At 44.2% G+C, this 287,070-nt stretch overlaps 2 protein-coding genes and 1 long non-coding RNA gene across 9 annotated transcripts; 1 reads left to right on the forward strand and 2 right to left on the reverse strand.

Moving 5' to 3' along the window:
- The first annotated feature begins 83,760 nt into the window (after window positions 1-83,760).
- On the forward strand, window positions 83,761-180,058 carry PARD6G (par-6 family cell polarity regulator gamma). Its single transcript, XM_055295627.2, has 3 exons — window positions 83,761-83,998; window positions 136,312-136,534; window positions 176,703-180,058. Exons 1-3 carry the CDS (start codon window positions 83,927-83,929, stop codon window positions 177,536-177,538), a joined length of 1,131 nt encoding a protein of 376 aa, XP_055151602.1. The 5' UTR covers window positions 83,761-83,926; the 3' UTR covers window positions 177,539-180,058.
- On the reverse strand, window positions 179,880-192,461 carry LOC134731560 (uncharacterized). 2 transcript variants are annotated; one of them, XR_010114056.1, is made up of 3 exons: window positions 187,464-192,461; window positions 186,550-186,661; window positions 179,880-183,097 (listed from the first exon to the last, which is right to left on the reverse strand). It is a non-coding gene; the product is annotated as an uncharacterized lncRNA (long non-coding RNA). The 2 variants fall into 2 exon arrangements; XR_010113993.1 differs by having other exon boundaries at window positions 179,880-186,661.
- Window positions 192,462-197,194: 4,733 nt separating this feature from the next.
- On the reverse strand, window positions 197,195-229,738 carry ADNP2 (ADNP homeobox 2). Of its 6 annotated transcripts, none has more exons than XM_055295550.2 (4): window positions 229,527-229,738; window positions 221,358-221,478; window positions 204,282-204,371; window positions 197,195-201,896 (listed from the first exon to the last, which is right to left on the reverse strand). In XM_055295550.2, the coding sequence occupies exons 2-4, from the start codon at window positions 221,463-221,465 to the stop codon at window positions 198,717-198,719; spliced, it is 3,378 nt and encodes a 1,125-aa protein (XP_055151525.2). In that variant the 5' UTR covers window positions 221,466-221,478; window positions 229,527-229,738; the 3' UTR covers window positions 197,195-198,716. The 6 variants fall into 6 exon arrangements, with proteins under 6 accessions (XP_055151525.2, XP_055151518.2, XP_055151580.2 ...); XM_055295543.2 differs by lacking the exon at window positions 229,527-229,738 and adding an exon at window positions 228,988-229,253; XM_055295605.2 differs by lacking the exon at window positions 229,527-229,738 and adding an exon at window positions 229,092-229,232.
- Between the last annotated feature and the right edge of the window lie 57,332 nt (window positions 229,739-287,070).

A 287,070-nucleotide genomic window follows, 5' to 3' on the forward strand; every position in this document is an offset into this window, starting at 1 on the left:
ACTTCCCCCTTCTACCATCTGTTCTCTAGAAAGCAAAGAAAGTAATCACCAAAAAAAGAAAAAGAAAAAGAAAACAGGAAAGGAATAACATCAGGTCATTGCCCTAGAAAAATCTTGCAGAAGCTTCCCAATACTTGTGGAAGAAAGCTCACACCCATATTCGGACCCCCTAACTCTAAATGTGTGTATAACCTCATGTCATGCATCCCTCAATTAATATGCTCCGGCCACCATGGACTTCTACTACTCATACATGCTGAACATTCTCCTGTTAGAAGGCCTTGTCATGTGTTCTTCTGGTTGCCTGGAAATCTCTTGTCATCTTCTCCTCTTTCAGGCCTGAGATTAATTTCCTCAAACAGGCCTTTCTTGATCCCACCTTATCTCACTTTACATTCAACTTCTTTTAAAAATCTTCAATCTGATTTTTCTTCATACCATATATTATAATATGTCAATATCTCGTCTATTTATGTGCTTACTAACTTATACTGAGGAGAGCCTTTTGAATAGAATCTCAATAGGCCGAGTTTCTACAACTATGTCCTCATACCTCAATTCCCAGCACTTGGCACAGGATCGAGTACAACAAACACTTACTGACTGGATAACGAACTACATGTAAGATAAAATCAAACCTTGCGGAATTGCAGGCATATTCCCTTACTCTTATACTCCTATGCTTAAAGTGAAAATATATTCATGTTATATTGCTCCAAATGTCCACTTCCAGTTTCTACACAAAGAGTGTTTGACAACTCCTCAATCAAAAGTAAGGTTCAACTCTGTTAGTTGAATGCACAGAACAGAAAGAAACTTCACAGAATGCTTCTGTGTAGTGTTTAATTGAAGATATTCCTTTTTCCACTATTGGTCTCTTAGCGCTCCGAATTTCCACTTGCAGTTTCTGCAGAAAGAGTGTTTCAGAACTTCTCAATCAAAAGTAAGGTTCAACTCTGAAAGTTGAATGCACAGAACAGAAAGAAGTTTCACAGAATGCCTCTGTGTAGTTTATATTTGAAGATATTACTTATTCCACTATTACCCTCTTAGCGCTGCGAATGTCCAGTTGCATTTTCTACAGAAAGAGTGTTTCAGAACTACTCAATGAAAAGTGAGACAAACTCTGTTAGTTGAATGCAGAGAAGAGAAAGAAGTTTCAGAAAAGGTTTCTGTGCAGTTTTTATTTGGAGATATTCCTTTTTCCACTATAGGCCTCTTAGCGCTCAAATGTCCAACTGCACTTTCTACAGAAAGAGTGTTTCAGAACTGCTCAATCAAAAGTATGGTTTAACTCTGTTAGTTGAATGCACAGATCAGAAAGAAGTTTCACAGAATGCTTCTGTGTAGTTTTTATATGTAGATATTACTTTTTCCAATATAGGCCTCTTAACACTCCGAATGTAAACTTGCAGTTTCTTCAGAAAGAGTGTTTCAGAAATGCTCAATCAAAAGTAAGGTTCAACTCTGTTAGTTGAATGCACAGAACAGAAAGAAGTTTCACAGAATGCTTCTGTCTAGTTTTATTTGAAGATATTTGTTTTTGCACTTTACGCCAATTAGCGCTCCGAATGTCCACTTGCAGTTTCTATAGAAAGAGTGTTTCAGAACTGCTGAATCAAAAGTAAGGCTCAACTCTGTTAGTTGAATGCAGAGAACAGAAAAAAGTTTCAGAGAATTCTCCTGTGTAGTTTTTATTTGGAGATATTCCTTTTTCCACTATAGGCCTCTTAGCGGTCCGAACGTCCACATGCAGTTTCTACAGAAAGAGTGTTTCAGAACTGCTCAATCAAAGGTAAGGTTCAACTCTGTTAGTTGAATGCACAGAACAAAAAGAAGTTTCAGGGAATGCTTCTGTGTAGTTTTTATTTGAAGATATTCCTTTTTCCACAATTACCCTCTTAGCGCTCCGAATGTCCACTTGCATTTTCTGCTGAAAGACTGTCTCAGAACTGCTCAGTCAAAAATATGGTGTAACTCTGTTAGTTTAATGCACAGATCAGAAAAGAGTTTCACAGAATGATTCTGTGTAGTTTTAATTTCAAGATATTCCTTTTTCCAATATAGGCCTCTTAGCGCTCCGAATGTCCAATTGCAGTTTCTACAGAAAGAGTGTTTCCAAATGGCGCAATCAAAAGTAAGGTTCAACTCTGTTATTTGAATGCACAGAACAGAAAGAGGTTTCACAAAATGCTTTTGTCTAGTTTTATTTGAAGATATTTGTTTTTCCACTTTACGCCTCTTAGCGCTCCGAATGTCCACTTGCAATTTCTACAGAGTGTTTCAGAAATGCTCAATCAAAAGAAAGGCTCAACTCTGTTAGTTGAATGCAGAGAACAGAAAGTAGTTTCAGAGAATGCTCCTGTGTAGTTTTTATTTGGAGATATTCCTTTTTCCACTGTAGGCCTCTTAGCGGTGCGAATGTCCACTTGCAGTTTCTACAGAAAGAGTGTTTCAGAACTGCTCAATCAAAGGTAAGGTTCAACTCTGCTAGTTGAATGCACAGAACAAAATGAAGTTTCACAGAATGCTTCTGTGTAGTTTATATTTGAAGATATTCCTTTTTCAACTCTAGGCCTCTTAGCGCTCCGAATGTCCACTTGCAGTTTCTACAGAAAGAGTGTTTGAGAACTACTCAATGAAAAGTAAGGCAAACTCTGTTAGTTCAATGCAGAGAAGAGAAAGAACTTTCAGAGAATGCTTCTGTGTAGTTTTTATTTGGAGATATTCCTTTTTCCACTATAGGCCTCTTAGCCCTTAAATGTCCACATGCATTTCCTACAGAAAGAGTGGTTCAGAACTGCTCAATCAAACGTATGGTTTAAATCTATTAGTTGAATGCACATATGAGAAAGAAGTTACACAGAATGCTTCTGTGTATTATTTGTTTGTAGATATTCCTTTTTCCAATATAGGCCTCTTAGCGCTCCGAATGTCCAATTGCAGTTTCTACAGAAAGAGTGTTTCAGAACGGCTCAATCAAAAGAAAGGTTCAACTCTGTTAGTTGAATGCACAGAACAGAAAGAAGTATCACAGAATGCTTCTGTGTAGTATTTATTTCAAGATATTCGTTTTTCCACTATAGGCCTCTTAGCCCTTGGAATGTCCACTTGCATTTTCTACAGACAGAGTGTTTCAGAACTGCTTAATCAAAAGTATGGTTTAACTCTGTTAGCTGAATGCACAGATCAGAAAGAAGTTTCACAGAATGCTTCAGTGTAGTATTTATTTGAAGATGTTCCTTTTTCCACTATTACCCTCTTAGCGCTCCGAATGTAAACTTGCAGATTCTACAGAAAGAGTGTTTGAGAACTGCTCCTTCAAAAGTAAGGCTCAACTCTGTTAGTTGAATGCAGAGAACAGAAAGAAGTTTCAGAGAATGCTTCTGTGTATTTTTTATTTGGAGATATTTCTTTTTCCACTATTAACATCTTAGCGCTCCGAATGTCCACTTGCATTTTCTACAGCAAGAGGGTTTAAGAACTGCTCAATCAAAAGCATGGTTTAAATCTGTTAGCTGAATGCACAGATCAGAAAGAAGTTTCACAGAATACTTCTGTGTAGTTTTTATTTGAAGATATTCTTTTTCCCAATATAGGCCTCTTAGAGCTCAGAATGTCCAATTGCAGTTCCTACAGAAAGAGGGTTTCAGAACGGCTCAATCAAAAGTAAGGTTCAACTCTGTTAGTTGAATGCACAGAACAGAAAGTAGTTTCACAGAATGCTTATGTGAAGTTTATATTTGAATATATTCCTTTTTCCACTGTTACAATCTTAGCGCTCCAAATGTCCACTTGCATTTTCTACAGAAGGAGTGTTCAGAACTCCTCAATCAAAAGTATATTTTAACTCTGTTAGTTGAATACACAGATCAGAAAGAAGTTTAACAGAATGCTTCTCTGTAGTTTTCATTTGAAGATATTCCTTTGTTCAATATAGGACTCTTAGCGCTCAGAATGTCCAATTGCAGTATCTACAGAAAGAGTGTTTCAGAACTGCTCAATCAAAAGTAAAGTCCAACTCTGTTAGTTGAATGCACGGAACAGAAAGAAGTTTCAGAGAATGCTTCTGTGTAGTTTATATTTGAAGGTATTCCTTTTTCCACTATTACCCTCTAAGCGCTCCGAATGTCCACTTGCATTTTCTACAGAAACAGTGTTTCAGAACTGCTCAAACAAAAGTATGGTTTCAATCAGTTAGCTGAATGCACAGATCAGAAACAAGTTTCACAGAATGCTTCTGTGTAGTTTTTATATGAAGATATTCTTTTTCGAAATATAGGCCTTTTAGTGCTCAGAATGTCCAATTGCAGTTTCTACAGAAAGAGTGTTTCAGAAGGGCTCAATCAAAACTAAGGTTCAACTCTGTTAGTTGAATGCACAGAACAGAAAGAAGTCTCACAGAATGCTTTTGTGAAGTTTATATTTGAATATATTTTTTTCCACTGTTACCCTCTTAGCGCTCCAAATGTCCACTTGCATTTTCTACAGAAGGAGTGTTCAGAACTCCTCAATCAAAAGTATATTTTAACTCTGTTATTTAAATACACAGATCAGAAAGAAGTTTCACAGAAAGCTTCTGTATAGTTTTTATTTGAAGATAGTCCTTACTCCAATATAGGCATCTTAGCACTCAGAATGTCCAATTGCAATTTCTACAGAAAGAGTGTTTCAGAACGGCTCAATCAAAGTAAGGCTCAACTCTATTAGTTGAATACAGAGAACAGGAAGAAGTTTCAGAGAATGCTTCTGTGTAGTTTTTATTTGGAGATAATTCTTTTTCCACTAATACCCTCTTAGCGCTCCGAATGTCCACTTGCATTTTCTACAGAAAGAGTGTTCAGAACTGCTCAATCAAAAGTATGGTTTAACTCTCTTAGTTGAATGCACAGATCAGAAAGAAGTTTCACAGAATTCTTCTGTTTGGTTTTTACTTGAAGATATTCCCTTTTCCAATATACGACTCTTAGCGTTCAGAATGTCCAATTGCAGTATCTACAGAAAGAGTGTTTGCGAACTGCTCCATCAAAAGTAAGGTTCAACACTGTTAATTGAATGCATGGAACAGAAAGAAGTTTCAGAGAATGCTTCTGTGTGGTTTATATTTGAAGATATTCCTTCTTTCACTATTACCCTCCTAGCGCTCCGAATGTAAACTTGCATTTTCTACATAAAGAGTGTTTCAGAACTGCTCAATCAAAAGAATGGTTTAACTCTGTTAGCTGAATGCACACATCGGAAAGAAGTTTCACAGAATGCTTCTGTGTAGTTTTTATTTGAAGATATTCTTTTTCCCAATATAGGCCTCTTAGCTCTCAGAATGTCCAATTGCAGATTCTACAGAAAGAGTGTTTCAGAAAGGCTCAATGAAAAGTAAGGATCAACTCTGTTAGTTGAATGCACAGAACAGAAAGAAGTTTCACAGAATGCTTCTGTGTAGTTTATATTTGAATATATTCCTTTTTCCACTATTACCCTCTTGGCGCTCCGAATGTCCACATGCATTTTCTACAGAAAGAGTGTTCAGAACTGCTAAATCAAAAATAAGCTTTAACTCTGTTAGTTGAATGCACAGATCAGAAAGAAGTTTCACAGAATGCTTCTGTGTAGTTTTTATTTGAAGATATTCTTTTTCCCAATATAGGCCTCTTAGCGCTAAGAATATCCAATTGCAGTTTCTACAGAAAGAGAGTTTCAGAACGGCTCAATCAAACGTAAGGTTCAACTCTGTTAGTTGAATGCACAGAACAGAAATTAGTTTCACAGAATGCTTCTGTGTAGTTTATATTTAAATATATTCATTTTTCCAGTATTACCCTCTTAGCGCTCCGAATGTCCACCTGCATTTTCCACAGAAACAGTGTTCAGAACTGCTCAATCAAAAGTATGGTTTAACTCTGTTAGTTGAATGCACAGATCAGAAAGAAGTTTCACAGAATACTTCTGTTTAGTTTTTATTTGAAGATATTACTTTTTCCAATATGGGACTCTTAGCGCTCAGAATGTCCAATTGCAGTATCTACAGAAAGAGTGTTTCAGAACTGCTCCATCAAATGTAAGGTTCAACACTCTTAGTTGAATGCACGGAACAGAAAGAAGTTTCAGAGAATGTTTCTGTGTAGTTTATATTTGAAGATATTCCTTTTTCCAGTATTACCCTCATAGCGCTCTGAATGTCCACTTGCATTTTCTACAGAAACAGTGTTCAGAACTGCTCAATCAAAAGTATGGTTTAACTCTGTTAGTTGAATGCACAGATCAGAAAGAAGTTTCACAGAATTCTTCTGTGTAATTTTATTTGAAGATATTCCTTTTTCCAATATAGGACTATTAGCGCTCATAATGTCCAATTGCAGTATCTACAGAAAGAGTGTTTCAGAACTGCTCAATCAAAAGTAAGGTCCAACTCTGTTAGTTGAATGCACGGAACAGAAAGAAGTTTCAGAGAATGCTTCTGTGTAGTTTATATTTGAAGGTATTCCTTTTTCCACTATTAACCTCTTAGCGCTCCGAATGTCCACTTGCATTTTCTACAGAAAGAGTGTTTCAGAACTGCTCAAACAAAAGTATGGTTTCAATCTGTTAGCTGAATGCACAGATCAGAAACAAGTTTCACAGAATGCTTCTGTGTAGTTTTTATTTGAAGATATTCTTTTTCGAAATATAGGCCTCTTAGCGCTCCGAATGTCCACTTGCATTATCTAGAGAAGGAGTGTTCAGAACTCCTCAATCAAAAGTATATTTTAACTCTATTAGTTGAATACACAGACCAGAAAGAAGTTTAACAGAATGCTTCTTTGTAGTTTTTATTTGAAGATATTCCTTTTTCCAATATAGGACTCTTAGCGCTCAGAATGTCCAATTGCAGTATCTACAGAAAGAGTGTTTCAGAACTGCTCAATCAAAAGTAAGGTCCAAATCTGTTAGTTGAATGCACGGAACAGAAAGAAGTTTCAGAGAATGCTTCTGTGTAGTTTATATTTGAAGGTATTCCTTTTTCCACTATTACCCTCTAAGCGCTCCGAATGTCCACTTGCATTTTCTACAGAAACAGTGTTTCAGAACTGCTCAAACAAAAGTGTGGTTTCAATCTGTTAGCTGAATGCACAGATCAGAAACAAGTTTCACAGAATGCTTCTGTGTAGTTTTTATATGAAGATATTCTTTTTCGAAATATAGGCCTTTTAGTGCTCAGAATGTCCAATTGCAGTTTCTACAGAAAGAGTGTTTCAGAACGGCTCAATCAAAACTAAGGTTCAACTCTGTTAGTTGAATGCACAGAACAGAAAGAAGTCTCACAGAATGCTTTTGTGAAGTTTATATTTGAATATATTTTTTTCCACTGTTACCCTCTTAGCACTCCAAATGTCCACTTGCATTTTCTACGGAAGGAGTGTTCAGAACTCCTCAATCAAAAGTATATTTTAACTCTGTTATTTAAATACACAGATCAGAAAGAAGTTTCACAGAAAGCTTCTGTATAGTTTTTATTTGAAGATAGTCCTTATTCCAATATAGGCATCTTAGCACTCAGAATGTCCAATTGCAATTTCTACAGAAAGAGTGTTTCAGAACGGCTCAAAGTAAGGCTCAACTCTATTAGTTGAATACAGAGAACAGGAAGAAGTTTCAGAGAATGCTTCTGTGTAGTTTTTATTTGGAGATAATTCTTTTTCCACTAATACCCTCTTAGCGCTCCGAATGTCCACTTGCATTTTCTACAGAAAGAATGTTCAGAACTGCTCAATCAAAAGTATGGTTTAACTCTCTTAGTTGAATGCACAGATCAGAAAGAAGTTTCACAGAATTCTTCTGTTTGGTTTTTACTTGAAGATATTCCCTTTTCCAATATACGACTCTTAGCGTTCAGAATGTCCAATTGCAGTATCTACAGAAAGAGTGTTTGCGAACTGCTCCATCAAAAGTAAGGTTCAACACTGTTAATTGAATGCATGGAACAGAAAGAAGTTTCAGAGAATGCTTCTGTGTTGTTTATATTTGAAGATATTCCTTTTTTCACTATTACCCTCTAAGCGCTCCGAATGTAAACTTGCATTTTCTACATAAAGAGTGTTCAGAACTGCTCAATCAAAAGTATGGTTTAACTCTGTTAGTTGAATGCACAGATCAGAAAGAAGTTTCACAGAATTCTTCTGTGTAGCTTTTATTTGAAGATATTTCTTTTTCCAATATGGGACTCTTAGCGCTCAGAATGTCCATTTGCAGTATCTACAGAAAGAGTGTTTCAGAACTGCTCCATCAAATGTAAGGTTCAACACTCTTAGTTGAATGCACAGAAGAGAAAGAAGTTTCAGAGAATGCTTCGTTGTAGTATATATTTGAAGATATTCCTTTTTTCAGTATTACCCTCTTAGCGCTCTGAATGTCCACTTGCATTTTCTACAGAAACAGTGTTCAGAACTGCTCAATCAAAAGTACAGTGTAACTCTGTTAGTTGAATGCACAGATCAGAAAGAAGTTTCACAGAATTCTTCTGTGTAGTTTTTATTTGAAGATATTACATTTTCCAATATGGGACTTTTAGCGCTCAGAATGTCCAATTGCAGTATCTACAGAAAGAGTGTTTCAGAACTGCTCCATCAAATGTAAGGTTCAACACTCTTAGTTGAATGCACGGAACAGAAAGAAGTTTCAGAGAATGCTTCTATGTAGTTTATATTTGAAGATATTCCTTTTTCCAGTATTACCCTCTTAGCGCTCTGAATGTCCACTTGCATTTTCTACAGAAACAGTGTTCAGAACTGCTCAATCAAAAGTATGGTTTAACTCTGTTAATTGAATGCACAGATCAGAAAGAATTTTCACAGAATTCTTCTGTGTAGTTTTTATTTGAAGATATTCCTTTTTCCAATATAGGAATCCTAGCATTCAGAATGTCCAATTGCAGTATCTACAGAAAGAGTGTTTCAGAACTGCTGAATCAAAAGTAAGGTTCAACACTGTTAGTTGAATGCACAGAACAGAAAGAAGTTTCACAGAATGCTTCTGTGTAGTATTTATTTGAATACATTCCTTTATCCACTATTAACCTCTTAGCGCTCCGAATGTCCACTTGCAGTTTCTACAGAAAGAGTGTTTCAGAACTGCTCCTTCAAAAATAGGGCTCAACTCTGTTAGTTGAATACAGCGAACAGGAAGAAGTTTCAGAGAATGCTTCTGGGTAGTTTTTAATTTGAGATATTTCTTTTTCCACTATTAGAATCTTAGTGCTCCGAATGTCCACTTGCATTTTCTACAGAAAGAGTGTTTGAGAACTGCTCAATTAAAAGTATGGTTTAACTCTGTTAGCTGAATGCACAGATCAGAAAGAAGTTTCACAGAATGCTTCTGTGTAGTTTTTATTTGAAGATAGTCCTTTTTCCAATATAGGCCACTTAGCACTCAGAATGTCCAATTGCAGTTTCTACAGAAAGAGTGTTTCAGAACGGCTCAATCAAAGTAATGCTCAACTCTATTCGTTGTATACAGAGAACAGGAAGAAGTTTCAGAGAATGCTTCTGTGTAGTTTTTATTTAGAGATAATACTTTTTCCACTATTACCCTCTTAGCGCTCCGAATGTCCACTTGCATTTTCTACAGAAAGAGTGTTCAGAACTGCTCAATCAAAAGTATGGTTTAACTCTGTTAGTTGAATGCACAGATCAGAAAGAAGTTTCAAAGAATGCTTCTGTGTAGTTTTTATTTGAAGATATTCTTTTTCCCAATATAGGCCTCTTAGCTCTCAGAATATCCAACTGCAGTTTCTACAGAAAGAGAGTTTCAGAACGGCTCAATCAAAAGTAAGGTTCAAATCTGTTAGTTGAATGCACAGAACAGAAAGAAGTTTCACAGAATGCTGCTGTGTAGTTTATATTTGAATATATTCATTTTTTCAGTATTACCCTCTTAGCGCTCCGAATGTCCACTTGCATTTTCTACAGAAAGAGTGTTCAGAACTGCTCAATCAAAAGTATGGTTTAACTCTGTTAGTTGAATGCACAGATCAGAAAGAAGTTTCATAGAATTCCTCTGTGTAGCTTTTATTTGAAGATATTTCTTTTTCCAATATGGGACACTTAGCGTTCGGAATGTCCATTTGCAGTATCTAAAGAAAGAGTGTTTCAGAACTGCTCCATCAAATGTAAGGTTCAACACTCTTAGTTGAATGCACGGAACAGAAAGAAGTTTCAGAGAATGCTTCGTTGTAGTTTATATTTGAAGATATTCCTTTTTTCAGTATTACCCTCTTAGCGCTCTGAATGTCCACTTGCATTTTCTACAGAAACAGTGTTCAGAACTGCTCAATCAAAAGTACGGTTTAACGCTGTTAGTTGAACGCACAGATCAGAAAGAAGTTTCACAGAATTCTTCTGTGTAGTTTTTATTTGAAGATATTTCATTTTCCAATATGGGACTTTTAGCGCTCAGAATGTCCAATTGCAGTATCTACAGAAAGAGTGTTTCAGAACTGCTCCATCAAATGTAAGGTTCAACACTCTTACTTGAATGCACGGAACAGAAAGGAGTTTCAGAGAATGCTTCTATGTAGTTTATATTTGAAGATATTCCTTTTTCCAGTATTACCCTCTTAGCGCTCTGAATGTCCACTTGCATTTTCTACAGAAACAGTGTTCAGAACTGCTCAATCAAAAGTATGGTTTAACTCTGTTAGTTGAATGCACAGATCAGAAAGAAGTTTCACAGAATTCTTCTGTGTAATTTTATTTGAAGATATACCTTTTTCCAATATAGGACTATTAGCGCTCATAATGTCCAATTGCAGTATCTACAGAAAGAGTGTTTCAGAACTGCTCAATCAAAAGTAAGGTCCAACTCTATTAGTTGAATGCACGGAACAGAAAGAAGTTTCAGAGAATGCTTCTGTGTAGTTTGTATTTGAAGGTATTCCTTTTTCCACTATTACTCTCTTAGCGCTCCGAAAGTCCACTTGCATTTTCTAAAGAAAGAGTGTTTCAGAACTGCTCAAACAAAAGTATGGTTTCAATCTGTTAGCTGAATGCACAGATCAGAAACAAGTTTCACAGAATACTTCTGTGTAGTTTTTATTTGAAGATATTCTTTTTCGAAATATAGGCCTCTTAGCGCTCAGAATGTCCAATTGCGCTTTCAACAGAAAGAGTGTATCAGAACGGCTCAATCAAAACTAAGGTTCAACTCTGTTAGTTGAATGCACAGAACAGAAAGAAGTTTCACAGAATGCTTCTGTGTAGTATTTATTTGAATATATTCCTTTCTCCACTATTAACCTCTTAGCGCTCCGAATGTCCACTTGCAGTTTCTACAGAAAGAGTGTTTCAGAACTGCTCCTTCAAAAACAAAGCTCAACTCTGTTAGTTGAATACGGAGAACAGGAAGAAGTTTCAGAGAATGCTTCTGTGTAGTTTTTATTTGGAGATATTTCTTTTTCCACTATTAGAATCTTAGTGCTCCGAATGTCCTCTTGCATTTTCTACAGAAAGAGTGTTTGAGAACTGCTCAATCAAAAGTATGGTTTAACTCTGTTAGCTGAATGCACAGATCAGAATGAAGTTTCACAGAATGCTTCTGTGTAGTTTTTATTTGAAGATAGTCCTTTTTCCAATATAGGCCTCTTAGCACTCAGAATGTCCAATTGCAGTTTCTACAGAAAGAGTGTTTCAGAACGGCTCAATCAAAAGTAAGGTTCAACTCTGTTAGTTGAATGCACGGAACAGAAAGAAGTTTCAGAGAATGCTTCTGTGTTGTTTATATTTGAAGATATTCCTTTTTCCACTATTACCCTCTTAGCGCTCCGAATGTCCACTTGCAGGTTCTACAGAAAGAGGGTTCAGAACGGCTCAATCAAAAGTATGATTTTACTCTGTTAGTTAAATGCACAGATCAGAAAGAAGTTTCACAGAATGCTTCTGTGTAGTTTTTATTTGTAGATATTCTTTTTCCCAATATAGGCCTCTTAGCGCTCAGAATGTCCAATTGCAGTTTCTACAGAAAGAGTGTTTCAGAACGGCTCAATCAAAAGTAAGGTTCAACTCAGTTAGTTGAATGCACAGAACAGAAAGAAGTTTCACAGAATGCTTCTGTGTAGTTTATATTTGAAGATATTCCTTTTTCCACTATTACCCACTTAGCGCTCCGAATGTCCAGTTGCATTTTCTACAGAAAGAGTGTTTCAGAACTGCTCAATCAAAAGTATGGTTTAACTCTCTTAGCTGAATGCACAGATAAGAAAGAAGTTTCACAGAATGCTTCTGTGTAGGTTATATTTGAATATATTCCTTTTTCCACTACTACCCTCTTAGAGCTCAAAATGTCCAGTTGCATTTTCTACAGAAAGAGTGTTCAGAACTGCTCAATCAAAAGTATGGTTTAACTCTGTTATTTGAATTCACAGATCAGAAAGAAGTTTCACAGAATGATTCTGTGTAGTTTTTATTTGAAGATATTCGTTTTTCCAATATAAGACTCTTAGCGCTCAGAATGTCCAATTGCAGTATCTACAGAAAGAGTGTTTCAGAACTGCTCAATCAAAAGTAAGGTTCAACTCTGTTAGTTGAATGCACGGAACAGAAAGAAGTTTCAGAGAATGCTTCTGTGTTGTTTATATTTGAAGATATTCCTTTTTCCACTATTACCCTCTTAGCGCTCCGAATGTCCACTTGCAGGTTCTACAGAAAGAGTGTTTCAGAACTGCTCCTTCAAAAGTAAGGCTCAACTCTGTTAGTTGAATGCACGGAACAGAAAGAAGTTTCAGAGAATGTTTCTGTGTAGTATATATTTGAAGATATTCCTTTTTCCACTACTACCCTCTTAGCGCTCTGAATGTCCACTTGCATTTTCTACAGAAAGAGGGTTTCAGAACGGCTCAATCAAAAGTAAGGTTCAACTCTGTTACTTGAATGCACAGAACAGCAAGTAGTTTCACAGAATGCTTCTGTGTAGTTTATATTTGAATATATTCCTTTTTCCACTATTACCCTCTTAGCGCTCCGAATGTCCACTTGCATTTTCTACAGAAGGAGTGTCCAGAACTCCTCAATCAAAAGTATGGTTTAACTCTGTTAGTTGAATTCACAGATCAGAAAGAAGTTTCACAGAATGCTTCTGTGTAGTTTTTATTGGAAGATATTCCTTTTTCCAATATAGGACTCTTAGCGCTCAGAATGTCCAATTGCAGTATCTGCAGAAAGAGTGTATCCGAACTGCTCAATCAAAAGTAATTTTCAACTCTGTTAGTTGAATTAACGGAACAGAAAGAAGTTTCAGAGAATGCTTCTGTGTAGTTTATATTTGAAGATATTCCTTTTTCCACTATTACCCTATAAGCGCTCCGAATGTCCACTTGTATTTTCTACAGAAAATGTGTTTCCGAGCTGCTGAATCAAAAGTATGATTTAACTCTGTTAGCTGAATGCACAGATCAGTACGAAGTTTCGCAGAATGCTTCAGTGTAATTTTTATTTGAAGATAGTCCTTTTTCCAATATAGGCCTCTTAGCGCTCCGAATATCCAATTGCAGTTTCTACAGAAAGACTGTTTTAGAACGGCTCAATCAAAAGTAAGGTTCAACTATGTTAGTTGAATGCACAGAACAGATAGAAGTTTCACAGAATGCTTCTGTGTAGTTTATATTTGAATACATTCTTTTTCCACTATTACCTTCTTAGCACTCCGAATGTCCATATGCATTTAATACGGAAAGAGTGTTTCAGAACTGCTCAATCAAAGGTATGGTTTAATTCTGTTAGCTGAATGCACAGATCAGAAAGAAGTTTCACAGAATGCTTCTGTGTAGTTTTTATTTGAAGATATTCTTTTTCTCAATATAGGCCCCTTAGCGCTCAGAATGTCCAATTGCAGTTTCTACAGAAAGAGTGTTTCAGAAGGGCTCAATCAATAGTAAGGTTCAACTCTGTTAGTTGAATGCACAGAACAGAATGTAGTTTCACAGAATGCTTCTGTGTAGTTTATATTTGAAGATATTCCTTTTTCCACTATTACCCTCTTAGAGCTCGGAATGTCCACTTGCATTTTCTACAGAAAGAGTGTTCAGAACAGCTCAATCAAAAGTATGGTTTAACTCTGTTAATTGAATGCACAGATCAGAAAGAATTTTCACAGAATTCTTCTGTGTAGTTTTTATTTGAAGATATTCCTTTTTCCAATATAGGAATCCTAGCGCTCAGAATGTCCAATTGCAGTATCTACAGAAAGAGTGTTTCAGAAATGCTCAATCAAAACTGAGGTTCAACACTGTTAGTTGAATGCACAGAACAGAAAGAAGTTTCACAGAATGCTTCTGTGTAGTATTTATTTGAATACATTCCTTTTTCCACTATTAACCTCTTAGCGCTCCGAATGTCCACTTGCAGTTTCTACAGAAAGAGTGTTTCAGAACTGCTCCTTCAAAAATAAGGCTCAACTCTGTTAGTTGAATACAGCGAACAGGAAGAAGTTTCAGAGAATGCTTCTGGGTAGTTTTTAATTTGAGATATTTCTTTTTCCACTATTAGAATCTTAGTGCTCCGAATGTCCACTTGCATTTTCTACAGAAAGAGTGTTTGAGAACTGCTCAATTAAAAGTATGGTTTAACTCTGTTAGCTGAATGCACAGATCAGAAAGAAGTTTCACAGAATGCTTCTGTGTAGTTTTTATTTGAAGATAGTCCTTTTTCCAATATAGGCCACTTAGCACTCAGAATGTCCAATTGCAGTTTCTACAGAAAGAGTGTTTCAGAACGGCTCAATCAAAGTAATGTTCAACTCTATTCGTTGTATACAGAGAACAGGAAGAAGTTTCAGAGAATGCTTCTGTGTAGTTTTTATTTGGAGATAATACTTTTTCCACTATTACCCTCTTAGCGCTCCGAATGTCCACTTGCATTTTCTACAGAAAGAGTGTTCAGAACTGCTCAATCAAAAGTATGGTTTAACTCTGTTAGTTGAATGCACAGATCAGAAAGAAGTTTCAAAGAATGCTTCTGTGTAGTTTTTATTTGAAGATATTCTTTTTCCCAATATAGGCCTCTTAGCTCTCAGAATATCCAATTGCAGTTTCTACAGAAAGAGAGTTTCAGAACGGCTCAATCAAAAGTAAGGTTCAACTCTGTTAGTTGAATGCACAGAACAGAAAGAAGTTTCAGAGAATGCTTCGTTGTAGTTTATATTTGAAGATATTCCTTTTTTCAGTATTACCCTCTTAGCGCTCTGAATGTCCACTTGCATTTTCTACAGAAACAGTGTTCAGAACTGCTCAATCAAAAGTACGGTTTAACTCCGTTAGTTGAATGCACAGATCAGAAAGAAGTTTCACAGAATTCTTCTGTGTAGTTTTTATTTGAAGATATTACATTTTCCAATATGGGACTTTTAGCACTCAGAATGTCCAATTGCAGTATCTACAGAAAGAGTGTTTCAGAACTGCTCCATCAAATGTAAGGTTCAACACTCTTAGTTGAAAGCACGGAACAGAAAGAAGTTTCAGAGAATGCTTCTATGTAGTTTATATTTGAAGATATTCCTTTTTCCAGTATTACCCTCTTAGCGCTCTGAATGTCCACTTGCATTTTCTACAGAAACAGTGCTCAGAACTGCTCAATCAAAAGTATGATTTAACTCTGTTAGTTGAATGCACAGATCAGAAAGAAGTTTCACAGAATTCTTCTGTGTAATTTTATTTGAAGATATACCTTTCTCCAATATAGGACTATTAGCGCTCATAATGTCCAATTGCAGTATCTACGGAAAGAGTGTTTCAGAACTGCTCAATCAAAAGTAAGGTCCAACTCTATTAGTTGAATGCACGGAACAGAAAGAAGTTTCAGAGAATGCTTCTGTGTAGTTTATATTTGAAGGTATTCCTTTTTCCACTATTACTCTCTTAGCGCTCCGAATGTCCACTTGCATTTTCTACAGAAAGAGTGTTTCAGAACTGCTCAAACAAAAGTATGGTTTCAATCTGTTAGCTGAATGCACAGATCAGAATCAAGTTTCACAGAATGCTTCTGTGTAGTTTTTATTTGAAGATATTCTTTTTCGAAATATAGGCCTCTTAGCGCTCAGAATGTCCAATTGCGCTTTCAACAGAAAGAGTGTTTCAGAACGGCTCAATCAAAACTAAGGTTCAACTCTGTTAGTTGAATGCACAGAACAGAAAGAAGTTTCACAGAATGCTTCTGTGTAGCATTTATTTGAATATATTCCTTTTTCCACTATTTACCTCTTAGCGCTCCGAATGTCCACTTGCAGTTTCTACAGAAAGAGTGTTTCAGAACTGCTCCTTCAAAAACAAAGCTCAACTCTGTTAGTTGAATACAGAGAACAGGAAGAAGTTTCAGAGAATGCTTCTGTGTAGTTTTTATTTGGAGATATTTCTTTTTCCACTATTAGAATCTTAGTGCTCCGAATATCCTCTTGCATTTTCTACAGAAAGAGTGTTTGAGAACTGCTCAATCAAAAGTATGGTTTAACTCTGTTAGCTGAATGCACAGATCAGAATGAAGTTTCACAGAATGCTTCTGTGTAGTTTTTATTTGAAGATAGTCCTTTTTCCAATATAGGCCTCTTAGCACTCAGAATGTCCAATTGCAGTTTCTACAGAAAGAGTGTTTCAGAACGGCTCAATCAAAAGTAAGGTTCAACTCTGTTAGTTGAATGCACAGAACAGAAAGAAGTTTCACAGAATGCTTCTGTGTAGTTTATATTTGAATATATTCCTTTTCCCGCTATTACCCTCTTAGCGCTCCGAATTTCCACTTGCATTTTCTACAGAAAGAGGGTTCAGAACGGCTCAATCAAAAGTATGATTTTACTCTGTTAGTTAAATGCACAGATCAGAAAGAAGTTTCACAGAATGCTTCTGTGTAGTTTTTATTTGTAGATATTCTTTTTCCCAATATAAGCCTCTTAGCGTTCAGAATGTCCAATTGCAGTTTCTACAGAAAGAGGGTTTCAGAACGGCTCAATCAAAAGTAAGGTTCAACTCAGTTGAATGCACACAACAGAAATAAGTTTCACAGAATGCTTCTGTGTAGTTTATATTTGAATATATTCCTTTTTCCAGTATTACCCTCTTAGCCCTCCGAATGTCCACTTGCATTTTCTACAGAATGAGTGTTCAGAACTGCTCAATCAAAAGTATGGTTTAACTCTGTTAGCTGAATGCGCGTATCAGAAATAAGTTTCACAGAATGCTTCTGTGTAGTTTTTATTTGAAGATATTCTTTTTCCCAATATAGGCCTCTTAGCGCTCAGAATGTCCAATTGCAGTTTCTACAGAAAGAGTGTTTCAGAACGGCTCAATCAAAAGTAAGGTTCAACTCAGTTAGTTGAATGAACAGAACAGAAAGAAGTTTCACAGAATGCTTCTGTGTAGTTTATATTTGAAGATATTCCTTTTTCCACTATTACCCACTTAGCGCTCCGAATGTCCAGTTGCATTTTCTACAGAAAGTGTTTCAGAACTGCTCAATCAAAAGTATGGTTTAACTCTGTTAGCTGAATGCACAGATCAGAAAGAAGTTTCACAGAATGCTTCTGTTTAGTGTTAATATGAAGATATTCTTTTTACCGATACAGGCCTCTTAGCGCTCAGATTGTCCAATTGCAGTTTCTACAGAAAGAGTGTTTCTGAACGGCGCAATGAAAAGTAAGGTTCAACTCACTTAGTTGCATGCACAGAACAGAAAGATTTTTCATAGAATGCTTCTGTGTAGTTTATATTTGAATATATTCCTTTTTCCAGTATTTCCGTCTTAGCGCTCAGAATGTCCACTTGCATTTTCTACAGAAAGAGTGTTCAGAACTGCGCAATCAAAAATATGGTTTAACTCTGTTAGCTGAATGCACATATCAGAAATAAGTTTCACAGAATGCTTCTGTGTAGTTTTTATTTGAAGATATTTTTTTTCCCAATATAGGCCTCTTAGGGCTCAGAATGTCCAATTGCAGTTTCTACAGAAAGAGTGTTTCAGAACGGCTCAATCAAAAGGAAGGTTCAACTCTGTTAGTTGAATACACAGAACAGAAAGTAGTTTCATACAATGCTTCTGTGTAGTTTATATTTGAAGATATTCCTTTTTCCACTATTACCCACTTAGCGCTCCGAATGTCCAGTTGCATTTTCTACAGAAAGAGTGTTTCAGAACTGCTCAATCAAAACTATGGTTTAACTCTCTTAGCTGAATGCACAGATAAGAAAGAAGATTCACAGAATGCTTCTGTGTAGGTTATATTTGAATATATTCCTTTTCCCACTACTATCTTCTTAGAGCTCAAAATGTCCAGTTGCATTGTCTACAGAAAGAGTGTTCAGAACTGGTCAATCAAAAGTATGGTATAACTCTGTTATTTGAATTCACAGATCAGAAAGAAGTTTCACAGAATGATTCTTTGTAGTTTTTATTTGAAGATATTCTTTTTTCCAATATAAGACTCTTAGCGCTCAGAATGTCCAATTGCAGTATCTACAGAAAGAGTGTTTCAGAACTGCTCAATCAAAAGTAAGGTTCAACTCTGTTAGTTTAATGCACGGAACAGAAAGAAGTTTCGGAGAATGCTTCTGTGTTGTTTATATTTGAAGATATTCCTTTTTCCACTATTACCCTCTTAGCGCTCCGAATGTCCACTTGCAAGTTCTACAGAAAGAGTGTTTCAGAACTGCTCCTTCAAAAGTAAGGCTCAACTCTGTTAGTTGAATGCACGGAACAGAAAGAAGTTTCAGAGAATGTTTCTGTGTAGTTTATATTTGAAGATATTCCTTTTTCTACTACTACCATCTTAGCTCTCCGAATGTCCACTTGCATTTTCTACAGAAAGAGGGTTTCAGAACGGCTCAATCAAAAGTAAGGTTCAACTCTGTTACTTGAATGCACAGAACAGCAAGAAGTTTCACAGAATGCTTCTGTGTAGTTTATATTTGAGTATATTCCTTTTTCCACTATTACCCTCTTAGCGCTGCGAATGTCCACTTGCATTTTCTACAGAAGGAGTGTCCAGAACTCCTCAATCAAAAGTATGGTTTAACTCTGTTACTTGAATTCACAGATCAGAAAGAAGTTTCACAGAATGCTTCTGTGTAGTTTTTATTTGAAGATATTCCTTTTTCCAATATAGGACTCTTAGCGCTCAGAAAGTCCAATTGCAGTATCTTCAGAAAGAGTGTATCCGAACTGCTCAATCAAAAGTAACTTTCAACCTTGTTAGTTGAATTAACGGAACAGAAAGAAGTTTCAGAGAATGCTTCTGTGTAGTTTATATTTGAAGATATTCCTTTTTCCACTATTACCCTCTAAGCGCTCCGAATGTCCACTTGTATTTTCTACAGAAAGTGTGTTTCCGAACTGCTCAATAAAAAGTATGATTTAACTCTGTTAGCTGAATGCACAGACCAGTACGAGGTTTCACAGAATGCTTCTGTGTAGTTTTTATTTGAAGATAGTCCTTTTTCCAATATAGGCCTCTTAGCGCTCCGAATATCCAATTGCAGTTTCTACAGAAAGACTGTTTTAGAACGGCTCAATCAAAAGTAAGGTTCAACTATGTTAGTTGAATGCACACAACAGATAGAAGTTTCACTGAATGCTTCTGTGTAGTTTATATTTGAATACATTCTTTTTCCACTATTACCTTCTTAGCACTCCGAATGTCCACATGCATTTAATACGGAAAGAGTGTTTCAGAACTGCTCAATCAAAGGTATGGTTTAATTCTGTTAGCTGAATGCACAGATCAGAAAGAAGTTTCACAGAATGCTTCTGTGTAGTTTTTATTTGAAGATATTCTTTTTCTCAATATAGGCCCCTTAGCGCTCAGAATGTCCACTTGTATTTTCTACAGAAAGAGTGTTCAGAACAGCTCAATCAAAAGTATGGTTTAACTCTGTTAATTGAATGCAAAGATCAGAAAGAATTTTCACAGAATTCTCCTGTGTAGTTTTTATTTGAAGATATTCCTTTTTCCAATATAGGAATCCTAGCACTCAGAATGTCCAATTGCAGTATCTACAGAAAGAGTGTTTCAGAACTGCTGAATCAAAAGTAAGGTTCAACACTGTTAGTTGAATGCACAGAACAGAAACTTGTTTCAGAGAATGCTTCTGTGTAGTATTTAGTTGAAGATATTACTTTTTAAACTATTACCATCTTAGCGCTCCGAATGTCCACTTACAGTTTCTACAGAAAGAGTCTTTCAGAACTGCTCCTTCAAAAGTAAGGCTCAACTCTGTTAGTTGAATGCAGAGAAGAGAAAGATGTTTCAGAGATTGCTTCTGTGTATTTTTTATTTGGAGATATTCGGATTTCCACTATTACAATCTTAGCGCTCCAAATGTCCACTTGCATTATCTACAGAAAGAGTGTTTCATAACTGCTCAATCAAAAGTATCGTTTAACTCTGTTAGCTGAATGCACAGATCAGAAAGAAGTTTCAGAGAATGCCTCTGTGTAGTTTTTATTTGAAGATATTCTTTTTTCCACTATTACCATCTTAGCGCACCGAATGTCCACTTGCATTTTCTACAGAAAGAGTGTTCCAGAACTGCTCAATCAAAAGTATCGTTTAACTCTGTTAGCTGAATGCACATATCAGAAAGATGTTTCACAGAATGCATCGGCGTAGTTTTTATTTGACGATATTCTTTATCCCAATATAGGCCTCATAGCGCTCAGTATATTAAATTGCAGTTTCTACAGAAAGAGTGTTTCAGAACGGCTCAATCAAAAGTAAGGTTCAACTCTGTTAGTTGAATGCACAGAACAGAAAGAAGTTTCACAGAATGCTACTGTGTAGTTTATATTTGAATATATTCCTTTTCCACTTTTACCCTCTTGGCGCTCTGAATGTCCACTTGCGTTTCCTACTGAAAGAGTGTTTCAGAACTGCTCAATCAAAGGTATGGTTTAATTCTGTTAGCTGAATGCACAGATCAGAAAGAAGTTTCACAGAATGCTCCTGTGTAGTTTTTATTTGAAGATATTCTTTTTCCCAATATAGGCCTCTTAGCGCTCAGAATGTCCAACTGCAGTTTCTACAGAAAGAGTGTTTCAGAACGGCTCAATCAAAAGTAAGGTTCAACTCTGTTAGTTGAATGCGCAGAGCAGAATGTAGTTTCACAGAATGCTTCTGTGTAGTTTATATATGAAGATATTCCTTTTTCCACTATTACCGTCTTAGAGCTCCGAATGTCCACTTGCATTTTCTACAGAAAGAGTGTTCAGAACTGCTAAATCAAAAGTATGGTTTAACTCTGTTAGTTGAATGCACAGATCAGAAAGAAGTTTCACAGAATTTTTCTGTGTAGTTTTTATTTGAAGATATTCCTTTTTCCAATATAGGACTCTTAGCACTCAGAATGTCCAATTGCAGTATCTACAGAAAGCGTGTTTGAGAACTGCTCAATCAAAAGTAAGGTTCAACACTGTTAGTTGAATGAACGGAACAGAAAGAAGTTTCAGAGAATGCTTCTGTGTAGTTTATATTTGAAGATATTCCTTTTTCCACTATTATCCTCTTAGCGCTCCGAATGTCCACTTGCATTTTCTACAGAAAGAGTGTTTCAGAACGGCTCAATCAAAAGTAAGGTTCAACTCTTTTAGTTGAATGCACAGAACAGGAAGGAGTTTCACAGAATGCTTCTGTGTAGTATTTATTTGAAGATATTCCTTTTTCCACTATTACCCTCTTAGCGCTCCGAATGTCCACTTGCAGTTTCTACAAAAAGAGTGTTTCAGAACTGCTCCTTCAAAAGTAAGGCTCAACGCTGTTAGTTGAAAGCAGAGAACAGAAAGAAGTTTCAGAGAATGCTTCTGTGTAGTTTTTATTTGGAGATATTCCTTTTTCCACTATTACCATCTTAGCGCTCCGAATGTCCAATTGCATTTTCTACAGAAAGAGTGTTTCGGAACTGCTCAATCAAAAGTATGGTATAACTCTGTTAGCTGAATGCACAGATGAGAAAGGAGTTTCCCAGAATGCTTCTGTGTAGTTATTATTTGAAGATATAGTTTTTCCCAATATAGGCCTCTTAGCGCTCAGAATGTCCAATTGCAGTTTCAACAGAAAGAGTGTTTCAGAACGGCTCAATCAAATGTAAGGTTCAAATCTGTTAGTTGAATGCACGGAACAGAAAGAAGTTTCACCGAATGCTTCTGTGTAGTTTATATTTGAATATATTCCTTTTCCCACTATTACCCGCTTAGTGCTCCGAATGTCCACTTGCATTTTCTACAGAAAGTGTGTTCTGAACTGCTCAATCAAAAGTATGGTTTAACTCTGTTTGTTGAATGCACAGATCAGAAAGAAGTTTCACAGAATTCTTCTGTGTAGTTTTTATTTGAAGATATTCCTTTTTCCAATAAAAGACATTTTGCGCTCAGAATGTCCAATTGCAGTATCTGCAGAAAGAGTGTTTCAGAACTGCTCAATCAAAAGTAAGGTTCAACTCTGTTAGTTGAATGCACGGAACAGAAAGAAGTTTCAGAGAATGCTTCTGTGTTGTTTATATTTGAAGATATTCCTTTTTCCACTATTACCCTCTTAGCGCTCCGAATGTCCACTTGCAGGTTCTACAGAAAGAGTGTTTCAGAACTGCTCCTTTAACAGTAAGGCTCAACTCTGTTAGTTGAATGCACGGAACAGAAAGAAGTTTCAGAGAATGTTTCTGTGTTGTTTATATTTGAAGATATTCCTTTTTCCACTATTACCATCTTAGCGCTCTGAATGTCCACTTGCATTTTCTACAGAAAGAGGGTTTCAGAATGGCTCAATCAAAAGTAAGGTTCAACTATGTTACTTGAATGCACAGAACAGCAAGTAGTTTCACAGAATGTTTCTGTGTAGTTTATATTTGAATATATTCCTTTTTCCTCTATTACCCGCTTAGCGCTCCGAATGTCCACTTGCATTTTCTACAGAAGGAGTGTCCAGAACTCCGCAATCAAAAGTATGGTTTAACTCTGTTAGTTGAATGCACAGATCAGAAAGAAGTTTCACAGAATGCTTCTGTGTAGTTTTTATTTGAAGATATTCCTTTTTCCAATATAGGACTCTTAGCGCTCAGAATGTCCAATTGCAGTATCTACAGAAAGAGTGTTTCCGAACTGCTCAATCAAAAGTACTTTTCAACTCTGTTAGTTGAATTAACGGAACAGGAAGAAGTTTCAGAGAATGCTTCTGTGTAGTTTTTATTTGAAGATATTCTTTTTCCCAATATAGGCCTCTTAGCGCTCAGAATGTCCAATTGCAGTTTCTACAGAAAGAGTGTTTCAGAGCGGATCAATCAAAAGTAAGGTTCAACTCTGTTAGTTGAATGCACAGGACAGAAAATATTTTCACAGAATGCTTCTGTGAGGTTTATATTTGAATATATTCCTTTTTCCACTATTACCCTGTTAGCGCCCTGAATGTCCACTTGCATTTTCTACAGAAAGAGTGTTCACAACTGCTCAATCAAAAGTATGTTTTAACTCTGTTAGTTGAATGCACAGATCAGAAAGAAGTTTCACAGAATGCTTCTGTGTAGTTTTTTTTGAAGATAATCCTTTTTCCAATATAGGACTCTTAGCGCTCAGAATGTCCAATGGCAGTATCTACAGAAAGAGTGTTTCAGAACTGCTCAATCAAAAGTAAGGTTAAACGCTGTTCATCGAATGCGCGGAACAGAAAGAAGTTTCATAGAATGATTCTGAGTAGTTTATATTTGAAGATATTCATTTTTCCACTATTACCCTCTTAGCGCTCCGAATGTTCACTTGCATTTTCTACAGAAAGAGTGTTTCAGAACTGCTCTATCAATAGTATGGTTTAATTCTGTTAGTTGAATGCACGGAACAGAAACTAGTTTCACAGAATGCTTCTGTGTAGTTTTATATGAATATATTTGTTTTTCCACTATGAGATGAAACAGGGTGGGAGAGTACATAGGGAGGCTCATAACCTCAGTGTGGTTGGAAAAAACAGGCTGAAAGGAGAAACGGGAGAAAGTTACAAAGGGAATCAAATGTGTTAGTAGTGGAGGGAAAAGCAAATATTGAATACGACCCACAGATCTTGGATAACCCTGTGTTTGGTAGTAACTTACCTGAAAGGTTTTGACAAAATAGCGGGATAGATGGAGAAAATAATAAGTAAGTGTTATATTTCCTCAGTAGAAACAAACAAACAAAAAACGTGTAATCACAGCCTGATCTTTTAACTGGCCTCCACTTATCTTTCTGCCTGGTTTGGCATACGTATTCCGCTGCCTGAAAACTGCCCAACACGTTTGAAAAGTTGTTGCTCACTATTACACCCAGGCATTCCTGCTTCACCAGCTGAGTTGTAAGGGGTCTCCAGGTGGCCTAGATTGTTCTCCTTATCATATACATTATTTTCATTTATCGATTTGCCCAGAACATCTAGTGAAATATTACGGACACCAATAACATGAATACAAACATAGCTATAGACACTAAAATGTAAATTGATGTCTTTTGAAAGGCTGTCATGTCTTAGATGCTAAATTTGGAGTATTTGCTTCTAATAAATAAATAGCTTGCTTTAATCATTCTGGTTTATGAATATAATATAGGGGAGCAGCTTTGATTTTGCCCTTAATCTTAAAAAACAATTAGCGAGGCATGGTGGCAGCACCTGTAGTCCCAGCTACTCAGGAAGCTGATGCAGGAGAATGGTGTGAATCCGGGAGGTGGAGATTGCTGTGAGCCAAAATCATGCCACTGCACTCCAGCCTCGGCGACAGTGTGAGACCCAATCTCAAAAAAAAAAAAAAGATCATACAAGGAGTAAATGATGATTTAGCATAAAACACAGTTCATAGAACTCAAACTTTGTTATTTTATGGGATTATACTAACCTGTTACTATTCAAAATTTACCATTTCAAAAGAAGAAATATTGGTCTGGGAAAATTGCCATTGCTTATACAGAAGAATGGAAGAATCTTTTTGAGCACAACAATTCTAATGATATTCCTCATCACTGGTTCCAAAACCAAGCCCAAGGAAGGCCTGCATAGGGATAACGTGTAGAACACGCAAAAGAAACACACATCACCAGCTCCTCAACCCAGAGCTCCAAGGGAATGGCCAAGGAAGCTGTATTGTCCTAAGAAATTTGAGATTGTTTTGACTTACATTAAATCCTGCTCAATCATATGTATGTACAGAGACACACACACACACACACACACACACAGACGGTGTTGTCAGTGAAGCCTCTAACAATGCATCTTGACTGGATAGATTCGACAATTAAAATGACTGGAAGAAAATATTGCTCCATAAGTGGCACTTACTATTCACATAACACATTAAAAGGACATCTCCTAAATTAAATCTTGTCTATGATAAAAAGACAGACAATCATGACCCAAGGCTAATTTATAACCGCAGAAATGTTCAAGACAGACCAATGCTTGCTATGTTTAGGAACTGACAAGAAAGTACAGGTCTTTATAATCTACCATTTTGCTTCATTTGATACCAGGTGACCTTCATAATGCAGGCAATAGAGAATTGCAAGACTTGTCGGAGATTTCAGGTCTTTGGAAAGCTACGCCCTTTCACAAGAACAACCGTGGAAACAGGAAGAAAGTCAACTCCCACTTAATGCAATCAGAATTTACAAATATTCATTCCTTCATTGAAATTTCAATAGGCACTTCAATATTATCTTTAATTAATTCTTTTGTTACAATCATACATCACATAACATTTTGGTCAAGGATGGTGCACACACATGACAGTGGTGCAATAAAATCTTAACACTGTATTTTTACTGTACCTCTTCTATGTTTAGACATGTATAGATACACTTACTGTATAGATATAAGTAAGCATATAGATATACTTAACTGTTGTGTTACAATTGCCTACAGTATTCAGTGCAGTAACATGCTGCACAGGTTTGTAGCTTAGGAGGAATAGGCTATACCATATAGCATAGGTATGTAATCAGCTATAGTATCTAGGTTTGTGTAAGTAAACTCTGTGATGTTCATACAATAATAAAATTGTCCAGCAATGCATTTCTCAGACATACCCCTGTCATTAAGTGACACATGACTATGTTAGTTAACACTGAGGGAACTTCATGGGAAATGCACTCTGCAGCCCCATCATAAATAGAAACCGTTTATGTCAAAAAACACATAAAAGCATAGTTCCAAGATTACAATTCCTTCCAGATATTTCATTTAGTATCTCCACAGATCACTAACTGCCTGAATAGCATTCTTGAGTCTCCACTGCCTCACATTTGATTTCAGGTCATTCCATCAATTGTCAAAGACGCATCCAACATTAACTTTCCAATACTGGTTTGGATTGTGTCAACATTGTCATCCTGGGCCACAACAACACAAAAGGCTAACTCGGTGAGGTAACATAGACACTGATCAGTGAGATTTTGCTGACGGGTGGTACGATTTTTTAGCAAGATCAAGGGTATTCATACCTTCAGGCATATAGATAACATTGAAAAGGGCAGGTTCCTAGATAAAAAGGCGATGAGGAAGTGTTATTGCAGGGTACATGAGCTACGGTGTCTCCTGTTTAACCTGAGTCTGAAGAGATTCAAAGTGCAGGTGCCATGCATGCCTCTTCAATATTTCCATGTCGATTGATTTTCTGGGCTACACTTCCCAGCATTCAAATTGCTAAATGCATATAAATGACAACTGAATATTTATAACCTGGATTTGTGCTTTTGAGTGACCTTATCTATAGTTATGTGCTTCAGTGATCTAACTTGGGGTTGACTCCAAACTTTGATAAAGTAAAGACCCTGCTTATTCCTTGAGTATTGCTGCACTGACAACTCATTTAGTGAATGCCACTGTGAAAATAATAAACCTCTTGGTGAATATATTTAGACATGTCTTGTAACCTGTACACATCTTAACCAGGGATGTTACTTGATCTTTCTATGTACAGGAGTGTGTGGAGATAGAACAACATACATGACTGTAATTGCTGCCTGTGAGACTAATAGAAAATTCAAGCTAGTGAAGTATGTTTATGCATGCACACTTCTCACCAGCAATTTTAGGAAGTTCTACCCACAACCCATATGTCTTTTGATATGTGGGTTACCTTGGAGAGAGAAAAAGGAACTCTGAACACAGGCACGAAATCCTTTAGAATTTTATCTAGAGTTGGACTTGTCCCAAAGCTTTTGTATAAACTTGCTTGATGAGCAATGGTTGTCCACTGGTACCTTCACTGTACAATCCACACACAACCAAACTTCACAACTGGAGTCCTAAATTTGCACTTTGTTTGGTAAAGTTGAACGAAAAATGGTCTTTAAAGCATATGCTCTCTTATGAGAGCTGTTATTAGATTAATTTTACTCCAAGATATTCCAGTTAGGAAATAACTTCCAATTTAATTTCACCAGCCCCCTGTGGGTGGACTAATTAGTCATACATCACACTTACTCTGGTGGTGAAATGCCTCAAAAGAAGGTCTGCAGAGTGTTGCTCTACCTAGAAGGACATAAATAAAGAGACATAAAAATCATTCATTAAGAAGGAAGAAGACTTTCCTTGCCTAGATTTTCACTTGTAGGATCCAATTAATTTTATCACTTAATATTTTGTCCTGGTGGGCATTCATTTTACAAATTTGTAAGATCAGTAGAAATGGTAACTTTCAGAAATCAAACTGTAAATGTTCTGTAGACATTGACAGAAAGAGCTATTTGGAGCTGTGCTTTTGCCAATTAGACACTCTGAGAAAATCTGTGAAAGGATATTTTCAGGAAGTCATTGAACCCCCTAAAAATCAAGTTTATTGCTCTTACCATAAATATAAATAATTTATTATCAACCATTTTCAATATTCTAATAAGTAACCTTTATTGTTCATTTCATTGGCATGATCTACGTAGACACGTGATTTATCTTCTTTTGCAATAAATTCAGAAAATTTCCTGCCTGGAAAAGCCATGTTTTAAAATTACCACCTGTTTGATGATTTTCTTATAAAAACATTTCCACTTAAGTACCTATCTCTATTTGTCCTTTATTTTCCCTTCCATTCTATCTCTACCCCTTGTCTCCTTTGTGTGTCTCAGGATAAGTGCCCTATAACATTATGTAATTCTGGAAACCCTTCGATACAATGTTATTACATGTAAAAAAAAAAGTATGTTTTAGCAAACTCTTTGTTCACAGATTATCTTTGACTACTTGCCTATTAGACAATTTTTGTAGGCTCCATATGCTATTAATTTATATTCACTTTTAGAAGAATTTTCATCAAAAGCAAAAGTCTTATGTAAATTGATTATATGCTACTTGTACTTCTGTGTATATATACACACAGAGCCACATACATATATGTAACTCCGGAGGCCTGCCTGGACTGTTTAATAACTGTCCTGAACAAGAGCAAGAAAAAGCTGGTCAAATTTCAAACAACAGGTTGAACTGGGGAGCTCACATTTTGCATAAAATACACAGTAGCGGCCTTCAAAAATTAAACATTTCTACTGTTTTAAAAAATTGTAGCCATCATAATATGAGGAAAAAATGTAATAATCCTTTGTAATTCTTGCCATTTTATTAACCACAGAGTCCTTACGCCCTAACATCATTGGTATCCCTTTGAGATTAAACAGAACACTGAATTTAAAATTCTGAGAAATAAATAATTACACCATTTACTTGAGGCACTCTTTCCCCTTTCAAGAACTATTTTGAGAATTCATTAGCTAAATATTGCTATAATGCAGGCTAGTAATAAATGGAAATAACGAGTTCATTGTAAAATTTAAACTCATGATGGTATGATCTGGAATTTTTGTTAACCTAGAATACATAATTAGCTCTAGAGGTGAAATGAAAGACAAAATCACTTTACATATTAGTAAAAAACAAATAATGTAACTTTATAAGCTACTGCTGTTCTTTTGCTCTTGAGAACCAGTGACATCTCTAATTAGAGAACATTATGGAAAGGTTAAAGATGAGAATACGTGCAGTCTGTCTACAGGAAACCTCAACTGTTCAGGTTAATGAAATGTTTGCAGAAGTCATATTAATTAGCAGGTTCACAGGAAACTAACATTTATTGTATAAATTCCATGGTAAAATGGATTAGGGCTCCAGGCACACAACTGTGCGCCATCTACGTTACCACACAGTGCCTACTTCTTTCCGTCTTTATTCATTTCTCTCCTGATGGTCTGTATGTTATTGTTACATAGTTCTAAAAATCTTCCATGAGGCAGAAATTTCATTTAATGATATAGCTTTGAAAATAAAGAAAAACAGTAGAAACTTTCTATTTTCTTATAAAGCAGAATTGTTGAATTTTCAAAGTTTCATTTATGTAGTGTCACAAGGTGACAAACGTATTTCTTTAATTCCCTCTTGTTGTTATTTTTGTGTAACATCAAACAAAGCCGTTTCTTTCATTTGAAGGTGAAAACTGCTCATCAAAATCCAGTTTAAGCTGAGAAACAAAGAACTAAATTTTGCATGAGAGATTATACACTGCATAAGTATAAAACAGGACCAGAAACAATGGTGGGTCAGCAATTTTAAAAAAGATGAACGCAGGTTATCATCAAATCAATTGTTACCAACACACCAATTCCACCTCTAGGCCAGAAAATTAGCCACTTCCCACAGGAAAACAATAATTGAAGACAAAGTTCACCAGTGAAAGTTGGTTATTTTTTTTTCCATCCTTGCATCAACTAAAATGATATCTATAGTTCCTCTTAACACTTTTCTTACTTTCAAATATCTGGGTATGCTTAATTAGCTGAGGCCATGTTCCATAGGCACATCTGGCTACAAGGGAAACTGGGAATTTGAGCCCCAATCCTAATGTTTGTAGAGTATTTAGAAATTTGAGAATTCCCTCCAAAGAAAGAGTTTTTTAAAACACTGTTAGACAAAAAGTTTGAATTACAAAATGTGGTAGTAGCTCATGTCTAACTCAAATGCAGGGAAAAAAAAAACTGTAAACTCTAAAAAAAATAAATACACATTTGATGGTAATAAGAAACAGAAAATAGGCAGAAATAGTAGAATATTTGATCACTGATGAAGTTTTTAACCATTGAATAAAGAAAAATTCCAATGATTTAAATTTGCATCAATGCAGCTTCACACCTGATGACACTCCCTGGTCTGTGCAAAATTGCATGTCTACGAGTAAAGCAGTGAGTTTTACTAGCTTGAGGAATAAGAGCACAGAGTTCCAGGCTGACAGAAAAGAAGAACTGGGAAATTTGAGTGACATGGGAGGAAATCTCACACAAGTGAAAGTCACAGAGGAGAATGTCACAGAGTAAAAATCTAAAATCAGCACTTAAACTTCATTCAGATATATGACGGCTGCTACATTTCACATTGATAAAAAGAGACTCCATAGAATCCAGCAGAAAACAACAGCTAAATTGCTAGTACAGAGCAGATATTTCAACCATTGCATATAGCTCAGGAGTAAAAGTTTGGTGTTTGACTACACAAAGAAGACTAATATTAGAAAAGAGTCGCTCTTCAAAGGAAAATAAAAGAACCTATCTCTACAAAATATCATCCACATAATCTAACATATAATTTAACCTGTCTAGACATAGAACCAGGAAAATATGACGCATAAGAAAAAAAGTAAACAATGGATTAAGACATTGAAATGGCCCACACGCTGGGATTAGAAGATAAGAAATTTAAAATAAGCTATTGTAAGCATATTCAAGGATTTAAGGAATAGACGATCATAAGAGTGAATATATGGAGAATCTCAACAGAGAAGTAAAAACGACAAAGAAATAATGGGACAAATTTTAGAACTGAGGGACAGAATATCTTATATAAAAATGACATCGTACGCACATACCAGTAAATTAAAGATGGCAGAAAAAAACTATCAGTGCACTTAAAAAGAGATCAAGAAAAATTTCCCAATACAGTTAAGAACACAGAGGAATAAAAATAATAAAAATAGGGCCAGTCTAGAACTAATAAAATTGGAGTCCTAGAAAGAGTAGAGAAGGAGAAAATGAGACAGAAAAATCTATTTGAAAAAGTAAAGACCAAAAGTTTTCCTAATTGTCAGCATATATCAACTTACAGGTTTAAGAAACTCAAAGAACAGAATAAAAATAAAGAAACAAATGCAGACATATCATAGTCAAACCACTGGGCAAAAAAAGAGTAAATCTTGAAAGTAGCTAAAGGGAGGGAGAAAAATAATGTACATACATGGAAACAAACTGACAGATGACCTGTCATCAGAAATGACAGTTTAAAAAGCAATGAAACCACATCTTCAAAATAAAAAAAAAAACCTGTCAACTCCAAATTCTATAACTAGAAAAAGTAATTCTTGAGAAAATAAAGATTTATTCAGATAAAAGAAAGCTTCGAACATCTGTCATTTGCAGACCTAAATACAAGAAATGCAAACGGAAATTTTTCGGGCTAAAGAAAGATAACAACAGATGGAAATTCTGAACTACAGGAAGCAAGGAGAAGCTCTAGGAATGGCAAGTGCATCAACATGAAAAGCTAAGGCTTTTTTCTTTTAGTTTTATAACAAACAACTGATGGTTTAAATAAAAAATTAAGTGTACTGTTGATAATGTATGTAAACTATTCTAAATTAATAGCTCTGACAGGAGACTAAACGCAACAATTTTGCTGCAACATTTCTTTATGTTACATGAAAACGTTGACTGTTAACAGTAAGTGGACTGCGATAAGCCCAGGGTGCTGATTATAATCCCTAGAGAACCACCACATCATATGAAGACATTCTTCTAAAATGCCAATAAAGGAATTAAAATGGAACGCCGAATACTGTTCAGTTAATATAAAAAGGCATGAAAGAAAGAACAGAGGAGCAAAAAATGAGGGAACAAATAGAACATAAGAGCAAAATAGGCCGGGCGCGGTGGCTCACGCCTGTAATCCCAGCACTTTGGGAGGCCGAGGCAGGCGGATCACGAGGTCAGGAGATCGAGACCATCCTGGCTAACACGGTGAAACCCTGTCTCTACTAAAAATACAAAAAATTAGCCGGGCGTGGTGGCGGCACCTGTAGTCCCAGCTACTCGGGAGGCTGAGGCAGGATAATGGCGTGAACCCAGGAGGCGGAGCTTGCAGTGAGCTGAGATAGCGCCCCTGCACTCCAGCATGGGCGACAGAGCGAGACTCCGTCTAAAAAAAAAAAAAAAAGAAAAAAAGAAAAAAAAAGCAAAATAGCAGGCTTAAATCCAACCTTATCAATAATTATTTCAAATGTATTTTAAATACTCCAAATAAAACACAGATTGTCCATCGGTATATTCTGTTGTATGAATATACCACATTATCTTTATTCATCTGCCAATAGACATTAATAAAAGTACCTATAAGAGATGCATGCCAAATATTATGATATAGATAAGCTGAGAGTAAAATAATTTCCAAGTATACCATGGAAACAACAAGCACAAGAAATCTTATGTGGCTATATTAATAGAAGAAAAAGTAGACCTCCAAACAAGCAATATTACAACAGAAAGCTATTTCATAATGATCAAATGTCAAGTACTTATGAAGACATAATGCTATATTGCTAACTGATAGAATAACTAAAGAAAGTTAAGATAAAATAATTTTGACAACAGCTTGACCTAATCAATATTGACCAAGACGATAGAATATATGTTCTATTATGCTACACGTGAAACATTTATCAATAGACTATAGACCACAAAATATCCCTCAAGAAGTTTCAAAACACTGTAATCATAGAAAGTATGCTTTCTGACCATAATGAAAATGAGTTGAAATGGTTAAAAACAAGCTACCCAGGAAAGTCTACACTACTGGAAGATTTAAATACACCTTAAAATGCCCTTTAGCTCAAGGAAGAAATCATGAGAAGCACCTTAAAATACATTGAACTGAATACAAATAAAAATATGCTATATCAAAATGTGTGGGATAAAGTTAAGCAGACCCAGAGTAAAGTTTTTGTATAAATGCTTATTCTAAAAAAGAGAAGTTCAAAACAAGTGAACTAATTTTCTACCTTAAAAAGAAAATCTAAAACAAGAGAGCAAATTAAGTCCAAACAAAGTAGAAGAAAGGAAATAAAACAGAAATTAGAAATCAATGAGAGAGAAAAAAGACACAGGAGAAAAGTAACATGGCCAAAAGTTAGTTCTGTGAGAAAGAAAGAAAACGCAAATTATAAATATCAGGGATTAATGAGATTGTACAGTTGTAGACACAAGGGACATTAACAAGATAATGGAATATTGTAAAACATTTTATACCAATTTTCATTACTTGGATGAAAGGGTGAATTCGTTGAAAAAAACATAAAAATATTCACAAGATTAAATGGAACATATGAATTGACATTTATTAAAGTAATTAATTGTCAAATAATTGCACATAAAAACATAAAACTAAAGAAAATAAAAAAATAAGCAAACTCCAGATCCAAAGAGTTTTGCTGGTGAATTCTTTCAAACATTTTAAAAAAATAAAATGTTTAAATTATTTCAGAAATAAAGAAGGGGGAAATTCCAAACTTGTTTTATGAGTCAGAATTCTGATACCAAAACTGCAAAACCCAGGAATGCAAAACTGATTTCAGCTTAAAGAGCTATCACCATTCTAATCTGTGATTCTAATGAATTTGGCTATCTTAGATACTTTATACAAGTGGAATCACACAGTTTGTCCTTCTGTGACTGATTTCCTTTACTTAGCATTAATGTCCTCTAGGTTCATCCATGTTGCATATTGCAGGGCTTTCTGTTTTTAAAGCTGAATAATACTCCGTTGCATGAATATACCACATTTTCTTTATCTATTGATCTGCCAATAGACATTAACCTTATTCCCACATTTTGATTTGTGTAAATAATGCTGCAATGAGCCTGAGAATCAGAGAATCATCCCAATTTCAATACTTTCAGATAAATAACCTGAAGTGAGATTGCCAGATCATATAGTAGTTCTACTTTCTTAATTTTTTTGAGGAGCCACCGTACAGCTTTCCATAGAGGCTGCACAGTTTTACATTCCCAGAAACACTGTACAAGTGTTCCAATTTCTCCCCATTGTTAACACTCATTATCTTTTTCTTTTAATAAGACCATTCTAACAGGCTTGAGGCAATATCTCTGTGGTTTTGAATTACATTTCCCTGATGATTAGTGATGCTGAGCATCTTTTTCATGTACTTGTTGGTCATTTGGATATTTCATTTGGAGAAATATCTATTGCTGATTAAAAAAAGAAAAAACTCTCAGCAAGCTAGAAAAGGAAATTTTCTCGAAGTGATGGAAAGCATCCACAACAAAACATATAAACAATATTATATTTAATGGTGAAAGCGTCAATGTTTAAACCACACAGATTAGGACAAGAAAAGGATGTGTGTGTTCGTCACCTCTATTCAACATTGTACTGGTGATTCCAGATTTTGAGTATTAATATTTAGGGGACAACTGTTGTCACTGAAGCCCAAATCTTGGTCATTCTCAGAAAAAAAAAAAAAAAGTTGATTAGGTTGTATATAATCTAATTCTACTTGCTTTGGGCTTAATTTTAGAGAAATTCAATTAAGTTGCTTAATTTAAGCAACTTTTGCTTAAATTAAGCAACTTAATTGAATTTCTCTAAAATTACAGCTTGTATCAACTCTAGAATTTACTGGGCACCTCCTAGGACATAAACACTGCAATTTGGTGAGAGACATCAGGTAGGAAACAGCCTGGCTCTGAAATAAATTCAACACACAGAGGGGGACACATGTTATGAGACTGACCTGCCTTCTCCATCTCATAAAAGGGTTCTTGTTGCTGGTAACACAGATTAAAGTATTTCAATTACATTCAAGATAAAAGGATTAGCAATTGTATGTAAGATGAAAAAATCACCCCACAGGAAGACAAAAGTCTCACAAAAGGATATTTAAACAAGCCAACACTTTGAAATTTAGGCAGAGATCGCGCTTTCTGGTGAACTAAAGTAGCAAGAACAAAGTAGAGGCTCCAATTCTAGGAAAAAGGGGCCCTAATAAAGTTTACAATCCAGAAACTCAAGAAATCCAGACAGAAGGATGCAGTCTCCGCATTCAAGGCAGTAGCAATACCTGGATTACGAAGCCAATCCCCAAAGCAGGAACTCATAAACACAAATTGGATTGAGGAAGAAGCTTGCCCACCAGAAGATTTAGGTTACTACAAGGTAGAATGTGATAGAGAAAACGAGCATGGGGCTGGAAACAAAAGGAGGAAGCCCCATGATTACAACTAGAATATAACTGTCAGAGATGGTGCGGAAACAAGACTGAAGAGAGAACTCCTTAAACCCCACGTGCCTTACGTCAGGACTGATCCTGGACACAGGCTGGACAGCATAGCCTGCAAGTGCTGAGGGAGGAGGCGTGGGCTCCGCTGTGAGAAGGAGAAGGACATAGAGCTGAAAAGCAGATACGGGTCTTGAAATCGCGCAGAGGGTTTGGGCCTTTGTTGCTCTCTGCCAGCAGCTGCCAGTAGTTCTCACACTTTGGCTGGCATCAAAATCACCTGGGGCAGTGGTGGGGAGGGGGAGAGTGTTGTAAAACCACAAGTGACCAGGCAGAAAACACCTGTATGTTTTCCAATTCAGTAAGTACAGAAATATTAATTGGAACAAGGTGGAGGTCAGACATTGATAGTGCTCTGGACTGCTCCAGGGACATAAGCATGATCTTTAGAGAAGTGGCTCTAACCAGTTGAGGGCAACCACTGGACAGAGAGAGGTCCAGACCAACCGTACACAAAGACATCATGCAATTACACTTTAGCAACCTCTCCAAATAACATGTCTCTTAGAGGAACTTGGCAGGATGAAAACTAAACCATAAAATCCAGCGGCAATTATGTATCCTAGGCACTTATATTTGTCTGGTTCTTCCACCTTGCCTTTGCTTGGTTAGAATTTTGGGTAGATAAGAGGTGGACTTACATGTGCTAGTGTGAGAACTTTGATACACTCAGTTAGACATTGACCTACTATCTTGATGTTTGAAAGCTACAACCCAAAGAAATTTGTCTTTTTACATAAAACAAATTCAGCCCTTGCCTTCCTTATAGATTACATCTTCCACTAGCAGTAATAAAAATGTAACAATATGCGTAAGTCAAAGTATCTTCTTAGATCCTCTGTAGTGTTTTATTATTTAGTTGTGTGAATTAAAGTAACTCTCAAAATTTCAAGGATGCCTGAGAAGCAATTCATGTTCAAAGGCTGCCCTCTTGTGACAATGTGTTGTATGTTTTACTGTAAAAGTAATCTTATTTCACCTTATAACCTCTACAATCCAATTCATAACAGCATAAAAAGGAAATAAAAGCTTACATAATTTTGAATTTTAGAAAGTACCTTGTTTATATGGCTCCTTTAGAGAATGAATAGTCAATTTGGTAAATATTCCAGTGAGTTGAAGGTTTGAATCCATCTCACTTAACTAGCTTGATGGATGTATTTCTAAACCTATACAACCCACTCCACTGCTTCTAAAAAATTAAAGTTAGCTGTAGATTGAGATGTCAGTGGCACAGTTTATAGAACATAACTTAGATTGTCATCTACATTACTGTAACTACAAATACCACCTTCAGATGGAAGAATCAGTTTTATCAGTAAACATCTCTAATTGAACTAGAAATGGTGTATGTCTTCTGGCTTTTACAAGCTCTTCGTCTAACGCAGGGGATATATGATGTAAAAATTACGAAACAAGGCCACGCGCGCTGGCTCATGTCTGTAATCCCAGCACCTTGGGAGGCCGAGGCGGGTGGATCACAAGGTCAGGAGATCGAGACCATCCTGACTAACACGGTGAAACCCATCTCTACTAAAAATACAAAAATTAGCTGGGTGTGGTGGCGGTGCCTGTAGTCCCAGCTACTCAGAAGGCTGAGGCAGAAGAATCGCTTGAACCCAAGACGCAGAGGTTGCAGTGAGCTGAGATTGCATCACTGCACTGCAGCCTGGTGGCAGAACAAGATTCCATCTCAAAAATAAATAAATAAATAAATAAATAAATAAATATAAAATAACAGTGACTATAACGTTTTGTGATGTTAAACTTTGAGAGCTTTTTTTTTCTTTCTTTTCCCAAGTCCCTTTCCCAGTTTCAGGAGCAGTTATTCTAAGCTCATTGACGTAAAGGAATAGAAACAAAAGGTTTGGTGGAAAAAATAATAACCTGCTATCATTTCTGTCTTTTGTTTTTTAAAAGCTTGAGCATTTGGGAGAATTTGGAAAGATTGTGGAGTAAGTGCAAAGAAGGAATTCGCTAACAAAAATTATATAGGGTAAAATGACTTTTTTCCAGTTTAGAAAATACTCACTCCCTACATTCCTACCTTCCTTTCCCATAGTTAAGAAGAGGAAAAAGCAAAGGCCTCTTGGTAGCAGTGGTGACTTAGGCAGTTTCTTAGAAATATTCTAGAAGGCATAGTCATCTTTAAAAAAAATAGCTACAAGGATATGTCTAAGCAGAAGGGACCATGGGCCAAATTACGAGTAGACTTTTGCATTCCAGATATGGTAAAGAAGAAGCAGGAAGCCGGTGGGCCTAAACAGGCCACACAGAAATGGACAAGGAATAGGCCAGCAGCAGCTTGTGGGGACAAGATGTCAAGCCCCAAATGTTAAACCCACCATCCATCCTCCAAATTCTGGCTCTGTTTAACAAGGCTGTGGTCTGGCACTAGGTGCCACCTCAGTGACTAAAGCATAATTCCCCGTCTCCTGGGAGTGTTGACAGCTGACTCCTGGCAACAACACTCACAGCACAGTAAAGTTCCTTCATCCAAGTTCATGTCCCTTCTCAAGGCATCCCATATCCGAGAACTGCTTGGTACACAAATATAATGGCCTGGCTTGCTTGCTCCAATTTGAGGTCATTAGGTAAACTCACCAAGATCCCTGTAGAGCGGGCTGCGGCCATGATAGTGATTGCATTTCAGCCAGCTTCCTGCTCTGCCCAACCCTATTGCTTTCACTCTTCGCAGGTGTTGGGAATATCCATTTCAACTTCCTTGCATGCAAATCTCCAACTCCGAGTCAGTTTCCTAGGACACCTGACTGGTGACATCTCTATCACTATCACAGTACTTAGAGGTGGAGCATCTTAAAATGATTTAAGGCTAACTGCCCTAAGAGCACAGACAGATGGTGGCTTAAAATAGAATTTAAGTGGCTTTAAAAAAAACATGAAAGAAGTTGACATTGCACGCTCATATGAGCTTATGGATCAAACCATGCATATGATTTCTAAGATCCCTTGTGCAGTACATATTTGCACTGTTTATAAATGACATCCCCTTGAATTGAATTCAGTGTAATTCAAAACAGTAATTTGTGGGAAAAATTAGGTATGCAGATAGCCTAGACTCTACAGAGGCACACATCATTTGGAGAATAATAGTGAACTGGCTGGTCTATGAGGGAAGAAAACAGTGAATATAGACTACTAGTGAACAAGGATATTTTCCCATATATATTCAAATTAAGGTGAATTTCTTTACAGAATTATGCCTCAGAAAATGTATTTCCCTATATATGAATCGTCACAAGTTTTCCCACGATGAGTACTTTTGTGATTATTTTGAATAACGAAGTAATATTTAAAGAAACTCTCTTGCCCCGAATGTACTTTATGTCAATTGATGTTGCATATAGAGATCATCAGAGTGAAGCTACAAGAAAAGGAGGAACATTACTTAGCAAAGACTTAGAGAATTAGTCCTAATAGTGTGAAATCAAAATTTCAAGTGAGGGAATAAATGCAGCTTTTAATGATTACTTAAATGAAGTTTAACTGTAGCAGGATCTACAAGAAATTGGCAACCTTTGGCTCCGGTAACAGAAACTCAGGATATTCGCCTTTCAGGGCTTTTGGATTCTGCATCATATTGAGAGAGACTCCTTTAAACAAGCAATAGGAAACTTCTTGTGACAACATAATAAATTCAAAAAGTTCTGTAACTCAGACAATGTAGATAGAAGTGAGGACTTTGGCCTAGACAGCCCTGTTCACTCAAAAGATGGATTAAACAAAGAAAAAGATATTGATATCAAAAATTCAATCGGGAATTTGATTAAAGCGTTTCATTAAATGTGATAATTTCTTAGTATATTATCTCACATATGCAATTTCCATGTGTAACAAATTAAATACAAGTAAACATTTGACTATATTATCTGCAGCATAATTTACACATCAATTTACATATTCAGTTTTGCTCACGTGAAAACTTGGATCTTCTCAAGAAGAAAATTTGTGAAATCTTTAATTCCTCATCCCCAGAAATGTAAATAAGTCAATATCAATACTGTAAGTCAATGATTTGTTCCTAGGAAGACAGTAAAAGTTTTACAAAAACGCTTTAGAGCCCTTCTCATTGTAAACCTAGAAAACAGAGAAAGGCTCTCTGATGGAAAAAGACAGACCTTAGGGAGGAGGACATTGCAATGGGAACATGCCTGACAAAAGAAACTATGTAGATTCAAATGGTGAAGGAAGACAAGGTCTTTAACAGAAAAACGATCAACCTGGAAGCATGGGGGAGTAGAAACAAATAAAGGAAAAATGAAGAGGCTTATGTAATTGTTTCGATACAGTTATCTTCAACTATACAGATCAACAAGGTCGATGTCAGTTGAAGGTTGGGCAGGTGGTTGCTGGATAGATGTCCTCACGGAAGTGTATTTTGTGTAAGGTTGCTATGGCCTTTGTGCAAGGTTGTGGTTTTTGTGGTATTTTGTGATAGTTTTTGTTATCAGGCCTAGAAGCATGAGAACCCTCTCTTCAAGGCCTTCTCTGAATCTATTTGTCCAGGTGTTTTCCTTTTAAACATTAGTGACAGTTTTGATTCTGATAACTTTCATATCATGATCCCTAATTTCAAAAAAAAATTAAACATGTAATTTGTTAGTGATGTATTTGATAGGCTTGGATTTGTGAGTCACCTCTACTATCTATAGTGGTAGATATATCTGAGCCTGCTTACACCAGATTTGCATCAGATTTTCTCTTCAGTGGAATTGGAAGAGGGGGTTTTGGAGAAGGGGATGAAGGAATTGTACTGCATCAGAGGTCTCCATCTAACACCACAGGGACGTTTCCTGTGCTCTTGCCAGGCCGTTGTATTAGGCTGATGCAAAAGCAATTTTGCTTTCGTCATTGAAAGTAATGAGACCATGTGACTTACAATGTCTGTGCCATGACCAGCTTCTAATAGCCTCCGAGGACCCCTCTGCCCTGACACATACTGTCCTGGAACCACGTCTGCTCTGTAACACCTGAGGTAGCTGCCACCATGACCAATCCCTTCTCATCTTTACTCTACATGCAGGTAACAGTTATAATTACATCTCTGTGTATTCACAGAACAGTTAGTACATCTAGGACTTCTACAAAATTTCCCTAGCTGATTTTGGTGTTTTGGTGTCCTGGCAGCTCTAGCCATGGAGGGATGATGCTTTATGAGCATTTCTGTTGAGTTTTTTGCTTTTCCTCAGAAACTGATTCCAATTTTCCCACATATGTTTGACAATTTGTTTGAACTCATTTATTCTAAACCCATTATTTTTTGTCTATTATTTAATAGGGAGGGGGGCGAGGGATAAAAGATTACAAATAGGGTGCATACAGCAGGAGGTGTACAGCCACCCTGGGATATGACTCCGAACATCCACGGAGAGGAGAGGCTGCTATTACTCCCAATATCGCAGGGGGTGTACATCCATTCTGTGACATTGTTCTTAATATTCCAAGGCAGAGAGGTTGATATTACTCCCAATATCACAGAAAGTGTACAAACCCGTGTGATATTGTTCCTATTATCCAAAAGAAGACAAGATGGTATTACCCCCCATATCGCAGGAGGTGTACACCCACTCTGTGATATTTTTCGTAATATGCAGGGCGGGAGAAGCAGGGGGGCGAGGCGCCCCCCGCGAGGTGGGGACTGAGAGCCAGCCCCTCTGCCCCCCTGGCTCTTAGGACCCGTGGTGGACTCACAGCCTGTTTACCATATTGTGACTAATATCTTCCCCTCTGGAAATTATCAACTATTTCACAGACGGGTGTACACCGGCTTTCTACAGAGGACGTACACCCGTCTGTATTCGAGTAACATCATCCTCTTCCTCCCTGAAGATTAACAACAGTATCACAGGGGTGTTTCTACTCCCTGCGATATTAATAACAATATCACAGAGTGGGTGAACACAGCCTGCGATGCTGCAATTATTATCATCCTCTCCCCCTCGGGATACTAGGAACAATATCACAAAAGGGGTGGACACTCCCTGCGATATTGGGAGTAACGTCATATGCTTCTTCCGCGAATGTTAGGAGCAATATCACCGGGTGGCTGTAGATTCATTGCTATGTTGCAGTCATGTCATACTCTACCCGCTGGATATTAGGATCAGTGTCACAGGGTGAGTGTACACCTACTGCGATATTAAAACTAATACCATGCTCTCCATCCTTGGATATTAGGAACAATATCACAGGCAAGTGTACACCTCCTGCAGTATTAGGAGTCATAATATTGTGAATTATTAAACATCAGTCTCATTAATAACTATCAATGCTAATATTAATTCATAGCATATAACGTTATTAATCATTGATGATTATTTTAAAGAGGATTATGCATGATTAGAATTATTACTATTAATGTCATTTTTAATATTAGTTATTAATCTTAATGTTTATCATTGTTTTATTACCAACATCGGGAATGAAATCACCCTGTGATATTGTTCTTCATATTATAGGGAGATATTGCTTCTAATATCACAGTGGGTGGACCCCTCGTGTGTATACTCTGTGACAGTGTTTTTTATATCCTAAGGAGGTATTACTCCTAATGTCACAGTGGGTGTTCACCCTGTGTTATCATTCTTATTTGACCTGACTGCCTTTTTTAACCCACACTACAGAAGGAATGGAACAGATAAAAAGATATGGAGATTGGGCCGTGCTGCCGTGTGGCCGCTGCAGGACACCTTTAATATCCCTGTTTCTCAGGCTGTCGACGAAGGGGTTCAGCATGGGGGTGACCACCGTGTACATCACTGAGGCCACTGCAACCTTTCTGGGGGAAGAGGACACATCTGAACTGAGGTCCCCTCCAACGCCTCTTCCATAAACCCAGCAAACAACTGACAGGTGAGACCCACAGGTGGAGAAGGCTTTATACTCCCCACCTGACGATGAAAGCCTCAGAATGGAGGAAACCATTTTATAGTAAGAGGAAAGGGTCCCCGAGATGGGAAGGAACCCAAATACGGCAGCAGGAAAATACATGATTATGTTATTGGTGAAGGTGTCACAACATGCAAGATGGGGGAGTTGAGAAGGGTCACAGAAGAAATTAGGAATTTCTGCACCCTTGAAGCAGGTCGTTAGCAAGGCAATCAAGTTGTGCAGCTGGGAGTCTAGAAGACTGAGAAGAAAAAAAAAAAAAAGGCAACCAAACTAGGAAGCCACAGAAACACGGGTTCATGATGGCCGAATGATATAGAGGGTGACAGACGGTTACAAACCGGTCATAGGCCATCACACTCAGGAGCGTGTCTCTCTTCCATGCCTCGAAAAATGGCAAACAGAGACATCTGATTCAGGCGGCCTGCCTAGAAGATGACTCTGCTGTGAGATTGGATGTCCACAATCATCTCGGGGACCGTGGTGGAGGTGAAACCCATGTCAGGCGAGGACAGGTTGGAGAGGAAGAAGTACATGGGGGTGTGGAGGTGGGAGTCAGGGCTGATGGCCAGGATGATGAGCAGGTTCCCCAGGACGGTGACCAGGCACATGGACAGGAACAGCCCGGCGAGGATTGGCTGCAGTTCTGGATCCCCTGAGAGTTCTAGGAGGAGGAATCTAGAGACATCGGTTAGATTCTGTGGGTCTGCATGGTTTGGACACCTTTTGCCCTTTTCAAGAAAAGGGTCTTGAAAAATGGGAAACAAGTAAACCAACACCCGGCATTGTGTCTGCATTTTGGATAGAAGCAATTCACAAGTAATGTTTTAAGATTTCAGAGCAATCCACGCTCAGCAATCTTTTGCAGTTCTGACAAACTCAATTGTCTTCTAATGCTTTCATCATTGATTTCTGTGTTCTTCACTTCTTGCTGTACACGCCTGCCTTAGAGACACTAGATTCAAGAATGTTCCAAGAACAAGATCATCATATATAACAAATGCATAACTGCTAGAAAATACAGCCTATCTTGTCCGAAGAAAAATACGTAACAAAGCCGTTCTCTTCACTTGAAGAAAAAGGTTATCCTAATTAAAGGAAATTAAGAACTCAAATATTTTATTTTATTCTACTAGATTGATACAAATTCCCTTGATTTAGAACATTTATAAACACAGTATAGCAGCTGAGACCGGGCGGGGCACGGTGGCTCACGCCTGTAATCCCAGCACTTTGGGAGGCTGAGGCGGGCAGATCACCTGAGGTCAGGAGTTCGAGACCAGCCTCAACATGGGGAAACGCCGTCTCTACTAAAAATACAAAATTAGCCGGGCATAGTGGTGCATGCCTGTAATCTCAGCTACTCGGGAGGCTGAGGCAGGAGAATTGCTTGAACCTGGGAGGCAGAGGTTGCGGTGAGCCGAGATCGAGCCATTGCACTCCAGCCTGGGCAACAAGAGCTGAGACCATGTCAGCTGGAAATGAAATGAAAGCTGATAGTTCATAAGCAGAAAATAGTTCCACATGCCGGTTAGGTCCTAGTGATTTCATCGTTCCGTTTTCTGACTTTTCACCTTCAGCAGGAGAGTAATTGCTTCCTCAAATCGGTGGGTCTTCTTTGAAAATTCACGTCAGCTACAACTCCTGTCCTTAGCTTAGGTGGACTTAGAGTTTTCATCAGAAAGTTCGGACAGACGCGGTGGCTCACTTCTGCAATCCTAGCACTTTGGAAGGCTGAGGAGGGCGGATCACGGGGTCAGGAGATCAAGACCATCCTGGCCAACATGGTGAAACCCCGCCTCTACTAAAAATACAAAAACTTCTCCCGGTATGGCGGCGGGTGCCTGTAGCCTCAACTACTCGGGAGGCTGAGGCAGGAGAATGGCTTGAACCTGGGAGGCAGAGGCTACGGTGAGCCGAGATCACACCACTGCACTCCAGCCTGGGCAATGGGAGCAAAACTCCGTCTCAAAAAACAAAAAACAAAAAGAATCAAGTAAGTCAAAGTCACACTGATGACAGCCAATTGTTGTGAACCAAGGAAGTGTCAATTCAAGAATTAACATAGATTTTGACTTTTGCTATCTCTTCTGTGCCAAGCAAGATACAGGCTCTGGGGAATCAGAAACAAAAGGGACTCACTTGTTCCTCTCACAATACTCAGTACTTACTGAGATAAGGACAAAAGAAAATGTCCTGTCTGGAACACAGGGAAACCGGAACTTCAGGTCAGGGGATATTTCTGTTCAACTCTATGGAGTTGAAGCTTAAAATAGTAACGAATGTATGGGAGATTTACTTTGCCTTGACTTTCCGCATCAATCACAGAGAGAACACGCAGCGGGCACCCACGATCGGTTTCATCATCGCTCGCTTCCATTAGATCACCTAGAAATCAGCTCAGATGAGAGTGCTGAGTCTCAGAGGATGGACATCTCACCGCCTGCCATACAGAGAAGTAGAAAGGGTGGTATTCCAAATTCATGGCCAGACTCTAAGTCCCAGGTACTCTACTTCATGGTCTTCCAACTCTCAAAACGTTGTGGTTTGGGTTTTGTTTTTGTTTTTGCTTTTTTGAGACGGAGTCTCGTTCTGTGGCCCAGGCTGGAGTGCAGTGGAGTGATCTCGGCTCACTGCAGCCTCCGCATCCCAGGTTCAAGCTATTCTCCTGCCTCAGCCTGCCGAGCAGCTGAGAGGACAGGCGCCCACCACTATGCCCAGCTCCTTTTTTTCTATTTTTAGTAGAGACGGGGTTTCCCCGTGTGGTCCAGGCTGGTCTCGAACACCTGACCTTGTGATTCGCCTGCCTCAGCCTCCCAAAGTGCTGGGATTACAGGCGTGAGCCACCGCGCCCAGCTTCCAAAAGTTGTAAGCAGAGCTCAGAGGTCTTAACCATGGGCACGTCTTAGGAGCATTTTTTGAAACGCTTTCCAGCTTCCTCAGTAGGAATGGAAGCCAAACTCCAAATCGATGACTCCTTTGAGGCAGCCGAGAGCTGTAAGGAAAGCCAGGAACAGGGGCAAGGGAGAGATGCGTCCCGAGTGATCCTGTGCCCGTTCTTTCTGGAACCTTTGATGTGATCTCAGCTGCCCTTTCTCTACTTGACACAGTGATTGTGGCACCCACTGGTCTAGCTGTGGTCTACAAGGAACCCCCAAAGGGAAGGACACAGTGAGCAGGGGCATCGGCCTGAGTGACAAGGATTTGAGAGGGCAGGTTGGATGCAGGGAGAGCACTGGCCAAATGCCATGTGTCCGGACTTAGACTGCCTGGTTGAAATTGGACTTCACCCTTTTCGACTTCGTGATCTGGTACAAGTCCTATGAAAATGCGTTGCTCCTTCTCTAGTCCGTAAAATCATCATGAAATGTGCACTCGTAACTGGGAAACTACACAGATGAAATGAAACAAGCTGCATAGAGCACAGAGCTCAGAGCCTGGCCTTTAGGAAGCCCTCAGTAAGGGTTCATGATGCCCTGGTGTCTGTCTTCATCCTCTTTGTCCTCATCATCACCTTCATCATCTTTGCTGTTCTTAGGGAATAGTTTAGAGGGACTCATGCCCTGCTATCTTGGGTGAGGTGTCTATGAAAAGGACAACTCAGTGGGGGAGGAAGGCAAAAGTTTGAATAAGATTTCTGAGGCCCCCTCACCACAAGCAAGAACAGAAACTCCACAGTCTGCTGAGCTGACAGGTTGCAGCTTGGTCTCCTCCCATCTGCCCACCGCACTGTCCTGTTTGTCCTGAGGATGAGGAAACAAAGCAAGGCTCCCGAACGTCCCTCAGCTGAACTGCCCTTCCCCCCTGCCAGGCCATGACCGTGAAGAACAGGTCCACGGTCCTCCCTGCGTGGTGCATGATGGAGGCTCAGACTCCGTCCTCAAGGCTGGCAAGAAGACAGGGTGAGACATGAGCCTCCTGATACAGGTGACGGGTGTGGAGCCCCCAGGACTGGAACCTCAGACTGCAGGGCTGGAGGCACAGACTGAGTATTGACTATTCTATGGCCTGGGGGGCTCAAGGCACAGAGCTCCTCATTAGCCAAAGTCGGCCAAGCTCCCCAATCTCTAAAGATTTCCTCATAAGACTGCAGGAAGAAGAAGAGAAAAGGGAGTGTCCATAGAAGCTTTGGGCTCTTCCTGTAATCAGGAGGAAGCTTGTGTGTATTCTTCGCTTCTTTCTTTTCTTTCTAAAGATCCAACTGCTTTCACTTTCATCTTTTATTATGGGAAAATATACCACGTATCAATACTAAAAGTTGTAAATAGATATGATTTCATCTAGAATGGCCGGTATAAACATTGACAATTTCCACTATTTTTCAGTTGACAGTTGAATGACATTAAGTACGTTCACATTGTTTAGCAACCATCACCGCCGTCATCTCCAGAACAGTTTTATCTTTCAAAATGGAAATGGCACCCATTCACCAAACTCTCCATTCCTCTCTCTCGCCCACCCCGGGGGCCACCATTCTGATTTGCAACTCTATGAGTTTAACTACTCTAGGCACTTGATAGAAGTGGAATCATACCGTGTTGAATTAGTTTTTCTGTTTTTCTGTTTATTTATTTATTTATTTATTTTGGAGAGAGAGTCTTTCTCTGTCGCCCAGGCTGGAGTGCAGTGGCGTGATCTCGGCTCACTGCAACATCCACATCGTAGGTTCAAGCGATTCTTGCGCCCCAGTCTCCCGAGTAGCTGGGATTACAAGCGTGCGCACCCACACCCAGCTAATTTTTGTGTTTTTAACAGAGACGAGCTTTCAGCATATTGGCCAGGCTGCTCTCGAACTCCTGACCTTAAGGGATCCGCCTGCCTCAGCCTCCCAAAGCACTGGGGTTACAGGTGTGAGCCACTGAGCCTGGTCGTGTTTATCCTTTTGGGATTTATTTCACTGACGATAATGTCTTCAAGGTTCATCCATGTTGCAGCCTGTGTCAGAAGTGCCTGTCTGGTTTTGTTTTTTGGTTTTGTTTCATTTTGTTTTGTTTTGTGTTTACATGGAGTCTCACTGTCGCACAGGCTGGAGTGCAGTGGCACAATCTGGGCTCACTGCAACCTCCGCTTCCCGGGTTCAAGCGATTCTTGTGCCTCAGCCTCCCGAGTAGCTGGGACTATAGGCACACGCCACCACGCTGGGCTAATTTTTTGCATTGTCTTTTTTTTTTTTTTGAGACGGAGTCTCGCTCTGTCACCCAGGCTGGAGTGCAGTGGCACGATCTTGGCTCACTGCAAGCTCCACCTCCCAGGTTCACGCCATTCTCCTGCCTCAGCCTCCCAAGTAGCTGGGACTACAGCTGCCCACCACCACGCCCAGCTAATTTTTTGCATTTTTAGTAACACGGGGTTTCACCATGTTAGCCAGGATGGTCTCGATCTCCTGACCTCATGATCCGCCAGCCTTGGCCTCCCAAAGTGCTGGGATGACAGACCTGAGCCACCACATCTGGCCAAGATTTTCTTTTGTTCCCACATCTAAGTGAGGACATGTAATATTTGTCATTCTGTGCCTGCCTTACTTCACTTAACATACAGACCCTGCAGTCGCATCTATTTTTTCTGCAGTGGAGAGGATTTTATGCCTTTTTAGGCTGGATAATACTGCATAGTGTGTGTATACCACAGTTTGTTCATTGAAACAAAATTCAAAAAAGCAAATATTTTTAAAATGTCTCGGAATGTGAAACTTTAGGGATACTGTGCCCATTTTATTCTTTTCTATTTCCCATTTTATTTATACATAAGTGTAGAATAAAGCAGCAATCAATGTGTGAAGAGATCTGTGACTTCAACAAATGTAAAATGAAAATGCTAAGTGGTGGATGGGCACCGTCACTCACGCCTGTAATCCCAGCAGTTTAGGAGGCCGAAGCGGGCGGATCACCTGAGGTCGGGAGTTCAAGACCAGCCTGACCAGTATGGAGAAACAATGTCTCTACTAAAAATACAAAAAAAAAAAAAAAAGAAAAGAAAACTGAATGGGGCGTGGTAGCACATGCCTGTAATCCCAGCTACTCGGAAGGCTGAGACAGGAGAATCGTCTGAATACGGGAGGCAGAGGTTGCAGTGAGCCGAGATCGTGCCATCGCACTCCAGCCTGGGCAACAAGAGTGAAACTCTGTCTCAAAAAAAAGAAAAGAAAGAAAGAAAAAGAAAAAGAAAAGAAGAAAAAAAGAAAATATTACTCCCATTATCGCAGGGGGTGTTCAGCCCTGATGATATTGTTTTCTAATATCCAGGGAAGGAGAGTATGATATTACTCCCAGTATCACAGGGGGTGTACACCTTTTTGTGATATTGTGTCTAATATCCAAGGAAACAGAGGATGACATTACTCCCAATATCGCAGAGGGTGGGTAGCTTTAGCAGCAAAGAGCCGTGCTCTGTCAAAGAGAAAGTGGCTCTCAGTTTGTTAAGCAAGTCCCTCCCCAACAAGGGCAAGGAACAGTCAGGCATGGACAAAAACTGATGAATCACTGTATGTCCTCCAACAGTGCAAGTCCCAGGCAAGCAGAAAGCTTGCTTTGCTGAAACCCCCGTGGCTCCGATGATGTCAATAGTCTTTCTGGAGAAGGGGGCGACCGGAGCGGTTACTAGCGAATTTCCCGCACCGGTATCTACGAGAAAATCAACGCCTCTACCCCCGACGGTCATTCTGACCATAGGCTCTTTGGGGACACTTGAGCCCGCTCTCCCTCAGTCCAAGAACCCTTCTGCCAGGTTGAGCAGGGCCCCTTCCTCCTTGTCCAGGGCCTCCTGATCTGAGTCATCTTGTTTTCTTTTAAGCTGAGGGCATTTGTTCTTCCAATGTCCTATTTCTTTACAATAAGCACACTGGTTACGCTGCCAACTCTGACAGCCAAGCTGAGTTTCTTTCCCAGGGCCCCCCTTCCCTTGCCTCTTTGGGGGGACCCCTCTGATTCCTGAAGCTAACAGGCAGGTCGGTGTCGCCGGGCCTGACGTTCATTCTCTGTGCGGTGTTCCTTACGGCTTACTGCATCCCTGTTTACAAACACCTGCTTAGCTCTAATAATTGTGATGTATCCGTCCCTGCAAGCCCAGACTGTTTCTGCAGTTTTCTTCTCATGTCTTCTGTGCTTTGACGGACTCAAGCCATGTGAAGCATGTGCTGATTTTCAGGGCTATTGGGATCAAAGGGAGTATACATACGATAGGCCTCACACAATCTCTCATAGAATTGTCCTGGACTTGGCCGGGAGCGGTGGCTCAAGCCTGTAATCCCGGCACTTTGGGAGGCTGAGGTGGGCGGATCACAAGGTCAGGAGATCAAGACCATCCTGGCTAACACGGTGAAACCCCGTCTCTACTAAAAATACAAAAAAAAATTAGCTGGGCGTGTTGGCGGGCACCTGTAGTCCCAGCTACTTGGGAGGCTAAGGCAGGAGTATGGTGTGAACCCAGGAGGTGGAGCTTGCAGTGAGCCGAGATCGCGCCACTGCATTCCAGCCTGGGGGACAGAGAAAGACTCTGTCTCAAAAAAAAAAAAAAAAAAAAAAAAAGAATTGTGCTGGACTTTCTTCTTTTCCCCAAATGACCTCAGAGACCTTGTTAACGTTTGTGGCCTTCTGAGCTCCCCTCTTGAATGCTTCCAAGAGAGCTTCCCTGTCTCAGTTTAGCCTTTGCATATCCTTTCATTTGGGTCCCACTGGGGGCCGGTTCCTGGTAACTGGGTCCTTCCATACTCTTGGGGGTTTTTATAATCAGCTGGTGCATGTTCCTCTAGCCACTTAGTTGCTGCTAGGAACACTCTCTGCCTTTCATCTCTGTGAAAGAGGAACATGAGCAACCGGTGGCAATCAGACCAGGTGGGGTTGTGGGTCTGGATAATAGTTTGGAGCAAATCAATTCGAGCTTGTGGCTTTTCGGTATAGGACGGGGTATGGTTTTTCCAGTTGAGAAGGTCGGCACAGGTGAAGGGCTGGTAGAGAAAAACATGCCTCTCCACCACGTGACCATCCTCAATCTATCCCAGTATACCGCTGCTCTGTCAGGGGCATCTGTATCCCTGTTCTGGGTCGTCAACGAGCTGCCAAGGGAGGGGTTTCTCCCGAGGCCTCACCTCCTCTCTTGTCTACTCTGGGTGGCCTAGGGATACGCTTGTCTTGCGGAGGCACAAGCACTGTGGGCTCAAGAGTGGGGAGCCTCTTTCCCTGGTAAGGGGAGGGCACCACTGGGATCACTGGGGCCATCTCCTGCAATGCATCTTCTGACGTTGGGTCGAACAGAACTTGAGGAGTTGATTTCCCTGGGCGGGTGGAGCGGGATCCTTCCTTAGCTGTCTGTCCCTTGGCTACCAGTATTGCTGCTGCCTGCCCTCTTAGCCACTGTGGGGGTTCTAGCACTAGCTGTCACCAAGTGTCTATGTATGGGAAGCGGTCTAGGTATCCTTTCCCAGTTACCTTGTGCCACACTTGAGAAACAAGGGACCTGTCCAGGCTTCCTTCTGACGGCCAACCCACTTCTAATTTTGGGCAATCTATTTCCCATGAAGTTTGAAGTTCCCAGGTGGTCTGGTGGTCAGGAGTCGGCGCTCTCACCGCTGCGGCCCAGGTTCGATTCCTGGTCATGTGAACCAAAAAGTGGAGCAGGACGCGTCGTGGACACAAACCCCTCAAACGCCGGATTCAAAAAGGAAGAGGTTCCTTTTAATCGGCCGGGGGCGTCGGCAGACTCGCGTCTTAAGAGCCGAGCGCCCCGAAGTAATACAGACTTCCTAGGCCTTTTCTCAGGGCTTACAACTCTAAGAGTTTCCACGTGAAAGGGTCCCGATGGATTCAGAGCACATGTGCTTAGAGTGGGGGAGAGGGGTTCATCTTTTCACCTCAGGCCGGCTCATCAGTGGCAGCGGCTGGTCTTGCCACTGACTTCAATCTTCTTGGTTTTCAACTTTTACTTCCTCCTCCTCTTCAGAGACAGGAGACAGAAAGAGAAATGCCTTCTCTCCTCAGGGCCACAGGATGATATGACTCCCAATAATACTGTGAGGAAGGTCGCAATATTACTTATCAAAATTAATAATTATCAATATGAATAACTGATCGTATAATTTTTAAAATCAATACCTATAATAATGATAATTAATATTCAAGAGTCATACTGACGATAACAATAAATTATTAATATTAACTATTAATAACGCTTGATATTAATAACTGGGACTGATCATATTCATTAGAACACAGTAATATTAGCTCCTAATAATTAATATTAATAACCCGAAAACTTTTCATTAGCAATTATTTCTTAACATTTATATTGGTAATTCATATTAACGTGACTCGTAAATGAGTAACAAGTAATACTAATATGACTCCTAATACCGCAGTGGGTGTACCCCCACCTGCGATAGTGTTCCTAATGTCCAGGGACGGAGAGAGCATGGTATTACTTTCAATATCGCAATAGGTGTACACCCACCTGCCAATATTGATCCGAATAGAATCTCCAGGGGGTGGAGGACCCCCATCGCAGGGGGGCGAGGTGCACCCCCGCAAGGCGGGACGTAAGAGCCAGCCCCTCTGCCCCCCGAACTCTTAGGACCCCCATCACAGGAGGGCGAGGCGCCCCCCGCGAGGCGGGGCATAAGAGCCAGCCCCTCTGCCCCCAGGGTTCTTAGGACCCCCATCGCAGAGGGGCGAAGTGTAAGAGCCAGCCCCTCTGCCACCCTGGCTCTTAGGACCCGCGGTGGACTCACAGCCTGTTTACCATATTGTGAGTAATATCATCTACCCCTCTGGAAATTGTCAACTATTGCACAGACGGGTTACACCGGCTTTGTACAGAGGACGTACACCTGTCTGTATTCGAGTAATATCATCCTCTTCCTCCCTGAAGATTAAGAACAGTATCAGAAGGGTGTTTCTACTCCTTGAGATAATGGGTGTCACGTCCTCCTCTCCCACGTTGCAATTAGAATGCTAACCCTAACCCTAACCCTACACTAACCATAACCCTAACCCTTAACCCCAACCCCAACCCTTAACCCTAACCCTAGCCCTAACCCTAACCCCTAACCCCAACCCAACCCCAACCTAACCCTAACCCTACCCTAACCGTAATCCTAACCCTACCCCCTAACCCTAACCCCTAATCCTAACCCTAACCCAACCCAAACCCTAAGCCCTAACCCTAACCCCTAACGCTAACCCCAATCCCTAACCCCTAACCCTAACCCTAACGCTAACCCAACCCTAACCCTAACCCCTAACACTAACCCTAACCCCAACCCCAACCCCAACCCTAACCCTAACCTGGGCCCTGACGACAACTCTAATCCTAACCCTAGGTTCCTTACTAAGTTTGTATGTACTTTGTTAATGTGGATTATTACGATTACTGTGTGAGGACTGCACAGCAGCATGGGGATTGCCAATCTTACGTTAATTTTTTTTATTGAGGCAGTGCATTAGCATTACAGGTGCTTGTGACATGAGTAATGTGGGTGTCATATTTTGGGTGTCATGTCTGCATTAGCAGTGCTGCATTTGTGTTTCGAGGCTGCAGTGTGGAGCTGGCACTGTGGCCCCTTGCCTTCGCTTGGGAGAACTTTGGTGGGCAGGATTCAGAGGGGCTTTTGGTTTCCCATTTTGCACACTGAACCCTTCTAACTGGTCTCTGAACTTGATTATTCAGGGCTGCAAACAGGAAGGATTTTACTCACCGTCGATGCTGCCCCGAGTTGTCCCAAAGCGAGGCAGCGCCCCCAACGTCTGTGCTGAGGAGAATGGTGCTCCGCCTTTGCGGTGTCCCCCAGGTCTGTGCTGAGCAGAACGCAGCTCCGCCCTCGCAGTGCCCCTGGCCCGCACGCCCAGGTCTGTGCTGAGAAGAACGCTGCTCCGCCTTCGCAGTACCCCGGAGTCTGCGCGGAGGAGAATGCAGCTCCGCCCTCGCGATGCCCTCTGGGTCTGTGCTGCGGCGAAGGCAGCTCCGTCCTCGCAAAGGCACCGCGCCCGCGCAGGCGCAGAGAGGCGCACTGCGCCCGCGCAGGCGCAGAGAGGCGCGGCGGGCCGTCGCTCCGCGGCGCAGGTGCAGAGATGTGCGGCGGCCCGGCCCCCGTGGGGAGGCGCGGCGCAGGGCAGAGATGCACAGCGGCGCGTCGCCGGTGGGGCGGGTGCGGCGCAGGCGCAGGCATGCACGCCGCCGGGCCGGGGGTTGGGGGGAGCGTTGCAGGCACACAGGTGCACATTCACACGCCGCCGGGCGGGGGGCGGGGGTGGACGCGGTGTAGGCAGAGAGATGCACGTCGCCGGGGGTGCGGCGCAGAGACGGGTGGAACCTCAGTAATCTGAAAAGCCGGGCACTACAGGACCTGCTTGCTCACGTTGCTGTTCCACTGCGCCTCCTGCTGGCGCCTACGGCAACTGCAGCGCCCTCTTGCTTACACTGGTGGCCAGCGCCCCCTGCTGGCGCCGGGGCACGCAGGGCCCTTTTGCTCACAGTATAGTGGCAGCACGCCGCCTGCCGGCAGCTAGGGACGTTGCAGGGCCCTCTTGCTCACAGTGTAGTGGCAGCATGCTCGCCTGCTGGCAGCTGTGGACACTGCTGAGCCCTCTTGCTCCAAGTGTAGTGGCGACTGGCTCCCCTGCTGGCAGCTGTGGACACTGCTGGGCCCTCTTGCTTTTAGTGTAGTGCAGGCAAGCCCTCTTCTGGCACCTGCGGACACTACAAGATCCTCTTGCTCCCAGTGTAGTGGCATCACGCCCCCTGCTGGCAACCAGGGCACTGCAGGATCCTCTTGCTCATGTTGTGGTACCCGTGCGCCACCTGCTGGCAGCTAAGGACACTGCAGGGCCCTCTTGCTCACAGTGTAGTGGTCGTATAGCCCTGCTGGCAGCTGGGGACTGCCAGGCCCTCTTGCTGGCAATGCCGTGGCAGCATGCCACCTGCAGGCAGATGGGAACTATGCAGGGCCCTCTTGCTCCCGGTGTGACGGCTGGGGTCCACTACTGGCCACCTCCTGCACCACTTAAAGTCAGAGCGCCAGTTATTAAGCCCCATCAGTTCTGTAAATTCAAACTGAAATGGAGCTATTACTGGGGAGAGCTGATGTCCCAGTTCTTGTCTAACTTGGAAGAAAGATTTTCACCAAGAGGCAGTACAAAGACAGCAGATAACTTCATTCAAAAGAAATACAGTGTAAAGAGCTTATTGTAGAAAAATAGGGAGGAGTGGACTGATCGTGCATGAAAACAGCCTAAGAGTCCTGTGCAGGGAATTTTATTTTAGACTTCTTCACGGTCCTGCCTCTGTCTCAAGTCTCCACCTGTTTTCTTTGTCTGGTTTTCCTGCTACTGCCTTAGGTCCCCGACTTGCCCCACTTAGGCATGTGGGACCTCCTCACTGTTGGTTGAGGTACATGTGTGGTGATCAATCCAAATCCACTCTGGCACCAGCCTCTTTCCCGCCATCACAGGCTGGCTGACAGCGGTCACGTTTGTACCTACTGCACTTGCCCATCTCTTTTGAATGTCCTTCTCTGCCCTAATCTGTACTTATGGTGCCAGGTTTCTCTTAAGAATGTCCCCTTTGTTGTTCTTATCAGCATGTACCTAGCAATATTCTGACATTTTTATTGCAGAACGAATGATGATTGGGGCATCTTAAGAAGAGTTCTAGGGTGTTTCTTTCTGCATAGGTACCTCTTCTCCCTCCTACCTACAATTGACAAGTGCCCATCCACTCCAGCACTAGAGATGCTACTAACGTGAATTTTTGGTGGTCCCTCCAGGAGAGCCTTCCCAGGCTTTCCCTTTTTCAGGAGCTCCCCCTCCTGTTCATGTCTAGCTATCTATTCTAACGGAGCCCACTATCCTGTGTCCTTCCCAAAAATAGTGAGGGAATGATTAATTGGAAGCCATAAGAAATGACATCCGTGTAGATGAAAACTTTACAACTTACACAAATAATCACTCAAAATCATCCTTACACTAAAAATCAAAAACTATACCATTTCTAGAAGAAACTATAGAAGAAGAGCTATGTGCCTTTGGGTTTGGTAATGAATTTTAACAACTGACAGAAAAGGTTGATATACACAGAAGAAATGACAATGTGGATTTCTTAATATTCAAAGTTTATACTCTGGAAGAGACTTTGTTAAGAGAACAAAAAGAAAAGCCACATATTGAAGAAAATATTTGCAAAATACAGATCTCAGAATTTGTATTCAAAATATATAAAAATTGTTAAAACTAAACAATAAGTTAAACAGCCCAATTAAAAATGCACACAGATCTGAACAGACACCTCACCAAAGAAGATCTACAGATGCCAAGTAAACATACAAAAAGATACTCAACATAATAGAGAACTGAAAAGCGCAATGAGATAGCACAGCTGGTCTATATGTCTTAGAACTGCTAAACTCTTTAAAAAATGACAAATTGCTGGAGAAAAAACAAGAACTCTTTTCATTGCTGGTGGAACACAGTGTGTAAGACCAAAATATGCCACCCCAAAATATAATGGTAGGAAACCAGAATATGCAACCCCAATATATGTCCCTTCGGCTTAAGAATTATTCCAAGCTGATTATTTTGAAAAAAAAATTCTAACAAAGGAAGTTCTGAAAACAAAGTAGAAGTTACACTTGTGTAAGGAAAATTTACATCTATCAAGGAAATCCCCATTTAAAAGCTACCTCTCTTGACACCAAGAAGAGAAGGATAACTAAATCACTAAAGAGTCTTATCAATGGAGAACGCATGGACTTAAGTCTGTATAACAAACCTTACCCTTGTCTACTGTGCTTTTGCTGGTGAACTCCCCACTACTGCACTCAAATCTTCTTTCTTTAAGTTAAAGATAGTATTTATGCTTGAACTGAAAGTCACTTGTGGGAGATTTACTCATTTTTCTGTGAGTATCTCCCATGTATCCATAAGGTATACATGTTTTTAAACTTTTCTGTTTTTCTCATTTTAATCTGTCAGTTTTTACAGAGGGTCCCATCTAAGAATTCCAAAAACATAGAAAATTTTTTTCCTCCCCATTACAAGTTGGGCAGTTTTTTCTAAAGCTAAACAAGTCTCACCTTACAATCCAAAACTCACATTCCTAAGTATTTTGACAACTACTTTGATGTTATTTCCAAACAAAAGCTACCACGCAATTACTTACAGAAGCCCTATTCATAATAACCAAAGGAAAAAAAAGGAATCAGAAAGTCTTACAATGGATGACTGTGTGGGAATCCACTCAGACATTAAAAGCTGTTATAAAGATTATGTAAATGAAAACATTTGAGATACCAAAGATAAAGGAAGAAATCTTACCAGAACTTACTTTATCCAATTAAAGCAGAGCTCCCAGAAAAATACAACTGCCATTAACCCCGTCCAAGGAGTTTCTTGCAAATTCAGCTGCCATGGAGGCAGCATACTCTTTCCCATTAACACTGACAAATGAAAATGAAATCCTAAGCTCCCAACTGACTGAACAGACCCACTCTTGGCTGAAGGGACCCCAGAGTAACTTTCAAAACTGAGTTCTCAGCTTTGCTAGGATGGGATGATGGGGGTCAGATGCACATCGTTATACCCCCTCCTTTGCTAACCATGATGAGGCTTTCTTCCCTAAGGATTTAACAGAAACCAGCCCTTTCAAAGACTCCACCACTGATGTCAGCCTCTCCTTTCTTGTCTGATAAGAGACCACCCATGACGGAGAGGTTCTGGCCAGTGTACAGAGGATGCACAGAGCGAGTTTTCATGTCCTCTGCTTCACCTTTTAATGTCAGAGGGCTGAAAATTCCACCCTGGGATCATGCTAACACTACCATTTTTTTGTACATGGGACCCATGAAGAAGCAAGAAACTCAATTGTGCATGCATGCATTTCTCCTTCCATAAATATTCATGACTCCTCTTAGAGCTTATTAAATAAATGTATTTGGCCATTCCACTCAGCATAAATTACTATTTCCTTTACCTCCTCCTTGAAGCATCTGTTTCTGGCTTCTGGCTGGAGGCTATGCTTCCCAGCCTGTCAGAAGGACAACCCTGCAGGCTGCAACCCTTTATAGGAAATACATCTCTCACTGGGTGCGGTGGCTCATGCCTGTAATCCCAGCACTTTGGGAGGCCGAGGCGGGTGGATCACCTGAGGTCAGGAGTTTCAGACCAGCCTGTCCAACATGATGAAACCCTGTCTCTACTAAAAATACAAAAAATTAGCCTAAATTGACTAATTTAAAATTGACTAAATTCTCTGTTCTCAAACTTCTGCTGACTATGTGTTCCACCAATATGGAATTAATTCTACTTCCTTTCCTGTTTGGATGACTTTACTAAGAATTATTTCAAACTTTAATGGCTCCTTTGAGAAAATTTTTATCTTCAAAATTGCCTCCTTTTAGACCTTTCCTTTCCCAATTGAGTCTCTCAACTCCCTATAATCACTGAAATTTTAGGCACCCCGCTCCATGCCTTGGAGGCTCTCAATGTGCTGAAGAATCTGCAAAAGCAAACACCTGGGGCTGAAAAATAAAATAGAAAAAAAAAATAATTTCTCACCCTCCATAAGATTATACGTCAAAACAAAAAAAAAAACCTTAAAAATCTCCAAAAATGCCGGTGAGAGAAAAGCTTTAGCCCTCATATGAAGAAGAAAAAAACTTGTTCCATTTTCCACATACAGAGTTATAATACAAATATAAAATGGGGCAAAGACAAAAACCAATTCTTCTATATAAACTAGTGAATTTTGTAGTTATTATAATCACATCAGTCAGGGTTCTCCAGAAAGGCAGAATCAATAGGATATATGTAGATAGACAGATGAGAGAAGATTCATTAGGGGAATTCGTTCACATAATTATGGAGGCTGAGAAGTTCCACAATAGCCTGTCTCCGAGTTGGAGAACCAGGAAAGCTGGTAGCATGGCTCACTCCAGACACAAAGGACTCAGAATCAGGGAAGCCAGTGATGTAACTCTGATTCTGAGGCCAAAGGTCTGAAACCCTGAAGTTCTGATGTCAAGGGCAGGAGAAGAAAGATGTTTCCATTTCAGAAGGAGATAATTCACCTTTCCTTTTCCTTTTCCTTGTTGTTCTATCTGGGCTCTCAACCAATTGGATGATGCCTGTATTCATCCATTTTTATACAGCTATGAAGAAATACCTGAGTCTGAGCAATCAATAAAGAACAAAGAGGTTTAATGGGCTGACAGTTCCACATGGCTGCAGGGGCCTCACAATCATGGCAGAAGGGGAAGCAAAGCTGTCCTTCTTCACATGGCAGCAACAAGGAGAAGTGCTGAGCCAAAGGGGAAAAACCCCTTATGAAACCATCAGATCATGAGAACTCACTCACTGTCATGGGAACAGCATGGCAGTAACCACCACCGTGATTCAATCACCTCCCACTGGGTCCCTCCCATGACATGTAGGGATTATAGGAACTAGAATTCGAGATGAGATCTGGGTGGGGACACAGCCAAATCACATCAGTGCCCATCCACATTGGGTCATGGTTATCTCAGTGTCTTCCAGAAACACCCTCACAGATATGCCCAGAAATTGTGTTTTACTAGCTATGTGTGTCTCTTAATCCAATTAAGTAGATATCTAAAATTAACCATCAGAATATTTATGCCTGATTCATGGCTGAAATTTCAGGATGAAAGCTATGGAATCTCTATTTGTGTTTGTATATCTATTAATGTATCTTATATATATGTGACATTTTCTTAACTCCAGATAGCATTGCAAAATTCATTTATAAAATCCTCTAAAAGTGCTCTATTCTAACTTGGCTTGGAAAAAAAATAAGCATTTATAAAGAAATATTCACCAAACCCTAGAAATATAGGAAATGATCAAATGTTTTTTAAGTTAACACGATTTGGATAAAACTTAGTTAAATAAGATTAATATAATATTTTTGGTGTAATAAAACAACTACATCTTCAAAGTTATCACTATTGAATATAAAACAAACATAAATTCCTATTCTGCTTGAGTTCCAGTCCAATAAGCTAATATTATACTCACTAGAAATGTAAAATCTTAAAGCTTATAGATTTGATTCTAATTAATTTGTCATTCTTATGAAAAACGTTATTTTCTTATGGTGAAAAGATACACATATATTTAGAGTTAGCCAGCTGGACTCAGTTTAGATGATCCCAATTTTGTTGCAACATCCAAAGCATCACAATCAGGAGCCAGTCGAACATATGCCTTCTTCTCTTTATCAGGACAAATGAGGGTGGTGACCTTGGCCACATCACTGTCATAGCGCTTCTTCTTCACAGCCTGTTTGATCTGGCGCTTCTGGCTTTAACATCCACAATGAACACAAGCGTGTTGTTTTCTTCTATCTTCTTCTGGCTGACTCAGCGGTCAGTGGAAACTTGATGACAGCACAGTGGTCAAGCTTGTTTCTCCTGGGGGTGCTCTTCCGAGGATATTTGGGCTGCCTCTGGAGTCGCAGTGTCTTGGGCTGCCTGAAGGTGAGTGACATGCGGATCTTCTTTTTTGCGTGTGGCTGTGGACACCTTAACACTGCCTTCGTGGCCTTTAAAGCCTTCGCTTTGGCTTCAGCTTTAGGAGGGGCAGGAGCTTCCTTCTTCGCTTTTGGTGCCATCTTGTGAAAAGCGAAAACCATTATTTCAAAAATAATCTGTTTACAGTAAATCTGCCTAACAGTAGTTTCCAAAGTACTTGTGGTAATTTTTAACCTTACAGTTAAGCTAAGTAAAAGATTTGCCTTAAATATCTAGACCATTTATAAATAAGATACAATACTAAAACGTTAATTACTGAACATAAATAATTCACGTTTATATACTTTTGGCTTCCTATTTTTACAGAGAGACTAAAGATATTTTGGCCCATTAATAAACATCTTTTTTTCTGCCACAGTGAGAAATTGTATTATGAGGAAACACATCCCTCTAGATGTTGGGAGATGGTATATTCCTACATTTTCTAACCTACTATAGAATGCTAATATACGACAGTTTATAACTGTCTACTTCCTAGTTTTCTCTGGAAAATAAGAGATTAGTAAGTATTAAAATTATAATCAATATATGTAAATAAAACTACTAGAAATAGTAGAATAACTAGAAACAACTCTATGCAAAACATGCAAGAAAAGTAGGGCATGTTTCACAAGTAAAGTAGGATGTATTTTTTATAAGGAAAATGATACATAAGATACAAAAAAAAAGAGATACCTAACCTTCCCTGTGTTATATTTGTATGGGTAAAATGTTATGTTTTCAGAAATTATATAAAATTCCCAGAAATGTGTCAATGTCCTCCTTATCCGTGCTATGTGCCAGTATAGAGTAATGAGTCATAATTCCAATTATTATTTTAAATTTTGTGCCAGGTGCACTGGCTCATGCCTGTAATCCTAGCACTTTGGGAGGCTGAGGCGGGTGGATCACAAGGTCAGGAGATCCAGACCATCCTGGCTAACCCGGTGAATCCCCATCTCTATTAAAAATACAAAAACTAGCCAGGTGTGGTGGCGGGCGCCTGTAGTCCCACTCGGAGGCTGAGGCAGGAGAATGGCGTGAACCCGGGAGACAGAGTTGCAGTGAGCCAAGATCGCGCCACTGCACTCCAGCCTGGGTGACAGAGCAAGACTCTGTCTCTAAATAAATAAATGAATGTTGTATGCCACAGAAAAAATCGAATATCCTTGTCAGTTGTGGTATAATGAACTCTCATCAGATCTTTCATCACAGCCATTTCATTCTCTATGTTATTTAGATATTACTTCCCCCTGATGCTTTCCTGAAAGCTCCTGCAATCAGCTACAGGTCAGAATGTTCATCTCCAACACAGGACTCCCTCTGAGACTCACGGAAAAGCCCATGACAGGTACTCTGGTTATAGGCTTCTGATGATATTGCTTAAATAACTTTAAGACCATGCACTTGACTCAGCGAAGATCTCCAGAAGTCTGGTTGAGAAATTGATGGGTTCATGACACTGCTAACCCAAGATCCAGCAAGACTGGAATTGATTACATGGCACTGAATGAAGTGATGAAAATTGATTATAATTTTATAGCTTTTTGGAGCACTGCTGGTTCTTTAATGTTCTAGTTTCTGGATTTAAGAAATCTCTTTCTCTTAATCTAACTGTAACTTACAACAATTTAGTAGATTATACTTTTGTAAACAGAAATGAAGCATTTATCTTTTTTCCCTGCCTGATTTTTCCAGAATTTTGAAATCCTTACTGAATACTCTTATTTTCAGGATGATATAGTTGTTAGCAAAAGTCCAGTAAGAATCTATTCGCCTTATAACAGGACATAATTGGAAATTTTGGTTATTTTACTGGAATATCATATTTAGGAAGTGTACCTAAGATCAGTTATGACCAGCAATTTTAAGGAAGTAAGGTTGACTTTTATGGAGACAATGCTTACAAAGCACTGTGAGAAATGGGAAAGTTCTTCCTCAAAGATTATAAAGTCACAGCTATCCACTATTTTTATGTGTGTGTGTGTGTGCATGTGTGTGTATTCCAAACCAGTTGTCCTAGCTTGCTCCAGCAGGCCTGGACAGAACTAGACAAGCCCCAGCCCGTAGTGCAGGCCATTCCTTATTTGGAGATGCTTCCTTAACTATCCCTGGGCAACTTCCTTTTCTTTCTTTGTTCTATTCCCCTTACCTAATTAAGAAAGTTTTAAACTAACAGCCAATCAGGTAAAGTGTAAAATGTGAGGTCCTATTTCAGCCAATGGAAACTGGACACAGCACTAGGGTAGACATATCAGGTTATAAGTAACTCTGTCTTCTTTGTTTGGTGTGCTCTTGTGGCTGGACAGCTATTGAGTAGCAGCCTTTATGCAGAAAGTAAAGCTTGCCTCGCTAAGAGATCATTTGTTTCCACGTTAATTCTTTTTTTTTTTTTTTTTTTTGGAATACCAAAAACTTCATTCCCAACAGCACTCTGAGAAAAGCCAGCCTGATACCTAGATTACAGGGTTCGCGGCCTTACAGGTTAGTAAAGAAAGTCATTTCCTGGTAGGCCCAGGAATTTAGGGATATTTTGGGGGCTTCAAGAGGAGAGGAATTCACACAAAGCTATGAGGACTGCAGCTGAAATCTGACAGTATGTTCTTAGCTTGGCTTTTAGCCTGAATTAGACCTTTAAAAGTCAAATCTGAGATTCTGTATGAAAACTTCCAGCAAAGAAACTTGAAAGCACCTATGTGCTCATCTCCTGTTCTTGCTGCACTTATGTAAATAATCAGGCAAAATCTAACAAAACTAGACATTTTTAAAACAAGAATAGTCTTACTTTATCATCAAAAATGATGGTTACTACAGAGAGAAATTTTATGTTTCAATGGAAAACTACAACATGGCCGGGCATGGCAGCACATGCTTATAATTCCAGCACTTTGGGAGGCCAGGAGTTCAAGACCAGCCTGGGTGACATGGTGAAACCCCATCTCTACCAAGAATACAAAACTTAGATGGGCATGATGGCATGTGCCTGTAGTCCCAGCTAATCATGAGGCTGAGGAGGGAGGATCGCTTACACCCAGGAGGTAGAGGTTGCAGTGAGCTGTGATTGCACCTTTGCACTCCAGACTGGGTGACAGAGCCAGACCCTGTCTCAAAAAACATTTTTTTAAAGGAAAACTATAGCTATTGTGGACTATCAGATTCTAGTCTTGTTTCTTGTTTTGGGGCTATTTTTACCTCTTTATAAACTGGATCCTGCCATCTGATGAATTTTGTCCCACAATGATACTTGTGGAATAAGAAGCCAAGTATTGTCTCTCCTACTAATATATCTATTGTCAGTTAATTTGAAGGTCTCCAGCCCTGGAACAAAGTTAGAAGAGGAAGGTTTTGCTCCCCATAATGCATAACCAAATTGTGGTACATTCATGCAATGGAATACTATTTAGCCATAGAAAGGAACAAACTATCAACTCACACAAAGACATGAGTGAATCTTGCATGCACATTGCTAAGTGGAAGAAGACAGTCTGAGGAGAATACACACAGTGTGACCTCATTTAATGAGACACTGGAGAAGGCAAACTACACAGATGGGAAGCCATTGGCTCCATGGGGTGGAGGTTTGAAGCATTCCATATGATATTTTAATAGTGGGATACCTGCCACAATGCATTTGTCAAAATATGCAGAATTTCATGGCCAAATGGGTAAATCAAACTCTATTCAAATTAAATAAAATTACTCAGGATGTGGAGTATCCCAGGACAGAATACATCATGTGAAAAAGAATTTATGCTACAAATTACTATGGTTTGGATGTGGTTTGTCCCCGCAAAACTAGTGTTGAAATTTGTCCCCCAATGTGGCAGTGTGGGGCTGTGGGGCCTAGTGGACAGTGTTTGGGTCATGGGGACGGATCCCTCATGAATAGATTAATGTCCTCCATGGGTGTGAGTGAGTTCTGCTCTCACAGGAATGGATTAATTCCTGCAGGAGTAGGTAATTAAAAAGAATCTGGCTTCCTTAGCTTCCCTCTTGCTGTCGCTCTTGCTATGTGATCTCTGGTGCACCCCTTGCTCCCCTTCCACTTTCCACCATGAGGTGAAAAAGACTGAGGCCCCACCAAATGCAACTGCCCAATCTCAGACTTTCCAGCCACAAGTATTGTGAGCCAAATGAACTTTTTTTACTTATAAATTACCCAGCCTCAGGTATTCTGTTACAGAAGCACAAAATGGACTAAGACACAAATGTAGGTAAAAACTCACTGAAGATGCAGGGAAAATGGTGTTGACCTAAGTCACTTTGAAAATGAATAGAATCTGTAGGCTGAAGGCAAATGAACTATACTTCATCATTGGATTCCATTTTATAAAGTTCTTTCCGACAGAAGCAATTGTGAACAATTGTAAAACCACAGTGTCTGTATCTGGAATAAAACAATGACTTACATAAGTTGCAGATGGTGGGAACCAGATTTCTCACTGTTGAAGTGGGAGGTTACAAATTAGCAAGGCGAGAAGGCTAGAATGATTCCTGTGATAGTAGATCAGAGATGGAGACATCCACGTAAACTTATGTTTAGTTTAATATAGATACACACAGTTCTACATAGAAAACTTTATAATTAGGTGTGTATAGGTAGGTTAGACACACGCATGTACTTCCTAGCATTGCTAATGAGGGACAAGATACAATGTGCTCATTCAGCAGCCAGATGTAAGTTTTCCCACCATTCTGAAAGAATCAGGCTCTTTGAAGAAATGTCTGATACTAGAACTGGGACAGTAAATAAAGGAGCCAGGATAATCTTGAAGTATCAGAAAGTAATTAAGTACTAAAAAAATTAAAATATATCAAAGAAAAATAAGAGCCAATAATAAAAGCTACCAATGGCCAACACTGGAATGAATTGTGAAACATAATGCTGCAGTGTTGAATACTAACTAAAGCTTAAAGTGATTATCTAGGTGTCTGTATTTGTATACATAGGTGAATAAGCAAAGGGAGTTGCATAGAAATCCCCTTTGCAAAAGAATTCCAAATAATTGATGCAGACACTCAGCCATCAAGAAGGTGGGGCCAACTCCTCACTCCGTAAGTGTGGGCTCTGCACAGTGACTTGCTCCAAAAGAAAACATGCAGTATAGACAAGGAGGAAAAATAACTTCACAGTGGAGAAACCTGACAAACAGTAGCTCTGCCAAATGATCCAAGTGAACATCAAAGCTGACAGTTCACCTTGAGAACATGAAGTGACAATGGGGGCATTCTACAAAATTCCTGACCAATCCTCCTCAGCACTATCAAGGTCATCATGAGACGGAAAGCCTGACGCACTGTCACAGCCAGGAAGAGCCTATGTGATGACTGCATGTCATGCGGGATCCTGGATGGGATCCTGGGTCAGAGGAAGACAGAGCTAAGGGAATCCAAATGAAATATGAACTTTAGTTAATAATAGTCTATCAGTGTTGGTTCATTAACTGTGACAAATTATGTAAGATATTAATAAGCCATGTGAGACACACGGATAGAAGATGTTAATGAGAGGAAACCAGCTTGCGGCTACATGGGAAATCTCGGCTTTTTTATTTTTTGACAATTTCTGTGTAAGTAAAAAAAAGATGTAGAATAAAACTTTATTTAAAACACTGTTTTTTAATACTTCCTTGTTTAATTATTTATACCATGAATTACTAGTAATTGACACTGTTAACTAGTCCTGTTTTTTTAAATAAGAGCATTTATGACACAAAAAAATTAAACAGTGCAGACTGATACATAAATCAAAACAAATGTTCTTCACATGTTTTCTGTTACAGTAGTAACACAGATGTGTAAACTTAATTATCATATTTTTTTCTTGTGCTGTGGTTGTGTCCTGGGTTCATTCTCTAAAATGCTGTTCACCTTAGACCAGGAAAAATATTAACCATACAGACTCTGTTTCAATTCATGGCTAAATATTTTCAGAAGGGTGACTTCGTGAAAATATGTTCCAATGGCAAATTGATTCATTGCGATGGGATCACTTATTCCAAAGATTTCTTGTCTTTATTTTGTTCCCATGCCTACCTTTTAGCCATAATACAACAGAATCAAATATTGGCCACTGGGAAAAAATATTCAAAGAAAGAAAGAATGTGAACAGAACTTATGCCCATGATGATTCAATGTTTTACCACAATGCTTTCTAAAACAGAAGAGTGTAAAAGGATATTCAAAGTCAATTTCCTCCGCGAGGCTTTGCAGAAAATGAGGAAACTAGAGAAACAAAAATGGCCGGACATTCTACGGGTGATTTTAGATGTTGCTATGTTTTATGGGAAAAAAATACTTTACCTTTTAAAGAATCACAAAGAATTATTGGAAACCCAAACTCTGGAATGTTTGCAAATTTAGTTGAGCTTCTAGGTAATTATGTCTATATAGGTAGCCATGAAGTTAATGATTTCTTAAAAATCTGTGCCTTATTTGTGTAATAAAATACACAATGAGGACGGGCGTGGTGGCTCACGCTTGTAATCCCAGCACTTTGGGAGGCCGAGGTGGGCGGATCACGAGGTCAGGAGATCGAGACCACGGTGAAACCCCGTCTCTACTAAAAATACAAAAAATTAGCCGGGCGTGGTGGCGGGCGCCTGTAGTCCCAGCTACTTGGAGAGGCTGAGGCAGGAGAATGGCATGAACCTGCGAGGCAGAGCTTGCAGTGAGCAGAGATTGCGCCACTGCACTCCAGCCTGGGCGACAGAGTGAGACTCCGTCTCAAAAAAAAAAATACACAGTGAATAATTAATGCTCATAGGAAAACCTTATGAAGGGAAAATAAAGCTTGGGAACCTAAAATCACTAAGCTAAAGGGAAAAGTCAAGCTGGGAACTGCTTAGGGCAAATCTGCCTCCCATTCTATCCAAAGACACCCATCTGCCCACCGAGATAAATGTCTACCTGATTGCCTTATTTGGAGAGGGTAATCAGCAATGCAAAAGAATGAAACCATTTGTCGCTTACCTACCTATGACCTGGAAGCCCCCGTCTGGCCTTCTCACCTTTCTGGACTGAACCAATGTACATCTTACACATATTGATTGATGTCTCATGTCTCCCTAAAGTGTATAAAACCAAGCTGTGCCCCAACCACTTTGGGCCCATGTTGTCAGGACCTCCTGAGGATGAATCACAGGCACACATCCTCAAGATTGGCAAAATAAACTTTCTAAAAAATCTGAGAGCTGTCTCAGATTTTCAGGGTTCACACATGTAATGTAGGATGTCAATGTTTATAAAAAAGACATTATTCTATCTACTATTAGAAATATGCTGCTAGTTAATCTTAGACTTTCTCAACAAAATAAAAAATGATGAGGTACAAATAATATATCTAAGCTTAAATAGTGTTGCAAGTTTTAATATGCCTACTTTTTAATTTTTCAATCTATTTTTACTAATTTAACACTGTAAAAAAACTGAGTAATTAAAACATGAATAAAAGTGTTTACAGGGGGTGCACATGTTTCCTCCAGCCTCTGCCTACCCCCAGCTTTCATCCCAACTGTCCTGATAGTGGCTCTAAGCATTTCTCCTTTCTCTATACCAAGATCTCTCCCCAGAAACAAACCCAAATCTTACCATATGTTATGGCACGCTATGATGATGAGCAGCGATGAGCAGCCAAAGCCTCAAGGAAGGGATACTTTTGTAAAACAAGACTTGTGGAATATAACGTGTGAAAGTAAAGCCCATGGCAGAGCTCCCTCCTCAGCACATGGGGAGCAGACAGGAAGCTTTCGCCTCACCTTCCTCAATGGCCTGCAGCCACGTCTCCCCAGGTCAGTCTTAAGGACAACGAGACTCTGGTCTTCACTGTGGACATGTAACACTACCAGGTGCTCTAAAGCCATGGTGACCCACCCTCGGGTGGGTCCTGAGGAGAACAAAGCTCTGGTCCTAATCCTAACCCTAACCCTGTCCCGAGACTCTGACCCTGAACCTAAATCCTGATCCCCACCCTGGTCCCTAATTCTGAGCCTTACTTTGACCCTGACTTTGATCTTGACCCTGACCATGACCCCACCTCTAACCATACTTCAGGCCCTGACTCTGACCCAGATCCTAATCCTACTCCTAACCCTATTATTATTTTTACAATCTATGTCTAATCTTACTGTCTAGTGCTAAATAGCTGTACCCAAAAGCACTTTTAAATTATTTAACTTCTTTCTTTGAATTCTCTAAGGACATCCTAAAGGAGACATCATTATATATTTTTCATTCCCTCTGAGTGGTATGGCTTCAGATATGAAGTTCTAATACTTTGCAAGACATAAAGAGTTTGGAGGGTAACAGCACTGGGTTGTTAGCGATGCATGTTGGCATTCATGATAGTCATTGGTGCTGTTCTCCAAGTATTTTCAGTTCATTTTTTATGAATGCATCTGACTGTTCCATCCCACCTACTTAAATTTTCCATGGCCACATGACTTTTTTTTTTTTTTTTTTTTTTGGTCAGTGGAGGTGAGAAGAAATAACATGTGACTTTTTCAGGAGAAATCTCCAAGAAACAGAGTTCCATTCTGCAGGCTTTTTTCTCTTTTCTATAGCAATGGTCCCTCCTTCCGTCTGGATTCCTGTGTTAGGATGACACAGCACAGAGCTACCTCTCACCTGGCCCGTGATGAGATGTAAATAAATGAGGAAGAAGATTTTTGAGCCACTGAAATTTGGAGGTTGTTTGTCACTACAGTTTAACCTAACCCCCATTGACTGATGCACGGCTGAAGAATGAGTCCGAACTGGATCTGGACAAGACATGTGAAGAGCGCTCCAGGCTGAGTAAAATTCAAGTGTTGTCTCAAAGATAACAGTGAGCACGACATGTTATTGGGGTGGGTGTGGGATAAATAAGGTATATCAGGTGAGAATAATAAGAAATGCAACTTTAAAAGACGGTGCTGATCTGGACTGTGGAGAGATTCAAATGCCCTGCTTAGCATTTGAGATTATGATGGGTGAATAAACTAATTAAGAGCCCAAAATGAAAGCTTGGGATAAATATCTGAAGGTGTCTAATATCCCAATTTTTCATCCTAGAATGGGCAGAGTCCTTGACCCCCGTCTAGGGAGACTTCCAAAAAAAAAAAGACCCGCATTTCTTCAACAACCCACACTGAGAGACTTTCCTGCACTTTTGACCTGTGGCTAACACTCCTCACCTTCCATTCTGTCATCAGTGTTTCAGGGAAACACCTTTAACTCTCTATGATTTACAGGTTATTAAGTGGCCCTTACAATTCCCTCCAGAGGTGGAAAAGACTAATGATGATGGGATCCGAGCTCACAGCAGCAAGCAGGCATGTGTGCTCAGCAGCCACGTGGCTCATCTGCCAGGAGCTTACTAAATACGATGTTCTACAACATTGCTTAACACAAGGGGAGACGCTTCCGACTCAGTGTTTAATTGCTCACCTACTTCTTTTTCTGCCCTCTTGGGCTTCTAAAATGAAAAGAACCATGGGGTGATAAAGTGAGTCAAAGGGGCCCCAGCCACATCACTGCAAAATAGAGTCTTAAAAAATCCCTGGCCTAAGATGACAGCCTTTGCTGGATAAGTTTGAATGTGCTGATAGTGGACATGGTAGAATGAAGGTGGTTGAAATGTTCATATTAAAGAACTTCCACCCAGATTGCAAGAAAAGAGAGAGGAATGGAGATGGCAGCAGGAGTCCCTATAATAAAAGCAGATGTTTTGAGATCAGTTATATTTCTTCTGACAAAAATTAAAGACAGAAACCAAAGTTTAGCCTGAGGCTACAATTAATTGGGCAATAAGCCAGAGGCACATATGGCATAGACAGATTTAAATATTTCTCCCTTATATTAATACAAATAATAAAATTACAAATACTTTGATTCCAAATAAAACAAATATTTAAAAATTTTAATGAATAAACACTGGGGTCTACAGCAGTATTTGAAGGAGATCTCACCAACAGGTTTGGTTTTTGAAGGTTAGAACTGATGGTCTAGAGAATTCACTTCATTCCAGAGAGAGAAAGAGAGGAATTTCTTGGGTTCCTTCAGGAATGCATCTAGCTTTGCCTCATCTTTGTTTGAACTATGGATACGGCAGAAGAAAACACGAGGATTTCACTGATTTAAGATGCAAAAAGTCACTGGGTCCTCTAAGAAGTCTGGGATTCTTCTGCTGGAAAAATAAGTTTGTTGAGAAAAAACGAGTTGGAGGAGGCTGTTATTGAAGTGAAGCAGAATTGTTTTTACTAATCTGCTTATTACTCACTCTGTAGTGTGGAAACAAATTATTCATGCACAAGGTCCTCTTACTGTTCCTAGAATGCAGTGGAAAGAGAACAGATTAGTTTTTCTCCCTCAGAACACAACCACTAGAAACATCCTACCTCAGATGAGATATTGCCTAATTATTTTCAAAAGACAGTGAAAAATCATGGATGTTAATATTTGCTGCAAAATAAATACGTGCTAGAAACAGAAGCATCTGGTTCACAGCTATATTAGAGCTACCTGTGTTCCCTGTCACTGAGATTAAAACAGAAATGTCCAATACAATCATTCACAGTGTGGGAGAGGGAAAGTTGAGGGATGGAAAGGCCAGGCATAAAAGGATTTCAGAATTTCAGTCCATAAGGAAGTGGCTTAGTGCATTGTCTGTTACTGTGAGCAAGGTGAAGTTTGGAGAATGAAAATGTGCAGTAACAAGGGATCCTTTGTCCATCTTACCTCTCCAGATACCAAGTTTCAGACATGTTGCATTTTAATTGAAAGGTCGATATAATGTTTTTTAAAGAACACTTGCGGTGTTTGAAGTGACAAAGGCTGCGTGACAAAAAAGCAGGGAAAGGGAATTTTTTTTAAAAAAAAAGGCAAACACACCAACAAAAACCCCACAGAAAAACAAACAACAAACAAACAAAAAAACAGACGAAGAAGTTGAACACCCTGGGCTGTGACTACTTCCAGGAAGGGGCTACAAGAGGCAGTTGGAAATTCTATTTGCTTTGCAACTGTGGGTTTTCTGGCCTGCTTCCTTTCTAAAGTATATTACTCTGCTTTTGGTTCATGAAGTTATCCATTTCTGTTTGCTGGAACAGCTACGTATTTTCTTTATCTATCATCTATCTATCTACCTGCCTATCATCTATCTATCTATTTACTATCTATCTTTTCTACCTTTCGCTATCAAGAGCTTGGGTCAAGCAGGATAGAATTCCAGTGTGTGTTCACTCTACCATTTAAAACGAGCTCTTGTAGGCATTCTCCATCACATCATAAACCTGAGCTTTCTAAAACAGGGTGTGGCAAACTACCATGTATGGACTATGTCTGACACAGTCTGCGTTTGTAAGTAAAGTTGTACTGGGACACAGCCAATATATGTGTTATATAATGTCTCTGGCTACTTTCATGGTATAATGGAAGAGCTGAGTCATTGAGAGAGAGACCATATGGCTTGGAAAACTTAAAATATTTAACATTTAGCCCTTTGCAGAAAATATTTGCTGACTCTTGTTTTAAAAGATCTCTGTTTAGAATGCTACCTATTGCCTTCTAGATAGAATCACAACTCTTTACCACAATCGACACAGCTTCAGCCCTGCTTCTGTATCCAGCCTCATCTATTTCTGCTCCTCCTTATTTTCCTTCTGGACATGCTGATGGATTGTCAGCTTTCCAGATGTGTGAGAATCTCTCCTCCCTTCCCAACATTCTCATGCTCTCCCTCTGCCTCTCAAGAACTTCCTGCCCCATCTCTCATGACAAATCCCTTCTTCATTCTTTAAGATGCAGCCCCTTTGCTCCTTCCTTAAGGATGTCTGCCTGGCTCTATATTGGGTGATGTGCTCCGTCTGCATCTCCCAGAGCCAGCCTGTGTGTGTCAGCTACAGCATTTCTTTGCATGTCTGTGTCATATATCACCAAATCTGCCTGAACTTGAGTGAGTCACTGCATGACAACTTCAGCCTCCACCAGCATTGTCCCCACTAACCACGATGCTTAGACATTTGTCCAGTAAGCTCAGGGTTGTGGGGTGGTAGCAGTAACCAGCTGGTGAGCATCATTTCTTACATCAGAATCAAATCTGTAAATTTCTGCCATTCATGAGTATTTGGAGTTTAAAATTAGCATAAAGATTTTCCTTAAAATAAGAACAAATGGCTTGAGTAGGCTTTTGGAATGTAGGATGTTTCCACTGGTTCATTTCTGTGTTCAGTTTTCCCACATGAATCTAAACACGACTCTGCTCTTAGTAGCTGTGTGACCCTGGGAAAGTCACTCAATCTCCCTCAGCTAAATTTTGTTGTGTGAGTAACGAGAAGAGAGTTGTGATTTATATTTAGTGAATAATAACAAACAAAAGGCATTTAGCTTTCTGGAACCAGTTACGTAGTAGAACCTCACGAAATACTAGCTCTGTTGATAAAACTAGACCGAAAAAAGCTTACAAAGTCAACAACAGTATGAGGCAGTGAAAGATGTAGAGGAGAGGCTGCTGCTGCAGCCTGTAGCTCCTAGAGGCCCGTTTTGAACATGATTTAGCAGGAATGCACTATCTTTCCACAAGGAGACACTGCCCACAGAAACCAAGGCCATTCTTTGAAGACAAACATGTCTTAATAGCCTTTACATTAAGTAACAGTGTAATATAAATAATAATTTAATATTAGTAGTAATGTGAATTTACATTACCCTAAACCTAACCTTAACCCTAACCCTAACCCCTAACCCCTAACCCTAACCCCTAACCCCTAACCCCTAACCCTAACCCGAACCCGAACCCAAACCAGAACCCGAACCCGAACCAGAACCCTAACCATTAACCCCTAACCCTTAACCCTAACCCTAACTCTAGCCCTGACCCTAACCCCTGGCCCTGACCCTAACCCTAACCCTCACCCGGACCCTGACCCTCACCCAGACCCTGACCCTGACCCTGACCTTAACCCTAACACTTAACCCGAACGGTAACCCTAACATAACCCTTGACCATAACCCTTGACCCTAACCCTAATCCTTGATCCTAACCCTAACCCTAACCCCTGACCCAACCCTAACCCTAAACCTCACCCTCACTGTGAAGCCTAAACCTCAACTGAATCTTAACCGCTAACATAACCCCTAACCCTAACATATAACCCTAATCCATAACTCTAATCTGACATCTAATACATAAGTGTTAATTGTGGGCGGCAAGACACCCAGTTGCCAAGGCAAGAGACCAAGGACACGAGCTGTTCCAGTACAATAAAATATAAAACAAGAATAGTTATACCAGGTATAGATCTCAGATATGATTATATATGAATATCATTAATCATTAGTTGGTAGCAATTACTCTTTATTCCAATATTATAATAATCCTTGCTCTATAATCATAACCTAGGAAAAGCCAGGCCATACAGAGATAGGAGCTGAGGAGACATAATGAGAAGTGATCAGAAGAGTGTGAGCCTTCTGTTATGCCCAGACAGGGCCACCAGAGGGCTCCTTAGTCTAGCGGTGACGCCAGCATCTGGGAAGACGCCCGTTGCCAAGCGGACCGTGGTCTAGCGATAGCCTTGGTGTCAAGGAAAAACACCTGCTACTTAGCAGACCGGGAAAGGGACTCTCCCTTTCCCCAGGGGAGTTTAGAGAAGACTCTACTCCTCCACCTCTTGTGGATGTCAGGCCCACCCGCAGTTATCTGGAGGCCTAACCGTCTCCCTGTGATGCTGTGCTTCAGTGGTCACGCTCCTAGTACGCCTTCATGTTCCATCTTGTACACCTGGCTCTGCCATTTAGTTAGCAGTAGCAAATTAGTGAAAGCACTAAAAGTCTCTGATAAGCAGAAATAATAATGTAAGCTGTTTCTCTCCTTCTCCTCTCTCTCTCTGCCTTGGCTGCCAGGCAGGGAAGGGCCCCCTGTCCAGTGGACATGTGACCCATGTGGACTTACCTATGATTGGAGATGGCTCACACTCCTTATCCTGCCCCTTTGTCTTGTATCCAATAAATATCAGCACAGCCTGGCATTCGGGGCCACTACCGGTCTCCACGCCTTGGTGGTAGTGGTCTCCCGGGCCCAGCTGTCTTTTCTTTTATCTCTTTGTCTTGTGTCTTTATTTCTATGCTCTCTCATCTCTGCACACAGGGAGAAACCCACTGACCCTATGGGGCTGGACCCTACAGTTAATATTTTCCAAAACCCAGTTGGGAATCCAAACTCTACCATTTAACTCCTATTTTTAACACCTATCAGCTGAGACCTAAGCATCATCCCCGCCCTGACTCTTACCCTAACTGTAACTTCTAAGAATTTTTACCTGAACCCAGTCTGGAACCGGAGCCCTCACTCCAACCATGGAATGAAAGGACGTATTCACCTGAAAAGCACCGACCACCATCTCACCCTGGGTGTGACACAGGCTGCGGCCATGCTGTCTGCAGAGGAGCAGGAAGACAGGACTAACAGGGCTTCAAGGGAGCATCCACAGCTGTGACATCCACTGTCATTATAACGGGAAATCAGGACAAGAAAAGAAAATCATGGCTGGGCACAGAGGCTCACACCTTTAACCCCAGCACCTTGGGAGGCTGAAGCGGGTGGATCACTTGAGGTCAGGAGTTTGAGACCAGCCTGGTCAACAGGGTGTAACCTCATCTCTACTAAAAATACAAAAGAGACCAGCCTGGTCAACAGGGTGTAACCTCATCTCTACTAAAAATACAAAAATGAGCTGGGCATGGTGGCACATGCCTGTAATCTCAGCTACTGGAGAGGCTGAGGTAGGAGAATTGCTTGAACCAGGGAGGCAGAGGGTGCGGTGAGCCAAGATCGCGCCATTGCACTCCAGTTTGGGTCAAGAAGTGAGGATCTGTCTCAAAAAAAAGATAAAAAAGAAAGAGAAAGAAAGAAGGAAGAAAGAAAGAAAGAAAGAGAGAGAGAGAAAGGAAGGAAGGAAGGAAGGAAGGAAGGAAGGAAGGAAGGAAGGGAGGGAGGAAGAGAAAGAAAAGAAAGAAAGAAAGAAAGAAGAAAGAAAGAAAGAAAGAAAGAAAGAAAGAAAGAAAGAGAAAGAAAGAAAGAGAAAGAAAGAAAGAAAGAAAAGAAAGAAAGAGAAAGAAAGAAAAGAAAGAAAATCATAATTGTGAAGATAATTTATATCCCTTTGTATGTTGGACTTAAGTACTCAAAACACAACTAAAGTGTTAAAGTCTTTTGTGGGTTTCTCCAAAGCCTCTTTATTGATTGATTGATTGATTGATTGATGATTTGAGACAGGATCTCACTCTCTTGCCCAGGATGGAGCATCATGGTACCATCACAGCTCACTGCAGGTTGGACGTTCTGTGCTCAGGCGATCCTCCCACTTCTGTTCCTTGAGTAGCTGGGACTAAATGTGCATGCCACCATGCTCTGCTATTTCTTTAAAAAAATTATATTATTAATTTTTTTTCCTCAGAGACAGGGTCTCTCTATGTTGCCAAGGCTGGTCCGAAACTTCTGGGCTCAAGCGATCCTCCCACCCTGGCCTCTCAAAGTGCTGGGATCCAGGACCCCTCTTAAGGAGGCCTGACCCTAGCCACCATCCCTCCTTGGCAGAGCCTTCACAGGACATGAGATCACTCAGGCAAGCACACTTGCATGAGACCAGCTTCAGCTGGGAACTGGGTTTGGTCAGAAAGTCAAAGCGTTTGGTTCCTTTGTTGCTTTTAGCTCAAGTAGTCCCTGGGCTATTTGCTCACTGTCATTACCTCTGCCTGCCACTCATTAAGGACCCCAGTGCCACATTGATGAATAAGTTGAGAGTGTGTTTTGTGATGGACAACGAGGTATTTGCTTTGTTGGAAACTGTTCCCAGTTTTTCCCTGCCCATTATGGGCACTCTGAGATAAATCCTGGGGATCTCTAAGGGCCCCAGCAATGGAAAATGCTCTGCTGAACCATGGTACCTGGGCAGTTTATTAACATCTTCCACCGAAGAGCCCTCTAAATGAACGCACTAATACCCCGTATACTTCATGGGATTTCTGTGTATGTATCAGATGAAGTTTTGCATATGAGAGCACTTTGTAACCTTAAAGCTCTTAGAGAAATGGAAGAAGTTATGACTCTAACTCCCCTCCTTTTCTATTCTAGTGGAAAAGGGCTGTGTCACAGCACCCTCACCCCAGTCCCACTTTAATCTCCATCAGCCCTTCAGGCACACAAACCCAAATAAACACAATTAAGCAACTGCAATGTGCTTGCTGCATAAATGCAGTCTTAATACACACCCCACCTAATTACCACCGAATACCTGTGCTGTCTAGAACTTGAGTCATTACAGCCTTTGCTGCCCTGCACATTGAAGGTTCTACAGCCTCCAGTCTGTCCTTCGTAAATCTTTTCATTCCAGAGGCATACCCATGGGGAACTTGAGAACACGTATGGCTTCACTTACTAGTTTTGGATACAGCACAACTAAAATGAAGCAGCTGAAGGCTCCAAACACACTCGCTGTCCAGGCTGAAAGAATTCTCCTGGGCTGACAGGGCCACTCTGCTATCCCTAACCCACCGCTTCCAGCCCAGGGCCAAAGATCCACTGCTTGCCAATCCTAGGCCAACAGGCAGTGGCAAGGTGGGTGGCGGGTAATGGGTAGATCATCATTTCCACTTAGGTTCATTGGCCAGAGCTTGTTTGGGCGGTAACATCTAGCTGCAAGGGAGGCTGTGAGATGGACCTTGCTAAAATTGAGGAAGATGGAGACACTCCATTTCTAAAAAGGGGAGAAATGGACATCAGGGGAAAATCACAGTATCCAACATACCACTCTAATCAGGAAAGTTCTATTTGCAGGTGTCTCTGAACACTGCCTCCCTCAAGGTCTTGAAACAGGCCCAGGAGAGCTGGACCCAGAACAATCCCCATCCTGCACCTCACAGTGAGTGGCATAGAGAAGCCTTTGATAGATTGGTGAGTGCCTCCTACAGGTAAACACCCTTCATCCACAGAGGTCCCCACTACCCACATCTGCTGACCCTCTCACACCAAGGGCCGGCCAGCCAGCCAGAGCAAGTTCCTGCTTTGCTACTCATGTCTCACTAATTTCAAAGGGGACCAGGTCCAATGCCCACTCCCCACCCTCCACCCCCCTGCCCTGCACTCAAAAGACCCTCAGACCTGGTTACCCCAGGCAGGGAGCCTATCCTTCCAACAACCTCACATACATGAAGGCATGTGGGGCAAACACCACCCAGCCGTCAAACACACTCACAGAGCCCTCCTGTCCAGGGCACAGCTGGGGTTCATGCTGCCTGCCGACCCCCATGCCTCTCCCTTCAGCTCCCATTCACGTTCCTCCCTCAGAGCATCACTCTCCTGAGACGGCTCGGTGACCTCACTGTGAGAGGCAGTGCCGCCACTTCACAGGATGAGGGCCAAAGAAGGAGACAGGGCTTTAACAGCTGAGTGAGTAGTCGGCCAGCAAGTTTCTCCATACTTTGCCAAGCAGGACAGCAGGGCACAAGGAACACCTGAGGTGGAGTTAGACCATGCCCACAGGGAGGCCACACCCACAGAGGAGAGGCCACGCCCACAGAGGACAGGGCACGCCCACAGAGAGGCCACACCCATCTCCATCCCCATCTCCATCCCCATCCCCACCCCACCCCACATGGGGCTATCAGAGTCACATCAAGAAGGGGTGCCTGGGATCCCCCATTCCTGCTAGTGGGAGTACAGCTTAGAACAATGTTTTTGAAGGCAATTCAGTGGTACATTTCAGAAATCAATGTGCCTTCCTTGTGATCCACCAGTGCCACTTATAGGGGCTTATTCTACAGAAACAAAGAGGAACGGCTACAAAGATTATGAGAAATACAAAAGTAAGAAACCTGGACGAGTGCCCCTTAAAAAGAAAAATCAGGGATACAGAGATTAAATGCTAGACCTACGTCCTCATGTGGCCATCCAATGGAGAAGACAAAAAGTAAGCAAGTCCCCCTCCCCAGAGTGAGAATGCAATGATAGAGCCATGCACAGACGAGCAGTCCTTGGATGGAAGCCCCAGGCCTGCAGGAGGAGAAGTTAGCTAGGCAGAAAAGGGCACCAGAGGTCCAGCCAAAGAGGCTGCCTGCTCAAAGACAGGCCCTTGAGACCACCACACACAGAAAGGCCCCCAGGTCACTGGGAGGATTGGGGCCAGGCTGCAGACAGGAAAAGGCAAGTGGTGGGCTTCACAGACCACAGGGGACCAGCAGCCCTGACACATGCCTGGAAGAGACGGTCTACTGGAGGGACTGGGTGACCCCTGAGCTGCCTGAGGTGGGGCTGGGAGACAGGCAGTCCAGCAGGAAGAGAGTCCAGAATGACCTTTCCTGGAATAGGTGACTGAGCGATGATGTTTATGAAGGTGGAGACAGATGCCTCCGGAGAAGTTTGGGGAGAGAGGAGCAAGGTCAGAAGCGATGAGCTCTGTCCGCGTTGCACACGTCGAGTCTTGGTGACCAGTGACCCAAAAGAGTACTTGAGACCATGTCCGAGAATCTGTGGATATGTGTAGGCAGGAAAGAGAAGAAGAGGACCTGGAATTCTAGGACTTTCTCACCCCTAGAGGTCACAGGGATGTTAGTGTTTAGCAGGGAGTGAAAGTCCAGGCAGTTACTCTTGGCAGTAAAATTGGGAGATCAAGATCCACAAGAAGAAGATATCAGAAGGGCATGCAGAGGTACAGAGACTGGGACATGAACCAGGAGACTGAGAGACTGGATCAAGGTCGTCTGAGGGAGCCCAGAGGGCTTCCCAGTTTGTCCTTGGGCCGGTTGGCATTATTTGGGGTTTTTGTGGGATGCTCTAGAACAATTAAATTAGGCACATATTGAGGACAGAGGAGACTACATATCAAGCTGGGTACTGTCTGAATCCAAACCCTTGTCTTCCTTTGGGGCTAAGGGTGGCTCTGGGAAGTTGCTTGTTCACTGCCTTCTGTGTGATGCTGTTGGTTTTACAACTTGAGTGATCAAGCACCATCTTCCGGGAAGATTTCCCCACGTATCTAAAAATAAGGAGTTGATGCATATCCATTTAGAGTGAATGAACTCTTCACGCCTGGCTTCAGGATTCTTGTTTTGGCGAAGACCTCAGGGCCAGAAGACACAAGTGCTTCCTTAATGTTTGTATTGCCAGGGCCCAGTACAGGCCGGCACCATGGCAGAATTTGATGAATCAGAGACATTATCTTGGGGATGGCCGTAAACTGGACCACCAAGAAACCATGTTGAAATAGACAAGAGGAAAAGCATACGGTTTCTTCTAATAGGAAATCCAGTAGGGCCTGCAACTACTTTGAACCTCTGAAATGCTTTGGGAGTGTGCACCAGGAGATGAATCATGCTGATGAATGGATGCTGTGTGGCTGAAAACTGACAACGCTTTTCTACCATAAAATCACATTCTGATACATTCACCAAGTCAGTGAAAAGCTTTATGGATTGACTCTTTTTAAAACAGATCCTGAGACTCTAATCCATGCTTAGTGTAATACTTGGAACAAAGACTGTGCTTCATGTTCTAGGTGCTTTTATTTGTATTTTGTAAAAGTGTCCCAGAGTTTTAATGCAAAGTCAGAGACAGCTGGGTAAGGTTTACCACCTGCCTTTTGTCTTCCACCTGGGGATGGACGTGCAGGTCACACTGCAAGCTGGATGAGGAGGGAGCTCTTTGCACCAATCTAGGGGTTGCAACCAGGGCCATTTTGTAGGATGTGGGCAGATGCGAGGAATGACATCCACATGGCTCTGGAATGCAGGGAATTCATTCTATTCTGCCTGACAGTGCCATCTGCTGAAAGAGCTACTGGTAAGTAAGTTTGGGCATGAAGCTTCCATTGAGAGTCAAGATATTACTGCATCAAAAAGGCAGAAGAGGCCAGGCACGGTGGCTCACACCTGTAATCCCAGCACTTTGGGAGGCCGAGGCGAGTGGATCACCTGAGGTCAGGAATTCGAGATCAGCATGGACAACATGGTGAAACCCTGTCTCTACTAAAAATACAAAATTAGCCAGGCACGGTGGCACATGCCTATAGTCCTAGCTATCTGGGAGGCTGAGGCAGGAGAATCGCTCGAACTCAGAAGGCGGAGGTTGCAGTGGGCCAAGAACGTGCCATTGCACCCCAGCCTGGGCAACAAGAATGAAACTCCATCTCAAAAATGAAAATTAAAAAAAAAAGGCAGAAGAGGCCTCTTTCAGCAGGGGAAGAGTAAAGGGTAAAAAGAAGGAATGCCTTTAGATGAGAATCAGGTGATAATGAGGCATAACTACTCTGCCATTTCCTTATTTCAATCGAATATCAGTTCTCCTGCCTCATCCGAAAATATATTAGAATGCATTGCAAATGCAACACCCAGCTGGTTTAAATGTTACAGCGATGCTTTCCTATTACCCAACAAAATTATCTTAGAGAATGTTTTCTTAGGACATGTATATCAGTAACAAATGTTCAATCATAAAAGAGCCTGCTCTCATCATAGAAGAACCTGCTCTCATCTTTTTTTCAACAGGGTCTCGCTCTGCTATGCCCTGGAGTGCAGTGGCATGATCACAGCTCACCACACACTCGACCTTCCAGTCTCAAGAAATCCTCCCACCTCAGCCTCCCCAGTCTCAAACAATCTGCCCCTCTTGGCCTTCCAAAGTGCTAGGATTACAGGCATGAGCCACTGCACCCGGTCAAGGAATACGTTTTACTGGGTCCACAACATACTTCCTTTTTGCTCCTGATGGTTCAGTTATTAGATGGGTTCTTAGAAGCCGTGATTTGAGGAAGATGTAACCCCTACCCATTCCTATTTTCTCTCTCATTTTCTGTCTGAAACAAGTCAGCCTCTTAGAGGCTCCCATGACCCCCTGGTTGTGTGAAAAGGCAGGCTATCAGGCCAGGATCTGAGGAGTCTTTTCTCTCTCTCCTTTCTTTTCTCTTTCTTTCTTCTTTTCCTTTTCCTCCCTCCCTCCCTTCTTTTTGCTTAGATGAGGTCTCTCTGTCACCCAGGCTGGAGTGCAGTGGCACAATTATAGCCCACCGCAGCCTCGACCTCCTGGGCTCAAGCAATTCTCCCACCTTGGCCTCCTGAGTAGCCGGGACTATAGGTGTGTCCCACCATGACCAGCTAATTTTTTTTTATTTTTTGGAGAGACAGGGTTTCACCATGTTGCCTAGGCTAGTCTCAAACTCCTGGCCTCAAGCAATCCTCCAGCCTCAGCCTCCCAGTGTGTTGGGATTACAGGTGTGAGCCACTGTGTCTGGTAGGAGAGGGTTTTTGTTTTTTCCAATCTTGATGCTGTACTGTGTAAAAGCCTTTCCAGCTGAAGGCTCAGTTAATTTTTTTTGGTCTATACCCGACTCAACCTAGAGCTCAAAGCCCTGGCAAATCCAGTTCAAGTCTCAGCTGGAAACTCAGGCTCCACATGCAACAGCAAGCTTTCCCACCCTTTCTTCCTGCTTTTGCCTGCAGATCATGCCAATCAAGAACTGTGGAGCAACAGATGATTAAGATAAAGGAGCAGCACCTCTCAAACTTCAGTGTGGACATGAATCACCTGGGGATCTTGTTCAAGTGCAGATTCTGATTCAGTGGGTCTGGGGTGGGGTGTTGCTAACAAGTGCCAGGTGGAGCAGATTTTGGGCCTTATACCACACTCTGAGCCACAGGTATCGACAAAATGATCTCACTCTCCTCAACCTGGTCCAGAAGCCAAGTCTAGGGCTACTTGAAATTCTGTAGCCTTCCAGCCTTTCCTTTAAAAGGCGTCTTCCCACTCCAAAGCCCCGAGCTTGCTGGGTGGACCCCACTCCCACCTTCATTGCCTACAATGCTGTTCATTCCTCCACATAGTCCTTTGTCCCTGCATTTCTTAAAATGTGTCAGTTGGAGCTTCTCCCTCAGGATATTACTGAGCCTCTTCTAACCACAAAACAATGTTGCCCACTGTAATGGGCAACTTGCAGTCAGCATCGAGCCTGTGACTTTTCTCAAATCCAAATTTGCATTCAGTTTAGGAAATTTCCCTTGAAAGAATGTCAGCACCTCTATCCACAGTCTGCTTGCCAAGTGTGTGTCTCTCGGCATTTTTTGTTTGCTTGCTTACTTCCTGCGCACGTGCCTTGTTTTGGAACTCTGTTTACATATCCGGTCCTCTGGCCAGCCTAGCATTTCTCTAAAGGGCAGTGATTATAACTGAGTGGCTTCGTAATGGTACTCCCTGGCACTAAGTCCCAGCATATAACAGGGTAAATACTTAGCAAAAATAAAGGAAAATCAGATTTCTATGAAAATAATTTGTGTTAAAGACTTTAGAGGTGTGTAGTTTGTGGCCTAGTAGTTCTAATTTTAGAAGTCAATTTAAAACATTGAATATAAGCAAATTTTTAAAACAGTATGATATAAAAGCTAAACAGTGGAAACATCTTAAATATCCAACAATAATGAAATGATTATAAATTATGCCTATATTCATATAAGCACCTTTTAGAAAACATCTTCTCTAAGAACATTTAATAAAACTGTTCTGGCTGAGTGTAGTGGCTCACAACTGGGAGGCAGAGGTGGAAGCATTGCTTGAGGCCAGGAGTTTGAGACAAGCCTGGACAACATAGAGAAACCCCCATCTTTACAAAAAACAAAAATAAAAATAAAATTAGTCTGTGTGGTGGCACAAATCTGTGGTCCTAGCTACTCAAGAGGCTGAGGTGGAAGGATTGCTTGAGCCGAGGAGTTTGAGGCTGCAGTGAGCTGTGATTGCGGCATTGCACTACAGCATGGGCGACACAGCAAGATCCTGTTTTTAGAAGGAAAAAAAGTTCATTATATAGCATAAGGTGAACAGTGCAAGTTGTAAAATGAGATAAACAGCATGGTCACAATTTTGTAAAATATACAACTATATATGCAGAAAAATAAGTAAAAATAAAATACACCAAAGCTTAATACAGTTGACTGCTGAGTAGCATCACTATAGGTAATTTTTACAGGTTTTTTCACTTCTTTATATTCTGCAGGTTTCTTTTGCAATGAATGTATGGTGAGATTTATAATTATATGGCTTGTAAATTACAATTCATAGTATACTTTACAATGATTTTTGAAAAACTGTCTTCTGAACTTCATCACAAATTCCTCAAGGGCAAGGACTGTATCTTTGGTTTCAGCAAGCCCCTGTTTCAGAGGCCTCTTGATTGGTAAATATTCATTGATGCTGCTAGTAATTGATTCTCTGTCTTAACAGGTTATCTTTTTCTAGCTGCCTTAGAAAAAGTCTCCTTTCGCATCAGGCAGGTGCTTCTGATCCTCTCCCTAGAGATAGGCTATCTAATAAAGCCCTCTAAGCCTTTATTTTTATTTTTCATTTTTTGAGACGGAGTCTCGCTCTGTCTCCCAGGCTGGAGTGCAATGACGCGATCTCGGCTCACTGCAGCCTCCGCCTCCCAGGTTCAAGCGATTCTCCTGCCTGAGCCTCCCCAGTAGCTGGGATTACAGGCACCCCCCCACCACACCCGGCTAATTTTGTAGTTTTAGTAGAGCTAGGGTTTCACCGTATTGGCCAGGCCGCTCTAAGCCTATTTGATAAAACCCTTCTCCCAGGCCATCAACAACTTGACAATTAGTACTGACAGGTGATGCCTTTTGGGATCAGGTCCCCAGTGGTTCTCGTTAGCATTCTTCTCTTGAATATTACCCAAAACAATAGCAAAAATCAATCCCTATCCTAGGTTGCTCGGTGGAGGCAATCAAAACGAGACGCCTCGGGCTGGCCGTGATGCTCCTTTCCCCAGGCTCTGGGATTGTGGACAAGAGGGCGCGCACCCACTGGCGATCCGACGCGGAGCTGCAGCGTGGGGGCGTGGCGTGGCGGGTCCTCCGGAGCGCGGGGCGGGGCTGTGGGCGGGGCTATGGGCGGGTCCTCCGGCGCTCGGGGGCGGGGCGCGGGCGCGGGCGCCGGGAGGTGGGGCGGCGCGCGCCGGCGTCCACCGCGCTCCTCCCGCGCGCGGCCCCTGGAGTCCCTGAGGCGCGCGGCCAGCCCAGCTCGGGCCCGTAGCACCGGCAGCAGCCCGCCGGCCAAGCGAGCGCGGGCCGGGGCCGGGGCCGGGGCCTGGGGGCGCCGCCCCCGGGAGTCTTTCTGCGGCCCCTGAGGAGCGAGGGCGACTGCGAGGCTGACCGGGGCCGAAACCATGAACCGGAGTTTTCACAAGTCTCAGACCTTGCGATTCTACGATTGCAGCGCAGTGGAAGTCAAGAGCAAGGTAAGCCCCCCGCCCGCCCCGGCGGCCCTGCGCCCAGTCTCCTGGCTAATGAATGGGGCGCCCCGCGGAGGGGGACTGGGGCGGCGTGGAGGCGACAGGCGCCGGCGACAACTTTCGAGTTCGGGCGCCGCGCGCCGCTCCGCGGGACGCGCACCGGGGACCCCGGTCGTCCTTCCCGCCCCCCGCGCGGACACAAAGCCCGGCAGCCGCGGCGCTCAGAGGGCCGAGGGCCATCGGACAGTCCGTGCAGACTCTGGACCCGCTCCGCGGGAGCTGCTCTTTTGTTCCACGAGCGAGAGGCGATTGGGGCGCGCCACACATTGGAGGGGAGGGCGGCCTTTCCGGGGCGAATTGAGGGCCAGGGGCTGCTCGGATTCGGGGCCGTGGGGGGGGCTCTAGGGGCCCGGGCCGTGGGATGGCCCTGGCCAAGGCGCCTTCAAGGCTGCAAAGGAGGCTTGTTACCGGCCAGGAGGAGACTTGTCGCCGGCTCCGAGCCCGGCGTCCCCCACCCGCTCGGTACCAAACATCCAGGCACCAGGCGCGCTCCCCGGCGCAGACCCAGAGCACGCACCCGGCTCTCCCCCGGCCCAGACCGAGACCACGCCTCCCCGGGCGCGTCCCGGGGCCAGACACCCCACCCCACCCCCACGGGCGCGCCCCCACCCCAGACCCAGCCCACTCCCCCGGGCGCGCCCCCGGCTCAGACCCAGACCCCTCCCGAGCGCGCCCCCGGATCAGACCCGTACCCAGACCACCCCCACGGGCGTGCCCGGCCCCTCCCGCTGCCTGCGCCCGGGCGGAGCGTGCCCGAACTTGCGGGTCGCGATGCGCGTCTGGGTAATTGGCTGGTAGGATCTGGCGCTTCTGCCCTTTGCGGGGGTGGTTCCTTTGCCGCAGATGCTATTGTTTGTGAGGGTCTCCTTGGTGGACCCCGCGGGCTGAGGAGGTGCTGCAGTTGTTCGGGGTCCTGCAGGAGGGGGCCCCTCGAGTCTTTCGCTGGCTAGTCTCTAGGAGTTGAGCGGCCCTTTCGCCCTTTCTTTCTTCGCACCCCGGTTCTCAGAGTTGTGGGAAAGGCTCCTAACGGCGGAGTGGGAGCCCGCACCCCCAACTGTGTGCCTATCTTGGGCGCAGGGCGGTTGTTCCCTCCCCTGTCTCTGGGGAGGCAAGTCTAACAGCCCCCTCTCGCTGTGCTGCTCTGACCTTTGGAGTAGGGTTTCCAGGGTGTCTGCAGAGGATTGAGGGGGGAGGTGTCCCAGCAACAGCATGGCCGCCTCTCCAGCCTGCTACAGTGAGTTGCAGGATCCTTCTTTACTTAGGGGTACACGGTCTTTTAATGAATCCCTCATTTATCATAAGATCCTGTCCTTACCCTTGCCCCATGACCTCGGCCCCACACCCATCTTCTCTGGAGCACAAGAGTGCCCCCAGCTCCCCCAAATCAAGTGTGCCAGCTGTGGGTTAGGTGAGGGGAAGCGCCCACAAGCATGGGCGGGAGATTTCTTTAGCTCAGTGGGAACACAGGTCTCTGGAGCTGTACTATCTAGTACAGTAGCCAATAAGCACGTGTGGTATGTAATCTTACTTAACTTTTTATTTTGAGATTATTGTACATTCACAAGTAGCCGTGAGAGAGAATATAGAGGTCTATGTTCTCAGCCTCTGAGCCTTTGCTCAGCCTTCCTGATGGTGGCATCTCGTGTGACTAGCACACTGTCCTATTGTGGACACAGACCTTATCGGGTCTCAGCAGCGTATCACACTCATTCGTGTACGCCTAGGTCTGTGCGGTTGCGTGGCCACCAACACAATCAAGGTGCAGAGCAGTTTCCCCCTTTCATCCTAGGATCCTTCCTGCTGCCCTTCACAGCAGCTGTTTAACCAGGGAAGTTCTGTGCTCATTGGCCCTCTGCAGAGGGTGGCTACCTCCTCACACACATAGCTCCAGAGAATCAGAGGCCTCAACCAGGCACAGGGTAGGTCTGGAGGACATGCCCCCACCAGGCCTCATCCTGCAGTCCTGGGCTGCTGGCACTACAGAGGCTGCCTCTGCCTTCCCTGGGGTGTCAGCCTGCCTACTTCTACCAGCTCCACTTGGCAAAAAAGGGGTGCTGCCTCACACCCCAAGCATGGATTCAAGTTCAGATGCAGCAGATGCTTGTCTGGAGGTGAGTGGCAGCGCCAGAGTTTTGGTTGAACTTGGGTGTCCTTGGAAGGGCCACACTGACCTGGGCCTTATGGACTTGCTGTTGTGCCCTCCCCACCATAATGGGGCTGAACTTACTGCTTGTCCAGAGGGTCCCTGTGGCTCTTCCTTCTGTGCACAGCTTCCCACTTACCCACTTTATGGTTAATATTTGTTACTATGGCATCTATCTCTTTAGGGAGCCGCTGTTGTCAAAATAACAGCAAAGCCTTATGACAACCTAAATGTAGCACCATAACACCATGCTTTGGTTTGTGGGGAAAATGGCATCTGGGGAGCTAAGTCCAGCCTCAGTTCTGCCACCTACTGCATTTGTGAGCTTTTGGGCAAGTTATTTAACTTTTCCAAGCATCAGTTATTTCATCTGTAAAATGGGCATGATACCTTTTCTGCTTACCTCTCAAGATGAAATGCATTGAATATAAGAGCACTTTGAGTTAAATACTGCAGGTCAGAATTCTTTGGCACTTTAAGATATTGGGTTGGAAAACTGCCTTAGGTTCTCTCAGAATTTTTGTCATTAACCATTTGCCACAGATGGTCAGTCCCCAGTGCTTAGGGGCAGGATCCTGGTGTGTGTGCGCGAGGGGGCATATGACCTTGATCTTGACCTGGTGGCTCTTCCCCATTTGGCAGCCCCTTATACTTCTCCAAACATTTTTACCTTAATTCTAGTGATTCATCTGTTCCTCACCAAACCAGCAGCAGTATGTACTTCCGATTACCTAGTTCTGTTCGTGGGACCACCCTTTTTCCCTCTTAGCTTTGACTTTTGCCTCTCCTTCCACAGGACCTGCAGTGGGGAGGGAGGAGCTATGCAGAGGTTTAGGGTCTTTCAGGTGGAGGAAAGCAAGAGTCCTTGGCCACCTTAGAATGTAGCAGAAAAGCCAGTGCTGGGATTGGAAGGGGTTTACAGGGGGCAGTAAATGGAGATGAATTTTCATATAAGGAGAAGATAGCAAGCAACACGGTGCCACTATGAACTTAGCAACGCCTTTAACTACATTAGTATTTCGTCAGTTCCCCTGTCATCTGCATAAGCTTGAAAAATCCAGAGAAACACAGCTTATCCCCCCTCCCAGCAGTGTGCTCAGCCCAGAGCCCTGAGTTCCTTCAGACTTGAGCATAGAAGGCCCACTGCTCATGCCCTCTGCCCATGCTTTCTTTGGCCTGTGTGTCCCCAGTTTGTGGCTTCCCCTACCTGAAATGCTTTCTCTGAGAATCTGCCCTATCCTGAGGACCTTCTTAGACAGCTCCCTCTTCTACAAAGTCATTCTGGATGCCTGTGCCAGACCAAGCTTTCTCTGTCCGACCCCTTCTTGGTGTTTCTGGTCATCTTATTGGCACTTGTCATGATGCTGGTGCCACAGTTATGTTCGGCACAGATTGTCTGTCGTGTTAATTATATCTGAGGGAGAAGATTTTCATCCCATTTGTGCTTCTCTATCAAATAATGTTGCGGCTTTTTTGGATTCTAAGCTAACACAGTGTCATCGTAGGAAATTTAGAAACCACAGCCAAGCACAAAGGAGGGCAAACACCATTGGTAGCTCTCCTGTCCAAAGATGAGCCACTGTTAAATGTTGCCTCTGGCCTTCTGGTCTTCTGTGTGCATGTACGGTGCGTGCGCTCTTGTGTTACAGAATTTGGGTCAAATAGGCATGTCATGGTGTAGCCAGCTTCCCCTCTGACTTATCATGGTTGCCTCTGGCCTTCTGGTCTTCTGTGTGCATGTATGATGCGTGCGCTCTTGTGTTACAGAATTTGGGTCAAATAGGCATGTCATGGTGTAGCCAGCTTCCCCTCTGACTTATCATGTATTGCAAGTGTTTTTTCATGTCATTTTTAGACAACAAAAAAGACTGCATCATCTTCCTGCTCATGTCTAAACCATGACTAACCAGTATCTTAAGTTAATCCCAATTTTTTCCATAGTAAACAGTGCTGTAAATAATATCTTAAAGTCTTTACATAAAGACTATATATAGAATATACACATATAAAATATATAAAGATTATTGATTATATTAAAACAAAGACAAAATTCTTACTGATCTTAGAACAAATTCATGGAAGTGACATTGCCTAGGAAAGGTATGTACTTTAAAAGGCTTTGAGTACATATTTCTACTTTTCTTCTGGAAAGTTTATTTTACCAATTTATAGATGCTGTTTCATATCTTTTCATTCATCTGTCTCTTTCTCCCCATCCCTTTCTTCTTTCCTCCTCCTAGCGCTGGGCATTTTCTCATTCTTTCCCAAGTAGATGAGTGAAATGGGATTCCATTGTTTTAATTTGTATCTCTTAAGTTATTAGAGAGTTGAAATTTTCGTATTTATTGGCTATTTGTATATTTATTTTTAACTGCCTGGTTTTGTCCTGAATCCTTTTTGTCTGTTCGTTTTCTTCGGAGTTAATAAGTTATGGGAGTTTCTTGTTCGCGATGTTTCCCATCAGTGCAGATGGTGCTGAGGGTGACTGGCTCTGAGAGTGCTGTGACCTTGCCCCCAGGCATTAAACTTGGGCCCTCCAGGATGACAAGGGTATGAGGAGCCTGTTGGCGGGCTGGCTGATGCACTGGCTGGCCAGGTTCTCCTGGGGACAGCCAGGCGTGCAGTGTTTTGTGTTAGTTTATCCCCTCTGGTCCCCAAGATCCTACTGCTGGCTGAGGCCGTTGGCTGCCATGGTGCTGCAGGAACATGCCCTTCCAGCTGTGTGACGTGCTACAGCTGATGGGATGGAGCTGAGGCCAGGCCTCTCATTGGGCGGCTGACACTGGCCTCCTGTGGGCCAGTTAAGAATTGCCTGGACATGGTTTGACTCACCTGTGTGTGTCAGCTACACCCTTTTAAGACTTTAGTTTTGTTGTATTTGTGCATGTCTGTGCTTAAACAGGTTCAGTGACTTGATTTGGGAAGTCACATCTTAGGGAGACTTACCAGGGACCCAAGTGCAGAGTCAGCCTGGGGAGCACTGATGGTGTCACTGCCCCCAGAGGCTGCCAGTTTCTTGTAGGTCTGTGGCCTGGGAGACTCTGATGGCCTTCCAGGTGGGCACCCCAGCTTGCCAGGGGGTAGAGCCCTTTCCTAGGACCCGTGCATTTCAGATAGAAGGCCCTAATTTTAGGGAAATGAAGGAATATAAGGGATTGGGAAATGCAGCCATTCAAGGTCTCAGAAGCTCTGGCGTTTGTGAATCATGTCCAGAATTGGTGCAAACGGGAGAGGCATCCTGATCTTTTCCCATAAAGGGGTCTCCATGACCTTTAGAGGCAGCAAGAAGGGAGCCTGGCATGACAGCAGCAGAACCTCCCAGGTGGTTAGACTTGTTCACCTGGCTGCTTACATGTCCAATCCACTTCCTCTGGGAAAATTTCTACTGCACCACGACCCTGGGGAGCCATGGGAGGTACATGCTCCTGTGTAGCCCCCAGCCTCTTCCCAACATACACCCTGCGGCCCTGCTCTGAAGCTCCCAGGCTGGACGTTGCCTGCTGTGCAGAGGTTGTGTTCTGAAGTATTAATAACATTTACTTAATGCCCCTCCAATATATGTGTATATATGTGCCAGGGACCATCCTAAATACATTGCAGTTGCAGATAGTTCACTAATGCCCATCACAATTCTGTAACATGGGTTCCTTTTTCACACCCACCATACAGATGAAGAGGAAACTGAGTCACAGGGTGCTTCACTGACCTGCCCAAGGTCATAAAGCTCATAAGAGGGGTTGGAACCCAGATAGTCTAGCTCCAGAGTCTAGAATGGGAACCACCAGTTGTCCATGGCTGCTGGAAGAGGGCTCATGCCCCTCAGGATCCAATGAGCTATGAAATACAAACCAGGACACAGGTGCACACATTCCCCGCTCACCGTGCATAGGGTGAGACTCCCTCAGCTGTCTGAATCTGGAGCTTGCAAGAAATGGCTGGGAGGGTTAGTCTTGTGTTTTCTGGGGAGAAGTTTTATTTTTCTTGCATCACTGTAGAAGGTTCTTGCTGCATGGCCTCACGGGAAGTCCTCTATTCAGTAGCTGTTCTTTCAAAGTCTGATCTCATCCATACATTTGTTTATTCATTTACTGAGCAACTACTTTGTGTCAGGCATAGGGCTTGTGCTGGGGTAAAACGTGCAACATCCCTGCCTTAAAAACACCAGTGAAGGTTCAGTCAGGTAAGTGGGCAGATTTGGGTGAGGTGGAGTGTCCTTTGTCTTGATAATCAAGCTATCACCAAATCCACGGCATCACGTCTCCTTGAAATCGGAGGTTTCCGGTGCAGCCCAGTCATCCCACCACCCAGCAAGACCAATGTGCTGAGTCTCCCCTGAAATTGCTCTGATAGTCTCTGCATCAGCAACAGTGATGCCTGTGTGAGGTGGTTTGAGATTCTAGGCCAGGTCTCCATAGCTCCCAGAAGCAGGTAGGGTCCAGTCCCCACTTGTCCTTATTTAGGGCCCTTTAATCCTCCCCACATGTTTTCAGAGGCCAGTTCAGAACCCTAGCCGTGTTTCTCAATGGTGTGCTGTGTAAGGAAGAGCTCAGCATTGGAGGTGGGAAGAGCAGTGCCTTGTTTATAGTAGGGACACAATCAGTGTTCCTTGGGTCGAATTCAGATGAAAAACAGGTAGGTTTTCCTGACAGCTGCTGGTTCAGAAATGGTCTGTTAGGCAAATTTAGAAAATTACTTTTTGAGGAAAGGGACAACTACTTGCACTTTTGAGCTGATGCTGGAACAAGTTAGGACTTTTGGGGACTATTGAGGAGGGATGATAATATTTTGCAGTGTAATAAGGACATGAGATTTGTGGGGACAGGGAGAATGTTATAGCTTGGATATTTGACCATCGAAACCTCATGTTGAAATGTGGTCCCCGATGTTGGAGGTACAGCCTAAACGGAAGTGTTTGGGTCATGGAGGTGGATCCCTCATGAATGGCTTGGTGCCATCCTCATGGCAATGAGTGGGTTCTTGCTCTATGAGTTCTATCAAGAGCTGGTTGTTAACAAGAGCCTGGCTCCTCCCCCGTTGCCTCCTCTCTTGCCACATGATCTCTGCACATGCCGGCTCTCCTTCAACCTTCCACTGTGAGTAGAAGCAGCCAGAAGCCCTCCCCAGAAACAGATACTGGCACCACGTTTCTTGTACAGTCTGCAGAACTGTGAGCCAAATTCGCTTCTTTTCTTTACCAATGAAAATATAGTGATACCTTGGTTTGCCAGTTGGCTTATTGCCAGGGCATCCCTGAGAGGCGTCAGTGGCCTTGCCCTCTCCATCCTGTGAAGGTAAGTGGCGCTAGTGCTGTAGGTGAGGGGAGAAGGTGAGGTACTTTGGAAATTAAAAGCCCACATAACTATTTCTGTTGCTGTTGGCACCTCCTGAGTTTCTCAGTGCTCAGAGGTAGGCCAGGAACCTGCTTGTTGCCAGCTCAGCAGCTCCAGGGGTGCTTGTGCCCCTTCCTCGTAGACCAAGCTTATCTAATCCATGGCCTATGGGCCATATGTGGACCAGGATGGCTTTGAATAATGTGGCCCAACACAAATTCATAAACTTTCCTAAAACTTTATGAGATTTTTTTTTTGGTAATTTTTTTTTTTTTTTTTTTTTTAGCTCATCAGCTGTCATTAGTGCATTTTATGTGTGGCCCAAGATGATGATTCTTCTTCCAGTGTGGCCCAGGGTACCCCTGTTGTAGACCATCAGTCCTACACACTTCCTCTTGCAGAGCTGCCTGGGCACGCTCAGGTGCTCCAAGGACCAGCCCACTGGGAATGGGGTGGCTGGACCAGGGCACTTCTGGTACAGCTGTGTCATCAGGTACCTTCGACCCCCTCTTCTCCCTGCTGCTCCCATGTTCCTGGGGTCTGAGGACGTGCTCTCCTGCACCCTGGCCCCTGCCCCACCTCTCCCTTATTCTCTCTTCACATCAGTCACCCATCCCACACTTCATAGCCGCAGAGGAGTCTAAGAGGGGAGGGCTCCACTGCCCAGCCCCAACCAGAGCAGATCTGCTTTGTTTTGAGATACATGTGTAGCATTTTAGTTGGGAGGAAGAAAAGGCTTTTGCTGCTTAAAAAGTTTGAAAACCACCATAGTGCAGGATGCTTTCAGCCTGGGCACCGAGGCTCTCCCACGTGGCCTATGTGAAACTACTAGTTTTTCTGTCACCTCCTCCCTCCCCCCACCCCTCCCCCCGGATTCTGTGACCTCCTGTCACCTCCCACCTCCCCCCCGCCCCTCCCCCCATTCTGTGACCTCCCAGCAAGCCAATCCTTTCCTACTCTTGCCAGTGGAAGTTCAGCCTTGCCCTCCTGCCTCAGGGCTCAAATCACTGCATGTTCAGGAAGCTGTCCCAGACCCCCTTAGCCCAACGACAGTGTCTGCTGTGTTCAGTGAGTGCGTTACAGTGAAGTACACTCATCTTAAGTGTACGGCTTGGTGGTCAAGATGCAGAACATTCCAGCATCCGGGAAGGTTCCTTCATGCCCTTTTCTAGTGAGTACCTACCCCCGAGGTAACCACTATTAGGGTCTCTATCGCCAGACCAGTTTTTTATTTTTATTTTTATTTTTTTTACTTTTGGTTAAAAAAAAGTTGTTTTTTATTATACTTTAAGTTTTAAGGTACTTGTGCACAACATGCAGGTTTGTTACATATGTATACATGTGCCATGTTGGTGTGCTGCACCCATTAACTCATTTAACATTAGGTATATCTCCTAATGCTATCCCTACCCTCTCCCCCAACCCCACAACAGGCCCCAGTGTGTGATGTTCCCCTTCCTGTGTCCTTGTGTTCTCATTGTTCAATTCCCACCTATGAGTGAGAACATGCAGTGTTTGGTTTTTTGTCCTTGTGATAATTTGCTGAGAATGATGGTTTCCAGCTTCATCCATGTCCCTACAAAGGACATGAACTCATCATTTTTTATGGCTGCATAGTATTCCATGGTGTATATGTGCCACATTTTCTTAATCCAGTCTATCATTGTTGGACATTTGGGTTGGTTCCAAGTCTTTGCTATTGTGAATAGTGCTGTAATAAACATACATGTGCATGTGTCTTTATAGCAGCATGATTTATAGTCCTTTGGGTATATACCCAGTAATGGGATGGCTGGGTCAAATGGTATTTCTAGTTCTAGATCCCTGAGGAATCGCCACACTGACTTCCACAATGGTTTAACTAGTTTACAGTCCAACCAACAGTGTAAAAGTGTTCTTATTTCTCCACATCCTCTCCAGCACCTGTTGTTTCCTGACTTTTTAATGGTCGCCATTCTAACTGGTGTGAGATGGTATCTCATTGTGGTTTTGATTTGCATTTCTCTGATGGCCAGTGATGATGAGCATTTTTTCACGTGTCCTTTGGCTGCATAAATGTCTTCTTTTGAGGAGTGTCTGTTCATATCCTTTGCCCACTTGTTGATGGGTTTGTTTTTTTCTTGTAAATTTGTTTGAGTTCTTTGTAGATTCTGGATATTAGCCCTTTGTCAGATGAGTGATTGCAAAAATTTTCTCACATTCTGTAGGTTGCCTGTTCATTCTGATGGCGTTTCTTTTGCTGTGCAGAAGCTCTTTAGTTTAATTAGATCCCATTTGCGAATTTTGGCTTGTGCTGCCATTGCTTTTGGTGTTTTAGACATGAAATCCTTGCCCATGCCTATGTCCTGAATGGTATTGCCTAGGTTTTCTTCTAGGGTTTTTATGGTTTTAGGTCTAACATTTAAGTCTTTAATCCATCTTGAATTAATTTTTGTATAAGGTGTAAGGAAGGGATCCAGTTTCAGCTTTCTACATGTGGCTAGCCAGTTTTCCCAGCACCATTTATTAAATAGGGAATCCTTTCCCCATTTCTTGTTTTTGTCAGGTTTGTCAAAGATCAGATAGTTTGTAGATATGTGGCATTATTTCTGAGGGCTCTGTTCTGTTCCATTGGTCTATATCTCTGTTTTGGTACCAGTACTATGCTGTTTTGGTTACTGTAGCCTTGTAGTATGGTTTGAAGTCAGGTAGCATGATGCCTCCAGCTTTGTTCTTTTGGCTTAGGATTGACTTGGCAATTCGGACTCTTTTTTGGTTCCATATGAACTTTAAAGTAGTTTTTTTCCAATTCTGTGAAGAAAGTCATTGGTAACTTGATGGTGATGGCATTGAATCTATAAATTACCTTGGGCAGTATGGCCATTTTCACAATATTGATTCTTCCTACCCATGAGCATGGAATGTTCTTCCATTTGTTTGTATCCTCTTTTATTTCATTGAGCAGTGGTTTGTAGTTCTCCTTGAAGAGGTCCTTCACATCCCTTCTAAGTTGGATTCTTAGTTATTTTATTCTCTTTGAAGCAATTGTGAATGGGAGTTCACTCATGATTTGCTTCTCTGTTATTGGTGTATAAGAATGCTTGTGATTTTTGCACATTGATTTTGTATCTTGAGACTTTGCTGAAGTTGCTTATCAGCTTAAGGAGATTTTGGGCTGAGACGATGGGGTTTTCTAGATATACAATCATGTCATCGCAAACACGGACAATCTGACTTCCTCTTTTCATAATTGAATACCCTTTATTTCCTTCTCCTGCCTGATTGCCCTGGCCAGAACTTCCAACACTATGTTGAATAGGAGTGGTGAGAGAGGGTATCCCTGTCTTGTGCCAGTTTTCAAAGGGAATGCTTCCAGGTTTTGCCCATTCAGTATGATATTGGCTGTGGGTTTGTCATAGATAGCTCTTATTATTTTGAGATACGTCCGATCAATACCTAATTTATTGAGAGTTTTTAGCATGAAGGGTTGTTGAATTTTGTCAAAGACCTTTTCTGCATCTGTTGACATACTCATGTGGTTTTTGTCGTTGGTTCTGTTTATATGCTGGATTACATTTATTGATTTGCGTATGTTGAACCAGCCTTGCATCCCAGGGATGAAGCCCACTTGATCATGGTGTATAAGCTTTTTGATGTGCTGCTGGATTCGGTTTGCCAGTATTTTATTGAGGATTTTTGCATCGATGTTCATCAGCAATATTGGTCTAAAATTCTCTTTTGTTGTTGTGTCTCTGCCAGGCTTTGGTATCAGGATGACGCTGGCTTCATAAAATGAGTTAGGGAGGATTCCCTCTTTTGCTATTGATTGGAATAGTTTCAGAAGGAATGGTACCAGCTCCTCCTTGTACCTCTGGTAGAATTCGGCTGTGAATCCGTCTGGTCCTGGACCTTTTTTGGTTGGTAAGCTATTAATTATTGCCTCAATTTCACAGCCTGTTATTGGCCTATTCAGAGATTCAACTTCTTCCTGGTTTAGTCTTGGGAGGGTGTATACATCGAGGAATTTATCCATTTCTTCTAGATTTTCTAGTTTATTTGTGTAGAGATGTTTATAGTATTCTCTGATGGTAGTTTGTATTTCTGTGGGATCAGTGGTGATATCCCCTTTATCATTTTTTATTGCTTCTATTTGATTCTTCTCTCTTCTTTATTAGTCTTGCTAGCGGTCTATCAATTTTGTTGATGTTTTCAAAAAACCAGCTCCTGGATTCATTGATTTTTTGAAGGGTTTTTTGTGTCTCTATCTCCTTCAGTTCTGCTCTGATCTTAGTTCTTTCTTGCCTTCTGCCAGCTTTTGAATGTGTTTGCTCTTGCTCCTCTAGTTCTTTTAATTGTGATGTTAGGGTGTCAATTTTAGATCTTTCCTGCTTTCTCTTGTGGGCATTTAGTGCTATAAATTTCCCTCTACACACTGCTTTGAATATGTCCCAGAGATTCTGGTATGTTGTGTCTTTGTTCTCGTTGGTTTCAAAGAACATCTTTATTTCTGCCTTCATTTCCTTATGTACCCAGTAGTCATTCAGGAGCAGGTTGTTCAGTTTCCATGTAGTTGAGCGGTTTTGAGTAAGTTTCTTAATCCTGAGTTCTAGTTTGATTGCACTGTGGTCTGAGAGACAGTTTGTTATAATTTCTGTTCTTTTACATTTGCTGAGGAGTGCTTTACTTCCAACTATGTGGTCAATTTTGGAATAGGTGTGGTGTGGTGGTGAGAAGAATGTATATTCTGTTCATTTGGGGTGGAGAGTTCTGTAGATGTCTATTAGGTCTGCTTGGTGCAGAGCTGAGTTCCATTCCTGGATATCCTTGTTAACTTTCTGTCTCGTTGATCTGTCTAATGTTGACAGTGGGGTGTTAAATTCTCCCATTATTATTGTATGGGAGTCTAAGTCTCTCTGTAGGTCTCTAAGGACTTGCTTTATAAATCTGAGTGCTCCTGTATTGGGTGTATATATATTTAGGATAGTTAGCTCTTCTTGTTGAATTGATCCGTTTACCATTATTTAATGGCCTTCTTTGTCTCCTTTGATCTTTGTTGGATTTTATCAGAGACTAGGATTGCAACTCCTGCCTTTTTTTGTTTTCCATTTGCTTGGTAGATCTTCTTCCATCCCTTTATTTTGAGCCTATGTGTGTCTCCGCACGTGAGATGGGTTTCCTGAATACATCACACTGATGGGTCTTGACTGTTTATCCAGTTTGCCAGTCTGTGTCTTTTAATTGGGGCATTTAGCCCATTTACATTTAAGGTTAATATTGTTATGTGTGAATTTGATCCTGTCATTATGATGTTAGCTGGTTATTTCGCTCGTTAGTTGATGCAGTTTCTTCCTAGCCTCTATGGTCTTTACAATTTGGCGTGTTTTCACAGTGGCTGGTACCGGTTGTTCCTTTCCATGTTTAGTGCTTCCTTCAGGAGCTCTTTTAGGGCAGGCCTGGTGGTGACAAAATCTCTCAGCATTTGCTTGTGTGTAAAGGATTTTATTTCTCCTTCACTTATGAAGTTTAGTTTGGCTGGATATGAAATTCTGGGCTGAAAATTTTTCTTTAAGAATGTCGAATATTGGCCCCCATTCTCTTCTGGCTTGTAGGGCTTCTGCCGAGAGATCAGCTGTTAGTCTGATGGGCTTCCCTTTGTGGGTAACCCAACCTTTCTCTCTGGCTGCCCTTAACATTTTTTCCTTCATTTCAACTTTGGTGAATCTGACAATTATGTGTCTTGGAGTTGCTCTTCTCAAGGAGTATCTTTGTGGTGTTCTCTGTATTTCCTGAATTTGAATGTTGGCCTGCCTTGCTAGATTGGGGAAGTTCTACTGTATAATATCCTGCAGAGTGTTTTCCAGCTTGGTTCCATTCTCCCCGTCACTTTCAGGTACACCGATCAGACATAGATTTGGTGTTTACACATAGTCCCATATTTCTTGGAGGCTTTGTTCGTTTCTTTTTATTCTTTTTTCTCTAAACTTCTCTTCTCGCTTCATTTCATTCATTTGATCTTCCATCACTGATACCCTTTCTTCCAGTTGTTCGAATCGGCTACTGAGGCTTGTACATTCATCACATAGTTCTCATGCCGTGGTTTTCAGCTCCATCAGGTCCTTTAAGGACTTCTCTGCATTGGTTATTCTAGTTAGCCATTCGTCTAATCTTTTTTCAAAGTTTTTAACTTCTTTGCCATGGGTTCGAACTTCCTCCTTTAGCTCGGAGAAGTTTGATCGTCTGAGGCCTTCTTCTCTCAACTCGTCAAAGTCATTCTCCGTCCAGCTTTGTTCCATTGCTGGTGAGGAGCTGCGTTCCTTTGGAGGAGGAGAGGCGCTCTGATTTTTAGAATTTTCAGTTTTTCTGCTCTGTTTTTTCCCCATCTTTGTGGTTTTATCTACCTTTGGTCTTTGATGATGGTGACATACAGATGGGGTTTTGGTGTGGATGTCCTTTCTGTTTGTTAGTTTTCTTTCTAACAGCCAGGACCCTCAGCTGCAGGTCTGTTGGAGTTTGCTGGAGGTCCACTCCAGACGCTGTTTGCCTGAGTATCAGCAGCGGAGGCTGCAGAACAGCGATTATTGATGAACAGCAAATGTAGCTGCCTGATCGTTCCTCTGGAAGTTTCATCTCAGAGGGGTACCCAGCCGTGTGAGGTGTCAGTCTGCCCCTCTGGGGTTGCCTCCCAGTTAGGCTACTTAGAGGTCAGGAACCCACTTGAGGAGGCAGTCTGACCGTTCTCAGATCTCAAGCTGCATGCTGGGAGAACCACTACTCTCTTCAAAGCTGTCAGACAGGGACATTTAAGTCTGCAGAGGTTACTGCTGTCTTTTTGTTTGTGCCCTGCCCCCAGAGGTGGAGTCTACAGAGGCAGGCAGGCCTCCTTGAGCTGCGGTGGGCTCCACCCAGTTAGAGCTTCCCGGCCACTTTGTTTACCTACTCAAGCCTTGGCAATGGCGGGCACCCCTCCCCCAGCCTTGCTGCTGCCTTGCAGCTTGATATCAGACTGCTGTGCTAGCAATGAGCAAGGCTCCATGGGCGTAGGACCCTCTGAGCCAGGCACGGGATATAATCTCCTGGTATGCCATTTGCTAAGACCATCGGAAAAGCGCAGTATTAGGGTGGGAGTGACCCGATTTTCCAGGTGCCGTCTGTCACCCCTTTCCTTGGCTAGGAAAGGGAATTCCCTGACCCCTTGTGCTTCCCAGGTCAGGCGATGCCTCGCCCTGCTTCAGCTCACACTCGGTGCACTGCACCCACTGTCCTGCACCCACTGTCTGACAATCCCCAGTGAGATGAACCTGATATCTCAGTTGGAAATGCAGAAATCATTCATCTTCTGCATCACTCACGCTGGGAGCTGTAGACTGGAGCTGTTCCTATTTGGCCATCTTGGCTAGAGCCAGACCAGTTTTTGTATTATTAGGTCGAGTGCTGTCTATCTTCTCTAGTTCGGTGTCATGTCTGCACGATCCATCTGTGTTGTGTGTATCAGTAGACCTTATTTCTGATGGAGACTTAGTATTCCATTGTGTGAATGAACCACAGCTTAGATGTGTCCTGCTGATGGAGGTGGGGGCTGTTCCCAGCAGATGTTCTAGCTCATGTCCTCTAGTGGCCACATGCACATGCTTCTCTTTAGCACATAACATGCTTGCTGTTTTGACTACTCACATGGACACTCATGCTGATGACCTTTAGCCACTTAGGATGATGGCTTTATTTATGAGATGAGGTCTTGTTCTGTTGCCCAAGCTGCAGTGCAGTGATGCAATCACGGCTCATGGCAGCCTCGACCACCTGGGCTTGAGTGATCCTCCTGTCTCAGCCTCCCTCCTGAGTAGCTGGGACTACAGGCGCACACCACCATGCCCCACTAATACTGGCTTTCAGTGATGCAAGTCTGCCCTGTGGGGGTGATCTGGGTCATTGATCTTACCTATGACTCAGCATTGGAATTGTTCCTGGCTCTGGTGTACACAGAGACTGTGACCCCTGTCTGGATTTGGGGTGAGGCAGTTGTAGGTCCTGGAGGCCTTGAACCACAACTTATTAGCTATTTGTTGATTAATCAAAATCAGAAAAGATCCTTTATCTTGCAGAATTTAAGGTCTCCACTGCTGATGTGTGAAGAGCTTTCACAACCCTTCTTCGAATTCTGTGGTTTGATTGGCTGCTCTTATGCATTTCCGGGCTTTCCTTGAGTTCACGCCAGCTGACCAATTTCTGGGGTCCCTCTGGTGGGCTGGATGTTGTGGGAGAAGCTGGGACCTGAGATGAGAACAGCCCTGGCACTGTGCCAGAGGTCCAGGACATTGCTGTGCTGGGGCCCTTTGTGTACAATGAAAGTTGGACAATCTTTCTTGGAAAACGTGCCTGAACTTGACGTGTGGAATGAAGACCTCACAGCAGCTTCACTCATGGTGAGCTGTGGACACCCGCAGGGCCAAGAGCTTCCACTCCACCTTCAGCCTGGGAGGTGTGCCTGGGTTGCCTGGCTGGCAGCTCATCCCTTCTATACTCACAGGAGGGTGTTCATGAAGCCTTTGTGTCTCGAGGGCCGTCAGAGCACTGTGTGAATTTCTCTGCTCCTCCTAAAAGCCTGCCTGCTGAGTGAGTGCATTTATTTTCTGTCTTATCACATCAGTACACTTGTCAAAAGCTGGGTTATAAATCAGTCAGTTCTGTGGTGTCAGATCTTTCTTTTTGACTTTGCTTCTGAGACAGGATGGACAGTACTCCTATGCATAATCCCTCAAGAGGCCACTTTCTGGGGACCTGAGTGCAGGTGTGAGGCCCCTGAGGTTCCTGGTTAAGGCTGTGAAAGAGGAGTTTGGGGCTGTTACAGCTGTCATTTTTAGGTGGTCAGCTGTTCTAGAGGATTTGGAAACAAAAGCAATTTTAGCACCTGTGTCCCATGGCTCAGGGGCCTCCCTGACTGTCTTTCCACCCACAGTCCTGACCTCATGCCTTGCTGGTGTCTGCAATAATAAGGGGGTGTTTTCTTGGGACAAAATAAACTTCTCTGGCTTCAAAGTGGTCCTTCATGAGGGGGAGGAAGTGGCACTGACCCCCATGGCCTGCAGTCACCTTGGGCCCATCAGCACCTGTACTGGTGCAGTGACAAGTGGGAGTGCAGGCCCAGTTGTGGGGACAGGCCTCCTGGGCCCTGTGTGAGGCCCGCCGGTTCCAGTCGCCGGCTATGCGGTGGCACATGAATGATTGATGCTGAATGTTAAATCCTGTACCTCCTCAGGTGGCTTTGTTTTGTTTAAAAACTTTGCATGAATGTTCTCCTTTGTCAGAGGTAGGATAGTTTGCCTGGAAGGTGACACTGTGTGTCTGCATGGACAGGAGCAGCAGACATCAGAGAGATGTAATTGAAATAAATGGTATGTTGACGAAGCCCCACTCCACTCCTCAGGAGATGAGCAGCTGGGGTCCCTGTTTGCGTGGAGGTCTGTCCTCCACGGGTTTCACTGTTGAGGGTCTCACTGTTGAGGAGGCCCCACTCCATTCCTCAGGAGAAGAGAAGCTGGGGTCCCTGCATGCATGGAGGTCTGTCCCTTGAGGGTCTCACTCTTGAGGAGGCCCCACTCCACTACTCAGGAGATGAGCAACCCCAGGTCCCTGTGTGCAAGGAGGTCTGTCCCTCAGGAGGGTTTACCTGTGAGCCCACACTCACCTGTCCTGGTTTACTGCACCATAAGCTGGTAGCAGTTCCCCAGGGATATGGCCCCATGGGTTGTAGGAAGGACACCACTCAGGGATGGGCTGCTTCCTAAATGCCCTCATGCATCCTAGACCCTCTCCTCTGCTGCCTGAGCCTCTGATCCTGCCCATGAATGCTGGTGTGGGCGTGTTTGGCCTTGTGTCCAGTCTGTCTGGTGGAGATGGGGCAGGTGCAGTGATATGGCTTGGCTGTGTCCTCACCCAAATCTCACCTTGAATTGTACTCTCATAATTCCCATGTGTTATGGGAGGGACCTGGTGGGAGATAATTTGAATCGTGGGGGAAGTTTCCCCCGCACTGTTCTCGTGGTAGTGAATAAGTCTCATGAGATCTGTTGGTTTTATCAGGGGTTTCCACTTTCATATCTTCCTCATTTTTTTCTTGCCGCTGCCATGTAAGAAGTGCCTTTCACCTCCCACCATGATTCTGAGGCCTCCCCAGCCATGTGGAACTGTAAGTCCAATTAAACCTCTTTTTTTTCCCAGTCTCGGGTATGTCTTTATCAGCCGTGTGAAAATGGACTAATACAGTAAATTGGTACCAGCAGAATGGGGTGTTGAAAGATACCTGAAAAGATACCTGAAACTGTGGAAGTGACATTGGAACTGGGTAACAGGCAAGATTGGAACAGATTGGAGGGCTCAGAAGAAGACAGGAAAATGTGGGGAAGTTTGGAACTTCCTAGAGACTTGTTGAGTGGCTTTGACCAAAGCCTGTTAGTGATATGCACAATAAGGTCCAGGCTGAGGTGGTCTCAGATGGAGATGAGGAACTTGTTGGAAACTGGAGCAAAGGGTTAGGGTTAGGGTTTAGCAAAGAGATGGGTGGCATTTTGCCCATGTGCTAGAGATTTGTGGAATTTTGAACTTGAGAGGGATGATTTAGAGAATCTGGTGGAAGAAATTTCTAAGCAGCAAAGCATTCAAGAGTGACTGTCATTAAAGGCATTCAGTTTTGTTTTGTTTTTTTTTTTTGAGATGAAGTGTCGCTCTTTTCCCCCTGGCTGGAGTGCAATGGCGTGATCTCGGCTCACTACAACCTCTGCCTCCTGGGTTCAAGCGATTCTCCTGCCTCAGCCTCCCAAGAAGCTGGGATTACAGGCACCCGCCACCACGCCTGGCTAATTTTTGTATTTTTAGTAGAGACGGGGTTTCACCATCTTGGCCAGGCTGGTCTCGAACTCCTGACCTCAGGTGATATGCCCACCTTGGCCTCCCAAAGTGCTGGGATTACAGGCGTGAGCCACCGCGCCCGGCCAGGCATTCAGTTTTGTAAGGGAAGCAGAGCATTAAAGTTTGGAAAATTTGCAGCCTGACAGTGTGATAGAAAAGAAAAACCCAATTTCTGAGGAGAAATTCTTGCCGGCTGCAGAAATTTGCATAAGTATCAAGGAGCCTTGGTGGCTTCCATTTAGTGTTGAGCCTGAGGGTGCACAGAAGTCAAGACTTGGGGTTTGGGAACCTCTGCCTAGATTTCAGAAGATGTGTGGAAATGCCTAAATGTCCAGTCAGAAGTTTGCTGCAGGGGTGGAGCCCTCATGGAGAACCTCTGCTAGGGCCATGCTGAAGGGAAATGTGGGGTGGGAGCCCCCACACAGAGTCCCTACTGGGGCACTGCCTAGTGGAGCTGTGAGAAGAGGGCCACAGTACTCCAGACCCCAGAATGGTGGATCCACTGACAGCTTGCAGTGTTTGCTTAGAAAAGCTACAGACACTCAATGCCAGCCATGAAAGCAGCCTGGAGGGAGTCTGTACCCTGCAAAGCCACAGGGGTGGAGCTGCCCAAGACCGTGGGAACCCACCTCTTGCATCAGCATGACCTGGATGTGAGACCTGGAGTCAAAGGAGATCATTTTGGAGCTTTAAAATTTGACTGTCCCGCTGGATTTCAGACTTGTGTGGGCCCTGTAACCCCTTTGTTTTGGCCAGTTTCTGCCTTTTGGAATGGCTATATTTACCCAATACCTGTACCCCCATTGTATCTAGGAAGTGACTAGCTTGCTTTTGATTTTACAGGCTAATAGGTGGAAGGGACTTGCTTTGTATCAGATGAGACTTTGGACTGTGGACTTTTGGGTTAATGCTGAAGTGAGTTAAGACTTTGGGGGGCTGTTGGGAGGGCATGATTGGTTTTGAAATGTGAGGACATGAGATTTGGAGGGGCCAGGGGTGGAATGATATGGTTTGGCTCTGTGTCCCCACTCAAATCTTATCTTAAATTGTACTCCCATAATTTCCACGTGTTGTGGTAGGGACCTGGTGGGAGATAATTTGAATCATAGGGCCAGTTTCCTCCGCACTGTTCTCGTGGTGAATGAGTCTCACGAGAGCTGATGGTTTTATCAGGGGTTTCTGCTTTTGCATCTTCCTATTTTCTCTTGCCACCGCCATGTAAGAAGTGCCTTTCACCTCCCGCCATGATTCTGAGGCCTCCCCAGCCACGTGGAACTGTAAGTCCAATTAAACCTCTTTTTCTTCCTAGTCTCGGGTATGTCTTTATCAGCAGCATAAAAACAGACCAATACATGCAGGGAGCCCAGGCCCAGGACTGCAGGCCTGGCCACCTCATCCACCTCCTTCAGCAGCCCCTCAGTGGGCTTTCTGCAGTGGAGGTCAGAGTACTCCTGGTGACCCACCCCACCCACCCCAGTCCCTGGTGTGGACACCACCTAGCAGAGGCCTGTTGAATTGTGTGGCTTGGGGGGCGGGGGAAGAACCTACCACTCTTTATCTCCACCCAGAGCTGCAGGCTCTGGTCACACTCATGAGCACAGCTTTTCACTCACGGAATTACTAAAAGATTATTTCATTTTTTAAAAATGCCCTGAAAAACAGCCACCTGCCAGCAGTGAAGGGACAAGTGTAGGAAAGCAGTGGCTTCTACTCAGAGATTAGGGCTTGTGGTTCAGCTGCAGGAAGGCTGAATCTGCCAGCAGCTCAGGCCCACAGTGTGAGCCCAAAACAGGCTTACTATTCTGTGCTATTATAATTCCACACATGCAAGAGGTCTCCCTTTACTGTGCTTGCAACTTTGGGTTTTTGAGAAGGGCTCAGCAGCCATCCCTGTGGATGCCTGTGAGATGCCGAACCCATCTCTAGGCCCTGGGGGAGAACACACAGCTTGGTGAGCAAGTTGAGCGAGTGAATTGCTCCCATTGGCTGGGGTCTTACTTGCTCACCAGGGCCTATGTTGAGCACAGTACATGTGTTCATATTAGATTCTCACCACAACCCTGGGATGAATGTTTTTATCTATTTTATGAAGGAGGAACAGGATAAGAGAAGTTTAATAAATTATCCAGAGTTACACAGCCAGTACAGGTGAGGATTGGAACCCAGGTGTGTCCACTCAGAGCCTGGCTCTTTGCAGTTTTGCAATGTTGTCTGTCTGTAGTTGTACAACTCCAGTGACCCAGCCTGCATCCCCTCAGCTGCTCCCAGTAGGCAGCACAGCTCGGATGCAGAACTGCCTAATTCCTCCATGTATCATGAGCTCACATCGGAATGGGACCCCACTTTCTTCCACAGGCTGGAGTTCGAGGCATCTGCCTAAGTGAATTTACCTTTCAGGAAAGTCTTGTGAAGGCAGGGACAGATGAGCAGCCTGTGCTCATGCCTCACACACTTGGGCCCAGGCCAACCCCCAGCACCTTTCCCCTGGCCCTACCTCTCAGCACTAGAGTCTCCTGAGCCCTCAGTTGCTTCTGGAGTAGCCCTGGCCTGTTCATCCTGCTCCCTTGCTGATGGGCCATCATTGTCCATTCCCTCCATGAGGGGCATCCCCTCCCACCTGCGGTGTTCCTTCCCACAAAGGGCACCCCTTGTCCCTGACCTTCCATTTGGAATTCTCTCTCCCATCATTGTAACTCTTTAGGTCTTTTCCAAATTTCCTTTTTGAATTCAGCCTCAGGTCCTTCATTTACTAGCCTTGTGACTATGGGCAGGTTATTAAACCCCTCTAGGTTTTAGTCTCCTGGTTTATAAAGTGGGAACAGTGACACCTCCCTAAGGTTGCCATCAGGATTAAAGAGAGCATGCACACAAAGCTTGGCAGAGACTCTGACTTCTCTCCTGTATGGTAAATCCCTTCTGGATGGAGACCACGTTCATAGACCTCTGTGTCCTCCACTGCTACCCCTCCCCCACTCCCACCCCTCCCCCACTCCTACATTTAGCAGTGCTGGGTGCATCAGTGCAGAACACATGCATGAACCAGAGTGGCAGGCCCTCTGCAGGGACTGTCTGTGCTCAGAGGGGCCACAGGGTACAGTGGGTTTAGCCGTCACCCTGGGCAGTCTGGCGTGATGCTCATCTGGGCAGTTCTGCGAGTGCCAGCGGCTGTACCATCATCACTCTGGATCTTGGGTGGACAGCACCTAGGCAGGCGCCAGGCTCCACCTCATCTGACTCATAGGTGTGTGGCCCGATTTTAAACCGTCCTAACGTGTCAGCCCAGGAAGTCATTCTGTAGCAAACTACTGCTGAGTCCCACGCTCCAACCGGTTCCTTATTAGGAGGACCGCCTGTATTTAAGACCTGTTGCACTCTCTTTTCCTACATGGAGTTCTTAGTGTGTTTCTTAGTTTCCTACAGGGCACAGATGTGCACATGTGCTCCCTGGCTTGAAGGTCCGAGGCGGCTCATGTTTGCCATGCACACATGTGAGATCCTTTACAGCTGGAATGCGTCTGGGCTTGGATGGTAGGCCAGCATCGCCATCCCCTCCCAACAGACCCTGCTCTAGGCCAGGGGTCTGACAGTCTAAGGCAAGTCTCACCCCCTGCCAGTGAATGGTTTAGAGCTGGGCATGTGACCCCACCCTGACAGTGAGACTTGAGGGTCTTCTTCCTCTGATGTGGTGACACTGTGACCCTACGACCCACCTGGATGTGTGGGGGAATGTGGGAGACACCTGAAGGCCCCCAGCACGTCCTGGAGCCAACTGCCTGTGTCGGCGTTTCCCTGGAGCATCTCAGACACACACAAAGTCCTGCTTGCCTGGCCGCCCACGCTGCCCTCCTCGTTCCTGGGGCTGTCTAGGCTCCTTTGGTTGTGCCGTGGGATGAAATGCTCTCTGTCCTCACCCTTCACCCAGTTATTTCCACTCCTTATTCACTCAGTTTAAATTAGGGCCTGTGTTTTACAGTCCGTTTGCATCTCTCAGAGTTTGCAATTACGTATTTGCATGTGTGGATTACTGTCTAACTTCTGGCTCGAGCAAACCATCAGCTGCGTGAAGACAGGTCAGTTGTGCAACCTTTAATGGGCACATGAGCCCTGACTCTCGTGACAGTGCAGATTTGGACTCTGAGTCTGGTGTAGAGCATCTCCAGCTGGCTCCAGGGAATGCTTCTGGTTCAAGGAACATCCTCAAGGAGCAGGAGCTAGAACTTTCTGAAATGACCTTGCCTGGGCCCAGCCCAGAGGTCCTGACTTCCTTGGCCTGAGGAGGCTCCTGGCTCAGACAGGATTCCCAGCCCAGGGGCCTTGCCCATCTGCTCTGTGTTGTGCCAAGGTAATTTCTGACCTAATTGGGACCTCACTGCAGATTCAGTGTTGTGTTCTTGTGTGTGTTTTTAAATTTACTATATTGTAAAGGCTTCCTTGAGCCCTTAAATCCTTTTAAAATACCACTTCTGGCCAAGTGTAGTGGCTCATATCTGTAATCCCAGCACTTTGGGAGGCCGAGGTGGGTGGGTCATGAGGTCAGGAGTTCAAGACCAGCCTGGCCAACATGGTGAAACCCCATCTCTACTAAAAATGCAAAAAATTAGCCGGGTGTGGTGGCGTGCACATGTAGTCCCAGCTACTCGGGAAGCTGAGGCAGGAGAATCGCTTGAACCCAGGAGGTGGAGGTTATGGTGAGCCGAGATCACGCCACTGCCCTCCAGCCTGGGCGACAGAGTGAGACTCCGTCATGAGATGAAATGAAATGAAATGAAATAATGAAATGAAATGAAATGAAGAAATGAAATGAAGAAAATGAAATATGAAATGAAATGAAATGAAATCCCACTTCTGTTAGCTTCATCATATCTCGACCTGGAAATGTGCTTTCATGTGTTTGATGCACTTACTGTTTCCATTTGTCACAATTGTAAGTATTTGATCACCTGCAGTTGTTCAGTGTTCTCACCTGTAGGCCTGGGGTGGGGGCCTTAGATGGGAGGCAGGCCCCTGGGGGTGTGAGGCAGGTCCTTGGCAGAGAGGGGCCTTAGATGTGAGGGGCAGTCTGTGGGCAGGGGATGGGGCCTCAGTGGGCAGGGCCTTAGGTGGGAGGCACAGTCTGTGGATGGGGGTGGGGCTTCAGGGCTGCATGTTAGGAGGTGCAGTCTATGGGCCTGCGGGCCAAGACCCCGTGGTGTCTGGGACCTTAGATGAGAGACAGTCTGCGCGCCTTGGGGCAGGCCTGGGGTGGGCAGGCCTTGTTGGGGTGGGGACCCCTTGCAGACAACGGGAGCTGTAGGGGCACTTGGTGCCTGAGACTCACCCAGCAGAGCTGGTTGAGGAGGCTGGGGGTCAATGTGGAGGGGCCTGGGGTGGCCTTGTGCATGTGGCATGTGTTCCCCAGGACTGTGTGTCCGGGAGCTCCCCTCCACTCACCTCCCCTCACCTCCCCACGGCGGCTTCTGCAGTTTTCACTTGGGGTCTCCCTGCTCGCTGCTGTCTCCCCATGGGATTCGACTTCCTGAGCACCAGGTTGGGCCCTTTTCCTGCTGTGCTCAGAGGCCTTGAAACCACTCCTCGGATGAACAAAGGTGGGGCCTGCCTCACACTGGTCACCTGTCGTTTAGTAAATGTTTTTAGTATCTACTGTATACTAAGCTCTCTTGAGAATAAAATGGAGACCACATTTTTCTTTTACTGTTCAGCCCAGCACAGGAAAATATGGGTTCAATTAGTAAGTTTCTACCTGGCTCAAAGAAGTGAGTTCAAATAGAGACACAGCCACTCAAGAGAATACTTCTGTGAACCTCCTGGCCTTTCTGAAGCCCTGGTGGCCTGGTGGTTCCCGGGGTTGCCCTCTCATGAATGGAGTTTCTCAGATGCTCTTCTCTTTCTAGGGTCTGTTCTGCTGAAGGGAAGGATGTGGGATGGGGAGTGGGTGGGAAGTCCTCAGACTCTCAGGAGAATCCACCGGCCTGCAACAGATGCAGTGCCTGCCTTGCAGTCGCCAGTGTGGAACACTACCCGGTGTGTGTGACCCAGTGGCTCCCACTCAAGTTTGACCAGAAGAAGGGGAGCTGGTCAGAGCAATTCAGTGCTTCCTTCTTGAGTCATTTGGAAGCAAAGCCTTTTGCAAGAAAACACAGCCTTGCCTCTTGTCACCCATGTGCAAGTATTTGAAACATTGCCTCCCTGTTTTTGTTGCTTGAAAACATCTTCACCTGCATGCTGACATTTGGCTCCAGATGGGGGAAGATTATGGCAAATGCAATGTCCACAGGGCCGGACTGGCGGGACTCATTGCTCTATAAGGGACATGGAACACATTTCATGACTTTGTGCTCAAACCTTGTCCTGTCTTTCTGTTTTGTGACATTGTCAGCCAATGTCAATTTAATAAAATTCTAGAGTTTTATTTTAAAACTGGTCAAGCCAGGCCATGCCTGTCATCCCAGCAATTTGGGAGGCTGAGGCAGGAGGATCACTGGACCCCAGGAATTCGAGACCAGCTCTAGCTACATGGTGAGACTGTCTCTACAAATATATATATATTTTTTAATTAGCTGGGTGTGGTGGTTGGGAGCTTATAGTTCTAGCTACTGGAGAGGCTGAGGTGGGAGGATTGCTAGAGCCTGGGAGGTTGAGACTGCAGTGAGCCACACTGCACTGCAGCCTGGGCAACAGAATAAGACCCTGTCTCCAAAAAGCAAATAAACAAAAACACTGGTTAACAGGTTTAATTCATTAATTCAGTGAAGATTCAAGTGCCTGCTGTGTGATTGTAGTCAGTGGTAAGCCGCAGCAGTTTCCTGCCACTGGTAATATGGCAATTAAAAATTTTAAGTTTGTGGCTGCTTGGGGTCTGGGAGGTGACCTGTTCCTCAGCAAATTTTGACTGATAAATTAATGCCTGGGTCTTCAGCCTGGTTCTTTGCTGGCCAGTGTGACAACAGTCTGTCACGTCTCTGGGGGCACATTATAATCAAGAGATGTAATCTTTCTCCGGTTCAGCGTCATCTGTGAATCAGGGGTACTGCCCCAGTGGAAATAGGAACATCCAGCAAAAGACTGTTTTCAAAATATACCAATTAAGTGAAAAAAGCATGAAGTAGACCAGTGTGGGTAGTGTGCTACCATTGTTTAGAAAAGAGGGAAGATAGAGACAATTCACATTTGTTTGCCTTCATATGCATAAGATATCTCTAGAAGGGCACATTAAAAGCTGAAGTCTCAAGCCTGTAATCCCAGCCCTTTGGGAGGCCAAGGCAGGCGGATCACCTGAGGTCAGGAGTTCAAGACCAGCCTGACCAACATGGAGGAACCCCCGTCTCTACTAAAAAGCAAAATTAGCTGGGCATGGTGGTGCATGCCTGTAATCCCAGCTACTCAGGAGGCTGAGGCAGGAGAATCGCCTGAACCCAGGAGGCGGAGGTTGCAGTGAGCCAAGATCGCGCTATTGCACTCCAGCCTGTGCAACAAAGAGAGAAACTCTGTCTCAAAAAAAAGAAAAAAAAACTGAAGTCATTGGTTACCTGTGGGGAGGGGGCTGGGTAGCTGGAGATTTCACTAAATACCTTTTGAATGTTGAGCTATGTGGTTATATAGCCCTATTCAAACCATAAAGAAAAATATAACAGTGTATGACCCTAATTTTTAAAAACCATACATGTTAAAGAAGCCTGTGTCTTTCTACACATTAGAGTGGTTTTCTTTGTGGTGGGGTGATGTGCAGAGTTAGACATCCGTGTGTGGGACCCTCGTGAGCCGGCCCAGAGATGACTAGGTGTGCTTTGATCTTGTCCTCTGGCAGCACACTAGACTGCCTTTGGGTGTCACACTAGACCTGAACTTTCCTCTTTGTATGTGTTGTACATGTGGGAGGGGGCATCTACACTGAAACTTGCTGGTTTCCCCAGGATGGCTACTTTCCCAAGCTTCTCTGACTACTTCAGGCAACACTACCTTGATTTGGGTGCAAAGGAGAACAAGAATGCTTTTAAAAAACAGCAAGAGTATTTTGAGGAAATGACAAAGGACAATAGAAATGCAGTGTCAGAAACATTTGCCCTTCAAGTTTAATTTTGCTTTTTTGTGAAAACCAGCCTGAAGGGGGAGGTGAGCTGGGAGGTAACTGAGCCAGGCACTGTGGCAGAGAGTGAGCAGGATAACTGTGAAGGGGACATTCAGTTGTCTGCCTCTATAAAGGGGACGCTACATCTCCCAAGTGGCTTAAAGATTAAAGATCATCTATGTGTGTCTCATGCCCCAAGCAGCTGTGAGAACTTTAACATGGCATGGGCCTTTGCATGAGTGATGGAAATGGCCAACAGCTTCCCTCCCTTTGGTTTGTTGAAGAACAGCACATGGGTCCAGGCCCTAAGGATCCTCCCTAGTGTGAAAGGACCTGGGTGACAAGAAAACACTGTTAGAATTCTCCTCTTCATTATTTTGGACGCTTTGTAAAGGAAAAGCAGACATGAGTCCAACATGCGGGTGACGGCTGCTTCGTGCGTAGACTGAGAAACGGTGCCGCGGTTCCTTGGGGATGGTTCTGAGCCAGAGCTGCACCTTGATCAGCAAAAGCGTGACATCCTAAAGTTTTTAAGTCAATAGTAGCTGACTGAGTTGAAGATGAAACCAGCAGGGGACTATGTTTTCAGTGGTAAGAAGAATGCGTACACAGTTGGAGCACTGGGCCAGAGTCAGGAAATGAGTTATTTCCAGCCTGGAATCAAGTTTCTCTGTAGCTTTTGGGCAAGTCTGTCACCCTCTCTGAGCCTTCAGTGCAGGGGCTTGGACCGTCACTTTCTTTTTTTTTTTTGAAACGGAGTCTCGCTCTGTCGACCAGGCTGGAGTGCAGTGGCGCGATCTCAGCTCACTGCAACCTCCGCCTCCTGGATTCACGCCATTCTCCTGCCTCAGCCTCCCAAGTAGCTGGGACTACACAGGTGCCCGCCATAACACCCGGCTAATTTTTTGTATTTTTAGTAGAGATGGGGTTTCACCGTGTTAGCCAGGTTGGTCTTGATCTCCTGACCTCGTGATCCGCCCACCTCGGCCTCTCAAAGTACTCAGATTACAGGCATGAGCCACCGCACCCCACCTTGGATGGTCACTTTCAATTGGGAAGCTTATGATTTAATTCAGGGCATGAAGACAGATACCCAGCTTTGAAGTACACACCAAACATGAGCCCTGTTTGTGCCGACAGTGAGAGAACCTCACATGATCAGGAGGTTTGTCCAGAACATACTGAATCAGGACCCAGGCAATCAGGCAGGCCAAAAGGATTTTGGATTTCTGTTTTAGACAGAAAAAGAGTTTTATGACCTTCTAGAGTCATTCATGCTCTGATTTGTTTAAATGTATGGTAAGTTTAGATAGACCTCTTAGGTATCAAGAAAATTTTATGTTTGTAATATCTTTTAATCTGGAAGGTAATACATAATCGTGTTAATGGTGATGACTTATCCTTCAGTATAGAAGTTGAATAATGAAAATAGGTTTATATTGCCAGAGCCTTGTGACTCCAGAAATATCATTCATATACAGTTTTGGTTTCTGAATTAGAGAAGAAGGACTGAGGACTTTTGTAGTTTGGGGTCAGGGTGGAGACAGGCATGTGAGGGAAGGCAAGTTCTGCCCTGTTCGGAGTGCCTGCCCTCTGTCCTCCTTACTCAGCCGACACTGTTGGGTCCATTTTAACTGGAAAAGCCAGCCCTGCCAGCTGGGTTGGACCAAACCTCATATCCTGTGCCTCCTCTGTAAGGCCCAGCAGTGGTGAGGCACGAGCCTTCCCTGAGTTCTTAACTCTTCATATTCTACATGGGTTGTGTGCTTACAGCAGATGCTGGCCTCCCTTGGTCCCTTGGAACATCCTGTTTGCCTGGAGCAAAAGCAGAGTCTCCATTGAGTGCCTGCTGGTGCCGTCCTCGGGGTTGAGTGCCTGCTGGTGCCGTCCTCGGGGTTGACTGCCTGCTGGTGCTGTCCTCGGGGTTGAGTGCCTGCTGGTGCTGTCCTCGGGGTTGAGTGCCTGCTGGTGCCGTCCTCGGGGTTTTCATGTTTCTGAACGTGGCTTCTAGTTAGCCTTCATTTGCTGGGTCTCATGGTAACTCAGCATTTTAAAGAACTGCCAGACTGTTTACAAAATCATTTGCACCATTTTACATTCCTAACAAAAATGTGTGAGGGTTCAGATTCCTACACGTTCTTATCAGCATGTTATCAGCCTGGCGAGTCCGAAGTAGTAACTCCTATGCTTTCGATTTGCATTTCCGTAGTGACTAAGGAGGTTGAGCATCTTTTCATGTGTTTTTTGGTCATCTGTGTATCTTTTTTGGAGAATGTCTATTCAAATTATTTGACCATTTTTAATGGGGTTGTCTTTTATTATAGAGTTTTAAGAGTTTTCTTTTAATATGCCTTATCAGAGGCACAAGTCCCTTATCAGAGATCTGATTTTCAAATATTTTCTGTCATTCTATAGATTACCTTTTCACTTTCTTCATGATGTTCCTTGAAGCACAAAGGTTTTTAAGTTTAATGAAGTCCAGTTTATCTTTTTTTCTTTTGTTGTTTCTGCTTTTGGCATCATAGTTAAGAAATTATTGCCTAACTCCAGTAATGAAAATTTAATTCTATGTATTTGTCTAATAGTTTTATAATTTTAGCTCACATTTAGTCTGTAATCCAATTTGAGTTACTTTTTATATATGGCATGAGGTAGGGGTCCAGCTTTATTGTTTTGCATGTGTATATGCAGTTGTCCCAGCACCATTTGTTGAAAAGACTGTTTTTTCCTCATTGAATTGTCTTAACATTCTTGTCAAAAATAAATTGATTACCAGCTGCAGTAGCCCATGCCTGTAATCCCAGCACTTTGGGAGGCTGAGGCAGGTGGATTGCTTGAGTCCAGGAGTTCGAGACCAGCCTGGGCAATATGGTGAAACACTGTCTCTACAAAAAAAATACAAAAATTAGCCATATGTGGTGGCGTGCGCCTGTAGTCCCAGCTACTTGGGAGGCTAAGGTGAGAGGATTGCTTGAGCCCAGGAGATGCACGTTTTAGTGAGCCAGGATCATGCCACTGCACTCTAGCCTAGGTGACAGAGCAAGACCCTGTCTTAAAAAATGAATAAATAAATAAATTGATGACAAATGTAAGGTTTTTTTCTGTACTCTCAATTCTGTTCCCCTGGTCATTTATATGTCTATATGTTAGTACTATGTGTAAGTTTTGAAATTGGGAAGTGTGAGTTCTTCAACTATGTTTTTCGTTTTCAAGATTCTTCTGGATATAGTGAGACCTTTGAATTTAGGATCAGCTTGCTGATTACTACAGAAGATGCAGCTAAGATTCTGATGGGGTTGTATTGAATCTGTAGATTGATTTGGGGAGTATTGCTGTCTTAACAATATTAAGTCTTCTGACTGGGTGCCATGGCTCATGCTTATAGTCCCAATACTTTGGGAGGCCAAGGCAGGAGGATCACTTGAGCCTAGGAGTTCGAGACCAGCCTGGGTAACATAGGAATGACTCCATCTGTACAAAATTAAAAAAAAAAATTAGCCAGGTGTGGTGGCGCATGCCTGTAGTTCCAGCTACTTGGCAGGCTGATGCAGGAAGATCACTTGAGCCCAGGAGGTTGAGGCTGCAGTGAGCTGTGATTGCACCACTGCACTCCAGCCTGGGTGACAGAGCAAGACTTCATTTAAAAAAAAAAGAAAAAAGAAATTAAGTTTTCTAATCCATGAGCATGAAATGTCTTCCCATTAATTTAGATCTTCTTTATTTTTCAACAATATTCTGTAGTTTTCAATGTATAAATCTTTCACTTATTTTGTTTATTCCTACTTTATCCTTTGTAATGCTATTGTTAATGGAATTTTCTTAATTTTTAGATTGTTCTTTGCTACTGTTTAGAAATACAGTTTATTTTTGTGTGTGGGTGTTGTATACTAAAACCGTGCTGAACTCATTTATTAGCTCTAATAAGGTTTTTTTTATGGATTCCTTAGGATTTTCCATATACAAATGCATATCATCTGTGAATAGAGATATTTTAGCTTCTTCATTCCAATCTGATGTCTTTTATTTTCTTGTCTGTCCTGGGTCGAAACTATAGTACAGTGTTAAATACATGATGTGAAAGTAGACATTCTTGTTTTGTTGTTGATCTCAGAGAAAATCATTGTCTTTCAACCACTAAGTATGATGTTAGCTGTGAGTTTTCATAGATATTCTCTATGTAGGATGAAGAAGTCTCTTTCTATTCCTAGTTTGTTGAGTGTTTTTAATCATAAAAGGGTGTTAGATTTTGTCAAATACTCTTTTTGTAGCTATTGACATGATCATATGGCTTTTGTCCTTTTAATATTGTTTATTACATTGACTGATTTTGGAATGTTAAACCAACTTTGCATTCGTGTGATAAATCTCACAGGTCATGGTGTGTGGTCCTTTTTATATGTTGCTAGATATGGTTTGCTAGTATTCTCTTGAGGATTTTTATGTCTCTATTCATAACAGATATTGGACTGTAGTTTTCTTTTCCTGTAATGTCTTTTTCTGGTTTTGATATCAGGTGAAAGCTGACCTCATAGCATAAATTGGCAAGTGTTCCCTCTTATTTTTTAGAAGAATTTGTGAAGGTTTGATTTTGATTTTGTGAACACGGTATAATTGGCCAGTGAAACCATCAGATAATTCAATTAAACAAGAGATAATTCAATATCTTGTTATAAGTTTATTCAGATTTTCTGCTTTTTGAGTCAGTTTTGGTAGTTTGTGTCTTTTTCTAGGAATCCGTCCATTTCATCTAGGTTATCCAATTTGTTGGCATACAGTTACTCATAGTATTCCTCTATGATCCCTTTTTACAATAAAATTTTATTTTAGAAAAGTTTTAGGAGGCTGAGACAGGCAGATCACTGAAGGTCAGAAGTTCAAGACCAGCCTGGATAACATGGTGAAACCCCATCTCTACTAAAAATACAAAAATTAGCCGGGCATGGTTGTGTGCACCTGTAATGCCAGCTACTTGGGAGGCTGAGGCATGAGAATCACTGGAACCTGGGAGGTGGAGGTAGCAGTGAACCAAGATTATGCCACTACACTCCAGCCTGGGTGACGGAGACTTTGTCTCAAAAAAAAAAAAGCAGAGATTGCAGAGAGTTCCCATATACGCCATACCCAGTTTCCTTTATTATTAACAACTAACATTAATATAGTATATTTGTTATAATTAATAAACCAATACCGATATATTATTATTAACTGAAATTCATACTTTATTCAGATTTCCTTAGTTTTACCTAATGTCCCTTTTAACTTAATGATCCAAGATCCCATCCAGGATAACACATTGCATTTAATTTTGATGTCTCCTGATATGGTTTGGCTGTGTTCCCACCCAAGTTTCATCTTGAATTGTAGTCCCTATAATCCCCATGTGTTGTGGGAGAGACCCAGTGGGACGTAATTGAATCATGGGGGCAGTTACCTCTATGCTGTTTTTGTGATAGTGAGTTCTCACACGAGCTGATGGTTTTATAAGGGGGCTTTCCCCCAACTGTGCTATGCTCTTCTCCTTGATGCTGCCATGTGAGGAAGGACATGTTTGCTTCCCCTTCCACCATGATTGTAAGTTTCCTAAGGCCTCCCCAGCCTTGCAGAACTGTGAGTCAATCAAACCTTTTTCCTTTATAAATTACTCAGTCTTGGGCATGTCCTTATAGCAGTGTGAGAACAGACTAATACAGTAAATTGGTACCACAGAGAGTGGGGTGCTGCTATAAGGATACCCCAAAATGTGGAAGTGACTTTGGAACTGGGTAACAGGCAGAGGTTGGAACAGTTTGGAGGGCTCAGAAGAAGATAGGGAAATGTGGGAAAGTTTGGAACTTTCTAGAGACTTGAAGCGCTCAGAAGACAGGAAAATGTGGGAAAATTTGGAACTTCCTAGAGACTTGTTGAATGGCTTTAACCAAAATGCTGATAGTGATATGGACAGTAAAGTCAGGCTGAGGTGGTCTCAGATGGAGATTAGGAACTTGTTGGGAACTGGAGTAAAGGTCACTCTTGCTATGCAAAGAGACTGGTGGCATTTTGTCCCTGCCCTAGAAATCTGTGGAACTTTGAACTTCAGAGGTGATTCAGGATGGTATCTGGTGGAAATTCCTAAGTGGCAAAGCATTCGAGAGGAACCAGAGCATAAAAGTTTGGAAAATCTGCAGCCTGATGATGTGACAAAAAGAAACCCCGGCCGGGCACGGTGGCTCACGCCTATAATCCCAGCACTTTGGGAGGCTGAGGCAGATGGATCACCTGAGGTCAGGAGTTCGAGACCAGCCTAGCCAACATGGTGAAACCCCGTCTCTACTAAAAAATACAAAAATTAGCTGGGCATGGTGGCAGGCACCTGTAATCCTAGCTACTCAGGAGCCTGAGGCAGGAGAATCCCTTGAACCTGGGAGGCAGAGGTTGCAGTGAGCCGAGATCACGTCACTGCACTCCAGCCTGGGACAAGAGCAAGACTTCATCTCAAACAAACAAACAAACCCTATTTTCTGGGGAGAAATTTGCGTAAGCAACAAGGAGCTGAGTGTTAATCACCAAGATAATAGGGAAAATGTCTCCAGGGCATGTCAGGGGTCTTCACGCCAGCCCCCTCTCATCACAGGCCTGGAGGCCTAGGAGAGAAAAGTGGTTTCCTGGGCCAGGTCCAGGGCCACCCTGCTGTGTGCAGCCTTGGCACTTGGTGCCCTGTGTCTCAGCCACTCCAGCCGTGGCTAAAAGGGGCCAACATACAGCTCAGGTGGTTGCTTCAGATGGTGCAGTCCCCAAGCCTTGGCAGCATCCATGTGGCGTTGGGCCTGAGAGTGTGCAGAAGTCGATAATTGAGGTTTGGGAACCTCCACCTAGATTTCAGAGGATGTGTGGAAAGGCCTGGATGTTCAGGCAGAAGTCTGCTGCAGGGGCAGAGACCTCATAGAGAACCTCTGCTACAGCAGTGCGGAAGGGAAATGTGAGATCACAGCCCCCACAGAGTCCCCACTGGGGCACTGCCTAATGGAGCAGTGATAAGAGGGCCACTGTCCTCCAGACCCCAGAATGGTAGATCCACTGACAGCTTGCACTGTGTGCCTGGAAAAGCCACAGACACTCAATGCCAGCCCATGAAAGCAACCAGGAGGGGAGCTGTACCCGGCAAAGCCACAGGGGCAGAGCTGCCCAAGGCCATGGGAGCCTACCTCTTGCATCAGTGTGACCTAAATGTGAGACATGGAGTCAAAGGAGACCATTTTGGAGCTTTGAGTTTAGTGACTGCCTTGTCAGATTTCAGACTTGCATGGGGCCTGTAGCCCTTTTGTTTTGGCCAATTTCTCCCATTTGGAATGGGTGTATTTACCCAATGCCTGTACCTCCATTGTATCTAGGATGTAACTAACTTACTTTTGATTTTACAGGCTCATAGGCAGAAGGGACTTTGCTTGTCTCAGATGAGACTTTGGGCTTGGACTTTTGAGTTAATGCTGGAATGAATTAAGTCTGGGGGACTGTTGGAAGGGTGTGATTGTGTTTAGAAATGTGAGGACATGAGACTTTGGAGGGGCCAGGGTGGAATGATATGGTTTGGCTGTGTCTCCACCCAAATCTCATCTTGAATTGTAGTTCCTATAATCCCCATGTGTCATGAGAGGGATCTGGTGGAAGGTAACTGAATCATGGGAGCAGTTACCTCCATGCTGTTCTTGTGATAGTGAGTGAATTGTCATGAGTTTGATGGTTTTGTAAGGGGCTCTCCCCCTCTTCACTCTGCACTTCTCCTTGCTGCCACCATGTGTAGAAGGATGTGTTTGCTTCCCCTTCCACCGTGATTGTAAGTTTCCTGAGGCCTCCCAGCCCTGCAGAACTGTGAGTCAATTAAACCTCTTTCCTTGTATAAATTACCCAGTCTCCGGTATGTCCTAATAGCAGCATGAGAACGGACTAATACATCTCCTTAGGCTCCTTTTAGCTGTGATAAGTTCTTCGACTTTTCTTGTTTTTGGTGACCTTGATAGTTTTGAGGAGTACTCTTCAGACATTTTGTAGAATGTCCCTCAATTGAGATTTGTCTGTTATGTTTCTCATTATTATACTGGGATTATGGGTTTGGGGGAAGAAGACGACAGTGGTAAAGTAGTATCTTGATCACATCATATCAAGATACATGCTATCAACATTACTTATTACTATGGATGTTGATCTTAGTTACCTGGCTGAGAGTGTTGGCCAGGTTTCTCCACTGTAGAGTTACTCTTTCTTCCCCCTTTTTATACTGTAGGTTTTGGAATGAACACATTCTATGTGCTTACACATAAGAGGTGGGAGGTTATGCTCTACATCCTTGAGGGTGGTGTATCTATTTGGTAATAAATTATTTGGTATTATTCTGTATGGTAGACCTGTCTACTCTCCCTCATTTATTTACTCAGTCATTTACATCATTGTGGAGTCATGGATTTTATTTGTACTTTGAATTATAATCTAATACTACTTGCTCAAATTGTTCTAGCTTTGGTCATTGGGAGCATTTTCTGTTGGTTTCTATTTCCCTTTGACATACCCCACATGATTATGGGCTTTGTTTTCTTTTTTGGCACTTCTTTACTTTCTGGTATTATAAAATACCCAAGGCATGTCATGTATATTTCCTGTACCAGCCCTTCAATCAGTCATTTCTCCAAGGAGTCTTGGTTCCTTGCATGCTAGGTGTGATCATTGCTACTAGATTGCTTATAATCCTTGATTCCTTAAGGCCCGTAGTAATGTCCCCTTCACCATTACTGATTTTAGTAGTTTGAATCTTCTCTCATTATTTTCTTGGTTAGTTTACCTAACGATTTGTCAATATTGTTAATATTTTCAAATAACCAACTTTTGATTTTGTCACTCTCTTTTTTTGAGTCTTCCGTTTATTTCCACCCTAATCGCTATTATTTTCTACTTTCTGCTTGCTTTAGATTAAGTTTGCATTTCCTTTTTCATTTCTAATGGTGGAAGTTTAGATTATTGAATTGAAATCTTTCTTTTTAAATATAGGTGTTTACGGCTGTACATTTCCTTTTCAACACTGCCTTAGCTGCATCCCATAAATTTTGATATGGTGTATTTTCATTTTCATTAATCTCTACATATTTTCTAATTTGGCCTGTGATTTCTTTTTAATTCCATAGGTTATTTAGGTTATTAATTCCATAGGTTACTTAGGGGTATGTTTAATTAGCACTTATTTGTGAATTTCTCACATTTTCTTTTATTGATTTCTAATTTCATTTTATTGTGGTTGGAAGACATACTTTGTATGATTTCAGTCCTTTTAAGCTTATTGAGACTTGTTTTAGGGCCTAAGTATGGTCTATCCTAGAGAATGTTTCATGTGTACTTGAAGAATATATATTCTGCAGTTGTTGGGTGCAGTATTATACAGATGTCTGCCAGGTCTAGTTGGTTCATAGTGTTGTTTAAGTCTTCTATTTTTTGTTGATCTTCTGCCTAGTTCTATTCATTATAAAAAATGGGATATTAAAGTCTCCAACATTTATTGTTGAACTATTTATTTCTCTTTTTAAGTTAGTGTTCGCTTCATTTATTTTGGAGCTCTGTTGTCACATGTATATATGTTTATAATTGTTATGTCTTCCTGATAGATTTACCCTTGTATTATAAAATATCTTTTTCTTTTGCATTAAAATCTATTTTGTCTGCTGTTTATATAGCCACTTCAGCTGTCTTTTAGGTACTGTTTGCATGGTATATTTATTTCCATCCCCTTTCTTTCAACCTTTTTGTTTCCCTGAATGTAAAGCATGTCTCCTCATATAATTGGAGAATGATTGTTGTTTCTATTTGTGTTTTAATCCATTTTGCCAATCTCTGCCTTTTTCTATTAGAATGTTGAATTCATTTACATTTAATTACTGATATAGTAGGATTTGTGCCTGTCATTTTGCTGTTTATTTTATGTCTCATCATTTTGCTCTCCATTATTGCTTTCTTTTCTATTAAATATTTTTACGTGCCATTTTATTTCTTTGTTGTTTCTTTTACTCTATTTTCTTAGTGATTGCTTTTCAATTAACATTTAATTTCAGTTAACATCTTAATTTAAAACAATCTAGCTCAGATTAATACCAACTTAATTTCAATTATATACAAAAATTTTGCTCCAATACAACTCTATTCCCATCCCTATTATTTGTGGTATTGTCATCATGCAAATTACATTTTCATATAACATTGTCAAAACATTTTTATAGTTATTGTTTTCTGCAGTTGTCCTTTTAAATCAGAAGAATGAGTTACAAGCAAACAAAAATACATTTATACTATCATTTTTATATACCTATGTAGTTACTTTTAACAGTGCTCTTTATTTCTTCTTGTAGATTCAAGTTATGTGTAATGTTCTTTTATTTCAGCCTGAAAGAGGAGGCCCTTTAGTATTTCTTATAAGGCAGATCTACTAATAACAGATAGTCTCAGTGTTATTTGTTTATTATTAATTTGGGAATATCTCATTTTTCCTTCACTTTTTATTTTCCTTCTCCATTTTTGGCAGGATAGTTTAGCTGGATATAGGATTATCCCCACTACCTTCCCCAAACTTGAAGTATGTCATTCCACAGCATTTTGGTCTCCATGGGGTTTTTTTTTTTTTTTTTTAACAAGAAGCCAGCTGTTAATCTTACTGATGATGTCTTATACAAGAGGAATGCTTTTTCTCTTGCTGCTTTCAGGATTCTCTCTCTCTTTTTTTGGCAGTTTGCGTGTGATGTGTCTAGGTATGGACCTCTTTAACAAACTACAAGTAGGATACACTTAAACTTTTAAAAATATATAAATTTTTCATCAAATGAAAAGTTTAATGGAAAATTTTGGCTATTATTTCTCCAAATAGCCTTTCTGCCTTTTTTTTCCTCTTTCTCTCCTCTGGGACCTCCAGATTTGTTTGGTGGTATCCCACAGACCTCTGAGGCTCTGTTCATTTTTCTTTATTTTTTTTTTCTTTCTGCTCCTCTGATTGGATAATCTCAACGTACCTATCATCAAGTTTGCTGATTCTTTCTTTTGCCAATTCTAATCTGCTGTTGAGTGCATCTACTGAATTTTGTATTTCAGTTTTGTAATTTTCAACTCTAGCATTTCTACTTGGTTCTACTTTTATAATTGTTATCTCTTCATTGATATTCTCTATTTGGTGAGATATCATTCTTTTTTTTTTTGAAATGTAGTCTCGCTTTGTCGCCCAGGCCAGAGTACAGTGGTGCAATCTCAGCTCACTGCAAGATCCGCCTCCCAGGTTCACGCCATTCTCCCACCTCAGCCTCCAGAGTAGCTGAGACTACAGGCGCCCACCCCCACACCTGGCTAATTTTTTGTTTTTATGTTTTTAGTAGAGATGGGGTTTCACCCATCTCTAGTGCTGGGATTACAGGTGTGAGCCACTGCGCCTGTCTGGTATCATTCTTATATATTCCTTTAGTTCTTTAGAAATGCTTTCCTTTAGTTCTTTGAACATATTTGTAATAGCTAATTTAAAATCTTTGCCTAGGAAGTACAATATCCGGGCCCCCTCATGGACAGTTTCTACTGGCTGCTTTATTTTCCTCTGCATAGGCTTTTTATTTCTGTTTCTTTGTGTATCTCTTGGTTTTGCTCAAAACTGAACCTTTTTTTTTTTTTTTTGAGATGGAGTCTTGCTCTTGGAGTGCAGTGGTGCGATCTCGGCTCATTGCAAGCTCTGCCTTCCAGATTCATGCCATTCTCCTGCCTCAGCCTCCCGAGTAGCTGGGACTACAGACACCCGCCACCATGCCTGGTTAATTTTTTGTATTTTTAGTAGAGGCAGGGTTTCACCGTGTTAGCCAGGATGGTCTTGATCTCCTGACCTCATGATCTGCCCTCCTCGGCCTCCCAAAGTGCTGGGATTACAGGCGTGAGCCACTGCACCCAGCCAAAACTGAACATTTTAAGGAATAGGACCCTTCCTTCTCAAGGGTTTTGTTGTTGCTGCTGTTGGATTTTTTAGTGACTTTCCTGGACTAATTCTATGAAGTCTGTATTCTTTGTCATGTGTGACTTTTAATCTTTGCTTAGTGTGCTGAGTGGTCAGCTAATGTATTAGATAGAGATTTCCTTAAATGCCTTGAACCTATAAGTCTCCCAGCCTTTGTAGAGTGGCTCTATATGTGTTGGGACACAGCTTCAACACTCTGGTAGTCCAAGTCTGCTTTAGCCTTCACTTTCTGATTGCACAGAACCCCAGAGTCAGATGTAATAGATCACAGGTGCCTCAGGTCTTTCATGGCCATGCACAAAGCCCTGCCCCTGTGTAGCTGTCTAGATCTCTGGAATATATCAGAGCATTTCAAAGCCTTCTTCGAACAGCTCACTCCCCAGGATTTCTTTTCTTCGTTTTTAAAAATTGTGGTAAAATACATGTAAAATTCATCATCTTAACCATTTTTATGTGTACAGTTCAGTAGCATTAAGTCCAGTAAGTCCTCACTTATCTTCGATAGGTTCTTGGAAACTGTGACTTTAAGCAAAACCACTGGTAATAAAACCAATTTACCATGGGCTGAATGATATAAACAAGAGTTAAGTTCCTGCAATATATTTCTCATCACAGAAACATCACCAAACTTCTAAATAAAGACCCCAAATATTTATTATATTAAACATTTGAAATAAATGTGAGCTATACGTTTAAGAAAGATTGATAAAAACAAGATAATTTTTTTTTTTTTTTGAGATGGAGTCTGGTTCTGTTGCCCAGGCTGGAGTGCAGTGGCGCAATCTCGGCTCACTGTGACCTCTGCCTCCCAGGTTCAAGTGATTCTCCTGCCTCAGCCTCCTGAGTAGCTGGGATTACAGGCGTGTGCCACCACACCCAGCTAATTTTTGTATTTTTTAGTAGAGACAGGGTTTCACCATGTTGGTCAGGCTGGTCTTGATCTCCCCACCTCATCATCCGCCCACCTTGGCCTCCCAAAGTGCTAGGATTACAGGCTTGAGCCACCACTCCCAGCCAGAACAAGATAATTATTTACCCAATTTTTGGTGAATCAGTGATTGACAGCGGTTGTAGTGGTGTTGGATTAAATCAAGGAATAACTGTTTGCAAAGTGAAAATTGTAATGAGCACCTCCCACCACCATGCAGTTCAAAAGCAAACAATAACAAATATGGCCAGCACTTTCATACTGCAGCATTTATCACAGTCATTTCTTGCCACATATTTGTGTGATTACAGATTTTTATTTTACAATAATTTGTATTTATTCATTCACTCATTTTCCAACCTGTTTATTCCAGTTCATGATTATGAGTGACTACGGCCTATCCCAGCAGCTCAGGAAACGAGGCAGGAACCAACCATGGACAGGACACCATTCCATCACCGGTTACACTCACATACACACCCACAAGGACTTGGACAATTTAGACTCATCAATTAACCTAATGTGCACATCTTTGGGATGTGGGAGGAAACTAGAGTAACTGCAGAATACGTAAATGTGAGGAGAACATGCAGACTCCACACAGACAGTGGCCCTGGCTGGGAATCGATTTTTTTTATCAGTATTGTAGTGAAATAACATTGAATGAAACATTATTTGAGGACCTGCTGTATATTCATATTGTTATGCAGCCATCACCTATTTGCAGAACTCTTTTCATCTTGCAAAACTCAAACTCTGCATTCAAATTCCTCATTCCTCCTCCCTCAAGCCCCTGGCACCCACCATACTACTTTCTGTCTCTGTGATAAAATTTTGAGTATTTACCTCATATAAGTGGAATCATACAGTATTTGTCCTTCTGTGACCAGCTTATTTTACTCAGCATAATGTCCTCAAGGTTCATCCATGTTGTAGCACATCAGAATTTCCTTCCTTTTGAAGATGGAATAATATTCCTTTATATGTATATGTCACATTTTGCCTATTCATCCATTGATGGACACTTAGGTTTTTACATTCTAGCTATTGTGAATGATGCTGCTATGGACATGGATATACAAATATCTCTACCAGATTCCGCCTTCAGTTATTTTAGTTTTATACCCAGAGGTAGAATGCTGGATCATGTGGTAATTCTATTTGTAATGTTTTTAAGGAACTGCCGTATTGTTTTTCATAGCAGCTGCACTGCTTTACATTATCACCAGTAGTGCACAAGGATTCCAGTTTCTCCACATCTTTGTCAACACTTACTGTTTTGGTTTTTCGATAGTAGCCATCCTAATGGGTATGCGTCCCAGCATTGTCTTTTAAATGTGTCCAATTCTTGTTTGCCCCAATGGTAACCATTCCTCAGGCACTTTCACGGTGATCTCTATACCATAGTGCAGCAATCTTCAAGTATCCCATATCCTCTAAAAGAATTTTAAGAACAAGTGTAAAGGAGATGATATATTTTTTAATTGGCATCTAATTTTTATCGTAAGAAACATAAATAGCTGCAGAGGATCTAATTTCCAGCATGTTGTAAAATTTTCACTTAAAAATAAACCTAAAAATACAGATGGCTTTTCAAAAAAAAAGAAGAAAACTGCTACTGGGTCTCTTTCACAAAGGACCTTTTACTAAGTGACTAAGAAAATCAACTAGTTTGAACTAAATGTGAATAGTTTCATTTGTCTGTTAGCAGATAATATTTTAACAGAGGCCTTCAATGTATTGACTCAAAGGAATGACTAATAACGTGTGTTTGGGGATGGGGGGTGGGGAGGTTTTGTCAATCATATCACATAAGCAGCTGCTTTGAAAATATCCCCACTTTCCATGGTTTTAGGCAAGTAACTCATTGTAAGTTCATTAAAGTAAATGCTTTGTATCTGGCAAGAGATGTAAAATTGGCAGGGAGTATGCAATAGTTATTTGTTTGTAATTAGTCGTTCCCTTTGTAGATAACCTATTTTAGTCTTACTAACAAAATAAACTTGGCCCATGAAAAAAACTTTTTTTTAAAACTTTGGTCATATTATCTTTAACTGTTAAACAGCTGATGCTGATTGTTTTCAACAAATGCCCAGGGGACAAAGCTTTTCCCACTGAACTTGATCCTATGAGTAGGGCTTTTCCTGGAGCTGCAAGACAGGTCTGACCATGACAGTCCTGAGTGTGGGCTTTGGGGAACTTCCAGACTGGTTCTGCTCCCTCCCAGGCTGTGAGGCTGCTGGATTTCACAGTTGAGGAGAGGTGGATAGGAAGTGAAAGCACCACAAAGCTTGCTGCTCTTACTGAGATTCAGCTGCTTTTCTAGAATAAACACTCCTTGCATTGTTGCAAGCCATTGATTAATTTCCACGGTTCTCTGAAAGTTGGTTTTGATAATTTTTCCCAGTATTCTTTCTTTAATGGATAAGCAGAGTTTTGCAGGTCCTACTCTTCCATTCTGGAAGTGCTTGGAGATTAACTTAAAATAGCACTGTCCTGTCGTCTTTTCTGTCATGCTTTCCAGGCTCCTAGCTGTCTTCAGTTTCCATTATCTTTTTGTCTCCTTGTTTATTGACCAAGAGCTGTATGGAACATTGCTTTTATCGCAACTGGCTCCAAGGTATTATTCATTCAACAAGCACTTCTCAAGCTCTATCCCTTCTTCTGGAAGGAAAAGGGTCAAAATTATGATACGAAGTTAGAGAGAGTTGGGGGAATAGATAGATATGATTAATAGAGAGAGATTGATATGATATAGGTGGATAGATGGACATTTCTTATTTTCTATTTATAGTATAATTATGTTATCATTGAATACATTTTAAAGAAAATAAAAATGATTTGCATTTAGAAGCTTTTGATACACTTCGTATTTTTTGAGACAGGGTCTTACTCTGTCATCTAGGCTAGAGTGCAATGGTGCAGTCTCAGTTCACTGCAGCCCCCACATCCCAGGTTCAAACGATCCTCCTGCCTCTGCCTCCCAAGTAATTGGGACTACAGGCGTGTGCCACCATGCCTGGCTAATTTTTGTATTTTTTTGTAGAGACATGGTTTTCCCATGTTGCCCAGGCTGGTATCGAACTCCTAGACTCAAACGATCCACCTGCCTTGGCCTCCCAAAGTCCTGGGATTACAGGTGTGAGCCACCACACCTAGCCAGATGCTGATACACTTTTGCTTATTGATCTTGGTATTTTGTATTTGAGATAATTTTTAATAATTTTAAAAGATGAAATCTCCCCTGACCCCATTTTTTACTATCCTATTGTAGGAATAATAGTTGGGGTCAACTACAAAATAGAATAATCATTATCTAAATAATGAATGAGGGTTCATTTAGCTAGGAGCATTGAAGAATAAGAATTTGCACACCTGTGTATTTCCCAATAACAAATAATCTTAGTCTTTAAAAATAAACATGGGATTCATAGGCTTACATACATTTCTTGCCATATACCTGGAATTAGCCATTTTGCCTTGGAACCATGGGTCCTTTTAAGGGGAAATGATACAGCTCATAGTGTCAGGGTACTGGTGAGGGAAAGGTGGTGTTTTCTTGTTTGTTTGTTTGTTTTCTTTTTTTGAGATGGAGTCTCACTCTGTCACCCAAGCTGGAGTGCGGTGGTGCAATCTTGGCTCACTGCAACCTCTGCCTCCTATGTTCAAGCAGTTCTCCTGGAGCACCCTCCCAAGTAGCTGGGACTACAAGCATGTGCCACCACGCCTGCCTAAGTTTTTCTGTATTTTTAGTAGAGACGGGGTTTCACTATGTTGGCCAGACTGGTCTCGGACTCCTGACCTTAAGTGATCCGCCTGCCTTGGCCTCCCAAATTGCTGAGATTACAGGCATCAGCCATCGCACCTGGCCAATGTGGACTTTTTGATGGGGTTATCTATTAACTTGCTACTAACCTAGGCCAGGCACAGCAATGCAATCTTTTTTAGGAAATTTGATTTTCTTTTTTTAACAGAAACAAGGCCTTGCTATGTTGCCCAGGCTGACCTAGAACTCCTGGGCTCAAGTGATCCTCCTGCCTCAGCCTCCAAGTAGCTGTATACCACCATGCCTGGCTTGAGTATTGATCTTTCATTGAAATTGGTCACTGGTTTGGAGTGAGGAGACGACTCCCAGGATAGGATGGCTCCCTTTCAGGCATTTTATGTGTGGGATAGTAGGTGAATGAACGAAGCCCAGCAGACGTTGAAGCAGCCGTCCTGTTGTAAGCCCTGCTATACGAACAAACACCCACATGAAAAACAGTGAAAATATTAGGGAGTGCCAAGTCTCTTGCTAACCTTTAATGGTGGTTTAGGCATTTTCATAGTGATACCTGAACTCTAATGTAGCCGTCTTCAAATGTCACATGAAGCCTAAAAGAATTTTGAAAAACTACCACTATAAAAGGGGATGATATATTTTTAAGTTGGCATCTGAATTTTTTTTAGTAAATATAAATAGTTTGCAAAGGATATAGTTTACAGCATGCTGTAAATATTCCATTTAAAAATAAAGCTTTTGGTGCATGATCTTCTAAATACAGCCAATGAAATCTAAATGCTGTAGTGATTTGATACTACTATCATGCATTTTAAAATAGGATAAACAGACTCTTATTTTTGCCACTTGTCTGACTCTGAAGAGCTCTTTTCTAATCAGAAATTTTACATGGTTTCTTTTTCTCTTTGATTTCTTCTTCCCATTACTCCCTCAAGAGATTTTTGTCCTAATATTTTATTCTAATAACTTATGCTTCATTACCCTGTAACTCTTCTCTGCAACAAAAAATATGTATATAAATTGAAGTTCAAATATTTTTCTCTTGTGTTCCTGGGGCTCTATTTGTTAAAAATATTTTTAAGTTGTTTACTAGTGTAGAGTTCTAGCTTGCAAGACGAAAAGCAATTAGAGAGTGGATGCATAACAGTGTGAATGTACACTCCTGAACTGTACACTTAAAAAGGGCTAAGACGGTAAATTTTATGTGTGTTTTACCACAATTATAAATGAAATAGATTTTTATAGTAAATTTCTAGATTGAGTTATTGGCAAGTATTATCAAATGGTGATTGGAACATAGTTGTGCAATTTGATAATCACTAGCCATCCAAAGTAAACATTTGAAAAATCTTTCATTTACTGTTAAGTATTTATTGCTAAATGAGGCAGGCTGGCACCAATTGTTTTGCAGTTTTTATTGTTGGGAGTCAACACTGTGAAGCTTCATTTGCACACTCAGGTAGATGGGAGTGAAGGCCCTTAAGCACAGCTCAGTTCTTTGAACTCTCAACAGGTTGTGTGACCAAAATAATAGGGTGGTCTCTCAAAAGTATTTTGATAATTAGCTGACAGTTCAGTTAGGACAACTTTATGTTTTGTCGAAAGCAAGTAATTGGAAACTACTTGACTTGCAAGGTTTATTGCCTGGTCATTAGAGCCATTCACCGTTTCAGTTTCTGGTAAGTATACTGAAAGGACTTTACCAAGAAGTATATGACAATGAATTACACCTGCTAATTCCTTCATTTAGAGGACTCTTGTTTAGATATGATGGGGAAATAAAAATATTTAGTACCCAATACCAATATGATTTTTAAATAAAATGCTTTTATCGTGTCACATTTCACATCTCTTTTTGTCAAAACTTTGGAGTTCATTCAACGTATGAAGCATGTTTACCATATAGCTGGGTTGGCAAAGTCAGCCTCATCATTAAACACAAATCAGCCTTGTTTTCTCTCAGGAAACAGTCTGAATTTATTTTTCATTTCAAGTTAACATGCTAAGACATATTTTGAGAAAATTATTGAACGTACTGGGAAATTGAGATGTGTTTTAGGTTAGTTGCTAAATAAAGTTAAGACTGAAACATTGTAGAACTAACATTTAGCCTATGCTGTTTCAGGGAGGCCTGGCGTTCCTGAGGTGAAAGTGAGCTGTATCCCCTTGTGGGGATACTGAAGTGAGAATTACATATAAAATTCAAAAAACACTCTTACTAGTTGCATTAGACGTGATTAAATTGTCTTATGTATTTAGTTAAATGAAAGCCATATAGTGATAAAAGGAAATTGCTTTGAAAGTTGGTATATGTATTAGTCCATTCTCACATAGCTGTAAAGAAATACTGGAGACAGGGTAGTTTATAAAGAAAAGAGGTTTAATTGGCTCATGGTTCCACAGGCTGTACAGGAAGCATGGCAGCATCTGCTTCTGGGGAGGCCTCAGGAAACTTAAAATCATAGCAGAAGGGGAAGGAGTCTTACATGGCAGGACAGGACCAAAAGTGGGGGGAGGTGCCCTACACTTTTAAATGAACAGATCTCATAAGAACTCACTCATTATCACAAGAACAGCACTGAGGGGATGGTGCTAAACCATTCATGAGAACTCTGCCCCCATGATCCAACAATCACCTCCTACTGGGCCCCTCCTCCAACACTGGGGATTACAACTTGACATGAGATTTGGATGGGGACACAGATCCAAAGCATATCATTCTGTCCCTGGCCACTCACAAATCCCATGTGCTTCTCACATTTCAACATACAGTCATGCCTTCCCCACTGTCCCCCAGAGTCTTAACTCATTCCAGCATTATCTCAAAAGTCCAAAGTTTCATCTGAGACAAGGCTAGTCCCTTCCACCTATAAGCCTGTAAAATACAAAAACAGTTAGTTACTTCCAAGATATGATGGGGGCACAGGCCTTGGGTAAGTGCTCCTGTCCCAAAATGGAGAAATTAGCCAAAAGGAAGGGGCTAGAGGCCCCATGCAAGTCCAAAACCCAATAGGGCAGTCATTAAATCTTAAAGCTCCAAAATAATCTCCTTTGATTCCATGCCCCACATCCAGGGCACACTGGTTTGCAGGATGGGCTCCCAAGGCCTTGGGCAGCTCTGCCCCTGTGGCTTTGCAGGGTTCAGCCCGCTTGGCTGCACTCAAGGGCTGGTGTTGAGTGCCTGTGGCTCTTTCAGGCACGTGGTGCAAACTGTCAGTGGATCTACCATTCTGGGATCTGGAGGATGTGGTCCTCTTCTCACAGTCCCACCGCTCAGTGCCCCATTGGGGACTCTGTAGGGGGGCTCCAACCCCACATTTCCTCTTCACACTGCCCTAGTAGAGGTTCTCCATGAGGGCTCTGCCCCTGCAGCATTCTGCTTGGGCATCCAGGTGTTTCCATACATTCCCTGAAATGTAGGCAGAGGCTTCCAAGCCTCAAATCTTGCATTTTTTACACCCGCAGGCTTAACACCATGTGGAAGCTGCCAAGGTTTATGGCTTGTGCCCCCTGAAGCAGTGTCCCTCTGTACCTGGGCCCCTTTGAGCCATAGGCCAGGATGCAGGGAGCAATGTCCCAAGGCTGCACAGGGCAGTGGGGCCCTGGGTCAGCCCAAGAAAGCCATTCAGCCCTCCTAAGCCTCTGGGCCTGTGTTGGGAGGGGCTGCCATCGTGGTCTCTGAAATGCCTTTGAGGTCATCTTCCCATTGTCTTACCTATCAGCATTTGCCTTCCTTTTAGTTATGGAAATTTCTGCAGCCTGCTTGAATTCCTCCCCTGAAAATGGTCTTTTCTTTTCTACCACGTGGCCAGGCTGCAAATTTTCTGAACTTTTATGCTCTGCTTCCTTTTTAAGCATAAGTTCCCGCTTTGGGTTATTTCTTGGCTCACGCATATGAGCATAAGTTGTTAGAAACAGCCAGGCCACATCTTGAATGCTTTCCCGTTTAGAAATTTCTTCCACCAGATACACACTCTCAACTTCAGAGTTCCACAGATCCCTTAAAGCAGAGGCACAAAATGCAGCCAGGATCTTTGCTAAAGCATAGCAAAAGTGACTGTATTAGTATTAGGGTTCTCTTAGAGTGACAGAACTAATAGGAGATATATATATAAATATCTTTTTATATAAAATATATTTCACATAATTATATAAAACTATATTAAATATATAAATATAAATTATATATAAAATATAAATTTTATATATTTATATAAATATATATATAAACTCTCATATATATATACAGGAGTTTATATATACATAGGAGAGTTTATTAAGTGTTAACTTTCTTGATCACAAGGTCCAACAATAGGCTTTCTGCCACCTGAGGGGAGCAAGGAGAGCCAGTCCAAGTCCCAAAACGGAAGAACTTGGAGTGTGATGTTGTAGGGCAGGAAGCATCCAGCACGGGAGAAAGATGTAGGCAGGGAGGCTAGGCCTATCTCTCCTTTTCAGGTTTTTCTTCCTACCATTTACTTTTTATTTTTTATTTTTTATTTTTTTTTTTTGAGGCAGAGTCTTGCTCCCAGGCTGGAGTACAATGGTGCGATCTCGACTCATTGCAAGCTCTGACTCCTGGGTTCACGCCATTCTCCTGCCTCAGCCTCCCGAGTAGCTGGGACTACAGGCGCCCGCCACCACGCCTGGCTAATTTTTTCATATTTTTAGTAGAGATGGGGTTTCACCGTGTTAGCCAGGATGGTCTCAATCTCCTGACCTCGTGATCCGCCCGTCTCGGCCTCCCAAAGTGCTGGGATTACAGGCGTGAGCCACCGCACCCTGCCCTTTCTTCCTGCTTTATATTCGCTGGAAGCTGATTGGATTGTATCCACCAGATTAAGGATGGATCTGCCTTCCCCAGCCCACTAACTCAAATGTTAATCTCTTTTGGCAACACCCACCAAGACACATCCGGGATTAATACTTTGTATCCCTCAATCCAATCAAGTTGACACTCATTATTAACCATCACAGTGACCTTTACTCTAGTTCCCAATAAGTTCCTCATTTCCATCTGAGACCTCCTCAACCTGGACTTCATTGTCCATATCACTATCAGCATTTTGGTCACAACCATTCAACAATCTCTAGGGAGTTCCAGATTTTCCCTCATCTCCCTGTCTTCTGAGCCCTCCACACTCTTCCAACCTCTGCCTGTTTACCCACTTCCACATATTCGAGTATCTTTATAGCAATGCCTGACTCCTTGCTACCAATTTTCTGTATTAGTCCTTCTTGCATTGCTATAAAGACATGCTTGAGATTGGGTAATTTATAAAGAAAAGAGACTTAATTGGCTCACAGTTCCACAGGCTGCACAGGAAGCATAGTGGCAATCTGTTCCTGGGAAGGCCTCAGGGAGCTTTTACTCATGGCAGAAGGCAAGATGGGAGTAGGCATCCTACATGGCAGGAGCAGGACTAAAAGAGGGGGAAGGTGCTACACACTTTTAAAACAACCAGATCTCGTGATCACTCACTCACTCACCAACACGAACAGCACCTGGCGCTGGTGCCTGACCATTCATAAGAGCTCCGCCCTCGTGATCCAGTCACCTCCCACCAGGCCCCTCCTCCAACACTGGGGATTACAATTCAACATGAGATCTGGGTGGGGGCACAGATGTAAACCGTGTGAGTGTATATGAGCTATGTGAGATGGGAAAGACAAGGATTGATTCAGTGAAATAAATGCTTTGTGATCTGAAAGATACTGCATAAAACTTAGGTTGTTGGCTTTACATGTGTGTCTTAAAGTTTTGGAGCCCCTGTGTGTGAAAGAATCTGCATCGCCTACAGGCTGTGCCAGCGTCATCCTTGGGTGAACGTTTCCCTTTGAATAATGGGGAGGGATTTCAAGGGTTTGCTCTGCTCTGCACTTCTGACAATAGCAGGAGATAGAGGGGAGCCCTTTCCTCTGCCCCTTTCAGGGTGCAGCCGTGTTCAGAGCATGTAACTGTCCAGATACCAAGTTCTGGGGTCACACTTCTTCCCTTACTGAGTACGTAGACAGTAGGTTAGAGGGGCTTTGATTAGTCATTGAAAGTGGCTTTTGCCGAACCATTATTATTATTATTATTGAGACTGAATCTCACTCTTTTGCCCAGGCTGGAGTGCGGTGGCATGATCTTGGCTCACTGCAACCTCCGCCTCCCAGGTTCAAGCAATTCTCCTGCCTCAGACTCCTGAGATGCTGGGATTACTGGTGTGTGCCACCACGCCTGGCTCATTTTTGTGTGTTTTTAGTAGAGATGGGGTTTCACCATGTTGGCCAGGCTGGTCTTGAACTCCTGACTTCAAGTAATCTGCCCGCCTTGGCCTCCCAAACTGCTGGGATTACAGGCGAGAGCCGCCATGCCTGCCCCAAGCCAGTATTTTGAATTGTCCCATTGTTGTAAGCCCTGGAGATTTTTTTTTTTTAATTGCTGAGGGCAGTGCACGATGGGTGAGAGGTTTGTTTTGCTTTTGGTAACTGGGGGAAGTGCTTTTTGAAAGGGAGGTAGAAAAAGAGGTTTGTTCTTGAGCAGTTCAGTTTCACAAAGAATCTGTGGAGGTTAAGGTCCAGTGGCTGATTCCCATAAAACCAGTGGTTCTCTGTGTGTGGTCCCCAGATCAATAGCATCAGCTCTTTAAGGAACTTGTTAAAAATGCAGATTCTTAGGCTGTACCTCAGCACAGTCAAATCCAGAACTCTGGGGGGCCTCCAGGTGATCCTGGTGCAAACACGTCTGATCTTAGATGATTTTCCCTGACTCATTCATACAATGTCTAGATGATATAATGACTGGTTTTCCATAAACATTACTTTATTTGTGTATATTTTGGAACCAATATAATTAGTTTTCAACTGTATATGTACCACCTGATGAATAAAGGTCCCTAATTGCCAAGTGAGGAATGACAGGAGCCGGCACCCTTGGGCGCATGACCCTAACCTCGTGTCCCCTGGGGTCCTCTCTTGTAGGGTATCCTGGAGCTCTGCGGGCAGCTCATGGGCATCTGAGCCAGGGTTAGGGTCTGCTGGAAAAGAGGTTAGTCCCTAGATGTTTCCCAAACCTGGACCACCAAATGACAGCTCCTGAGGGGGTGTACATGCCGTCTTTAGGAAAGAGACCAGACCATCATCCTGTCTCCCGTGGACTTGTATGATTTTAACCAGGTTCCTTTATTCTTGCAGTTTCACCTCTACTTCTGATCCTTTTGAAATGTAACCATTACTAAAATACAAATCAAATGAAGACACTTCCTAACTTAAAGTTAAGACCCGTGAGGTCTTAATGGTCTTTTGCCTTTGGAAACAATCCTGAGGTTTCATCCCGCCTTGCGTCCTCTCCTGCCTCTGAGTTTCCTAAGCCCTGCCCCGAGCTGTGCAGATGCTCTTCAGCAACCACAGATGAGGCAAGGGACCTTGCTAAGGAAGGATTCTCCTTTCATGCCACCCAAAAAATTTACATTAATTTTGACGTTGCTTTTTCCTGCAACTTGAGCTACGCAGCCTGTCCTATCCTGTTCTCAGGATAGTCATCTGTGTTGATGACTGAGCTGTCCCTCGGTCAGTGTGGATGAGAGAGTTGTCCTGGGGGTCAGTGTGGACGAGAGAGCTGTCCTGGGTCAGTGTGGATGAGAGAGTTGTCCTGGGTCAGTGTGGACGAGAGAGCCGTCCTGGGTCAGTGTGGATGAGAGAGTTGTCCTGGGTCAGTGTGGACGAGAGAGCCGTCCTGGGTCAGTGTGGATGAGAGAGTTGTCCTGGGTCAGTGTGGACGAGAGAGCCGTCCTGGGTCAGTGTGAATGAGAGAGTTGTCCTCGGTCAGTGTGGACGAGAGAGCTGTCCTGGGTCAGTGTGGACGAGAGAGTTGTCCTGGGTCAGTGTGGACGAGAGAGTTGTCCTGGGTCAGTGTGGACGAGAGAGTTGTCCTGGGTCAGTGTGGACGAGAGAATTGTCCTGGGGGTCAGTGTGGACGAGAGAGCTGTCCTGGGTCAGTGTGAATGAGAGAGTTGTCCTGGGTCAGTGTGGACGAGAGAGCCGTCCTGGGTCAGTGTGGACGAGAGAGCTGTCCTGGGTCAGTGTGGACGAGAGAGCTGTCCTGGGTCAGTGTGGACGAGAGAGCTGTCCTGGGTCAGTGTGGACGAGAGAGCTGTCCTGGGTCAGTGTGGACGAGAGAGCTGTCCTGGGTCAGTGTGGACGAGAGAGCTGTCCTGGGTCAGTGTGGACGAGAGAGCTGTCCTGGGTCAGTGTGGACGAGAGAGTTGTCCTGGGTCAGTGTGGACGAGAGAATTGTCCTGGGGGTCAGTGTGAATGAGAGAGTTGTCCTGGGTCAGTGTGGACGAGAGAGTTGTCCTGGGTCAGTGTGGATGAGAGAGCCGTCCTGGGTCAGTGTGGACGAGAGAGTTGTCCTGGGTCAGTGTGGACGAGAGAGTTGTCCTCGGTCAGTGTGGACGGGAGAGCCGTCCTGGGTCAGTGTGGACGGGAGAGCCGTCCTCGGTCAGTGTGGACGAGAGAGCCGTCCTGGGTCAGTGTGGACGAGAGAGTTGTCCTGGGGGTCAGTGTGAATGAGAGAGTTGTCCTGGGTCAGTGTGGACGAGAGAGTTGTCCTGGGTCAGTGTGAATGAGAGAGTTGTCCTGGGTCAGTGTGGACGAGAGAGCTGCTGCCTGAGTCACTACTGCTTTTAATTGTTTAGGGTCCCCCTTCCTGTGTTATAATTTCTTGTTTAGTCACTGTGAGCTCTGTGAGAACTGAGCTGTTTGTCACTATCTCCCCACGCCCTTGTGGAGAATTAATAAATACTTGTCTTTTTATTTTTTAAATACAGCATTTTAAATTCATCAGCCTCTGTAGAAAACAGTATGAGATATCTCAGAGAACTGAAAATAGAGTTACCATTGAATCCAGCAGTCTTACTATTGTGTTTCTACCCAGAGGAAGAGAAATCGTATTAAAAGCATTTGTAGCTTCATTCCAGCACCATTCATAATAGCAAAGATGAAATGAACTTACGTGTCTATCAGTGGACGATTGATGAAAGAAAACGTGGAATATAAATACTTGTTTGTTAAGTACCCTAACCACACCTTATTTCTGGATATTTCTCTGGTGTTTATTAATGCCCCCCCCCCACCCCTGTCTCTTGCATTGTAGTTTGGGGCAGAATTCCGAAGGTTTTCTCTGGACCGTCATAAGCCTGGGAAGTTTGAAGATTTCTACAAGCTGGTTGTGCACACCCACCATATCTCCAACAGTGATGTAACCATTGGCTATGCAGATGTGCACGGAGACCTGCTGCCCATCAACAATGATGACAACTTCTGCAAGGCGGTTTCCAGTGCAAACCCCCTGCTCAGGGTCTTCATCCAGAAACGAGGTACTGAAGTGGTTGAGTGGCTGGTTGGTCTTGCTGAGCAACCATTTTTAAAATATAGTTTTCAATTTTTTCTGTCATTACAGGACTGTGTGGTTCTGTTTTCTAACCTGTAGTAGGAGATAAAAGAAATTAAAAATTGTTTGATCAACATTAATAGACAAAATACTAAACTGTGTTTTCTACTTTAAATGGTATTGACTTCTGACTTTTAAATACTGAAGAAAGAATAATATTGATACTTCCAGTCGTTTAACTAGAAGCGAAATAACTCAGTGATAAGGAGACTTGAATCAGTGGCCTCAGAATGAAACCTGGGGTTACTGGTGCGTGCTTTCCTTTATCTCGTTAGGAGTAGGGAACATGTTAGCTTTAGATGATAACTTTGGTTAACTTTTAGCTCTGAGGCCCAGTTTCACCATAACTAATAATATCATTTTATGTTAAAATAAATTACTAACATAGGTTAATGGCTGAAAGGGAAGGGGTGCCCTGCTGCTGACTTATTGTGGGACCTCATACTGCTCATGTCTCTGAACTGCATTTAGATTTCTTTTCCATCTCCAAGCTTTGGAGAACCTTGTTGTTTCAAAATAATATGCTGAAAGAAAGAAGCATCTGCAGGTGAGGCTTGATATTGGGAAAATGGCATTTTTATACCTGAATGCCTCTCCTTCTTCGGGCGGCCCCGCAGTGCACGTGGTGAACACTGACCTCCTCAGGGAACCAAGCAGCCGGTGGTGACACTTGCAAAGTGAGGCTGCAGTGTGCGCTGTCTGCCCTCATGGATGTGCTGCCAGAGTCTCTGGGACAGCTAGGAGAGGTTTCCCGGAGGAAGCCTGAGCTGAGACAAGAGGAAGCAGCAGCAGGGTGCTGGGCGGGAGGCAAGCTGGGCGAGTTCTCAGACGAGGCCCTCCGCCTCCTTCACCCCAGTGTCCTGCTTTGCAAAACAAGGGTCCTCGTAGCAGCCCCCATCCAGTTTCTGTGAGGGTGATGTGGGCAGCATGCCGCCAGCTCCTCGTCTCTGCTCTGTAAATACTAGCTATGGCTGTTATTCCCATTTGTGGTGATGAAGGGAACGGCGGGAGACTCACTTCAGACAGATTCTCTGGCACAAGATCAGAACACTCTGCATCTGCAGTTCTAACTGGGCCTGGGTATCCTGCTGATGGTGCTGAGAAGTCAACACAGCTGTCACTTCCTCACAGTGGCCTGGGGGACGGGCTGAGCTTCAGCTTCCGCATCAGTCCCTCGGGGTTGCTGGGGGCAAGGACCCTCGCTGTCTCTGCATGGCTCTGCACAGCCTCCAGCTTGCCACACCTCAGTCCTCTGTATGCTGCCCTCTGCAGTGGCTACCTGCTGCTTGGCTGGTCCCAGAATGGAGGCCTGTGCCCCCTGCCCCCTGCCCTGCAACTCTCTACCCCTTTACATTGCCGGGGTGTCTGTATCTGTTCACAGGCTGCCTTCTCAGGAAGGCCTGGTCTCAGCTGCTTGATCTGATGAGCCCGTGTTCCCCTCTGCCTGTCGTCCTCTGTCCTCTTACTCGGCTTCCTCTGTGCTCTGTCCGTTGCTCCCAGAGCTGGTTTGCCGTCTGTCTCCATCCGACCAGGAGCGTAGGGTGGGGGTGTGTTCCTGGCTGTGCCCCTGCCATCCCAGGTCACAGCATTTGCTCACATGGTGTGGGGTGAGCAATGGTGTGAAGAAGGCGTGGTGTAAACTGCAGATGTGTGCACAGGCTTTGTTGCCCATTGCGCAGGAAACGAGTCTTTTTGTCCTGCTGACTGTGGAGCTGGGGTGAAAGCCAGCAGAAGGCACTGTGCCCTTTGGAGGTGGGCCCCAGGCGTCTTGGCACCCTCTACTGGGGATGCACCAAAGCCGGGGTGGGGCCAGAAAACGGGCTTGTGTGTTGCCCGTGGGAATGTGCTAACCTCCAGCAGCGGCTTGGACACTCTGCCTCTTTCCAGCCTGCTGGCTGGGGCCCTGTGTTCAGTCTCCATCGTTTATTTTTCCTTCTTCCTCTGCCCTCAGAGTAGTAGCCCAGTGTAACTAGCTGGCTCAGAGCTTCCAAGTACCTCGTGATTATAGCGTGAGTGTGTCGCCAGCAGCCCCTGCCTTTCTCTGTCATGTTACGGTGTGGAGCTAGGGACACCTGAACTCAGACCCCACCTTCTCCCTGGCTTTGTGACACAAACACACACCTTGTCCTGCAGAGCTCTGCTGTCCTCATCTGTGGCACGGGTGGCAGTGCCTGCCTCTGGGGTTGTTGTCAGAGCTCAATAGCAAAATCTGCTGATGACAAGCCCTTCACTGGCCCCTTGGTCCTGTCTTTGGGAAAATCAGAGCTGCCTCTCGCTGTCCTCAGTGGATTTGACTGTAAAGATGACGACATTCCAGGGGGCAGTCGGGGCAGTTGTATCTGGTGCATGGTCAAGCACCCTCCCTGCATAGTACTCTGTGCTGATGTTTAGTAATCTGTGTGTTTGCGTTTGGGGCAGAGCTGAGGCCCCTGAGAGGCAACACTCAATCCTACAGCCTTTTTACTGCAGCAGGGGTGTTGAGGGGTCAGTCACGGTCATGCTATTTTCAAGATTCTACTGCAGCCGTACCCACTCTGTCATTTACTTAATAACTTTCTGTACACGGATGTATTTTATTTAAATATATTTTAAGAGGGAATTTACTATCACAGAGGAAAAGTCAGCATTCTCCTAATACATGATGAAATAAACCCACAATTATGTTTTAAAAAATTAATCTGTTGCTCGGCCAGGCGTGGTGGCTCACGCCTGTAATCCCAGCACTTTGGGAGGCCAAGGTGGGTGGATCACTTGAGGTCAGGAGTTCGAGACAAGCCTGGCCAACATGGTGAAACCCTATCTCTACTAAAAAATATATAAATTATCCAGGTGTAGTGGCGCGTGCCTGTAGTCCCAGCTACTCGTGAGGCTGAGGCAGGAGAATCGCTTGAACCCAGGAGGCAGAGGTTGCAGTGAGCCAAGATTGCACCACTGCCCTCCAGCCTGGGTGACAGAGCGAAACTCCATCTCAAAAAAAAGAAAAATTAATCTGTCGCTTAAAATAATCTCTTCCTCCAAACCATACAAAGATACAGTGATAAACTACAGAACAGCATTCCTTTATGAATGTCGATGTAAAAACCCTTCAGCAAAATACTAGCACATGGAAAAATGCACCCACACAAAAAGTACACGAATGTTCATAGCAACATTATTCACAATATCCATAAGGTGAGAACAACCCACGCGTCCATCAGCTGATGAATGGATAAAAAATGTGCACATGCACGTGTGTCTAGTCATGCAGTGGAATATTATCGAGCCATAAAAAATGATGCGCTGACACATGCTACAGATGGATGAACCTCAGAACCCTTATGCTGAAGAGTGAGAGAAGCTGGACATAAAAGTTCCCATATTGTATGATGACTTTTGAAGTTGATTCTCATTATTCAAGGACTGTGTATTGATGAAAATGTTGTGACCAGAGGTTCACAGGAACCTAACCCTGTATTCCCCCGGAAGCAGTGGTTCCGTGCTCAGTAATTCAACCTAACACTGTATTCCCCCGGAAGCAGTGGTTCCGTGCTCAGTAATTCAGTGACCATGTCAATTTTAGAGAACAAACTACTACACGTGACAAGAATCCTCTGTAATGTGAAAAGTCCAGAATGGGCAAATCCATGGACTCATGGTTGCCAGGGGCTGAGAGGTAGGGAAAATTGGGAGGGAGGGGGTTTCTTTCTGGGGTGATGGAAATGTTCTAGAACTAGAGATTTGCATAAATACCAACAACCGTTGAATTCTACACCTTAAATGGGTGAAGTTTATGTGGATTATTTCGGAATAAAACTGTTAAAAATAGAAAGGACTGTCCACCTTATCAGGGCGGACAGGCTGAGGCGCAGACCCCTGGATCAGAGCCATGGCCCTGGATAAGGTTTTCTGGGTTTATCCCCAGCCTTTATTTCCAAAATTCAGCCATCCTCCATATGTGAATGCTTTGACTTTTTAATAAACATATTTGTTCAAAACTTTAAAAAACATCCTGTCTTCCCCTGGCAATAGGAAACTTCCTGTGCTTCTCTGAGAGGGCTCCAAGCCTGGTGAGTGCCCCAGGTGGGCACAGGCGTGTGGCATCCTCAGCTGCCTCCCTGTCCTCACTGGGAAGGCACACAGCACAGCCCAGTGGGACTAGCTGGGCCTGTCACTTTGTTACCAATAGAAATGACAGATATTTTCATATCCTGTGGTAGTTGCATTCCGATATCCTAAATATCATTTACGGTAATCATTATTTAAAAACAACGGTACATACTGTTGTTTAATGCATGAATAAGAAAAGTAATGTGCCACACATTTGTTTTACTATTCCGATAATTGTCTTCAAAATGATTTCCTCTATAATCCCCTGTGCTTTATTTTATGCCTTTAGGAACGTTATTTTGAGAAAGGTGTTCCCAAGCATCATCAGATTGCTAAAGGGCTCTCGGCTTATACCAGGCTAAGAGCCCCACTTGCAGAGAGGCAGCATTTGGGGCTCAGACGACAGGCCAAGAATGACTTGGCTTTCATTCTCCTGGGATGATCCAGACGTTCTCTCGATGACTACCTGGCATTTGGGGGCAAAAGGACCCAGCCTTAGGCCTTCACTACCTTTCTTCTTTATTTGCTAGGCTTCTGCTGCATCTGGCCAGGGACTGTGAAAAGCCGTGGGCTTTTCCCTTGGACAAATAACAGCTGTGTTTGCCCTTCTCTGTATCGCTGTGCCCATTTAAGTAAGAAGAACAGCAGTTACCAGAATGGATTGGCCACGATGAGAGGGTCTGGACTTGAGTCTGCATATTTAGGTTGCAAATACAGAATGTGTTAAGTGTTAAGGACCCACTTCTCTGTTCCCCGACCTCCCCAAGGGTGCAGGAATGTTTTGGGAAGCTGGCCTTTGCCAGAGAATGCACAACCAAGTTGATACTTGGAGCATCTCTTTCTATTTTTAGCAGGATAAACAGGAAGTGCAAACAGTAACTTTTCCCTGCTTATCCATCAAATAAACTCTGCAAATGCTAGCACACCCTGTAGTGTGGTTACTTACCTCCGGGCACTGCCTGGGACTTGGTAGGGTGTGTCAGTAGCTCCTCCTCGGGAATGTGAAGACTTAATTACACTGAAAGATGTTCAGCACAGACCACTCTGAACTCCTTTTAAAGCTAACATCAGTGTTGCACATTTGCATATACCTGTTCACTGTTCTTGGCATTCTGGGCATTCTTTTGGGTTCCTAGAATGAGGAGATTTGATTTATCAGAATTTGCCCGATGGGGTGTATTTTGCTATGATTTCACTTAAGTGAGTTACTAGAAAAAGGAAGGGGTGTTCTTCAAAGTAAAACATGGAATGGTTGAGAATCTCGTTATGGACACTGGCAGGATTTTCAAGTATCAAGCGTAGAAATGCTGCTTATAATTGTTTTTCTTGGATTCTTAGGGAAATAGCTAGAGGTATGTTTGGTTTTTAAATTGAGGGTTCACTGCTCATCAGGAAGCCCTCAGTTAAGCCGTCAGAATTCAATTGCTGCATTCCGCGCCCCATTGTAGTCTCTTTCCTCGGACGCCGCCTAGGGGCTTGAGGTTTTGTGTCTTGGGGGCAGGGAAGAGGTATATTTGTGCTGAATTAGCCTCACTGTGTCCATGTGCTTATGGGAACAGATAGAACGTGGGCTTTGCCCTCTGGGTAGGGGGTTTTCCATGAGACACGTTTGCTGCTTTAATTGCCACAGATTCCTGGAAGTTTGTGTGTTTGGAGGATTTTTTTTCTTTTTTTTTAATAAAAGAAAAAAGTCTCCCACTCTACCGTGGGAACGTGGAGAAGATGAAATTCCTGCAGCCGCGTTCACGCTAGAGTAGGAGTGTGTTGAGGGAGGAGAAAATGTGCTGATGTAGCTTGTCAAAAAGAAACAGAGCCAGAGGCCCCCCCTCCAGAAGAATCCAGGGTTGTCCTCCAGGGCGCCCACATGAAGCCGAACCCTGCAGGCGCTGTGAGCAGCCGCCCTGCTCTCTGCCTTGATTCTCTTCCAGCTGAGCCAGTGGGAACAGAGAGGGAAACAGATGACTGACTTGTGTTCTCCCGTAGTCCCAGCAAAACACCTTGTATGTAAATGGTGAGAGTTTATATTGCTTGGAGTCTGTGATTTTCTTACTTTTCTTAACATTTAAACCCATAATGTATTTATAATTTGGATTATCTTTAAAGACCTAACATATCATAAGTATATCCTATCATTAAATTCTTCATAAAACTTTGTTGTTTTTAAAAAAGCTCTTCTGTTTAAAACATATTTGTAAAACAATTCAGATGACATGGAAGCATTCCCACCACCCCGAGGCAATGACTTTTGCATTTTGGCAAAATCATTCCAGGCCTCTCGCTGTAGATGTAGATGCGGTTAGTTGGACGTAGTTTTACACAAACAGGGTCATAATATACATGGCATAGCAATTATTTTAACCTACCACCATATTTTTTGTCTTTTTGCAGATGTATGTAGACATACATCAATGATGGACATATCAGTTACATGACTCTAACAAAGTATAACCAGGTCCTTATTGTTATTTAAATTGTCACAATTTTATTATGAACTATGTTGTATATTTTAAAATACTTGTCAGGTTCTGTCTTTAAGGAAAACTGGTAGAAATGAGCTGGGTTAAAAGGTATGAGTATTTTGAACTAAAATATATATATTGCCAGGGGACCACTCTTTTGTAGGGCTCTAGAGTAACGTTTGAATTTGTTCTTTTTTTCTTGAGATGGAGTCTCGCTCTGTCGCCCAGGCTGGAGTGCACTGGTGCCATCTCGGCTCACTGACACGGCCGCCTCCCAGGTTCAAGCGATTCTCCTGCCTCAGCCTCCTGAGTAGCTGGGATTACAGGCACATGCCACCATGCCTGGCTGATTTTTTTGTATTTTTAGTAGAGACGGGGTTTCACCATTTTGGCCAGTCTGGAACTCCCGACCTCAGGTGATCCGTCCACCTCGGCCTCCCAAAGTGCTGAGATTATGGAGCCATCGCACCTGGCCAGAAAAAAAAATATGTGTGCGTGTGTGTGTGTGCGTGTGTGTGTGTGTGTATAATGTATGTGTGTGTATATGTATGTGTGTGTGTGTATGTGTGTGTATATGTATGTGTATATGTATGTGTGTGTATATGTATGTATGTGTGTGTGTGTGTGTGTGTGTGTGTATATATATATGTATATATATATCTTTGAAAATTGTTATTGTGTGGGACAGGAACTCCTGATCTTTGAATTTTTCCTCGAATGCTGCAATGAAGGCCGGCAAAGGTCTGGCCTGAGGTGCCAGGGGAGGCTGCACTGAGTGGGGCCGGGTGCATGGCCCACTGCCCCAAGCACCTGGCATTTTGTATTCATGGACGCCTCCTCTCAGCCTGGCCTCGGTGGATGAGGAACTGTAGGTCTGCAGAGTTCAAGTTTAGCAAAAAGGATGCTGCCCGTGAGCAGATTGTACCTGTCAGTTGGCCGGAGTGTTGTGTGGTAGAAATGGCCGTGTCATTGTTTCTGTCATGTCAGAGTGGCTTGTATGACGATGAACACATTTGTGTGGGTGCAGTTTGATGGGATGAGGCCACGCGTGGAGGCACAGCTGGGGCTTTCTTTTCGTATTAAGGCCAATGATCATCTCGAGCCCAGGTGATTCGTAGTCCAGGGTGGGACTCTGGCTGGCAGAGCTGGTTTCCTGTCCCCTCCTCCTCCTGCCGTTTTACTCCCCAGCCACACAGCGAGACGCAACAGCGGCGCTGCTGTTCTCTAGCAGTCGGCCCAGGAGGGTCGTCTCTAGTCACATCTCTGCTGCAGCACAGCCATCCCCTCGGAGGGGCTCACTTCAGCCCCTGGTCTCCTCATGCTGACACCTCACATGTGGGCTTCTCTGTTCCCACAGGTATCATTTCCCCCCTCAGTTATGTCCATCTCTTTTCTAGTTCACACCCTTTACTTCCTAAAATTCACCTCTGTTACCATTTTTACTTCAGGAACCCTTAGAAATAATTCCCCACGTGGCCTAGGGTCCTCCTGCACTAGTATTTTGGAACCAGGATTATGAAACATGCAAAGTCCAGAGCTCACCCCTACCCCACGGAACTAAGATCTCGGGGGAGTGAGTGTCCATGGCTCATGCACGTTGACGTTTATGAACCTCTGCCTGAGAACATTTAGAATGTTCTCAGAAACACGTAATGTTTTACTGCTAACCAAGGATTTTTAAAATTATCGTGTGACTCTCACAATAAACCAAGTTGTATAAGTTTCCTCCTTTTATACATGATGACACTGAGGCCTCAAGGAAGGTCAAACATTGTGAATATAGTTCTCAGCTAAAGTTTGAAATTTAGTTTATGTATCCATGAGTTAGGCACCTTTATTTATGTAGAGGATGCAGAGGTAGTGACAGGCACGCATCTCACACGGATGAACTCACTTTTCGCTTGCTCGTGCTCGGCACCGAGGATTGAGTGGCGCGGTCACGTTAAGGCCGTGTTGTTTCTGTGGTCAGGAGGATCCCTGCTCAATATACGTTAATGAAAAGCAGCTCATTGTAGAAAGGATATACCTATATTAGTTTGGAGTCCAGAGACATAAAAATTTCCACTGTGAACTTTTTTCTTTTCCAGAAACGTAAGCAAGATTTGGATTTCCTCTTGCACAGCAGTTTCTTTTCCTGTTTTTGCCCCATATCTCTGTACTTTCCATCCCCTCCTGTTGGAAAATGATTCAGCCTGGAGGTCACCATGTGCGGCACATCCCACCTGTACTCAGGCTCCCAGAATTCCCGACTGTTTTTGTGGCACTTGACACACACAGGCAGAGTTGGGGGTGAGAGGTGCCGTTGGAGCTGGAGCCGTTTACTCCTCATATGGTGTGTGGGGCAGGGATGCTGGGCATTCCCGCCTTCCTGCCAGCACCTCCTGCCAGCCTCCTCAGCAGTTCCACTTGGAGCCACATGCTGGGTGGAGCAAAGTGTCAACACCAAGACATTAACCCGTGTCAAAGATTAATGACTTACTTTTTATACTGGTAAAATATATGTAATGTAGAATATACTATTTTAACAATCTTTAGGTATATAGTTTAGAGGCATTAAGTACATTAGGTACATTGTACAAACATTGCCATCATCTATCTCCAGAATGTTTTAATCTTCCCAAACTGAAACTCTACCCATTAAAGCGTGTTGTATTTTTGTTGCATTGAAGTTAAACTCCAAAAAACAGCTCTGTACCTATAAGTATAAATTTCTACAAAATGTCCTTGGGGCATGTTTATAACTGATCTATCTGTGGTCTTGCTAGAAATTTCAAATCAAAGGGTGAAGGACTACACTTTTTCAAAAAGCATGAAAGAATTTTCCCTTGCTGATGGAGTTCGCTGAGTCTCTGGGGAGCCCCCAGACCCTTCCCCAGGCCATGTGTGAGGCCGACCCTCCTCCCCTGGATGCTTCTCCTGGCGCCTGTGCACTGACCACACCCCAAGCCAGAGGCTCCTAGGACCTGGAGTGGGGAGGACATCGGGGTCAGGAGAGAGCCTTCTGTGATGCTGGCATCAGTGCTGAGGAGGGGCTGTGCCTCTTGGGCTTCAGGTGGGTCTCCAAGTTAAATTACCCTAGGAAAGAGTACAGCTCAGAGGTCTAAGCCACCATCTGCTTGGGTCTTTCTAAACTAGGAAGCAAGTTCTGTCTCAGGATGTCAGTCTTCTGTGGTGTGTGGACATGTGGGCAGCAGGGGCCAGGAGGACTTGGACTCATTGGTGCTTCATCCACCAGAAGTTGCTGCCGAGCAGCTCCCCTGCAGACACCTCTCCTCTGTCCTCCACACAGGAGTGAGGGGAGGACTGACAGCCCAGCTCCCACGGCCAGCGAGCCAGGAGGGTCCCTGCCCACAGTGTGGGGACTGTGAGGAGGAGATGAACAGTGGGGATTTGGGACTGGTTGACCCTCATCTCCAGGCCAGATGTGCTTTTCTTTCACTCGTATCCTTCTTCCCTCCTTGTCTTTGGTGTTCTGGACCACTGCAGGCCTCAGAAAGTACAGTGTGCCCTTCAATGTGTCATGACAGCCCCACACAGGTCCCTGGGGCTGCCTTGGCAATTGTGGAGCTTCAGGCTCCCACGGTGGCACCTGTTCTCCCCCGTCCCCTGAACTGCCTGCAATCTATCATCTGTGGCAGAAAATTTATGTCACTCCATCTCATTGCCCAGGGACACACATGGGGGCTCCTGGTGGTGAGCTGTGGTCAGCACTCAGAGTGTTTTGAGTAATGACTGCATCCCAATCTGAGCGGCGTTTTTCTCTAGGTTGATAAAGCCCAAAGAACCATACAGAGCAGAGGAAAAAAAAGAAAGATGAGAATTTTACAAAGGCATCGCCTCGTGTAGCTCTGCCAGGCCTGGACTGTGGCCACGCATCTGGGCAGCTGCTGCCCTGACATTTTCTTCTGCGGGTCCTAGGGAGGTGGCCAGTTTGAGGTTAACAGGTGCTCAGCTCTGGACCCTCTAGAGTTACCTGGAATATGCTGCTGAAACTGTTGAATAAGCCTTCATTGACCTTCCTGCCTATTGCCAGGCACTTCTGAAATTAAAATAACTTCTGCTTTACCCTTTGTTCCTGTTAAAATACTCATCTACCCGGTGTTACGGAACCAGTCAATTCTCACACCCTGGCCCTGCCACAGTTGTCTTACTGTTAGATGAGAGGAGTATAATGGAGCCTCCAAAATGTCTGGCCCCTGGGGGGTCGTTCCCAGGGCTATAGGTGGAGGGAGATGCAGAAACCCAGCACATTTCACAGAGAATTTGGGCAAATAGGTTCTGGATCTGTTGTTTCAGGCTGGGATTTAATGAGCTCTGTTTCCTGCTCATGGATGGTGATTTTGTTTATTGCCTGGAGACCAAGAAAGAGTTCCAGGGGCTGCAGGGCCTCACAGAGGAATCAGAGGCATTCTCTCTGTAGGCCTCCTAAGCCCACCTTCTACCAACGGCTGCCCACCTGCCCTCCACTCCTCAAATCCATGGTCTCCAATACCTCTTCTCAGAGGTAGGGGTGGCTGCCTTTTTTATATAGGACAAAACTGAATCCTGTAGAGGCTGTGTGACTTTTCAGAGCCACATGGCCATCAGGTGACAGACCAGGATCCGTGTCTGGGCCTGCTTCCATGCCTCCTCCCCACAGCTGGACTTACAGGTGGAGAAGCAGCTGTGTGCTCAGGTGGTCATGGGTGGAATCAGGGGCCTGTGCACATCAGGCCCATTATACAGGTCAGAGGCCTAAAGGGACACCTCCTTGGACTGCAGAGTGCCCACTGGGAACAGACTCTGGACGAGAGGCAGTGTACACAGAAGCCCCCTCAGGCCTGCCAGAGTTTGCCCATCCGAGGAGGCTCTGCCCTCAGGACCCTCCCCGGCCTCCGGTGGGTTCATGCACCTGAGCTCGGATTGTTGCCGGTGCACTGGACAGCTTCTTAGAAATGGCCAGAAGGTGGCTTGGGTCGTTTCTTTTTAAAATCCAGGCTCTTGATGATATTAAGCAGAAAACATGGGGTAGAATGGTGTATATGATACATGACCCTTATCATAAAAGGAGAGAATAAGAATCTGTGCTCAGTTTTCCTTGTAAGTTTTACAAATAGACCCTGAAATAATCTGTGAACCTATTGAAAGTCATATCCTTGGGTTGGGGAGTGACTAATGGGTTTGGGGTTTCTTTTTGGGATGACGGAATGTTCCAGAATTAGGCAGTGGTGGTGGTTGCACAACCCTGAATATACTAAAAAACACTGAATTGTACACTTTAAGAGAATTCCTACATAATATTTCAAACCAGCTGTTTAAAAATTCTTCTGACAGCAGTATTTCATTTGCCTTTGAATCTCTATCTAGGTGTATAAAAACCGATCGAGTTCTGCTTGGTGCTTCACCTTCTCTCTGGAAGGAGAGGTCTGGTCTCATCTGGAAGATGAAAGAACAGCCTCAACGACGGACGGGGGACTCCCAGGGGATGCGCTTGAAGCTGTTTTTGTCCAGAACAGCGCTTGACACTGTTTTTGTGCTCCAGGCAGGGAGGACCGTGGGGCTAGGGTGACCTGCCTGGCCTGGTGGGCTCCTGACGTGGTGTTAGTTAGTGGGTAAGAGAAGACATCTGGAGTTAGCTGTCCTCGTGGTAGACTCAGAGGAAAAAGGGTGTCTTGCCCATTGGTATTTCATGCTGGCCCCTTGAGGAGCCCCAGGAGCAACTGCCTAGTATCCTCTGACTGTTGTGTCTGTGTTGGACTCAGCTTAGCGTCCAGGGATACAGTCCCACAGCTGGGGTGGGGCAGGGGCCTTTGGCTGAGCTAGGAAGGAACCAGTGGCCAGTCCAGTGAGGACCACGTTGACATTTCCCAGGCCTCTTTGTTGGGCTTCTGTGATCTCCTTTGAAAAGAAAGAAGAAAACGGTTGGTTTGATGTGTTGGCGAAATTTGGCCTTGAATGCTGGCCATGGGAATTGCTGAAGGAGGTCTGCTCTAAATATGGGCTTTTCTGCCAACAGTTATTTCTGGTTGTTTCAATTACAGTTGTGCTCTCTGGTGACTGCTGTAGTGTTGTATAAATACAGGGTGAATCACAACCAGGCCATGAAGCCAGATCTGGGGTGGAAGTGACACGTGGGCAGCCCCTAGAACTGGGTTCTCTGCCCCAGAGCGTGTCAGGCAGCCCGGGCCAGGCAACGCCTGCCTTGCTGCCTCTGCTGGGATGAGCGCTACTCTTCCCATGTCTGCACTCACCCCCGACGTCACTCTTGTGTTCAGATGCCCCAGCAAGTCCACACCTCCCTCACGAACGTGGGGAAACGGTAGGGATTGCACCCGCCTGACTTCCCTGCAAGCCCATCTCATGGGCTTGTCTCTCCCACGTGCCTGTCACTTGCTGTACCCCGGCCATCCCAGGCCAGGGCGACTGGCCGAGAGCTGCCCATCTTCTGAGATGCAGACCCCTGAGAAGCCGTGTGAACTCTGCCCTGCATCTGTGTGGGAAATTAGGGGCCCATGTTTCCTTTCTTTTTCCTTCATCATAAAAACTCAAGAGCAGTAGGTGGGGAAATGGAAAGACCCTTCCTCTGGCGAGCCGGGCGTCCGAGGAGGGCTGGGATGGTTGTGCTGGCACAGTTGGGTCGAGGTGCCTGTACTGGGAGGGTCCTGCCGGGTTTTGGGGCCGTCAGAACTTGGGGCAGGGCAACTTCTGCTGCCCAGGATGGGAATTGCAGGTGGAAGGCACTGTGAGGAGGTGCCTAGGTCCTCAGAACTGCATCTGTGCTCCTCAAGAAAGTATTCTTGTTGGAAGAGACACCCATGTAGGTTCAGTCTTCGAATCTGAGTCCCTAACGCAGGCCGTGAGATCAGGCCACCTCCAGGGCCTTAGGGAGAGGCCAGGGTGGGGCCAGCCATGGGACCCAAGAAGGGTCACATAATTAAACAAAATTGTATCTAAGTAAACTGTAACAGAGACTGAGGAGGGATAGAAACACTGTAAAATGAGAGGGATATTACTGTGTCCAAGGCATCTTCTAATATTGAGCACAGTCACGCACCACATAACATCTACTGTTGGGCACAGTCACGCACCACGTAACATCTAATATTTAGCACAGTCACGTACCACGTAACATCTAATATTTAGCACAGTCACGCACCACGTAACATCTAATATTTAGCACAGTCACGCACCACGTAACATCTAATATTTAGCACAGTCACGCACCACGTAACATCTAATATTTAGCACAGTCACGCACCACGTAACATCTACTGCTGGGCACAGTCACGCACCACGTAACATCTACTGTTGGGCACAGTCACGTACCACGTAACATCTACTGTTGGGCACAGTCACGCACCACGTAACATCTACTGTTGGGCACGGTCACGTACCACGTAACATCTACTGCTGGGCACAGTCACGCACCACGTAACATCTACTGCTGGGCACAGTCACGCACCACATAGCATTTCAGTCAATGATGGAGCACATATGCAGTAGTCCCGTAAGATTTTATTTTTTCTGCACCTTATCTATGTTTAGAAGTATTTAGATACACAGATACCATTGTGTCACAGTTGCCTAGTGTATTCAGCACAGTAACACGTTGTGTGGGTGTGTAGCCCCAGAGCAATGGGCTACTCCACGTAGCCTGGGCATCCAGTGCGCTACACCCTCCAGGTTGTGTGAGTGCGCTCGAGGATGTTTGCATGACGACCAGTCGCCAAATGATGCGTTTCTCAGAACCATGGCAATCTCTCCAAACCATGCCTGACCCTGCAAAGCATCAGGTCAGTGGTGGTCATCCCATCCCTGGGCCAGGGTGGAGCCCACAAGTGAAGACAGGTGCCACTCCCATAGTAGGTGCTGTGGGTACAGCACAGGGGAGCCAGGAGGTGGATGGGGGGCCCGTTCACACCAAGAGGGAAGGGGTTAGGGTCTCCTTTGTTCCTCGTGACCCTCCCACAATGCCTGAATTGCTATGATTCACAACTAAATCTAACTGGAGCAGCCCAGCTGCACTGAGGGCTGCTTTGAGGATGCTGCGTGTCCCCCTTGCTGAAGCTCGCGGTGGTTACACGTGTCCATGGTGGGTAGAATCCTTCTCACACACACACAGCTCGTGTTTAGCCTGAGGGACACAGCTCTGTCTACTCTGAAGCAAAATGTGAGAAACAGTTAAGCCCAGTGTTCCAAGTACATTTCTCGCTAGGAGGGAGTCAGCTGTGCAGGGCCTGACAGCACCCACCCATGTGTACCATCCCCTCAGCCGGGCAGAGCAGGACACTGACCTTCCAGGGCCAGAGAACAGGTTGGAGCAGGCAGCCCCATGTCCTTAGGAGCAGCCCCACTGGTGTCAGGCCATTAGACTAACCCTTAGTGGATTCTTCCTTGATTTCTTTTTTTTTTTTTTTTTTTTTGAGACAGAGTCTCACTCTGTCATCCAGGCTGGAGTGCAGTGGCGCAATCTTGGCTCACTGCAAGCTCCGCCTCCCGGGTTCATGCTGTTCTCCTGCCTCAGCCTCCCGAGTACCTGGGACTACAGGTGCCCACCACCATGCCCGGCTAATTTCTTTGTATTTTTAGTAGAGACGGGGTTTCACTGAGTTAGCCAGGATGATCTTGATCTCCTGACCTCAAGATCCACCCGCCTCGGCCTCCCAAAGTGCTGGGATTATAGGCGTGAGCCACCGCACCCAGCCCTTCCTTGATTTCTTAAGGTGGTTCTGAAGACCAGAAAAGATGAGAAGATACAGATTAGCAGGCAGATTTGGGGGGCCGAGGGCAAAATTTTATGTTTTAAAACTGGAGGAATAGCAGCTACAGATGAAATGCTGATTAGCACTTGCTTACATATCACGTGTGATTATACGTAGCCCTCTATCACATCCAGATCAGCAGCTATGAGTGCATGTGTGCACAGGGATGTGTGTGTGCATCCTTTGGGGTTGTGTGCAAGGGCTGTGTGTGTGCACGTGTGTGAGGGTGCACGCACGTGTGTGTGCATGTGTGAGGGTACGTGTGTGAGGGTGTAAACGTGTGTGGGTGTGCATGTGTGAGGGTGTATGCACGTGTGTGTGCCTGTGTGAGGGTTCATGTGTGTGTGGGTGTGTGTGTGAGAGGGTGCATATGTGTGTGACAGTGTATGCGTGTGTGAGGATGTATGCATGTGTGAGTGCATGCGTGAGGGTGTGTGAGTGCATGTTTGTGAGGGTGCATGCATGAGGGTGTGTGCGTGTGTGAGGATGCATGCGTGAGGGTGTGCGAACATGTGTGAGAGTGCATGTGTGCGTGAGGGTGTGCGAGTCTTGAGGGTGTATGCACGTGTGAGGGTGTGCAAGCATATATGAGGGTATATGCGTGTGTGAGGGTGCATGTGTGTGTGGGTGTGGGAGCATGTGCGTGTCCCTTGTGTTCCAGGGCTGCTGGTCATGTGCCTAGAATAATTTCATCTAAGTCGTGTGACATTCAGGTAATGTTGGCTCCAAATTTAACTAGATAGGAAAGACAACGAAAGTTAATTTCATTAATATTTTAAAATTACTTCTTAATACATTAAAAATTAGACGGGTGTGGTGGTGCATGCCTGTAGTCCCAGCTACTCAGAAGGCTGAGGCAGGAGGATGGCTTGAGCCCAGGAGTTCACATCTAGCCTGGGCAACAGAGCAAGACTTCGCCTCTTAAAAGAAACTAAATCACCTTCTGAGGATACGTGAGAGACCCTGTGAGTGTGTCACCTGTATGCTCGCAGGAATGACCCACTCCTCCCAGCAAGGCACGTCACAGCAGATTCTACTATCCAAGGATAGAGCAAGGGGTGTGCTGGTAACTCCCCTTAGATTGTATGGGAAAGGTACAAACTTTCAGATTCTAATTCATTAATGTCAATTTTAGTCCAATTTGGTGAAGGAGAGTAGATTAAAAGCAGAGAAAAGGTTAGGCTCTCTCACAAATCTCTCTCTTAAAAGGCATTCGAGGTTGCAGCAACTAGGAGGGTAAGTTCATGGGACTAGCAGTTAGGTTCCCGCAAAGCTGGAAGGAGCCACCTTATCTTTTAGCTTTATTGAGACCTAATTCAGCATCCAGCCGTTTAAGTTGTGTCCAATCCAATGTTTTTAGTGTGTTCACAGAGTTGTGCAGCCAATGCGACAGTCAGTTTTAGAACATTTTCATCACCCCAAAAAGAAGTCTCTGTGCCTGTAAGTGGTCTCTCCCCATTCCCCCAACCCCCAGCCCCGGACCTCTAACCTGCTTTCTGTCTCTCTGGATCTCCCTGTTCTGGAAATTTCACGTGGAAGGAATCATATGGTGCATGGTCTGGGTGCTGGCTTCTGTCACTCAGCGTGATGGTGCTTTGGTGGCGTGTCCGTGGGGTCACCCATGGTGTGGCTCCTCCGAGTCATGGCCCGTTTCGGCGCCTTGTTCCTGTTGTGGCCGAGACCCCACTGTACGGACAGGTCACACTGTGTTCATCGGTTGGTTCATCAGTTGATGGACATCAGGGTTGTTTCCACCCCTTGGCCACTGTGAGTGATGCCGCTGCGAACGCTCACATACGAGTCTCTGTGAGATCATCTGGATTCACTGCAGCCCGGCAGTTCCTCAGAGGCTTCAACATAGAGTTGCCGTGCACCCATCAGTGCCGAGGCTAAAGGGATAAGAGTGGACACCCTCGTCTTGTTCCTGACCTTAGGGGGAGGCGCCCAGTGTTCCGCATTGAATGTGACCTTAGCTGTGGGTTTTCCTAAATGCCCCTCATCTGGTTGAAGCCCTAGTGTTTCTTTCTCACATCAGAGGCAAATGCATTGGAGTGGGTTCTTAATTTCCTCTGGTTTGGACCAAGAAAAACAGAGTTCTTTGACCGCTAACATACATGTAAAAAGAAAGTTTGTAAAAACAAGAGTTAAAATGGTTTTAACAGTGTGGTCATCACTGTGCACAGGACACTGGAATTGTAATTCGGGGTTGTGTCTGTCCATGTGGTTTCGTTGTATGTCATGTGCTCTCAGCTCAGAGACATCCAACTGACTTCTGACTTGGGGAATTTAAACTTTATACCACAGCTTTATTTAGAGGACTTATTTATTGTATTTTCCATTGTTTTTATTTAAAAGTTGTATAAAAATTGTTAGGGCTGGTTTTGATATAGAAAAATCATTATGACTGGTTTTGCTAAGTCCATACACCTTTGTGGTCTGGGGAGCGGTGACTGCTGAAGCAAAGGAATGTCTGCAGAAACAAACAAGGGGGTTCTCTCAGCTTCAGAGACTGATGAAGCAGGATGAAGTGGGCTCCCGGCAGAGAGTACTTGGAGAGCGAGCAGCCGCACAGCGCTGGAGCTGCAGCTGTGTGCACGACCAGCAGGATCACGTGCTGAGCCTGGGGGGACTCAGCTGGGACCATCAGAAGCTCTGGGGCCTGCTCCACCCATTCTGACTGGCGCTGCCCTCAGGAAACCATCTCTGCCTGAAACCCATTAGGGCCAGGGAGAGTTGTCTGGCTGGAAAGGAGGAAGACGGATGCTGGTGGTTTTTTGTCTTTTGCTTGTTGTTTTAGAGCCACTGAGAAGATCAGCGTACTTTTCCACTCTGCCTCTGTGTGGCTTTGCTCTTCTCCGTGCCCATCTGCGGCTTGTTTTGCAGAAGTCTTTCTGGCTTTCTCTCTCCCACCCTTTCACATTGCAAGGCCCTCCACTTCTTCACTAATTTTCCTGCAGATGATGGAGCCCTGCGCCAGGAACCTGACTCTTCAGCTCAAATCTTGGTTTGAAAGGGGGACCTCTCTGTGCCCCTGTTGTCGGCATGCTATGGTAGAGAATGAGACCTCACGAGACCTCGGCCATCTCATTCCACTGGGAGCCTGGTCAGGAGGAAGGAGGGCTGCAAGGGGCGTCTGGCTGCGTGCTGTGGGGCCTGCAGTGTCGTGGCACACGCAGCTTCAGCCAAACATCTAGCCCTGTACCTAGAACTAAGAAATAAAACTATAACATCAGATTTAAAAGTTCTCCGGAACATTTGTCCTGCCCGAAATAGTAAGTTGTCATTTTTAAAAGAATAAAACAGAGCTTTGATAAGCCCCGTGGATGCACCTGACACGAGAGAATTGATGATGCAGGTGGATTTGGGCTCAAGGTGGTTTTCAACACCCAGTGTCTAGGTGACTGGAAAGGGTGTCTGTTGGACTTGCACGTTTTTTCCCTGTGGAAGCTATTTTTATGCAGTTTTGTATTTGTTCTCAGAACAAATTGGCCAAAAACACTACCTTAAAGTGTGACTTGATCTTTAGTGTACATTTTCAGATGTTATGGGAAATGCATTCACAGTTGAGGTGTCAAAGCAGGGGAAGATGGCTTCCTTGGCAATAACAAGCAAAGGCAAACGTGTTTATTTTTGCATCTGTAAAAGCTGGTCGCTCTTTAAGTGTAGTTCCAGCGTCTAAAGTGGACACAGAACCTGTTCTTTGGGGCCTGTCACACCCTCACTGTCCATGTGAGAGTTTGACCCTCCTTGTGGGTACTGGGGGCAGGAGCTGCCTTCATGCACACAGTCATCAGCTGCCACCCTTCCGGGGGGCTGGGGCCAGTGGGCAAGTGGCTGCTGTTCCTCTGAGCATCTCATCAAAGGCAGCCCAGTTGGTCACAGGCATTTTGGGAGTGGGAGACAGAAGTTCAAGGTCAAAGACAAGGTCACAGTTGTGGAAGTGGGAGGGACCCAGAGCACTGTGGGTGAGCAGCTGGGGAGCTTGGGGTGAGACTCTGCTGGGCCCTACCCAGCTGTGTTGCTTCCCTGCTTTCTGCCTCAGTTTCTCACATAACAAAAGCAGATGGCAAGATGAGGAGTCGAACATGAGGCCTGCGAGAGCTCTGAACTCTGCAAAGGGCTTCTCCACTGGAAATGTGTTGTGTGCTGCAGCCGTGGGTCTGATTGAAATGCAGGTTCTATCAGCGGAGCTGAGCTGCTTCCCTCCCAGGGACAGGTGTACCGGGCAGCCTTGGGCAGTGGATCTCTGAGGTGCTTCATCCGGCTGCCTGTTCCCACACATGCTCTGCAGAGGAGGAGAGGATGCGAGGAAAGGGGAGCTGACACCCATCAGGAAGGCCAGGAGCTGAAAGCAGCTTCCAGCCAGGAAGGAGGGGAAGGGCCAGGCTCCAGGTTGGCAGCAGAGAGAAGCTCTTCCCCATGCAGGAGGCAGGGGCACAGTCGCTGATGAGGGAGGATGGGGAGGAGACCCTCCTTGTTGGGAGAGGGGAGGTGCATCCGATCTGCTGAGTTTAGGGGAGGGCAATGCCTACCGGACTCTGGAAGCAGAGATGTAGGGTTGCCCCCTCCCTTTGAGACCTGTCACCAGCTGGCCGCAGCGCTGTATGGAGATGATGCCTTCTTGAGGGCTCACAGCGGCATGTCACCGTGTCCCTGGTGGCCTGGGTGTGTAATGCACCCAAGCACGCAGAGTCCCCCAGCGCCCAGAGCGTGATGCCTGCCTTGGCGTGTGTGGAGTGGCATCAGGACCACAGCTTCCGCAGACATCCCAGCTGGGGACATCAGCTGACTTGGCTGAGGGACCAGGGGACAGACACCACCTCTCCTATCCCCCAGGGGCGTGTGACCTGGGGCCACTGGCATGCTTGGCGCACACACCAGTCTATGGTCAGGGTACACAGGGCTTGTCTGTGGGTGTCGTTGCCACGCCGACTGAGCCTGGCCCACCCCCGCAAGGCTGCTTCTCCAGTCGCAGCCCATTTCTAATGTCGAGATCGCGTATGAGATTCAGGCCTTTGAACAGCCTGACTGTAGGAGCCGCCTTCCAACCTGCTGGAAACGTGCGTGTGAGGCCAGGGTTCTTAGCCTCAGCACTGCTGACGTTGTGGGCTGGCCATTTCTTTGCTGTGGGGCGTCTGCACATGGAGAGCTATCGGTGCCCCTGGCCTCTGCCATCTAGATACCAGGAGCTTCCCCCCAACTTGTGCCAACTAGAATGTCTCCAGACATCACCACATGTCTGCTGGGGGCGGAACCACGGGGCTAAGTTGTGGCTGTCCCCTGTGGTGGGCTCTCTGTTGTGATAAGGAAGGGCTGGGCCTGCAGGTGGACGTCTGGCCCCGTGACAAAGCTTGTATGAGGGGGACCCAAGAGCCTGTGGTGCCTATGCCAAGCTCAGTGGCGGGAACTGGGGGTCAGGCTCACTTAATCCAGGGAGTGGCGAGCAGCCCTGCCATTTGCGGTGCCACAGAGACAGTTAAGCTTGAGAATGTGATTGCCGTTCTGAAAACACCCAGAGGCCGCAGTGTGCCCGGCAGAGAGCAAGGACCCCTGACACTGGCTGGGTTGGTCCTGGGAGGGCCCCCGTGATGCCTGGGGATGCACCATGGAGCAGAGCCTCCTCCAGTGTAGCCTGGGAGCCTCTGTGAGGCCACAGCCCCCAGGAAGAGCACGGGGCTGCATTCCCAGGTGCGGCCGGCTGCGCCCCTCCCAACTGCGTGTCCTCACCTGCCGGCCCCAGCTGTCGCTGCCCACGCCCTGCCTGCCTCTCCTGCCAGGAACTTCCCAGGCAGAGGCCTCAGGTAGCAGGCGCTCCTTGCCCCCTCTGCCACCTGGGCTGCTGAGGGTGTATCACCAGGAGTGAGCTCAGGACCTGGACACCCAGGCCCAGGTGAGCAGCTGACACACCAATGGCCATTCCCGTCCCCGGCCCTGGTTCACCCAGCCAGGCCTCTGTGCCACTTTTCCACAGGGCATTCCGCTTCCCCTTTCCTCTCCTCTCTGCAGACCACTGAACTTTCATTCTGAGGCACAATGGGGCGTTCCCGTCAGGCTCTGCTCCCCTAGACACAGGCGAGACCAGCTGCAGCATAGCTCCTGGCAGCCGGGTGCCCCTCTGGGATGGGCCAGGCAGCACGCTCATGGCACCTTCGTGTGGCTTCAATTCTTTGACCACTGCATTCCTAACCAAAATATAAACTTAAGGATCATTTTGGATTTTGCATTACCCAAACCATTTGCTTTTGATAATAATAGTGTCTTGGCAGAGTTCTTGCCCTTGGACTTCGTGTGGTGATGGTGACCGCCACGGCATAGGCATCACCACTGTGCCTGTTAACTGAGGAGGGTGTGCAGTCGCTGCCCGGAAGGCACAGGCAGCAACCCGGGGCGGCAGCGAGACCGCACCGTTGTGAAACCCATGCTCCTAACAGCTCGCCTGCACCTCTCCTCTTGGCTCTGCAAGTCTTTGCATGGAACAGCTGATTTAACGTGGGCCCAGGGCAGCAGGGGACCCTAAAGCAAGCCTCCTGGGTCGGGGGAGGCAGTGGCGTGTCACGGGGCCTCCCCTGTCCTGTTGGCCTTCTGTGGTGGATTTGGGGGCCAGTGGCCCCCGCTGAGGGCAGCACATGCCCTGGCAAGGGAGCAGGCGTGGGTGGGAGGGCATGTTGCTGCAGTCTGGGGCGTGTGAGCTTGGCCTCCAGAGATGAGCTCATCCTCCCGGGGCCCTGCTGAGTGTCTGAGGCTTCTTCACCGAGGTTCACCTGAGTGACTTCAGCGCCGGGGGTTTACCAAGGAAAAACGTTCCCCTCCAGTTTGAAAGAAAAAAAAAAATGACTGCAGCCAGCCCTCAGGCCCGTCCTGTGAAGGTGCCGTGGGTCACACCACGTGGGCTTGGCTGTGGGCCTGGGCCGGTTTCTGGTGCTCACCAGCAGATGCATCGGGAGCTGTGGGGGGCAGTGAGTTCCCACTGGTGCTTTGTGACAGGCTCCTCCTCTTCGTGGCCTCGGAAAAAATACGTGAAATGGGAAATTGTCAGTGGTGGTTAGTGCTCTCCCTGGGCTCTGGCGTGTCCTTCTCTGTCTCCCTGCAGGTCGCCACCCGCCCAGTGAGTTCTTCTGCCTGTCTCCTGCTCTTCCTTCCTCACTCCCTCCCCAGAAGAGGAGCCACTGGCTTGACACCTTCACGTTGTTTTGGGTGGACCTGCTCCTACACATGGGAGGAAGTGATGGGGCAAAGGAGGGGACCTGGCCATGCTGTCGGCATGTGTCCATCTGCTCAGATTTGTGGACATCTGTTTTCTGCCTCGTGTGTTCTGTAAAGACACTTGTGCCATGTGAAGGTGGCACTCCTTCAAACTCTGTGAGCTGCACCCTCCCATCCTGGCAGGAACCGTCTGGGGTGAGAGTCAGCATTGCTAGGGAGACTGGGGGCTAGGACATGGTTTTACCAGAGTGCCATGGTCAGAGGCATTCCTAAAGCAAAAATGATCAAAAAGCCAGGTTGGACACTGGAAATGGGCTTGAGGGAAGATGGCTGCAAGCTGGGATTCCCCAGGGATGCTCCTCTCTATGGGTTCTCAGCATGCAGGCACAGAGGGCTGGAGGATTCTCCCTTTCTTGAGAGGAGACACTGTTGGAAGGGCAGGTGCAGCCAGGAGCAGGAGTCGGCGGTGAAGGAGTGGGGTTCCCCTCAGCCCAGCAACAGCGGACACTGAGCTCAGAGGAGTCTGGCTGGAAGGCCCAAGTTCACAAAGCCTGGACCAGAGGCATCTCCTTGAGGAGTCAGACCCGTTCTCCTCCTAGAGTGCAGCACTGAACCTACCGGGAGTGGGTGGTTGAGATTTTTATAGAGATCACTGCAGCTTTTCCAATGATATCTCCACCGGGACAGACATGGGGATGCAATCCAGGTCTCCCCATCTCATGTGTGCTGGGTGGGTCTTAGGAGCAAACCACAGCTGTATCTGGAAGAATCAAGCACAGAAAAGAAAGTTTCTTGTCTAAGGCAATACGTGGTCTTGCTGGACCACGATTATCCCATGCCTCTGTGTGTGTGTGTGTATGTGTGTGCATGCTTCCCATTTGGGCTGTGATTATCTTGTGCACGTGTGTGTGTGTGCGCTTCCTATTTGGACTGCGATTTATTTCATGCATGTGTGGTGGGTGTGTGTGTGCACGTGTGTGCTTCCCATTTGGACTGTGATTTATCCTGTGTGTGCGTGTTTGCGTGTATGTATGTGTGTGCTTCCCATTTGGGCATTGACTTATCTCGTGTGTGTGTGTGCTTCCCATTTGGACTGTGATTTATCCTGTGTGTGTGTGTGTGTGTGTGTGTGTATGTGTGTGTTTGTGTGCGCTTTCCGTTTGGGCTGTGATTTATCCTGTGTGTGTGTGTGCACACGTACGCATGCGTGTGTGTGCACGTATGCATGTGTGCTTCCCATTTGGATTATTTATCCTGTGTGCATACGTGTGTGCGTTTCCCATTTGGGCTGTGATTTATACTGTGGTGTGTGTGTGTGTGTGTGTGCACACGCACTTCTCATTTGGGCTGTGATTTATCCTGTGTGTTTGTGTGTGTATGTGCATGTGTGTGTGCTTACCATTTATACTGCAGTTCATCCCATGCATGTGTGTGTGTGCACGTGCCTGTGTGTGTGTGCACGCATGCTTCCCATCTGGACTGTGATTTATCCTGTGTGTGTGCGTGCTTCCCATCTGGACTGTGACTTATCCCGTGCATGTGTGTGTGTCCTGTTTGTTTTCTAAGGATTGTGAAGGGCTGTTTACATAGATCATGTTTTGCCTGTGGCCGTCACACCAGGGAGGAGCATTTTTCCACTTTAGTGAGCTGTTTGCCCTTCTCCACAGCAGGCAACGAGGGGGAGGCTTTCTTCAAGGCTGACTTGTACTTTTATTCTTTCTCATATTTCCCTTCCAGTCCCGCACAGAAATGTTTGCCTGCACCCCCTTCCATAGCAAGCTGTGGCCCTTCACCCCACCCTGGCCAACATTAACTGTCTCCTGCCTTTCTCTCGAGGCTGAGACCTGAGTGGGAGCTGAGACTCAGGACCAACTGCTGTGTGGTGGCCCCGGGGCCTTTGTTCTGTTTTTAATGTTGAAGGGAGTGGGAAGTATACATTGTAAGTTGGCATTTACTTGGGCATTAGGTCTGGAGTTGAAATAAAGAGGTACTGGTTTTGAAAAATAGGTATATATTCTGAGTGTAAAGTAAACGTGGGATGTGTCCATCAGTCTTTTCTTAGTGGCTTGAGTTCTTTCAGGTGGAGACACAAGGAAAAACTTGATTAAAAGCACATGTGCATACTTTAAACCTGATCAAGTTATCTGCTCCAATTCCTACTTTATAATGTTGTTCCCTCCTCTTTAATGTGCTTCTCTATATCACTGATACTTTCCAGGAAAAAATGTGAATTTCTGTTTCAAGACGTATCAGTTGCCCCCGACCCCCGCCTTTCTGTCCTCATCCTGGCTCCAGGAGCTCTCTCCTCCTCCACCTCTGGGTCGCCTCCCACAGACCCTCCGGGGACAGCCAGCCTCTTCTCCCTTTTGGAAGCCACCTCCTCCAGGAAGCCCCTCAGAACTTGCCACGCTCTTACCAGCATGACATCCCAGCAGGCACTCACCTCCAGTGTGACTGGAGCTGGTGGACATTTGGAGTTTTTGGATTTAGAGGTGCCACCTGCAGAATCTCAGAGAAACAAGCCTGAGGGTGTCTCTCAGAAAACACTAACACAAAACACAGCCGTCGTGCATCTAGGAAGTGACCACCCTGGATGCTCAGCGGCGGGTCTGTGTGGTTGTTCCCTGTGGTGTTTTTTTGTGATGGTGAACGTTCGGCAAAAGTCCGAACACCTAACGTCCCTGTGGTGGTGGAAGGAGGGATGTGCCCTGACAGAGAACGTGACTCAGATACACTCAGCAAGAGAACAATTATAGAACAGTGTGCGCAGTGCACTGAATCAATCACGTCGCCCCAGGTTCTTATGTCGAAGTCCTAGCCCTCAGTGTGACTGTGTCTGGAGACGGGGTCTTTAGGGGGTGATGAAGGTTAAATAAGATCGTAAGGATGAAGCCCTGACCTAATCAGATTGTGTCGTAAGCAGAGGAGGAGGCACTGGAGATCTCGGTCTCCCTGCCACGTGGGGATACAGGAAGGAGGCAGCTGCCTGCAAGCCGGGAAGGGAGCCCTCCCCAGAAACTGTTAGAAGCCGGCCCTTGAAACGGGACTTTCCAGCCTCCAGAACGTGAGAAACAAACGTGCATAGTTTAAGCTGCTCCATCTGTGCTATTTTGTTATGGCCGCTGGAGCTAAGACACACATGATGTTCACACTTCCGCAGCAAAACAATTATTAAAGTGTTATGTGTTTCCTGTCTAGCATGTGTTAGTGGCACTAAATAGTCTGGGGAAGTGTGTACTAGACGGTTAGGAAGAAGGATTATGAGGCATTTTCTTTCTGCTTTGTTTAATCCATTTTCCAGTCTTTTTAGTCTTCTGATCCCAGCCTGGCCTATGCTGGGTGCCCTCCCTGGGCACTGGTTAGGAATGAACAGACAAATGCATGAGAGATCATGGTTTTTTACAGTGAACTTTCTTTTTTATTTTTTGAGACAGAGTCTGGCTCTGTCGCCCAGGCTGGAGTGCAGTGGTGCAGTCTCGGCTCACTCTCTGCCTCCCGGGTTCACGCCATTCTCCTGCCTCAGCCTCCCAAGTAGCTGGGACTACAGGCGCCCGCCACCACGCCCGGCTAATTTTTTGTATTTTTAGTAGAGACGGGATTTCACTGTGTTAGTCAGGATGGTCTCGATCTCCTGACCTCGTGATCTGCCTGCCTCGGCCTCCCAAAGTGCTGGGATTACAGGCGTGAGCCACCGCGCCCAGCCTACAATGAACATTTTTTACTTTGGCAAAGGGGTGTGGATTTTGGGAGGTTATCCTCCTGCATCACCCAGTGCTGGAGGCGGAGCACCTGGCCTAAGTGTGAACTAAATGTGGGCTGCATCCATCAGTCTTTTCTCAGTGCACTGAGTTCTTCCAGGTGGACATCGTGGAAAACTTGATTACAAGCACTTGTGGGCAGGCACGGTGGTTCATGTAATCCCAGCACTTTGGGAGGCTGAGGTGAGAGGATTGCTTGAGCCCAGGAGTTGTCGGTCACCCTGCTGTCACCTAGCAGCCTCCAGCCTCCGTTCCCCTCTCTGTCAAAGGAAGTCGTCGTTGGCCTCAAGGTCTGGGAAGGCCAAGGAGGAAATAGGTGGGAAGGTTTTATGGGGCCTCTGGGACTTTGCTGAGGAGGTAGAAGTTCAGCCTCCACGTCACCCCTTGGTTCGTGGACCTGGAAAGACCAGGCTTGGCTATGAACTTGCTGCAGTACAAAAGGGGAGGGCTCTAGGCACAGGCTTGGGGTTTTATAGGAGCCCTGTGGGAGTGAGGGTGGTACATCCCATTTTATAGATGTTAACGCTGGGCTCAGCACTGGTCCGGGCAGTGGATGGTGGCTCTGGGATAGGGCAAAGCTTCCCTAACTCTACAGACCGAATGCCTTTCCCTGTATCCTGAAGCCACAAACCGAAGGAAATTCAGGCATTAGTGACCTGTTGTGACCTGGAAACTGCCCCAGGACAATAACTCAGTAGCTTCTGTGAGGCAGCAGCCATGCGCTTTGAAGGAGGCTTAGCAAACTTGCTGGGGAGCAGTTCCAGAGCCACCGCCAACTGAGGCACCATTTCCTTTTGGCAGAGAAAAGTGTGTCTGAGTTCGCTTTATTTTTACTTTGAGGGGTTTTTAGGAAAGAGCCATTGTTTGAAGAAATTCATTTAACAGAAAAAAGTCAGCATCAGTGTTTGCCTTCTTCCACCTTCCCAGGTGGTGTCTCCCCAGGGTTTGCCTCCCCCCCTTTTTTTTTAGACGAAGTCTCGCTCTGTCACCCAGATTGGAGTGCAGTGGCACAATCTCGGCTCACTGCAACCTCTGCCTCCTGGGTTCAAGCAATTTTCCTCCCTCAGCCTCCCGAGTAGCTGGGATTACAGGCACGTGCCACCACGCCTGGCTAATTTTTGCATTTTTAGTAGAGATGAGGTCTCACCATGTTGGTCGAGCTGCTCTCAAATTCCTGACCTCAAATGATCCACTCACTTCGGCCTCCCAAAGTGCTGGGATTACAGGCGTGAGCCACCACACACGGCCGTGTTTGCCCCTTTCCAAGCAGGTTGGGTTGGTGTCCAGCTGTGACCCCTGCCCTTGTAGTTCCAAGTCTCGTCTTTGTCCTCCACGACAAACTTTTTCCATAGCCCCAAGCAACATGCTTCCTAGTGTGCGTCACACGCTCATGATGTGGGGAACCTAGTGACTTAATTTCTTAATAAGCACCTTCTACATTGGGTAGTTGGTTTGTTCATTTTTATATCATGCTGGTTCCAGACAACTTTTAACAATGCCTGATATTCAGGGCTCACTTCTCCAAGGCCGACGGAAACGTTCTCCTAAGCCTGGGCCCGAGCATGTGGTGACCTTCGTTTCTGGTTTTTTGTGTGCTTGTTGCTACCAGAGCAACAGATAATGTTATTTGCTACTTTACTTAGAATATGGCACAGGGACGCGACTTTCAATCAGGCAGTGGTTTCTTAAATATAACAACAAAAGCACAAGCAAAAAAGAAAAATTAGATAAATTGGACTTCATCAAAATTAAAACCTGTTGTACGTCAGTGGACGCTATTGAGAAAACAGAACCCCTCACAAAATGGACAAAAGCATTTGTAAGTCATGTTTCTTAGAAGAGACTCTTATTCGAAGTATGTAAAGAATACTCACGTCAATAGAAAAGACAACCCAGCTGGGCATGGTGGCGCGTGTCTGTCATCCCAGCACTTTGGGAGAACGAGGCAGGCAGATCACTTGAGGTCAGGAGTTCAAGACCAGCCTGGCCAACGTGGCAAAACCGTCTCTACTAAAAATGCAAAAATTAGCCAGGCATGGTAGTGGGCACCTGTAATTCCAACTACTTGGGAGGTTGAGGCACTCAGCCTCAGAAATGGCCTGAGCCTGGGAGGCAGAGGTTGCAGTGAGCTGAGATCACCTCACTGCATTCCAGCTTGGGCAACAGACTGAAACTCTGTCTCAAAAAAAAAAAGACATACAACCCAACCCAGTTGAAAATGGGCAAAGGATCTGAATAGACATCTCTCCAAAAAAGATATTCCAGTGGCCAATAAGCACATGAAAAGATGCTTAGCATCACCAGTCATCAGGGAAATGCAAACCACAGTGAGACACCACTTCACACCCACTGTGATGGCTGATAATGACAGACAGAAACAAGTATTGTCAAGAATGTGGAGAAATCATAACCCTCAGAACTGCTGGTGGGAATAGAAAATGTTTCCACCGCTGTAGAAAACAGTCTGGCAGTTCCTCAAAAAGTTCCACATAGAGTTACCATATGACCCAGCAATTCCACCCCTAAGTGTATATCCAGCAGAAAGGAAAACGTGTCCACACAAAAACTTGGTTTGCTTCTCTGGAAAGCCCAGACTAAACATCCAAACCAAAAGAGCAACACGCTATCATTCTTCCCCTTTTATCAAATGAACATTTGGTATAACATTTATCATATGTACATAAATGTTCACAACAGCATTATTCACAATAGCCCGAAACTAGAAACAACCCAAATTAAATTAATGGATGAATAAATGTGGTAAATCAACACAGTGGAATACTGAACTCCTTATACAATGTGGATGAACCTTGAACACATGATGCTAAGTGAAAGAAAGCCAGACACAGGCCACGTGTTGTAAGATTCCATTTATAGGAAGTGTCCAGGGCAGGAAAATCCATAGAGACAGAAAGTAGATTAATGATTGTCGGGCTGAGGAGAGGAAGGCATTGGGAGATACGGATTTTTTTTAGGGTGATGGAAATGTGCTGTAATTAGTGGTAATGGTTCCACTATATTGTGAATATGCTAAAGCTACTGAGTTGTACACTTTAAAATGGTTAAAATGGTTAATTTTATGTTATGTAAATTTTCTCTCAAAAATTTTAAACAAAATGCGCAGGGAATGAGCGTGGGCCAGTGACGTCGGCAACCAGGTGCCTGTTGCTGGACTGCTGTGGCGCCCCCTGCTGGCTCCACGTGAATTCGGGGAGGGATGGGGCCTGGACCCTCCTGTCTCCTCTTGCTTTCTGTTCCAGAGACTTCCCAGGAGGGTGGAAACCCCCACCCAGAGTGACTTCTCAAAAGGCAGCACTACCCGACCAGGGACGCCACAGGAGGAGGGCTTGGAGGGAGGGCAGTGGGCACGGTAGAGTCTTCTTTCCTGAGGTGACCCCAGCTTGTCGGACAAGGCATAGCAAATGCTGACTACAGTTGACGGAAGAGTGAGTTACGGCTGCAGGGATTTTTTAACTATTACTTTTACTTCCAATTTTTCTATAGTGAGTACAGATTACTTGGGGTGGTATTTTTAATAGAGAGAAATAATAGAGAACCAGGACCAACATGAGATGTTTCTTAAATACTTCCAATGAAAATTTAAGCTCAAATCTGCTCATTCCTTTCCCGTCTCTCCTCCTGGGTCAGGGCCAGGAATAGCCTCCTTTCCTTGCCTGCAGCCTTCCCCAGCAAAACTGGGGAAAGGGCGTTGGCAGAACATTCCAGAGGCAAGTGCACAGATTGGACCTGGCTACACTTGAGTTCACTGAGTCCAGAAACAGGACCCTAAAGTAAGTTAAGAATTATGCACCATAGGATTCCTTTTTCCCCATATCTGTGGAAATAAAATGTTGCTTAAAGTTCCAGAAAACACTTCTTAGATGGAAACTAGGACTTTGTGTGTGGTGTTTTCGTTGGTTGAGGCTGCCCCTCACTGCAAGGGTGCAGGGCCCTCCTAGGCAGTGCTGTGTGTGTTGCTCAGGCCCTGGCCTCTGGCACGTGCCCTGCAGGCTGCCTGTTGCAGTGCACACAGGTCCTGGGGCAGGCACCGTCACCTCCCTCATCAGAATATGCTGGTCGCCTCCAGCCATCAACCTGGGTGTCCTTGATGACTGACAGCTGACAGTCCTGGTTTTGGTGGAAAATAGATTTGCTCTGGCAGATGGGGGTAGACGGTGATCTTGAGCTGTTCCGTGCTGGGGACCGTGGCCAGGTGAGCCTGGAAGAATCCCTTGAGGATGCATGCTGTAGACCAGGCCTGTGGAGATGCCACAAGGAGACAGGTCTTGGGGTTTGAAGACAGAGTTTTGTGGAAAAGATAAAACTGCCAAGGAGTTCTGAGACTAATCAGTACACAACACGTTTTGTTTTTCACCTTATGTGGCAGGCTTTTTAAATGTTGACATTTATGTTGTCTTTTAAAATGAAATATTGTTCTGGCATGTGTTTTGACCCAGTGGTGTAGTTCTTCTGCGGTATTTTTGTATGTGTCTACATGCTGTTTAATTATGGGGAAGGAATTTGGTCTTAACCACCCTTGGACAAGCTGGGACTGGACGAGGCCCTAATAGGCCGTGCTGATCTGGCAGCTGAAGTCTCCAACATGGCGTGTCCTGATGGCGTCATTGAGAGACTGAGACGTGCTCTCCCTTCCAGCTTCCTCCCTCCTTCCTTCCTTTATTAATTTCTTACCATTTAAACTGGCAGCTGCTTTGCCCATGAGCAGGTGAGGCCATGGAGTTTGGCCTGGGCAGTTCACCAGGTGACCATGGTGGCTCACAGCAGAGTGACTCGCAGCCACTCATCTCCTGAAATCAAGTGTGGCGGATGCGTGAGCTCTGACTCCTCCTCTCCATGGTGACCTAAAACTGAGTCAGTGATCCTGAGAGGGGAAGAAAGAAGCTGTATCTCTCACTTTAGGTAATGAAAAGTTGAATTGGAAGCAGTGAAGCCAAGTGGTTTGAGAACAAGGAACACCGTGAGCCAGGAGACTCGGGCAGATCAGGAATTGGGAGTGGCTGTGAAGAGGACCCCACTCTGGCGCCCGAGGGCACCACCTCCCGTCCAGGCCTGATGTATCGGATTCTGAAGAAAAAGCAGAGGGGCCGCTGAGGGGGAGGGTCTGTGTCCTGGTAGAGCGCCTTGAGGCAGAGGTTTCCCCGCAATTCAGAGTCCTTCTGCAGCCCTGTGCCACCAAGGAAGGCAAAGCAGTGCTGCCGTGCCTAAATTTCAGCATCTGTCTGGTGCTTCCCTTGTTGAGCCCTCGCAGGAATCAAATGCAATGTTGAGCGCGGGCCTGGTGCATTCTCCAAATGCCCATGAGTTGTCGTTACTTCTGCAGCTGCCACCATGAAGATGATTGGGCACCCCAGGCGTCCGGCCAGGCTGGTAGGGAGGCGTGGGCAAGAGGGCGTATCTCGGGACCATGGCTACCTCCGCCTGGGCGCAAGCCCTCAGGCATGCACAGCCACCTTCCTGAGTGACCGGAGCGTGAAGGCGACGCCTTCCTGTTTCTCTCCCTTCCCCAGAGTGCAGTTGGACAGGCTGCATCCGAGAGAAGGACCCTGGAAACCTTTGGAAGAGGCACCTTCACCAGTTCCCACCCTTCCTGGCCAGAGAGTCAGGATAGTTTTAATAAATCAGGTCAAGCCCTTATGTGACAGAAGGGGTTGTTCGTAAGAAAATATTTCTTAGAAAATCTTTAGTTTGAAAACTTGTAACCATGAGAGCTTCATAGGACCAGACTTCAATTTCCCCTCTTGTTACGGATACTTCAAAATAGAAATGGAAGAGGAAAATATAATTTAATTTGACGGCTGGGTGTGGTGGTTCACATCTGTAATCCGAGCTACTCAGGAGGCTGAAGCATGAGAATTGCTTGAACCTGGGAGGTGGAGGCTGTAGTGAGCCGAGATTGTGCAGCCTGGGTGATAGAGCAAGACTGTCTCCAAAAAAAAAAAATGTATACACACAGACACACAGACACACACACACACACACACACAAAAAACGTAATTTGACTGAAAACAGGATATGGGGAGAGGGTGGTTAGACAGTTGCCTAAAAAATGTGACTCCTTGAATTGTTTACTTTGTGGAAAATACCGGATTTAACATATTGCTTGAAAAAGAAGCAGTGATAATTTTTTTCTTGTAAAAAGGTATTTTAGAAATCAAAGTTGGAATTTTAGAAATGGGGTATTCTTTAAAACGAATTTTATTTCTAAGAAAGTTTGGAATTTTTCACTAATGAAGTCCATATGCAATGGTTCGTATTTAAAGAGATGGAGAAATGGACTGTTGTCTGAAATTCAGTCACCTCGTCCCCATGCCAGGGTGAATGGTCAGCTGCGGTGTGGGCAGTACCTCCTGCAGCTCCCACTGCAGACAGGCAGAGGTTGTGTGTTCTCTCACCCCAGCCGCAGCTCACTGGAAGCAGGCGGGGTGGTTGGCACCAAACGCACCCTGTTCCCTTGGATGCTGGGAAGGGGGTTCAGGGGGCAGACCATGGCCGGCCCGTCTCTTCAAGAGTTGAGGAAGAACCAGAGTCGCATGCACTTGCTGGCCCGCCTCCAAGTGGTGGGGCGTCGGCCCGTTTCCTCCACTGAGCCGCTTACTCTTTTGCCCCCTGCCTACGAACGTGTTCGTCTTTCAGCTTACACCGCCATTTGACAGTGATAGACATGACTTAGCTCATCAACCTCCTGTTATTCAGAATTAGTTTATGAACCCATGGCATCGACCTCACCTGAGTGTCCTCGAGCTGCACCCCAGGCCCAGGGGTTCAGAACCTGCCTTTGTACAGGGTGGCCTGTGTGCCTGCTGCTGAGAGGTGCTGCACCAGGAGGGGATACGTTCCCTGCTGCTCAAAAATCCCCTGGGCGCATCTTAGGCCATGTTCCCGTGGTCGTCCTCCCTACGTGGCTCAGAGCATCAGAGACGCTGGGGGAGGAAGAGAGGACAGGCCTGGGCACATCTCATGGCCCCCGCTCCACCCTCTGCAGTGCCTCCTCCCAGGACCCCAAGTCTGTCTGGAAACATGGTGAAGCGTTGCTGCTGCCTTGCCTGTCATGGGGGTTACACAAAAGACCTTCCCCGTACAGGCCATTCCGGGCCCCTGAATCCCTGAGCCTGTGTCCCCAGGAGTACCTGCTCCAAGTTTGCTGCCCTGAGTGAGCTGCTGCGTGAAGAGCCGTGCCCTGTTCTCAGCACTGCCCATGTGTTGTCCTGCACACACGTCCACACGCAACATGATGCTTTCAGGCAGGAACCACAACAGAGGACCCACATTGGGGGTGTGGCCCCGAGGCCCAGTGGGTGTCACTTGTAATTGTTAACTTTCACTGCTTTGATTGACCAGTGTCTTGCACTGAAAAGTGGTAATTATTCCACATGGTGACACACCGAGCCCTGCACCTTTAGATGTGCTGAAACTCCCTTGGAACACAGGGCCAAGGCCGGAGGGGTTCAGCGTGGGATGTTAGGGTCTGGCCAGCATGACCGAGATCAAAGGGGGCTCCGGTCTGTTGGATCCTCAAGTGTTTGCAGTTGTGGGGCCCCAAAAGAAAGAGGTGGTTGTGGTGTGGTGAAGGGGCCCTGAAGGGACTTCTGTGAGAACAGCCCCCTTACATGGGGGGGGAGGATCAGACCTTCCTGGTCTGCAGGAGGGGCTAGTGCACTCCGCTGAAGTTCCCTGGGAAGGTGGAAATGTGCAGTGAGTACCCTGTGGACTGTCTCATGCTCTGAGGATGCAAGGAGCCAGGACAGGATGAAAGGGGCACGCACCTCCCCTGCTTGTCTGACGCTCTCTACAGAGGACATTTACCAGAAAGTTGAAAATACTACTCTAAAAAAGCTGCCACTGAGCTGTTGTGTTTCATATGGGGTGACTAGATCTGGCCATTGAGGAGGTTGTAATTGATTGCTTTCAATGAACTTGTTGACGCCTTTAGATTCTAAGGGAGGTGGAAACTTCCACTGACATAAGGCCTCCTGATGCCCCCATGACCGAGGGTCACACCAGCAGTGTCTGCCATGGCACACGTGCCCCAGACTGTGTTGCCTGCTTGGCAGAATACAGTGGGGCCTTCCAGCACCCAGGTGGGGCTGCCAGGAGAGACGCTTACAGCCCTGCATCTGGGCCTTTGTTCTGCTTGGGGTGCGGCGGAGAGGAGGAACACACTAATGATTGGGGTGGTGTGCTGTGTTGGTGCCGACCTGACCATATGGTGTCCGTGAGCTGAGGCTGTGTGCCGCTGACATGCCTGCCTTCATCTCAGAAGGAAAAATACAAGGGAACAGTCACATTTGTTTACAGGTCCAAATGGTGACAAAGTGGTAGCTACGTTAGGAAATAAGTGGAAATGATAATTTTTTTTTTTTTGAGATGGAGTTTTGCTCTTGTTGCCCAGGCTGGGGTGCAATGGCACGAACTCAGCTCACTGCTTCGTCCGCCGTCCAGATTCAAGCAATTCTCCTGCCTCAGTCTCCCTACTAGCTGGGATTACAGGCAGATGCCACAATGCCCAGCTAATTTTTGTATTTTTAGTAGAGACGGGGTTTCACCACGTTGGTCGGGCTGGTTTTGAACTCCTGACCTCAGGTGATCCACCCACCTTGGCCTTCCAAAGTGCTGGGATTACAGGTGTGAGCCAGCGCACCCAGTGGAAATGATAAATTATAATGTTTTCTGGCAACTTCCTGGAGGTTAACAGTTCAACACCATGTTTTTTAAAAACAAACCTTTACTAAAGTTTTAGAAGCAAAGACATATCTGTTGCGGGGAGTCAAGGACCCCGAATGGAGGGACTGGCTGGAGCCGTGGCAGAGGAACATAAATTGTGAAGATTTCATGGACATTTATCAATCAGTTCCCAAATAATACTTTTATAATTTCTTATGCCTGTCTTTACTTTAATGTCTTAATCCTGTTATCTTTGTAAGCTGAGGATATACGTCACCTTAGGACCACTGTGATAATTGTGTTAACTGTACAAATTGTAAAACGTGTGTTTGAACAATATGCAATCAGTGCACCTTGAAAAAGAACAGAATAACAGCAGTTTTTAGGGAACAAGGGAAGACAACCATAAGGTCTGACTGCCTGCAGGGTCAGGCAAAAAGCCATATTTTTCTTCTTGCAGACAGCCTGTAAACAGACGTGGAAGTAGGAGAGAGATTGCTAAATTCTTTTCTTAGCAAGGAATATTAATATTAATACCCTGGGAAAGGAACGCGTTCCTGGGGGGAGGTCTATAAAAAGCCACTCTGGCAATGTCTGTCTTATGTGGTTGACATAAGGACTAAGATACGCCCTGGTCTCCTGCAGAACCTTCTGGCTTACTAGGGTGGGGAAAAACTCTGCCCTGGTAAATTTGTGGTCAGACCGGTTCTCTGCTCTCGAACCCTGTTTTCTGTTGTTGAAAATGTTTATCAAGACAATATGTGCACCGCTGAACATAGACCCTTATCAGTGGTTCTGCTTTTGCCCTTTGCCTTGTGTTTGTTGGATGCTTATCAGTGGTTCTGCTTTTTCCTTTTGTCCTGTTCCCTCAGAAGCATGTGATCTTTGTTAGACCCTTAGTAGTACTTCTGCTTTTTGCCTTTTGAAGCATGCGATCTTTGTACCTACTCCCTATTTTACGCCCCCTCCCCTTTTGACACCCTTAATAAAAACTTGCTGGTTTGAGGCTCAGGTGGGCATCACAGTCCTACCAATAGGTGAGGTCATCCCCAGCGTCCTAGCTGTAAAATTCCTCTTTGTACTCTTTCTTTCTCAGCTGGCCAACATTTATGGAAAATAGAAAGAACCTACGTTGAAATATTGGGGGCAGGTTCCCCCATTACATGTCTTCAAAAGGTTTAATTTGAGGTTGGCTAGGATTATATTTTACATTATTTATTGTTAGGTGGGTAAACAAGGCTCCCCTCTGCTTAAGTCCTTGAAGGCCCAGGACCCCCCGTTTCATCCTCTTACTATGGGCATGACGTTCAGATGTGACGTGAAGAGCAGTGTGGACCCGGTGGAAACACCCAACCATGGAAGTTAAAGGCTGGAGCCTTTTAGACACATGGAGAGCACATCACAGAAGCAACGCCCCTCAAGCGTTGGAGGGTTTGGAGTGCAGGGAAGGGATTTGCAGTAGTTGGGACTTGGCCGGGAGGAGGGGCTGTTAGGATGGCCCCTAAGTGTTTTGAGGGAGGAGAGGCCCCCTGAAGACTGTGGGGCCCATGGACAAAAGACAAAGGCCAGGTCCTCACTCCCTGCTTAGTCTCTCTAGCACCAGAGCCAGGGGCAGTTGGGCACCCATTGTAGCCTTGAGGAGGTGAGGGTCCAGGGTCTGTGTGTGGGGTGCAGCAGGTGGGGTAGTTATTGTCCACACGTGTTCCGTCCTTTTAGGCTGCCTCTTTCTGATATTTGTACAGACAGAGCAGACTTCTGATGGGGCTTTTTGGTCTATGCCTGTTGGTGCATCCAGGTTGCTGGTGCCTTCAGCTCCAAGTCTGGGATGACGAGGCTAGAAGAAAACCCAAGGAGCTGCTGCCATGTTGCTTCTCTGGTCCTGAGGCCCCAGCTAGTGCGACTTCTCTCCTGCGTCATCTTGTATTTGTTTTGTATGTAACATCCAGGGTTTTTGCTGAACTTAGCAGGAGGGATGGGAAGAACTACATGACTTCTGGGAAGCAGAGGTCCACACACTTGCTTTTACTGGTGCAGGGAACCCTGGTCTACCTAAGTGATTCATAAGCCCCTTACGAGGAGGGGCCCAGCCTGTTGTGCCCTTCTCTGTATCCTACAGTTCTGGGCTTGAGCCTCAATCCGGTCCACCATGCACCACGGTCAGAGCACTTGCTGCCCTGTGGGGATGGCTGAGATGCTTCCACCTGGCCCTTGTGACACAGACAGGTTTGTGGTTTTGGTGGAAGGGAATGCACCATGCGGAATAGGGGTGGGGCTCCCGGGATGGGTGGCTGTGAACTGGGACTTGAAGACAAGCGGCTCTCGGAGGGAGGTGAAACTGAATCTGAAAGTCTGTGAGTCAGTGGTAGAGAGAAAGAGGATGCTTGGAACAGTAGGCGTCACCTCTCCCGGGCCAAGCCTCACTGTACTCTGCCCGTGTGTGGGACAGGCGGCCAGGCTGTTTCACACATGGACACGCACCATTTCTTACTCCCCTACCCTCAGCATCTCAGGCCTCACCTGCCCTGCATAAAACCTCAGTCTCTTCTCCTAGGCCCTGCTGCTGATGGCCCTGAGCACAGGGCCTGTCCCCAAGGAGGAGCATGTGGACGGCCACCTGCACCACAATGTTCCTGCAGGCATGAGTTTGCCAGAGGGGTTGCCTTCTTGAAAGTGCATAGATTTGTCATCCAAGGAGACCCCTTGGGAAGAGCCCATATCCTGGAGACCAGGCAGAGCACTGTGCCTCGGACGCTGCCACACCTCCATCTGCGGCCCCATGGATCCACAGCCCCTCCCACTTGGAATGAGCACATCATGAGGCAGATGCCTTCGTTGAGGTTTAGCTTTCAGTCCAGGGAGAGCCCACTCTGTCCCAGGCCCTTGGTTAATCCAAACCTGCGGCAGCAGCCAGACCAGATGGACTCTACAGGCACAGTCCCTGCTCATCATGGGAAGAGGAGCTCTGTGCCCCTCACCCTCTGGCGTCCTCTCTTGAACTTTGTGTTGTTGATCCCCACACCCCTGGGCAGCGTAACTGCCACCTCCCCAGATGCGCCCACACTGTTCCCATCATATCCCGTGCACATCCAGTCTCACGGTGCTCTCCGTGTGGCTGTATGTAAAATTCAGTCTGTATCTCTTTCTCCCACTCGCTTCATGGCTACTTCAGGGCAGGGACTTTATCCACTCATCTGTATCCCTGAAGTCACCGAGACTCTGCAAGCATTTGCAGAGTCTGTGAGGTGTGGAGAGGCCGGGAACTGAGATCCCGTTTCTGTAAAACAAGTGCAACCTTATCCATGTGTACGTGTGTGTGCAGGAAAGGACTCGATAGACATGCACACCCAGCCCCGGTGGTCACAGCTGGGAAGACGTATTACAAGTGTAATTTTAGTTTTTTATTTTTGTGGGTACATATTAGGTATATATATTTATGGGTTACATGAGATTTTGATACAGGCATACAATGCATAATAATCACATCAGGGTAAACAGGTATAGTTTTTAAAAGTCATCTTATTTCAAAAGTCCTTCCAGACCTTGCTGTGTCAGTGGGTAATAAATTATGCTGATAACTGGTGACGGATAGGCTCCGTCATGGAGCAGCATGTGTTGAGTGCTGGCCAGGATGCCAGCTCCCAGGAAGACACTCCTCATGCTGGGGCATCCCAGCTCCAGGGTGCATTAACCCTGCTGCCTGGAGCATGTTCCAGAGCCTGTGCTAGGGCCTTCTCGTTGTCTAGGCAGCCATGGGCTCTGCTGGGTTGAGAGATGTGACGCCTGAACACTGGCCTCCTCTCCAAGCTGCCTGAATGTGGCATCCGTGGTGGAAGTAATTTGTCTTCGAGCCCTTTCCAGAACTGTCAACCAGCATTCCCCATCTCCAAAGCAAGTCATAATGGGCCCTGCCTGCTCACCAAAACACGGAAGCCAGACTGACCCCTGGAGCCTGGAGGTCTCTGCTCTGAGGAGCGCCTGTTTATGGCGTTGCTTCTGCCTGGGCTCCCAGTCCTCCTGGCTTTCACTGGCAAAGCAAAGACGTGAACCTCCCCAGCCCAAAGAGCAGGCTGCTGTGGATGCCGCCAACTCCACAGGACCAAGCCTCGCAGAGCAAGCCCTTCCCTCTGCTCCCCGAGACGCCTGTCTTACAGAGTCTTGTGTGTCAAGAACAAAAGAGGCTTCATATAAAAATTAAAGTAATAAAACAAGATTTTTTTTTTTCTGACATGAGGAAAATGCATTATTCAGAGTTTCCAAACGCCACCAGTCTCTTCACTTAAAATTTTTACTTTAGACTAAGCTCCTTACAACGTTTCTGCTTGATTAATTCAGTGGACTTTCATTTTATTTTGCAGTAGCCCAACTTTAGGGTAAAGTTTCCACACTGCCGCAAATGTGTCATGCCACAGGCTGGCAGGTGTGACCAGGCGGATCCTACAGGGTCCCTGGGAGACCTGAGGAAGGGAGCTGTGCAGCCCCCGTGTGAGACTGGGCATGTTGGTGAGCCTTGAGGCTTCATCTGCCTACAGATAGCACTGACTGCGGGACCTCACAGAAGGGAAGCAGCCATCCTCTGCTCCCACTCCTTCCTCTACTCATCTCCCCTCATCAGCTGCTAACCAAAAACGCAGGGAAATGCTCACACGCCCGACTGAGCGACACCTTCAGGGGCCTTGAATACTGGCTAGCAGACACCGTGGTGGGGCTTGCACATAGAAAAGAAGAAAGCAGGAAAGGTCTTAGTTGTAATTAACCTTAGAAAAAAAGAAAGGACTCTCCGTCTTACAGTTGAGAGAAGGAAATATGGGAGAATGGGCAAATCTTAAGAAGTCCCTAGTCCAGCCTGCTGCCTCCCAGAAGGCTGAGGCACTCGCCAGCCCTCCAGGCCCCAAACCCTCCACTGCCATTGATGCTGCAGGTGCCTGCTAGCACCTTTTAATCTCTAAGTCCTTTGGTTTGGTACCTGTGGAGCAGTAAGGAGAGCGCTAGAGAGTTAATTTTAGGGGATTGCACTTGAGCTTGCCTGATTTCAGCTCAGCCTGCAGGGCTGGAATGCTGGGTGCTTCGGCGTCACGCAGATGGAACAGCATTGCCACGTGTATGACGGCCGATGGCTCAGGCGGGGCTCGGTTGTGTGTCCCCTCTAACTGTCCCCTCTCCCGCAGAGGAGGCCGAGCGTGGCAGCCTCGGCGCGGGCTCGCTGTGCAGGCGGAGGCGGGCGCTGGGCGCGCTGCGTGACGAAGGACCCCGGCGGCGTGCACACCTGGACATCGGCCTCCCGCGCGACTTCCGCCCCGTGTCGTCCATCATCGATGTGGACCTGGTCCCCGAGACGCACCGGCGAGTGCGGCTGCACCGGCACGGCTGCGAGAAGCCGCTGGGCTTCTACATCCGCGATGGCGCCAGCGTGCGCGTGACCCCGCACGGGCTGGAGAAGGTGCCCGGCATCTTCATCTCGCGCATGGTACCCGGGGGCCTGGCGGAGAGCACCGGGCTGCTGGCTGTGAATGACGAGGTCCTGGAGGTGAACGGCATTGAGGTGGCCGGGAAGACGCTGGACCAGGTCACGGACATGATGATCGCCAACAGCCACAACCTCATCGTCACCGTCAAGCCCGCCAACCAGCGCAACAACGTGGTGCGTGGCGGCCGCGCATTGGGCAGCTCGGGACCGCCCTCGGACGGCACCGCGGGCCTCGTGGGTCCCCCCGCCCCGCGCGTCCTGCAGAACTTCCACCCCGACGAGGCGGAGAGCGACGAGGACAACGACGTCGTCATCGAGGGCACACTGGAGCCTGCACGTCCCCCCAAGACCCCGGGCGCGCCCGCAGGCAGCCTCTCCCGGGTCAATGGCGCGGGCCTGGCGCAGCGGCTGCAGCGGGACCTGGCCCTGGACGGCGGCCTCCAGCGGCTGCTCAGCTCCCTGCGGGCCGACCCACGTCACAGCCTGGCGCTGCCACCAGGCGGCGTGGAGGAGCACGGGCCCGCGGTCACGCTCTAGACTCCTGAGAGGCCCCCAAATCCTAGCTCCCGTTCCCCGGTAAGGACAGGGACAGGACCTGCTGACTGCATCCCCTCATTTTTTGTTGTTTTTGTGACCACAAAAACAACGCTGCTCTTTGTTTCAACTTCTGGATATAAAAACACAAATGTTGCCTATTTTTATAGAATTTCGCCACAGAACTTAAAATGAACACCTGTAGACAGACTCTATACCAGGCCTGGGTACAGGTCTTGGCGCCTTTGCAAAGTAATAGAAAAGATCTGACCAAGTGCAAAAAAATGCTTTTTAAAATTTTTACAAATACTTTGTTTTTAAAATGAAGCTTTAAAACTTTTTTAAAATAGTCAAATTCACATTTTTAACTTGGCCCATGCAAAATATGTCTCAGCATTCTTGGTGTGCTCTCTGCTGACTTGCAGGCGAGGCCGACTGTGCTGATGTACGTGACAAGAGGCTGGTTTTTAATAACGAGTGCAGCCAGGCGCGGTGGCTCACGCCTGTAATCCAAGCACTTTGGGAGGCCTACGTGGGCGGATCATGAGGTCAGGAGGTCAAGACCAGCATGGCCAACATGGTGAAACCCCATCTCTACTAAAAATGTAAAAATTAGCCAGGTGTGGTGGCAGGCGCCTGTAATCCCAGCTACTTGGGAGGCTGAGGCAGGAGAATCGCTTGAACCCAGGAGGCAGAGGTTGCAGTGAGCTGAGATCGCACCACTGCACTCCAGCCTGGGTGACAGAGCAAGACTCTGTCTCGGGAAAAAAAAAAAAGAATACACCCAAACCTGTCCATGTACAACCATGGAGATGAATTCCAGATTTTCACACTGTTCATAGTCATAATTCGGTTGGGTCAGGAGAGCTCCCACCAGCACCCTTATGGCACCCGCAGTGTTCCGGGGCTGTTTTTTTGTTTGTTTTGAGACACAGAGTCTTGTTCTGTCATCCAAGCTAGAGGAATCTCACTCAGCTCACTGCAACCTCCGCCTCCTGGGTTCAAGCGATTCTCCTGCCTCAGCCTCCCAAGGAGCTGGGACAGGCACATGCCACCATACCCAGCTAATTTTTGTATTTTTAGTAGAGACGGGATTTCTCCACGTTGGTCAGGGTGGTCTTGAACTCCTGACCTCAGGTGATCTGTCCCACCTCAGCCTCCAAAAATGCTAGAATTATAGGCGTGAGCCACCGCACCGGACCAGGGGCTATTTTTGTGACCCACATAGGTGGTCCATTCAGCCTCGAGGGGAAATCCAGGGTAGGAAGCAGCAGCTCTGCTGGACTGGGCTCAGCAGTCCCATTTGGGAATCTAAGCCTCTATTGCCTCTAAAATGACCCTTTTCCTGTGGGCTGACTGACTCTGAGGGCGATTTCTGAAATGTTTTCAGCAGAAATGAAGGATAAGCATCGCACACATCCAGCAATGGCTTTGAGAATGCAGCCATTTGCATGTGAGTTCTCATCTTTGTTTTTTGAAACAGACGTTTCTTTTTGTAAGTCACAATACATGCTAATTTTCATTTCTAGAATGGTCACTGGCAGTTCTCACTTTTAACTATAAGAAGTCATGTGGAACTTAGTGATTTTTAACAAATACTAAATTCATCCTCACTTTATGTTGATCTTCCAGCAACATTTATATATTTAGTAATTTGAAAAATTCCTATTTGATACAATTAAATTTTATATAATGTGTTTTGCTTCAATAAAATGTTACATTTATACTTTGAGAACTCTGACCAAATCTTTCATACAGATACAGGTAAAAAAATATTTTTATAGGTTGTCGGAGCCGCGTACCTCCCGCTGCTTCTCCTTGTGGTCCAGCACCACCTGCTGGTCAGTGGCAGAACTGTCCTGACTTCGCGAACCTGGGACTAAGAGGGAAAACTGCATCTCAGCATTTTCATTTTTTCTCAATGTTAAGTGAAAAGCAAGTTCTATTTGTAAGAAATAGCTTTTGCTGAGGAGTTGTGAATTCCTGCACCTGTGTTTGATGTTATTTGTATGCAATGGATTGCTGGCCCTTTGTTCCTAAGCACAGAGAAGACCAAAGATGCTTCCCTATGACCTCTCCCGTGAGGCTCCGCACCCCCCCACCAGACTTGCTCTCTGATGAAGGGCATGTCGTTCAGTGCCCCAGCAGTCAGAAGCGGTGTTTGTGGAACTAAAACTAATAATGTTACTCTCACAAAGGAAATGTTCTTTTACTAAGTTATTGCTGATTCTTGAATGTCTGTTATATAACTGGGTCGGCTATCAAGAAGGAAGGTTATATTTCTTATCACATTTTAAGTTGTTAAGCAAATGTGAGGTTTTTTTAAGAAATGAGGCTTTCACTGAGATTTGTGTGCTATTCATAATTTTAGGAATTACTGCTTGGAACAGCTGCTTGAGTGTATTTTTCTACACAGGTCTGTACTTCTGCCACTTTCTCCTTTTAAAAAAAACTATGTCATATTATGTATTAAAGTTTTCTTGGTTTTATATATCAGAGAATAAAAGCTTTTTTGACTTTTGAGTTAACAAAAAGCATGAATATTTCAGCTGTGTTCTAAGTGGAAGAGAATACCAGAGATAAAGTAATCCCTCAAAAAGAGAATGACAGATTTGTCAAGTGCCTATCATGTGCCATCTTTCACTGAATCTGCACACATTCTCTGAGGAAAGTAGATGAGAAAATGGGCCCAAGCTCAGATAGACAGATGACAGTCCAGAACCCTCTCTCAAAGTCTTTTTGAAAAAGCTTTTCTGAATATTTATACAGCATACAACCCTTCCTAAATATGCCCTGGTTGGCACAGTTTTCATGAACACTGTCGTTCTGGCAGCCATCAAGATTCAAATTACAATTACAAATTCAATTACTCAGCAAATTACAGATGTGATCACATTGAGCACCAGCATCCTGGAGGCAGCACGGGTACCCCACTAGGAGCTTCACAAGTACTCGCCACCTGCTGAGTCCGCACAGCAACTCTGGACTGTCGGTGGCTGGACAGTTGACCCCCACAGTCTGATGAGGAAGGAGTCAAGTGCCAACACTGAGTACACTCTCCAAAACTAATGTCCAGTTTCAGCAGGATGAGATACGAGGCTTAAGTGTGAGCAGAGGCCACATGTGCCCCTGGCTGCCAGCTGGGTGTGGCCTCAGGCTTGGGTTTCCCTGACCTGATAGTCCACATCATATGGTGAATTTATTCACAATTCGGTGAGGGTATTTCATATTTTATGGTTTCACATAAAATGATCACAGCAAGTGAGAGTTTTATGGCAAGGTGCAAAGGTATCTAAAAAATGCCATGATTGTTATGAAATCCATTTTAGCGAAAATCTAAATTTTCCAACAGAAGGACATGTAAGTTACCTGCACCTCTGTGGAATGTTTTTAAAGGATGCAAGTATGAACCAAGTGTGGTAGGGTCAACTCTTGATCCTCGCATTTTAAAAGCTGGCACTAGTATGAAGTTTTTTATGGCAGCACTAAAACTCACACGGTCTGAATAGTTTATTAAAATGGTGTAAGGCTGCACTAATGGCCAGTTCCCAAATGCACTAAGATACTTAATGTGTACCATTCCTACTGAAAGTATGAACCTACTTAGCTGATTCCCAGCTTGCGCTTTTCTAGAAAGGTAAGCCACTCAGCGTGAGCTCAAGGACCTCCTGTTTCAAACAAACCGGAGGATGAACCCTCGTCCCCTCGAACAGCTTGTTTAAAGAGCGCCTGCTGGCCAGGCACAGTGGCCCATGCCTGTATTCCCAGCACTTTGGGAGGCCAAGGCGGGCAGATTGCCTGAAGTCAGGAGTTCAAGACCAGCCTGGCCAAGATGGCGAAACGCCGGCTCTACTAAAAATACAAAAAAATAGCTGGGCGCGGTGGCGTGCACCTGTAATCCCAGCTACTCTGGAGGCTGGGGCAGGTGAATCACTTGAACCTGGGAGGCTGAGGTTGCAGTTAGCCAAGATCACACCACTGCACTCCAGCCTGGGCAGCAGAGCAAACTCCGTCTCAAAAAAACAAAACAAATAAAGAGTGCCTGGATTACCCCAGAGGCTCTGATTTAAGGAACTTGGGTGGGGTTTGAGAATTTTCATTTCTAACAAGTTCCCAGTAGATGCTGATGCTGCTGGTGCAGGAATCACATTTGAGAACCATTGGCTAATCCCCCAAGCTTATAGGACTTGCCTATAAACTTGGACTTGATGACCAAGACCCTCTCCAACAAGCACATAGGATTTCCCTCTAGGATGTTATGTGCTGGTATCAATATTGTAATTTCACATCAGGTAACCTGCAAAAGTATTTCCTAAGTGCACAAATACTATTTTTTGAATTATCTCCCACCACCACCATTCTGGTGCCACATCTGTACACCTAGTCTTCTTAACGTTCTCCTTTCTGCTTTGAACATCTCCTATTCATTCTTGAAGACACTCCAAATCAGTATACAAATTCTTTTTTCCCTCTTACCTTTCCTCATTTATCTTGTGTTTTATTCTCCTTTATCCTCATGGGGAAAAAAAAAACAACTTGAGGGTATTGAGAATGTTTTCAATACTGAGCCAGGTTCCCAAGGAGAGACATAAAATCTATAACAGTAATAAAAAGCAAACAACATGATTCATCATTGGTCTTGCAACCCAGAAAATGAGTGTCGTTTTCCAAATTTGCTTTCCCAGGGAGCTTTGAAGATAAACACATTATTTCTTGACTTGAGTCCCCTTGCTCTTAAGACAAAGTGCCAGGCAAGAGCTCTTTTACAAGAATTGTACTTCCAGTAGACTGTCAGGTGAGCCATTAAGCAACATGGCCGTGGTGACAGAAAAGTCTGTCTTACCACTTCAGAGCCAAATTACACACCCCATGTGAAACCCATCTGAGGCCAGACTGCAGAGACCCAAACATATAGATGAGAGGATCAGAGTATGGAACCTCCTTTCTCATAGTAAGACTGCGGCATAAGAAGGGCACAATGCCATATGATGGGACTGCAGAATGCCAGATGTATGACAGGATCAGAATCCAAAATCGACTTCCACAAAGCCAGACCACAGGGAGCACCACACGCGAATGAGGATAATATCCAAAATCAACTTCGAATTAATTAGACTCCAAAGACCAGCACACACTGATGAGAGAATCAGAGATGGAAAACCACCTCCACAGAACTGGGCCACAGAGACTACCAGTCATAAAAAGAGAACTGCACAGAAGCAGACTGCAGAGGGCACCACATACATGGATGACAGGATCTGAGCCCCAAATCTACTTTCAGTAACTGGGCTGCAGATCCAGAGCCAGGCCGCAGAGGGCACCACACAAACTAATAAGAGTACCTGAGTCCCAAATCTACTTCTGTGTAATGGGTGGTAACAGGTAACAGGCAAAACGCTGACACCCCGACTTCATGTCCTCCGCTTGCCACGATGGTTCTGCGTTTGTTTCCCATGCCAGCATAAGCTCTTTATTCAGAGGCTGTCACATTCTCTCTGGTGTTCAGTTACTAACGATCCTATTAGTGTCGATGAGTAAACCAGTGTTTCCTTGGAGTTCATGCTTCAGAAACAGGCAACAAACAAAAAAACACACAATTCATTTATCAATAAATGACAAGAAAAAGAGAGCCAGAAGGAGGATACTGTGAGTTTTTACCATTTGCCATTACTTTTCAGATGAGAAAATGAAGGCACACTAATATTTCTAATATCCCACAAATACTTTTCAGAGCCATAATTTGCACCTGTATGTTCTGGCTTCAGTGTTTTTCTCACCCCATCTATCGGTTTTTAGAAATGCAGGCTGGGTGCAGTGGTTCATGCCTGTAATCTTATCACTTTGGGAGGCCAAGGTGGATCTCTTGAGCTCAGGGGTTCAAGACCAGCCTGGGCAACACAGATCTTGTCTCTACAAAAAAATGTTTTTATAATTAGCCAAGTACATTCTCTTTGCCTAAAATAAAAAAAGTAGTCCCAGCTACTCAGGTGGCTGAGGTGGGAAGATCACTTGATCCTAGGAGGTCAAGGCTGCAGTGAGCTATGACTGCACCACTGCACTCCAGCCTAGGCAACAGAGTGAGACCCTGTCTCAAAAAAATAAATAAATCAAAATGCAACGTTTATCCACACAGTCTGGCTAAGAAAAGACACCATCCACCACCTTTGATTTATTCGGGAATGCACCTTCACTGTCTATTCTAGCCAGCAATAGGCAGACTCTGTCATCCAGTGTAAGTGACTTCATTCCTCGGTCAAACATTGGAATTAGGCCAGGCGTGGTGGCTTATGCCTGTAATCCCAGCACTTTGGGAGGCTGAGGCAGGTGGATCACTTGAGGTTGGGAATTCGAGACCAGCCTGACCAACATGGAGAAACCCTGTCTCTACTAAAAATACAAAACTAGCCAGGCGTGGTGGCACATGCCTGTAATCCCAGCACTTTGGGAGTCCGAGGCGGGCGGATCACAAGGTCTGGAGATCAAGACCATCCTGGCTAACACAGTGAAACCCTGTCTCTACTGAAAATACAAAAAAAATTAGCCAAGCATGGTGGTGTGCGCCTGTAGTCCCAGCTAACTCAGGAGGCTGAGGCAGGAGAATGGCATGAACCTGGGAGGTGGAGCTTGCAGTGAGCTGAGATCGCACCACTGCACTCCAGCCTGGGCAACAGAGCGACACTCCATCTCAAACAAACAAACAAAAATTTGGAATTAAAAGTCTGCTTATATGTAAAGGGTCACTCAAGTTGATGTTGAAAATATTGAAGGGAATTCCCTGCTCAGCACCACTGACCCACAGAAAGACAATCAGTGAGAAACGGGCAATCCTTTCTCTGAGCATCCTGTTTCTTCACTTTCTTGGAATCATGATTTTTGTATTTGAAAGTATTTTGGACAAAGAATGTCTTAGGTGAACGCTACTACAATAGTAATCTAAGCAGAAATCTTATAGTCATCCTTACAAGTAACCATTTTTTATTTGTATAAATCCGTGGGGTACAAGTATAGTTTTGGATACCCTATTCAGCATGCACACACTAACGATAGCTGATGATCTTTTAAAAAAAAAAAAAGGTCCGTGCATAATTGGATATATGCATACAATGTGTGCTGGTCAAGTGAGGGCTTTTAGGGTATCGTCACCCAAATAACATACATTGTACTCCTTAAGTTCTCACCACCCACCCACCTCCTACCCTCTTCACCCTTCCAAGTCTCCAGTGTCTGTCATTCCACTCTCTACATCCATGTGCACACATTTTTTAGCTACCACTCATGAGTGAGAACACATGATATTTGCCTTTTGGGATCTGACCTGTTTAAGATACCGACCTCCAATCTATCCATGTTGTCACTAAAGACGTTATTTTATCCTTTATTAGGACTGGATAGTATTCCACTGCGTATATATATATACCACATTTTCTTTATCCAGTCATCCACTGATGGACACTCAGGCTAATTTCTATATCTTTGCTATTGCGAATAGTACTGCGATAAACATAAGAGTGCATGTATCTTTTTGATATATTGATTTCTTTTCCTTTAGGTAGATACACAGTAGGAAGATTGCTGGATCAAATGATAGTTCTATTTTTAGTTCTTTGAGAAATCTCCAGTTTTCCACAGAGGTTGTACTCATTTACATTCCCACAGCGTATAAGAGTTCCCTTTTCTCTGCATTCTTGCCAACATCTGTTTTGGGACTTTTTAAATAATAGCCATTCTGACTAGGGTAAGGATGAGATATCTTGTGGTTTAATTTGCATTTCTCTGATGATTAGTGATGTTGAGCATTTTTACATATACCTGTTGGCCATATGTATGTCTTCTTTCGAAAAATGTCTATTCATGTCCTTTGCCCACTTTTTAATAAGATTATCATGAAAATTATGCATGGACTTTTTTTTTTTTTTTTTTAGCTCATCAGCTATTATTAGTGTTAGTGTATTTTATATGTGGCCCAAGACAATTCTTCTTCCACTGTGGCCCAGAGAAGCCAAAAAAGTTGGACACTGGCCGGGCGCGGTGGCTCACGCTTGTAATCCCAGCACTTTGGGAGGCCGAGGCGGGCGGATCACGAGGTCAGGAGATTGAGACCATGGTGAAACCCCGTCTCTACTAAAAAAAAAAATACAAAAAAAAAATTAGCCGGGCGTGGTGGCGGGCGCCTGTAGTCCTAGCTACTCGGAGAGGCTGAGGCAGGAGAATGGCGTGAACCCGGGAGGCGGAGCTTGCAGTGAGCTGAGATTGCGCCACTGCACTCCAGCCTGGGCGACAGAGCGAGACTCCGTCTCAAAACAAAAAAAAAAAGTTGGACACTGTAGCATGAGTGTTTTGCACACTTAGAAACATGCATCACCTGCACCCTTCTGTCCAGATAATTTCTGGACAATTCATACAACTGATGTGACTTACAATGAACCCCCGATTTTCTTCCAGGGTTCTGTAGCCTCCTGTGTGCCTATGGCACCAATCCCCCAAACCACACACAGAACTCAGGCTCAGGCAAGCATCCTGGTAGACAGCACCTCACACATCATCACAGCTCACTGCTGGAGGAGTCAGGAGCATCCCGCATGACTGCCCTAGGAGAGGATGCTCACAACTCACACAGGCTTCCTGCAGCTGTTGCCTTGTGCCTTTTCCCCTTACAGTGTCCCCTTAGGGAGACTGTAGCCATGAGCAGAATGACTTCTGAGGCCTGTGAGTTCTTTCTGAAACTCACTAAACCTGAGGGTGGTCTTGGAGATGATCTTTCTCTCTCTCTCACATACAAACATACATGTGCATCTCTATTGATTCTTCCTTTCCTTATTTGTAAGAAACCTGCTCCCATTACCCTTAATATACTTATGTGCTGATCAGTCCCCTGAATGTAACCACCAACCTCCCGTCACCACCACCACCCTCTTCCCCACACAGGTGCCCTCCCCCATCTCCAGGCCCAATGCCCCTTCACAGCTACCTCTCAGCCTCCCAGCCCCACTCACACTGACAGGGGCCATTCTCACCTTCCGCAGGGGACCCTTCCTCACCACCCTGCTTGGCTCCACAGCCAACTCCAAGCACCACCAGTCCTTCCTCTGCCAGTTGGAGCCCTCTTCGCTCTGCCTCAGCTTAGGGCTGAGAGGGAAGGAAGAGGATGAGGAGAGAGGGAAGGAAGAGGATGAGGAGAGGGAGAAGGAAGAGGATGAGGAGAGAGGGAAGGATGGCTTCTGAAGCTTCTGCACCTGTACTGCTGCACTGTCTTACCACATTTATTTATTTACTAGAATTATTTCAAGAACCTTTAAACTTATCAGACTCTGATCCCAGCTCCTGAACTTAACCCTGAAATCCAATTCTGTGCCCCTAAACTCTTCAATGCTCTTCAAACGAGCTGTGCCTCTCATATGTCTATGTCTCAAAGGTATTTTGTGCTGTTGCTTGGCCTGAAAGGGACTGCTCTGCACTTCCCCTGCAGCTTCCCTTCACACTTGAGGTCAGCTGTGCTGCCTCCCTCTGTGAAGCCTTCTCTGCTCCTCCTGGAACATCTGCCTTCCCCCTTGCTCCTGTGTATTGATGGGGCACAGGATCATGGCTTTAGAGCTGGGAGCTCTTTGAGGGGCAACTCCATTCATGTTTTGTCCCCAGCATTGGGCAGGATCTGATGGACACATGGAGACTAAGCCACTGATGGTATCAGAACTAGTTTCAGGAAAGAGGAAGGAGAAATGACGGCTCACCACCCCATCTCTGCAGGCATAATGGCGGGTCACTGGTCAGCCATGGGACCAAGGTAATCAAAGAACTCTATTAAAACTTGCTACATGTGCTGTTAAGGCTTTTTTCTTCAACAATTATTAAATATGAGTCTACACACAGGAAAAATAATACTTGTTTGCTCTCTCCTGGCCCCTTGCCTGCCCCAATGCAGTCTCCTCACCTCAGGGTGCTGGTGCCAGGGCAGCATCATCTCCGTGAACCACTCCTGTGGAGTACACACCCCAACACTTTCTGCTCAGCAAATGCAAGTGGTAGAGAAGAAAAAGCAAACTTCAAGAACATTGTTATGAGGCCAGGGGGGAGGAGTTGTCCCTGTCCTGCACACTTTTTGTTAATTCCTTGCCCTTATGTTTCAAAAGTAACAAAAACATTAATTGCCTAGAACTTTGCTGTTGGAGTGATCAACAACCAATCAGATGACCCACTTTTTTTGCCTCTTGAACTTCAAACTTTGATACTTGCACAATCTAGCAGCACCTAATTTCAACAATGACAGCAACAACTTTATATACAATAAATTAATGGGTAAATGGGGTTAATCAGTTTTTCCAACTGGTAGCACTGTTAAATGGGACACCACTTATATTTTTAGAGGACTAAATGCACATTCGTTTTAGAAAATTTTTAAAATATAAAAACACAACAAAATCACTCCTAGTCTCACCACCCACATAAATACTTCATACTTGGGTCCTCCTGGCACCCCATATATTCCAAATATTAAGTAAAAGCAAATCAGTACTCACTTCTGGGTGTAAGCACTCTAGAAATATATTTTGGGCTCTTAGTTGGCCTGTTTACCGAGATTCCTGGGCACAATCATTCTTTTGCACACACACACTGTCCTATTTACCTATGATTTGAAAACGCCTTATGACCAGAATATGTGTAACAATAAATCATTTTGGAGGTCTGTGTTTGAATGGACCTTAAAAGATTGCATGGTTTGATACCGTCTGCTGACCACACCCAGGGAGCATTAATTTCTCACCATGAATGAGGCTGGTTCGTAGTTGAAAACAGAAATGACTAGAGTGTTCCAATGGGAGGGAGAGGGCAATAAGGTCTGAGTGACAAGCAAGCGTGGATATGAAATTTAATATCCAAAAGAAAAGCACAGAATAAAAAGTCCCAGGCACAAGGCAACAAGCCTTTCCAGGTAAGACGGGACCTGTGCTGATGGGACCTCAGAAGGGCTTAGAGAACGAGACTGACACTGCACCTGGAGACAAACGGAGCTGCTGCAGCGGGAGCAGGTCTCAGCTCTCACCTGGCACCTCAGGAGAGGCACAGCAGCCATCACGGGGTCCCGGCACCCCTGAGCCAGGAGGGGCTGGCTCTTCTCCTGTCCTCTGTCCTGGGGGACCAGAGGCCTTGAGCTGGGGGAGGGAGAGGTTCGCGCTGCCGTGGCTTGGATGGGCTTAGAGATGTAAACTTGGAGTCTGAAATAATGTACGTGTGAACGTACTGGCGTCCTCTTACTCGAAATTCAGTCCCCACCCTTTCTGACCTCTTTCAGCCGCAGTTCCCCATTCCAGGGCCACCGTGCGATTCTGCAATCACTTCTGCAGCAGCTTTCAAACTGGATCTTGTAATTCATTTGGGCTTCAAGACTGCATCTACTTTGAAATGATCTCATTTTTTAACTCACCTTACCTTTCTTTGACTTTAATTTTCTACCCTTCCCAGATTGAAAAACATTGCTGGAGAATGTGAAAGTCAAATATGAGTTGAATCACTGCTTGGTTTCTGTCACCTGTGGAAATCACAGCCACGTTTCACCCCCGGAGTGAGGGCAGCGCCAGCACAGCTCAGCTTCTCCCATCTGGGATCGCTGGGGAGTTCTGTGGGGAGCACTGAGTCTCCTCAGAAGCATCCCCTTTCCTTTCTAGGAGAGTCGTTATCACACGGTTAAACATTTTATAGCATTTTCGTCTCCGTCCTGAGGTAGCAGATACTAGGAACGGAGTCCAGATCCCCAGCCTAATCTGCCTCTCCCAGCAATGGTCTCGCGTCCTAAGAAAAGCCCTTTACTCTGAGGCCACAAGCGCTCACCCTGAGGAGATGCAGCCTGATCTGCCTCCAGTACAGGACTCAGAATGATGCAAGGCAGGTGAGCCCCCAAACTGGGGCTTAGCCTCGGAGGGCTCATGGCTTTGCCCAGAAAGGTTTCTTCCCCGCTGCTCGTGGGCGGCAGCTTCTAGTCCCGCTGAAGCGCAGGAGCAACCACAGTAACCCCAAAGGCAGGGCGCCCAGGGCAGCAGCTGAGGACAGGGCAGGGCTGCACTCACATTTATACCCACTGTAAATTATATGCAAACTGACAGATTATGCAGAGATTTCTAGAATAAGGGTGGTAACTTCCGGCCGTCAGGGTGTTGCCATGGAAAGGGGGTGGCAACTTCCGGGTGTTGCCATGGCAAATGGTAAACTGACAGGTCAAGGGGGGCGGGTCCTAAGGAAAGCTGCTTCCCCCGTCCCGCCTCTACCTCAATAGCGGAATCAAAAGATGAGCACCCCCTCAAGTGCCAAACATGCAAGATACATAATCTTAGAAACAATATTCTGTTGAAACATCAAAAGCATCACGCATTTCTCACTGAAACTCGCCTTGTTGAAAGAAGCCTCATCCGCCGTCCGGCCACAGCGCAGTCCTGGCCGCCTCCTCCCAGGGAGGCAGAGAGATGCGTTCGGAGGCGGTGGCCCCTGCCCAGGCCGGACGTGAGCTCGGGGGTGGCCAAGGCCGCGTGGCTGCTAGCTGCCACTGTAGACGTTTCCAACACGCTTTAGAACGCGCGCACACAGGCACCACAGCGCGGGGCTCCACTCTTCCTGTCGGGCTTCACAAATGACACGAACGAAACACAAAACCCACCAGGTTTATCGAGTTGAATTAATGATTACTTCTACTTAGCAACTTATACCAACTAAGAAACAAGCATTCTATAGGATACTCAGTTTTGCTATTGAAATTATCAAGTTGGCCAGGCACAGTGCCTCACGCGTGTAGTCCCAGCACTCTGAAAGGCCGAGCCGGCAGGAGCGCTTGAGCCCGAGAGGCAGAGGCTACGGTGAGCCGAGATCACACACACCACCGCACTCCAGCCTGGGCGACAGAGCGAGACCCTGTCTCAAACAAAAAATTTAATGAAATTATCAAGTTAATCACCAATGCTATTCTTTGCAGAGTTCTTAAAAACTGTTAAAGATTCTATTCATAAATGCACAAACTTAGTTAATCCTATTTATTACAAATCAAAGCTTTAGACAGGAGTTTTGAAGACTTTCTAACTAGAATTAGAATTGATGAGTTTTGGGGGATGTTAGATAAGGTATGTTTGGTTTATATCTCTAATACTGCTGTAATTTAAACACTAAGATGTAGCAATGAATTTGCCAAGATATTTGGATTTTTAATTGGTCTATTCAAATATCCAGATGCCAACTGAATTCGCAGCAGAAAAAAGCTATTTGATTTACTATATTTTCATTTTGGGTTATGATTATGTCCATTAGCGCCTGGCAAGTAAATATTAGAATTTAAATCTCTAGGGCAATTCAGGCTTTTGGTCAATAACAATGTAACACCAACTCACATAGGGGCTGTAGAGACAATGGACAAAATCAACAGAAAAGGCTTGGAAGCAATCTAAACAGACTCAAGGCAGCCATATCCCCAAGAGCCCACAGTGATGACAGATTAATCCACCTGAACTCTTCTGGTCCAGCATTAATGACTGATTTCAACAAATTTTAGAAACCTATATATACGAAAGTAGTAATGAAGATCACATTTTACCCAAAATGATGTAGAGTCGCAGTAACATGCTTTAATCTCACCCTTTATTCTTAGGTTTTAGATTTGTGGTACTCCTCTAATCTCGTAAACGAAAGGGTACTGTACACCTCTGCTAAGGCCACTGAAACAAAGTAGACACACAGGGGCCAACTTGGAAAGATTCAAATGAACTCAATACAAATAAAATCACAAGAGACATAACCAGCTCAGCAGTTACTTCACTGTGTTCAACAGCTGAAGCACCTCATCGTGTAATTTTATCGGGCCGCAAGTTTCCCTTTATATTTCATTAGCATCTTTCTACTACTGGAAATGTTATCTAAAGTCAATATAAACTTTAATAGGAGATATATATATGTGGTAATATAACCAGGGAAATTTGGTCCAAGATACTTTACTGCTTTAGGAAGAAAGGTCTGCAGTATTAGCCCTATGGTAAAACATTTAGACTAGTGCTGATAGAGTATGTATACTCTATAATCTTAAATTATATGCAAATGTTTTAACAGTGAGAAAACACTGTTGGAAACATATAACATTGCCAAATGTAGGTGGCAGCTTAACCTTTAAGTTAATGGATGGCAGATTTTAAATAAAAGCTCATGCTGGCACGTTCTTCCTGGTGATCTCTTCTGCACATCACTTCTCCAGAGGGCTACCACAGGCAGAAAGACCTTGGTACAGAGACATGTAAAGACAGCAAACTTATCAAGACAGTTATGCTAATCTCCGAAGTCTGAGTTCAAATGATCTGGACTTTGTATTAGAAAGCAAAAAGACACCTAGTCCCGCTCAGGAATACGGTTTTCTGAACTCTCAATCTGCCTGTCCAGTCTTTGCCTGCAGCCACCATGACAACCCTTTAGGAAAGCATCAATGAATTTGCAGATCACTGCAGGTAAGCAGCTTGCTAATTAACTGTTCAGGAAATGGCAAAGATCCAGTCCCCACTTCTAGCACAAGGAAAGTAAACACGATTATACTAAAAACATCTTTTAAGAAACAGAAGGAATCACCCTGCTGCTCCCACCCCCACTTTTTGTAAACAGAAAAGCAGGCATAAGGGAGCATGAACTTGGCATGGGTTCTCAGATGTAGAAGCTTATGTAGTCATAGTCAGAACTTCTTTAGTGTTGAGAAATTAGATTGAGGATATTGTTAAATTATACCAAGTCTTTCAGACATTATGGATAAGTATTTTGACCCTGGAAACTAGAAGTTTAATTTAGACAAAACCATGTGCACTCTAAAAATGTTTTTAAGGATTTCTAAGTAGGACTCAAACAGATAAGAACTGATAGACATGGTGATGTCCCCAGTCTAACTTTATTACTAAACAGATTTCATACTGAACTTTGTTTTTCATAAGATACTGAACTGAAATCAGGTTTAGCATTTTAGTAGCAACACATCTATTTTTAGTATCTCAACTTTTAATTTGTCAAACCAGTTAAACATGGAATATTATATCAAAGCAAAAAACAAAAACAAAAACCGATGCTATAAATAGCTAGGAAATGGCTAGAAAATGTACAGCACTGGGTGCTGATATATATGTATTCTGCTCACTCTCAATTAGGAGCTTATTAGACAAAGATGATCACTACTATCACCTATGAATAAAAAATGAAGTCAGAAGTGAAGTCGTTTGTGACTAGGAAATGGGGGTACAGAGAACCACTGTCAATACAATGTGCAGTTCTGGGATGAGGTTATCAATTTCCTAACAACATGTGAGACATAACCAGAAGAGTGCCAGCCTTAGAACCAACACAATTAGACACCCAAGCTGCTTCATCCCAAAGGGGTCATGGGGCTGGAAATGGGAGGAGGGGACAGAGCAGGGCTGAACTTGGAATTCCCAAGTGCATTCCAAAAATCCTTGCCCTCCCCTTCAATTCTGTCCTCTCCTTTCGTGTAGCTTATTGATATATTTAATCATTTGAAAGCACATATAAAACCTAGAAAAATGTTTTAATAGCCAAAAATGACCTTCCCTGAAAAATCCCTAATCTCTTTAAAATGACCTCTTATAAATTCCCAGTTATTTTCATAAGTTGTTTTCCACAATATAATAACAAACGGTGGATGAATCTCCCATCCTTTTTAGGACCAAAGATCACTTTCCTTGTTGTAATGAGACCTCCAATCTGGGCCTACACAGGGACTCTTTCAAGCATTTGTAGCTTATAAGAGTCCAAATTTGGGATCCTAATTATACATATGTGATGTTTGGGGTTTGAATTGTTTTTGTTTTCAGCAAACTGTCTTGTGTGGTTTTTCCATATATTCAGTCTTCCCATTCTGAAAAAGCTGCTTGGTAGGAGGCCAGGAAGTCCAACGAGTGAATGTATCTGTGACTCTCACAGGATGTTTTTATGAATTTTATGACTCTTTCAAGATATACATACATCTAACACAGAAAGATTACTGTCAGAAAAACCACTGAATCACTAAAGCCTTATGATTCATTGCTAATGTTCTATTTTTCTAGTGCACTTTAGGTGAATGACAAATTATTTAACATTAAACTTTCCATATCATGGGTTCAAAACTGTAGGAAACTACATAATTTCTGGAAAAAAAAATACATTGATTCATTGCAATTAATTCTGAATTTGTATTTGAAAGTATGACCTCACAAGCTTAGTTTGCATACAGCAAACATGTCTATGTGGCTGCCAAAGTTTAGTTTACACTTTAAATATCTTAAATTCTTATCGGAAAGTTCCTTTCTGAAAAGGACTTTATGTATTTCTTTTTTAAAAGAAATAATGTTTAGTTCAGAGACTAGCATGCAAAAAAAAGAAATCATGAGAAGAAATCATGAGCAAAACGAAGCTAAGTGGGTCCGGAGCGCCCTCTTTAAAAGGCCGTGAAGAGCAACGCTAGCTACTGTTTAGCACCTTCCACGCATTTCTCCTCTCAAAATGCACAGCTGAATCATTTGCGTGAGCGACTGGTATCAGTATTCGTTTTGAACTGGACACCATGAAGGGCCTAAAGATCCCTTTCAGACACCACAGGCTCTGGCGTTTAATCTACTTCATAAGGTGGTCTCCTGGACAGCAGTCCCCATATAAGCATAGGTCTTTGAGGTTGGAAGTGTAAGTACATTCGCATTTTAACTTTCTATTATGAAAAATCTGATAATATTCTAGACTTTAACATTTTTCCAACCTTCTAGGTCACATATTTACACTTTTTACCCAAGGGAGTTCATGGATCATAAATTAAGAAACTCCTGAGTTTAGGATCTGAAGAAAGTGAAGTGCTGGGTACTGTTCTAAGTAATGTATTCTTAGGCACATTCACGAAATATGAAAACAGCTTCCCTACATAACCTCTATATTGCTAAAATGATATTTAAACTTGCAGTTAATATTAAAGACTTAGTACTTAGGACAAATGATCAAAAATCAGAATTCTAAAGCTGTGATGTAGCATCTGCACAACAGAAAGCCGAACTTGCAGAACCCTAAGTTAGCAGGTATGCTACAAAGTAAGCCCTTATCATCAGAAACATTTCACATTTACTTTCACCACCTATGAAAAGAAATTAGCTTGAAGAAACTGGACACTTAATAACCGTAAGAGAAATTTCCAGCAGTACTTCATAGACAGCAATTTTGTTCCTTAGTTCATGAAAATTCAGCAGAGAGAATCTAAACAGCAAAACTGCATGTGTTTTTTATCGTTTTCACTAACTCAGGACTATCATTCTTCATCACTAATACATTGTCACTATCAAATTTAACATGCAAAATGTTTAGAATGGCACCTGGCACACAGGAACTGCTCTGGTAACCATCTCTGTGTTGTTATTGTTGACAGCACCACCAGAAAAAGGACGTCTAGGATCAGGATGCCCTATTTACCCTGATACCCAAAGGGCAATGTACAGGTCTAACGATAATATTGTACCACTGATAAGCAACATGTCTTCCTGGGCAAACTGAAATTTGAGTGGAGTGACGAGCTTGTCCCTCTGCCTAAGAGGTTCCTTTTTAGCACTGAAGTCTAGAGAAATCACTCAAGTTCTTAGCAAACTGGGACAGGTAGCCAACTCTGCCTCTGAGCTTGTTTCTTCCTCTGTAAAACACAGACAACTTAATACCTATAAGGTTATTGTGAGATTTAAATGGGATAATACATGTTAGAAGCCACTTAGCTATCACTCTAGCACTGTCCACCCTCACAGGCCTCCACCTCAGGCAAGTCATTTACCTCCATGCCTCAATTTCCTCAGGTGTGAGAGGGGAGACTACCACCCACTCTGTAGGACTAAATGTGAGAACGCATGCTGATGGCCATGCCACAGGCACAGGAGGCAGCAAGGATGACTATCATCAAGTATGCAGCCCCTTTCCTAGCAATATCAAGCAGTTAGTACATGTGTGCTATTTTCTAAAAAGACCTTGAAAATTAGGACAGTTCTGGGGCTAAGTTTTCTTAATTAGTGCTTAATTAACTGCTGCTTTGTTTAGTGAATCTAATAAACTGCACACAACAGTCATCAGACTAAAATAGCTGCTAAAAAAGGGTAACAGAGGCCCAGCCTGGTGGCTCATGCCTGTAATCCCAGCACTTTGGGAGGCTGAGAGGTGGCAGCACGGCTTGAGGCCAAGAGTTCGAGCCCAGCCTGGGCGACACAGCAAAACTCCATCACTACAAAAACTGTTTAAAATAATCTGGGCATGATGGGTAGGCACCTCAGCTACTTGGAAGGCTGAGGCAGGACGACAGCTTGAGCCCAGGAGTTCCAGACTGCAGTGAGCTATGATCACACCACTGTATTCCAGCATGGGCACCAGTGCAAGATTCTGTCTACAATAAAAAATTTTAGGCCAGGCATGGTGGCTCATGCCTGTAATCCCAACACTTTGGGAGGCCTAGGCGGGCATATCACCTGAAGTCAGGAGTTAAAGACCCGCCTGGCCAACATGGTGAAACCCCATCTACAAAAATTAGCCAGGCGTGGTGGCATGCGCCTATAATCCCAGCTACTAGGGAGGCTGAGGTGGAAGAATCGCTTGAACCCAGGAGGCAGAGGTTGCAGTGAACCAAGATCATGCCACTGCACTCCAGCCTGGGAAAAAGAGCGAGACTCCATCTCAAAAAAAAAGAAGAGCAACAAAATTCAGAAAAGCTAAAACAGTATGGTATATTTAAATGTGTTTTACCTGAATAGATTTCAAGTGTGTAGTATTTTTAAAGCTGCTGCTACACAGGTAGATTAAATATTTTAAAATACACAATTTTTTTTATTTAAAAAACTCCTTCCTTCTAAATTTAATAAGTTTAAACTTTGTTCACAACTATTAATTTGCTACTCATTTTTTCATTTTCAAATAATAAATGTATTTCTCACATTTGCAAGAACTCCCACATGTGCTTTTTGAAGCTCAGCTTCTATCAAATTTTAATCTCTAATCCTAAAAAACTAGTAACCAGCAACTAGCATAACATTAAAGACTCAGCATGAACAGTTCTACCACAGCTAAACTGCACCAAGAAACCAGCTCTTTTACCAGGGTTCTGACGAGGAGATTCTGCCCCCCAGGGACCACCTGGCAATGACATTTTTGGTGGCCACAATGGGGAGAGAGTAGGGACATGCATGCCACTAGTGTCTAATGACACTGCTCAACATCCTACAGTGACAGAATAGCCACCCACCACAAAGAATTACCTGACCCAAAATGTCAGCAGTGCTGAGGCTGGGAAACCGTAACGTACACAACAGAAGACAGGTGAGGATTAAACCACGCCAGACGGCAGCTGCCTCCTCATCAGCACCTCCTCCACATTGACCCTGAACACAGCCACAGTGAAGGAAACTTCACAGCACCGACACCCCAATTACATACCTTCTTTGGCACTCTGGGGGATACCAGTATAGAATCATCAGGAATCTGTAGTCACACCTATTTTGTGACCCCAGTAATTAGGCCTTTTGGGTTATGTTCTTATTTTCACACAAATGACAGGTAAGGTTTTTTAGAAAATAAATGTGGTATCTATTCCCATATGGATGTTATTCCTACAATTCACAATAATGTTTTAACTTTTAAAAGAATTAAACAATTCTATTTGCAGCGGTGTAACAAATTTTAATTCAAAATAGACACTCTGAAAACAATAGGTAAAAAAAAAAAAAAATAAAGTTCAACAAGCTCTCTTTGAATTTACAAGAGTACACCAACAATCACAAACCAGTTTCACAACTGCCTCAAATATGCACATTATAGCAATTACATGCAAGTATTATATTTTTTAAAATCCACATAGTAACATTATGTTTCTCAGAGGCTGTCACATCCTCCAAATATTTCTACCTAAAGATAGAGTGAAGGGGTTCCTCTGCTGTGTACCACCAGAAATATGACTTACCATCTAAACTGGCTGGTCTCCATGACTGGTTCTGGTGCTTTAAGTTTTAATATCGTGTGGGAAAAAAAACGAGGTTTAACATCCACAGGACAGTGACAACAATGGAGATTCTTTAACAATATGCCATCCCATCCACCCGGACACAGCTTCTAGCCTAAACCAGCTAGAGAAAAGCCCGTTTCCCCACTAAACATGACCTTCAGAAAATGTGGTCAAAGACTTACTGTACCAACCATGGAGACTTAGATCTCAGTCTGTAAACTTCACCATGTCCCCTGAAAGCCTTTGCTGAAATGTAAGTTCGTTTCCACACTCAGGGGCAATCATCTTATTCCTGAGTGTCATAGTCTTTCCCTTTCACTAGTTATGAGTAGTTAAGTTAGGAGAAGAGTTTTGGGGTGTATTTTTTCAATGTTTATTCTAAAGGCACTAAAAATTTATTGTTTTACTTAGCGTATCAAAAGAAAGGGAAAATCTACACTGAAAAATGTTTCTCCATCTACAGAATAAATTTATTTGTAAAATAACTCGATTTATGAGCTACATACCAGCATACCAGATGTCAGATTCAGTCTACTTTTAACAAATAAAAACATTTGATTTTCTATGAGTTATGGTTTAAAAAAAAAAAAAACAACAGCTATTAGGATAAACCTAAAAAAATACAGATCAAAATTATAATCTATAAGCAAAGATCTTACAAAGAAATCAGAGTAAGTTAACGCAGTGCATCCTCAAGGAGCCTATACACACATCACAGGGATTTGTACCCACATCTCTGAACACTCACTGTACCATCTGCTGCTACAGGGAAAGCTGAAGGAGATCGATGCTTCCACTCGCAGTTAAATCAAGTATTCTGAAAAAGGCTGAAATGTCCTTAATGAAAAAGCAAATTATTTATAGATTTCAGTTTCTTATCATACAATACTGACACTACTGGGAAAACAAGGCGTGCATGAAATATCAAAAGATTTCATTTACATGACAGAGAAAAAAACCTGAAAACGACTGTTACAAATCAAACTGCAGGAAACAATAGATGTGAAATAACTACTGGCTTCCTGGTAACAGGGGTCTCTCCAGCACCTGAAGTAACTCTGCAGAGCAGCACAGTGACCACTGAGGTTGATTCACCAACACAGTGAGGAAAACACTGTGAAATTTCAACTGAAAAAAATCTATCTACTACTTTAGAGTTACTTTTTTTTTTTGCAAGTTTTATGGTTCATATTCAAAGTTCAATCTATGTTTCACATTTTTAAGTTCAGACATATCAAAGCCTAAAAGTACAGAAGGCTTGTGATTTTTTATTGCTTTCATGCAAATATACCTTCTTTTTCCAAAAAATGAAGCCACATCAATTTTCCACACCCAAAAGAGTGAGGACAACAGTTCTATTTCCTTTTTACTAGGATATGGTTTCTTATGGAAATAATCTTTAAGAAATTGCTTCTTTTCTTCATAAGAACGGCCTTCATATTTTTTAGGATCTAATGCTAAAATCTGAAGAGCCTCGTCCTTGACAATAGGTCCCTCTGTTCTGCTTTCATTCCTTTGTCTTTTAAAAGGCACAACACTTGTCACCTTTTCTGGACCTGGGGCTGCATCGGCATTTAGGATGGGAGGCTGCTCCTCCCCATGCCGCTGGTCTTCGGCCCCTAAGTGGCCATCAGGCAGCTTTCTCTTAACAGAAAAACTGGAATCATGTATCACTTCACCGTTGACTAAAAGCAGTTCACTGTTCTGAATAAAATCCGGCTGGACTTGTAGGTCTGAGCTGCTGTCCTTAGGAGCACTTCTGCAGCGCACCAAATGGACGGCGATGGCAGCCAGGGTCATATTTCCAGTGTAGACCCCACAGCAGTGGATGCACTTGAAGGCGGGAGACTTCAGGACCGTGTGGACTGTGGGCATGATGTGGTGCCTCTCCTTCAAATGCAGCTCGTAGGCCTCAGTTGTCACAAAGGGGCCAAAGCAAAAGGGGCAGGTGGACACTCGCTTGCCGGTGCTCCCAGGGGTGCCCTCAGCCTGAGGCCTCACCTTCACATACACAGGCACCAGTGACTTGGAGTGTATCCCAGCCAGGATTGCCAAGTAGACTTCCCGCTCCCCAAGCTTCTCCTTTGGCAATATGGTAATGAAATCAAGGTGGGGAAAGAGCAGGTTGCCATTGGCATCGACATCTAATTGAAAACCTCTGTTGCTATAATCCATACGCAACTTCTTCTTCCCCAGGTGCCTATTCCTGCTGTGCTCTGAAAGACCTTTGATATCATGGAAGGTGCATGGACAGAACAAGCACCCCAAGCCATGCATCAGCAAGTGGTGTATAAGCTCCTCCTCAGAGACCAAGCACTTACAAGACAGACATCGCACCGTTTTCTCTCTCATCCACTTTAGAAATGGTGCACACGCTGCCAGTTTTTCAGGCTCAAGTTTCTCGCCAGACTTGGACTCGCTGTGCTTATGCGCTACCTCCATGTGGACCTGGTAGACGTTGGACGGAAAGAGCTCGTTGCAGACGGGGCAGGTCTTCCACTGCTTGGCCTGTTTGAGCACCTGGTTTGTGTCTGCTGCAGAGGAGGAGGCGTGAACAAACACGCTCTGAGCAGCATTCACCAGCACTGGAGGAGAGGGCATGCCGGGCATGGAACCGGCCATTGGTGCAGCTGCACCTGACGGCAGGAGCTGGATGGGCATCTGGGGCGGAGCGACAGTCGCAAGGCCTCCAGGGGGAACCGGCAGAGTGACAGACACGGGGGCCAGCGTGTAGGTCGGAATCCCATTCACTTGTTTCCCTGTAGGGATGAGCTGTCTGAGAATAGAGCCTGATGTTAGGAAGGTGGTGTTCTGCGAAGCGCCAGGTCTCACTGGCTGATTCACAGGCAGAATGCTGGTGCCCACAGTCTGGTTGAGTTGCAAGACCCCAGGCCTCACTGGCTGGCCCACAGGAAGAACTCCCGACACAACAGGCTGACTAAGCTGCAGAACCCCAGAGTTCACACCCTGGTTTACAGGCACAACAGCTGAGGAGGAGACTGTCTGGTTGGGAGAAAGCAGCCCAGATGGGACCACCTGGCCTGCAGAGAGAACCCTCAATGGGGCTGTCTGGCCAGGGGGAAGAACCCGGGACGGAGCTGTCTGGCCCACAGGGAGAACTCCTGACTGGACCATCTGGCCAGTAGGAAGAACCCCAGAAGTTGCTGTTTGCCCGGGGATAACCCCTGCAGGAGTCATCTGGCCTGCAGGAAGGACTCCAGACGGGACCGCCCGACTCACAGAAAGCACCCCTGGCGAGACAGCCTGCAGGACCCCGGGGGTGACAGAGGGGCTCACAGGAAGAACACCAGACCCAACAGGTCTGTTTATGGGTCCCACAGGCTGGGTGAGGGGTAAAACCCCAGGGCGGACAGTCTGATTTATGGGGAGGACACTAGTTCCAACAGACTTATTGACAGGTCCGACTGGCTGACTCAAGGGCAACACAGGAGGATTCACAGACTGATGAAGTGGAACCCCGTGAGAAAGAAAGACGGGCTGAGGTGCTGGGGGCTGCAGGGTGAGGCTGTTCTGGCCCACGGGCAGAGGGCTGGAGACCAGAGTCATGTGGGATTGGCCAGCAGCAGGGGGGGAATGAGTGAGGCTTCCAGGGGCACCCTGGGCCACAGTCACTGGCTGTCCTGCGGCTGGGCTTGGACTGTTCTGTGGCAAGGCAAGATGGAAGCAAGGAGGCGGCACTGGAGCGCTTGGAGCACTGCCATTTGCTGGTGCAGCCAAATGTGCCACTGGTTTTGGAGCAATGTGTGTTTGCTTCAAGAGTCCAGTCCTCTTAATATGTTCTGAAATCACAGATCTAAGCTTATTCTCCAAATCTCTGTGTATGTCTGATGTCAAAATGTGATACATTAATGCATCCTGGCTGCTGGCATTGGCATTGCACTTTTTACAGTAATATTTGTCAGGTGGTGGGGTCTTCTCTATAGAAACAGTATCGTTAGTTTTCGGTTGCTCACCCATTTCCTCAGTTCGCAGGCCAAAGTAGGAGTTAATTAAGTAGTGAAAATGGGCTACCAGCACATGCTTCTTCATGCTGTAGTACAAAGTGTTTGAAAAGTTACATTTTAGACATGTGAAACTTATCACATCACTCCTAGATGATTTAGTTTCACCTAAAATATTCACTGTGTAGTTCTGGACTTTCCGGATAGGCGCATGGAACATTCTGAAGTGCCTTCCCACAACTTTGGGCTGAGATGCAAATACACAGTTTGGGCAAGGGATCACCAGCTCTTGGTCAATTTCATCTTCATGGTAACGATGTAAATGATTCTTGAATGAAGTAAGCACCTTTGTAGAGTATTTACAGAGGCCACAACAGTATGGCTTTGTTCGATATCTCTGTTAAAAGAAAAGAAAGCCTTAAGCATAATTGAATAAACTGTCAGATGCTAACCTTCCACAGTCCCTGAGGACTTGATCCCTTTTCTTCTAATGTGCTAGGCATTTAACCTGACTTAGTGTTTTCTAACCCAGGGGTTGGCAAACTTTTTCTGTGAAGGGCCAGAGAGTGATTATGTTAGGATTGTGGGCCATACAGTACAGTCTCTGTGGCAACTACTCAGCACTGCCATTGTTGTACAAAAGTCCCCAAAATAATTTGTAATTTATGTTCCAATAAAACTTTATTTACAAACACCAATTTGAATTTCATATACTTTTCACATGTCACAAAATAGTATTGTCATTTTTTTCTTAAACATTTAAAAGCCTAACAACTATTCCTAGCTCATGGCTCACGGGCTAATTCATACAAATATAGGATTTGGCTCACAACTCATAGTTTGCTGACCCCTGTTCTAAGTCATCCACTAAAACCACAAATATAATTACTTAGTCCTGTACTTTGAATTATTAATAACAGCATCAATTTTAAAAGCTTCATTAATTTTCTACAAAAGAAAGTTATTTTCTCCCCCTCATCCCATTTCTCTTAATTCCAATGTTGTTTTTGCTCCAAATTCTAAAACCTCTGGAATTTATCCACAACTAACCTAGCTTTCAAACTGTTAAACCCATCGTTACTATCTTTCTACTTCCCCTATTTCTAGAGAAGGTAGGAGCCAAATGAACAGTGTTTGGCCCATGCAGGTACCCAATAAACTATCTGACAAACAGTAAAGAAAGTGAGACTAAGCCTAAACTCACACTATGGATGACCCTAAGATAAGGGTAAGGCCACAGAACGCAACACTGACCATATGGAATTTCTATTTAAAGCACATTTTGGGGAAGTTAACAAGTTCAGGACCTAAAAACATATTCATACAACAGGATGCAATCTGTTCTAACATCCAGTAAGATTTGCTGGTTTGCAGTAACTTGAGAGCACAGTGAAATCTTTGGTCTCATGACAGAGTCTTGAGAACCCAGAGCTGGTGAAACACAAAACACCTGCTCCCCAGTTCCACAAACAAGGAAGCTAAGACCTAGCTTCATCTAAAGCCCCAGAGCTGGCTGTGGCACTACCACAGTGATCAAGGGTTAATTCTCATCCTTTCCTAAATCTGTGTACTCATTATCACTCACACACACACACACACTCTTCCATTCTTCAGTTTTTTGTTTTTTTGACAGAGTGAGACTCTGTCACTGAGGCTGGAGTGCAGTGGCGTGATCTCAGCTCACTGCAACCTACGCCATCCCGGTTCAAGTGATTCTCCTGCCTCAGCCTCCTGAGTAACTGGAGTTACATTACGAGATATTTTAAGAATTCGGATGAGAAAAATCAATGGGGCCTGATATTCATGAAGTCAAGATCTGCTAAATGAGGCATCCTGTAGTAGCCACAAGCTGTGCTCAGGTAGAGGAGAACTAAATCACAGTGGTTTCAAGGAACCTTGCATCTCATAGTAGAGAGAAGAGTGTTGGGTCAGAGACTGAAAAATGGGTCTCAACAAACCTCTACAAAAAATAAAAATAAAAATAATTAGCTGGGCATGGTGGCATGCACCTGTAGTCTCAGCTACTCAGGAGGCTGAAGTGGAAGGACACTTTGAACCCAGGAGGTCAAGGCTGCAGTGAGCTAAGATTACACCACTGGACTCCAGCCCAGGCAACAGTGAGACCCTGTCCCCCGACCAAAAAAAAAAATTCTGACAATGACTAATTACTGAAATATGTTAAAGCGCAAATTCCCAAGGCCAGCATGACTTTGACAACAGAAGCTGGTGAGAGGGGACAGCCAAGTCAAGTCTGGGACGAGCTGAGTCTGATACCGAGGAAGGTGCTAACAAAAGGTGTCCCAGAAGACACTTTAATGAGAATTCAGCAGTATGGCTCATGTTTTAGCCTGAATTTGCCTAAAAGTTTGAGGTTTCTAATTACTTAAAATGTTCCTTGATTCAGAGGTCTACATTTTTATTTCAGTTTCTGAAACCAGGATGTACATTCACTGTATGCACTTAATATAGTGGCATTTTGTTTTACTCAGAACAATTATTAAATCAAACGTCCTTCTTACAGCAATGATATCTTATAATCAAGGACAAACAGTTTCACTGCATCACTCTATCAACTCTGCACACAGAAAACTTTCAGAGCATCAGTAACCCTGCCTGACCACACACTATACTTGGTTTCTTGCCACTTCTCTGAAAGGTTGCATTATTCCTCCTCCCCATTCACTCACCAGCAACCTCAATACATGTGATGTTCTTTAGACCACATTTACATTCATTGCTCACTTTTGAGGAAACATGAAAAACAAATACAAAAAATACATACCACTTTCTTTCCAGAAGGTTCCCAGGGAGCAACATCTCCCCATGATGTGTTATGAAAGTATTTCTCTCCCGGATCAAAGCCTTTAAGGTCCTTTTAAAAAGGGAGAAAAAAAAGAGATTATGTAAATTCAGAAGATAAAGAAATATTTAATTAGAACCTGATGAGATTATAAGGCCAGGCACGGTGGTTCATGCTTGTAATCCCAGCACTTTGGGAGGCTGAGGAGGGTGGATCACTGGAGGCCAGGAGGTCGAAACCAGCCTGGCCAACATGGCAAAATTCCATCTCTACCAAAAAATACAAAAATTCACTGGGCGTGATGGCACATGCCTGTACTCCAAGCTACTCAAGAGGCTGAGGCAGGAGAATTGCTTGAACCCGGGAGGTGGAGGTTGCAATGAGCTGCACTCAAGCCTGGGAGACACAGCAGGACACCATCGAAAAAGAAAAGAAGAAAGAGAGAAAGAGAGAGACAGAGAGAAAGAGAGAGAGAGACAGAAAGAGGGGAGAGGGGAGAGGGGAGAGGCGAGGGGGGAAGGGAAAAGGGAGAGGGGGAGGGGAGAGGGGGGAGGGGAAAGGGGAGGGGGGAGGGGAAAGGGGAGAGAGGAGAGAGTAAGAAAGAGAGACAGAGAGAAAGAGAAAAAAGAGAGAAAGAGAGAAAAAAGGGAGGGAGGGAGGGAGGGAGGGAGGAAGGAAGGAAGGAAGGAAGGAAGGAAGGAAGGAAGGAAGGAAGGAAGAATGAACCTGATGAGATTACTTGGTACCTAAGAAATCTACAGGGGAAAAGAGAAATGAAAGTATAGTCATCCCTCGGTATCCATAGGGAACTGGTTCCAGGACCACCTGGAGGCACTAAATCCAAGACTGCTCAAGTCTCTTACGTTAAATTGTGTAGTTACTTGCATGTAACCTATGCACATCTTCCTACTTACCTTGTTTAGAGAACAATGACAAGAAAACAAGTCTGTACATGTTCAGTACAGATGCAACCATCCATTTTCTCTCCCAAATATTTTCAACCCACAGTTGGTTTAATCAACAGATGCAGAACCCCTGGATACAGAGGACAGACTATAAAGCTCTCAGCAGGTTTTGACGGAGTACCCTTTAAGTATGAAATCTGAGGAAAAGGTTGAAATAATCCAAGTCAAAATTACAGATTCATAAGAAATAAACAGAGGAGACCTCCCAACAAATAACTATCTACATCCTTTATATGTATGCAAAGCCTAAATGCAGGGATTCTAAAACCCATCTAGCTTCATGAGTACATATAAAGAAACAAAAAAGTACTTCAAAGTAAAAGAATCTTCATCTGGGTTGGTTCCAAGTCTTTGCTATTATGAACAGTGCCACAATAAACATACGTGTGCATGTGTCTTTATAGTAGCATGATTTATAACTCATCATTTACATTAGGTATTTCTCCTAATGCTATCCCTCCCCCTGCCCCCACCCCATGACAGGCCCCAGTATGTGATGTTCCCCACCCTGTGTCCAACTGTTCTCATTGTTCAATTCCCATCTATGAGTGAGAACATGCGGTGTTTGGTTTTCTGTCCTTGCAACAGTTTGCTCAGAATGATGGTTTCCAGCTTCATCCGTGTCCCTGCAAAAGACATGAACTCATCCTTTTTTATGGCTGCATAGTATTGGTACATGTATACATACGTAACAAACCTGCATGTTGTGCACATGTACCCTAGAACTTAAAGTATAATTAAAAAAAAAAAAAAGAATCTTCATCTTGAACACCCTCTTTTTAAACTATACCTTACCATTATTGTTCAATCCATTTGTCTTACGGAATGAAATAAAAGTGTATTTTTATCTTACTCTTTAAATATTTTTCAAAGCAGTTAAAGATCTAGAACGTATAGAGGGTTTTTTTCTCGGATGGAATCAATCATTTTGATTGATTCAAAAAGTTACACTTGCTAGAGTGAGAAAATTATGCAAAAGACCTACAGTGTAGACAAGGTGTCAGGAAAACCTCACAATCAGCTGAAAGAGGCAGTAGTGTGAGAAACACAATGCGTACTGGAGACTCTCAGGGGCAGGTGAACATGGAGAGAAGAGGAGCACGTAGGTCCCAGAAAGGAGGCCAGAAATTCACGAGCCGAGACCTCCCACAGCAGCAGCATCCTCAGAGCAGGGGTTCAATTGGCTGACTCCAAAGCCTGCTGGCAGCAGGTAGGGAAGGGAGGAAAGGTAGAAGGAAGGCCTCCACCTTGCATGCAGGTAAAATGGCCTAAGACAAAATAATTACAAGCTCCACAGACCACTAATCTACCTCATCCTTTTGTAGTCATCACTAATTCAACCCTCAAATACCTCCTTTTGGACTCTGGGAACCCAACCATGAATAAGACAGATGGGATCCCAACCTCACAGAGTTTCAAAATGGAGAAACACAGATATTTTGTGAAATTTTTTTTCACACGAAACTACTGTCTTTCATGGGTGATAGGTGCTACGAGTAATGACTGTGAAGTGGTAAAGGAGTATAAAGCAGAGAGCTCCAACTGTGTCTGCCTGATCTGACATGGGCGGGGGGGCTGGGGTGGCTAACATGACAGGGAGGGGACAGGAGACAGAGAAACAACAAGGCCTGGGGCAGAAGCCTGATTAAGTGCAGGGCAGCAGAGGGTTTTAAATAAAACTGTTCCAAAAAGTGAAAATTACACACTAAGTGAGAAGGTGTACAAGAAAAACATTTTCCATTTCTCTCTAAAATTTTAAACTCCATGTGGCCCAAGATTACTTTTCTTCTGTTTCTCTGAGTTGAAAGAAGTAAAAATCTACTCCTGTTTTGCTCTCAGCTACTTCCCAAAGCGTGTAGAAAGTGTAGTCATACAAAACACTTTCTTTACCTGTGCAGCATAGCTCACTTATTTAAAAGTGCAAACTGTATTAAGAAATGAGCATAAAGACGTATCAAGTCCATAATCGCGTGGTATAGACAGTCCTGTGAAGTAACACTGCCTTCAGAATTAGCTCACGACGCCAACTTCAGAACCTACAGAAAAGTACAAGTACAAATGCTCAAAGACAAATGAGACAAATGCTCAAAGAATGGGCCCATCCTCACAGGCCCTTTAGGGGAGGGGTCATGACAAAAGCACCAGGAGCACCTGGATGTTGTAACATTTGAGCATCAGAAAGACAAATGGCTGTAGAGACCCAAACACGAAGTCACAAGAGAGCCACAGAAGTGCTCAAGAAAGTCAGAAAAAAAAGGCATTTCACAAATCACCATTTGGAAAGGTTAACTACTCACTTTGAAACGTCACAGCTCAAAGGAAAGGATAAAACTGTCCTGCCTTTCCCAGAGGCACTATATTTCAGAGAAACCAAACAGTCCCAACTGCTGAGTAAAACAAAAGTTTACAGAAGAATGTCTGCTAACAATCTACATGTGACAGAATCAGAAAGACCTCATTCACAGCAAGCCCCCCAGTAAAACTACCATCTAGGACCAGGATTATCAACAGGTGTTAAATGCATGACATTCCAGTCCAGAGAAAGAATATAATGCACACAAAGACCAGACTGCCATCTATTGTACTGAAGCAACAAAATATGACTGGGATCCCTCAAGTGACACAAGAAGCATAGAACATCATATATATTCTAGCCCAAAATGTTTAACTTGAATCAACTGGGCCCTTCAGTAGAACTTCTCATTTAAAAGAAGCTCAGGGGACAGGGGACTAAGCTGAAACAACACTATAAGAAAGTACCAGACAGATCCGGAAGGAGGGGCATCTCTGCAGGACAAGAGGCTGGTCTGGCCAACAGTCAGGGAAAGCACTGCAAACCCAACCACTAGATGTAACAGGGTCCACAACAAATGCTGGCTTACATAAACCAAGTGTAAAAAATGTTCTGGGGGTCGGGTGTGGTGGCTCACGCTTGTAATCCCAGCACTTTGAGAGGCTGAGGTGGCTGGATCATCTGACAGCCTGCCCACATGGTGAAACTCCGTCTGTACTAAAAATACAAAAACTAGTTGGGTGTGGTGGCAGGTGCTCGTAATCCCACCTACGTGGGAGGCTGAGGCAGGAGAATTGCTTGAACCAGGGAGGCGGAGCTTGCAGTGAGCAGAGATCTCACCACTGCACTCCAGGCTGGGAGACAGAGCGAGACTCCATCTCAAAAAAAAAAAAAAAAAACTGGGTAAAACTGAAGAAATCTGAGTATGGACTGCGTACTAAATAAGGTGAATACGTAATACATGACAAGACAGAACAGAGAAAAGTGAAAAAAGCAAGTGATAAAACAGCTAATCGATACAATCTCATGGTAAGAACAATAAACACACAGAAACAGCTAACAATACAATGTTAATGGTGGCAACTTCTGAATGACAGAAATGTGGAATTTTAAATTTCATTTTCTAATTAGAAATGGTTGCCTACATTTTTAAACATTCATAGATTACAGTATTATTTTTATAACAATGACTAAAAAAAGCTACAGAAAAATAGTTACTACAAAACTCTACACTAGTATGTGGCTTACCAAGTCAATTCAGAACTAACAAGAAAAAGACAAGTTATTACAAATATTTCTCTATTTTTATTTATTTATTTGCTTATTTGAGCTCTGTCGCCTAGGCTGGAGTACAGTGGTGCAATCTCGGCTCACTGCAGCTTCCACCTCCCGTGTTCAAGAATTCTCCTGCCTAAGCCTCCCAACTAGCTGGGACTACAGGCACATGCTGCCATGCCGGGCTAATTTTTGTATTTTTAGTAGAGACGGGGTTTCACCAAGTTGGCCAGGCTGGTCTTGATCTCCTGACCTCGTGATCCACCCACCTCGGCCTCCCAAAGTGCTGGGGGTACAGGTATGAGCCACTGCACCTGGCCAAGTTATTACAAAGATTTCTACTAAAAATTAGGTTATTTTCAGAACTATCTTAAAAGATGAAGTACACAACACACAGGGCCTTTATTCTGATTCCAACAGAGAGCAAACATATCTGAAACAAACAGAAATAAGCATAAACACTAGGAAACACAAAGGAACTTTAAGTACATCTTAAAAACCAGCATACACAAGAATCTAAGCCCAATTAAAAGATGCTGCTAGAGCAGCAGAAATGAATAAAGAAGGCTGGAATTAACAAGAGCCCCACAGTAATTATGAAATCATTATCACCTGATAGAAAGCAAGAATTCACTATTTCAAAATAGACAAAAGAAGTAAGCTACTATTAAAAAGCGGCATCCCACCATACTGACCTTGTGATAAATTTGCACAGGGTCTCCTGAAGACTTTTTCTGAGCACTGAGGCTCTCATGTGTGAGAAAACCAGTGGGACTTTTCCACTGGCTCACTAGTGGGAACTAGTGAAAGGAGAAGGTAAAACAACTGTCAAAATGCCAGAGAGTCCACCAGGAGAGGGGAATGACCCCTTAATACAGTGACACGAGTCAAGCCTTCACAGCAAGGTCTGTCTCCACAGTCCCAGGCTGTCCAGACCCACTCTAGCAATGCTTAAAAATTCCAAGTGCCTTAAACATGTTCTAGAATAAAGCCCAAATACATTTAAAGGAAACAACAAACTCTAGCACCCATAAACACAATGTCCAGCGTGTAGTCAAAAACTGCCAGTCAAAAAGCAAAAAACAAAAACTGCCAGTCATACAAAGCAGCAGAAAAATATGACCCCAAACCAGGAGAACAAGAAATTACAGAAAACATGAATGCAACGAGAGAAGTGAAAGAAAGTGAAAGATGGATGGTAAATTGCACTTCCACGAATGAAAAATGCACTAACATGAAAAATACACTGCATGGGATTAAGAGCAGATTAGATGCTGCTGAAGAAAAGAGTGGTAAATCTGAAGATAAAGCAAGAGAAATACACAAAATGAAAGAAGGAATGGTTAGAAAAAAAACAACTGAAAAAACCCCAACAACGGCATCAATGAGCTACGGGACAGAATCAAGGAGCGTAATATACAGGAGTCGCCCCTTATCTGCACAGGACATGTTCCAAGACCCCAGTGGATGCTGACACTGTGTACAGCGCCAAACGCTACACATACTACGTTTTTTCCTATACAGACATACCTACAATAAAATACAACTTATAAATTAGATTTGGTACAGGAAGTTGGTACACGAAGATATTAACAACAATAATAAAATAGAACAATTGTAACAATATACAGTAATAAAAGTTATGTGAATGTGGTCTCTCAAAGTATCTTACGTACTGTGCTCACCCTTCTTGTGGTGATGTGCGATGACACGATGCCTGTGTGGCGCCTCACGTGACAAGATGAAGTGAGGTGAGAGGCAGAGCTTGGTGGTGTGGTATTTCATCACACTACTCAGAATGCCATGGAACTTAAAACATATGAATAAAAAATTCTGGAATTTTCCATATAATATTTTCAAACCATGGTTCACTGTGGAAAGCAAAACTGAGGATACGGGGGAACTACTGTAGGTGTAATTGAGTATCAGGGACAAAGGGGTGAGGGGAAGAAAAACTAGTTGAAGAAATGATGCCACAAAATTTTCCAAATCTGATGAAAACTATAAACCCACAAAATCAAGAAGCTCACCAGACTCTAAGCAAAAGAAACACAAAGAAAACCAAACCAAGGCACATCATAGTCAAAGTATTAAAAATACAGAGAGGAACAAAAATGACAGAAAATACATTGTTGGAAAAAAATGCCAGCCAGAAGACAATAGAGTGAAATCTTTAAAATATAAAAAGGGAAAAAAACTAGCATTCCACACCTAGCAAAAATCTCTTCCTTCCTAAAAGACAACTTTTTGTATAGTGAGTTAATTAAGCACATCAGCACTACAAAATACGAAGTCCTTCAGGAAGCAGAGGAAATGACTCGAGATGGAAATACACATCTACACAAAGGGACGAAGAGTATTCATCAATGACATGTAGATCAATATAATTTTTTTTCTTTTTTACAGTTTAAAATAAAAGTAACAACATATTGTAAGATTTCTAATGTGGAAGAAAAAATGTATAACAACAACAGAACAAAGGCTGAAGAAGAAATTAAAGCATACTACTCTAAGGTTCTTATACCATAGATGAAGTAGTAATATATTAAGAAAGTCAGAGAAAGATGTATAGCTAATAAGCCAGTAATAGAGATAAAATGGAATAAAAATATTCAATCCAAAAGAGAGCAGAAAAAGAGTGAAAAATAAAGAACAGATGAGACAAGTAAAAAAACAAACACCGAGATGGGAGATTTAAAACTAACCATATCAATAATCACATTAAATAAAAAGGACTGGCAAACTTCTTCCGTAAAGGACAGGTTAATAAACAGTTTAGGCTTTGCTGCCTATAGAGTCTCTGATACAATTACTCAATCCTGCCACACTGTGCACAAAAGCAGCCTTGGACAATATATTAAACTAATGAGAATAGCTATTTCAATAAGGTTTTTTTAATTTTTTGAGACAGGGTCTCACTCTGTCACCCAAGCTGGAGTGCAGTGGTATAACCATGGCTCATTGCAGCCTCGAACTCCTGGGCTCAAGGGATCCTCCCACCTCAACCTCCTGAGTAGCTGAGACTACCAGCACACACCACCACACTTGGCCATTTTTAATTTATTTTTTTATGTTTTTTTTTTTTCTTTTTGAGACAGTGTCGCTCTGTCGCCCAGGCTGGAGTGCAGTGGCACATTCTCGGCTCACTGCAAGCTCCGACTCCCAGGTTCACGCCATTCTCCTGCCTCAGCCTCCAGAGTAGCTGGGACTAAAGGAGCCCGCCACCAAGCCCGGCTAATTTTTTGTATTTTTAGTAGAGATGGGGTTGCACCATGTTAGCCAGAATGGTCTCGATCTCCTGACCTCGTGATCCGCCCACCTTGGCCTCCCAAAGTGCTGGCATTACAGGCGTCAGCCACCACACCCAGCCTATTTATTATTTTATTTTATTTTTATTTTTTCCTTTGGATTAGATTTTATTTTATTTTTATTATTATACTTTAGGTTTTAGGGTACATGTGCACAATGTGCAGGTTTGTTACACACGTATCCATGTGCCATGTTGGTTTGCTGCACCCATTAACTCGTCATTTAGCATTAGGTATATCTCCTAATGCTGTCCCTCCCCCCTCCCCCCACCCCACAACAGTCCCCAGAGTGTGAAGTTCCCCTTCCTGTGTCCATGAGTTCTCATTGTTCAATTCCCACCTATGAGTGAGCACATGCGGTGTTTGGTTTTTTGTCCTTGCGATAGTTTACTGAGAATGATGTTTTCCAGTTTCATCCATGTCCCTACAAAGGACATGAACTCATCATTTTTTATGGCTGCATAGTATTCCATGGTGTATATGTGCCACATTTTCTTAATCCAGTCTATCGTTGTTGGACATTTGGGTTGGTTCCAAGACTTTGCTATTGTGAATAGTGCCGCAATAAACGTAAGTGTGCATGTGTCTTTATAGCAGCATGATTTATAGTCCTTTGGGTATATACCCAGTAATGGGATGGCTGGGTCAAATGGTATTTCTAGTTCTAGATCCCTGAGGAATCGCCACACTGACTTCCACAATGGTTGAACTAGTTTACAGCCCCACCAACAGTGTAAAAGTGTTCCTATTTCTCCACATCCTCTCCAGCACCTGTTGTTTCCTGACTTTTTAACGATGGCCATTCTAACTGGTGTGAGATGGTATCTCACTGTGGTTTTGATTTGCATTTCTCTGATGGCCAGTGATGATGAGCATTTTTTCATGTGTTTTTTGGCTGCATAAATGTCTTCTTTTGAGAAGTGTCTGTTCATGTCCTTTGCCCACTTTTTGATGGGGTTGTTTTTTTCTTGTAAATTTGTTTGAGTTCATTGTAGATTCTGGATATTAGCCCTTTGTCAGATGAGTAGGTTGCAAAAATTTTCTCCCATTCTGTAGGTTGCCTGTTCACTCTGATGGTAGTTTCTTTTGCTGTGCAGAAGCTCTTTAATTAGATCCCATTTGTCAATTTTGGCTTTTGTTGCCATTGCTTTTGGTGTTTTAGACATGAAGTCCTTGCCCACGCCTATGTCCTGAACGGTTATTATTTTAAAGACAGAGTCTTGCTATGTTGTCCTGACTGGTCTAAAACTCCTGGCCTCAAGCAATCCTCCCACTTCAGCCTCCCAAAGTGCTGGGATTACCATTGCACCTGGCCCCAATAAACTGTATTTACAAAAACAGCAAGCCCAACTTGATCCATGGGCTACAGTTTGCCAACCCCTGCGTCCAGATACTCAAAAGGCATAGACTAACAGGTTGGGTAACAAAGCAAGACCAATTACATGCTGCCTATTAAAACTTTAAATATAAAGTCATTATGGATTAAAGGTTTAAAAATAGAAAAATATATGCCATGTATGATATTCTGAAATATACATTTGGTCTTCATCCCTATTTCCTGACATACAACTCCTAAAACCCGTGGAATCTCCTAAGTCAGATTAACTTGTAGTTGGGCCTATATATTATGAAATTTTTGAAAATTCAAGCAATATAGAAGTTTTTATAGAAAAATTAGAAAATAGGCCGGGCGCGGTGGCTCACGCTTGTAATCCCAGCACTTTGGGAGGCCGAGGCGGGCGGATCACAAGGTCAGGAGATCGAGACCACGGTGAAACCCCGTCTCTACTAAAAAACACAAAAAATTAGCCGGGCGTGGTGGCGGGCGCCTGTAGTCCCAGCTACTCGGAGAGGCTGAGGCAGGAGAATGGCGTGAACCCGGGACGCGGAGCTTGCAGTGAGCCGAGATTGCGCCACTGCACTCCAGCCTGGGCGACAGAGCGAGACTCCGTCTCAAAAAAAAAAAAAGAAAAAAAAAAAATTAGAAAATAGACACAGAAACAAGAAAATAAGACTCACGCATAAACCATTACCCTGAAATATCCAGAATTATGTTAATTTTTGTCTTTTTGTGTGCTAATGAGATGACTGGTGGTTGGCAGCCCCTGGGTAACTTCAGGATGGGGGCTTATCACCAAGGCAAGTTTAGAGGGTGGGGGACTTTCAGCTAACTTCCAGGGAAGGGAGCAGGGCTGAAGGTTAAGATGATTTAATCAATCATGCCTGCGTAACCCAAACCCAGCAGGATTGGGTTTGGTGGTCTTCTGGATAGATGGACTCATGGAGGTTCCTGGAGGGTTGAGTACCCGTGGAGGGCCTGGAAGCTCTGGTCTCTTCCCCTATACCTTGCCCTACGTATCTCTTTCACTGTGATTCTTTATAACATCCTTTCTTTGTCATAAACCAGTAAATGTAAGTAAGTATTTCCTTGAGTTTGGTGAGCCACTCTGACAAATTAATCAAATCCAAGGAGGGAGTTGTGGGAACACCAGTTTATAGCCAGTCAGTCAGAAACACAGGTAAAACAACCTGGGGCTAGAGCTGCCACAAAGAATGATTCATTCCATTTCAGGAAAAATGAGACAGACAGCGAGATTACTAGGAACAATTGTATGTGAACAAACAAAATTAACTTGATAAAATGGACAAATTCCTAGAAAGACATTAATTACCTAAAACTGATTCGTACTCATGAAGAAATAGAAAAATTTCAAATTTCTGTAACAAGAGACTGAATTCATCACCAAAAACTTCCTAACAAAGAAAAGTCCAGGTACAGGTGGCTTCACTGGTGAATCCTAAAAAATACTTAAAGGCTGAGCGTGCTGGCTCATGCCTGTAATCCTAGCTCTTTGGGACGCCGAGGTGGGTAAATCATTTGAGGTCAGGAGTCCAAGACCAGCCTGGCCAACATGGTGAAACCCCACCTCTATTAAAAATACAAAAATTAGCCGGGCGTGGTGATGCACGCCTGTACACCCAGCTACTCGGGAAGCTGAGGCAGGAGAATTGCTTGAACCTGGGAGGCGGAGGTTGCAGTGAGCTAAGATCATGCCACTGCACTCCAGCCTGGGCGACAGAGCGAGACTCTGTCTCCAAAAAAAAAAAAATTTTTAAAGAAGAACTAACATCAATTTTTCTCAAACTCTCCACAAAAAAATAGAAGAGAAGGGGCCAGGCGCGGTGGCTCAGGCCTGTAATCCCAGCACTTTGGGAGGCTGAGGTGGGCAGATCACCTGAAGTCGGGAGTTCGAGACCAGCCTGACCAACAAGGAGAAACCCGTCTCTACTAAAAATACAAAAATTAGTTGGGTGTGGTGGCGCATGCCTGAATCTCAGCTACTGGGGAGGCTGAGGCAGGAAAATCACTTGGCCTGTGAGGCGGAGGTTGTGGTGAGCTGAGACTGCGCCACTGCACTCCTGCCTGGGCAATAAGAACGAAACTCCCTCTCAAAAAACAAAAAAAAAAAGAAAAAAAAAAAAGAGGAGGGAACAACTTCTAACTCATTCTTGAAGCCAGCACTTCCCTGATACCAGGGCCAAATAAAAACATTACAAGAAAATTACAAACCAATATTCCTTATGAACACAGATGAAAAATCCTTAACAACATACTAGCAAACCAAATTCAACAGTGTATTAAAACAATTATACACCACGACCAAGTGAGTGCATTCCATCCCAAGAATGCAAGGGGGCTTCAACATAAGAAAATCCATCAATGTAATTCACCACATTAGTAGAATGAAGCACGGGGAAAAAAAAATCACATGGTTATCACAATTGGCAAAAAGAAGGGATCTGATAAAATCCAACACCTTTTCATGATTAAAAAACAAAAATCACTCAAAACTAGGAATTGAAGGGACTCTCAACAAGACAAAGGGCATTTCTGAGAAACCCATTAACATCATATTCAATGGTAAAAGACCAAAAACTCTCCTCCTAATATCAGGAACAAGACAAGGACCCCCACCTTCATCGCTGCCACAAGATATTGTACTGGACGTTCTAAACAGAGCAATGAGGCAAAAAATAAAAGGCATCCTAACTGAAAATAGAAGTAAAACCTTATTTGCAGAATGCATGATTCTACATATAGAAAATCCCAAAGAATCTACAAGAAACTACCAGAGCTAATGACAAATGCAGCAAAGTTGCATGATTCAAGATCAATACACAAAAATCAGTTGTTTCTATACATCCGCACTGAAAAATCTGAACAGGAAATTAAGAACACAATTCCACTTATAACAAAATACCTATGAGTTTATTGCATGAATTTAACCAAAGAAGTGAAAGACTTACACAATGAAACTACAAAGCACTGTCCAAAGAAATTAAGGGCCTAAAGAAACAGAGTATGTTCATAAATAGGAAGACAATGTTGTTAAGATGTCAATAATCCCCAAAGTAATGTCAAACACAATCCTTACCAAAGTTCCAACAGTCTTCTTTGCAGAAACGGAAAAGTCTATCCTCATATTCATATGAAATTACAAGGGGCTCCAAAAAGCCAGAACAATACTGAAATAAAGAATACAGTTGGAAGACTCACACTTCCCAATTTCAAAACTTATTATAAAACTTAGTATTTGTTTAAATCAAAACAGTATAGGTGCCGGGCACAGTGGCTCACGTCTGTAATTCCAGCACTTCGGGCGGCTGAGGTGGGTGGATCACTTGAGGTTGGGAGTTCGAGATCAGCCTGGCCAACATGACGAAACCCCGTCTCTACTAAAAATACAAAATTAGCCAGACGTGATGGTAGGCACCTGTAATCTCAGCTACTCGAGAGGCTGAGGCAGGAGAATCACTTCTTGAACCCGGGAGGCAGAGGTTGCAGTGAGCCAAGATCACGCCACTGCACTCCAGCCTGGGTGACAGAGCAAGACTCAGTCTCAAAAAAAAAAACAAAAACAGTATAGGATTGGTATAAGGATAGACATATAGATCAATGGAACAGAACTGAGAGTATGGAAATAAACCCATATATCCAGGACCAACTGATTTTCAATAAGGGTGCCAAGTCCATTCAATAGGGAACAAACAGTCTCTAGAAGAAATGGTGCTGAAACAACTGAATTTCTATCTATATGTAAGAGAATGAAACCGGACTCCTACTTAAGACAATATATAAGAATTAACTCAAAATAGATCAGCGACCTAACATGAGAACTACAACCATGAAACTCTTAGGAAAAACATAGGAGAAAATTTTCATGACCTTGGACTTGGCAATGGATTCTTAGATATGAAATAAAAAACACCAACAACAAAAGAAAAAATAGATAAATTGGACTTCATCCAAATCAACAACTTTTGTGCATCAAAAGATGTTATCAAGAAAGTAAAAAGACAACCTGTAGAAAAAAATATATGCAACTCACATATTTGGTAACGGTTTAACACCCAGAATAAGGAAATTACTGCATTTCGACAACATAAAGACAAACAACCCAATTAAAAAACAGGCAAAGAACCTGCCAACAGGCATTTTTCCAAAGAAGACATACAAATGGCTTGTAAGCACATGAAAAGATGCTGAAACTCATTTGTCTACGGAAAGGCAAATCAAAACCACCATGAGATTCCACTATTAGGATGGCAAGTGAGGGAGGGAGAAAAGAAAAGGAAAAGGGACAGAGGGAAGGAAGCAGGGAGGGAGAAAGGAAGGGAAGGGAGGAAGGAGAAAAAAATAAGTGCTGGTAATGATGTGAACAGATTTAATTCTTGTACACTTCTGGTAGGAATGTAAAATGGTGCACTTTCACTGTGAAAAGTTTGGCAGTTCTTTGAAAAAGTAAACAGAATAACTATATGACCCAAAAATTCCACTCCTAGGTATATACACCCAAAACAACTGAAAACAGTGACTCAAATACTTGTGCACCAATGTTCATTGCAGCATTATTCACAAGAGCCCAAAGGTGGAATCAATCCAAATGTCCACCAACAGATTGAGACCATCCTGGCCAACATGGTGAAACCCCGTCTCTACTAAAAATACAAAAATTAGCTGGACGTGGTGGTACGTGCCTGTAATCCCAGCTACTCAGGAGGCGGAGGCAGGACAATCACTTGAACCAGGGAGTCGAAGGTTGCAGTGAGCCGGAGATCGCACCACTGCACTCCAGCCTGGCGTCAGAGTGAGACTCCATCTCAAAAAAAAAAATAAATAAATGAATAAAAGAAAATACCAGTCATGGGCCAGGTGCAGTGGCCCACACATATAATCCCAGCACTCTGGGAGGCCAAGGCAAGTGGATCACTTAAGCCCAGGAGTTCGAGACCAGCCTGAGCAACATGGAGAAACCACGACTCAATAAAAAATACAAAAAAAAAAAAATTACCCAGGTGTGGTGGTACGCACCTATAGTGCCAGCTACTCAGAAAGCTGAGTTGGGAGGATCATCTGAGCCCAGGAAATCGAGACTGCAGTGAGCCGTGATTGTACCACTGCACTCCAGCCTGGGTAAAAGAGCGACACCTTGTCTCAAAAAAAAAAAAAAAAAAAAAAAAAGGAAAGAATATACCAGTCAGGGCTGGCTCCATGGGCATGCAACTAGCACAGCTGCACAACGCCTGCACTCAAGGGATTTCATGCTCAGTGGTAACCATCGTGAATTCTTAACAATCTATCTTTGAATTTGTGTTTTATATTATAAAAGCGAACTCTGATGGGACATGGAGCATATGCCAAGGGCTTGGAGCCTCAGCTCACACATGGTCTGCCTCCTTTACCCTTTCCAGGGCCAGGTCTGATACTGCTCTCTGCCTTGCCCTCACCCCAAAGCCCACCTGGCCTCAGCCTTCCTCCCAGTCCCCAACCCTATAACCACTCTCTCACTCACATCTTCCACCTGGGACCGTACCAAGTTGTCAAGAGGTCCACATTCCACTGTAGCCCCAAGTTGGGGACTGGCACAGATTGGGGGTTGGCGGGGAGGTGGCTGAATACACTTGCTGTGGCATCTCGGTGTGCAGCAAGGTGGCAACCATCCGTGTCCTGCACTGGCAGCACCAAGATATGTTTGGCAGGCAACTTGACAAGGGTCCCTCGCCCATCCCAGATTCAATGTTAATTTCCGATCAGATGTTAATTTCTATAAAAAACAACTCCTGAAGAGTTTCTATGCATAGCAGGGTTTAGATATAGTTTAGAAAATATTAGATTCGTGGAAGAGTCTACCTTTCCTAGGGCTTACTTTTCTCAGCCAGGCTATTGACAAGAACAGCCTCCTAATGGAGGTGTTAACTCTTGCTAAGATTGAAGTCACATGTGCTGTGTAAATCTTACGAGAAGGCAGAGCAACATATCACTCTGAAATCTGAAATACAGAGCAAGGCAGCAGTGAGGACGATGGACAGGTAGTTCCCTTGGTTCTTTCTCTTTACAGGGTTGGTTCTCCAGTCAGCTTGGATTTTTTCTTTTTTTTTGAGACAGAGTCTCTCTGTTGCCCAGGCTGGAGTGCAGTGGCGCCATCTCAGCTCACTGCAAGCTCCGCCTCCCGGGTACACGCCATTCTCCTGCCTAAGCCCCGCAAGAGGCTTCCAATAAATCTCCTTTTGTGTAAATTGGTCAGATTGGTTTCTGCTGCTTGAAAACAAAGACCTCTAATTGCTGTGGTGGATTAAGAATAAATGCACTTGACATGGAAAAAGGTTCTTACTATGCGGTTCAGTGAAAAACAACAGCTAGTACAGTATCTTATACAATTTGATTATATCCTTTTAAGAAAAAAAACGTGAATATATCCCGTTTTTAAAAATCTATAGATATATAACAACGTTAATTCTGGATATTTCAGGGTAATGGTTTACGAGTGAGTCTTACTGTCTTGTTTCTGTGTCTGTTTTCTAATTTTTCTATAAAAAACTTCTGTATTACTTGAATTTTCAAAAATTTCATAATATATAGGCCAAATTACAAATAAAATTTTCTCCCCAAAATAGTTTTATTAATTCAACAGTTAATCTAACTAACAGTTTTAAGCCATTCAAATCTCTTAATTTTCCTTTGTGAAGTACCATATCTCTGCATTGGTGAAGTCTTGGAAAAAAAAAAAGTAAACAGTCGTGAAGAAATTCAGATGAGTAAACACATTCTCAGGCTAAGGAAGCAAAAGTTCATGAGCAATGTTCAGTTCCAGTCAAGTCAAAAACAAAGGACTCTAGGATGAGAAACTTTCGTTGTTACTGACATGTTACCTAAAAATAAAACAAATTTCCTAACAGAATTCCACCTTAAAAGATTGAATTGACCTCAAAAGGAGACTAAAGAGACATGACAACCAAATACATACCTGATCCTAGACTAGATTTATTAATGAAGGGGAAAGCAAGGCAGTAAATGATTAGACGAGACAAAAATATCATTACCAATGACTACAAGGATATGTAAGAACTTTTTTTTTTTTTTTTTTTTGAGACAGAGTCTCACTCACTCTGTCACCCAGGCTGGAGTGCAGTGGTGCTATCTCGGCTCACTGCAACTTCTGCCACCCAGGTTCAAGCAATTCTTGTGCCTCAGCCTCCTGAGCAGCTGCAACTACAGGCACCCGCCACCACACCCAACTAATTTTTGTATTTCCAGTAGAGACAGGGTTTCACCATGTTGGCCAGGCTGGTCTTGAACTCCTGACCTCAAGTGATCCATCCACCTTGACCTCCCAAAGTGCTGAGATTACAGGCGTGAGCCACCATGCCTGGCCAGGATATACAACAACTTTTATTTAACATTGTTTAGAACTATATATGCCGACTATATATTCTCAATGTTATAAGGACAGACAAAATTTTAGGAAAACTTTTCTGAGATCACATATACAACTACACAAATCAGGATTAAAAAAAAAAAAACCCCCTATCATTTCATTTATGCATGCCCATTTGTTGATTGCTCTAACAATACTGGGAAATTAAGTTAGTTTTCTTTTGCTAAAATAACAAATAAATCACATTTCCCTCAAACATCAAAAACAATTTTTTAATAACTAATGACTAGAAAAATCCCCTCCTTAAAGTAGCTTAAAAACCTGAACAGCTTAAATAGCTCACTTTATGTCATAAAGACATAAATAAGTACTAATGAGGCTTTCACACAGCCATCTGAAGTATAACAGCAATTTCCATTTTGAGGAATCTTACCCACTCTTCAAAAACCCCAGTTCAAATCTCACCTCCATATTTCAATTGGCTACTTATGTCCTCTTACCTTCAGTAACTCCTTGCAGCTGTCAAGCCCAATATCCACAAGAATACCTTTCACCTTTTTTCGCACCTTTCTGATGTTGTCAAGATTTTCCACAGGAATTTGAAACATTTTTGAAATTTTCCTTAAAAGGAAAGAAAACAAAACTGTAATAAGTACATGTATATAAAACACAAAAATACATTTTTTGACAGGGTTGGTAAAACACTAGGAATAGAGTATAATTTTCAACCAACTGTTGTAGAACGAGTGAACATTCATATGCAAATGAGGCTGACCTCTTCCTTACACCATATACAAAAATTAACTCAAAAGTGGATCACACACCTATATGTAAGACCTAAAACTGTAAAACTCTAAGAAAACGTAAGCATAAACATTGATGACCTTAGATGCGGCAAGGAATTCCTAGATAGGACACCAAACAGCACCAGTAATGAAAGAAAAAATAGGTATGGTGGACTTAACCAAAATTAAAAATTTTTATGCTTCAAATGACACCATCAAAAAAGGCAAAAAACCCACAAAACGGGAGAAAATATTTGCAAACCATTATTTCTTTCTAATAAGGAACTTACATGCAGAATACAGACAACTCTGGTATCTCAATAATTAAAACACAGACAGCCCAGTTTACACATGGGCAAAGGATCACAGACACTTCTCCAAAGAAAAATGTCCATTAAGGTACATGAAAAGATGCTCAGGCAGGGCACAGTGGCTCACGCCTGTAATTCCAGCACCTCAGGATCAGGCAGACTGTTTGAGCTCAGGAGTTGAAGACCAGCCAGGGCAACATGGTGAAACCCTGCCTCTACAACAAATACAAAAATTAGCCGGGCATCCTGGTGCGCACCTGTAGTCCCAGCTATCCAGGAGGCTGAGGTGAGGGGATCACCTGAGCCCAGGAGGTCAAGGCTGCAGTGAGTCTGATCATGCCACTATATTCCAGCCTGAGCAACAGAGTAAGACCCTGTCTTAAAACAAAACAAAACAAAACAAAAAAAAATGCTCAACATCATTAGCCATTTGGAGAAATGCAAATCAAAACCACAAAGAGATACTATGCCCATCAGGATATCTATAAAGAGAAAAACAAGGGAACGTGTTGGCAAGGACGTGGAGAAACTGGAACTCTCATACATCCCTAACAGTAACGTAAACCAGTGCAGCCAGTCCTGGTGTGTGCCTGAAAACAGTCTGGCTGTCCCACAGAAGATTAAAAATATAGGTAACATACGAACAAGCAATTCCACTCAAGAGAAATGAAAAGCATACATCCACACAAAAACTTATATAAGGATGTTCATGACAACACTATTCAATCACCAAAATGTGTAAAAAACCCAAATGCCCCTGAATTGGGGCAGTTGATAAACTGATGACTGGATAAATAAAATGTGGCATATCCATACAATATATTATTTGGCCATAAAAGAAATGAAATACATACATGCTACAATATGGACAAACTGGAAATATGCTAAGTAAAAGAAGCCAGACACAAGGACCATATATTGTATGATTCTATTTATGTGAAGTGTCCAGAACAGGCAAATCCACAGAAAGCACAACAGTGGGCCGAGCGCAGTGGCTCACACCTGTAATCCCAGCACTTTGGGAAGCCAAGGTGGGTGGATCACCTGAGGTCAGGAGTTCAAGACCAGCCTGGCCAACATGGTGAAGCCCCGTCTCTATTAAAAATCCAAAAAATTAGCTCGGCGCCTGTAATCTCGGCTACTCGGGAGGCTGAGGCAGGAGAATCGCTTGACCCTGGGAGACAGAGGTTGCAGTGAGCCGAGGTCGCGCCACTGCACTCCAGCCTAAGCAATAAGAGCGAAACTCCGTCCCCAGAAAAAAAAAGCACAACAGTGGCTGCCAGGGCTGGGAGAACTGAGAAGTGATGGAAGCAGGGCTTCTTCGTTCTGAACTCAACTGTGGTGATGTATATGCAATGTGAATAAGCCCATAGCCATTCACTGTACACTTCAAATTGGTGAATTGTATGGTACGTAAATTATATCTCAAGCTGTTTAAAACAATATCTAAAAAGGCATAAAATTATAATAAACCCTGTAGTACCTGACCAGACTAGGGGTTACTGAAGTGAACTCATTGTTTTCAACACAGAGATATAAGAATAGAGATAGTTTGAGAGTGTGTGTCCATATACATACATACATTCATAGCTCTGCCCACTGAGTGTGCCTGGATGCAGTTATACACCCCAGTAGCAGTGGGCACAACTAAGGTTCAAACCTTAATTCCTAAATACCGCTTTCCTTTAAAAAGAACCCTAGGAAAAATGGCTGGAGCATGGTAAAGACAAGATGAGCCTAGAACATCCTGTGCCAGAATATAAAGCAGCTGCTCAACGAGGCATGTCAACAGAACACAAAAGTAATCAGCTTGAAAGGGCTCCCCTAGGCCAGATACGAGACAATGTGGGCATACATCAAGTAACAGATATAACCTGTGGCAAAGTGAATTTTCCAAACACACAATACCTTCCAACCCATATGCTCTTACAATATGGCCCTAACACTCCTCCCAAAAGTGGCAGCACCTATGTCCCCTCCTCTTGACCTTTGGGCAGAACTTTGTGGCTGCCTTAACCAATCAAGCATGCAGGAAATAACGCCATGAGAATTCCAAGACTAGATCATAAAAATGCCACATAGCTCTCTCAGGATGATCATGCTCAGAATCTAGATACCACATGTGTAGAAAGTGCCAGCTAGCCCACAGAGACACCACGGAGAGGTGTTCCACATCAACTACTAGCATGGGAGCGAAGATGTTTCTTGAGGGTTCCAGCCCTAGCTGTCAAGTCACTCCCTGCCTTTGAGTCTTCGCAGATGAGGCCACACTGTGGACCAGAAAAAAACCATCTCTCTTCCCTGTCTAAATAGAACTGACCCAGAGAACTGATGAGCTTTTTAAATAAAATGTCTTACTCCAGTAAGTTTGGGGTGGTTTGGTATACAGTGATAATCTATACAGTTATATAGACTATAACCCGCTCGAATGTAGTGATTTCCTGATTTTGATGGTTTTGTTATGGATATGTAGGAGAATGTTCTTGTTTGTAGTATTTAGGGTAATGTGGCAACTTTTTTGGCAACTTATTCTCAAATGATTCAGGGAAAAAAATCATTTGTACTATACTTGTAACTTTCCTATAAATCTGCAACTATTCCAAAAAACATTTAAATGTGTAGGCTATAAAAGCTAAAATAAGTATTAGTCAAATTCAAGTGGCAAATATTTGGTTATTCAACTTCATTAATAATTAAAGAAATGCCATTTAAAATGTCAAATTTTTACTACCAAAACAGTAACTATTAAGATTACTAACATCAGGTGGTAGTAAAAGTAGAAAAATTTTAATTTTTATGCTTTTACAGGGTAATTTGGCAACACCTCTCAAGACTTTTTTTTTTTTTTTTTTTTTTTGAGACAGGGTCTTGCTCTTTCACCCAGGCTGGAGTGGCTTGATTACAGCTCACTGCAGCCTCAATCTCCCAGGCTCAAGCAATCCTCCTGCCTCAGCCTCCTGAGTAGCTTGGACTACCGGTGTATGCCACCACACCTGGCTAACCTTTTTTATTTTTTGTAGAGACAGGGTCTCCCTAAGTTACCCAGGCTGGTCTTGAACTCCTGAGCTCAAGCAATCCTCCCCCTCAGCCTCTAAAGTACGGGGATTACAGGCATGAACCACCATGCCCGGCTCTCTCATGATTTTTAAGGACAACTTCTGAGTAAGCAATTCTACTTCTACATTCCTCTCTTGTATCCCCCATCCAAGGACAGGCTTAGTGATCCCTCCTAGGACTTAGCACGATAACCACATACCACTCCACTGCACTCAACTCACCATGTTGCAATTATCTACTTATATATCCATTTCTCCCATTGGGCTGAACTACTCCAGGGCAGAAATCATGTTATATTTGCTTGAGAGGGTCCCATCACAGAGCACAGTACATAGCAAATGTTCATTAAATGAACAAAAGATATAAAATAAAACAGGATAAGAACCGTAAGATATGCAGAAAGTGCAAGGGGGTTCTAAACAGGAAATGGCTATGGAAAGCTGGTGCCCAAGACATACAAGGTGAATAAATTAGCATCAAAAAATTATTGAGGTAAAGGAGGAAAAGTCTGAGTTTATTTGGCAAAAGTAAAACCAAAAAGGTGGACTGGAATCAAACTGGTAAAGGAGTGGGAGGCCGAAAGGGTTAACATATAATAGGGAGAAATTTTTGGTGGGTAACAAGCAAACGCCAAGTTTTTGAGAAGCTGTTTTGGAGTGGATAAATTTCTTTTCAAAGTTATCTATGTGAAAAATGTATCCTGGTCTCGGCAAAAGGAGAGATTTAAGGATCATTAGCATTGTAGAACTGGGAGGATATAAAATTTAAAAATTTTCTTTATAAAATTTTAAGTTTAAAAATTTTCTTTAATAAAATGCACTGATTTGGGTTCTAGCCTTCAAAAGCTTACACTCCCACACAAGAGCTGCCATAACCTCATTATGCATTTCTAAACACTAAGCTCAAGGTCACTTTCTGGCCCAGTCCAGCTTCTTTGGTCAGAGCAAAACTCAACGAAAATTTTGTTAGCTGCTTTCCACGGACTGTATCAGACTTGATTTCATTTCCTCCTTAAAGTTCCACTATCCTCTCTATCCTCTGGGGTTCTTCTCCAAAAGCTGGCTGACAAAACAGTATTGTCTAAAGTAGGGACCATCATCCACATGTATCTGAAACAGGGAAGCTAAATTTACTGCTTCTAAGAAAATCTCAACTCACACAGCAAGAGCTGATCTTATCACAGAGTTTTGAGAAGCCTGGAATACAAAGACTGATGGACTTTTAAAAGCAGAGTGATTGGGGATTGGCTGATTCATGTAAGCATGGTTGTACATACATGAACTTCAGAAAGGGGTTACTAAAATGAGGCTCTCAGAGATTGGGCAGGGGTCTGTGGTTACTTGTTCAAGGCTTGGGACTAGGGCCAAGGAGTTGTCATTTTTTTATTTCTTTTCCCTTGAATTTGAAGAATAGGAACTTTTTATTCTCAAATGAAAACGCTCCCATTCCTTCATCGTTATTGCGGCCCTTCTAAACAAAACAAAACACAAGCACACAAATATCTTTTCATTTAAAAAAAAGGGTGGGGGAGAAGTTTCCCTTTTTTTTTTTTTTAGCAGTTTCCTAACTGCTTTGGGGAAACCAACAAAGGATAAAAGATAAAATGCAAGTAAATTACAGGTTTCATACTGTTGCCAACCACTTTGGGGAAGGGAAGCTGACTTTTACCCATAATTTATCCATTCTAAGCTACCACAATTTATTCATTCTTAGATCCATTCTTATAGCATAATTTATCAATCCTAAGATAAAATATTCCATATAAAATGCCCAGTGGATGAATTAACTAGGAAACAGTTCATTGTTTTCATATTTATAGATCCTCTATAGATACTGTTCTCCACAGATTCTTAGGGCTCAGTAAAATCTGTATTTTCACCATTAGAAAACAGCAGGCTAACCAGGGCGGCCAACTGTTTCCATATCATGCACCAACCTATATATCATGCACTAACCTATCAATTTCAATTCAAAATAAATCTCAATTCCTAATGTTTGTGGTAGGCAAGGACCTACCATAAAATTCCACTGATATGCACAGGAAAATATTATTTCCCAAAAGGGTACATAAAGGATTTCTCTGGGGATTTTTTAGTATAATGATCTCTTAAGGATATTCTATTACAGAAAAAAAATACATTCTAAAAAAAAAAGTTGGCCGGGTGCAGTGGCTCACACCTGTAATCCCAGCACTTTGGGAGGCTGAGGCGGGCGGATCACCTGAGGTCAGGAGTTGGAGACCAGCCTGACCAATATGGTGAAACTCTGTCTCCACTAAAATCACAAAAAAAAATTAGCCGGGTCCTACTCGGGACGCTAAGGCAGGAGAATCGCTTGAACCCGGGAGGCCGAGGTTGCAGTGAGCCGAGATCACACCACTGCACTCCAGCCTGGGCGACAGAGCAAAACTCCGCCTCAAAGAAAAAAAAAAAGGCATTCAGGTAATACAGTAATAAACAATACTTTTTAAGCCACAGAACTTTTTTTAGTTCCTGTGAAATCGCACAAAACGATGGTCACCAAAAAGGATTTTGGAGTTGTGTGCCTGGGTTTACATCAGCTCCACTGTTTATGAGCTGTGTAATCTTCAGGAAATCACTTACTCTCTCCAGGCCTTAGCTGGCTCTTCTGTAAAACAGGGCGAGTATGACCTAATTCACAGAGTAGCTATGAAGATAAATGAGTTAATACATGCAAAACAGCACATAAGCACTGAGTTTGCTATTAATTAACTCCAAAAAACTAAATGAAATGTCTCAACTATTGGAATACAGGACTTTTTAAAAAGCAACTTTAAAAACAGAATACTTGGATCATATATTCAGCAGATCTGGGTTCAAATCACTGGGAGATACCTGTTTCCACCTATGTAACACATTGCCCTAACAGGTCTAGGATAGCCAGAGGGTGAAGGGCAGGGCAGAAACCAAGTTTGCAATATGCTGCTGGTGAACTTAAGAGGGCAATCATAAATTAACCAACAGCATATTGCAAACTTGGGTTCAAATTAAAAAGGTGTCTCCCAAATCCCAGAATCTCTGCAGCTAAAAATCTTAACATAGCTGTCATCTTCCCCCATAAACAGTGATCAACTCCTTTCAGACATGTCCTAACCCTCATTGTTCCTCCCCTCAACTAGACGGCCGGTAGGACAACCTCTTGTCTCATATCCACTCCTGTACTTCCTTTCTTAACACACATCTGTCACTTCATGTTTAAGGACGACGGGCTCAATGCTGTCTTCACAGTGAAGTCCTAACTCTAACCGAAACTTACCCGAAATATTAAAACACACTCGTACATGGCCAACTCTCCAGGAACATCTTTAAATAAGTTACACATACATTACCGACTTCCAAACACAGCTGAACATGTACTTTACACAACTCTTTTTACGTGTGGTCCTCTCTCCCACTAATGCTCACCTCCACAAATGGTACCCAGACTCCAAACCCCCTCTTTTGATAAAGCCTCTGCGTGGCAGATGCCCACAGTACTCTACAAATATCTGCTGCCCCACTTGCCAATCTGCATTGTCAGTTACCTGCTTACCAGTTTCTCCTCCCCCACCCCACTCCTCCACAGCCAGTATATTCCTCAATATCCCAAGAGGCAGCGATTACCCGTGCAAATAGAGTAAGTTTTAAGCACTCAGGCAAGTCTTCTGTTCAAATAAACTACTTAAAATATTTAATTATTTCTCATTCTGCATCTGTACAATATTTAAAAGGGCAGTTAAAATTAACATTCCAAAGCCAACTGTGGTAGAAATTTTGTAAACGGAATCTATTTCAACGCAACCAGCAACGGCAGATGAAAAGTAATGTTAAAGTCAACATCTGCATATCAATTATTGATATTCGCATCAAAAGCTCAACGATGAAGAAACAGGGCCCCGTTATCAGCTGTTCGTCAAACCTTTCTAGGGGAAAAAAAATCTGGACAGATTTAGGTGTCACCGTCAGCTCCTGCCCTACATTTGCCGTCACTCAACGCTCCTCCAGAGAGAAGCTTCCAGGAGAACCCGGTCTCGGGGATGCGGCGGGCGGGCCAGAGGGCGGGGCGTTTCTGGGGTCCTTACAGCGGTCGCCACAGCTCCTTGCCCCTTCTCTTCTTCTTGTCCATCCCCGTTCCCTCTCTCTCTACTCCTCGCTCCCTTCACCAGTCCCCCCTCTCTCCCTCGGTCTCCGTCCTCGTCTTTCCCCTATTCCTACTCTCCCCTCAGGTCCCCATCCCTTACTCCGCCCTCCCGGGGCGGCCCCCGCTCCCACGTGACCGGCGGCGGGCGGGGCGGGCAACGGGCGCGTCGGGGGTCGACGGGCGCCGTTTGGGCCGCGAACCCGCGCCCTGAGAACGTCCCGGGATTCCCGAGGCGGCCACAGGGCAGGCGGCGGGCGTGGGTGTGGGCTGGGTACCGGCGAGGGCGGGACTCGGAGGGGGCCAAACTGGGGCGGGGGCCAGGACCTGGGCAGGGGGCGTCGCCGCGCAGGCCCGCGCCGGGCCGGGCCGTACCTACCGCTTGGCGCCCGAGGAGCACCGCGTCCCGGCTGCTGCCTCTCGCAGGGCTGCCGCGTCTTCCGCCGAGCGCAGCCGCGTCCCGTGGGGCCGCCCGCGCCCGCCCGCGCCTCCGCCCCGCGCGGCGGGACCCCCGCCTCAGCGCGCGCCCACCCCCGGCGCGACTGGTTCCCTCCTCCCGCGCAGCCAGAAAGAGAAAATGGCGCTCGATTGGCCTCAGGAAGTGACGTTGGCCCTCATTTGCATGTAGGCGCAGCCAGCCAATGAGAGCAGAGTGTGCTTGGGGGCCCCTGGCACTTCCCACAGGCCCCCCGGGGCCCCTGGCTAAAGCTGGACTGGAGGCTCTAGGGTGGCAGTGGGGGGCCCCTGTTGGGCCCCCTGACTCCCTTCTGTCCCAGGGAACTGCCCTGCCAGCTCCTTTCCACATCTGTGCAAACTCTCGTGAGAGTTTGAGTGGGCAATGACGTCACTAAAGGGGTGGGGAGAGTGTGTCATCAACCATGTGACTAGTCACGTGGACTCACCACAGCTTTGACTTCATTTGCATGGAATGGGGTGGAGCTAGTGGCAGCTCCAGGAGTGGTGACCCCGCCCACATCTCAGAGCCAATGGGAGCCCAACTGTGGTAATGCTGCCTTGCCATTGGAAGACAAAACTTTGGCTCCCAAAACTGGGACAAGTGTGCCATGATTGGCATATCCTGGTGAACCGACTAGCTGGGGTCTCCTGACTTCATTCCTGTGGGAAAGTGATCACACCTTTTCTTGAGAATTCTGATTTTTAGATCTACTACAAGTTGTGTGGGGAGAGGGTTAATTGCATACATTTGTATAAACTCTTAACCTAAAAGTTCATTTTTGCACAGGTTTTTATCAATTGTGTAGCAATAATAATTTATTCCTCAAAATGAGTGGAAACATGGAGTAGGGCTTTCAAAATGGCTCTAGGTCTTCGTTCCGTGGAGTCCCCAGGCCTCTGACGGACGCCCTCGTGCCCCAGAGCACGTGGGAGTAACCACGAGGGCAGCACAGGCGCCTCCCCCAGTGCCCCTAACCTTAACCCTAATTCTGCCCCTGCACCTGAATCTCACCCTAGCACTAACCCTGACTCTGACCCTAACTCTCCCCCAGTGTTCCTTCCCCCGACCCTAACTCAGCCGCGCCCTCAGTGGCTGTTCCAGGCAGTTCCTTTTTGGCGAAGCCCTCTGCAGGACAAGTGCCCCTTTCAGCACAAGGCCACGTCTCCTTCCAGAGTGCCGAGCCCCTGCAACCCGCCGCCAGCCTCCAGCCCTGAGGCCCACTCCAGCCGCCGCGGGGCAGGCCGTGCCCAGGCTGGGCCTTCCGCCCACAGCCCTCTCCAGAGCCTCCTTGTCACCATCCGCTTGTCCATCCGCTCAGTTTAGCCCAGTGACTAAAAACATAATAGGCACTAAATTAATGTCCATATTCGTCTTAAAATTGTGTTAAATGGTGGGCCGATATGACCTGACCACAATTTGCTTTTTTCCTAGGTGAATACAAGTCATAATTGAAGTAGAGTTTGCCCTTTATGTTTGCTTACGAGTTAAGATTTTATTTTGAGTTACAGTGGTAAATGGGTGTGATGTCCCTATATATCTTCCTTGCAAAATTATGGGTGGGATGAAAAGTGTAGTTAAAGCCTGCAGTCTCCCATTGATTCTCTAGTGACCTCTCATTTTATCACATTTCTCAAAACAGCAGTCCCTGTGTCTGTCTCCTCAGCCCCCTGCACGCCTCTCACCCCCCCACCCTCACCACTCTGCAGAAACGCCTTGGTCACCAGTGCCCTCCTAATTGTTGAGCCCAAACCAGATTTTAGGCCTCGTCTTTCTGGATCTCTCTTCCATTTGTTACTACAGACCAACTCCCCTTTCCTACAGACCTCCCCCCACAAAGCCGCCCCCACCACTACTCCCCAAACGGGCTCTTTAATCTCCAAACTCAGGAACTGTTTCCTAATCTACAGACCTCCCCCAACAAAGCCGCCCCCACCCCACTACTCCCCAAACGGGCTCTTTCATCTCCAAACTCACGAACTGTTTCCTCACCTTCGCCTGCATCTCTTCCCTGCCCATCCTTGAACGCGGTGTTCTCTGGGATCCTGCTGGCTTTTTCCTTCACGGTGCTGCACATATGTGCCACTCGCTTCCTGTGTGCCAGGCACCATGCTGGGTATTGGAACTCCCACGCCTTTCATTTTTTTCTGCATTTTCTCCTTTGTTAATTTCGACCACAGATTCAAACCTTGTTATTTCTATTCCAAACCAGTATCTCCGTCTCTTTCCTACGTTTCAGTTTTATTTTTCTGGCTGCCAAAGGGGGCAGCTCCACTTCAGAGTCCCAGGCAACTCAGATTCAAAACGTTCAAACCTGAGCCCATCATTCTCTCCTCAACAGCCTCTCCTACAGCAAGCAGTGTGTTCCCCATCTCGTTTTCCAATTTTATATCCCAAATATTCGTCAGATCTCTTCCCTCATCTGCAGCCCCACTAACACTGCCTGCATTCAGGTCGTCTCCTGCCTGTAAAACCTGCACAGGCTCCCACCACCTTACCTCCAGCTTGGTACCTCAGGTACTTTCCCCAGTCAGCCCTTTTAGAGAGTGAACCTGACTGTCCTTCCCTTCTTGCCGCAATCACTCAAAATCCCCCAGGAATCAAGCCCAGCTGGTCAGCACGACACACAAATTCTCCAAAGCTGACCAGTCAGTCCCCAGCCCCATTTTGCTCCTGTAAACACCACACGGTGTTTGTTCATGGGATTCCCGTCCCAACCCCTGCGCTAACTTTCATTCCATTGCCATTCAAGGCTGAACTCTACTGGCCTCTCTCCCAGAAAGATCTCCCTGAACACACACACACACACACACACACACACACACACGTCAAAATATGGTAGGTACTTCTTGACATTCCCAAAACATCGTGTGTGTCTCCTGCTACCCTCACCGCATTGTTTACTGTTATCTGCTCACTGCTCGTCTCTCCGTGGGGCGCCAGTAAGGGCCGTGTCTCATTCATCGTTGTATCCCTGATGCCTACATTACTTTAATAAATACAATATCAACATTTTCATAAATATAAATTAATAAATATAAATATAATAAAATTTAAATGTTGAATGATTTTTTTTCCCCTTGCATTTTGCTATGAAAATGTTGAATGTACTGAAAAGCTGGAACAATTGTTCAGGGAACACCATCACCTAGCCCTTCCAGTTAACATTTGCTTACTTGCTTTATCGCATATGTATTCAAATATTCATCTCTTGACTTTTTTTTTTTTTTTAGCAAACATCAGTACACCATCCCTAAACACTTCAGCATGGATATCTGATGAATACAGTTTAAAACCACCATCCACAGCACTGAGATAAAAAGGACTGTCCCTCCCACCACAGAAGGAATGAGCACTATGACCTGGGGACTTGTCGAGATTATTTTCATAGACCCAGGAAAGTGCAGGACACTGAAGTCATCAAACCGAAGACACGAGTTGGACCTCAGGACTTATCTACCAAGCGAGTCACAGCTCTTGCAGGTTTATTCTGCACACCGGCTCCTGAACAACAGGGAGACCACAGACTTGGTGGCAGTGTGAGTAGATTCCTCGACCCCGGTTGTTCAGTTAGGTTTGAAAGTGAAGATGGCCCACGTGGAAGCTTCCCACTCTCTCATCTAGGCCCCCCTATAACCAGCATCGGCATTTGTAAGATAGTTTTTCAGAACAAAGGGAGCCCCAGAGTTGACTGTGGCAGCCACCGGCACCGTTGTGTGAATTAGAAAAGCAGGGGCCCTCTGGGTGTGTTGCTGTCTTCCGGGACCTGGCTGGTCAAGATGAAGGTGCCTCGATATGTTTTTCAGTATCACTTCCTCTGCCTCTGTGCAGACCCAGCCTCACAGCAGGGCACAGACCTATGTGAATAGAGTGAGCTGGATTTCAGCTCCCACTTCCCGCTCCGCTCACTCTGTGTAAAGACAAGCGTGAACAACTGTAGTCAGCAGCCCGACTGGTCTACACACAGAGACGACTGTGCACGTGCAAGTGTACAATCAAAGAAACTGCAGAGCTCATCTAAAACCAGTGAGCCACAGAAGAGGAGCTTTGGGAACAACTTACACGCACTCTTTACTTTGTTTTTTGAGGTTTCTTTTTTTCTCTTAGAGACAGGGTCATACTCTTAGAGACAGGCTGCAGTGATAGGATCATAGCTCACTGCAGCCTCGACCTCCTGGGCTCAAGGGATCCCCCCACCTCTGCCTCTCAAGTAGCTGGGACTACAGGTGTGACCACCATGACTGGCTAAGTGCTTCGGTTTTGTTAGAGAAAGGATCTCACTATGTTATCCAGACTGGTCTCAAACTCCTGGACTCAAGAAATCCTCCCGCCTCAGTTTCACAAAGTGCTGGAATGAGAGGCGTAAACCACTGCACCAGGTTATTTATCGCCTTTATTTTGCATATGCTCTGTGTAGGTCCAGCAGGCACCAATAATACAGTGCTGAGCAGACTCCATCCCTGCTCTCCTGGAGCTTAAGCTAATGGAGGAGAAAGGCATCCGCGAAATAACTACACAATGAAAATATAATTATAAACCTTGGTCAATGCTCCTGAGAAAGGAAATCTCCATATATGCCTGTGACCCAGAAACCTGATGTAGACCAGCAGTCTCCAAGAAGCAGGGTCTGGGATCAGAGGATAAGTAGACACTGGCAAAGCAAAGCTGTGAGAGGAGGAGAAGAGAGGTCTGTGAGAGGCCCCAAAGAAGGCTGTGCCTGAGGGAGCCTGGCACAGCCAGACCAGAGCAGTCAAAGTGCAGGCCACAGGAAGAAGAGGATCACAGGGGAGGCCAGGGCCAGGCTAGGAAGCCACTTGGGTCTTATTAAGACCAAAGAGAAGCCAAGGAAGTGGTTTCAGTGACTGGGTTGATAGAATCAGATTTGCATTTGAAACGTACAGCAGGGCTGGTCCTGTGGAGAAAGGAAGGTTGATTGAGGAAAGGAAGATGAGGCTTAAGAGGAGGTTGTTGGAGCAGTCCTGGTGAGAAACGATGACAGCTGGGAACTTACATGAGGGCGATAGCAGTGAAGATGAAAAGAAGTGGCCAGCCTTGAGAGAAACTTCGGAGGGGAGGGAACCTGCAGTTGTTGGCATGGAGAGCCAGAGATGGGCACTTGTTTTTGTGGACTTACTGGCTTTGGAAATATGCTTGGCTTTCTCTGGTTGGTCCTGGGTTGGAAGCGGAAACAATGAAAGCATGGAAAACTGGCAGTCATTGACTAAGTCCTGGCCATTCTGGTCTGATTGCTGCAGAGGCATAGGTCAGAGATCGTCTTATACGGTCAGATCATTGTCTGTTGGCACATTCAGTTTGGTCTCCCCCTTTTGGTCATTCTCTCATTGGAGAGTTTGGACAGCTCAGGGGAGGCTAGAGATCCAGATCTTCACAGCTTGGGGGTTGTCTGATTGCCTCCATAGGCAATCATTTCATGAGAATTCTTTTCTTTGTGTTGTTGTAGCATCATGGACATCATCTGATGACAGAACAGCTGCACAGAAGCATTGCAGACTCTGCAGAGGATGCAACCAACAGCATCGTGACCACTATGACAAAACAAGACTAATAGTTCTCATAAGATGCTTCTGAACTGGGAACACCAGTTTCCCATCCCAGGACAAGAGAACAAATCCCATAGGCCATGAGGATCAGCCTTAAACAGACAAATAGTTTTTTCCTTATGGCATTGTATAGTCTCTTCCACTTTGCCTGTTTCGTTCATCCAAGTACGGCGAGAAGTATTAGCAGCAGCACAGATGCCATGACTAGCCAACAAGAAATCTAGAGCAATGGGCTTGTTCGTCACCATGTATACCAGTGAGTTGAGACTGGCCTGTGTTCCATGCAGGGCAGAGGAGGTTGTATTCACACTTCTGCCGGAGTGAGTAGTAATTTTCTCAAAATCTCCTCTACTTGTATGATTCCCACCTCTGGGAACACTGCTCTGGTTGTTCGTATAAACAATGAGTCCGTAATTTCTCCAGGAATAGTGCCTGAATGATCAGCCGGATTTCCAGCCTTGGTGATTTCTAAAATTAGAGTCTCTATGTACAGACAAGTCTCAGAATTCTATTCCTAAAGTGCATGAGAGGCTGGGCAAGGTGGCTCATGCCTGTAATCCCAGCACTTTGGGAGGCCAAGGTGGGCAGATCACCTGAGGTCAGGAGTTCAAGACTAGCCTTGCCAACATGGCAAAATCCCATCTTACTAAAAATACAAAAATTAAAAAAAATTAAAATTAAAATACAAAAATTAGCCAGGCGTGGTGGTTGGCGCCTGTAATCCCAGCTACTGAGGAGGCTGAGGCTGGAGAATCATTTGAACCCAGGAGGCAGAGGTTACAGTTAGCTAAGATTGCACCACTGCACTCCAGCCTGGAAGACAGAGCAAGACTCTGTCTCAATAAATAAATAAATAAATAAAAATTAAAAATAAAATTCATGAGAGCAATCAGCTCCGGACCCAAAGAAAGTAGTATCCAATAGGGGTGCATGGAGATCCAGGAAAAAAGGGATTTGTCTATGACACTACGTTGGAACCAAGGTTTTACATTAGCTGGGTTATGCTAACTGGGTCTCTACTGGTATCTTTAAGGTGGCAAATATTGGTCTATCACTCTATGAAGGTTGTTGAATGCAAATTTAGTTTTAGGTTTTATTGTTCATGTAGGTGCAGGTGGAAAAGCTATCAGCTGTGATCCGCTATGTCTCATTTAATAAAACTAGAATTGCCTAGAGGTTTTCATCATTGGAATGTGGTGATTGATGGCATGTCCTGTAGTCAGTAAGATTGAGGGCACTGACTACTGTCTGGGATAATCTGAGAATGGTGTTAGACTATTTTATTTTCTGATCTAACTATTATCATAAAAAGGGAAGAGAAAAAAGGGGTCTTTATGAGTGGACAGCAACAAGAGGCCTATAGAAAATTAGAAGAATGATCATAGGCAAAAGATGAAAACTAAAACAGGAATCAGAGTCTTGAATGTCTTAAGCAGAAACTTTCCACTGTTTGAGCTTATTCTAAAGGTCTCGAGTCAGCTTCCTACTTCCCAAGATGGGCTCCTTCTGGGGAATCTCTAAAGCTTGAGGTCTGCTCTTGGAAGAGGCTTCCAATTGTGTGGGATCCTGGATTGCTTCTTAGCAAGTTGTGAAATGCTACTGGAGATTCACTGCTGTGGTTGTTAACGTAGATGGTAAGTCCCTTCCAACACAATTGAAGAGCACTTTTCTCAGACATCTCTTCTAACAGACAAAATCTCCAGGTTGAAGATCATGAAGAAGCTATTTAGGAAGATGTTCTAAGAAGGGGGCTGTTGAATATTGAAAATCACCAGTATTTTGCTCGTCTGGGTGCGGCAGGGCAGAGGCTAGTATCAGAGATGAAATCCCTAAATGCATTACAAGTTCTTAGTCCATTCAGGCCGCTATAACAAAATACCAGACTGGGTGGCTTATAAACAACAGACATTTATTTCTCACAGTTCAGGAGGCTGGGAAGTCCAAGATCAAGGCAGAGATCGGATTCAGTGTCTGGTGAGGTCCTAGGTCATCACCGAAGGCCATCTTATCACTATCACCTCAAATGGTGGAAGAAGTTATGGGTCTCCCCTGGGCCTCTGTTTATAAGAGCACTAACCCCATCTGTGAGGGCTTCACCATCATAACTTACTCACCTCCCAAAGACCCCACTCTTAATAAATCACATTGGGGGTTAGGATTTCAACATATGAGTTTTGGTGAGACATTCAGTCTATAGCACCAGTTCAGAAGGTAACTGATGTCACCCTGAAGGAGGGAACCATACGGCCAGAAGGGGGGTGGGACTACCTTTGGCCAAAGGAGCTCCAGGGTTTCTGAAATTTTTCCTACCTTTAATTTAAGGATGCCGTTGGTTCTCTCAATCTATTCAGAATATATGGGTAGTGAAGGCAGTGTGGTTTGGGGGTAGGAGGTAACACTTTATAGGATCTTCTTATAATGGCTCCATAGAGTGTGTGCCTTGGTCACTTGATGTGAAAGCTGAGATGCTCCAGGTTGGAAACATGAAAGCAAGCAGCTTTTTAGGAACTGTAAGGGCTGTGGCTTTTTGGTAAGGAAATATTTTAACCCACTCTGAAAATAGACATGCAATAACAAACATCCTCAACTCTCACGGAGGGCAGAAGCAGGTAAAATCCACCTGTATTAGTCTGTTTTCACACCGCTGATAAAGACATACATGAGACTGGGCAATTTACAAAAGAAAGAGGTTTATTGGACTTACAGTTCCACATGACTGGGGAGGCCTCACCATCATGGCAGAAGGTGAAAGGCACGTCTCATGTGCTGGCAGCAAAAGAGAGAAGAGCCAAGTGAAATGGTTTCCCCTTATCAAACCATCAGATCTCGTGAGACTTATTCACTACCATGAGAACAGCATGGGGGAAACCGCCCCCATGATTCAATTCTCTCTCACTGGGTCCCTCCCGCAACACATGGGAATTATGGAAGTACAGTTCAGAATGAGATTTGGGTGGGGACACAGAGCCAAACCATATCACCATCTGAAGATGCTCATGGGGCTCTTGAGATTTTAATCCCTGGCCATGTTCCATCTTTACGGATTTTTCCACGATTATATTGTCGACAGGTCATAACACATGCCTAAAATAATCTCAACTATCTTTTTAAAGTTCTCCCACCAATATTGATTTAAGATAGTAACCAATTTGCCTGTACCATGAGCAGTAGTTTCATTGAGAAATTTGGCCAATATTCATCTGAAATCATCTAGTACCACCAACAGGCCTTCTTGGAAGTACCAGAGATTATCTGAGTAAGGGTACAACCAGGCTTCTTCCATAACAGTGGATATCTTATAATGGCCTCTTTGAATCCCTCCAGGGGTTTATTCTTTAGGGGTTTAGATTAGGATCACAGCCTTTGTTAAAACTGTTTGGCGTGAGGACCAAGTATTTCCTTTAGTTTCCATGGTGTCTCCTCTTGCCTAGGCCTCAACCTTAATGGAAGGGAAAGGCCTCACTTCTTTAGGAAGTAGGAGTCCAGCTAAAAGCTTCTGAACTTATCCATTTTGGATGGGGGTCCTGGTAGAAGTGAGAAACCTCCTCTGTTTCCAAAGCTTCCCACAGTTGTGTGCCGCTCCCAAAACCCATCTGCTGCCTCTGTGTGCAGCCACTCTGGACTCTGTCTGACAATCTCTAGTAAGCACGGTAAGCTTGGCCATCAGGGTTGATGTTATGTCGGGAGAGAATGAGATCCTTAACCAAGAATAGAAGGTGGTGATAGCACATCCTACCTGACCACCTCCAGCTTCACTTTTGAGCTACAGTCCATTCACAAATAGTATTAGGTCAGGGTTCTCCATCAAGGTCTGCAGTGAACCTAAAAAGTTACAGAAGGCTCCCTGGCTGAAGTAGCACTCCCTTGAGGCTCCCTTTCCTTGGCAGGGGCATGAGAGCAGGAGGATTCAGGGCATTGCAGCGTGAACAGTAAGTGGAGAGGAACAGAATCTCCTGAAATGCTAATTGGCTGGCTGGGAAGTATGCATTCTCAGAAAGCAGCAATGTCTGCATGGAAGCAGGAACAAGGAGGTCAAATGGGGAGACGAGAACTGTGATATGGTTTAGCTCTGTGTCCCCACCCAAATCTCATCTCAAATTGTAATCCTCATGTGTCACGGGAGGAACCTGGTGGGAAGTGACTGGATCATGGGGGTGGTTTCCCATGTTGTTCTTGTGATATTGAGGGAGTTCTCACAAGATCTGATGGTTTAAAAGTGGCGGTTTCCACTGAGTTCTCTCTCTCTCTCCTGCCACCATATTGGAGGTGCCTTGCTTCTCCTTCACCTTTTGCCATGATTGTAAGCTTCCTGAGACCTCCCCAGCCATGTGGAACTGTGAGTCTATTAAACCTCTTTATAAATCACCAGTCTTAGGTAGTATCTTTATAGCAGTGTGAAAATGGACTAATACGCCAGGTGCGGTGACTCACGCCTGTAATCCCAGCACTTTGGGAGGCCAAGGCAGGCAGATCACGAGGTCAGGAGATCGAGACCATGGTGAAACCCCATCTCTACTAAAAATACAAAAAATTAGCCAGGCACAGTGGCAGGCGCCTGTAGAACCAGCTACTCAGGAGGCTGAGGCAGGAGAATGGCATGAATCTGGGAGGCAGATCTTGCAGTGAGCCGAGATCACGCCACTGCACTCCAGCCTGGGCGACAGAGCAAGACTCTGTCTCAAAAAAATAAAAAAATAAAATGGACTAATACAAACTGGTTCATCAGAAGCCTCAAAAAGTTTTCAGCATCAGCTATTGTCCTAAGACAAGGAGAATAAGCCTCTGCACCCAGATCAAGGGTAAAGCCATAGTGAGTCCAGGGTCTTTGATGGTTCCCAAGAAGTTGAGTAAAAACCCCAAGCACTGGCTGGGCGCGGTGGCTCATGCCTGTAATCCCAGCACTTTGGGAGGCCGAGGCGGGCAGATCACGAGGTCAGGAGATCGAGACCATCCTGGCTAACATGGTGAAACCCCGTCTCTACTAAAAATACAAAAAATTAGCCGGGCGTGGTGGCAGGTGCCTGTAGTCCCAGCTACTTGAAAGGCTGAGCAGAAGAATAGCGCAAACCCGGGAGGCAGAGCTTGCAGTGAGCCGAGATCACACCACTGCACTCCAGCCTGGGCGACAGAGCGAGACTCTGTCTCAAAAACAAACAAACAAAAAAACCCCCAAGCACTTGTGCAGATTGCTCCTGCAAAACAGACTATGGGAACCTTTGCATTTAGGGATGCTAAGGGAAGGGGCCGTTGAAGAGCCTTCTTCAGGTTCCAGAGGCCTGTGCATGTTTATGCTCCCAAAGCAAACTGAGTCCTTAGTCAATTCACAAAAAAAGTGTAGCAATTTTAGAAAAATTTGGCACTTATTGCAGTATCCAATTAAACCTAGAAATCCTCTCAACTGTCATTCTGTGAGAGATCTGGAATAAATGTGGGTAGTCTATCAGAAGAGAATGCTTTTTCCTCCTTAGATAGGGCATGTCCTAAATAATAAACGATGTTTTTGCAAAATGGTCATGTGTCTTCTGAAACATTATGTCCCTTTTCTACCAAGGCTGAGAGAAAGTCAATGGAATCTTTTTCACAGGCTTCTTTGCTCTCTGAGAAAAGTAGATCACCTATATATAATATCAGAACCAAATCCATGGAAATTTAGATCTTTTATGTTTTGTTTTGTTGTTGTTGTTGTTGTTGTTGTTATTTTTGAGACAGGGTCTCACTCTGTCACCCTGAGTATTTCAGGCTGGAATGCAGTGGTGTAGTCATAGCTCACTGCAGCCTCAACCTCCTGGACTCAAGTGACCCTCCCACCTGAGCCTCCCAAAGTGCTGAGATTACAAGCATGAGCCACTGCACGTGGCCATCTTTTAAGTCTTGATTGAGGACCTGCAAAAAATAGGAGGGAGCTTCCTTGAGACTCTAAGGATAACTGTCCATGTATACTCTTGTCCTACCCAGGTGAGGACGAAGGGTATTGGATGTCTCTATGAGGGGGTACACTGAAAAAGACGAAGAATCTCTATCATGATGGCAAGTGGCTTCAGAAGGAGTTGATAGCAGGAAGGGGTTTGGGTTAGGAGCCACTGGGAAGCGAGAGATAACAATTTTGTTGATGGCCTTGAGACCTTGAAAAATCGACATCCTCATCCATTTGGCTTCTTTTTTTTTTTTTTTTTTTGAGACAGAGTCTCGCTCTGTCGCCCAGGCTGGAGTGCAGTGGCACGATCCCAGCTCACTGCAAGCTCCGCCTCCCGGGTTCACGCCATTCTCCTCCCTCAGCCTCCCGAGTAGCTGGGACTACAGGAGCCCGCCACAACGCCCGGCTAATTTTTTTGTATTTTTAGTAGAGACGGGGTTTCACCATGTTCACCAGGATGGTCTCGATCTCCTGACCTCGTGATCTGCCCGCCTCGGCCTCCCAAAGTGCTGGGATTACAGGTGTGAGCCACTGCGCACGGCCCATTTGGTTTCTTTACTGGCAGGAGAAGAGTGTTAAGGGCTAGTGAAGTGCATGAGAAGGACTTTGGATCCAAGGCCTTCAATGATTGGTGTCAGCCCTTTGTTTCTGGCTTCAAGGAACATGGGGGAAGTTTAGGTTACAGCATGGTAGGAGAGTTGTTGGGAAAAGGTAGGGCATCTGGACACAGGGGACAGGAGGAAGCGGTTGATGGAGGTGTGGAAGGAGAGAAACAGGAAAGGACGAGGGGGAGGAGGAGGGCTAGACATAGGGGGACACGGAGGGCAGGCGGATGAGGGGTGGTTTGTCAAGTCAGTCATTAGCATTGGCCAAATAGTCTCTTAGCGAAATACTTCTGTATTCAGAAATTCATCTGGACGCCTCTGCATTTAGGCCTAGGGAATCTGACTCATTTTCTTCTCTAAAGAATCTCTTGGCTGGGTGCGCTGGCTCACGCCTGTAATCTCAGCACTTTGGTAGGCCGAGGCAGGTGGATCACTTGAGGTCAGGAGTACGAGACCAGCCTGACCAACATGAAGAAACCCTGTCTCTACTAAAAACACAAAATTAGCCGGGTGTGGTGGTGCATGCCTGTAATCCCAGCTACTCGGGAGGCTGAGGCAGGAGAATCGCTTGAACCTAGGAGGTGGAGGTTGCAGTGAGCCGAGATTGTGCCATTGCACTCCAGCCTGGGCAACAAAAGCAAAACTCTGTCTCAAAAAAAAAAAAAAAAATCTCTTAAATGAGCAATGTTTTTCAAGCCAAACGTTCCCAGAGTTGCCACCGAAAACCCAAGTCGCCCTTGGTGAAGTTTTGCCATGTAGAAAGATCAGCATGAGAATTAGGACCATGAGAAGCATAAGTCTTCCCTGGAAGAGCAGAGGATTCAGCCATGGATGCCCCTGCGAGCTGGTGATGGGCGGCAGGTGCATCATGCCAGTGCACAGTGTCTCAGACCCCCAGCCTATGGCCTCCTCCAAACACAGACCCAGCACCCTGCACCAGACCCCCACCCCCAAGCAGAAAACCAGAGAGAATGTTCTAAAAGCCAAGTTCTCAGGACAAAACCCCTGGACAGCAGAACCTCGCCCAGTTTCCCTGGTGATCCACAGCCAAGTTCGTGGATGTGAACAAGGGTCCAGTAAGAGCTACAGACTCACCTGTCTGTGAGGCTGATCCATGTGCCCCTCATGCTTCTCCTTATGATGACAAACACCACGTTTAGAAAGCACAGCACAAAAGAGTAAAGGAAGGGACTAAGCTGTGACGAAGCAAATGGGAAGCAGGAATGAGGCCCCGGCACCAAACTGAGAAGTCCAGGAATGTGCCAGGGAGGGGCTCAGACCAGGCCTCCGTCAGTCACCAGCCGGGTGCCCTGTGGGCTGCAGCATTAAGGCCAGGGTGCCTGGGCAGAGGCGGGGTCTGGACGACAGGCAGTGCAGACAGCGTCCTGGAGGAGCCTTCACAGTAACCGTGGACATCAGTGAGGATGGCAGAGGCTGCTCACTCGAAGCTGTAGCCAAGAAGGCTACACTGTCACTGCGCGTGGCAGAGCCTTGAAGGTGGGTGGAAGGGGAAGCTCCCACTAGAAGATGGGAAGGCTCCAGGTGGGTATACCCTGGGTGGAGGCTGTTGTCAGGGGGAAGCTGGGGGTGGGCCACCTGGCAGCGGGCATCCTACAGGGTTGGTTTGGGGAGAATATTTGACTTTCTTAGTTGGAAGCAGAGCTAGAAAATAGGGAAGCTGCAGTCACTTCCCAGACCTGAGTCCGGCCAGAGGCCACACAGGATGTGCTTTGGCCTCTAGGTTGGAGGTCCAAGTTTTGCCATCATAGATGGTCTGCCCACTGTTCATTTGTATATTCACCCTCAGTGGTGATCCACAGCTATTGCTAAAAGCAATTTCACAGACAGACAGGCCTCCTGCACCAGATGTGGCACAGAGAAGACCTTGAGTGGCATGTGCAGGGGGCTTAGGATATGTCAAACAAAAAGCTGTGTGCAGTCTCATCTGCCTACCCTGCTCACCTCTCCGAGGCCCACAGCCCAGGGTCCCCTCCTCGGCCACAGTGTGTCCTGCTTGCTCCTGCCCTCCGCTGGCGTCCGGTCTGTGCTCAGGTCAAGATGCGTGCATGAGAGTTTCCTCAGGAGATTCAGGGGCTGGCTGGCGATGCTCCTCTTGGAGGGCCTGTTCTTTCAAGGGGCTCCGGAGTCTTTCAGGTGCAAGGGAATGAAGTGGTAATGGCGGGCTCATGGGGAGGGGCCTACGGCCTGAGAACTGTGGGTAATAATTATCTCCAGATTTTGTATGAAAATGAAACGAGATGTCAGGTGTGAATAGCTGAGCAAAGTGGTGGAACTCGGCCAGCAATGGGGAAATGTGTCTCTCTCTCCACTTTCAGATGTGCTTCTGTGTCAGCTAAATGCTGCCATAAACGCTATTTCTAGAACAAGAATAGAAACATCAAAGACAGCTTGTAATTGTCCATTACTGATAGGAAAATAGCAAGAGTCCCAATAATTCACTTTGTTACTGGACCTTACAAGATTGATTATATAGGTAGAGAAGGGGAAAACGAGGGAACAAATAGCAATGCATCATGGCAATATTTAGTTATGGCTAATAAATATCAGACAAATTATAATTTTGAGTAAAAATGATTAGATGAAGACAGAGGCTGTGCTATAATCTTTTGAGGTGAAACAGAACATACAAGTCATCATTTTAAAGTGTACAATTCAGTGGCATTTAGCGCATTCAAAGGAGTGTGCAACCACCCCATCTTCTAGTTTCAAAACCTTTTCATTGTTGCAGAAGAACACTTCATACCCATGAAGTAATCACTCCCCATTCCCCTTCCCCCAGTCCCTGAAAACCACAAATCTTTGTCAGTATTTGCCTATTCTGGACATTTCATGTAAAAGGGATTATACAATATATGACCTTTTGTGTCTGGCAGCTTACACTTAGCAAAATGTCTTTGAGGTTCATCCAGTTATAACATATATCAGTACTTAAGTCTTTTCTAAGGCTGAATAATATCCCATTGTATCTGTAAGCCACATTTTATTTATCCAGTCACTTATTGATGAACATATTTCTATGTTGTATTAGGCCGTGCTTGCATTGCTATAAAGAAATACCTGAGACTGGGTAATTTATAAAGAGAAGAGGTTTAATTGGGTCATGATCCTGCAGGCTGTACATGAAGCACAGTGCTGGTATTTGCTCAGCTTCTAGGGAGGCCTCAGGAAGCTTACAATCATGGCAGAAGGCAAAGGGGAGCAGGCATGTCACATGGCAAAAGCAGAAGCAAGTGGGGGAGGTCCTATACGCTTTTAAATGACCAGATCTCATGAGAACTCACTCACTCTTGTGAAAACAGCACCAAGCCATGAAGTATGTGCTTCTATGACCCAAACACTTCCCACCAGTCCCCACCTCTAGTATTGAGGATTACAGCTCAACATGGGATTTGGGTGGGAACAAATACCCAAACTGTATCATATATTTTTACTCTTATGAATAATCTATTTAAGTTTCTGTAAGGAAATATGTTATTTCGTGTGGGTCTGTATGTGTGTGTGTGTGTAACTGCTGGATTATACGGTAGTTTTGTGTTTAATTTTTTGAGGAAATACCAAACTGTTTTCCACAGGGTCTACACCATTTTTGAATTTCCACCAGCAATGTATGAGAGTTCCTAATTCTACATTCTGGTGAATCTCTGCTATTTTTTATTATTGTCGCTACTATCTTAGTATGAACTGGTATCCTACTGTGGTTTCAATTTACATTCCTTAATGACCAGGGATGCGGAACAGCTTTTCATGTATGTATTGGTCATTTATATACCTTCTTTAGAGAAATGCCTATTCAGATCGTTTGCCCGTTTTTAAATTGGGTTGTTTATCTTTTTGTTGTTGAGTTGTAAGAGCTCTTTTTATATATTTTGGATTCTAAATACTTATCACGATATGATTTGCAAATATGTTCTCCAATTCTGTATGGCATGTCTTTTTTTTTTTTTTTTTTTTTTTTTTTGACAGGGTCTCAGTCTGTCACCCAGGCTGGAGTGCAGTGGGACAATCACAGCTCACTGCAGCCTTGACCACCTGGGATAAGGTGATCCTCCCACCTCAGCCTTCCAGGTAGCTGGAACTACATGCATGTGCCACCATGCTTGGCTAATATTTTGTATTTTTTGTAGAGACTGGGTGTCTCCATGTTGCCCAGGCTCAGTAGAGAGAGCTCAGTGGAAACTGACACTTTTAAATCATCAGATCTTGTGAGAACTCCCTCACTATCATGAACCCTCGAACCCAGGAGGTCTCGAACTCCTGGACTCAAGTGATCTGCCCACCTTGGCCTCCCAAAGTGCTGGGATTATAGGCATGAGCCACCATGCCTGGCCCCTGATAATGTTCTTGATGTAGAAAAGTTTTTAATTTAATGAAGGCCAATTTATTTATCTTTTCTTTGTTGCTCATGTTTTAGTGTCGAATCTAAGAATCCATTTCCAAATCCAAAGTCATAGAGTTTACCACTATGTTTTCTTCTAAGAGGTTTTTGGTTTTAGCTCTTATATTTAAGTGATGGATCCATTTCGAGTTAGTTCCTGTATACTGAGTGATGTAGGAACCAAGTTTATTCTTTTCCATGTGGCTATCCAGTTGTTCCAGCATCATTTGTTGAACAGACAGTTCTTTCTCACATTGAATGGTCTTGGCACTCTTGTCAATTGGCCATAAATGTATGGTTTATTTCTGAACTCTCAATTCTATTCATTGGTCCATATGTCCATATGCCAGTACCACACTGTTTTCATTACTGATGTTTGCAGTGGTTTTGAAATTGAGAAGTATGGATCTTCCAAATCCGTTTTTCTTCTTCAATATTGTTTTGACCATTTGGAGCCCCTTATAATTCTATATGAATTTGAGTATCAGCCTTTCCATTTCTGCAAAAGAGATCATTGGAATTTTAATATGGATTGTATTGAATATGTAGATCACTTGGAGAGTATTGCTCTGAAAAATATTGTCTTTTGGCCACGCGCCGTGGCTCACACTTGTAATCCCAGCACTTTGGGAGGTTGAGGTGGGTGGATCACGAGGTCAGGAGTTCAAGACGAGCCTGACCAACATGGTGAAACCCCATCTCTACTAAAAATACAGAAAGGAGCCAGGCATGGTGGCACATGCCTGTAATCCCGGCTACTCAGGAGGCTGAGGCAGGAGAATCGCTTGAACCCAGGAGGTGGAGGTTGCAGTGAGCTGAGATCACGCCACTGCACTCCAGCCTGGGTAAGAGTAAGACTCTGTCTCTCTCTCTCTCTCTCTCTACATATATATATATATGGTCTTTCAATTTGGGATATCTTTCCATTTATTTAGGTCTTTATATTATTTCAGCAATATTTTGTTTGCAGGATACAAGTCTTTCCCCTCCTTGGCTAAATTTATTCTTAGGCATCCTTTTTTCTTGGGTACTACTATAAATAGAATTGTTTCTTAATTTTCTTTCTGATTGTTCATTGCTGATGTATAGAAACACAACTGCTTTGTGTACATTAATCTTGCACCTTATAACTTTGTTAAATTTTTTATTAGCTACTGGTTTTTTGTGGGTTCTTTGGAATTTTCTGTATGTAGAACCCTCTGCAAACAGAGATAGTTTTACATCTTTCTTTCCAATTTGGATGGGGTTTATTTCTTTTTCTTGACTAATTGCTCTGGATAGGACTTCCAGTACAATGTTAAACAGAAGTAATGAAATGAGTATCTTTGCCTTCTTTCTGATCTTTAGGGTAAAGCTTTCAGTCTTTCACCATTGTTTATGATATTAGTTGTGGGTTTTTCACAAATGTCCTTTATGACGTTAAGGAAGTTAGCTTCTATTTCTAGTTTGCTGAGTGTTTTTTTAATCATGAAAAAGTGTTAAATTTTGCCAAGTGCATTCTCTGCATATATTGAGATAATCATGTGTAAAGGTTTTCCCCCTCCATTTTATTAATAGGATATATTACATTAATTGATTTGGTCTGTAATTTTCTTTTTTGTGCTATATTTGTCTGACTTTGGTCTCAAGTGATGCTGGCCTCACAGAATGTGTTAGGAAGTGTTCCCTCCTCTTCTATATTTTGGAAGAGTTTGGTAGAATTTGTGTTAAGTTTTATTTAAATGTTTGTTAGAATTCATCAGTGAAGCTGGCTAGTCTTGGGCTTTTCTTTAGGGGAAGATTTTTGATAATTGATTCAATCTATACTTGCTATTGGTTGATTGAGATTTTTCCATTTCTTCTTGAGTCAGTATTGTTAATCTGTGAGTTTCTAAGAATTTGTAAATTTCATCTAGGTTATCTAATGTGTTGGCATATAATTGTTCATAGTAGCCTTTTCTAATCCTTTTTACTTCTGATAGGTTGGTAGTAATGTCCTCTCTTTAATTTCTGATTTTATTTATGTATGCCTTCTTTCTTTTTTCTTAGGTAGTCTAGTTAAAGGCTTGACAATTTTGTGGGTCTTTGCAAAAAATCAACTTTTGATTTTGTATATTCTATTGTTTTTCTCTTCTCTATTTCATTTATTTCTGCTCTAATCTTTTTTTTCTTCCTTCTGTTAGCTTTAGGTTTAGTTTGTTCTCTCTCTAGTTCCCAAGTTATAAAGTTAAGTTGTTGATATGAAATCTCTATTTTTTGTACTGTACCATTTACAAAAATAAATTCCCTCCTGAGCACTACTTTTACTGCATCCCATACGTTTTGGTATGCTGTGGTTTTTGTTTGAGACCAGTATCTTGCTTTGTCACCCAGGCTGGAGTGCAGTGGTATGATCATGGTTCACTACAGCCTTGACCACCCTGGGCTCATGCAATCCTCCCACCTTAGCCTCTCACTCCTCCTGCCAAGTAGCTGGAACTACAGATGTGCACCATCACATCTGGAAAATTTGTGTATTTTTTGTGGAGACAGAGTTTTGCCACATTGCCCAGGCTGGTCTTGAACTCCTGGACTCAAGCAATCTGCCCATCTCAGCTTCCCAAAGTTCTGGGATTACAGGCACAAACCACCGTGCCCAGCCTGGTTTTGTTTTCATTTATCTCAAAGTATTTTCTAATTTTCTGAGTGATTTTTTTCTTTGGCCCATCAGTTGTTTAGCAGTGTTAATTTTCATGTATTTGTGAATTTTCTGGATTCCCTGTGTTATTCATTTCTAGATTCATTCTACTATTGGAGGAAATACTTCGCATGATTTTAGTCTTTTAAAATTTATTTAAAATTATTTTATGGCTTACCATATGTCCTATTCTTAAAATAGTCTCTACACAGACAACTTTACCCTTCGACAAGAAACATCACCAATTCCTGGGAAAGAGGGAGAATCTGATTTTTTAAATTAGCACATTACAATATTCAAAACTTCCAGTTCTCAACAAAAATATACAAAGTATACAAAGAAACAAAAAAGTATGGCCCATTCACAGGGACAATAATCAACAGTAAATATATACAAGACAAGACACTGGACTTAATAAACAAAGATTTTAAACTAACTGTCTTAACTGTGCTCAAGATGCTGAAGGAAACCATGGACAGAGAACTAAGGACAGTCAGGAGAATGATGCATGAACTGTAGGGAATATTAATAAATAGATATAAATAGATAATAAATATTAATAAATAGATATTTGTGTGTCAAGCACAAACAACCAAATAAAAGTTCTGAAGCCAAAAAGTACAATCACGGAAATGAAAAATTCAACAGAGAGGCACAGCAACAGATTTGATTAAGCAGATGAACGGATCAGCAAACTTGAATATAGGGCAATTGAATTTATCCAGTCAGAGGAGCAAAAAGAAAACAGAATAAAGAAAAATGAGGCCAGGTGCAGTGGCTCATGCCTATAATTCCAGCACTTTAGGAGGCCAAGGTAGGAGGATCATTTGAGGCCTGGAGTTTGAGACTACCCAGAGCAACAGAGTGAGGCCCTCTCTCTACAAAAAATTAAAAAGTAAATTAGCTGGGCATGGTGGCATGCAGCTATACTCCTAGCTATTCAGGAAGCTGAGGTGGGTGGATCACTTGAGCTCAGGAGGTTGAGGTTACAGTGAGCTATGATTGTGCCACTGCACTCCAGCATGGACAACAGAGCAATACCCTGTCTCTACAAAGAAAAGAAAAAAACAGGCCAGGCACAGTGGCCCACGCCTGTAATCTCAGCACTTTAGGAGGCTGAGGTGGGCAGATCACAAGGTCAGGAGATCGAGACCATCCTGGCTAGCATGGTGAAACCCCACCTCTACTAAAAATACAAAAAATGAGCCAGGCATGGTGGCGGTCGCCTGTAGTCCTAGCTACTCGGGAGGCTGAGGCAGGAGAATGGTGTGAACCCAGGAGGCGGAGCTTGCAGTGAGCTGAGATCACACCACTGCACTCCACCCCAGGTGACAGAGCAAGACTCCATCTCAAAAAAAAAAAAAAGAAACAAAGAAAAAAGAAAAAAAAGGCCAAAAACTTCTCAAATTTGATGAAAGACATGAATCTACATATCCAAGAATCTCAATGAACTCCAAACAGGATAAACTCAAAGAGATTCACAATGAGACACATTATAATCAAAATACCAAAAGCCAAAGATAAGGAGAAAATCTTGAATGCAGCCAGAGAAAAGCAACTTGTAACATACAAGTGATCTTTAATAAGATTAACAGCCAACTTATCACCAGAAACTATGGAGGCCAGAAGCAGTGGGATGATATGTTTTACATTACTGAAAGAAAAAAAACTGTCAAGTAGCAATTTTATATCTGGCAAAACTATTCTTCAAAAATGAAGGAGAACTCAAGATATTCCCAGACAAACAAAAGCTAAAGGAATTCATCACTAGTATACCTTAGCTACAAAAAATGTTAAAGGGAACACAAGGTGAAACAAAAGAAATCTAGATGGCAATTCAATGTTACACAAAGAAATAAAGATCTCTAGTAAAAGTAAATATGTAAGTAAATATAAAAGCTAGTATTATTGTATTGTTGGACTGGAACTCCAATTTTTGTTTCCTATGTGATTCAAAGGACAAATGCATAAAACAATCATTATAAATCCATCTATGCTAATGGTCACACACATATAAATATGTAATTAATGGCAGCAACAATGTAAAGTGGAGGATGAAGCTGGATAGGAGTAGAATTAATGTATGCTGTTGAAGCTATGTTTGTATCAATTTAAACTGGATTGGTATAAATTTAGGATTTAACTCTAATCTTAATAATAACCACAAAGAAAATAACTATATGGAAAAGAAAAAAGGGGGCATTCAAAATTGTTCAAGCACAAAAGGAGGCAATATTGGAGGAATTAAGGAATACAATTAAGGAAATATAGAAAACAAATAGCGAAATGGCAGAAGTAAATTCTTCAGTATCAGTAATCACGTTAAATTTAAATGGATTAAATTCACCAATTAAAGGGCAGAGGCCAGCAATATAAATTTTAAAACATGATCCAAGTATATGCTACCTACAAGAGAGTCACTTTAGACCCAAGACAAAAGTTAAAAGTGAAATGATGGAAAAAATTCCACACAAAGAGCAACCAAAAGCTGGAATGGCTATACAAATATCATAGCAAATAGATTTAAGTAAAAAATAGTTATGAGAGAAAATAGGACGTTACATATTGATAAAAGGGCCAAGTCATCAATAAAATATAACAATTACAAATATAAGCATATATGCACCAAACAATGGAGGTCCAAAACATATGAAGCAAACATTGACAGAATTGAAGGGAGAAACAGTTCTACAATAATAATTAGAAATTTCAATACCCCATTTTCAATAATGAGTGGAATATCTAGACAGGCAATCAATAAAAAAACAGAATTTAAACACTATAAACTAATTAGACCTAACAGACACATAAAGAATACTCCATCCAACAACAGAACATAAATTATTCTCAAGTACAGATTGATCATTAAATTTTTAATAAATAATGAATATCTATTCTTTAGATCAGTGGGCTACTGGTAAAAAATATATACAAATGATTCATTTGGGCCTTTGAATCTACATGCTGCCTTTATTTCTAATGTTTCTAATGTGCTTTGCACTCAGAATTCAGTACAGTGTCAAGCACAAACAAGCATTTCCTTGCATCTACAGTTTCTCCATGGGCATTGAAGTCCATGCAGAATGACTGTCAATAAGGAAAAAATTGAATTTAAACTAAAATTATGCTGTTGCTTCCCCACTTGCTAATTTTTTGATGGAGGGAAATACTGCTCAAACGAGAGATTGGGAAAGTGAGACTTTTTGATCAGTCCATTGTTTCTACCAATGCTGGCAAGTTTATTATAGAAATTAAATATGATAATAGAAAAGAAGCTACATTACTTTTACATTGCTCATGAAATTTTTCTACTCTACAGAGCAAATTCAAATTTTGATATGATTGTCTTTATGCTGAGGCTACATTACTATAAATTAGGTCAGAGTAGGAAAGCAGATTAGAAGATTTAAAATGGAACAAAACAGAAACTTTCTCTTTCCTTTATTTTCTTTTTATCCCCATTGCAGTAATCCTTGTTTATTAGCTCCTAATAAATTATGTAATCTTTCAGATAGTTTATATCTGAACATTTCATCCAAATAGTAAAGTGAAACAAAAACAATGCCTTTTATGCTGACTTGTTCACCTTTTTGTAATATTTTGTCACATCTTGTTACGCATTCAACTCACAATTATTGAGCATCACTGCTCCTTGTTATAGAGAAGGCAGTCAGAAGGACAGACAAGATAATTCATGCTGACAACAAGCAATAGATGTTTATACTGGATCTTCTAGGAGAAGCAGGATGGGGAGGGGAAAAAAATATAGGAAAACTTTTCCTAGAGAAGATGAGACCAGACTTGAATCTTGAAAAAGAAATAGGGTTTTAGACCATCAGACTAGAATAAATGACTTCAAGGCAAAGGGTTAGCATATGTAAAGACAGATATGCTGCTGTCTACAGCTACACACACACATTCCTTAGATTTGCCGGCAGTTCACTTGCATCTTAAAGAAATGTTATCTTTTTCTTCATTTCATGTGTACACAGCAGCTTTGCTGCCTTGTAGTTACACATGAAATGAGTCACCTTCCTCCAGAGCTCTTTGTACTCAATCAGGAAGCACTAGCTAGGCCTAGCTCTGGAATGCTGGATCAGGGATGCCAGAGAACCACCTGCAGGCTGGGGCAGGGGAGGTGTCAAATTGGGCATGTGCAGCAGTAGTCCCTTATGAAGCAGAAGTGGTTTATATGAGTTCTGCAAGGACACTAGTGCTCCCTTCATTAATATGTGAGTTAGTCTGTTCTCATATTGCTATAAAGAACTACCTGAAACTGGGTAGTTTATAAAGAAAAAAGGTTTAACTGGCTCACAGTTCCACAGGCTGTATAGGAGGCATGGCTGGGGTGTGGGGCCTCAGGAAAGTTACAATCATGGCAGAAGGCGAAGGCGAAGCAAGCACATTGTCACATGACAACAGGAGGAAGAGCAAAGAAGGAAACCCTACACATTTTAAAACAACCAGCTCTCGTGAGAACTCACTCAGTATTATGAGAACGGCAAGGGGGACATCTGCCCTCATGATCCAGTCACCTCCCACCAGGTCCCTCCCCTAACACTGGGGATTACAATGCAACATGAAATTTGGGTGGGGACACACAGCCAAACCATATCAGTATGTTTCTCCATGCTTTCATAAAGATGCTGCTCAATACAACCTTAGCAGAACCTAGTGAGAAGATGCTTGAGCAGGACTCACTTGATAAATCAACATCATTTCTATCTCCTTAAGCCTTTAAATTCTTTCCTGTACATTAAATCAAGTTATGGATCTCAACTTCATTTAATGTGGCCACAAACTACTCCAGTTATATTTTTCTAAAAGAATTCTGCTTTGCATGTTTGTAGTCTGTTCTAGAGAGTGAGTGACCGCCTGACCTGCTGCTTTTCCTAAGCAATGGATGGATGGGAACTGCTACTCCCAGGAGGGGCCCTAAGTGCTCACTGCTCTGAAAGAGCAGTGCTGCCAAGAACAAAGGATGCCAGTGCCAGGTGTATTAGTCCTTTCTCACATTGCTCTAAAGAAATACCTGAGACTGGACAATTTATAAAGAAAATAAGTTTAATTGGCTCATGGTTCTGCAGGCTGTACAGGAAGCACAATGCTGGCATTTGCTTGGCTTCTGGGGAGGCCTCAGAAAACTTACAATCATGGCGGAAGGTGAAGGGGGAGCAGGAATGTCTTACAGAGCAGGAGCAAGAGAGACAGTGAGGGGGAGGTGTATACACTTTCAAACAACAAGATCTCGTGAGTACTCACCATCGCGAGTACAGTGCCAAGGGGATGGTGCTAAACCATTCATGAGAAATCCACCTCCGTGATCCAATCACCTCCCACCAGGCCCACCTCCAACATTTGGGATTAAAATCCAACATGAGATTTGGGCAGAAACACAGATCCAAACCACATCTCCAGGCCCATCAACTAACTAAGCAAACAGAGTCTTCCCAGCTACTCACACTAACACATGGAGTCCAGAATATCTGCCAAGAACACGTGTATCAATAAATTCAGCCCAATCTAGCAGTTTTCCTCCTTCTCTAATACCAATAAAATTCATTTTTACACACTTTACTCATGTTTCTACTGATAACTAGGAAGAATCATTTTTTTTGTTTTTGTTTCTTGAGACAGGGTCTTGCTCTGTCACCCAGGCTGCAGTGCAGTGGCTTGATCATGGCGCTCACTGCAGCCTCGACCTCCTGGGCTCAGGAAATCCTCCTGTCTCAGCCTCCTGAGTAGCTGGAACCACAGGTGTGCACCACCACACCCGATTAATTTTTAAATTACATGTAGAGATGGGATCTCCCTGTGTTCCTCTGGCTTGTCGTTAATTTCTGGGCCCAAGCAATCTTCCCCCTCAGCCTTCCAAAGTGATAGGATTATAGGCATGAGCCAATGCACCTGGCCAGGAAAAAATGTTGTATAAGCCTCTTTCCCCCAGTCAGATTTTGCATTCATCCCCCTTGGTGTGCAGGGATCTGACTGTGGCGATGGGTCTGGAGGCAGCAAGAGGTTTTGGGTTTGCTTTGAGAATGACCTGCTCTTGCGAGCTAATTGCCTCGATGAGAACATTACAAAGTCTTCCACAAGGGGAGGTTGATCCACTCAGGTGGGAAAAGAGCACTGGCTTCTAACAGCAAAAGGAAGACGATGTGGAATTTGAGGTTCCAGTTTCTCATTTGCATCACAATCCACCCAGTGGTTCCCATTCCAATTCTTAGGGCCCTGCTCTTTTCCAATCAATGTCCTAACTTTCCAGTAAAATGCCTGGAAAGGCTGTGATATCAATTTGTGTCGTCCTTCAACAACCAGAAGGACAAAATTTGGGTCTAGAAGACAGAGAAACGGCTTTCCAGCTTGGGGCCTAGCCTGCTTGCCTTTCACACTCAATCAGAAGTTTATGAAAGCTCCACTGACCTAGCAGGCACCCTTAGGACTCTGCACACAGGAAATCCCTGCCTAGGGATTTTCAGGTAAAGGACATTGAGTCATTTCCCCATCAGCACTTCCAAGGTTCCAGTCTCTCTAGGGCACTTTTCTAGTTCCATTTTAGGCCCCTTTCCCTGCTCTTATGACTCTTAAGATTTCTAGCTGGGCACGGTGGCATGCAATTACAATCCCAGCTACTCAGGAGTCCGAGCTAGGAGGATCGCTTGAGCCCAGGAGTTCGAGGCTGCAGTGAGCCATGATCATGCCACTGCACTCCAGCCTGGGTGACAGAGCAAGACCCTGTCTCTTTTAAGAAAAAGTAAGAATGTGGTCGGGCATGGTGGCTCACACCTGTAATCTCAGCACTTTGGGAGGCTGAGGCAGGTGGATCACGAGGTCAGGAGATCCAGACCATCCTGGCTAACATGGTGAAACCCCGTCTCTATTAAAAATACAAAAAATTAGCCGGGCGTGGTGGTGGGCACCTGTAGTCCCAGCTACTCAGCAGGCTGAGGCAGGAGATGGCGTGAACCTGGGAGGCAGCGCTTGCAGTGAGCTGAGATCGCACCACTGCACTCCAGCCTGGGCAACAGAGCGACATTCCATCTCAAACAAACAAAAATTTGGAATTAAAAGTCTGCTTATATGTAAAGGGTCACTCAAGTTGATGTTGAAAATATTGAAAGGAATCTTTTTTCACAAAAATCCAACATTAACATCAGCCTCTCCTTGGTTTCCAACATGCTCAGGTTGACCACAGTGATCCCAACGTCTGTTTCGTGTCACCTCTTGGCATACACACCCAAAATGTTGACTCCTATGGGAACAAACACAAAGCGAAGTGCGAGACCATGGGAGGCGCTCATCGCAAGACGGCGGACTCCAATATTGGCTGAATGTGTGGTGCAATTTGGAAATAATGCTTCCAATTCCCTTTTACTGCATATGTCAGAACAATTTCCTGTTAACAAATATGATGTTCTCACTTTAGCTTTAGTATGCTTTAGTACAAATATCTAGGAACAAATTCTTCAATTGAACAATCTGAGAAACAAATTGCTCAGCTGATCCAAGATCTGTCATTGTCTCATCCTACAGATGAGGAAATCGCAGCTCAGAGAGACCAAGGAGATAGGGAGACAGGGGTCTTACTCTACGAGTGCCGCAGGCTTCCAACACCAGACTTCAGCACCAAAACAGGGCCCGGCGTGGCCAGGCATGGCAGAACAAAAACCAGTCTCCTGACAAACTCTCACACAAACTGGAGGAGGGATTTGGAGGGGCAGTTAAAACCCAAACTCCAATTTCAGCCAGTCTGTATCACAGTTTTACAATCTCATCTTTGACCTTTTTCTTCCTTCATATCTAATTTATCTACGTTTTCTGGGTTTTGTACAAGTTCTCAGCCATGATTAAATCACATTACAACTTCACCTACCACATCTTCTCTCCTTCCTTCCTCCTTTGAGATACTCTCTTCCCTTTCTGTCATATAGACTTCTGACACCATGAAACTCTTCCCAAGTTGCCCGCTGTGATTAAAACAACTTTTAATTCCTTGGACACTGTCTCTCTGCTGCTCCCTTCTTGCTGTTCTCTTCCATGAAGTGCTGGTTCCAAGCACCAAAAACAAACACATTCAGAAGTAAATTTTGTTCATTAATATACAAGGACACTCTTCCATTTGAGTTTGTTTTCTAAAAGACCACATAAGACTGCTGCTTTCTGAATTGTTTAAGGGGAAAGTTTACAATTACATTTTAAAATAAAATAAAATGAGGCTCACATTGAGAACTCAGACCCTGAGGCTCCGCTGGGTAGGCGGCACCCGCACGGCAGGAACGCGTTCAACACACACAGGCCAGACACAGCCACAGCTGCATTTGTGTTCATCGTCCACAGAATGCACTGCCAACGAAAATGAATGTGAAATGAGGGCCGGGAACTTTTGAAGCTAGTAATTCATGAAAATTCAAACTATATATTTTGCATGGAAAACAAGGCAAAACTGTATAAAACCTAATTCTGAACTTGTCCCTTATCATAATTGTCATATTTTTAATAAATTTTACTCCTTTTCCTAAAAAAGCAGAACGCTTGCCATTTTTCAAACACGCACTTAACTTTTAAGACACAAACGGTTTCCCCATACCTCTGTCCACCCGCATGTATTTTATGCACAGCCTCGTTTGTGTGATGCAATGCGAGGTTTCTCTTATGTGGACTCTCACTTCTTTTCGCTTCCTCAGTGATTTTCTCCTATCCTTCTCTTTGGTTTTACTGTTCTTTAATGCTGAATTATAAAATTAGAAGCAAAAGTGTTTTCTGGCCTTGCCCTGGTACACTGCTAGTGCCCACCAATAAGCATAAACCGACTCCGTGTTGTCTGTGTGTGGTTTTGGGTCAGGGCTACTCTTTCCCCATTCTGGGATCAGCTGTCCCTTGATAGCTGCCTGAGGGGCTGGGGAACACTCTGAAGGGTGTGGTGCGAAGAGCAGCCCATGGTTGAGAAGGGATCCCTATTTCCGTGTCAGCTCTGATACCTGCTGGGCCAGCCGACCACATCAGACCAAAATCACGGGCTTTCTTCCTCTCTCCAGCTAAGTAAATGATAACCATGCATCCAGGTGTCCACTTAAAAACCCCAGAGCCTTGCTCTCGCTGTTAAAAGAGCTGATTGTGCCCTTGGGCATTAGCTGCCTTCACTCTCAAGGTACAGAGGAAATCGGGGAGGCCAGCCTTGGAAGACCCCCTGGTGGGGTGCAGTGTGGGTGCCTTCCTCTTGGCTCAGCCCCTCCTTCCTTCCTTCTCCACTTCACCAACTCTTTCACAGCCAGCAAGGGCCCCTGTGCTCAATTTCTTCGTCCTGTCCTAGTAACTCCCCTGTTCAACAACTCCATTGTTTTTATTTTCTGGTGTTCTGCACCCTGTTTTTATTGTTCTGTGGCAGATCCCCAGCGTAGAACATAATTGCAAGTACTCGATGGTGCAAAAGAGCAGTTAGTGCCTAAGTACAGATGGGAAACACGATTCTTTTAAGTAAAAACTTAAACATTGCTCAGGCCCTACAAGCATCTGGACTCTAGGTCTGCGCAGCGGAGTTGCCCCTCCTGTGGGCCCACAAGGACCCCTGGGTTCCCTCCCTGCTGTGATCAACATATGGAACCAGAGCCACAGTTGGATCATAAGACGTCCCTTTTCTAGAGCCTTTCCCGGCCCTCTACAGGCAGGATCCAGCGGGGAAAAGGTGACTGGAATTTCTCGAAGGTCAATGGTCTGCACAGTTGAGGATTCTGTGTGGTTCTCTTGGTTCCCTTGGTGTCTGGAGGAGGCCGGGGCCCTTAGATGACCTTTCAGCTACTCGCACAGGACCAGCATGAGGGGCCCCCAGGCCTCTGAGGACGCCGGCCCAGCGCCCTGGAAGGAGGCCTTGTCTCCTCGTCTTTAAAGGTCTTTCCCCAACAGCCGAGGGTGCCGTGTACGTGATGTGAGCTGCTCTGAGCCCAGGCTGCACCATCGTCTGCCACACCGTGTGGAAGGGGTGGGAGCTGCAGCCACAGTGGCCGTCCAGCTCCCACCACGGGCTCTTGGCATCCGGGAGCTCGCCCTTGGCTGAATTCTTCATGCTGGGGTCGGCGGCTGGTAGGTGACGGCGCCCTGCATGGAGACGCTGAAGCCCTGGAGGCCCTGGAGCCCGTCAGACTTGGTGACCTTCACCAGGCAGTGTCCTAGGCCTCAGAACTCGGCTCTGTGCCCAACTTCCCAACATCGGCTGCCAGGCGGGTCTGGCGAAATCCAGGGGGTACAGGGAGCAAAGGAAGGTGGCACCGGCTGCCGGAGGCCAGGCTGCCCGCCAAGTACCTCCAGAGCCGCGTGTGCCTGTCCATGCCCCCCAGGGAACAGCTCACAAGTGAGCCAGTGAAAGAATCTTTGATCCCTAGTAACCAAGAACCAGGGACACACAGGCCACTCAAAGGAAGCACAAAGCCCCGGGAACACCACGCCAGGAAAATCTCCCCTCATGACAAAAGGAGAAGGTCTGAGGTTGCCAGGAAAAACCATGAAAATCAACGAAAATCTAAACATTTCAGGCTTTTTGTTTGTGTTTTAGAGACAGGGTTGTTGTCGCCCAGGCTGGAGTGCAGTGGCACAATCACAGCTCACTGCTGCCTCGAACTCTGGGACTCAAGCAATTCTCCTGCCTCAGCCTCCCAAATAGCTGGGACTATAGGCACCCGCCACCAGGCCCAGCTAATTTTTTTTTTTTTTTTTGGAGATTGGGTTTTGCTATGTTGCCTCGGCTGGTGGCCAACTCCTGACCTCTAGCAATCCTCTGCCTCAGCCTCCCAAAGTGTTCGGATTACAGGCATGAGTCACCACACCAAGCCCTTCGGTTTTCTTTAAGAGGCATATTCCAAATAAACATATTAGAATATTTTAAAAGTATTGGTTTGTGTCAAAATCATTTTTCGTTTTTTCAGAACACATTCTATAAGCAATAAAAAGACAAATGCCACTATGATCCGAATGTCTCCCCAAATTCATGTGTTGAAACATGATTGGCAGTGATAGTATTAAGAGGTGGGACCTTTAGGGGTGACTGAGTCACAAGGGCAGAGCCTTCAGGAATGGGATTTGTGACTTTATGAAAGGGCTGGCGGGAACTAGGCAGGCCCTTTTTCCCTTCCACCTTCCACCATGTGAGGACACAGCGTCCCTTCCCCACGGAGGATGCAGCAACAAAGGGCCATCTTGGAGGCAGAGAGCAGCCCTCCCCAGACCTCAGAGCTGCAGGGCCCTGATCTTGGTCTTCCAGCCTCCAGAACTGTGAGAAATAAATTGATGTTGTTTATAAGTTATCCAGTCTCAGATATTTTATTATAATATAACAGCATAAACAGACCGAGACAGAAGCCCAAGTATGATGGACTCAGCCTTGAGTCCTTCCTATTGACATTCTTATTACAAAGCTTTCACATGGAAAGAGCAGTCACAGCCACATGAAGGCCAGGCTGCAGGACTGAGGAAGACAGGGAGGAGCCTCCAGAGCAGCAGTCCCCATCCTCTTTGGCACCAGAGATGGGTTTTGTGGAAGACAATTTTTCCACCAACAGCAGGGGCAGGGGGACTGTTTTGGGTTGATTCAAGTGCATTTCATTTATTGTACACTTTATTTCTTTGTTATTACATTATAATATATAATAAAATAATTATACAACTCACTGTTACGTAGAATCAGTGGGACCCATGAACTTGTTTTCCTGAAACTAGACGGTCCCATCTTGGGGTGATGGGAGACAGTGACAGATCATCAGGCATTAGATTCTCACAAGGAGTGTGCAACCTAGATCCTCGCAGGCACAGTCACAATAGGGTTCGTGCTCCTCTGAGAATCTACTGCACCACAGATATGACAGGAGGCAGAGCCCAGGCAGTATCACCAGCAATGGGGAGCAGCTGTAAATACAGAGGAAGCTTCGCTCACTCTCCTGCTGCTCACCTCCTGCTGTGCAGCCCAGTTCCTAACAGGCCACGGACGGGTAGCTGTCTTCGGTTAGGAACTCCTGCTCTAGAGCATTCCATCAGAAAAGGAGGGAGGCAGCCGCTGCTCAACAAAGCAGAGGAGGAGTGCAGTGCTCTGGGACCCTGCGCTCTGGGACTCTGGGTTCTGGGACTCTGGGCTCTGGGACTCTGGAATCACACACAGCAGAGTGGACCCAGAACGGAGGACACAGCACAGCACACAGGCCCGACTCACAACGGCCTGACTCACAACAGGTCAACTTTATGAGAGCGTGAAAGCCACCTGCATTCAGTAATGCCCCCCCTTACAAGGGAGTCATGTCAGCACAGACGCCATGATAAGTGGAGGAGCATCTGTGGAGTTCAAAGACGTTTCCGCTCGGGAATGCTAACCAAAAGCCATGGTAGACTGCAGTGACTGCAGTGCGTTACCGGAAGATACTCACGACAATGTCCCTGTTTACACACAGTCTACGTCACAGAACGCCTGATTTTAGTGATACTCTCCCCAAACAGTCAGACACAAAACTTCCACACGTACTTACTTCACTCCAGTAATGATCTCAATGAACAAGTCTTCACTGAGAAATATCAGAGCACAGCCCTCACGTGATGCTCACTTGGGAACCCCTAGGCAACGCTCCACATTTGGGACTACTTCAAAATAAAGAACACCTATGTACAAAATCCCCCACACTTCCGTGACAACAGACATCAGCCTCCAATGCCGAGAAAATTACATGAGCTACCGTTTCCCTTTCAGCCCATCTTAAAGGAGACAGGAGCAGTGTGTTCCCATCAGCAGCAGCTCCAGGCTGGGCGCCACGGCTCGCTCCTGTAGTCCCAGCGCTGTGGGAGGCCGGGGAGGAAGGATCACTTGAGGCCAGGAGTTGGAGACCAGCCTGGGCAACACAGCAAGACACCATTTCTTAAAAAAAAAAACAAAAAGTTGGCCGGGCATGGTGGTGTGCACCTGTAGTCCCAGCTGCTTGGGAGGCTGAGGTGAGAGGACTAATTGAGCCCAGGAGGTCAAAGCTGCAGTGAGCCACGATTGCACCACTGCACTTCAACCCGGGTGACAGAGCCAGACCCTGTCTTGAACAACAAAAGTACCAGCTCCAATCCCTGTGTTGGATTTTTTCCCATTTTACTCTGAGAGACTAGCTGGCAGCAATGGTGATCCCACAGCACCCTGGCCATCCCTGCTGGCACCCAGGTTCTCCTGGACAGGTCCACAGGGTCTTTCTCATGTGTACAGAGCCTCACTTGTGCCAAAGGTGAGGCACACAGGCTCTGGGCTCTCCTTACACTCAGACACCAGCCAGCTTCAGGGCCACTTGGGATTACTTTCTGTACAAAGAAGGTGGCTAGAATGTAAGGTTACTCCCAGCCCTGAAAGTTAGTTTCAACTTTGGGGAGGCAGTATTTAATGTGTTTCAAAACCTTAAAGCCAGTCCACAAAAAGGTCCAACTGGATCCATAAATGGGACATCTGTCGTTGGATCACAAACTTCTCAACAGCCCAGAGTCTACAGAACATCCCTCAAATCTGTCAGCAAGCAGAACAGCACTCAGGGTAGGTGAGCAGGGTCTTGCCACTGGGCGCCGGCCTGCAGGTTTGCACAGTGGTGTAGGCAGCACAGCAGCCCAGGCAGCACGGTGAGCCCTCCCGGGGGCGACCAGCAGGTGTACGCAGTGAACCTTTCCGGAGGCGACCAGCAGGTGTGCACAGGGAACCCTCCCGGGGGCGACCAGCAGGTGTGCACAGTGGTCCGGGCAGTACCATGCACCCTCCTGGGAGTGACCACCTGAGGCTGGTGTGGCAGCAATGAACACAAATGCAGGCTTCGTCCATGACTGGCTGCCCCCTCACCTCAAGATCAAAGCTGCAAACCCTGGATCCACCTACAGTGGTGCTGTTGTTGGTGATATATTCAGAGCTTTCAGTCCAGACTTCCTGCTTTTCCATGTAAATGTACGGCTTTGTATTGTAACACCTTGGGATACCCAAGGTTTAGTCTTGTGAAATTTTACCTTCTCTAGAGCTGTCCTTTTGAAGTATTTGAGTTATTAAAAAAAAGACAACAAAGTGTATATATTTAACACAACAGTGGGTTTAGCACAACGTGATGCCAATGGAGAAACATTATACATTTGTGATAAGGAGCAACTCTCTTTATTCCAGTATCTAACATGAAAAATACACTTTGCGTCAGCTAATATTCCACAGGTATTCTGAGCACAACTACAAAAATAACTTGATTAGAAGTCCGTGTCTTGCCAACTAATTTTTCACTGAACACAAAATGGGGGTCTTCCAAAAAGAAAATTTGGCTTCCAAATAGGACATTTCTTTTTTAAAATTAATTAATTAGTTTATTTTTATTTATTTATTTATTTTTTTGAGACAGAGTCTCACTCTGTTACCCAGGCTAGAGTGCAGTGGCATGATCTTGGCTCACTGCAACCTCCACCTCCCAGGTTCAAACAATTCTCCTGCCTCAGCCTCCTGAGTAGCTGGGATTATAGGCACCCACCACCACACCTGGCTAATTTTTGTATTTTTAGTAGAGACGGGGTTTCACCATGTTGGTCAGGCTGGTCTCGCACTCCTGACCTCGTGATCCGCCCGCCTCAGCCTCCCACAGTGCTGGGATTTCAGACGTGAGCCACTACGCCCGACCTAAAAATAGGACATTTCTTTAGAGGTTTCAATCATTTTACATAATCATGGGTTCATAGAAAAACTATTCCAAATTATCTAATGTGCTGCTATATTTTATGATACTCTTGATAATTTTTTAAAAAGTCATCTTAAGATGTTTATTTCTGTAGAAGTATTTTGCTCACTTCTAGTTACTATTTATTCCACGTTGAGTTTTATTTTATACAATCATCCATTTTCCTTTATCAAACCATTCCCAAGCAAAATCAAAGAAAAACCCAGTGTAGGCTTAAGTCAAACCAAGCTGTTAAGGCAAAGAGTCGATATACAAATAGTCCAAAGTACTCACTGAAAATTATGCCAAGCCATTCTAAAACTATAATGAGTGCAAATACCATTGTTATTCACATTCTTGAGAAAAATAACTGGTGAACTTCAATGATCAGGTCTTCATCCACCTTGAAAGAGAAAAAGAGAAAGGAATTTACCCATGGTATTTACAAATGCCACCCTAACCTAGCATTCAAAATAAAAGAGACAGGCTGGGTGCGGTAGCTCACGCCTGTAATCCCAGCACTTCGAGAGGCTGAGGCGGGTGGATTGCATCAGGCCGGGAATTGAAGATCAGACTGGGCAACATAGAGAGACCCTGTCTCTAATAAAAACAATAGATATAAAAATAAAAATGAAAATAAAATAGAAGAGGTATGACCAGAATGCTGTTTGCCCCCCTTACAGATTTTTCATTCCATCTACATTTTGCTTTGCACTTTGAGAAGAGAAGGATCTGCCCATTTAAGAAAAACATGCCATCCTGATGTTTAAAAGGCTCTGAAAGAAAGAAATTTCCTGTACTGGGTCTATCTAGCTGAGTGGGACACAACCAAGTCCATATTGGGCCCCCAGAGAATTCAGCCCTTACTAGACACTCGCTCTTATTATCATTCCAGACCTGATTCTCTGAAGTTAGAGTATTGATTTTAATATTTTAGAATTTTGTTTAAAAGGCTCATCTTCACAATACTGCTCTGGTCACAACCGTGACTTTTCCTCATTCCCATTGTGTTCCCGCAGAGAATAGGGTGCAGGGTAGTTCCCCAAAAGGGTACGGCTGGGTCAAAGGGCGAATGTGTTTGGGATTCCAGCAGACACCGCGGGCCACTCCCTACGGAGGGCACCTCACTCACCAGCAATGCCGAAGGGCATGTCACAACAACGCTGCTTTCAAACATGTTATTTGTCACCTCTCCAATAGCAGAAAAATAACTCCCTTTCCTTCTCTTTCACTGTGTCCCTTTCTGGAGCCCTTGCTAGTTAGGACCACGTCCAGTACTTGCACCCTGGGGTTCATGAGCTCCCTGTCCTAACTGAGCCTCATTCTGAGCTGCCAGCGAGGCTGCCAACAGTTTCAAGCAGAAGAGAGGATTTTGGTTGGTGCCAGAGAAACAGGAGTGGCTGCTCATTCCACAGAACCAGGGCAGGGCCATCCCAACAGGCACCAGTGAACCCGGAGGGTAAATGTGACTTGGCCAAGGGCATGGGGATTAGAGCCTAATCCAGTAAAACAGTGGCCACTTCTCTGATTGAGAAGCATCAGGGAGAATGATGCTAATAACTAAGAAAATGAAAGAAAAGCAGGGACTAGAAACTGTATTTGCCACATGTAACTTTTATAGTGACGCTACGTCCACATTTCAACGTCTCACCCTCATTCTACCGGGAGCCGTACTGAGGACAGAGTTCTTGGGAGATAGAACAATATGGTGATTTTTTGGAATGGCATATTCTAATAAGAGGAGGAAAACATTTAAATTTTTAAGTTTTAATTAAACGAATATGTATTTAATAACTAATGCCTAAGGCTGCACACCTGTCAGATCCACTTACTCTCCTCAATATGGAATCTTTCTTACATTATAAAAGCAATACCTTTCTTGAAAAATTCACACTACATGTAAGTATATAAGGCAGCACTGGAACCTCCTCAACCCTACAACCTCCATAATCTCATCCTCAGGGAGGGTTCTGTGCTCCTCCCAGACCTTTGTGTGCAACAAAAACAGCCAAAGCCCAACAGGTACATCTGATCTGGGCCGTCCAGGCCTGTCCGTTTGCCAACGGGCACATCTCAGCTGGCCCCTCCAGGCCTGTCCGTTTGCCAATGGGCACATCTCAGCTGGGCCCTCCAGGCCTGTCCGTTTGCCAGCGGGCACATCTGAGCTGGGCCCCTCCAGGCCTGTCTGTTTGCCAGTGGGCACATCTGAGCTGGGCCCCTCCAGGCCTGTCCGTTTGCCAACGGGCACATCTGAGCTGGGCCGTCCAGGCCTGTTCATTTGCCAACGGGTGCATCTGAGCTGGGCCCCTCCAGGTCTGTCTGTTTCCCAACGGGCGCATCTGAGTTGGGCCCCTCTAGGCCTGTCCGTTTGCCAACGGGCGCATCTGAGCTTGGCCCCTCCAGGCCTGTCCGTTTGCCAACGGGCGCATCTGAGCTTGGCCCCTCCAGGCCTGTCCGTTTGCCAACGGGCGCATCTGAGCTGGGCCGTCCAGGCCTGTTCATTTGCCAACGGGTGCATCTGAGCTGGGCCCCTCCAGGCCTATCCATTTGCCAACGGGCACATCTCAGCTGGCCCCTCCAGGCCTGTCCGTTTGCCAACGGGCACATCTCAGCTGGCCCCTCCAGGCCTGTCCGTTTGCCAACGGGCACATCTCAGCTGGCCCCTCCAGGCCTGTCCGTTTGCTCTTACCCTTTGGAGACTGTGTTGCCATCCCCAGTTCACAGAGGAACGGACCCCCATCCACCCAGCTTTCACCTCCAGGTAGATTTTGACCCACTTAACTGTAGCATATTTAAGTTGTGCAATAGAAGAAAACAGACAAGCTGTTATATTTCTCTTCCGAGATATCCAGGTTTCTTATTTCCAGATCCTATACTACACTAAGTCAAGAGTTCAAGAAAACAATAAAAGGGAAGTATTTCTCATTATGAGATTATGTTTATATAATAGTCTTTAAATGGTCGACTTTCAGAATTGCAGCAAGAGCAGAACTGGACACCCAGCAGGTCTTGTCTGTTCCCACACAACTGCCAAGCTTGAAGGACGGCCCTGGAAGGGGGCTGCCTACCTTGGTGGGCTCATAATCGGCCTGCAGAATCTTCCAGGCATACTGGTCTGCAGGCCACTGAGCAGGACCTCTGGGGCCCCCACTCCAGGTCATCGTCTTGCCCTGGCCACCCTTCTCGGCTCAACCCTCCCCTCCTGCCATGTTTGCCAGCTCCAGGGGTGGTGTCCTCTGTAGCCCCCAACTCCTCCCATCTCCCCTTTCTCCAGGCCCCAGCCCTACCACTCCCGGGAACACCTCCTTGTCTTTCACTGGCCACTTTCTGCATGGCATGCAACCTCAGCAGACAGGCTTCCGCGCCCCACACGCTCACCGTGTGCAGCTTCTGCTGCTGCCCTGCTCCGAGCCCCCAGCTGAGTTCTGGGTCAGGAACATGTGTGCACCCAGGCCCCAGCACCTCCTCACCCAGGCCTGGGCAGGTGAGCAGCCCCAACAGGCATCGTGATCCTCAATCACAGCTGCAGCCTTCAGTGCCTGCGCCTCGCTGTCTTCTCTCCATTTTCCAAAGCTATGGAGGACCATCAGAAAACACCCAAAACCAAAAAGATCAACCAAAGCTCTCTCGCAACACTTCCCAGCCTCACCTGGGTGCTTTCTTCGAGGCGAAGGTCCATAGCGGCCTCTCCTCCCTCCAACACCTTCCTCTGCCTGCCCGTAGGGCTCTTAGCCTCACACCCTAAATTCACACGGAAAGCTTAGTTCTCTCGAGCCACCTCGTGTCCTCCCTGCCATCAGCTCTGCCTATCTTGACTAATCGCCGGGAGCTGCTGAGATTTGTGAATTAATTCATTAAGACGCTAAGTCCCTGTAGCTGCTCCCTATCTCTAAAAACACAGCCTCAGCTCTCATGTCCCTTGGGGAGCAATTTGCCCGGACTACAGCAGGGAAGCATAAAGTTGTACAAGCAACGAAGAAACTCTCCCTGCTGAGAAAGCCCAGCTTAAGGGGAGCTTCAGCACCACAGGCACGACGGGAATCAACAGCAGACCCCTCCTCGCCTTGCAAGAGATGGAGTGGAGAGAAGAGAACCCAGACAGCATGCACCCCTCATCTCCTCAGCACCCACGGACACATCCCCAGGGCCCACAAACCTCTTGTGGGTCCAGGGATGGCCCCACCCCATTCACTCCCGTCTCCAGGACCTTCTTCACCAAGGCTCACAGTTGGATGCTGCCCTGAAGATATGGTTAATTTTAAACACATCTCTGTATTAGAAATCTCATCTTGGGTACAGGCGAAACACAGAACTGAATGCCCTGAAAAGAATCACGTCCTCCAGAAACTTATTTTTCTGCTGACTGAAACTCAGGTCCGAGCTCGTCCCTGTACAAGGCCTCACCAGATACAACCAGAGGGGCACACGCTGCATGGGCTTCCACGAGCTCACACGGCGAGGCCAGCGGCTGCTGGATGTAGCCTCGGAGGCAGAGCTGGCCCTGACCCGGGCCTCCCCATCTTGGTCAGCGGAGCTCTCCACCCTCCCACTCTGTGGGTGCCCTCATCAGGGTCCTGCTGCCCCACAAGACGCATGTGGAGCCCACCCAGGACTCTGTACACTCACTCCCGGGCCCTTCTGACCACTGTCCTGTGGAGCAGACAAGCGGGTGGGAATGTCAAGGGCCAGGCTGCACTCCCTGCTGCCCCCAACTCCTCTTGGCTGGCCCCAGCCCACGACCTCTGATCCCCCTCACTGCAGCCCAGGGACCTCCGAGGCTCTGGTCTGGCCAGGGTGACCTCTGACCTCTGGTCCTGCCAGGGTGACCCTGATGCAGGCCCTCCCAGGCAGCACCCTCCAAAGAGCACAGTTCGCGGGGGAGCTGAGGCTCCACCCGGGCTCTGAGACCAGCTGGTCCCACAGCCTTTTTTAGGATGAAGAACAGGATGGGGAAGGTAAAGGCAGATGCAGGAGGTGATGCCACAATATTACCCAGATCTGATTAGAAAGCACTGGAAGTTTTAAAAAGCATGCACTGGGGAGAAAACATTCAAGTTGAGAACTGGCTCACTTCCTGCCTGTGTGTGTTTTCATTTCACCAGGGGAGAGTTTCATGAGTACCAGTGCTCAGAAAGCTTTAAGAAGAAGCCTTCTGGACAAGCAAAACTCACAGTAATGCCCCCGTCAGAGTTCCAGAAGATTAAACCACAAGGAACAGGCAGGGCTCCCAGAGCAGCGAGCAGATGTGTGGCAAACGTGCCTTCCTCATTCCTTTTTTCTGTGCATGATGGGTGTTTATCCACTGTACTTACCTCAATGCCTAACGTGTCAAAAATTAATATTAAAAAAATTAATTGTATTATTAATTTATTAATGTATTTACTATTTGTAACTTATTATATTATTTACAATGTGTTGTTTATAACTTACTATTAATTTAATTAAAAAATAGCCTGGGCCCAGTGGGTCACACCTGTAATCCCAGCACTTTGGGAGTCTGAGGCAGGTGGATCACAAGGTCAGGGGTTCGAGACCAGCCTGGCCAAGATGGTGAAACTCTGTCTCTACTAAAAATACAAACGTTAGCCAGGTGCGGTGGCGGGTGCCTGTAATCCCAGCTACTCGGGAGGCGAGGCAGGAGAATCACTTGAACCCGGGAGGCAGAGGTTGCAGTGAGCTGAGATCACGCCACTGCACTCTAGCCTGGGTGACAGAGCAAGACTCCATCTCAAAATAAAATAAAATAAAATAATAAAATAAAAGCAAGTTAGCCATGATGACCCCTTAAAGGGAAGTGGTCAACACGAACATCTCTGCAGTCATGCAGTATTTCATCAGATGCCTCAAGCTCTGTGTTCATGAAACAGGAATGTCTAAGGGAGATGAATCCTATTCCTTCATCCCCTTAGAAAAACACAAAATCAAGACATTCACACACAGACACCAATACCTATACTTGGCGCATTCTAAAAGCATAGGTGTAGTTTATCACGTTTGGAGTGATCCTATTTTATAAATATCCTTCCCATTACAGATCAAGTACACCAAGTCCACAAAAACCCAAATCAAATTTGTGATGTGTGCTGGTCAATAGGGAGAAGAAAAACACGATCCACAGGCAAAGCAGCACCTGTGTGGAGAGAACGCCACCATTTCCCGCCGACATCCTAATGGTGACGACAGAGACGGGCAACACAAGCAAAGACAGCTTTACAGACTTGATGCCAAGGACCCAGGACATGAACTGTGGCCTGGCAGTCCCCACAGGCTACTTCAGGGCGGATGTCCACGGCCTGAACCCTGGAGGCCAGGTGGTAAGTCCAGGCCACGGTGCCCAGCAAGGAGCAGGTGTCCCTGAGAACCCAGACACCCCGGAGTGGATGTGGGAACCACCACGGACAGCGGATCTCCCATAAGCCCGCTGTTCAAGATGACCCAGCAAACTGGTCGGTTATAAACGTTGCTGCAGGTCCCTGAAAAAAAAAAAAAAAACTGGATGAGGTTTCCCTCTTGCTTTGTATGTCCTTGGGAGCTTGAACTTGGAACTATGTGGCTGTGCTTTCTTTTTTCACAATGGCAGCCCGGGTTTAGGGCCCAATTCCTGTCTTAGGGGATGAGTCCTTCGTCTTCTATTTATATGTGTTGTGTGTGTAATATAAGAGTTTTGATTAATTGGTTTAATAACAATAACAGCTTAAATCAAGTATTTTGTCAGAAAAGTAAAAAGCATAATAACTTTCATTTAGCTCATGTGACTTAAGTAATCTTTGGGAAATAAAAACAGTTTAAAGATTATTGGTAAAATAAAGACATTTGGTCTAAATTACGCAGGTCAGATATTAAGTTTACTAAATGCTTTAAGGTCATAAACTGCTTCTTTGACTTTTGAAAATTGCTCAATTTACCTACCTTGGGGACATTAGATTCTAGATAAGGCCTGGGGACATGTGGAGAGCCACACCCTAGCTATGCTGGAGAGTCTGCCCTTACCTGCACTTCTGTCTGGTGGGTCCTAGGCTAGGCACCACACCTGGTACATAATTGAAAATCCCTTACTTACCAAGATTTTCACCAAAAGCAAAAGGTGCTAAGAGTTAACACTGTATTTGAGACTACTCAAGAAATAGTTCTACACCCAAAGCGAAAAGGAAAGTAGAATATACTTTTGATAAAAAGATTATAAGAAGTCATGGGAATGGGAATGCTTCTGCCTAAAGGGTTAAAGAATTGTTTTATGTTAGGATCAAGCTAAAGGTTTGAACAAGTTGTGGAAGGTTTGTAAAAAATTAATTGTAAAAGAAATTCTGTGTATGGACATTGGCTAAAGTTAAAGGGGTATTATTCAGTTTTCCTGTAAATTAAACATTGGAATAAAAACACAACAGGTTTTTCTTAAAGCAAAATGCTGCTTATAATCTGCTCTTTAACAAAAAAAAATTGTAAAGGGTTATAAAAGGCATAAGAATCTTACCTTAGGTGCCAGGCATGGTAGCTCATGCCTGTAAGCCCAGCACTTTGGGAGGCCCAGGCAGGTGGATCACCTGAGGTCAGGAGTTCAAGAACCGCCTGGCCAACATGGTGAAACCCTGTCTCTACTAAAAATACAAAAATTAGCTGGACATGGTGGTGGGCACCTGTAATCTCAGCTATTCAGGAGACTGAGGCAGGAGAATCGCTTGAACCCAGGAGGCAGAGGTTGCACTGAGCCGAGATTATGCCAGTGCACTCCAGTCTGGGCAACAAGAGCAAAACTCTGTCTCAAAAAAAGAATCTTACCTTATGGTCAAACTGATTAAGATGAAATACATTTGTCTATAAGGTTTTATTAAGATTTGGGTTTAACATTAATAGCACACTAATGTAAAGGTGAAATTTGGCTTATTTGGTATAAAAATCATATAGGAAGCATTGTCAAATATGAAATAATGTTTGGCTAACTTTGGGCTGTATTTGTATAAATATGTTATTGGTATGTGTTCCAAAATTATAAGAAAATCCTATAATTCTGACATGACTTAGTGTATGTTATTAAGTTAAAATTGTTACGTAACATTGTTATATGCCACAGAAATAACCAAATTTCATTATCAATTGTGACTTTAATAGTGGCTGTCCTAAGACTTTTGTCATCCACAGACAATTGTCTTGTTTTGGTCCTCTTTAAAAGGTGGTTTTATAATCAACCATAGGACTTTGACAGGTGCACTTAAATGCAGGTTTCTGACAGCTTTGGAAATTGTGACATTAGAATAGAGGAAAAAATTTTCGGGACTCATGGAAAGCTAAAATGTTCATGAATATCAAGCAGAACTGGAGTTAACTGCGTGGACTAAACTGAAGTAATCTTTTTAACTTTGCTTAAAACGTTGCTGATCCTTTGTATTCTTTTTCAGAGTCAAGGAAACTTAAGCTATTTGCAGCTTTTAACAATTGAGTAGGCCAGGCATGGTGGCTCACGCCTGTAATACCAGCACTTTGGGAGGCCGAGGCAGGCCGATCACGAGGTCAGGAGATCGAGACATCCTGGCTAACACAATGAAACCCCATCTCTACTAAAAAAAAAAATACAAAAAATTGGCCGGGTGTGGTGACTGGCACCTGTATTCCCAGCTACTCGGGAGGCTGAGGCAGGAGAATGGCATGAACCTGGGAGGCGGAGCTTGCAGTGAGTGGAGATCGTGCTACTGCACTCCAGCCTGGGTGACAGAGCGAGACGCTATCTCAAAAAAAAAAAAAAAAAAAAAACAATTGAGTAAAGCACACTCCTGTGAACAAAATTTTGAGTATATTTGTTTCTCCATACTTGATTTCTCCAGAATTTGGAAACTATTTGTGAGTATTCTTAATTTATGGCAATAGAGTTGTTTGCGTAAGTGCAGTAAGAATCTGTTTTCATTTGTAACAGGACACAGTTGGAGAAACTGGTTATTTTACCAAGGCTTTGACTGGAATGGAGTGTTTTCCTTTAAGGAATCCAACTTGACTTGTCGAGTCAATAAGAGCCCCTTGGTAAAACACACCTTGTCAATATAGCCCCTGTACAGGGGGCCTGACCTGTGGTAAGTGAAAAATGTCACTTTATGACAGGCTCAGGAGCCTCAAGTTATCTTGCAACCTCAAGAGGAGAGAAATTTACCTAACTCATAGGTATTTTAGGGCACAAAGCCATGGCTAGGCTCGGCTTTTAAAAAAAAAAAGTCTTATCCATTTATGCAGCCAACAGACACATGAAAAAATGCTCATCATCACTGGTCAATAGGTAAATGCAAATCAAAACCACAGTGAGATACCATCTCACACTAGTTAGAATGGCAATCATTAAAAAGTCAGGAAACAGATGCTGGAGAGGATGTGGAGAAACAGGAACACTTTTACACTGTTGGTGGGACTGTAAACTAGTTCAACCATTGTGGAAGACAGTGTGGCAATTCCTCAAGGATCTAGAGCTAGAAATAGCATTTGACCCAGCGATCCCATTACTGGGTATATACCGAAAGGATTATAAATCGTGCTATGATAAAGACACATGCACACATATGTTTATTGTGGTACTATTCACAATAGCAAAAACTTGAAACCAACCCAAATGTCCACCAATCATAGACTGGATTAAGAAAATGTGGCACATATACACCATGGAATACTATGCAGCCATAAAAAAGGATGACTTCATGTCCTTTGCAGGTACATGGATGAAGCTGGAAACCATCATTCTGAGCAAACTATTCCAAGGACAGAAAACCAAACACCACATGTTCTCACTCATAGGTGGGAATTGAACAATGAGAACACTTGGACACAGGAAGGGGAACATCACACAAGGGGGCCCGTCATGGGGTGTGGGGTAGGGGGAAGGACAGCATTAGGAGAAATACCTAATGTAAATGACGAGTTAATGGGTGCAGCACACCAACATGGCACACGTATACATATGTAACAAACCTGCACACTGTGCACATGGACCCTAGAACTTAAAGTATAATAATAAAAAATAATAATAATAATAAAGGGAAAAAGTCTTATCTGAGATTCCTTCTATGGAACACAGTTCCATCAAAGCCAATTTTAAAAGTCTATGTGAAAAATAATTATTCTTGCTGCACTTTATACAAATAATCAGGCCAAATATAATAAAGCAAATCAGTCTTACAATGATTTGTCCTTAGTGAAAATGGGGTACAGGAGAGGGAGAAATTATGTTTCAAAAACTATGGTACACTTATTTTTAAATTCTAGTCTCATCAGTTATTTTTAAGAATTTTTTCCTGTAATTTAGACTAACCCTGCTTATTCCTGTGAACCAACCAGTGAACTCTGGCTGCTGCTCAGAAGAAACAAGAGGGATGGGTAATATAAAAATCTGAATCAATATTCTAATTCTAGGCACACTGGAATCAGCTAGCGACCCCATCAGCTTGGTTCCAGCAGTTGCCTAGTTCATGGAAAGCCTTCTGATTTAGTTTACTTGGGATAATTTTACTTATTTTGCCTTCCTGTTGTGGAATATATTGCTGTTGTGCTCTGTGTAGGATTGCAGGATAAGCTTACAGAATGTTTTCTTTAATTTCTTAAATTCTTAAATGTGCCAGAACTTGGAGTGATGAATGGCTCTTGCCATACCGGAGCTTTCTGACTGAGCTCCTGTCTACCCTGAATGCAAGAGACCTAACAGTTAGGCAGGAATATCATCACCTCTATTCAGCCTGAAGAAGTTACAGAAGATGGACCTCTGTCCCTCTGCAACCCTTAGGATTAAGGGTTCTCTTGTAAAAGAGAGGGGGAAATGTCAGAGGCATTTGAACCAGAGCATTTATGTCTTAAATAGGGGTTTCCATATAGGAAGTTACCCTATATGGTTTACAAAGGGAAGGCATGAATAATCCACTCCGTTTAGCAAATAATCAAGAAATAACCATAAAAACAGGCAACCGGCAGCCCTTGGGGCTGTTCTGTCTATGGAGTAGCCATTCTTTATTCCTTTAGTTTCCTAATAAACTCGCTTTCACTTTACCCTATGGACTCGCCCTGAATTCTTTCTTGCACGAGATCCAAGAACCCTCTCTTAGGGTCTGGATCAGGACCCCTTTCCTATAACACATTCACTTAAAAATAAGACACTGGGTTTGCTGACACTTAGAGTAACGGCTGTATCTATGCTGCCCAATGCTGAGTAAGCACCATGAAATGCAAATAATAAAGATAAATTATAATACTTAACTCTAAAACACATCTCAAGTCACCACCCTCTCTCCTGCCTGCAGCCAGGGGGCCCCCAGCCGCCTGCAGAAACAGGGCCCCTCCGCCCCCTCTTCCTGCAGGACACCCTTCATGCAGACCAGACACCCATGAACGTTTATCTCTGGCTGTTTGTCAGAAGCTGCACATTAGAAGCATATTCTTAGGAACACTGCAAAGTGAATAAAAAACATTGCATATACCACTTGAACCGCTGGCTGAAAGAGAAACCAGACATTCTCACGGTGGGTTCGTTTCTCCCTTTCTTTCCCCTTAAGCCACATCTAAGAATTTCCAAAATCCCAGAAAACCCAAATCATCCATGGTCCAGCCCTCAGCACTGCACGCCTGGGGAAGCTGGGAAGAAGCTGAGCCCCCAAAGGGCAGCCCTGAACCTCCCAGGAAAGGCCCCGAGTGCCTCGGGAGGGTGGGGTGCAGGCCCTGGGGGGATTCCAGGGGGCAAGGTGGCTTTCTTTCTTGTTTGGGTGGTGTCATGCTTTGGGTGTGGATAAAGTTGTGGTTTTGGCAAATGCAAGTGCACTGGAAAAGATGAAGATGATTTCCTATAAAATGTGGGCCACACACCGCGGGGGTCCACGCACGGGGCAGAGGGCTGGGGGTCCACTCTGCAGGGCCAGGGGGCTGGGCTCAGTGAGCTGCGACCCCCACACTCTGGGATCTGGCACTGAGAAGCTGGTGATCCACCCCACCTCAAGACTCCCCCCAAGGAGGGATGCCCGGTCTTCTTGTCCCCATCTCTGGGGCCCCACCCACACACCTGCGGAGAGGCGGGCACGGGTGCTGTTTTAGAAACACAGGGATGTGTGCACACGCTTGCATTTCCTCCTCACCCACACAACACCCACTCCCCGGCCACGACAGTGCTCCCTCCTGGGAAGGGCAGGGCCCCCTTCCACACTGGCCTCTGTGGGACAAGGGCTCTTGGGCACCTGGCGCTGAAAATACTGGGGTCCTGGTGGTGGTTTCACCACAGGAGAGGCAAGCCAAGAAGACCTCAGGCTACTGCCCGCCCCCCACCCCCAATCTCAACTCCTAGGTGGGTGATGATGGGTGTCACCCAAAAGGAAGCTTGCCAGGGTTCCCTCCTCACCACCCACCAAGCTCCAGGGATTGTGCCTGGAGGGAGCAGGCTGTAAAACAGATGACTCTGAATCTCTTCCCAAAGCAGCTGATTTCATTGAAACAAAGTGTGGGGAGGTGCAAGCCTAAGGGTGCTCTCAAAAACAGTGAAGGTGACGGCTGAAGGGAAAGCACAGATGCAGGCTGGGCTGCAGACCTGCTAGTTTGCCCAAGAGAACTGGTAAAAGAGACAGCTCTGAGGAGCCTGCCGAAGTCAGAACAAATCTCAAACACAGGCCTCAGGAACTACCCTTCAAAGGATCCTGAATTTGATTCTTTAGGATGTGGAGTGATTTATGCTCCAGAGTGTTGTTAAAACAATAGAGCGATTGGTGGATTAGACAGCTGGGTATGGCCAGGAAAAGAGAGTCAAAGTGAGCCACGCCCTGATGAAAGGAGCGTTCCTACTAAATCCCAGGGTGACTGTGGACATGGCCAAGGCTGATTTCCTGAGGAACAACATTAGATACTTAACACTGGGAATCTGGGGTTGGGCGTAGGTAGACTCCAGTAAAATAAGCAGTCAGTCACTAAACAAATAAACAAGTAAATTACAATAACAAGCTTAGAGAGAAGGGTCCATGCCCAGAGTCACTACACACATCATCTAAAACAGCTGTACCCAACCTTTTGGGCACCAGGGACTGGTTTCATGGAAGACAATTTTTTCCCACAGACCAGGAAGGGGTTGGGGGATGCTTTTGGAATGAAACTGGTCCACCTTAGATCATCGAGCATTAGATTCTTATAAGGAGCATGCAACCTAGGTCCCTCCCACGCACAGTTTACAATAGGGTTCATGCTCCTATGAGAACCTAATGCTGCCACTGATCAGACAGGAGGCGGAGCTCAGGCAGTAATGCTGGCTCACCTACCATTCACCTCCTGCTGTGCTACCCCGTTCCTAACAGGCCATAGATGGGTACCAGTCCACAACCCAGGGGTTGGGGACTCCTGATCTAAAATGTCCAGTTTCCAAAAAGATCACAGCACATACAAAGAAACAGGAAAGCATGACCCATAAACCAGAAATAAAGCAGACAACAGAAACTCTCTGTGAGAGTGACCAGATGTCAGACTTAATAGAAAAAGCCTTCAAAGTAGCCATTACAATTTGTTGAAAGAACTAAAAGAAATCAGGATAAAAGAAGGTATGATTACAACACTGAATCAAATACAGAATACCAATAATGACACAGAAATTATAAAACAGGACCAAATGGAAAGTCTGGAGATGGAAATTATAATAGCCTAAGCAAAACTTCACTTGAACGGCTCAACAATACATTTCACCTGGCCAAGGAAAGAATCAGCAAATTTGGAAATAGATCAGGCCAGGCATGGTGGCTCGTGCCTGTAATCCCAGCATTTTGGGAGGCAAGGTGGGAGGATCACTTCAGGCCAGGAGTTCAAGACCAGTCTGGGCAACACAGCTGTATTAGTCTATTCTCACATTGCTATAAAGAAATACCCAAGACTGGGTAACTTATAAAGAAAAGAGGTTTAGCTGACTCGCAGCTCCACATGGCAGGGGAGGCCTCAGGAAACTTACAATCATGGCAGAAGGCACCTCTTCACAGGGCGGCAGGAGACAGAATGAGAACTGAGCAAAGAAGGAAGCCCCTTATAAAACCATCAGATCTCATGAGAACTCACTATCACAAGAACAGTATGGGAGAAACCACCCCCATGATTCAATTATCTCCACCCTGTCCTGTCCCTTGACATGTGGGGATTATTACAATTCAAGGTGAGGTTTGGGTGGGGACACAGAACCAAACCACATTAATAGCAAAACCCTGTCTCAGCAAGAAATTAAAAAGTCAGTCAGGCATGGTGGTGCATGCCTGTAGTCTCAGCTACTTTGGATACTGAGGTAGGAAGGTCACTTGAGCCCATGAGATTGAGGTTGTGGTAAGCTATGATCATGCCACTGTACTCCAGCCTGGGTGACAGAGACTCTGTCTTTAAATAAATACATAAAATAAAAAAGAAAATAGATCAACGGAGATTATACAATCAGAAGAAAAGAAAAATGAATGATGCCTCAGAGAAATGTGGGACATGATTAAATGCACCAGCATACATATGACGGAAAGGAGAGGAAAGAGAAAGGAGAAGAGAAATATTCGAAGAAATGATGGCCTAAAACTTCCCAAAATTAACAATAAAAACTCAATAATCCACACAAGTCTACACACCATGAGAAACTCCAAAGACACACCATAATAAAAATGCCAAAAAAGGCAAAGACAAGGAGAAAGTCTTGAAAACAGCAAGAGAAAAATAAGACAGGAACCCTCAACAAGATTAACAGCTGACTTCTCAGCAGAAATAATGGAGGCCAGAAGGCAGTGGGATAACAAAGTGCTCAAAGAAAAAACAACTGTCACTCAAGAATCCTACATTCAGCAAAGCTATCTTTCAAGAACAGAAGTGAAATAAAGACTTTCCTAGATAAACAAAAACTGAAAGATTCACTGCTAGCAGACCTGCCTTACAAAAAATACTAAAGGAAGCTCTTCAGGCTAAAAGAGGGCTGGGGGTCTGCCCTAGAGATGAAAATCTGAGACCACACAAAGAGCACCAGTAAAGGTAATCATGTAATTATAAAATACAGTATAAATTCGTATTTTCTTCTCTCATCACATAACTGATTTAAAATGCAATTGTACAAAACGATGTGTATATAATGTATCATTGAGACTATAATGTATAGAAATGCAATATACTTGACAATTTAATGGTACAAAGACAAAGGGTGTGAGCAAAGGTGTACTGGGCTGAGGAAATGACTCCACATGGTAACTCAAAGGACACTCTCTACTGATATTGAGACTCGGGATATAATGCAAAGTGCAAAGAGCAGCATTCAGAACAATATGCATGTGCTGCATTATAAGAAGCAAATACAAACACATACACATATTTGCTTATATTTCCAAAAACAACAATGACACTCACAAACCAAGAAAGGCCTGAGGCTACCAGAAGCTAGCAGGAACAAGGAAAGAGTTTCCTCTAGAGCCTTAGGTGAGAATGCAGCCCTGCTGACATCTTGATCTTGGACGTCTGGCCTTCAGAAGTGTGAGGCAGCAAACTTCTGTTTTCAGCCACCAAGCTTGTGGTAATTAGCACCTACAGGAAACCAATACAGTTTCTTCTCTGCCAAACTGAGGATGATTTAAGCATGAAGACAAATTAACTAGTTGGGCATGGCAGTGTGCACCTGCAGTCCCAGCTACTTGGGAGGCTGAGGCAGGAGGATTGCTTGAGCCCAAGAGTTTGAGACCAGCCTAAGTAACATAGCAAGACCCCATCTCTAAAAAATTAATTAATTAACATAGTAACAGAATATAACTATTCAAATAGGAAACCTTGGCATCAGGCTGATCAAACAGTTCAATAAAATAAAAGTTTGATAAGGGACATGATATGTACATAGTCTGTAACTGCCTCCACAGAAATACTTAGAAAAATATTTAGGGGTACAAGTGCATTTTTGTTACCTGGATATATCTCACAGTGATGAAGTCTGAACTTTTGGTGTAAACATCACCCGAATGGTATACATTGTACCCAACAGGTAATTTCTCATCTCTCATGCCCCTCCTACCCAACCACCTTTTGGAGTCTCCAGTGTCTATTATTCCATTCTCTATGTCCATATGTACACATTGTTTAGCTCACACTGATAAGTGAGAACACGGCTTTCTGTTTTTGCCTCCAGTTACATCCATGTTGCTGCAAAAAAACATTTCATTCTTATAGTATTCCATGGTATATGTGTGTGTGTATACATATATCCTAAATTTTTTAGTATGTCTATATAAATCGCATTTTATTTATCCAATCATCAGTTGAGGGACACCTAACTTGACCCCATGACTTTGCTATTGTGATAGTGCTGCAATAAACAAACAAGTGCAACTGTCTTTTTAATATAGTGATTTCTTTTCCTTTGGGTAGTGGTGGGATTGCTGGCTTGAATGGTAATTCTATTTTTAGTTCTTTGAGAAATCTCCATACTGTTTTCCATAGAGGTTGTACAAATTTTACATTCCCATCAACAGATTATAAGCATTCTCTTTTCTCCACATCCTCACCAACATCGGTTGCTTCCTGACTTTTTAATAGTAGCCATTCTGACTGGTATAAGATGGCATATCATTGTGCTATTAATTTGCATTTCTCCATTAATTAGTGAGGTTGAGCCTTATTTTCATGTTTTGTTGGCTGCTTGTATGTTGACAAACTTCTGTTCATGTCATTTGCCCACTATTTAATGAGGTTATTTGGTTTTTTTCTTGCTGAGTTCCCTGTAAATTCTGAATATTAGTCCTTTGTCAGATGCATAGTTTGCAAATATTTTCTACCATTCCACAGGTTGTCTGTTTACCCCACTGAGTATTTCTTTTGCTGTGCAAAAGCTTTTTAGAGTCCCATTTGTCCATTTTTGTTTTTGCTGCATTTGCTTCCCGAGTTCTTGGTCATAAATTTTTGCCTAGACCAATGACCAGAAGAATTTCTCCTAGGTTTTCTTCTACGATTTTATAGTTTGAGGTCTTATAAATTTGTCTTTAATACATCTTGAGTTAATTTTTTTATATGGTGAGAGATAGGGTCCAGTTTCATTCTTCTACATGACTATCCAATTTTTCCAGCATCATTTATTGAATAGTGTCCTTTCTCCAGTATATATTTTTGTCAACTTTGTCAAAGATCAGTTGGTTGTAGGTATGTGGCTTTATCTGGGTTCTTTATTGTGTTACATTGATCTGTGTTTCCATTTTTATACCAGTACCATGCTGTTTTGGTTACTATAGCCTTGTAGTATAATTTGAAGTCAGGTAATGCAATGCCTACTGCTTTGTTCTTTTTGCTTAGGATGTTTTAGTTATTTGGGCTCTTTTATGGTTCCATATGAATTTTAGGATTTTTTTTTTCTAATTCTGTGAAAAATGACATTGGTAATTTGATAGGAATTGCACTCTATCTGTAGATTGCTTTAGGCAGTATGGTCATTTTAACGATACTGATTTTCTCAAGCCATGGGCATGAGATGTTTTTCCATTTGTTTGTGTCATCTATGATTTCTTTCACCAGTGTTTTGAAGTTCTCCTTGTAAAGGTCTTTCACTTCCTTGGTCAAATGTATTCCTAGGATTTTTTTTGTTTGTAGTTATTGTAAATGGAATTGAGTTCTTGATTTGGTTCTCAGCTTCATCATTATTGGTGTATAGAAATGTTACTTACTTTTGTTCATTGATTTTCTATCCTGAAACTTTACTGAAATAATTTATCAAATCTAGGAGTCCTTCGGAAGTCTTCAGGGTTTTCTAGATATAAGATCGTATCATCAGCAAACAGATAATTTAACTTTCTCTTTTCCAATTTGGATTTTGTGTGTTTTTTTTGTTGTTGTTTTTGAGACAAGGTCTTGCTTTGTCATTCAGGCTGGAGTGCAGTAGCACACTCATGGCTCACTACAGCCTCAACCTCCTGGGCTCAAGTGACCTTCCCACCTCAGCCACCAGAGTAGTTGGGACTACAGGCACATGCCACCATGCTGGACTAATTTTTATATTTTTTGTACAGACAGGGTTTCATCATGTTGCCCAGATTGGTCTCAAACTCCTGGGCTCAAGCAATCCACCCACCTCAGCCTCCCAAAGCACTGGGATGACAGGCATGAGCCACTGTGCCTGGCTAGATGCCTTTTTTCTTGCCTGGCTGCTCTAACTAGAACTTCCAAAACTATGTTCAATAAGAGTGGTCAAAATGGGCATCCCTGTCTTGTTCCAGTTCTAGGGAGAATGCTTTCAACTTTTCCCCACTCAGTATGATGTTGGCTATGGGTTTGTTGTATATGGCTTTTATTATTTTGAGGTATGTTTCTTCTATGTCTAGTTTGTGGAGGGTTTTTTATCATGAAGGGGAATTCTGCATCATTTGAGATGATCATATGGTTTTTGTTTGTTTGTTGTTTGACAGTCTTGCTCTGTCACCCAGGCTGGAGTGCAGTAGCATGATCTCGGCTCACTGCAACCTCCACCTCCCGAGTTCAAGCGATTCTCCTGCCTCAGCCTCCCAAGTAGCTGGGATTACAGGCATGTGCCACCACGCCCGGCTAATTTTTGTATTTTTAGTAGAGACGGGGTTTCCCCATGTTGGCCAGGCTGGTCTCATACTCCTGACCACAGGTGATCTGCCCGCCTTGGCCTCCCAAAGTGCTGGGATTACAGGCATGAGCTACTTCGCCCAGCCATGGTTTTTGTTTTTAATTGTGTATGTGGTGAATCACATTTATTCATTTGTGTATGTTAAACCATCCTTACATCCCTGAAAAAGAAAACTCACTTGATTGTGGTGTGTTTTCTTTTTGATGTGCTGTTGGATTTGGTTTGCTAGTATTTCGCTCAGGATTTTTGCACCTATGTTCATCAGGGACATTGGCCTGCAGTTGTTGTTTTGGCTGTGTGCCCAGCTTTGGTATCAGGGTGATACTGGCTTTGCAGGCTGAGTTAGGGAGGATTTCCTCCTCCTCGATTTTTTGGAACAGTTTCAGTAGGGTTGGTACCAATTCTTCTATGTCCAGTAGAACTTGCTGTGAATCTGTCTGGCCCTGGGCTTTTCTGTTCTTGGGAGATTCTTTTTATTACTGATTCAAGCTCACCACTCACTATTGGTCTGTTCAGGATTTCTGTTTCTTCCTGGCTTAACCTTAGGAGTCTGTATGTTCCCAGGCATTATCCATTTCCTCTAGGTTTTCTAGTTTGCGAACGTAGAGGTATTCATAGTAGTCTCTGAGGATCTTTTGCATTTCTGTGGTGTTAGTTGTACTGCCTCCATTTTTATTTCTGACTGTGTTTATTTGCATCTTCTCTTTTGTTTCTTGGTTAATCTAGCTATCAGTCTATCAATTTTGTTTACTTTTTCAAAAAACCAACTTTTCATTTCATTGATCCTTTGTATTTTTCTTTTGGTCTCAACTTCATTTAGTTCTGCCCTCATATTTGTTATTTCTTCTGCTAGCTTTGACTTTGATTTGTTCTTATTTTTCTAGTTCCTTGAGGTGCAATGTTAGGTTGTTACTTTGTGATCTTTTGTATGTTTGAAGTAGGCATTTAATGGTATACACTTCCCTTTTAGCACTGCTTTTCTCGTATCCCAGAGGTTTGGGTGTCTTGTGTCTCTGTTTTCATTTGTTTCAAAAAGTAAATACTTAAGAGTAAGTTCACAGGGAGAAGCCCAACAGACAGCCCTTTCTTCAGCTCATCATTGTGGACATCACGAGGAACATACAACCCAACACTGACAGCACAGCATCACTGCTGTGATGTTCCTGCCAAAAAAGCAAGTCCTAAATGTGATCATGAGGAAACACCAGACGAGCCCAACTGAGTAACACTCCACAAAATAATGGCTGCACTCCTCAAAATTAGGGCCACGAAGGCTCAAGGAAGCCCAAGAGCTGCTCCAGGGCGTGGGATTGAGGGTGACAGACAAACATAACAAGTGCCTCTGGAGCAGACCCTTTGCCATAAAGGATCCCAGGGGCAAACGGCACACCTCAGAGGCCTGAGGATTAACTGACATCAGGGCTGGCTTCCCAGGTGTGCTGCCCATGTGGGCATGGGGACCTCACGCTCGGTTAACATTCTGATGTTACCATTTTCTTTTTTGAGACAGGGCCTCACTCTGTCGCCCAGGATGGAGTGCAGTGACTATTCACAGGCGCAATCAACGTGCTTGCAGCCTCAAAATCCCAGACTCCAGTGATCCTCCTGCCTCAGTCTCCTGAGTACTAACAGCACGTGCCACCGCACCTGACGCTACACCAAAATTTAACAGTGGGTGCCTCTGGGAGCTGAGACAGGGGGCTTTTGCTTCCTTCATTCTATTGGTATCTGTTTTACATTTTTCAACAAACAATATATATTCCTTCTATAAAAAGTAAGTATGAAATTATTTTTAGAAATACAGAATTAATTTATTTCAGTATCTTGCCAGCGTCCACAGCATTTATGATCTTTGAGTCCACAGTAGAGCAGCAGCACAGAAGGGTGACTATAGTCAATAATAATTTAATTGCACATTTTAAAATAACTACAAGAATATAACTGGATTGTTTGTGACACAAAGGATAAATGCTTGAGGGGATGGGTGCCCCAGTCTCCACGATGTGCTTTTTCACATTGCATGTCTGTATCAAAACATCTCATGTACCCCACAAATATATACACCTATTATGTGCCCATGATAATTACAAATAAAAATAAATTTAAAAAATTTTAATCAGGAAACACTGATCGTGACTTGTCCTCCCCAGTTCCCTCCCCTCCTATGTCACAAGCCAGGAACCGAAAGGTCTCTGCTCCCCTTATCCTGGCCTGGGTGGCACAGGCCTGTCCTTCCTCTAGCTCTGTCCCTTCTCCCTACCCCTTTGTCCCCTCATTCTTCCCCCAAAATACACTCAAGCTCTCTCTCCTTCAAGGTAGCTGGGAAATTTTCAAAGTACCTGAAGTTTCTGATGTAAAACCAGGTTTTCCTTCTGGACAAATGGAGTGGGGAAGGAAACTGGACTTCTATTCCTAAGAGAGGGTCTCAGGCCCCTAGAGGAGCTAGAGATTCTGTACTAAAGATAACAATGGAAAAAAATCAACCCAGGGAAGTCACCTGTAGAGCAGAGGTTCTAATGCTGGCCTCATACTCAGACCACCAAGTGGCTCTGGCCCGTCTCCAGGCCCAGGTGTCTTCAAACAGCAGGTGTTTCAGATGCGCAGCCAAGGCTGACAGTTACTGTGCTGGATGTTGGGTCCAGTCTTCTGGGGGCCTACAAGGCGTGATTAAGTTCCCCTGTCTACCTCAAAATGTTCCAATGTTTCTAGAGTTGCTTACTGGGCCATCTGCATTACCAAGGAACAGCGAACCAGAAGGTTGAAGTGGACGACAGTCTGGTCTTATGAGCCCCCGGGGGATGTGCCCTGAACTTTGAGAACCATTGACCTATACTAACAAGGTAAGAGACAGTGACACAGGAGAGCTTATCAGATTGAAAACCTGTGAAGTCATTTCACATTTCATCAGCAGTTTAACAGTGACAGGTGCTTGTAAAAAACTCACAAGGTTGATCTGAGGGCTTCACTGGATCAGTGCCTCCCTAACTTCTTGGTGTTTAGTGTGCATGCACGTCATCCAGGGAGCTGCAGAAAATCCCCAGGAGTGGATCATCTAGGGAAGGCCGTGGAAATCCCCAGGAGTGGACCCATTCAGAAGGGGGTGAGCTTCCGTGTCCCTAACCCACTCCCAGGGAAGGCCACGGAAATCCCCAGGAGTGGACCCATTCAGAAGGGGGTGAGCTTCCGTGTCCCTAACCCGCTCCCAGGGAAGGCCACGGAAATCCCCAGGAGTGGACCCATTCAGAAGGGGGTGAGCTTCCGTGTCCCTAACCCACTCCCAGGGAAGGCCATGCCAGAAACAGAGAGGCCTAAGCCAATTTTCTCTGAAACGTGCCCACACTCCTCTTTCTAGGAGGCACTGAGCTGACGCCTGGTTGGATCCCCTGCAGACACTTCACCTCTCCCTGGGCCTCAGTTTCCTTATTTGAAAAATGAGAACAACTTTGCGAGACTGCTATGGATGCCACCACCACATCCGGCCGAGGCGCGGAGGTCTGGGCAGCAGCCTGGGGCTCTCTGGGCCTAACTCTACCCTCCACTCCCTCTGCTCACTCCTTTTCGTCCCTTCTGGTCTCTGTTCTCATGGCTCTAGACACTAGTCCCTGTCAGATGTGCTAGAAGGGACCTGAGACAAATTGATGGCAGCAACCTGTTTTGTAACAATAAATTGCTAGAACAATAAAACACAGCCTGGGCACATCAGATGCATGCAAAGGTGTGTATGCAAAGGACACACCATTGAGGGCGTTCTCTCCTTCTTTAACACCTTTCCCAAGTTGGGGGGTGGGGGGCAGGTTAACGCAAAGCACTCAGAGCAGTGCCTGACCTGCGAAGCACTCCTGCATGGCAGACTCTGTCTTTACTCTGCTGCGGCCCCCTCCAGCACTGGCGCAAGCACTGGCCCTGTTCCCAGCCCGGCAGTGCTGTGGAGGTACCTGCAAAGCTGGCGTTCTGCTGTTTTCTCATGGAGTCATCATGGTCAAGTACCAGAGCCTTGTAACCTGACGTTATCTTGCTAGGGAAACACAAAAACGTTTTTTAGGATGTCGCGCTCGTAAATCATCACCATGCGTTTTCTACATCAGGATGGGGGGGTCTCTTGTACATAAATGAATTCACATAGCCATGTTCCAGTAACACCAGATACGAAAGGCCTTGGCCTGACTTCAGCCCATGATGATCCCCTAGCAAGAACAAGAAGCAAACTGGTTGCTCTAAGCCAGGGGGATTTGCCGTTTGTCACTGCAGTATCACCTCATTATCCTGACCTATATGATTAACCACAGACAGGTACACCCCTTCACTGGACACCCCTTCACTGGCTACCAGAAACCCTGGAGCTAAACATTTGGCTCACGGTGTAATAGAGGCATCAGCCTTTATGTGTGGTGTACACTTTGTAGCCTAATTTCTGGCTCCCTTTTTTTCTCTCTCCTACTCATACCATCATGTGGGGTTTTATCTATCCTTACAAATTGTCTTAAATTCTTCCATCTTAGTTTAACTGGCCTGAGGCAGTGGCCTCTCCATCCTGATGCAGGAAATAAGAGTGTGGAGTATAAACAAATAATTTCCTAGATCTGAAAAGAAAAATCTTGCTTCTGCCATTTGATGACTTATACACAGTTTAGTCCCAGAGCACAAATGAAAAGGAAAACAAGGGAGTCAGCATCTTGCAGCAGCATCTCCTGCTGTCCTTACCCTACACAGTGCACATGCAGCTTTCTGGGTAGTGGCCTCATCACTCACCCACAGCCACTGTCTGCAGCATGTGGCCTGGATCCAGTGGTCACCACGGCAGGCTGCTCACTGCTGCAGGTCTGCTATCCCTTGGACATTTCTCCTTTTGGGGGAGGATGTGGCAGGGCACAGCAACTAAAGCCACTGCTGCTTCCACAGATTCTGCTCTGCACCGTGGGCACCCGTCACGTGCAAATGCTGGGACAGATGCCTTCCCTGTGCCGTCTTGATTCTCACAGTCCTGCTGCCACGGCAGAAAGCCAGGGCTTAGAGGGATGACACTGACTCCTAGTGCGGAACCTGACAGAATTGAGAGAATTCTGAATTTAGAACCTGACAGCTGACAGGGGCTGGGGCATTAAG

Source organism: Symphalangus syndactylus, chromosome 1 (assembly GCF_028878055.3).
Source record: "Symphalangus syndactylus isolate Jambi chromosome 1, NHGRI_mSymSyn1-v2.1_pri, whole genome shotgun sequence".
Taxonomy (NCBI): Eukaryota; Metazoa; Chordata; class Mammalia; order Primates; family Hylobatidae; genus Symphalangus; species Symphalangus syndactylus.

What these genes read in the sequence shown, in the direction of transcription:
- PARD6G (XM_055295627.2), top strand. Translation starts at nt 83,927, where the DNA reads ATGAACCGGAGTTTTCACAAGTCTCAGACCTTGCGATTCTACGATTGC. An exon ending in CAGTGGAAGTCAAGAGCAAG is followed by an intron (nt 83,999 to 136,311) that starts GTAAGCCCCCCG and finishes CTTGCATTGTAG; the next exon opens with TTTGGGGCAGAATTCCGAAG. An exon ending in GGTCTTCATCCAGAAACGAG is followed by an intron (nt 136,535 to 176,702) that starts GTACTGAAGTGG and finishes CCTCTCCCGCAG; the next exon opens with AGGAGGCCGAGCGTGGCAGC.
- ADNP2 (XM_055295605.2), bottom strand. Translation starts at nt 229,135, where the DNA reads ATGGACAAGAAGAAGAGAAGGGGCAAGGAGCTGTGGCGACCGCT. An exon ending in GCTGCAAGGAGTTACTGAAG is followed by an intron (nt 204,372 to 221,357) that starts GTAAGAGGACAT and finishes CCTTTTTAAAAG; the next exon opens with GACCTTAAAGGCTTTGATCC. An exon ending in AACCTTCTGGAAAGAAAGTG is followed by an intron (nt 201,897 to 204,281) that starts GTATGTATTTTT and finishes TTCTTTTAACAG; the next exon opens with AGATATCGAACAAAGCCATA.